This window comes from Ischnura elegans, chromosome 2 (assembly GCF_921293095.1).
Source record: "Ischnura elegans chromosome 2, ioIscEleg1.1, whole genome shotgun sequence".
In the NCBI taxonomy this organism is placed as follows: Eukaryota; Metazoa; Arthropoda; class Insecta; order Odonata; family Coenagrionidae; genus Ischnura; species Ischnura elegans.
This window is the reverse complement of record NC_060247.1, coordinates 134,284,107-134,572,464: the sequence shown is the minus strand read 5'-3', so window position 1 is coordinate 134,572,464 and position 288,358 is coordinate 134,284,107. Positions and strand designations below refer to the sequence as shown.

Sequence of the window (288,358 nt, the reverse complement as noted above, 5' to 3'; positions counted from 1 at the left end):
GTACGAAGACGTGTCGAGATTTCGGCTGCACTCAGATGTATATGGCACATTGAAGCAGTGGTACACCCAGAAGTTGTTATTAGAAATGTTTTAAATGTATTTTTTTCTTTAAATATTATGGTCTACACTAGTCTTATTACATGCATACTTCGTGCACTGTCCCACATCACATTTACAGACAAGACGCTGCAATGGCGGTTTAATAAGGTTCCGACAACGATTTTCGTAAGTTTCAAAAACATCGCTCTGATCTTTCTACTAAGTATTTCATTAATGACCAAGTTAAGCGAAATTTGGTTGGATATGATTTCTTATTCTCTTTCTTCCCCGAAACTCAGTGAAAGTCATATAATAATTTTAAATGTTAAGTCCACCATTTTCAATACCTACTCTCTCTTCGTAACATTCGTGGTCCATTCATTATTAACGAACATTTCTTAACTTTTTCCAAAGAACTAGTTTTTTTCCGACGCCTCAATTTGGAAAGTTCAGGTTTTCCCTGGGTGAGCTCGTCAACGATTTCTAAAGAGCGTCAGCTTCCATTAATGCATATAAAATACGAGTTTAAACAGCAAATATTTATAGAAGATTATTCTTAGGTCAGTAAAAGCAAATTATATCAACATTAGCTCTACATTTCAAAATCTCCAGGAATATTTGTACCAATATTAATTTTATAGAAGCACCTGTGGGATGAAAAGTTAGAATATGAACAGATAAAACATTTTAATTGTACAAGCTCATTTCGATGAATTTAACGCATGTATGTGGGAGCAAGGAAGAATAAAGATAAGCAAGAGTAAGAAAGGCCGAGGAGAGGAAATGTCTGGATGAGACACGGAGGAGACATAAAGTTTGGACGGAGGGTGTACTGAGCGGGGAGGGGATGTTAAAATCCGTGTTTGAGGGAAAAATGTTCGGGGAGTGAGGAAAATGAAGGAGAAAAATAGGATTAACAGATAGGATATGTCAAATGTAAAACTCTCATCGGCGACCCAAGAATTAAAATTGTTATGGATTAAAAGCAGACGCACTTTCAATGCCAGAATAAGAGTACTTGAGAGGCGTTCTTCTGTTAACATACAGGGTGTCCCATTTATCTTGACCATCCGAAATAATTTTTGTCCAGATGTTAATTCAAAAGTGTGTCAAGTAAATGTCCATTAGCCGTCAGGGGGCATTAATTAGCGTGATTGCCTTCCTTGTAGCTTTTTTATTTACAAAGATTTGAACAGCGGTATGACCTTTTTAAATTGCACCCTATATTTTTTATTCGGCAATTCATTTTTTCTACTAAAGACTTATTCAAAAATGTAGCACAGTGGACCATTAACATAAACACAGTGTTATGAAAAATGACTGACTCACTTGCGCTTAGTGCAGGTACGAGGGTATTGGAACTACTCCACTTGCTGACGTTAACAGTGAACAAATGAAAACATAGGAAAATGCACACCAGTCATCCATAAAAAATATAGGGTGCCATTTAGAAAAGACATGCCGCTGTTCATATCTTTGTAAATAACAAAGCTACTAGGAAGGCAGTCATGCTGATTAATGCCCCCTGACGGCTAGTGGACATTTGCTTGACACATTTTTGAATTTGCATCTGGGCAAAAAGTTATTTCGGGTGGTCAATGTAAATGGGACACCCTGTATACTACGGGAGTGTGAATATCACGCATTCAGGGTAAAAGGGCAAGTTCCATCCCTTAGGCCACCCAAGATGTCGAGGGTTGGTGTATGGGGGGGCGAAGGTTTCACCCGGGACTCGAACTGGGGACCGTTCGTACAGCAGCCAAGCACTCCACCCTCTGGGCCAACAAATTCCCCTATACTTGAAAAATACCTAATTGACTAAATCTGCTTTCATGTTTTCCGATAGAGATTATCTTCCAAAAATCTGCCCAATGAGTCGAGGGGGCGGAAGGAGGGTGGGCAATTGCGGGGCTCTCCAAAAATTCTCCGATATTTTGAACATAATAAAAAAATACAAAGGAAAGATGGGCGATTCGAATAAAACTGTTACAGGCGTATAGAAAGCGTTACACGGATATTAAACGAAATAGGCTGGGTGCCGCTATAGACTAGGAGACTGCTCGCTGGGCTTAGATTCCTCGAGAATGGATATTTTTAAGAGCGACTCGGAGATCATCACGTTAGAACTCCGATACATTTGCAGGGCCGACAGAAAGGATGAATTGAAGAGATATTTTCCGTACGGGCAGGTATGAAAATTCGTTTTTCTCTCGAACGTTAAAGGAGCTTAATAAATTCTAGGCGGAATTTTGTTAGGGTATCTTCCTTATTATTTTCTGACGGCTGATATCCTAATACATCCAGCCATACGCCCATTGATACGGCTTTCGGGATAGTATGTAGACGTAGGTACTCCCACTTTGATTCCCTGACCCTGGATGGGGTACGAAAGTACTACTCCATGAATATTCAATAATATGGACCGTGTTAAAACAATGTCACTATTTAGTCCATTCCGGAATGGTCCATCTGCCTCAAAATTGCAGTCTCCAATATTCCCGTTGAATTGATCGTGGAATAAGAACTCCAATAAATGATGAAACAAAACATTCAAACCCACTGAAATCTCATTTCGGAGATGTGAAAGACATCATGTACTCATACTGAAAGCAAACAAAACTTACTTCACGCAAGCCCACAATCACAAAGCATAATATTCCCAATTATTACTCTTCCTCATACATTGATTCCATTCAGAATATGATGTGCCACGTTTTTAATTATTTTTTTAATCCACAGCACATTAGCATTTCCTTCAAAATAACTGTCAGCAGTAATCTCTACACTCCATTTTCCCTGAAAATTTTGCTTTTTTTCTCCTATATTTATGTTACTTTATGTCATGTGAGGACCCTTGACTCCTCATCATAATAATTCAATGATTCTATGATAAGAAATTCGCAGTTCACCACTACACTCTTCAAGTTGATAGCCTTTTTATAGTGACGTTTTACTTCTCCTTCACAAACTGCCCTCTGTAACTCATTCGGGGCCCTCCTTTGTCCTTCTTTCCGTCTACCTGTCCTTCTACGACCGCTTTCATCAGACCATCATGCTTCGTGATATGGTCAACTAAGTTGTCCCGTCTTCTCCCAAAGTTTTTCAGAAGACTTCTCTTTTCTCCCACTCTTCTTGGCAATCTTTATTACTTACTCGGTCAATCCATTTCATTTTAACCATACCTTCGGTAGTCTCACATTACTAATGCTTTCAGCCTTAAGACTAATGCCGTAAAAAAAGAAAAAAAACTATTCGTCGCGGGCTTTTCAGCCATGGGAGAACCACTCCTTAAGAGCCGAATGCTATATAACCACTGCCGTACTTTGATGCGACACGCTAATGAATTCTCGGGGGTAAATAAAGAGGAAAGAGTTCAGTTATGTACCCTTTCTGCAGACACGTCGGTCGGAGGTCATTCCCTCCCCTCGCAGTTTCAAAATCCTCAGAGAGTGAAATGACCGCCCTCCTGGATCCACACACATCTCAGCGCTGGATCCGGGAATTATTACAAAGGGGGTTTTGAAAGATCGGGCCGCCAAGGGAAGTCCGTTGCCTGGGTTTAGGGAGCATTCCACCGCGCGGTTATGAGAGAAATAAAGGGGACCGATCTCTTTTCGTGAGTTGGTTTCCTCACTAGAGATCTGATTCATTCGCTCGTTGTAGATGAAAAAGCTCATTGAGGATAAGATCATGCCACACAATATATCAGACGGCAACGAACCACGTGAGGCCCATGCACAAGACAGAAGAGAGGTTACTTACAGAGCATGGCTGGTGACGTCATCAACTTATCAGGGAAAAGGTTGGAGGCGATGTTTTTCGTATTAAATAGGTGAAGTAGGCCACGGATCGCAAAACGAAAAAGTAAACGTCTCTTTGGTTTTCAAAAGTTAACTAAAATAAAATGGAGAGAAATGGTTGAATTTGGCCGCTGTCGCCTAAAAGACTGTTCTGCAAAAAAAAGTTCAAAAAATGCCCAGCTACAATTTAGGGTGATTCTGGCTAATTTTGGGTCGCTGAATCCGAAAATGACCTCCGTTTTTTCTATCACCCTCTATTTTTACGAGTAACCCCTAAATTAGGGAAAACAACCCCGTATCTAAACATATCGCTTTTCAAGGGACTTCTACTAATTATATCTGCTTCTGGTTGAAAAACCTGACGTTTTAAGGCTATTAGGGTCACGAGACATTGAAATAACCATTTTTCTTCGCTTTTTATTGCATATGATATGGTAGCTAATAGAAAAGTTTTTAAGCATCACTAGCATCACTATGCTTCACCGGGTGCATTGCTGATGGTAAATTTGGATAAATCATTTAAGGATGGTTTATTTTAACCCATAGTGTCGGTTTGGCAAAAATAGCAATCCGTTAAACGGCAAGTGGTTCAACTCAAACCATTGGCACTCCGAAATTTAGGGAACGATTTCCCCAGTTTAGCCATTCGCAAAGATTTCTATGACAACCAGTGCAACACAATTTAAGCGTCCACGATTTGTCTTGGTCACCAATTTTACACCCTGAATAAAGTTCATAAGATTTCCGCACAATTGCAGTCATCGCTTTCCTTTGGTCTTTAAACGCTTAATCTCCTCAGGTGTTACAAAATGAATTGGAATGATTTTTGCAAGATCGCGGAATGATCACCAGAAAATACTTTATCGCTCGAAAAATAACACGCTAAATCGAACACACGCCAGAAAAATAAAGTAAGAACTTGGAAGATTATAACCCGACACCCAGGAAAGAGTGTGACGTACTGAATAGACCTCTAGTTTATTACATAGATGTACATCAGCAAGTGCGACTGCCAAGACAAAGGAAGACACGTTAAAATGTGTCCAAATGTGTCAAAACATATGGTGGATAACTTTTACAGGGTATTTCCCAATTTTCCTAATGTATTTAAAACGTATTTCCCAACGTTTTCCAATGTATTTCATGGAAAGGTCTCAGCTCTTACTTTAAAAGTAAGGAGGACAACGAAGTCAAATAATGAGACCCCTGTTTTTGCAGAACAGTGAAATCTAAAAAGGACATTTAAAATTTAATAGCTTTCAATTGTTACCGATGAGGATATCAAAATTTGGTTTCTTGATGTCATCATGGAATTAATGATATCAATACTTTTTTCACAGAATATACAAAAGCTACTTGTTTAGACCTATCCAGACGCGGACAAACCTAGTCGCGCCCTAGTCACTGTGGTAACTTGGCAGGACATGCCAACAGATTGTACAGGTTGAAAAGAAGAAGTCGTTCCGGTTTCTGCATGTATCTCGATCGACACTCCATCCCATCACAGTTTGACAAACCGCGGAGTAACGTGGGGGCTTATTCTGTAAATTCCGAATTTGGGCTAAAACTCCGAGAGCGACACAGAATTAGCCAAATGCGGACATTGTTTGAATATTCAATGGCTGACCTCCACAGCAACGATTCATACCCATAGGGTCATTCCTGTCCCCACGAGGAATGAAAGAACGATTCATTTAAGGACTCAACAGCTAACCGAATGAGGTTATTTTCTTTTTCTATTTTATCTTCCCCACCAGAAACAGCGAATAGGGTGGTTTCCTATTATTTTTTTATAGCCAAAATCCAAAGATTATTACTCCCGGAGTACGCATCTCACGCTCTTAGATTTTTAAATGACGATATCTATTTTTCGCGATTAAACGAAAAGCGAAAATTTTTAAGCGCGCGAAAACGCGACGGCTAAGTAGGAATGCTGGGAAAAGTCCGTGCGACGTATTCCTGGTTCCAGCTGTCACCGCGTGAGGTGACCTTGGGGCGAGGCTTTGAGCGCTGATAAAACGCAGGCTGCTAGCAGGTAGCAGAGTACCCTGCTAGCAGGTAGCGCTTGGCTTAAATAAGGATTATTATTGCCCTATCAAACGAAGGAAACTTTCTGAACTTAGGTAATTTTATTGGATGATTATTAAGAGATGTTTCCCTGAGCTCTGTGGCTCACGCATGCATTGGTAATCTCAGATAATGTAAAACTCCTATCTACTCGTATAGAAACTAGGTCCCTGTGACGTCACGTGGAGTGGCATCGTATGGGCGCCAATCTGGCCTTTTTCAAATGAGGTTAAAATTGACCATAGTCATTCGTCTAAACTGGGATTTCTATAACAAAATAATTTTAATATTATGAATACACTATTGGTGGAAAACGAATCGCAATCAATGCATTTCGTTTTCTTTGATGAAGGAAACTACCCTATTGGTTACTTTACATCGGAGGAATTCATCGAATAACAGTAACGGATGATCTACACAAGCTGGGGACAACCTACTCAGGCGGGAATCGATCCCGCGACCGTCGGATTACCAGTTGAAGACTTTACCCCGCCGTCACCGAGGCCATCGAGGAAATACAGACGAACTCGTCTGACCGCCCATATAGATTCGCACACCGTCCCGTGCAGTACCCGTCAATTAATACGCGAAAGGTTTTTTTTAAGCCATTCGCGGCCGTCATGGGGAGTCCGCAGTCTGATAGTTGTGATCTTTCCCGCGCACTCATGGGAACAAAAGAGGAGCGCAGACCGAAGATGGACTCCTGTCGAGGCGTCTCAAAATTATCACGTCCGCGCTGACACCTTTAGGGGGGGGCGAAACCCCACCACCAGGGGCCTCGTCCCCACCCGAAAAAGGACCCTTTCCTTTTGTCCTTCCGCTCGCTTGACATGCATGTCCGTCCATCTCACTGAAACCCTTCCAACCGCCGCCGCGCGGATTTTGCATTTAAAGCGGACACCCCGTGTCCCTTTCTTCACGAACAGATACAGTAGCCGTGTCCGAATCGCGTGCTTCGCGGAGGTAGCATGGGTAGCATGTTTCCGCCTCACGCATGACACCGCTCACTTGTTTCCGAATGTCTGAATACCGAAGCCGTTGGCCCTGGCCGCCCAGGCATCCACCCTGTTTGTCACTGAACACGGAGCAACCTTCGGGGCTGTTAAAGGATGTGGAAGAGAATGAATACGTCACTACGAAAAGGCTCGCGGATTGGAGGGTGACCTGGAGAGCTGCGTCGAACCAATCGAAGGAGTGCTGAATGATATGATGACGATATTAATTGCGACATGAACTAGTTTTTTTATGAAAAACAGTTTAAAAGTTATTTCAAATAATTCGACAAAACTTTTTGCATTTTAAATTTACGTTGGCAAAAATTATAAAATAAATTATGATATTGTTGTGATATAAATTATGTAGCTTTGAAAAACTTTCTAACCTGAAGTCGTATTACTTTTGTGCCTTTTAAATATTTATCCCCGCAATCAAGCCATCGCTACCGTAACATATAAGGCATCATCACTTGTTTATTTGGTCTACAAGACTACAGCATGATTGAATATGGTATAAGTTTTTTGGGTGTGTAACTATCATTCCTACGCCACATTATGGAGCCGACTGGGACGAATGTATAAGTAAATTACGAGCGTTGGAGCGTTTTTGGGATAGAAAGTGGCTCTGTGAGTGAAAATGCTTACGCTAACTAGAAATTGAAGCTCATGAAGTGGTGCGGAAGTTTGAAATGGGAACCTATTATGGAATGGGATGGCATGGAGCATGTTATTCTTCGTCTGTACGGTCAGAATGGTCGAATTAGTGGTTGGAGTATCTAGAGGAAAATCCCTAGGTTATTCTTCTTTATGAAATTATCTTCCATGAATAAAACCTAAAGATGCAAGCGTGCTGGAGTAGAATTTTTCCATTTTGAAAAAAATACTCGCAATTTTCCATCTTTGCAAAATGTATTGCGAAGTAAGTTTCAATGTTACTCCATTTTCATCGTCATCTTGAAGATGATGTAGTAACATGGAAACCTACGTCGTAATACTCTATATGATCGCGGAACATTGCAAGTATTTATTTCAATATCCTCCAACTGTCTAGGCACAGCAAATTCGGTTCCGCTAGCGGTAGCTCACGTCGCCTTTGGACATGGCAGCATTGAGATCCTCCCATTCCATACGCAATTCCTCCCCCATCCTTACCCGAGGGGGCATCGATAGGATATCATCGCGGTGCCTTCTTGCCCTTCCTCTATCCTCCCCCACTCTAGTGATGGTATAAACGACTCTTTTTGTGAAACTGCCTCACCGCTCACAGCACACTCCAGAGAGCCGCTCGCACAGTGCGACTCAGCAAAGCGCTTCTGGGTTGAGGGGAGGGGGGAAGAGGTGAGTGGAAGAAAGGGGAAGGTGGTGAGGGGGGAATTTCAGAATGATCATTTAAAATGCAACATTTCCTAGATCACAATTTGAAAAACTGATATCAAATCAATCACGTATTGCATAGTCACAATGCTTAACAGGAGATGTAACTTAGGAACCATTTCTGCCAATACGCAATATCTTTCATGGAAGACGGAAAATGTATCCCGTCTCCTGTGCTTAGAGATGACGACAATTGAAAAAATTCTGTTGTAATAAAATATTCTCTCCGAAACTACATGATCATGTTAAAAATTCATAATTAATTTCCTCAATGAAGTTGTTTGTGTTAGAACAAATTTTCATTTTTGTCTCGTATCATTTTCATAAATTGCCATTGACGAAAACCTTTACATGAGCACTTTCAACCCTTTTTCTTTCAGGATGCATGAAAACTGCAGGAGAGGGAATTAAGATAAGGGTCATACGAGATTCTTTAGAGTAACACCCAGAAAATTAATAAGGAGAATCTTTCAGGCAAACGTGAAAAGGTGAGCTGTGGGCTACCCGCAAAAAGTGCCATGTGCTCCCTTCTTCCCGCCAAAGGTGCGATGATCCTCACACCGAAAATGTATGTGGAAGGAGTCGTGTACGCATGGAGTCCGACTCCCACCGCACACGACTCCGGCACGCACATTGTTCGCAGGGCGAGTCGTGAGCTCTGGGAGTCGCGACTCACCAAATAAGACTCTCTCGCCTCACAGCTCAATCTGCTGAGTCGCACATTTGCACTGACTCAATCGCATTCCCACTGTCTCTATCTGGGATTTTTCTTCCTCATAGGAAAATCTCCTCGGAATGGTGGTAAATTAATTGCGTATGCTTGGTTTCGCTAATTAGTGGGCCCTTTTCGCTCTGTAGCGTTGAGGTGTTTTTCCCCGTCCCCTCCCTTCCGCTCCTATCCCCTCCCAGAGGCGTCGGCGGGCTCCCATCGCGGCGGCGCCTCTATCGTTTTTCCTTCCTCTCCAGCCCCTCCCCGGGTGACCGGGCGTATAAGCCACGGGCTTGGTTCCTGGCCCCGGTGTGTTGTAACCTCTAAGGGCTCCCCTGAGCCCTCATTCATTGACTCACTCGCACAGTGCCCATCACTACGGCCCACTCGCCGTTCGTCGAAGTCTCCGACTTGGTTCACGGACCGGAGAGGTGTATCCCCGCGGGCCCGCCCTGAGTACCCTGAACCAATCGCTTATTCTGATAGACCGGGTGTCGCCAATGGAGGGTTCATTAATTTTTTCTCTATTATTTATTTAATTGTTCAAAAACAGCCGATGCGGCCTTTACATTGGATAGAAAACTTATAGTCTAAAGATTTAACGAATATAAACTATGATTTGAACACCAAAAGTGGGAGGAATGATTTTCAAATCAGTGAGATTCGCGGATGATCAGGCGTTGATTAGCCAGAAAGCGAGGGGGCTTCAGGCAAATAAATAAATTAGGATTTGGTGTGATTATGTTCAAAGTTCATTTGCCAATGGGACGAGGAGTGAGGCAAGGCTGTCCTCTTTCGCCGCTGCTCTTTAATGTGTACGCTTAAGAGATGGCAAGGGAAGCATGGGATGAGTTAGAAGCTAGAATAAAAGTGGGAGGAATGATGTTCAAATCAATGAGATTCGCGGATGATCAGGCGTTTATTAGCCAGTCAGCGAGGGCTCAGGTATTCAGGCTCTAGTGGATGCGTTATACGACCATTGCGAGGAGAATGGGATGAGGATTAATCACAAGAAAACTAAGGTTATGCGGTTGTGTAAAGCATCACGAGCGGGGAATGTGAGACTTAAGATAAAAGTGGGTGGTGAAACACCAGGTTGAGCAGTCTAACTATTTAGGCAGTACGCTAGAGGAAAACGGATACAGTAGCAAGGACATTAGGAAAAGAATTGCATTAGCAAAGGAGGCGTCCATTAACAGGAAGGAGCTTCTGAGAGGAACGTTATGTAAGAGTTTAAAGAAAAGGTTAGTGAAGAGTTTGATCTGGAGTGTAGCGCTCTACGGTGCGGAAACGTGGACATTGAGGAAAGAAGACGAGAGAAGATTGGAAGAATTCGAGATGTGGGTATGGAGAAGAATGGAGAGGGTGAAATGGACGGAGAGGAAAAGGAACAACGAAGTGCTGGACATGGTTGGCGAGGAGAGGCAGCTTTTAGATGAGATACGGAGGAGACAGAAGGCATGGATGGAGTTGGTGCTTAGCGGTGAGGGGATGTTGAAAATGGTGTTAGAGGGTAGAATGTTAGGGAAACGAGGGAGGGGAAGGAAAAGAATAGGATTTTTAGATAGATTGAAAGGAAGTAGGCCTTACAGTGAATTAAAGAAAGCAGCGCTGAAAGGAAAGGGAGGCTCCCAGATCACTTCTTTAGTACTCCATGGAAACCTATCTTAATCGGTAGAATACTGTAATAAAAAAATAAAACCATACAAAAGGATGAAACAAAGATTCAGGAGAAGATGGCTTTTCAAAGCTGCCTCTTGAATTATCCGTAGGGGATTGAGATATCCAGGGAAGGAATAGACCAAACAGTGTTGAAAAGGGTAGAGTGTGTGTAAAAAAGTGATCTCTGGTAGAGAGAAAGACGGAATTTAGGTTGGTATAGTAGGTGATTATTACGAAAGGAACGGGTGGGAATGAGGAGTGAAAATAATGGGAGTATAACTGAGGAGCGGTACTTGCCATTCAAGTCATTGTAGCTGAAAGAAAGATCATGTATATTCCTACGAGTGGATAGAGGGGCCGATGATAGGGCAGACATTATTATTTTGTGGCGCAATTGTTTGGTGCCCCATAGCAAATCGTCCGTCCTGCTTTTAATTACTTTCTTCCACTCAGAATAAGACCCATCATTTATTTTTCCCTCCACTACCTCTGCTCTCTTTCTCCCTATCCATGCTTACCCAACATCCTTCCGTCTAGCGCGGTTTCTAACATCTCCTTTCCGATTATTATTCGTTTCAAATAAACGCGCTGTCTCATTTTTATCTCCCCAATCAATTTTATCTCTTCTCACTCACGTTACTATTGAATATAATTAAAATCATGACCTAATTCCCATGATATTCCTTATATCTTCTTCAGCAATTTCTCTTTCACTTATGATGCAAAAAGAAACATCTATTGCATGATATTAATGGGACCGTATCGATTATCATAGCAAATCGCCACTTATCCGGGTTTAACCAATATACGATTAATGAACTATGATTTCGGGTCTAAAATAAATACAATTTACTTTATTTTGTGGTGAATTAGAAACCATGCAAGTATTTATGACAAGGATAGATTAAATGAGGGAGCTCCCGATCAGAAATCGCCCCAATTCCATCAGGAACTCCGCTTATCACCGCCGCTTATATTGCTCCGAGCCGTTTAAGTTCTCACGCCTCATGCGCGTAAATATCTGTGACTGATCACGCCCGTGCATATCGATACGTTCCCATACTCTTTGTCGTACTTAGTTTGCTTCGACTATCCTCCTACCGGATGCTGACTTTTCAACCGTGACGATCTGCATTTCTCACAGATTATCCATCCCTTTGTGAACGAGCTGCATGCGATATATAAGCCTTCGCAAAAGGAGTCAGTCGTCCCCATCCATTATCCTGCCATACGATAAATGAAGCCACCGCATGCATTTTTTCATTATGCATCCTGGACCTTCTGTATTGATGACTCACTCACTCACTCTCATGCTCAAAAAACCAGTAGTCCCGGCGACCAGTAGTCAGTTAATGTCTTCTCCGAGGATAAATCACTCGCCTTAATCCGGGCTCGAACCAGGACCCACCGGATTCACGCACAGTTCTTCAACTAACTGTATTGACTTATTTCTGGCAACGTGCGCTTAAAAGTGTGGTTGCTTGGTGGGTTGGTCGAACGGCATCTGAGCGAAGGGTCTCGAGTTCAAATCTCGGATGGGGCCTTCGAACGCTCCAAATCAAAACTCTGAGTGCGAGGTGGAGGAGGGAAAGACACTGCTGCCCCCTTACGCTAAACGCGTGATATTCACACGCTTTCGGGTCTTTACGTGGAGAGCTCTAGCCTCACCAATTCAAACAAACCTACGGGACTGAATCACTAACATAAGTAAAGTGAAGTGACCTTAAAAGGCTTCCTTGCGGCTTCATATGTCCTGAAGATAACTTCATGGAATATTTCGAAGTCTACCGCGAGAACGGCGGTTAAATATACATGAATTGCCGAGAGAAAAAATTCATGTACCTACCTATATAACTTAGTAGTTTTGATATTAAAACCCATATACAGCAGTAAGATAGTAGTAAGGACATTAGGGAGAGAATTGCATTAGCAAAGGAGGCGTTCATGAACAGGAAGGAGCTTCTGGGAAGAACGTTATGTAAGAGTTTAAAGAAAAGGTTAGTGAAGAGTTAGTTTGATCTGGAGTGTAGCGCTCTACGGTGCGGAAACGTGGACATTGAGGAAAGAAGACGAGAGAAGATTGGAAGAATTCGAGATGTGGGTATGGAGAAGAATGGAGAGGGTGAAATGGATGGAGAGGAAAAGGAACAACGAAGTGCTGGATATGGTTGGCGAGGAGAGGCAGCTTTTAGGTGGGGTACGGAGGAGACAGAATGTATGGATAGAGCTAATACTTAGCGGGGAGGGGATGTTCAAAATGGTGTTAGAGGGTAGAATATTAGGGAAACGAGGAAGGGGAAGGAAAATAATAGGATTTTTAGATAGGTTGAAAGGGAGTAGGCCTTACAGTGATTTGAAGAAGGCAGTGCTAGAAGGAAAGGGAGGCTCCCAGATCACTTCTTTAGTACTCCATGGAAACCTACCTTAATCGGTAGAATACTATAATAATAATTAAACCCCGAGCCAAAGCCCCGAAGTTCGATTCCTGGTCCAGGGGAATTTTTTTCGTGGCAATTCATGTGCATAACTTTATGCTTTTGGAATTCATTTTTGAGGATATATTTCATCGTTTCTGTTGGATCTAAGAATAAAGAGCTGTTCTGGGATAATGCTCTCCGCATCGCTCTAAAATATATCTATTCTTACTTGCTCTAAGCCTGGCGAGTATCCACCGTGGCTCTCTCGGGCGTCAACCAAACTTACTTGAAAGCTCAGTAACTTGTGCCCTCGAATCATTTTTTTACCAACCGCTTTTCTTTGTGCTTCATTTGATTCACGGATGAAACCTTTCTTCTCCGAACCGCGTACGCTCACCGTTTATTCAATGAGTCGCCTAACTAGAACAGAAAATATCAAAATTGCTTTCTCTGACACTATGACTTATATAACCAAGCGACAATCATAATTTTCCCATTCCATTACCAAAATCGACGTGATTGATCTAAAAAATCAAAGTTTTCGAATGGGTCTTTCACAAGTATTTAGCCACGAGAGCCAATTTGTTATATCGTCAATGATGTGCAACCAGACGAGTATATTTTGTTATTTTCGTGAAAGTTACATTTTCTAATTTTCCAAAGGAAGTGCCTTCGGAAGAAAATTAATATTTTGACAGGGAAATAGAATTTCATCAGAGGATATTGCAATAGTTAAAAAAATTATAAAAATAAATTTATTCAAACGAAAAATAAGAATATAAACCAACCTGCTTAAGCCTTTGAATCATTTTTCCTTCATTCTTCATCATATATTCGATATTTGATCCGTCATACTGCAATAAATATTCGCAGAGAAAGAATTTGATTTAAGATGCTAGCATTGATGCGCACCACTATTTTTGTTTAGATTTTGATCTGGATTAAATTTAAATTTTTCTGCAATGCTGCTACTTTTTCGTTTAAATACATGGTTCGCTGAGCTCATTCTTTAATATACCTATTGTAATGCTATTTTCACGAATTCAAATTACAAAAGCGAGGTTAATAAAACTTATACGTAAAAAGCTTTATATGTGGCCTAAAACGATAGAAGACACGCAAAGTCATTTGTATAAAACATTGAAAATAAGGCACTCAATCCGTCAGTGATTCAACCCAAACGTTGGTATGGATTTAATTAAAATACTAAGGCAACATTTAAAAGTACAAGGAATGTACCCTACCAGGATGCGAGATTGGAATTCTTTAACTCGTAATCAGAAGCGTTATACATTTTTTGGTTTTAACGTTTTCGCAGCGATTAGATATACTATTATATAAGATGTATATATCTTTATCTCGTAACGTTAGAATCAGTTGGAATACTGGTACATTGTTATCAAGGGTTTAAAAAGCAAAAAAAAATAAAATAAAAACAATTTCTTTAAAACGTCAGCTATAAAAACGGGAGGAAGTATTGGAATTAGGGATGGTCGAATCGGATACTTCGGATCCAAATATCCGCGGATATTGCCCTTAATCGGATACATCGGATCCAAAGTCGCGGAATACATCGGATCCGGATCCGAAATTTTAAATAATAGCATCAGTGAATGCAACGCCCCATAAGGGTGGAAAGAGTTCCGATTCTATCTTGGAATGCGCCGTCGCATGCGATTCTTGTCCTACTCATGAACCGTTTTGTTTGAAAGCTCTCGCAGAGGTTGCGTAGAAGAATTTCAGCCGTGGAAAATAAAAAAGGCAAAATACGACTGGCACATAGTGTGACTTTTCCCAAGAGATTGAACAATCGTTGGGGCAATCTCAGCGTTAGGAGTTTGAAAATGCATTTGGATCCGAAAACATCGGTACCGGAATATCCGGCTCCGAAAATCAAGGATCCGATCCGAATCCGGATCCGAAAAAAATCCTGGATCCGTCCATCCCTAATTGGAATATAAAATATTTGCATCTTCAGTCTCCTGACGACGTTCCCAGCAGGAAGAACGAAACTTCGAGTTTAAATATTAAGCACGCAGACGTACACCCGAAAAATGGATTGTAATAGAAGCGTTATACGTTGGGCCAAAGGGCACTTTCTAACGCGGGGAAGAATTTAATTGGTATCTAATATCTATACTTTATTTAATATCTTTGATTTGATTCAGAGCATGTAGCCTTTCTCCCATAATATTTAAACATAAGGACATTGGCCAGGGAGGTTTATTCTCTTCTTTTGAACTCGAATAATAACGCAGGTTTTTATATTTTTAAATTTATTGAAGCATATTCTTAATTTTAGTGAAAATAATAATGTGGTGATTCACATCAATGCAATCTATTGCAATATTATTTTCTCAATTTATTTTTATAAAGGGAAGCCTAAAGGGCTTCAAAAAGCTTTTAGATTAAATTAATGATAAATAGCAATTCCTAAAACGATGGTAGACGCTGTAGAACCAGCATGTAAAAAACTTTCAGAAATATAAGGAAAATGTAACGTAAGGTAAATGTAAATGTAATGTAATAAATCAGTCAATATTGGACCCTGTAGCATTTTTAGTGAGTGATTAGAGGCGTAGTCCGTTGCGTCTATGGGAAAGGGAAAACTCAAATTGCTAAAATTAATACTGCAGCTGGGCAATTAATGCGAATGTTAACTCAAGGAAACTCAAAGGCTAAACTTCAGGATAGGACAGTCTTTTAAGGGCATTCCACTTTACTTTGTAATTCAATCCCTACTTAAGGTTGGTTTGGATATGTGACGGTAGAGCTCTCTTCGTACCAACTCACAAGCGTGTGAATTGAATATTACAGCTATAAATAGCGTAAGAATGCATTGTTATCTGTAATATCACACATTCAGGAAAAAAAGGCTTAACTCCCTCTAAAGAACTGCAAATAGCGTAAGAATGCATCGTTATCTGTTTATAACCTATGGTGAAAATTTCAACTGGACTGATCGATGGGCAAAAGGGTTGAATAGTGAAGCTGCAAAGTTTTGCACGGAAGTACTGAAACAGACAAGAAAGTTCATAAAAACGAGGTTGAAACGCAAGGAATCGCTTTGTCCGCATATCCGAACTCTTTCGCCAATTGTGTGTCAGTGGCACCGTTCGCACGCGTCCGTCCCCGCGATTTGTGATTCGAGTCGAGCGCAGCTGCAGACCGACACATTTAGAACATCGTGGATTCGCAACGACCCGCAGGCAGCCACGCTCTTATCTCATCTTCGACTCTTAAAAAATACGCGCACACCCACGCCTGCGCAACTTTTGCCCCAAAAACAACATTTTGGGAGGGTACCGTTCGCTTCGTTGGGTGGTGTGGGGGGGGGGGGCAGGGGGGCATGTATACAAGGCACACGCAAGATCTCACGGAGTAGAGTTTGTATTCATAATTTAGTGACTTTCGAAGGGGACACAAATCAGCGATCTGCTGGCAATTTGAAATCGTGGCCTCCATCCTCGAAACGCCAGACATTAGGAGGTTTATTACCGCACACAGTCGCCAAACGGTTTCCCAAAATGAACACAAGCCCACATGATTCGAGGAAAAGAGATCATGGGAGCATCTGCCCATCCCCACAAGCACAACCCACGAACGAATTAGAAATGTCATATCTTCCCTAGAACCATTCTGCCATCAAAGAATTACAACGGATTTAAAATTAATTTACAATATTCTAAACTTACGCATTGATTGCCCTGATTTGATTTCCTCTATTGATTTCAGAGTGCCTAGTTGATCCAAACGCACGCATTTTTTTACCCCACATGCCCATTCCTAGACTATCCCTCGTAAAGCGCTCACTCCACCACCGCCTTTACTCCCTGCTCATTTCATTGCCGGATAATATTGATCCGTTTTTCTGCACTTAAACTCATTTGTCGATCTCGCAATGTCCCATTCCCTGACGAATAAATAAAACTCTTCCTCTACCTCCCTTTCCACGTGTGTGCTTGCATTTTTGTTCTTTATATTTTTAATCTGCATTCTTTTTTATTGTTTACGTTTATATATCATGTTTGTTATCGCTATCAATTGCCAGATTTGTTGTACGTGAGCATTACTTGAATAAATAAATAATATTTAATCAATCGATTCGGCTTTTACTTTTTGAAAATCCATGTCGAAATGAAAATACACAGCCCTGGTAACTTTTCACTGGAAAATTATTTATTGGTACTTATCAATATGTAGTACCAATAAATAATTTTCCATTGAAAAGTTACCAGGGTTCTGTATTTTCATTTCAAATAATAATTACTTAAATTTTTAGTGCTGTTCCGTTTTAAAACCTATTTATTACTTACTTCCTTTCATTCATTCCTGTGGCCATGTAAACCCAATAAGGTTTTTCGATCCGAGTGCACTCATCTTTGTCTGCCGTCTTTTCTATTTCTGCTCCAAGTCTTCTTATATCCTACAGTTCTTGGCCTCTTCAACGCACTCTTGGTCTTCCTCGAGGTCTTCCACCATTGGGTCAACCACTAAAAACAGATTTTATCAAGCTGGTGTTGTCCCTTCTCAATATGAGGACCAGCCATCTTAAACGTTTGCTCTTTATAGTTGCAGTTATACATCTGCCTCATTATAAATCTGTTTCAGTTCTCCATTTTTTCTGATTCTCCAAACTCCTGCTTCATAAATAGGTCTTAATATTTTCCTTATTACTCTAAAAAACAAAACAAGAAAAGAAACACAAATAAAATTTTACAAAGTGATGGCAGTCCCTACTGTACTCTACGGATCAGAATGTTGAGTAACAAAAAAGAATGAAATAAAGCAGATAGAATCATCGGAAATTAAATTTTTAAGATCAGTAAAAGGCCGCACAAGATTGGATAAAATAAGAAACACTCAAATAAGAGATGAACTGGGTGTCCAGGCAGTCACTGATAAACTACAAGGCTACAAACACAAATGGAAGGAACATTTACCTTGAATGCCAAATGAAAAAATTCCAGAACAAGCAATGGAATATCAACCTTTTGGCAAGAGAAGCATAGGAAGACCGAGAAAAAGGTGGTAATGTGGAGCCGGAACAGGCTTAGAAGCCTAATCCTGGAAGGAAAAAGAAGATTTTCCTTATTAATGTCTTTTCAAAGGCCTTTTTTCCTCAGACTTAGCTAGAGGCTAAACATCGAGCCGTAGAGTAGTATAGGTTGTGAAATAGTAATTTTCTGCTCGGCAGCAAGTTTAGACCCCAGTAGCATCTATCCTCTGTTTTAATTCTCTGTAGAATTTCAATTTTTTTCTAATACCACTAACTATTGTTACACCTAAATATTTAAATCCGTTAACTGATTTATAGCCATAACTTGCAACGATGGTGCTACAATGGTATTTTCGGCAGCATAGGACATGGGACGCCAAGGTTTTCCCGAAGTTAAACACTCTGATCGCATTGCTCTCCACTGCTACGTCCTATTTCTGCATGTTTCGTGTGACTCATGGTGTACATCTACATCCACCACTACATACTACCCCGCAACTCTTCTCAATAAGCAAGTGGCGGGTGGTGTTAGGACCTCAGCAGTTCTCGAAAAAAAAGGATAAAAGGTGTGAATTGGAGTGATTTTTTAACAGAGTTCCATCTAGTATTTCTTTATAAGTCTTACACCCTTTGGAGAAAAAATACCGATACCTATAGTTCTTAGTTAAGCAATAAATTACATTTATTTGCTGCCATCTATGGCAAAATTAGTGTTCGTTATGAATTTGAAATTCTAGCATCGGATTTACACATCGTTCATGCGTTGAGCCAAGAATGGGGATTTGATCCTCATCTGAGAAAATGAACGGCGGTATCTTTCTTGCAGAGGTCGTCCAGCTATCCCCATCCTAATGTTGTGGAAGGTTTCAAAATAAGGGAAAAGAAAATTACCTAGGAGTAACGATGAATAAAGAATAAAATAGAATAATGCACTGTGCAATTTTTTGGGGAGCCCTACATTAACTCGATGTATCCCTCACAAGAAGAGCAAACATGTTGAAATATGACGTATCGATGTGTAAGTTCTAACAACACGTGTCTCAAATTCGGCCTGTTTGAGACGGGTATCTTAAACAAAGTGTAATGGCATTAAAAAGATAAAATACCATCAAAAAACTCTTCGTTTGCAAATGAATGCTTTTATTTCAGTTTTATGAACTTTTGGTTTTTTATTTAGGCTGTACTAGTAAAAAAATAAATCGTTTTTTTGCTCTCCAGAAAAGTTGCTATTTTTGAGAAACGTGTTGTTATAACTTAGCCATCGATACGTCCGAAGCCTACCCACCCAGCCAATTAAATAAAACAGCATTCATTTGGCCATCCTAGCCGTAAATTAGCAGCCTTCCATCTTCTTCAGCAGAGGCTGATAAACATTCCTTTCAGCACCTTCGCATTTGACAAATAATGGCACTGTGTTAAAAATATTGCGTAACGGAATAACATCCAAACTTTACTGGTCGAAAACATTCAAAGTAAACATCAAAATCAAACGTAAATCAGCAAAAAAAACGTAAAAATGTATGAAAAATCATTTTTGGCAATTTGACCTGAACCCAATCTATAACTCCTGAAAATTTCATTTCACTGCCGTATTTTTTATTCCAAAATTTCATTTCAGTTTTTCTTCGAATTCCTTCGAAAGCGCCTACTTTATCTGATTGACGCCTCACTAAGACGCTGCATTTTCTTGAAAGTTTAAATAAAATAGAATAAAACAGGGGAAAATATATAAAAAAAGAATTTTTTATTGATGAAAACTTAATGTGGGAAAAATGAAATCTCAAGAATGATTTAAATAAAATAACATATCTTCATTGTGAGTAGGCGGAAAACAAAAAACATTAACCAAATTATTCAAATAAAAATATTTGCACTTTTCACAGTTACGTTAAAAAACAAACCTGGTTTAAATAACAAACTTGACATAAAAATGCATACACATAAGTATGTAATGTAATTAGACTCATAAGTATAAAAAATGTCAAAGCCAAGAAATGCATAAATTCGTTTCGCGTTATCAACCGGCTGAATGGCACCTTCTACAATGTTTCAGCAGCTCACGCAGCTACTTTCTTCAGGGATGAAGGGTTGAATTTGTCTTAGAAAGCTGTAGCTGAGAGAGCAGCTGAAACTTTGGAGATGGAGCCATTCACCCGGTTGAAAACCCGAGACTCTTCATCCCTGAAGGTCGTGGCAGAGTAAGTTGCCGAAACCTTGGAATGAAATCATTTAAGCAGTTTAAAGAAACGTCAATAAGATACACTTCATTTTTGCCACAAAGCGTAATACATGTATTGATATGTCCATTAGAAAAATTTTTTCATAATTTTTTAGTCATGAGCGTCAGGGGCGCAGCTAAGAATTAAGGCTAGGGGGGGTTTTAGGCGAAACTAATTCTTTTTGGTGTTAGCGGTATTGCCTTCCCGCCAGGGTAAGTGGGAGTTGCGGGGGCCGTCCTCCAGAAATTTTAAGAAAAAAATGGTTCAAAATGACTAGTTTTACCGCTTTTTGAGAGATATTTGATAAATCCTAACACTATTCTAGAAGTAATACTAATCCATTAAGTAAAATGTATTAAAATTAAAAATTTCTGTGAGCTCTGGGAGGGGTTTTATCCTCCAAACCCCCCCCCCCCCATCGCTGCGCCACTGATGAGCGTGATTATTAAAACGCACTTTCCAGGGTCAAGGAGTGTTTTGTTCACGTGGGTGGGAGGGCTGACGTCTCCATTCACCACCCTCCCTCCCCTGCACCCAACCCCCTCCCCCTCTCACTGTGGTTCCCTCCTTCCTGTAGTGGGTCTCCGGGCATAGTACTCGTATTTCTCGCCGCACACAACTCTTCGCCCGCACTGTGTTCGGGACACTTCTCTTAAAGTTCATGGCCTCCCGGCCCTGCGCATTTTAAATCCTCATCCCGTTGGCCTTCGAATGGAACCCGGCAACTGGATCTCGAGCCAGCGCCAGGCCGAGACGACCAATGAGCAGTGGCGCAGCGAGGGGGGGTTAGGGGATAAACCCCCCTCCCCAGAGCTGAGAGAAACTAGAATAAAATAAAATTACTTTGCTTTATTCCACACTTTATTTTGAATAGCACGACCCGGGTTTCAGCATCTAATGCTATCATCAGGTCCATCCTGATGATAGCAATAGATGCTGAAACCCGGGTCGTGCTATTTAAAATAACGTGTGAAATAAAATAGAGTAATTTTATTTTATTTTATTCTATGATGAAGAAATTCCACAAAGTAACGCCTGAGACCGTGTCTTATACCGAGAGAAACTTTTAAGTTTAATCCATTTTACTTAATTTGATTGATATATTTATGGAAGAGTGTAACGATTTACAAAATATCCCACAGAAAACCATAAAACTTACCATTTGTAACCATTTATCTTAATAAATTTCTGGGGGAGGGCCCCCGCACCTCCCGCTTATCCCGGCGGGTACTCCACACCCCCCAGGTCTAGTTGCGCCTAAAATCCCCCCCTAGCCTTAATTCCTAGCTGCGCCCCTGCCAATGTGAGCGAGTCAATTTATCCTTCCCTATGAGAGGAAGGAATTCAATTTTCAACGGGCATTTCATTTGCCGATTTAACATAAATAAAATGAGGCTTAGAGAAAGAACAAAATTACTTTCATGCGATCATAATTTTTGCTTTTCTGTACCTTCGCTCCAAATCTTAGGCTTAGATTGCTTGAGCAATTGATAATAGATAGCTTTCAGAGCGGGACACAGAACACCTAGCTGGGACAGAAAATACCAATTAAAAAAGATATCTTGCCGAATGGTTTGTACAGGAACTCGTTTTTTCCCGAATAATAGAGGGCGTTAATAAATACTGGGCGAAACATCGTGCACCCATTGAATGCTAGGAGGGAATCAGAAAGCATCTCATGTTTTTTGGTCCATATTATTGACGGTTGGTGCACTGACAACCCTCCCAGTACGCCAACACGCTTGCTAGGTAGTATGTAGATGTATCTCTGTGAATCTATTAAGAAGACTAGATTAACTGGTTGTACAGACTTTTCCATTGATCTTGAGTCATTTATAACCTCTATATTGAAATACTTAAAATAATGCGATTTTGATGACATTTGGCGCTCGTGACATAAAAGGCAGAAATTTTTCTTTGATGAAAACCAAATTTTATAACTTTGACCTTTTGACCTCATTATAAAGTAGGACTAATAGCTGAAATCAATAGAGAACAGTGCTGAGCGGCCAGATTCGTTGGGATAAATAGTAGTAATCATTTCCAATATTTTACGCGATTAAGGATGGGAATCTTTACAGGAGTGTAGAGACACAGTTTGGGCTCAATTTACCTAGTACATTAGTGGAAGATTTTTTCTTAGACGACGTGAAAAATATGCTTTCATTACGGTCGTACTTAAGTAGACGTAATCATGAGAAGAAAATAAAAGAAAAAGACTGCAAAACAGAGAGATTTAAAATGTCATTATTTCCTCGTACTGTTAAGGCTAGCAACAGTGACTCGATTAATAAAATAAATTCTATCATACAAAACGACGGCTCTTTGTACGTTTTTATTTTTACGTTGTTCAAATCTTGAATGGGTTCACAATAGGAATCATTAATCGTTGGCAAGTTTCGCCTTCGAATGCTTGTGCACGTATATTTCTGGTGTTAAGTGTTATATTTTTACGGCCGTGAGGTGTGCGTATGAGGATCCTTTTGCATGCTGGTGATTGATCACTCCCTGCCGAACACCCTAAAGGTGGTTCGCAGCGTATCATGTGGACGATGTGGACCCAATCGCAAAATTCGATTTTGCCGAATGGGGTTTCAATGTTAAAATTTCGAGACAGAAAAAAAGTCTGAATTACTGAGTGAAAATGTCATTTCATTGGTTTTTTTGCGCAGGGTAAAAACAGTGAAACTATTTTTATTTGCGAAAACTCCGACCGTGACACTTACTCCAAAAATGCCGACCGTAAAATAACAGGGGTGGTTACCACCAGCGATACTGCGTCTTCTCCATATTTTGACTTATTATTTGTATAACACTAACCTTATCATCTTGATACATTGCACCATTTTTAGGATAAACTGTGAAGCTCCCCATTAAGCCCCCTATATTTAAAGGTCGGATTGGGAAAATCCTAGTAATTACCGTCCGATTTCACTTATTTCCATTCATTGAAAATATTGGAGCATATTATTTTCAGTTCGATAATGGGCCATCTAGATAGCCAAAATCTGTTAGCAAAAGAACAGCACGGGTTTAGAAAAGGGAAGTCTTAAGAAACAACTTGCTCTCTTCGTCTTCTTCATCTTATCCGCGGGTGACAGGCATGTTCAAGTCGACGCCATATTTTTAGACTTCAGGAAGGCATTCGATAAGGTTCCGCTTTTAAAGCTGGTTCAAAAGTTGGAAGCATACGGCATAGATATACACGTAATTGGTTGAATCAAAGATTTCCTTAACCATCGCGAACAGAGGGTTGTTATGGATGGAGTTAGCTCGGATATAATTCAAGTTACCTCCGGTGTACCCCAAGGAAGTGTTATCGGTCCTCTTTTGTTCCTTCTTTACACTAATAATATTACCACCGCGGTCACAGTCAAAATCCGCCTCTTCGCAGATGGTGTAGCTGTATACAGAGAAGTTTACGAACATAGCGATAGGTTAGCATTAGAAAAGGACCTCGTAGCCATAACTGACTGGTGCAGTACTTGGGAGTTAGAATCAAATCTTGAAAGGTGTATGGTGATAAATTTTTGGGAAAAGGAGATATCCTCAAGAAGGAGCTACACCGCAAACGGGATTCCATTATCAAATGCCGAATTCGTAAAATACTTGGGAGTCACCATTACCCAGGATCTTTCGTGGGGAATACGTGAAGTACGCGGGAAATCGAACCGTAAACTGGGATTTGTAAAAAGAATTATCGGTAAATACCCAAAAAAGATTGAAGAAATAAGCTTCCTGACTCTAGTGAGGCCTCATTTGGAATATGCTGCTGGCATATAGGACTCTTTCGAAGTAGGACTAATAGCTGAAATAAATCGAGTACAGCGCAGGACGGCCAGATTTGTGATGGGTTGTTACGACCAAAAGTGCAGCGTTTCCAGTATGTTACACGAGTTAGGATGGGAATCTTTACAGGAGCGTAGATCGAAGTATAGGCTTAACTTATTTAGTAAATACGAAGAAGATATTTTCTCAGATGACGTGTATCAAATCCTTCGTTTACCGTCGTACTATGGTAGACGTGATCATGAGAATAAAATAAAAGAAATTGACTGCAAAACAGAGAGATTTAAAATGTCATTCTTCCCTCGTACTATTAAAGATAGCAACGTTGTCTAAATTGATAGGATTAATGGCTTCACTTGCTAGGATGACCCATTGCATGTTTTTTCCATAGTTCTAGCCTTGCATGTATTTGCTCGAGGTATTACTAACCATTAACAATTTTTTTTATGAATAAGCATGTATATTTTGCTAGTGTGCGTAATATTTCTATGACCGTGCGGTGTGCATGTCGCGGTCCTCTTGCATGCTGCATGTTGGTGATTTGTCACCCCCTGCCAAACACCCTAGAGTTGGCTCGCAGGGTATTATGTAGATGTAGATTAATGATCATCGTTATCCTGAATGTGAAGGTTTTCCCTAATTTTAAGCACTCAGGATGAAATTAAATGTTTGAAAAATCCTTGAGGCTTGACTACGCTGCAATTTATGAGACTTTCAATAAGGTACAGTTAGTTTGAAACAAGTAATTACATAAGAAAACGAAGACTATATTCAACTAGCTGAACTGAGGTATCGCCTTAATTTCTTGACAGTAACCGTAATTGTAAAAGTATTTCTAATAATATAATGCGACCATAAAATGTAATAGTTCCACTATTGCCTCTAAAAATATATATTTTATGCCAAAATATCGCTTCTACGATTACATACTTGACGCTGTTTATTCTTTGATGTTTTATGAAGGAGTCCTAATTAACTACTATTACCTTTATATTACCGAACAAAGGAGGATTATTTCGAACCTTTTAATTTAACTTGAGAGTAAGCGCCATGGTCCAGTTTATGTAATGTTTGAATTCATCTGCAATTTTAATTTAAGCATTCATTGCTCCAATTATTCCGGTAAGTGTCTGATATTTTCAACTGCAGCATGATTCTCTACTGTGGAGACCAAATAGCTGTTGAAAGCAGTGAGAACCGATCGAAGGTTTCTCCCCGAAAAAATCCAAACCAATGCACAAGAAAAATGAGACTTAAGTATCCGGTATGCGTTTAGGCTTTCGAGAAATATAACGCGGCATGCCTCACCCAAACGAGTCCCCAAGGTAATAAACTCATAGCCCTTTAGCTTTCAAAAATTCTTTGCACCACCATTTTTTTGCCGGCCCATTATAGTTTGATACTGCTACGACCACCGGCCAGCCGCTATTCAGGGTGGATGGAAACCTTTTAACTTCCCGATTTTCTCGCAGGGTATGACGGGGATGGCGGGGATAGGTTGTGTTTCGGTTATGCATGGGGGTCAGTACTCCTCTTACCCTTGCGGCGTTTCGCGTCTTCCTCCTCGTTTCCATGGGAGCATTTCGGGAGGATGCACATTTTTATGACGATCATAAAATGCTTGCTGGTTCCCAGAACCCTTAGAGATATTAATAAGGGGCGTCGCCGCTATCTTACCCTTTTCCCCTCCGCGCGCTCGTCCGTTACCATCGCGACGCGACAACCGCCTTAGTAAGTAAGAATCGCACATTCATTTTTTCTGTCCTTCCAAGCTTTAGCTGCAATGATCGCTCGAATTTTGACAGAAAAATTACACAGGCCAACAAAAAAATTTTGTTTGAAAACTTATTTATTTTAATAGCTGATCTTTATAGATTTTGACGTGCCGAATCCAAACCTGGCCTTAGTTTTTTTGTATCACTCATAGTTTCCAAGCAATATGTATTTAATATTTAGTCTAATACCTGTATACGATATACAGGGAAATCAATGAAACACTGTGTTACATCATAAAATTGTTTGTATTTACTGTTCACTACATCGTGATAAAATTGTTTGAATTTACTACAGCGTGATAATACAGGGTTCACTTGTCAACTGGAATTGGTCGACATTTTCTTTCCCTTTTTTCTTTGAAGCTTCTTGTGCAGATTTTTCTGCGATGAATCGCTTGCTGAACTTCTCTGTGAAGTACAAACAGTAATCACCATTATCTCCGTTCATTAGACCTTCTTTTTCAATTTTATTATTACTATAAAAAAGCTGTTAAATTCTAAATATAATGCTTGATTTCATAAATTGAACTGTAAAATGTGAAAAAATGGTGGGTAATACAACTTTTAAACCATCGTATTTGGATTCAGCTACTTTAAAAACAATAATAAGGTATATTTAGTAAAAAAGGTTTTTCATTGTTGGCCTGTGTTACTCTTCCACGCAATAATTTTCCACAACGGCTCCAGGTATTGAGAATCCATCCCTTTTTAGTTCATGTATGACGTAATATAAAAATAAGGAGTTTGGCCAATAGTAGTGATTGTACTTCGCTTTAGGTCAATGAAAGCAGAAACATTCCTAGCTAGGACGAAACCGCTTAATTAATATAGCCTGAATCAGACGATAATTGTTGGAAGTTCGTTAAAGTAATGTGACAAATAAAAGGTTAAATTTAAGATTATCATCATCACGATTCAACAAACCCAAGAATTGTTTTACGCAGCTCTTGACACCATCCCGCTATGAGCTAATACTTTCACACCTAAGTATTTATTCTATTTCACATCCTTCTCTACCTGTTCCATATACTTCATTCAAGGTCTTCCTTTTCCGTTCTTGTCATCTAACTGTCCCTCGACTATTGTCTTCATTAGACCATCATGTCTCAAGATATGACCGAAACAATGTGGTTCCGTCTTCCTGTCATGGTTTTCATGAGGATTCTCCTCTCACCTACTCTATATAGGATTTCCTCATTACTTACTGGGTCCATCCATTTGATTCTCATCCTTCTTCTGTAGCATCACATTTCGAAGACTTGCCGCCCTGACTTTGCCGCGGCTGTCATTGTCAAAGCCTCACTTCCGTAGGGGAGCATACTCCAAATATAAGTTCTGAAAATAAAAATACGGCGAAGAATAATATTCCTCACTTATGTGTTCCCTCATAGGTTTAGTCACTATCCCGAAAACGGCACTCTAAGGCCTTCACATCGGAGGGCTACAACAAATAGCAATGGAATAACACAGACATTCATGCTCTGGGTAGAGATAACCTGCCCAGGAGGGACTCGACCCCACGACCTTCAATTTTGCAGGCGAAGACTAAACCCAGCCACAGCCATCGGCAATAGTAATAAATAATTTAGCTGTTTAAATTGCAAAATACGAAAGTCGACGTAGTTTGAGCTAGACCCATGGGTGAGCTGGGAAGCAGTGAGCCACACGGAATAGTTCGTGACGTCGTCAACTTCATTGTAAAAGGATTGGGGCCATCGTTTGTTCGCCGAGATTCTCTAGAGAAGTAAGCGAAGGATCTAAAGGCAGCTAAAGTGTGGTAATCTTTATTTTTAAAGCTCTTTCACGATGAAGTCTTTTTTTTACTGGAGACAAAGCTCATTAATTCCGATCACGCTATTTATCCCAAATATTTTGGCAATTACTGAGACATAATTAACGATTATCTGGACAGCATATTCCTTCAGACACCTCTCAGAAGGATGTAAGGGTTATTTTTTACTCTTAAGCTGCTCTTCCGTGAGCACATTAAATCCATTTCCACCCGCGCTTTGTCTTTGGTGGGTATGATGTATCGCTACAGTGAGGTGTTGGATTTAATTGCTCTACGATCCTTCTTCCTTTCCTGTGTCTCTCCGGTCCTGGAATACTGCAGCCAAATCTGGTTTACGGCTCCACCTTCTTCATTAAAGCTCCAGAATCGCTCGTTGAATTTTTTCTTTTCCATTTTCCGCTACCGCCACTTGCCTTTTCGTAACTTCTCCCTCAATAAGATTATATATTCTCTTGGCATTTCAAAATTATCTGATCGCCGTATCCTCAATGACCGGAGACTCTTCTTAAATATCATTAATGGCAAATACAGATCATCATACCTTCTTTCTTTTTTTCCGCTTCGTGTTCCTTTGCGCACGACGAGGTCGAGTGACCGATTTCATTTTTTCACCCCCGGCCTTTCCGTCTCAAAACGTTATTTTCTGTTCAGACTACCTTCTTCCATTTACTCCTATGCCAAATTTGTTCCAAATCTTGATATCTTTTTCATCCCTCATCCATCTTGCGCCATCAATATCGTAATTTTCCCTCAACTCCTCTCACCAACCGATGAAATTTACTATTCTTTGATATTTATTTGTAAATTCTGTTGAATATTTTTTGCTCATTATTGATTAGGTTGCTTCATATTATTAAATTGTTTGTGAGTCCTCTGTAATTGACCTCGTGCTGTTTTTGCACTGCATTAAATAAATAAATAACTTAAGTTTTGATAAACATTTTTGACTGTTCGCTGCGACAGGTTTTACGCCTGCGAAAAAAATAGAAGTTAATATCTAACTCTCACTTACTGCGAGGCTATCTAGAAGAATGTTCTACCCTAGCACATCCTCATCAGCATTATAATCATTATAAGTCAACAATCCTGAGATAATTTTGACGGAGCTCTCCATTCCGCTCTCGTGTCCGCTATCAGACGTAACAATGTGTTTGTGACGCATACATTCGCTTGTACACCCTTTATAACCTGTCCTATGTAACTCATTCGGGGCCATCCATTGCCCTTCTTCCCATCCACCCATACTACCACGATTGTTTTCATCAGGTCATCATGCCTCATAATGTGGCTGCTCCCAAGTTTTCCCGTCTTCTTCTTAAGTTTTTTGGAAGACTTCTCTTTTCTCCTACTTTTATCAGCACTTACTCGGTCGATCCATTTCATCTTCATCATTCTTCGGTAGCATCACATTTCGAATGCTTCCACTCTTGACTCCTCTGCTGCTGTCAACGTCCTAGCTTTGCTACCAAGGAGTAACATTTGTAGCATCTGATGTATTCTTTCCTTACTTCCATACTTGTATTCTCAGCTGTAAGTAGATTCCTCTGCTATACAGATAGAGGAAGTTAAAATTGCATCCTGCGTACACCATATTGATTAGTGTTAGTGTATAGATGCCATTTTAGTTGAAAGCTGACATGATGCTCCTCATGCCGTGTAAATCATCATAAAAATATAAAATTCAGGTACGTTGCGATACTAGTACTTTTTGAGTTGTCTTCTAAAAATTGAATTAATTATAAAAATTATAATTTTAGTCAAATCACTATAGTTATATAAAAATTACGTTTTTTGATACAAAAATAGCTTGAAAAACTATTATAATCTAAAATATGTGATGATTGAAATTACGACATTCATTAAGCCCTAATTTAAATTTGAAATCTCGCAAGATGCCGGCAAAACATTTGAAGTTAATGACAGAAAGTATTTGTTTTGGACCGAGCAGCCGCGATTCTCTACCTATTGAACTGTGAGCATTTAATCCAACTTCACCAGAATATTATATGTGGGCATATCTCTTTGGAATTTGGGTGACTGCATTCTAATCTTAGAGTGGAGTGTTTCTTAGAGAAGAATATGTTCCTTTATGAATAAATTCTACGTAAATACCATAATTTCTTGTATTTGAAGGCTGCTCAGATTTAAGTCAACCCATTCCAAACTAAATAAATCGACGTCAGACATTGCTGTTTTGTCCACCATTTCCGGAAAACAGCTCCACTGCGCGGCAGATGACACCTCGCCACAGTAAATATGGTGTCTGTCTCTCAAATTAAATGCTAAAAAGACATATTTTCTGAAATAATATCCGTTGCTTTCCCGGTTCACACAGGGATAAATGGGAAGCGAACGACCGCTGATGTCATTTGCGTCATAATGGAAAGATAAGGAAGGAAGGGTGGAGAGAAACTCGGCGTCGGCAACAATATCATGCTCTCAACGAAAAGAGCCAAGGGGACCACGGCTTAGCGTCCCATCCGACGGACGGAGCGCTGCGCTTTAAATTCCCCCCACAAGGCACTCGAGTAGGGATCGCACAGTCTCTGAAATTTCTCTGCCAATGCCGGGATTCGAATCCGAGCGTACAATGGTTAGTACTTTGGGGTGCGGTTCGATTCCAACACCATATATACCACATCAACCCGAACCCATGAATAAAATTCTCTCAGGCTTTCCATCAGGTGATCTCTTCCATCACTGCGAACGTTTTGACGCCCGACTAGAGCATGTAAGCAGCTGAATTATACCGTCCTAGTGTACGTACATAACTTTGAAGGTCTTGTTATTTCGCCGTATCCAGCCATATTTATGTCTTCCTCCTGAGAGCATGGTTGAATTAGTTTCAAAAGCTGTTTTTTTTCCTCTCTTCTGTGCATCTATTTCCTGCGTCACGGAAACATTCTGAATGCTGTCTGGTACTTATACCATCACCCACGGTCCACACGCCATAGATGCCTCGCTGGACCGCGAGTGATGGCTTGAATATCAGGCAACCACCGTTGTAGAAAATCCGGAGGAATGAAGGTTTTATCAACCCTAGAAGATAAAATGGCAGAAAAACTTTCTTTGTTCCACAGATTTTCATTTACCGATCCACGAATCGGCAAACTAAGAAATTTTCAAGGTAGAAGTTCCCATCATGCGAATTCATTGATGATTGTAAGTGGATGGGGGAAGGGCGGGGTGCGAACCAAACATTCTAGCCACCACATAAACACAATCCCGATCAAAAGCAAATCATTTTTGTAACTTTATAATGATAAAAATGCATTTTTCTAATATTAGCCTAAAACCCTATTAATTGCACTTAGGATACTTGTTGTAGTTAGTTAGCTATAGGATAGTTGTGCGTATGATGTTCTTTTTACCAAATTAGCTCTTTATCCTACCTCTCAAGTCGACTACAATAACGCCTCAGGTGCCATTTTCATTTAATCGCACTTTCAACGTTTTAATTTCATAACTGACTTGCTCATATAGTAGTTCGATGAGGCGAGAAGATACAATATTTTTATCGCCTCGTAGCTTTAATGCACTTTTTAAAAGAATTTCATCTCTTCTAAACCGAAACCTTCCCCTGCCGTTCTATGCTTCACCTATTCTTCAACGATTTTATTCAAGACCACCAAGTGTCTCATGAAATGGCCGTTTGAGATCCGTCTCCTTACCAAGGCTTTGAAAATTCTTCTCTCCAGCTTTTCTTAAAACTTGCAAATTATTCAGAAATTGAGAAAGGACTAAGGGAAGAATTTGACAACCTTTATTGGGACATTGAGCCGATACCTTCGACTTGAAGTGGAGGAGATACCACGAGAGTCGAAGTGAGGACTGGCAATGGTTCAAAAGGTCATTTACCACATCTAAATGTTTGTTTGAAATGCCATGGTTACGCAAAATTTCGTCACCTACTCCTCAGTTAACTCAAGAGAAACAGAAGTCCCACGAGAAAAAGCAAGAAAAAGTTTCATTACAAAAATATCAGCGTTATTTGGATGGACTTTAAATTAGGGATGGTCGGATCGGATACCTCGGATCCAAATATCCGCGGATATTGCCCTTCATCGGATACATCGGATCCAAAGTCTTGGAAGACATCGGATCTGGATCCGAAATTTTAAATAATAGCTTCAGTAAATGTAACACCCCATAAGGGTGGGAAGAGTTCCGATTCCCTCTTCAAATGCGCCGTCACATGCTATTCTTGTCCTACTCATGAACCGTTTTGTTTGAAAACTCTCGCAGAGGTTACGTAGGAGAATTTCAGCCGTGGAAAATAAAAAAGGCAAAATACGACTGGCATATAGTGATAGTGTGACTCTTCCCAAGAGATTGAACAATCATTGGGGGATTCTCAGCGTCAGGAATTCGAAAATGCATTTGGATCCGAAAATATCCAATCCGAAGGATCCGGCTCCGAAAATCAAGGATCCGATCCGAATCCGGATCCGAGAAAAATCCTGGATCCGTCCATCCTTACTTTAAATTGATTGGCATCGACAGCTCTCTTTAAGGGCATTTAGTAGATATCGTTTTGATTCGAGACCTTCGGAAATGTCACTTCCTGTGTGGCCCAAAGGGGAAGGGAACAGAAGTCGGTTTGCTCAATGAGGAGTGAACGGAGGGAGAGGGAGATGTTTGGAGGAATGCGTGCGTGAGCCGCCGCGTTGGAGAGGGAACAGCTGCCGTGGAGTTGGCTTTAGTGCCCAATCCAAAGGATTCCATTCACCACGAATTTTTTGATCGACAAGAGGGAGAAGTATAAACCTCAACAGATAAGAGAAAGCATCCATGAATTCTTCTCTGGTTCTACACTGGGTCAAACTTTCATAACCGCACTGTCATTGCGACAGGTAAGAGTCAGTTGATCATAGTGAAGAGTTCTCGGGATCACCACCGGGTCAGGAAGTGCATAACTGCCGACGTTTCGATGTCCGACTCGGTCGTCGTCCTCAGAGCTGTGATGACAGAGTCCTACATCGAAACGTCGGCAGTTATGCAGTTCCTGACCCGGTGGCGATCCCGAGAACTCTTCACTAAGTCTATTCGCCGGTAAAGCACGAAATCTTTCGTCAGTAGATCATGGCTGTGAGTCATCTCCCCGGCCCCGAAGACGATGCGCAAGATGAACATCGAAACGTCGACAGTGAAAAACTTAAGACGGGAAAGCTTAACGACTTTATTCCACTCATACCCCGAAAACACAATCCCGGTTGAAACCGATATTTGTACCGTCGTAGCACTGATCATAGAAGACACCGTTTCCGGCGTTATTGGGAGGAAATATTTGATATTTAACATAAGAAAACTACTTGAAAACAATATTATGTGACGAAACCTGGGTCGGTTGAAATAAATAGGTGTGGACAAAGAAAAGTACTTTCATTATGTTAGTTAGCACTAATCCACCGTCTGACTGCGCGTTTGTTACCGGAACATCAGTAGTTCAAAACTCTTCCACTTGGCCATGGCCAGCGCTGATGGAGCGGCCGAAACCCGAAAAAGGAAATATGAAGAGAAGATCATTTCGTAACGTTGAGGGCGACAATGGATCGGTGAAGCAGCTTCAGCAAAGAGAAGGTGTTTTTCAAGAAAGATAAGTGAAGTTCATCCCAATGTGATGGAATTTTTTGCAACCAGTCATTAATATTAGGGTGAGTTTTAAAGTTTGGGCAAACAAGGGCAGTACTGGGTTACTACAGTTGTGTCTGGTCACCAAGAACGGGGCTATATGAACGGGGCATCAAGATAAAAAATATAGTCTCGATGCCAATATCAACGTCGTTTGAGTGGGCCGTCAATCGATTGGAATCAGCAGCACACTTCACATCCTGGGTGTCGTTATGATTCGACCACCTCGGAAATTAATCTTTCTCTTTCTCTCTCTTTCACTTCCTGCGTGGTCCAAAAGGGGAAGCGAGCATAAGTCAGTAAGTAAACTCTCAATGAGGAGTGAAAGGGGTGGATGGTTGTGTGGAGGAATGCGTGTATGTATGTATGAGGCACGCCGCGGTGGGCAGGGAGCAGCTGCCGTCGTTCGGATGGCTTTTGTGACGACTTCAAAGGGACCCCATTCACAATCGCACGCGTGCATTCGTGGGAAATATCGGCGTTTCTTTTTATCGCGCTGCTGCGACGCCACGAGCGTGCAAACGCGACCGTTTCGCCCGTCAATCGGAACGTCGACGAATTAAATCGAAGAGAAAGAGGAAGCGATGGCGAATAGACCCTCGTGCGTGCGGAGTGCGGACCGATGCAATCGGATACACCGGCCGTGGAGAGGGCTTGCTTGCTTGCTTGCTTGCGCGGTGGAAAATCACAGCAGAGCAGAGAAACGAAGAGGCCGAACGTTGTATAACACGTTATCGACGATTACTATTGTCACTTATTTAAGGAGCATTTCAATCTGTTTTCTCGTATTTCCGTGTCCACATTGATCCATCTCATCACAATATTTTCAAATGTAGCCCATGAACTCGCAAGGGACAGCAATCAGAAGTACAAAGTGGTTAATAGAAATAATTCTCTGCACGCAAAAAATGTAGTAAAAGAACAACATAGACTGACGTAGATGGTTTAAGCAAAATATATCAGAATCTCATTAACCGAAATTCATGCAAATATCAACAAATAACAATATATCATTGCAATACAGCGACTTACAAACAAAATAAACGATTTCATAAAAGGTATGTCACATCAAATTTCATAATTTGTTTTAAAGTTGAAATCTCTATTCGTGAAAATGCTTGATTGGATTTTTTGCGCAATAAATTAAGTTTTAATACTTGTCCACTTTTTCATTCATTGTACCTTTCTTCTTTTCATACATTAAGCCTTGAAAATGGAAAATAAATTCCCAAAACATCGTTTCAGGAGCATTCTCAGGTCATTTATAAAAAAAATATGTTTTTTATAAATGACCTGAAACTCTAAGAGTTCTTATTTGAATATAAACAGGAGGTAAAAAGCCAAATCAGTATATTTAAACGTTATACATTACATCATCACAGCTGTAAATTTCTGTTAACAGTCCTAATTTTTTAACGTATTACTGCCCTCTCTTTTAAATGTCAATCCGAAGACACTGCCATGGCACCCATGACAAATTACAGCTTCTTCATGGCTCTGGCAAATATTTTTCATGTGAGTGTTCACCACGATACGTTTGAAGTTATCGCTACTCCCAGATATTTTACTTCATCCAACGACTTCATGTTTACTCCATTCATAACATATCCGTGGAGATAGCTGGATTTGAGTTTTGTATCTATGATGATCTCATGGAAATTTACTATTTTTTTTCTAGTTGGTCCAACATGAATCATAGATTCCACACAGCTAATCCATCCATCTTTTCGTTAAATATTTCCTTTTACTCCCTCAATAACTTGCTGAAATCACTGTTTAACTTCAAGGAGGAAATAAAGCGGGTGAACAGCAATGGGTGTTCACCACGATACGTTTTACCTTCTTAGGAAATGAATCAAAATATACCACCGACAATATGACCTAAGTAGACGAACAATTAGTATTTAGACTATTTATCATAATGTGATAAAAAAGGAGCAAAAATATTGAAGTCCCTTTTAACGTCGTCCATGTAGATTAACAATAACAAGTTTACAAGTCTTCAAATCGGGAAAGGAGAAATTTTCCCGGTGATACGTGATCCAGTACCTTAGAAACGTTTACTTTCGCTCGTAGTAAGTATCATAAATTTTATCTCAACTGTATCAAAAATACGAAAGAAGCTTACCTATCGCAAGCATGAAATTTAAAAAAACAAAAAAACGTCGTACCGCCCTCCGACATACAAGAACGTACGAATTTTATCTTCTTTATTTCTTGAAAATATAATGATTAGGTCCATGGAGAACGCTACTCTTTTCATCCGTATTTCAGCAGGAATCAGTTATATGATTCGACGAACTCTCTCAACATACCTAATTCAATATTAAGGTGGTATCGACCTACATTAGGTCTTAAGAGGACGCATCACTCTCGCTCGACCAGCCCTTTTTCAGGCCGTTTTACACGGTACACGGAATTGCGCAATCTGACTGATGGCATTCAAATTCTATGAACCAATGAAATTCACCATTGATCTTCTTCTTCTTCCTTCCAGGATTAGGCTACTAGGCTAACAGCCTGTTTCGGCTCCACATTACCATCTTTTTTCTTGATCTTCCTATACTTCTCTTGCCAAATGGTTGATATTCCATTGCTTGTTTTGGAATTCTTTCATTTGGCATTCGAAGTAAATGTTCCTTCCATCTATGTTTGTAGTCTTGAAGTTTGTCAGTGACTGCCTGGACAGCCAGTTCAGTTCATTCACAATTGATATCATCACATACCACTGATTTTGATCTTTGAGTGCTCAAAGAAATTTCTATAAAATGCCTACCAAGCGATTCTTATAAATAATGCGCAATTGTTTACCTTGTGTACAACCCGTATCGAATAACTTCGATGATTTTGGAAAAAAAACTTGACACGCGCGCGTTATACTTGAGATTTCAGGGTATTTTATCATATTCGAGACAGATAAATACTGACAATTGTCTTCTTACTTTCTAATCCCTGAAGTAATCAAGATGACAGCGCCAGTTTCAAATGAACGATACCTACGCCACGAAAGAAGACAAAAATACGACCGGTTGAGCAGAGAGCCCCTTATTCGTACCTCTTGATAGCAAAGCCATCTCTTCTTGCGGAACGCATCGATCCGTGAGTGCAGAACGAAAGTATTTTGGGGGGGGGGACGTCTCCTCGAGGGGACCACAACCGAGGTCTCCCACGGGATTCCGCATCGGGCAAGAGAGAAAAACACCCGCGGTACTTACAGCAGGACAAAGGCGGATAGCAGAGCGAGTATAAGTGGGGACTCCCGCTAAGAGAGGGGAGGATATACCGGTACCACACACCCCCATCCCCCCATACCTAAAAGGGGGGGGGAGAAGGGGGGATTACCTCACCGGCTCTCCGTTCCATTGTTGGGCGTCTTGCCATAATTTTCGCGCGACCCTCGTTAAAGGGCTCAAACCTTTCCCCCCTCCCTCTGACCGTTTTTTTTTCATACTTGAGGCACACCAACAGCCAGAGAGCACCCCACCCTTGAGGCCCCCCCTCCGAATTCCCCCAGCAGCTTCCGCTATCTTTTTATTGCTCCCCTCCTGGTCGCGACCAAAAGCATGTGCCAAGATAAAGCTGCGCTTACGCGAAGAACTTGATTGCTATAAGCAGTCGACTCTAAAGGCCGTTTTACAAGGGGCACGTCATTGCGCAATCTGACGCATGTACGAAAGCGCAATCGAAATTGCGTCGTGTGAAGCGGTGAATTGTTGGAACGCATGCGAGAATGCGTGGATGCGAGATGGCAAAATGCTTGCTCTAATTCCGCGATCGCATTTTCAGTATGTTTTCAGTGCTAACCTGCGCAATGACATGCCTCGTGTAAAACGGCCTTTTAGCTAGAATTTTACGTGTGAACAGTAAATGCGAAGCAAAACGTAGAGAATATAAAATAATAATTATTATTATAATGAAATAACATGGAAACAAAACCAGATTGGAACTTTCGGTGACCCCAGGGACTTTTTTTACCTTTATCTGCTTCAGAATGCAATCGTAATATTGTGTATATTATTGAATAACAAAAATATCTTCACGGTGAAATTTTGATACATATGCAAAAAACAATTCTGATGCGATCAAGAAAAAAGTAGCTGAATATAAATTTACAAAATTAAATAAGGAATATGGTTTCAAAATGCTTCCTTGAGATATACCTACCTTATAATATTTTTTTTGGTAAATAATTCTCACGTTTCTCATACTCTAAGGCATACATGTTGTTACTCTTCTATTTTTTTATTTGTAAAGTTTTGGACCCAAGTACTTCGTTTAAACTAATAAACGTTTGTTTTGGGCAATGCACCTGAAGTATTTGTTCGTAGACGGTATGATTGGGCCTTATCCAAAATTTACGATTGAATTGAGGTCTATATTCTATATATTGGTTAAGTTGAAGCAGTTTAGAGACGGATATGACAGCTCTGGCAGTAGTGATAACTTGAATGTGGCAGAACGCTACTTTCAGAGCAATAACTGCTTTAAAGTTACTTTCGGCGTTTAGGTAAACAAATGTGTAGCGCAATGGAGGATGCTAATTGCCGTAAGTTATAATTCTGTATTTATATTTAATCATATTAGTAGTATATTCATAGTAAGGGATGGGTAGCGAAGCAAGGATGGATGGAAAGCCGGCGTCGGCATTGGCCTGCTATCAATGCAAGGCGCCAAGGGACCCCTGGATTAACGTCCCGTCCGACGGGCGGAGTGCTGTACTGGGAGTGGCCTCCACAAAGCACTACTAAAGTAGGGATCGGGAACTGTCCAAAAACCCTCTGCCACTGCCGGTATCTGATCCAGGACCCACGGAATAGGAATCCAAAACTCTGGCTACAACAAAAATGAACTAATCCCTTGGTTAACAAATTAAAGAAAATGCAAAGAGAGGAATTGGATTGGATTGGTCAAAATCTGCCGCGAGCAAACTGAGAGAGTAACGAAAGTATAACGCGAATTGGCCTGGGAGCCCTTAGTGAGGCTCGTAGGATACTCGCACTAGGCTTAGATTAGTTGAAATATTTTTTTAAAAATACAGAAAATCTTTCGGAGCTACAGGAAGAATAGAACCTCGATCCATCGTGTTCTAACAGATACAATGAAACAATGATGCATAGTTCTTCGTTAAAACTTTCGCGGGTGCTCGTCATGTTGAATAAAAACTTTTGGGCTATGCCGCCGCGTCAATTCTTGGGTGTCCCCAACGTTTCCCGATCGATGCTGGTCGTTTTTTCAAGGGATTATGAAGAGTTGGGAATTTAAAATCTTTTGTATAGGTATCTGCGTCAGGTGGCGGGGGAGGGGTGCTGGAGGTTGGAGGAGTGGGTTGTTGATTGTTATTTCTGATTACGGGTTCCCAAGTACGGCTATGCCGGTGTCCCTGTTGAGATTGTTCTTTTCTTCTTTAGATATTTCAATGGCTTCTCTGGCGAGTCTCTGTTTAAAACCTTTAACTTTGGCAAGGATTTTGGCTCCTCCCCCTCTCATCCCCCGACCACCTGACACAGATACCTATGTATAAGGTTTTAAATTCCCAACTCTTCATATTCCCTTGAAAAAGCGACCAGCATCGGTCGGGAAACGTTGGGGCCACCAAAGAATCGACGCGGCGACATAGCCCAAAAGTCTTTATACATAATGATGCATTGGTTGCGTTACTTGATGAAACTCTTTCGTGACTATCAGGTAAGAATAAAACATTGCTAGTTTCACAGCGATTTATTCACTCTCTTCAGATGACAACAACACGATAATATTTATTCACCCAGAAGATAATACAATGAATCGAAAACGGTAGTGAGTGAATGAATTATTGTGGAACCAGGAAAGTTTTATTCTTTCCTTACGGTGACAATGAAGGACTTTACGAAAGGCTTAGTGCTTCCCTGACGTATATGACGCGCGTGAAGACTTTTCGGGGATTCCACCAGTTGAGTTGATCAGGTTATGAGTTGGGGTGGTTCGGAGGGGGAATTGAAACGCCGGTAACTTACCCGATTGAATAGGATGGTTTCCCATTATTTTTTCATTGCCTAAATCGAAAGATTAATACTCCTAAAGTAAGCATTTCACGCTTTTAGATTTTTAAATCACGATATCTATTTTTCGCGATTAAATGAAAAGTGAAAATTTTTATGCGCGCGAAAACGCGACGGGTATGTATGAAAACTGGGAAAAGCCCGTGTGACGTCATTCTGGTTCCCGCTGCCGCAAGTGAGGTGACCTTGGGGCGAGACTTTGAGCGCTGATACGATGTAGGCTGCTAACTGGTAGCCGAGTGTCCTGCTAGCAGGTAGCGCTTGGCTTAAATAAGTATTATTAATACCCAAACAAACGAAGGAAACTTTCCGAACTTAGTCAATTTTAATGGGTGATTATTAAGAGATATTTCCCTGACCTCTGTGCCTCATGCATGCATTGGCAATCTCAGACGATGTAAAACTCCTATCTACTCGTATAGAAACTAGGTCCCAGTGACGTCACGTGAAGTGGCATCGCATGGGCGCCAATCTGGCCTTTTTCAAATGCGGTTAAAATTGACCATTGCCATTCGTATAAACCAAATAATTTGTATATTACGTATACACTAATGGGGGGTGACGAATCGCCTTCAATGCCTTTCATTTTCTTTGATGAAGAAAACTACCCTATTCTCGAGAAGACTCCACCCGGTAAAGGACTTCAATAAATTCAACGCAGAACTATAGAATATGAACATAAAGGCGATCGATGAAGAGAAGTAACTAGGAGTTACGATAACTTCGCGCCTATCGTGGGGAACACACATATGAAATGTTTGCAGCGGAGCCCTGAAGAAGCTCGGATTCCTCAAGTGTGTTGTGGGAAGATTTCCGGATGAAAATTTAAAATAAAGGTATTATTTCGCACTCGTCCGCCCACACCTTGAATGTGCAGCGAGCATATGGATCCCATCCAGAAAGACTTAATCCGTGAAATTAAGAAAATACAAATGAAAACTGCACGATTCGTCATAAACGGCGCACAGAAAGCGTTAAACAGATGTAAACTAGTCAGGCTGAGGATCTTCTAGAGACTCGCAGACTACGCGCTAGGGTTAGATTGCTTGAGCAATTGAGAATGGAAATCTTTAAGAGCGACACGGAGAACGTCACATTGGACCCCACTACATTTCCAGGTCTGACAGAAACGATATATAAATAGAAATATTTTACCGAACGGATAGGCATGGGAATTCGCTTCTCCGCCGCACCTTACAGGACTTAAATAAATATTAGGCGTAATATACAAGAATTTGCACGAGAAAAAATTCCCTTGGACCGGCAATCGAACCACGGACTTTGGCTTTCCGGGCCAATGCGCAGACCACTACGCTATCCAGGTTCTTTAATTCCCATGGCAATTATATCGAGGCTCATGGCAATAGGTGTTAGGCCCTCGCGGTCCATCAAGGATGGCAACGCGACTGAGCAAGGACTTCCAAGAAGCCACAACCGGTTGAGAGCCTCAAACCTGCGCTGAAGCCGCGCAAAGCGGTATGTGTAATATTTCTAACCCTGCCGCGTGAACGGCAGTGAAATATACAATAATTGCAATGAGAAAAAATTCCCCTGGACCGGGAATCGAACCACGGACCTTTGGCTTTCCGGGCCAATGCGCAGACCACTACGCTATACAGGTTCTTTAATTCCCACTCTTCCCGGAAAGCCAAAGGTCTGAGGTTCGATTCCCGGTTCAGGGGAATGTTTTCTCATGGCAATTCTTGTATATTTCACCGCCGTTCACGCGGCAGGGTTAGGAATATTACAATAGGTGTAATTTTGATGGAGCATTTCCTTTTCTATGTGTAAACGGCTGTAGTCCTAACACCCCCGCCGCACACGTATAGATGCGGTTTGCGGGGGAGTATGTAATTGTAGACTCTGTAATTAAATCACTCAACTCTACGCCTTCTTTCTTTCAGTTGGTGAAAGCTAAGGTCTTAACAACCCCCGACCCTTCACATCCGCCTATTCGGGCGGCTTGCGGGGTTAGTTTGCAGGAATAGATGTAGTATACACCCGTGAGTCACATGGAACGTGGAAAAATCAGACAGAACTGTGGACAGCTATGCGGTTGGAATGATTAACTGCGGGAAAACCTTTGTGTCACGGCCAATAAGGCCGCAAATGTTTTTCATGTCCCTTGACCTCCCTACTGCGTTCAGACGATAAAAGTTTGTCATCGCCGTTTGCGGTTTATTCAAATACATCAACTATCGGTGATGGGACTTTCGACGGAGAATGGTGTTTTTCAGCTGATATATTAACAGCGAAAAAAACGTGTGTGATTTACGATATAATCCGTGCGAGTCCTGTTGCCGTGCGCGAAAGAGCAGGCCCACCGAAATGAACGTTTTGAGTTGGTCGGTGGGTAGGTACCGGTTTTTCGCCAGCGGCCCTTCAGCCCCTAGGAATTTCTTTGGTGCGCGAGGCGCGAGTGTTTTGTTGCTGAACGCGAAGTGCGAGCGTGGCCATTGTGACGCTCGCCGCTTGGGGGAGGGGGAGACACCGAGAAAGGGTGCCCCGAAAACCGGTAATTCCCGAAAAACTGCCAAAACGGCACGAAAGAATGAGTGCCGCCCAAAATATACAAATAATAACGGTCGCGATGAGAAATAAATCGAAAATTACGTTTGCAATGCCGACCGTGAATATAGAAATGATAGCTAATGAAATGATAGCCTTATTGCACCACGCCCCTTCGATTGGGTCTTCACTGATGCACGCTTATGAATTCTTCTTAGAGTGTCAACATTGAATGCAAAACTGTCATTCTCACAGCCAAGAGGAACTGTTTAGAGGAGCCCCCAGTCTGTACCTAGGGATTTATGTGGATGTTATCTTGATTTATACTGCCGAATTATGGGAAATTATTCAATCACTTTCTCTCAATCCACTGTTCACTTAGCGACGATGAGTGGAAAGCAATCCATTTATGCACATTATTTACTATTCAATATTTACAATCGGAACATTGAAAAGGCATGGATCTCTCACCATTAAGAATATTAATTTCAGGATAAATCGTTAATTATATTTCATATTGCTGTGAAATTCGGATCGCTCTGCCTTCAGCGACGCGAGTGGAGACTTTTATAAACATATTTTAATACGCAGTCAGTGGAACTCGTCTCGAGGCCGACTGGAGAAAACTCAAACGTAATGTTCGTGCTTACATCATTGATATTTCGCTATAAATGGTCCCGTTTGGAGCAAGCTTCTTTAAGATGGTGAGGCATAGACGATGATAAAAGCAGAGAAATCAAGATGGGAAGCTTTCAAAATCGGGATGCTACCGAAGGAGTGTGCAGATAAAATGTACAGATCGTGTGAGTAATTTGAATATTCAAATGAGAGGAGTCGAGAGAGAGTCTTTTGAAAACCTTGGCTACTTGAAGGAATGATTAAATCGGCTACTTCATTAGACGCGATGGTCAAATGGAAACAACCGTTGAAGGATAAGTGGAAGAGAACATGAAGACTCAGAATGAGACACAAATCAGGTGAAATGGATGCAAAGCAGAAGAATTCTGTACGGGTTATATGACTGTCCTAGAGGAGAATAGTGTTAAGGGCTGCGTTGAAACCGATTTTAGGGTTGATGACGGATAATTACTATGATTATGATGATAATTTCATAGTTTCTAACTGCCACAAATCTATTTTTGAACATAAAGGTTTATTGTTGTTGTCTATTTAAGGACCAGATCAAGTCAACTTTATTATAATTTAAATTACCTAATATTTTTCAACCCACAAAAATTCAAGGAAGAGATTTTCTTTAGATCACTTTCCACATGAGAGTTCTACCCCATAACTTTAACCACATAACCACATTGTCAATTTGAACCATGAAAATCATATGAAGATATACCAGCGATGTACCAACTAACGATAGTGAAAACATGGCCACATACCCATAAATCGAGAATCGGAATCCTGTATAAAACCATGACAACCGTTGCGATCAACCGCAATGCCCGACCGAAAATTCGATAATATTTCGAGAATTTTATTTTAGAGAATTTTCTGAGCTAGCACTTAAATCTCATAATGATAATTTTTCTGTCTTGATGCAAGTTTTAAGCATCGATCGAGCGACGGAAACTTTTGACCTACGTTTGGGAAAGAAAATACATTGAATATCCATTCGATGATGCCACGAGAATACTGTAATATTTGCTCACTTGCACTGAAATTTAACCGGTGCTGATTTCACGTTATTTGCTTTATCGCAGGGAAGAAAGTTTTCCGCAAACATGAGCACAAAATGATCGAAGAAAACTTGATAGTATAGAGTATCTGAGTCGGCTATTCAAACAGTTCAATCTATTCTTCTTCAATGTAGCATTCGCTTAAGACTAATAAGGTTAATATTGTTTCTAAAGTTACCCTACATAACAGGAAATAAATATGACTCACGATGCAATGATGCTTTCCATACCATTTTAATCAGTTTATTTTATTTACCTTACGATTTATTTGCAGCCATATCTTCAGTTTTCCGTAAAAATAAGGTGTTTTGGCTTAATTTGCCGATTATGAAATAACTTACAAGGATGTTATTTATCATAAATTTGTAAGGACGTTATTTTTCAGCGACTTAATTTATCGTTTACCACCCTATCGAACGTGAGTACAATCACAGACAAGCGAAGGTGGCACATTTTCCGAAAAAAATCGTATTTCACGAGACTTTACAGATAAACTTAGTCTCAAACAATAATGATCGTCTTTTTTCCGACACATTTAAGGGCGGAGCACTTTCGCATCTCGCTTCCTATTACAAATCCCATCCTATTGCTCTAAATTAATGTATCCTATCCTATCTATCTTTTCTTATTGTCATTGCGTTGTGCAATCGTAAGTTGGCCGGTTTGATCGCTCTCTATGGATTCCTTTCTAAATAAATATTTCACCTCTCATAGACTTTTGTCTCTATCGTCTCCATGTCCAGCTCAGTTCTTCCTCTGCACAACCTTTTCCCCTCGATCTTCTCTCCGAAACCTTTTGATACCTAATCCCAACTCCCTTTTTCAATTCAGCTTGGTTTTCCATCCCTTCCCTATACCCTGAAATCCCTCGATGGAAGCTTTTACCCTCTCATCATGAGGGGGCTCCTCTAAGGGTTTGGATCAGGCACCAAAGATTCGGGGATGGGCAGGGTGGTGAGAAAACGACCCTTGCACAATCTGACTATCTCTAGACTTGACGCTAAAATCAAGGAAATCTACTGAACAAATGTTAATGACCCTTATCGTGTGTAGAGTGGGTTTGATACACCAGTCACATCTATCATGAGTAGCTGACAAAGCGTTCTCAAGGTTCTCACCGGTTTTTATTTATTTCCGATAGCCCCTGAAAATATGCTCATTGTGGCCTTGGTACGACGGGTTTAAAAAAAGCCATTATATACAACACACCCATACCCAGGATAGAGATGAACTACCCAGGCGGGACTCGAACCCGCAACCTTTGGTTTGACAAGCAAGGACTTCACGCTGCTGAATGTGCCTTCTCTTTGTGAGCCAAGTGAAAAACTCTAATTACGTCCCCGGTTTAACTCATAAAGTCATTAAACGATGACCTGACCCAGGTCAGATTCGGATAATGGAGTGACTCATTGAATTGACGACGCTATAAAAAGTGAAACTCCAGTCCATAATAACTTTTTTCATATTATCAATAACATACACTTTGATATTGATAATATGGAGCCTTTCCGCCACGTACAAGCTTCAAGTTTCGATTTATTTATTTTTTTCATTTTTTAATTGGCAAGTAATGTTAATTTTTTAGTAATTATGACGGTAAGTTTCCACATGGTAATGCCTAAATCTTCTAAAGGGCAAAACAGTTTCAATATCTCGCGGACTAGCAAGTTTATTGTAAAAATATCAATCAACTGACCCAATTGTATTACAGAACACCCTAGAAGCATAAATATCACTCTTGACAATGCACCAACTAGTGAACCAAGTGAAAAAATAGTAAGAAGACGATGGAGGAACATTGTGGACGAGCTACAACAAGCAAATATCCTAAAACAGAAGGATGACAAAGGAGAACTTGGTTTCTCCTCTTTCTCACATTCATTCATAATGGAATGCTCCAAGGACATACCTGTTTTTGCCTTTATAAGTACTTTTTTTAATTAAAGTTAGTAATCACTCATAACAATGACAGCGCATAACTTCGTAATGTAACACAGTTAGGAACTATGAGTAACATGTGTAGGGATCACACGACGTTTTCGGCTAATGTGCGTAAGTAATCGTTGCGTGAACGGAGTGTATGTTGGGGGAACGGTTGCCGAAAGGTAGGGATCTTTATGGAGAGGGGTAAGGGGTGGTGTCCGAAGGCGTCGCTATTTTGCCAACGCGGCGGTCCATCACCGAGGAGACTTCAACGGGAGGTTCCCCCGGAGACTTCAACGAGGGAGAAGGGAATCAGGGTCTGATAAAAGAGCGAGGGATATCCTCTGTCCATCAAGCCATACAGCCACGACAGCAGAGTCCGGTTGGGGGGAAGTTTTTTGGGGGCGAGGGTCAAGAGATGACAAGGCGACAATATACGTCACCCGTGATACGATTCGGCATCGTCACCTCCTCATAATTGAGCGAGGGCCCAGAAATGCTTAGAGCGACCCCTCCTATCCCAACCGTATCCGCAGGTCAGTCACAGGAGAAATGGGTGTGGTGTGGCTAGATTGGCGGTCGAGTCTATTAGGCGGCTAATGCTCGAGCAGCGGCCACGACAGCTACTGTGACTCACGAGACCTCCGCCGTGAGATGACGCAAATATGATTTTCGTGGGGATGTCACGGAATGATCTTCTTATTATGAACGATTGAAAGCAAAAATTAGTTGTTTCACTCGTTTTTTTTTGGGAATGAGGTCATTAACTAATATCAGAACGTACAAAAACTCAGAACAATAATTCATCAGGTAGTGGGGAAAGATAAGTTGCGACGACAACTAGGTCTTCCCAATCTCAGCCATCCACTCGTAAACTTAAAATTAGAAAACGCTAAAGTTGAACCGCATTTTTCATGGGTGGCTGACGTCATTAGATTCGGGTTCATATTCGTTCAGAGAGAGCCTTTCATTGAGGTATTCACAAGAGTATAAAACAACGGCATTTCGCACAAAGCCCATGTGCAAGGCCGAGGAGTAGCTGAGAAGCGGTTAAAGGCTTGGATTAAGTTCGTGACGTTATCAACTAATCTTCGTAAGGGCTAAGGCCAATAAGTTTTTGTTGCAAATAGCTTGATAAGTAAGCCGTTCCAGGCAAGTTAGCAGAAACTTTGGCCTACAACATGCAGACCCTAACTCGGTTGGAAACCCGAGAAGAGTTCATTCAAATAAATAAATATTTAAAATTAATTAATTAATTAATAATATATTAACATAAATTGTTAAACATGTACATTAAAACTAAATACCTATATATTACTAAAAGCGTAGAGGAAAAATGAGTAGATATTGCCAAATATTAACAGGAAAAGTGAAAACATATTGCTGAATACATAGAGGTAAAATGAATAAATGTTTAAGTATTTCACGACCTAGCATCGCGTGAGAGAACAGGGGTTGCAAGTCAGGGGGGACGGTAAGGTCAGTAGGAGGGGTAATGGATGGATATTTAAAGGGGGGGGGAGATCCCCCTAGGGACAGGGGTCCAGTCACACGCTCGCCTCCCCTGCATAAATTAGGCATGTTTCACAACACATCCCTGCAAACATTGTACCACTCTATTTGAAAAATAGTTCGTGCACTCCCGTCCCACGTGAAAAAGGGGTGGTCGTATTAGAAGCTGTTTGCGTCGACGCGGCGGAGGTAACTGGCCCTTTCAACCGGCTGAATGGCGAGCAGAGATGTAGGTACACTGGCTGACAGCCCTCTGTACGCTCGTTGCTCGCTCTTTATAAACAAGAGCGAGAGGGCGTGTCCCCAGGGTGGGGAGGAGAATACTTTTACGCCGAAAGGGCCGCTTGGTGGCCAATGCCGCGAAAGTTACAATTGAGAGGACATTCCCCAGTTGGCCACTAAATGTGTTGTCACGCAACGCATATGGTGATGGATTCACAGCGGTCGCCACTCGCGTAGCTGACTGTAGTAGAGCGATCCGGATCCCACGAGGAATTAATCTACCAGGCATCCAAAGACTCATGATGGAAACCCGAGCAATTAAAGGAATATACGCAATGGGGTGCTCTCATAAAATTAAAAAGGTAATTTTTGCATGTCTAGATAACTAAGTTAAATGTATTAACGTATGCGAAATATGACTTCATAATTCTCAATATTCTTGTTTCTAGAGAGCTTCAAAGTTCGCAAAAATTACTAAATTCTTTTGCGCTACAAGAACGCCCAGTGACGTCAGAATGCGAGTAAGCAGACTCGCTCCACGGCAATAACAAAACAGTAACGACGATAACAAACATCTACGATGATACTGATTCATATCTTGAAGGGTGTGTGAAAATAGTTGTGAATAGTTTAATAGTTTTACGATGCGAGTATTGCGCAATGGTTGACTCCGACTCCGAAAAGACGCATTCTGGGAACATTCTGAAGGTAGATTAATTTAGTGATTTTCTAATACTGTGGAAATCGCCGTAGATACGGATGATGAAAAAGTAATAAGCGCTATTTGTCAAGACTGAGCTGCATCTTCCAACATGCATACGTTCTTTAAACCTGTCAATTATTCAGGATAAATATTTCACATGACTGATGATGAAATTAACATATAAAAAAATAAATTGTACAGAGAGATACGTAGGTTTTTCTAAAACTGGGACAAATAGTCTACTCTCTACTGGCACCACGTACACGTATTGTGTACTGGACTCTGACGTCACGATCAGCCAACATGGCGATGGGTCGTTTGGAGCGCAAGGTTCAAAGACAATTTTCAAATTGGAATTTTACGAACAACACAGAGGTTAGAGAAGAACTGCTTTCACTCTAATTTTCAGCACGAAGGATATTTTTTTATCGCATAATCATCCATTTTCAGTTGAATTCTCCATTGAGTGCAAGAATAAAACAGAATAGGATTCTCCAGTCGGTCAAAAATAAAGTGCCATCAGTCATCGCGGATTTGAATGGGTTTGCAAAAGTCGCCACTTACGTCGCTGATATCAGAGCGATTCGAATCTCAGGGGGAAAATGAATCATAATTCCGGATATAATTCAAATTTATACTCCACATGTAACGTTTTTTATTTCCTCTTCAAGCTTCACAAATATGGTTGATACACTTTATAAACACTTTTTACAAGTTAGGGGTAACGTACCTCTCAGCGAAAAACTCGGGAGCAAAGACACATCCGCACGCCACAACTTTTACAACCCAACTCCGTATACTCTCCCTCCCGCGCCGTTAACAACAATTGCTCCATTCCCCTCAGCTACTCAATATTGCCCGCTTCATTTTCCTTCTCCCATCAATCGTCACAACAACATCCAACGCAAGACAACTCAAAATTAAGTGTTGCAACATACTATGACCTGCCGAATTAACAACTTTTCAATCCTATCCCTCGCGAGTACAAATGCTCCATTGCAAATATTGAGAATAAATGTACCGCTCTGCACACTTACCCGCTCTGTGGACATTTACGAAAATCGATTGGAATGCACTCTCATCGGCGGAAACATAAATAATCAAGCTCCAAAAGGACGACCTCGGGGCTCCTTCATGACCTCCCCTTTGCTAATAAATTAGAATCAAGGACTTTAGTTGGACTACAGCACGGCGTGATCACTTGCCAAACGTCTTTTATCTCCACGCAAAATGTGATGCGCATCACTTTATCAAATACTTCTATCATTGTTTCGGGTCCTATAACGTGTTCAGTTCCAAATCAAAACAAATTTGATTCTTGATATTTTTTTTAAGTCATGGCGAGCTAGGAATGCGAGTCGAAGATGGAATTTTGTCGGCCAAAAACTAGGGCACATGGATCAGTTCAACTCCTTAGGAAACAAACAGTTTGGAGGGAAAAGGACAGAGCAGTAAGGATATCAGGAAGAAAATCCGTTGGATAAGGAGGCGTTTGTGAATAGAAAAAAGCTAATGAGAGAAGATGATGTCTCCATGTTCCTGGGTTTCACCGCGTGGATTTTCTTTGTGACGACAGTTTCGCCGGTATTCCAACCGGCGTCTTCAGGTCGAAACTCTCGTCACAAAGAAAATCCACGCGGTGAAACCCAGGAACATGGAGACATCATCTAGACAACGCCGCGGAAAACTACGCATCAACTTCAATGAGAGAAGATTTATGAAAGAATTTAACCAAAAAAAAAAGGCTAGCGAAGAGTCTAATTTGGAGTGCAGCGTTTTACGGTGCAGAAACGTGGACTTATAGGAATGATGACGAGAAGAGATACGTAACGTTCAGAAGGTGAGTGTAGACGAGGATGGGGAAGGCGAAATGGACGGAGAGGAGGAAAGCTTCTAGATGAGACAGGAGGAGGTTAGGATGGAGCGGGTACTAAGCTGGGAGGGGATGTTATAACCTGAGCTACAGGGAAGAATGCAGGCTTTATAGTTGGAGTAGGAGGAGAAAGAGAATAGCATTTATGGATAAAATGAAAAGAATCAGGCCTTATAGTGAATTGAAGAGGTAAGTCCATGAAGGGAGGGGAGGCAGCCAGAATAATTTTCAAATTACTCTTGTAAACCAACGTTAACCGGTACGATAGTATAATAAACATTGATTTAACCATGCAAAACGTTTCTTTCTACGATGATTATGGGCAATTAAAAGCATTATTTTATGGCAAGCATTGAATCCATAGCCTCCACAATGTATATTTGAGTTAAGTACATGCGTATAATGTTGAATGATTAGGAATGTTTTCATAGGAATTTCTCCCTACTTTTCAAAACCCTTTACTTCCCGTTGGTTTTTCCTCCAAATATCATATATTTTAATTGGAGAAGAAGTTGAATGTCTCCACTGCGAAGAAGCTGATTACAGAAATAAAATAGTGGTGCGCATAGCAATTAGACTTGTGATGGGTGGCCACATTAAGCAAGACAGCAATTTAAAGTTGTTATTTATAAGTCGAACGTACTTGAGCGAAGTGCAAAATACCGACTGTTCTGAGAAAATTCAAATTTAGTCTTTTGATTCAGTCGTTCAGTGCGAAATCTTCTAAGCGGACTGTTTTAGTACAGTTCTAATGAACGCATGATGGACATGAATAACTTAAATCGATTCGGACGAGATTTAGTGTGAGTTCATCATATTTAAATAAAAATAACGATCGCACCTTCACATTTACCTTCAATTATTTTTAATGCGTGCCACGTGTTACTGCTCACAGACCCATCATATAGTATAAGAGATGTCCAGATGAGAATTCGTGAACCATATGATGGCTCTCAAAAAAATCGAAACGCGTCGTAAGCATTAAAATAATTGTGAAAAGGTGCATTATTATTCATGATGGATTAAGGATACACAAAGATAATAGGATTTTTTATTATGACAGGATAATTCTTGGGATAAATTAATAATAGTTTTCGTCCAATGTAAGGAGTCCAAGACAGTTCTTACAGATCTAGCGACAGCCTTAAGCCCTAAACAGTGGAGACCCAATCCCCAGGAGGTATGGTCAGATGGAGCTGCAGCTTCTCAAGTGAGTTGCATGACGGTCAGGAAACCTTTAGCCTCCGCGAGGATGACTCGGCAGACGCGGTGATGCCATGGTGACGACGAATTTAATGCGAGGGGGGGGAGCGAGATAGCGCCCCCTGTGATTTGGTGCCCCTTGCCGCTTCGACCGCTTATCCAAAATCGACGAACTCTTGTGCCGCCGAGTCACGCATAAGATTGGATGAGTCGTGAATTGAAGATATCGGTTGAAAGCGGAATCATTCCTTGAAGAACGTTTACTTAATGTCCAAAGCAAAATCGGAGATGCAGTCTGTTGCTGACGTGCGCGTAATAGTATTTTAAGACGATCTCTTTCTGTATTTTGAAATATTTTTATATCGCCCACCTGAACATCATTATAAACAATTAAAAAGGTATGGTACTTTTTCACACAATTTATTTTAAAAAAACGACCGGTTTCGTCGCAGAGGCAACGTAATAGCAACGAAATAAACGACAAAATAACAATAAAAATAACGATTTCTTTTTTGAAGATGTCGCCTCTGCGACGAAACCGGTCGTCTTAAATAAATTGTGCGAAAAAGTGCCATACCTTTTTAATTGTTTCCAATGGGTTTTCACAAAGTTAAGCCTGAATTGATCGAGTTTATCTAAACATCATTGATAATATTGGTCCCTACTGGCATCAGCTATCCAGGGTTAAAATTTAGAGAGACAATTTTTCTCCACGCTGTATAGGAAAGCGTAAAAAGACATGGATGGTGACCGGCATCGATGCTGAATGACGTGGACAATGTTCCACTGGACATGCGAAAGGTGATCGACATCACTGAAACAACCGACTTGTCTCATCACTACTTGGCACCTGTCATGTGCTAGATCCACTAGTTTGGAGCGAAGTGCTCCAGTTTTTAGAGGGACGCTGGGAAGAACGCCCCCTTCTGGGCCTTCAAATACCTCCCCCTCCTCTCTCCATACTCTCCCCTCCCCTTCATATTCTCTTTTGAATTGTCAAAGAGAGAGAAATTAGCTACTTTTCCCTCGTTAGACCCCATATAGAATACGCTGCCAGCGTTTGGGATCCTCATGAAAAAGTCTTAATAACAGAGTTAGAAGGCGTGCAAAGAAGAGCTGCCTGGTATGTGAAAGGTCGTTACGATAGTCTTGTTAGTGTAACTGACCTCTTAGATAAACTCGGATGGGAATCTCTGTCAGATCGTGGACTGAAAAATAGACCAAACCTATCAGATAAATTCAAGAGAAATGTATTTTCCGATGAAGATTTTCCATTATCTTACGAACGCCAACTTAGATCAATTGAAAAGCAGTGTCTTTTCTAACGGTGTTAGCCATATTTTTCGGACGCCAACGTACTACGGTTGATCGGATCATAAAAATAAAATAAGAGAGATATACTGTAGAACAGACAGATTCAAAATGTCTTTTTTTCCACGATTAATAAGAAACTATGGCAGCAGCGTTAGAACTCACAAATAGATTAGATAACTTGTATTTTAGCCTACTAACTTATGTATGTCTTAATGCATGTTTCTGAATTTACTTATTATTTTTAACGGCATGTTTTGTGTGCTCTAGCTTTATTGGCAGAAAATCTTAATGAGTAGTTCGCAATTTTTGCCTTTGAATGAATGTGGTGTAGTACAATTTGTTAGTATGCGTAACGTGTTTGGACCGCGTGGTATGCAAGTGGGAATCCTACTACATGCTGGTGATTGATCACCCCCTGCCAAACAACCTTGAGGTGGCTTGCAGGGTATTATGTAGATGTAGATGTCCATTGCGAATACACGGGACGAAGCCGATTCTTACTTACTTGCATATCGCTTGACCTTTCAACCCCCTCCCTTCCTCATCGGAATGGCTCTCACGTGATAGGCTGCGCAACGAGTTTATTTCATGGGACTACTCTTAGAGTGCGTGCAGTCGAGGTGTCGTGCGGAGAATATCGGGAGAAGAATTTTTTCGGTAAGAAGGAAGTCTCGGACGTCAGGGGTTGAAAGGAGTAGGATGAGACGAGTCTCAAGGAGTTTCTGAACACTCTGCGCGATCCAAAACAAACGCATGAATTGCGCAAACCTTATCTACATTATATCTATTAATTGGTATGGGCACAAGATAACCTTATTACAGAAAATGAAAGTACAAATTACTTGGGCTCCCAGTGCAAAAGAGAAATAGAGGATTTAACTCCAAGTCTTACATCGTCCAAGAGGTATAAAACATGCTACTCCGCATTTTTCGGGACACCTTCATTCCCCAATAGCAAAACCAAACGGAGAGAGTCCTACCTGTCTAAATAGTTGGGGAAATAGTTGTATAAATATCCTTTCCAACTTTCAATGCAATCTGACGGGAAAAAATGTTGCATTACATCCCAATGACTGGTAATAGTCACAATAGCTATTTATAAATGCTATATATAAGTGGTTGTCAAGAAATGACTTTTTACTCTGCTTTTGAAGCACAAATTTTTGCAGCAACTTTGGGATTGGCACAGAACATGAATAGCTTAATTAATTATTTGAGCTTCCCTTCGTAAAAAAACACTTTTTTGAGTTTTTCTCTATCCAAAAAATGTGGAACTTAATAGAGAAAAAGAAAGAGATTGGATTGGACATGTAGAACGGATGGATAACGAAATATTACTTAAATTGGCATATTATATGGTCCCGGAAGGAAGAAGAGGAGGAGCGAAGAAGAGGTGGATGGATAGAATAATAGAAGATCAGCAACAAATGGAAGGCCGGGATGATTGGAGGGGAGTGTGTGGCCAGAAGAAAATAAGAGTGGAGAGCCTTGGTTTTGACATCTCGCCGTTTACTTGGACTGATCGCGTAGGGTAAGTAAATAAATAAGCATTTGGAGTGATTAGGTTCAAATTTCATTAGTGAATGGGACGAGGAGTGAGGCAAGGCTGTCCTCTTTCGCCGCAGCTCTTTAACGTGTGTTCGATGAAGACATGGCAAGGGAAGCGAGGGATGAGTTAGAAGCTGGAGTAAAAGTGGGAGGAATGATGTTCAAATCAGTGAGATTCGCGGATGACCAGGCGTTGATTAGCCAGTCAGCGAGGGGGCTTCAGGCTTTAGTGGATGCGTTATACGAGCGGTGCGAGGAGTGTGGGATGAGGACTAATCACGAGAAGACTAAGGTAAAGCGGTTTTGTACAGCCTCACGATCTAGGAATGTTAGACTTAAGATAAAGGTGGGTGGTGAAAAACTGGAGCAGGTTGAGTAGTTCAACTATTTAGGCAGTACGTTAGAGGAAAACGGATACAGTAGTAAGGACATCAGGAAGAGAATTGCATTAGCGAAGGAGGCATTCATGAACAGGAAGGAACTTCTGAGAGGATCGTTATGTAAGAGTTTAAAGAAAAGGTTAGTGAAGAGTTTGATTTGGAGTGTAGCGCTCTACGGCGCGGAAACCTGGACACAAAGAAAAGAAGACGAGAGAAGATTGGAGGCATTCGAGATGTGGGTATGGAGAAGAATGGAGAGGGTGAAATGGATGGAGAGGAAAAGGAACGACGAAGTGCTGGATATGGTTGGCGAGGAGAGGCAGCTTCTAGATGAGATACAGAGGAGACAGAATGTATGGATGGAGCGAGTACTTAGCGGGGAGGGAATGTTGAGAATGGTGTTAAAGGGTAGAATGTTAGGGAAACGAGGGAGGGGAAGGAAAAGAATAGGATTTTTAGATACATTGAAATGGAGTAGGCCTTGCAGTGAATTGAAGAAGGCAGTGCTGGAAGGAAAGGGAGGCTCCCAGATCACTTCTTTAGTACTCCATGGAAACCTACCTTAATCGGTAGAATACTGTAAAAATAATAGTTTTGGTCCCTGGATAAGTGTAGATTTTTCATTCTATTGGTGCAGTTTTCCTTACTTTTCTTCGGTCTTGCGTAAGTAGGCACTTCATTCATTTTAATTCTCATGCTACCACCAGGCGATAGCGTACTTGTATCAATATGTATTAAATAATCAACCAACACCGACATCTTGGGATGCCTATGGACTAGGAAGGGCTCAGTCCCCATCCGTTGGAGGTGAAGAGCATTCGTCGCAATGAGGAGGAAGAGGAGTGTCGCTACGGAAGATATAGGGAACGGGTTTCGGCGTTCCCCGTGGCGAAGGACTCCCCCACCCCCTCCGCCCACCTTCGGTCCGGTTTTGATCATCTCTCGACCCAGGCCCATCCTCCCTCCCTTTCCCCTCCACCCTCTCTTTCTATCTCTCTCTTCAAAACACTTCACTACCTCACGCGATGGGTTTTAAGCGACCATAAGACTGATCGCTCATTGACTCATCATTTTCCTGAATCACCCATTGCCATTCCCGCTCTTCCTATTTTCCATCGCTTATTCCCTCGCTTTCCATATTTACAAATCTCGTTTAATTGAAATCCGAGCGTGGCGTCACAATCGGCCGCGCTTTCTGATCGGCTGAAAGACGATGCCAGCGATGGTTCCAAGGACGGAAATAGGGAAGTGACGAGAGGAAAAGTGGAGAGAGATACTAATGCCTCATTCACATTACGATTGTTCCAGTGATTTTCGGAACTATCGTGCATTCACAAAACTATGGTTAAAACCTGTGCTGCCCTCTAGTGTTGACATCTAAAGTGAACGGGAAATTGACGGTTAGTAAAGCTGTTGAGGTATGCAGGGACAAGATATTATACTGTGTTCAACGTTTATTTACCGAATATTTTTTCTTCCGCCCATATTCTTCCTTCCTAGGACAAATCCATGAAAAAATAGAGCTTCACGAGCTTTTCGTCTTTCTCTTGTCGCTTCCTCTTCCGGTCTCCCAGCGCCAATCCATCGTAAAGTGGCAACGTTTGGAACTACGTCAACTATTGTCAAGACATGCATTCACTTGGTTAGTTCGGCCAACTATCGTTAGGACGATCGCTCGGACAATCGTAATGTGAACGAGGCATAATAGTATTTCGCGCTCGTCAGGCAACGACATGAATACGCAGAGAGCATTTGGAATCTGGCGCAGAAACATTCAACTCCTGAACATGATAAAATACTAGGGAAAGCCGTGCGATTTTTTATAAAATCGATGCACACGAACAGAAAGCATTACATGCATTTAATAGTAGGTAAGCTGAGTGATATCCCTCAAAGACTCGGAGGCTACATGCTACATTGTTTGAGCCGTAAAAAATAGATATCTTTCAGATCGACACGTAGAACATCATAAAAGTACTTCACAATAATCCCGGGTCCGACACTAGCGATAAATTAAAAGATATTTATGCCGAATGGATAGGTACGGGAACAGTAGCGGATACAGAGAAACCTCAAGGGGGGGGGGCGCCAAAGATATCTTGATCTACCTTTACTTTTATCGTAATAAAAAGCAATCAAGTCACATGCAGAGCTTCAGAAATTTTTCATTAAAGTAATTATACACATGTTCAAGACAATGCCATCTTATGATACAAAAAAGTTACAACTGTAGTTCTGCTATGTTTGGCAATACGGGTGGCCCCGCAAAAGGGGGGGGGCGCCCCCCATCTGTATCCTCCACTATATGGTAATCCATTTTTTCCTCGCATAAAAAAGTGCTTTAATAATTGCTAAGTGGAACTTTGAAATCGCATTTCCTCTTTTTTTTGTTGGCGATGGTTGTTCTAACACCCCCCGTCACACGCCTATTGATGCGGTTTGCAGGGTAGTATGTAGGCGAATGGGGACTCTTGTAATTCCATGTAAATGCCCGCCAGGAGACAACACATTTTGGGCACGTCTGAAAATTCCTCTCGAGAAATATTTGCGGTTTCATGTCGCGTGACCAAAAACAACAAGTCTTGTGAACATCTCCGCGTCCGAGCGAACTCAAAATATTTTCCTGCCGAACGAATGAGAAGTAGCCGTTGGGCGTGCGAATGATTGCTCCCTTTGGCCTTGAAAATCTTGCCAAATGGAACGAAGCCAAAAATCAAGGGTGCACAATTTATGCTCTAAACCTTGTTGTCATCCCCAAGACGTGAAATCCGGTTCGCTGCGGAATTCTTTTCAACGAAAATGATCCATAGGGACAAACTTTCAAAGAATATAAACGGCCGAATTCCAAAGCACTTCGTTGATTAGAGCCACGCCACCGTTTGGACGACATTTGACTGCAGTCCGTTCCGTTGAAGCTTGATTTTTGTCTCCACTCTTGGGCGCATTTTAATCAGTTTTCAAATAAATTAATAAATACAGCATTAATTAATTAAACAAATAAAGCGGTAGGGGGCGAGAGCGATCCGCTCATTCTCAATATACAGGATGGAGAAAAATTGTCCCTAAATTTTAACCCTGAATAGGTGATGCCTCTATGAACCAAAATTTTCGACGATTTTTTAGGTCGAAAAAGAACCATTTTTAAACTACGGAAACTTTGAGTCAATCGCTGCGTTTGATCGCGAGTTTGCCATGTTGCAAGATGCTCTGAAGTAGCTAGCTAGGAATTAAGGTTGGGGGGGGGGGGGGTTAGGTGCAACTAATACCAGGGTGTGTGGGGGTATGGAATATCCACCAGGATAAGCGGTAGGTGCGAGATTTATAAATTGCGGAATTTTAAGATAAATGGTTCAAAATGGTGAGTTTTATGGCTTCCTGAGTGATATTTTATTAATCCTTACACTATTCTCTTAGTAATATCAATCTAATTAAGTTAAAAGGATTAAACCTAAAAATTTCTCTTATTTCGGGGGGGGATTTATCCCCCATAACCCCCCCTCGCTGCGCCACTGCTCTGAACAACTGATAAATTCGAATGCTTATATTTGCCTTTGTACAGAGCATCTGTCAACAAGGAAAACTCGCCGAAAATCGGAGCCCTTGGCTTAAAGTTTCAGTAGCTTAAAAATGGTGCGTTTTCGACCGAAACATCGTCGGCAATTTTTGTTACTACTGGCATCAGCTATCCACGGTAAAAATTTGGTGATGCAATTTTTCTTCACCGTATATACATGCATTCAATAATTTTTAAAGATGTGAGTGTCAGAAGGCTCCACCATGCATAATTAGGGCTGCTAGACGAAATTTACATTCGTGATGAATTGAACAGGCGATTTCAAAATCTAATTCTCGCGTGTAATGTTCGAATCTGGTATCTAATTCGAGGGTAAAACTACTACCCGCTATAAACATTAAAAATAGATAGATTAGGCACTGCCTTTATAAATCACTAGTCTATGGGTTTATCCTATGTCTAAACCTCCACCTAATATTAGGTACATGGGAATAATTTTTAATTTTGGAAACATGAGCAGGAAAAGAAAAAAAAAGAAAATATCTTGAATTCCCCATTTGCCAATTCATCTAAAAACTATTATAAATATTAAGATTCATAGAAAAAACCGATTTGGTCTTTTTTAAATTATAAAAAGATATTGAAAATAAAAAAATCAAGTAATAACAATCAAATCTGATATCGTATAAACTTATTAAACTTCAATTTATTAATGTCTATGTATAGTTGATCAAGAGTCAATTTGTTATATTTAAGTTTTCCTTCTTCACACAAAGCCCACCTAACACCGACATCGCAAACGTATGCGCAAAAAATCATTGTTAATGTATAGTAGCTGTTTGGGGTGAGCATCTGCAACTTCAAACGCCCCTTGGGCGCTGTCATGGAAACGTTGCGTTGGTGGTCGCTGAGCACCAATCGCCGCGCAGACCACACTTTTGAAAAGCATTTAAAAAAAGGAAGGAAATTAATTTGCCAGAGCTTAATCTTAAACTTCCTCCGACATCTATAGTTCTTCTGCAGTGGAAGGTTTACCGTAGCTTCCTCCGACTAAATGAGCTTCATTATTAGAATCCAATTCCTTCCGCCGCTTTTTCTGATGGGTCGCTCAATTTCATTTTCCCCCATCCAGCCTTCCCTCTAATACCACCCCCACTCACGCCGCCCCTATGAGGAACTAATTCGAGTTTTAATTAAAATTTAAACTTCTTATTAAAAATAAAAACATCGCTTTCACTCACCTCATTTAACCGCATCCGTTTAAGCGTGCGAGTGGTAAAAATACACTGTTGTAATCAAATCAAAGAACATGCTTCGGGAGATTTAGAAAAAAATATTTACGGGGAATATTAGCATATCACCTTTTCCGGTGACGTAGCAGTGACGGAGGAGGGATTTAACAAGATTATTGCTTAGAGGGGCGGATATCAGCCAGTATGAAGGAAATTCTTATAGTAGCAGGGGGTAGAATCAAAGATCTCAAGATTAGCATCAGAAAAGTGAATCAAAACTGAAAGAGGTGAAAGGATTCTATCATTTGGGGAAAAAAACATTTAGCGATGAAAGAAGTAAGAAAGACAGAAGCCGAGTAGAAGTAGAGGAGCCCAGGAAAAGAAAGGATTCCACAAAAAGAAGGAACTGCTTACAACAGGAAATTAAAGCGCAGAAATAATGAATGAATTCATTACAACATAGGGAGATAGGGCTTCCTCATGGCAGTGAGGAATGGAAAATGGCAGGAACAGAGAAAAGAAGGGTGCATTGCCGTACCCAGCGAGGAGCAGGGAGGCGGCAGCCCCCCCCCCCCCCCCCACCCTTGAAATGAAAGTACTCAACAAATATTCTTTAAACCCACGAAAAATGATATGTATTAGTATAAGACATGTGACTAAGATAAAACTATTTTTTCAAATGCCACAACTTGGCTTACTTATGATCCTGGGTACGCCCTTGCAATGGTGGAAGCACTCAAAAATGTGGTGCCACAGAAGAATGGCGAACATCAAATTGATCGACTGATTGTGCAACGAGGAAGTCCTAGAGAGAAGAGGAGCCTAATGAACGATTGCCCTGGAAGACGGGAATCCTAACCGGCTGTTTCTTGAAGCATGATGAATTAGATTGCGAGAAACGGAAAAGGAAGGCCTCGGATAAAATATAAGTTTTATTCATGCACTTTATGTTGTACAAAGCTAATAAAGTTTTTTAAACAAAAATTAAGCATGAATAGCATTAATAAGCATTTAAATCACAATTGATGTCGAAAAAAAGAGTAAACATAAAGTGGTCAGCTGCATACGGCTACAGAGATGTTGACTCCAACAGAAAGAGATGCCGGAAGGGACGGCGTTTAAAGGAACCTATAAGTGTAGGCGAGTTGCAAGAGTCGACAGCGAGCTCGTTGCATAAATAAGCCGTAGAGACTTGGAAACATTGCCGATAGGACTCAGTGCGAAACTGAGGGATGTTGAGGCGTCGCGTCGTGTAACAATTCGCTGCGGGCGCTCAGTGTGATGAGAGCTGAAGTGATTGGTAAGGTAAGTGATAAGGAATAGGTAACGAAGGATGTGAAAGAGAATAAATACTTAGATGAGAAAAAATTAACTGGTCTACATCTACATAATACCCCGCGAGCCGCCTAGAAGGCGTGTGTCAAGGGGTGTTAGGACACCAGCCGTCTACGCATAAAAGATGAAGTGCTCTACGAAGTTGGGACTAGCATTTATTAAAGCTTTTTATGGTACGGGGGAAAAACGAATTCCCATATCTATCCGTTCGGCAAAACATCTCTCCTTATTTTTCGCTTCTATCGGACCTGGAAATATAGTGTGGCTCTAATATTATGTTCTCCGCTCTCTCTTAAAGATATCCATTCTCAATTGTTCAAGCAATCTAAGCCTAGCGCGCAGCCTCCGAGTCTCCAGCGGCTCCCAGCCTAATTCGCTTAGCATGTGGGTAGCGCTGTCTGTACGCCCGTAGCAGTTTTTGACGAACCGCGCAGCCTTCCTGAGGGTATTTGGTAAAGAGCTTCGTCGAACCAATGTTTACGACGGTTGAGCAGTGATGATGGTCGACGTATCGTCCACGGATGTATTTTAAATCTGACCGTAGGCTGATTAAAATATCACAACCCGCGGATGCGGGTTCAAACCCTGGAATTGGCGGTGAAATTTCAGGGATACTCGATCCCTACTTGAGTGCTGTGTAGAGGACATTTGTAGCGCAACACTGGGTCCGTCAGATGGTCTCCTCGACTCCTTTCGTTTAGAGAACGATAATGCCGACGCCAGGTTTCCCTCCATCGTTATCCTTCCCTCATGACTCAAATGATCTCAACTGTCGGTCGCCTCCCCCAAATACCTTACCAAACCATACCATTTATCCTTATGTGTACCGGGAAAGCACCACATACGATATCAGAAAATGCGTAGCTCTTTTTACTTTTTACCTCGAGTCACCAAAATCCAGGGTTCCCACTCAACCGTGAATAAGCCGTGAATTTCGTCTACCGTGAAAAAACCTGGAAATAGTCGTGAAATTCATCATGAAACCTTAAAAAACTCTCAAACCTGACTTTAGATCTACAATTGACGGATCAAAAGAAAAATAGGTCAGTCACTCGCAGACACTGTCCTCGCATTTATTTGCGCACGTATATTCGAAGCGCAAATATTGGTCCGTGTGTCATGACGACACAGACCTCAAGGCTGTAATTGAACGACCTTTAACCAAAGAGATCATTAACCCTGGCGAGAAATCAGACACCTCTTCACTTCCCTGTCACCTTCCATTTTCTCACTCACAACCTTTAGCCGGCCCTAAATTTTGATAACGATAGGCGACGTCATAATAGCGCTTTCAATGGTGCGTTTTGCTTTCCCGGGGTTTATCGCGTTTGCTATATTTTTAATTAAAGTGCGGCCAGTGATTTTTATGAGATCAGTATTTCTTCCTAAAAATGGCTTATCAAACAGTCCGTGAATGAGACGCAATTTAGACCGTGAAAACCTGGAAAAACCGTGAATTTTATAATTTAGTAAGAGTGGGAACCCTGAAAACCAGTTATTCTTCAACGAATGCATTCATTATTGTGACGAGGTGTTGGCTTCGCACCCCGTGGGACAAGGTTCAAATCCCGACGGATAAAAGAATAAAGTGGTTTCCTATTATTTTCTTATTCCCTAAATCGAAAGATCATTACTCCTGGAGTGGTACAGGTTTACATGCCTACGTCAGATTATGAAGATGAAGAAGTAGAAGATGTCTACCGAGATATAGCGGAAGTTATCATGCAGGTAAGAGGAAAAGAAAATCTTATTATTTTAGGTGACTGGAACGCCGTCGTCGACAAAGGTCAAGACGGAATAATAACTGGGAAATATGGGTTGGGTAACCGAAATGAAAGAGGAGAAAGGCTACTTGAGTTCTGCACGGAGCACAGGCTAGTGGTTGCCAACACATTATTCAAAAATCCCCTGCGAAGATACACGTGGAAGATGCCAGGAGACCTTAGAAGATTCCAAATTGACTACATTCTAGTGAAACAAAGATTCAGGAACCAGGTGAAGGACTGCAAAAGTTATCCAGGGGCAGATATCGATAGTGACAATAATTTAGTTATGATGAAATGCCAACTTACATTTAAAAAGTTGAAGAAAGCCGTGAAAAACATATGGCAGGTTGAAAAATTGAGGGAGGTTCAGCATCAACTGGCTTTTAAAGAGGCTGTAGAAAATAAAATAGAGGAGGATACGACCAACAAACCAATGGAAGAGAGTTGGAAAACCATTAGAAGTGGTCTGCAGGCGGCAGCTGAGGAAGTTCTTGGTAAAAGAAGAGTCGTTATGAAAAAACCATGGATCACGCAGGAAGTATTAGATCTCATTGAAGAAAGAAGAAAATACAAGGCTGCGAAAACAGAGGAAGGACAGAATCGTTACAAGAGAATAAGGAACGAAATATGTCGTAAAGCGCGGAAGGCTAGAGAAATGTGGATGAAAAGTATTTGCGAAGACGTGCAAAACAATTTTAAGCATGGAAAAGTAGAGGCCGCCTATAGGATAGCGAGGAACCACTTTAAGAAAAGGGCCGTAAGATGTAATACCCTTAGGGACAAAAACGGAGAACTAATGATTGAAAACGAAGAAAAAGGGAAGAGATGGAAGGAATATCTGGAAGATTTGTACAAAGGAAGCAGCTTCAGAACGAATGCTATCGAAAACGAGAGGGAAGTGGATGCCGATGTAATGGGAGCCCCAATTTTAAGATCGGAATTTGATGCGGCTGTAAGAGACCTCAGGATAAATAAAGTGTCTGGCATTGATGACATTCCTGCAGAACTAATTAAAAATTCAGGAGAGAAGACGTTGAACCAGCTATACAAAATCATTAGTGAAATGTATACGACAGGTAAGATACCAAATGACTTCGAGAGGAACATTATAATCCCTATTCCTAAGAAGAAAAGAGCGGAGAAGTGCGAAGATTTTAGGACCATTAGCCTCACTACACATGCGTCGAAGATACTGACAAGGATCATCTATATAAGAATAGAACGAAAAGCAGAAGAGTACTTGGATGAGGAACAATTTGGATTCAGAAAAAAAACATAGGCACAAGGGAAGCAATATTGGCCCTAAGACTGCTCATAGAGAAGAGAATGGAAAAGAACAAGCCAACATTCGTTGCGTTGTGGACTTATAGAAAGCATTTGACAACGTGGATTGGAGCACAATGCTTGGAATCCTAAAGGAAATTGGGGTTCTTTATAATGACAGAAGAAACATCCACAGTTTATACAAAAACCAAGTAGCCGTGATAAAATCAGGGCCCAGCTGTGAAGAAGCAAGAATTAAGAAAGGAGTGCGACAAGGCTGTACATTGTCACCCGTAATTTTCAACGTTTACATTGAGAAAGCCATTAATGAAATCAAAGAAAAGGCATTGGGAGTGAATATCCATGGAAAAAAATTAGCATGCTAAGATTTGCCGATGACATAGCCGTTATAGCAGAAACAGAGACGGATTTGAAAAATATTCTGGTTAAAATGGGTAGGGTAATGGGTAGATATCAACTGAAAATAAGCCCGAAGAAAACCAAGATCTTAGTATGCAGCAGAAGAGAAGAAGTCAAGACTAACATTAAAATAGGGAAGCAAAAACTGATAGAGGTGGATGAATTCTCTTATTTGGGAAGCAAGATAACTAGTGACGGGAGGAGCAAGAAAGAAACTATCAACAGAATAGCCCAGGCGAAGAGAGCATTCCACCAAAAGAGAGACCTGCTTACAGCGAGAAACATAAATATGGAAGTAAAGAAACAATTTATAAGAACCTACATCTGGAGTATGCTCCTATACGGAAGTGAGGCATGGACAATGACCGCAGCGGAGAAAGCAAGGATAGAGGCCTTCGAAATGTGGTGCTACAGAAGAATGATGAAAATCAAATGGATCGACAGAGTTAGTAACGAGGAAGTCCTAAGAAGAGTGGGAGAGAAGAGAAGCCTCATGAAAACCTTAATAAGAAGACGGAACAACCTTTTAGGCCACATCTTGAGACATGATGGCCTGATGAAGACAAGTGTCGAAGGGCAAGTGGTAGGCAAGAATGGAAAAGGAAGACCTCGAACAAAATATATGGAACAAGTAAAGAGAGATGTGAAAGAGAAGAAATACGTAGGTGTGAAAAGATTAGCTGATAGGAGAATAGAGTGGAGAGCTGCGTCAAACCAATCCTAGGATTGTTGACCAATGATGATGATGATTACTCCTGGAGTACGCATTTCACGCATTTAGATTTTTTAAATGGCGATATCTATTTTTCGCGATTAAATGAAAAGTGAAAATTTTCAATCGCGTGAAAAAGCGACGGCTAAGTATGAATGCTGGGAAAAGCCCTTGTGACGTCATTCTGGTTCCCGCTGTCGCCGTGTTAGGTGACCTTGGGACGAGGATGTGCGCGTCGCAGCGATGCAGGCGGCTAGCTGGGAGCTGAGTATCCTGCTAGCAGGTAGCGCTAGGCTTAAACAAGGATTAATAATACCCTATCAAACGAAGGAAACTCTCCGACCACAGCCAGTTTTAATAGGTGATTGTTAAGAGATGTTTCCCTGAGTTCTGTGCCTCATGCATGCATTGGTAATCTCAGACGATGTAAAACTCCTATCTACTCGTATGGAAACTAGGCCTCTGTGATGTCACGTGGAGTGGCATCGCATGGGTGCCAATTTGGCCTTTTTCAAATGCGGTTAAAAATGACCATTGCCATTCGTCTAAACTGTGATTTATAAAATCAAATAAATTGTATATTATGAATACAGTAATGGTGGGTAACAATTCGCAATCAATGCCTTTCGTTTTCTTTGATGAAGGAAACTATCCTATTGGTCATTATATTTCGGTTGCTTTGAAGCCAAGGAATTTTCAGATCCCAACTTGAGTGTGGAGTGGAGGATACTTCATGTACACCACTCCGTCCGTCCGATGAGACGTTAAGCTGTGATCTCCTTGGCACATTTCAATAAGAGCGCAGGCTACTGCCGACACCGGGTTTGTCTCTACCCTTCTTGCGCTTCCAACACGGCGCGAATGGCCTAAGCAGCCACTCGCCTCCTCCACGAACCATACCTATTTTTTCGTAACGCGCAACGGTGTCGATACATCTTTGACCTTATCGATTAATCGATCTAACTCCCGCCAGCCACCTGACGCGGCGTTCATTTTAGACGATGCAGACGAGAGAAACTCATTATCACCGAGCTCCGCTTCCCTAGCAACCTCCTGGGATGTTGGACCGTGGCTCCAGAGGGTATTTCCGCACTTAGGGGAAACCTTTTAATATCAGTAGAATAGCTCTCCTGATTGGATTTCTCGTTTGTCTGCTTTTTTTCTGTCGGTCTCAGGAAACCTTCCAGCTTCCAAATGAAAGCACACGTTTTTGCCCATATTTCGATCAGATTTTCAGAGTATTCAAAAGAACGAATGGAAGTCCATGACGATGAATGGGAAGTAATGTTCCGGTCACATTTAGACCTTCGTCATAAAAATTCACGTCACTTAAAGTCTATTGCATACCCGTATGTTTCACAAAATTAAATTGGAAATGACGATTCTGACGATATGCCGTATTCCAGAACCTGACTAAATCTTGACACCCAACACAGTCTCTGTGGTTCGGGTCTCAGATTAAAGTTGTGTTTGTTCGTAAACGAACTCATTTTGAATTAGCGTGAAATTTAGCGAGTCCTCATTGTCGCAGTCATTTGTCTCGGCGCTTTTCCCCCGTGTTTTGATCACTCAAACTACTTGTCGTGAAATAAAATATCTCTGAAGATATTTCACGTAGAATTAATTGTTGCACGTCCTTTTAAAATAAGATTTACTTTGAATTACAAATTCACAGAAATTTTCTAGGTGATGAAGAATCGATTAGCTAAGTGGCTCGTTGTATTTCAACTTAAATCGCATGTGAGAAGCACTATTTCCGCACGACTCGTAGAAGCTTGATTTTTGTTACCTCTTTAATGTCATTGAAATCGCTTCTCAGAAATACCCTTAGCGTGGAAATAAGCGCGCGCAGAGCTATCTTTACAATTCATTTTTCAAATTTACAATGTAGTATTTGAACTCACGAGAAAAGCACTTAAAAGCAAGGAACTTGCTATATTCTCTATTCACATTCAAATGAGCCTGATCTAGAGTATAGCGCTATGCGGTGCGGAAACATGGACACTTAAGAAAGAGGACGGAAAAGACTGGAGAAATGGGTGTGGAGAAGACTGGAGAAGGTGAGGTGGACGGTGAGGAGGAGGGACGACGAAGTGCTGGACATGGTGGGTGATGAGAGGTAGATTCTGGATGAGATAAGGAGGAGACATAAGGTGTTGATGGATTGAGTGATGAGTGGGGAGGGGTTGTTGAAAGCAATTCTGGAGGGTAGAATGTTGGATAAACAAGGGGGAGGAAGGAAGAGAATATATTGTTAGAAGGTACTGAAGAGAGTAGGCCTCATTGTGAATTTAAGGGGGAAGTTCTTGAAGGGAGGGGAGACTCCATGGAAATCTAAATCTACTTCTTAAATTCTCCATGGAAACATAACTCAAGTGGTAGAATTCTTTTATTCATAAATATGAATTCAGGATACCAGCCATTATCGTAATAGGGTGGTTTCCTTTTATTTTTTTACTGCCTAAATCGAAAGATTATTACTCCTGGAGTACGCATTCACACTTTTATATTATTATTAAATGACGATATCTATTTTTCGCGATTAAATAAAAAGTGAAAATTTTCAAGCGCGCAAAAACGCGACGGCTAAGTATTAATGCTGGGAAAAGCCCGTGTGACGTCATTCTGGTTCCCGCTGCCGCAAAGTGAGGTGACCTTGGGGCGAGGACATGTACGCGGCTAGGCGCAGGCTGCTGATGCAGGCTGCTTGCAGGTAGCAATGTACCCTGCTAGCAGGTAGCGCTATGCTTAATTATGGATTATTAATACCTTATCAAACGAAGGAAACTTTCCGACCATGGCCAGTTTTAATGGGGGGTTATTAAGAGATGTTTCCCTGAAGTCTGTGCGTCATGCATGCATTGGTAATCTCAGACGATGTAAAACTCCTATCTACTCGTACAGAAACTAGGTCCCTGTGGCGTCACGTGGAGTTGCATCGCATGGGCGCCAATCTGGCCTTTTTCAAATGCGGTTAAAATTGACCATTACCATTCGTCTAAACTGTGATTTCTAAAACCAAATGATTTGTATATTATGAATACACTAATGGTGGGTAATGAGTCGCAAGCAATGCCTTTCGTTTTTTTTTATGAAGGAAACAACCCTATTGATCTCCCCGTGAAATTCGGACCGTGTTGCCCCTCAGCGACGCCTATGGTGGGTTTTGCAAACTCATTGAAATGCGCGTTGTGAGGCAACGCATCTTGTGTCCGTATGGGAATTCCTCTATCGCAGCATTCCCGGCCGCATGCATCGAGATTCCTCCATTTTAACATTCGTGGAGTCACTTCTTGGTCACAAGGTCACGGCCGCTGTGCCCGCCGCGCAATGCAGCCATCCCATCTGAAACCCAACCAGCAGTGTTCTGAGATCTTTCGCATTCACAAATCGATTTAGTCGAAGTTTTCATACTAGGTATCACTTCTTAATTTTTAGAAAAAAATTGTCGATTCAACGAGGAGCGAAAAAAGTTTAGTCGTTTTCTTTTCTTTGTTTTGATTAGCGTTTTTTTTACCCGAATTATATATACGGACATAAGAACGGGCCATCGGCGAAACAGGTCAAAAATCGATTTTTCACGCTCGATAACGGAATTAAATCATTCGTTCGGATGTCATTTTTACCATTTACCTTTTCATTTTTAATTAATTTATCCGTTTAAGATCATTTTTAGATACTCTACTACAAAGCGTAAGGTATATTTTCATTTTCAAATCCAGTCACTTCGCCGTAGGTGTTTACGTAAACATTCTGGTTTTAAAAAATTTTCAATTAAAAAAAATCCATCGAAAGATGAATTTTTTATTCGTCTGCTGATTCATTATTTTTTAAAGGATATTTAGAAATTTCCATGGAATGAAATTCCCCAGGAGTTCGTAAGAAAATGAGAAGTCGAGCCAGGATTTCTATTAGTTATGTACAGAAAATCTATCATGTGAGAACTGGAGGGAATGAGCAATGTTGCGTGATGTAGATTTATCACAAAATATCCCAAGCTAAAATAAATGTGATACGATGAGTTAAGGAATAGTACACTTTCACTTGCTGATGCCTGCAAGATTAGGCCGTGTATTGAATTTTCAATTAATGGTTCGTGTAACGTCGTCTTTGATACCGATCTTGCTATACATCGTCACGCCGACGTATTCAGCATTAGATTTTCAATGGGCTCCTGTAGGTACTATCCGAAGGCTACTTCCACCACATCGTATCTCAAATGATAGATTTTCCGCACATAACTAATAGAAATCCTGGCTCGACTACTCATTTTCTTACGAAATTACAATATTTGTGCCAGGGCGATCGAATGTGACTATATTCGTCATTTTTCTTCGAGTCGTGAAAACGAATCCAATTGAATCTAATCAAGAGGTCCGGATTTGCCATCAGCATTTTCGATATGAAAAGCGGCATTTTCTTCGGTTAAAAGGTCATAGCCATTAGCAATCGACTTAAGTGAAGTAACGGAGGGACCTTTCGGCCAGACGACGCAGCGAGGGACAGCCAGTGCCATCTCTTGGGCAGTAACACCAACTGGGTTGCCCCGCAGAGTTCCTCGAGACGCGGCGTTTGAATTAAAGCGGCTAGATGCCCTTTCCATCGCAAAATTTAAAAATAAAAGGAAAAGCAAGTTTAGGTGACGATTTTTCCGTTTCAACACTACGGCTTTGCAGCCCTATTAAAGTGAGCAGTAACTTTAAAGTAGTAGCGTAGATGTCAGTAGCTCTCCTCAATTTACGCCTCTCTTTAAGTGACCGAAGTCTGAATTAAAATTGAGCGTCGTCAACTGTTTTCAGTTTACGATTATTTTGCGAGAATTATTTCTCCTCCACATACATGTTATCTGAGGAAATGGAAACAAGGAAAAATAAACATTTACCCCATTGAAAATTTTATTTCCAGCGATTTTGCCTATCGTCTCTGTATTTATATCTTTGTGTATTATACGATTTCTGTTTTTCCCGGTAAATAATATTTAGGAACTCTTCTAGGGCTCTGCAACAGGTCATGGGTTTCATTGGCCGATCGTAAAAGCAAATCAAGTGCAATACAAAAAAGTGGAGTTTCCCGACGGAGGCACTTGAAAAACCACTGGCCGCACTTCAATCCCTTACGTAGAGATAAACACGAACGCGATATATGCGGGAATGCCAACCTGGAATTGTCAACTGGAATTAAAAATAATAATTATCGGTAAGTGCCATAGGAAGGTGAAAGAGATAAACTGCCTGGCTCTAGTAAGGCCTCACTTAAAATATGCTACCAGCGTGTGGGACCTTTATGAAGTAGGACTGATAGCTAAAATTTTATTTTTATTTATATTAATAAATTGTAAAATGAATAAACAAAGTAGGTCGTTATATAGTAGGTGGTAACATGGACACACGATGACAACAATTTAAAATATTGTAAGAAACCCCTGAAACCTACTTCTTTCAACGATTTCTAAATAAAAATAACTTTTTCGGCAACGGCTCAAATAGGTCGTTTAAGTCCCGTACGGTCCTGTTCAAGGAAGAGAACTGTTTTACATTTGTCCTTTGTGACCGGGTCTTTATCTCTAACTGGTGATTATTTTTTCCCACAGAGCTGAGTTTTATTATTTGCTTCCCAAATTCATCCCATGCTTTTTCCTCTCTCACTATTTCGTGCAACCCACATTGACTGTTCCTTTTCCTCCTCTCCTCTACAAACTCCCCCAACCCACTACCCTTAAACATTTCTGCAACATACTCTGTTTTTTTGCGCTTCCCGAAGAGAAACCTAGCAGCTTTTCTCCGTAACTTCTAACGTCGCGTCTCCTTTATCGTGTGGCCCCAAACAAGACGTACGCTAGGGCCTTTGCACACCAGGCCACCACAGGCGCCACCATGGAAGCGCCACCATTAAAGGCATTGAGTTAAATGTACAACAGCACACTGGGCCACTCTGGTGGCTTGGTCGCGCTCCTGGAAGCGCGGCTAAATTGCGGTGGCCAGAGCTCCCGACTTTGCTCGCCACCACGGATGCGCCACCAGCCGAAAAGGATTGAATCATATGGAGCACTGCACACTAGAGCTACTTTGTGGCGACACCAGTAGTTTTGTATGTTTTGTTTTCTCCAGTGTAAACTGTGAACATGGCGAGGCTTTACGTGGAAAGTTTTATCCTAGAAGTGCAAACCATGCCAGCGTTGTTGAACATAGTAGTGAAGTGTACTCGGGCAGAGATGAAAAGCGAAAGGGTTGGTTGGAGTTGGTAGAATTATTTATAGAGAAGGAGAATTCTACGGAGGAAGAAAAAAATGAATATGGTAAGTGCATTCTAAACATTACATGAATTAATAAAACACGTGGCACTTTCAATACAATAATAGTTTATTCAGGATTGCAAAAATGTTTAAATGCATTATATATATATATATATATATATATGTGCTCATTTGCTACAAAACTTATTGAAGGACCTGTACCCCATCCTTTCCAAACACAAGTCCACCTCTCAGATTTTCCCGTCCACTCCTCGGATAACATTTAAGAGACCACCGAATTTAAACACCATATTTAAAGCCACCCGCCCTCTCCAAAAGTCGCAGTCAGGCACTATCTCCACACCCTCACCTTGCAATCGTCCCAGGTGTAAAACCTGCAAGATATTCTCTCCACCCCCTGCCTCTTTTCTCCCCAAGCTTAAATGCCTACCGATTTTCCCCTCCACTACTTGTACTTCCACCAGCATCATCTACCTTCTTCATTGTAATTTCTGCCCTGCTTTCTATATTGGCCTATGCACTACCCCTCTCAATCTCAGAATTAACAATCATCGCGCCTCCTGTTGTCCATCTTCCCCCCACTCCTCTCTACCAGTTCCTACACATTGTCTTTCACATGATTCCATTTTCAATCATTGCTACAAAGTATCCATTATTGCCTCCCTCCCTCCCACCGACTCCGCCCTCAACCTCCACACCCTCGAATTGGCGTGCATTTGGCACTTTCAAGCCAATAGCTCTCCGGGTCTGAACGTTGCATCCTAACCCCTATTCCTAACTCCCCCTCCCCATACACCTCTCCCCTTACCCCTCTTTTCCCTTTTCCAACCCTCTCCTTTCCTCACCATTCATTCTTCAGCTGACGATTACGAAGAAGCCTGAAGTGCTTCGATAGCTTCAAGTTTATTTATTCAATGTGAGTGTTTCTTTTTTGTGTCTCTGTGTGTATCGACATTAACTGAAACTATTTATATATATATATATATATATATATATATACATATAAATTCAGAGGTAAGGAAAGAAAGGGATAGGAACATGGAACAGAAAAAGGACGAGGACAACGGTGCTGTGGTAGGTGGAAAAAAGCCAGAAATCAGAGGGTAAAAATGCGGCCTGACTGGGACTCGAACCCAGAACCTCCTGGTTGCCGGCCAGGTGCTCTACCAGTTGCGCTACTAGGACGCTTAGATTTACCATGATTTCGGCGGGGGTTTATACACAGAAAACTCCCTTTGCTGTGGCCCACGAGAGTAACCAATAGATGGCACTGGGGCAGCTCACCACTCACCAAGGGAAGGAATGGACGAGGACACAAGGATGAAAGGAAAGGTACACACTCACACGATAGTAGGAAAGAGACAGGAACATGCGTTTCGGGGCACGCAGAGCCCAAGTGAAATAAGCCAATATGGCCGATACACTACTTCATTCATTCACACGGCGCCTTAAGAAAAGTGTTGGAAAAAGGGGAAAAGGTGATGGGAAGAGGGGAGGGGTGTACACAATCTGCACTGCTTGGCTAAGAATATCAGCCAAATCAGCATCACTTCAGGAGGAACTTTTTTCAGTGTTATTTTCTCGGTGCGGGTTACCATTCGCCTTGCCTCAACCCAGGTATTATTTATTGATAATCCACCATAATTTGCAATAAACTGTTCGACCAGCTCCTCCGTTTTTAAATAAATACAAATTCTTTGATGAGCCAGTCTGGTCGCATGCGTAATGTTATGCCCCCCTCCAAGTTTTTCCCCGAGTTTTAGTACGTAAGTGTGAATGGAAGTATCAGGTATAGCAGATAAAATAATTCCTTTCTTTTTATTCGGACCGGAATCCGAGGGAACGATCTTCTTTGTCTGGAAGGCGAAGACAGTTTTCGCCGCTGTTGAGTACTGCGCGGCCGACGGAGCGCCATAGTGGTCATACGGCCTGGCGGCAGATGCGTAGCTGCGGCGTCGTTGAGTTGCGGGAGCGGTAGAGGAGGCAGGCGGGGCGGTTGGCCGTCTTGCGATGAGCTCGTCCGACGCGTCGACAAGGGAGGTGGGGGCAGTAGGCGGCAGGGGTGGGGTTGCAGTGGTTGGCGAGGCATAGCCAATGCTTCGCGAAGCCGGCTTCAAGGTCACTTGGAGTGACGTACTCCCAGCTGTGGAAAGGGGATTGACTCCCCCCACCCCTCCAACACTCGAAATTGGACTGAGCACATTTTCACTGCTAATAACTTTAGTAATATTTTCACTTTTAGCACATGTAGTTACCGTATTTAAATTTTCAGGTGATAACGGTACAGCCGTTGTAGCCACGAGCGCTCCATGCTCCCGGCGTAGGACGGTGCTTGGCGGTAATGAGTCAGAAGAATCATCAGGACAATTAAGTTGCTTAATTTTGCGTATTGGCGAACCTTTCGCTGTCTTCTTAGGTGAAGTAGGTGGAGTAGATGGCATGCTGCATGCAGAGATGATTGCAGGAGTAGTATTAGAGATTGAAATTGAAGTGCAGATAGATGTGGCTACATCAGCTGATCGTGATGTTTCGTCCCCCGCATCCGACCGGGCGAAAGCCCGGGCGGCAGGTGACGAGTCCGTCGGCGACTGCAAGTCGAGTTGACGGAAACACAAAAACACTAATATAAATTAAACTATGAGGCGTATGATAATGGTTTATGCACCAATGGAAAGATGAAAACTTTACGCTCTCGACAGTACGTAGTATGTAGGTCGGGAGGTAAAAAAACCACACAAAAACTCGCTTTTTTCGGGAGCTCGATTCGAAGCGTCCGATGCCACAGAGTATGTATATATATATATATATATATGTGCTATTTTCAATGATAATTATTGTTTCATATTACATATATATTATACATTAACTGTGCTTTGAAATATTATAAACTATTATCTGTAGACACAACCTCAAGAAGACAGTGTTTCTAGATCACTCGGTATTGCCATTCCAAACTGCCATCTGGTCTATCAAAGTATTCAGCAAATTATCTCGAATACTTAGAGCTTCTTTTGCGCTTCTACTCTCATTGTCAACATTCAGATTTTGAAAGCCAACTACATTCAAGGTTTCCTCAAACTTAAAACCATCTCTACTTTTCACGAAATTGTGAAGTATGCAGCAAGCTTTCATAATATTTTCCGCAAGCAATACATCTACATTCAGAACGCGATGAAATATTTGCTACTTATTGCTTAGCAGCCCAAAAGAACATTCTATTAGTCTACGCGCTCGTAAATGGCGGTAATTATTAACTTTTTTTCGAATTGTGAGTAATTTCTTTGGCTAAGGACGCATAACATGACTTGACAGGGGAAATGCCTCATCGGCAACAATTGGTATGGTAACAGTGAAGTAGTATCACCAATTGGTCTTGCTACAGGTAAATTTAACGTATTGCTGTTCAAAGCTGCATTCAAGGTACTATCTTTGAAAATAGTGCTGTCGCTTTATTTTCCAAAGCCCCCGACATCGATGAAAGTAAACAAATAGTTTGCCCACCTTTGTTTGTCCCAAGCAATAGTAAATATGTAGTTGAATCATTGTGATCCCACTTCCCAAGTAACTGAAAAAGAATCAAAGAATTAATATTTAAATTATTTAACGTATATCCATAATTTAACCGTCGAGTGGGCGCGCGTGATATTTTTACACGACTGGACGCGTGGCGTACTTGTCCACAATATATGCATTTATATGATAACACTCGATTTTTGTTGAAATTTATCTTTATTTGTGGAAATTAGTCCAAGCTTGCACATTTATAGACGATACAGATATAAAGGTACGCAGGTGGATCATGACCAGTCGCGCGGCGTAATTTATACGCCACGGGTTTCTGGCTCCTCTTGCCGATCTAGAAAAATTTGCTACAGTACTTTGTGCTTTTAAAAATCACGCTATAGACAGTCAAAATGATATGTAATAATACACAAGGCCATTCAAGAAAAGCAAAGCGCGAGGTACAAGGCCGATCGCACGGCGTACTTTGTACGCCACGGGTGTCGGTTGAAACGTTTGCCAGCAACAACCAACGTCCTTCAGGACTGCAGCAAACAACTTCTCAGAGGTTCTAGCCACTTCAGAACCAAATGGATCAGTAAAGAAGTGTGCTTTTACCTCAATCAGAAAGTGATTTTTCAAATGAATCAACTTATTTATTTACCACTTCGTATTAAAAATATACCACTGTTACTACCCATATTTCTGATATTGTATTAAACTATGATTATTTTGATTGTGTATTTTTGTTTTGTTTTTTACTTACCTCAACGTTACAAGCAACTTCTGTTCTGGCGGTATACAATCTCGGAATCTGGTTGTGGTTCCTGTAATCTTTTCTTTCAATCTTCTGAATAGTTCGTCATAGGTACCAACAGTTATTCTCGCATATGTGTAAAATTTATCCGGGTTGTTTCTGAGGTCCACATAATGAGTAAAAAACACTCCTCTTGAATTTCGATCGCGTAAAAACGGGTGTATCCAGTTTTTTCTCCTGTATTTTTTCCTTTTATTCCGCAAGTAAACAAACATAAAAGCGAACCCACAAGCTTCTTCCACATCCATCACGGTCAATAGAAAACCATGAACTGAGTAAGCGTGGTGGCTGATGAAGTGGCTTGCCACTCGAGGTTACCCGCCACCAAACGCTCTTCCAAAGTAGCGCTTCCAAAGTAGCGCTTCCATGGTGGCGCCACTTTGGTGGCCTAATGTGCAAAGGCCCGTCTCAGCTCTCAGACATTACCGGAAGAAGGGCGTGTCTCCAAAGTTCGCACACCTTTCTAGCTACTCAAGAGGCCTCTTCATAGACCGTAGGCTCCTTGCCTGCGTTATCAGATCTAAAAATATCGCGAATATAACAAGAATATTTCATCACTTCTCGAAAAGTTCATCTACATCTACATAATACCCTGCGAGCCACCTCTAGGGTGTTTGGCAGGGGGTGATCAGTCACCAGCATGCAGCATGCATTTGGACTCCCAAGTTGGACACGTCGATTTGTTTAACGCCGACGAGGCGCCAAAAAAGGGACATGTCGCCCCACTACACATTCTTTTTTTTTACCTTCTACCATCTGCCGATTTATATTATCAAAGATGGGCGCCGACCTAGCTGCACACGCGGGATGAATGTTGCCGAATTCGGGGTGTGGGAGGCGTGCGGGGAGGGGACGGGAGCAGCCTGCCGAACCTCTATCCGCGACGCTGCCGGAGCGTCGGAATATTTTCTTCGCAGACGCACACTCAAATTTGGCAATTTGTGGCTTAACGGTGGCAGATACGTCAAAATGCAAGAAATTTTTGCCCTAATGAACAGTAATTCATATAATAGCTTCAGTGAATACAACACTCCATGAGGGTGTTGTATTCACTGAAGCTGTTGTATTCGAATGCGCCGTCACATGCGATTCTTGTCCTACTCATGAGCCGTTTTGTTTGAAAGCTCTCGCAGAGGTACTGCTACATATGGAGCATGTTTCTTTAAGGAAGCGAGGCTTGGACGTTGATAGTAGCAGAGAAGTGGAAGGATTCGAAATGTAGAGCTACCTAATAATGATGAAGATAAAGTAGATCGACCGAGTAAGTCATGAGAAAGTGCTGGGAAGAGCAGGAGAAATAATAAATATAATAGTATTATACCGATTAAGGTAGGTTTCCATGGAGTACTAAAGAAGTGATCTGGGAGCCTCCTTTTACTTCCAGCACTGCCTTCTTTAATTCACTGTAAGGCCTACTCTCTTTCAATCTATATAAAAATCCTACTCTTTTCCTTCCCCTCCCTCGTTTCCCTAATATTCTACCCTCTAATACCATTTTCAACATGCCCTCACCGCTAAGTACTCCTCCCATCCATACCTTCTGACTCCTCTGTATCTCATCTAGAAGCTGCCTCTCCTCGCCAACCATATCCAGCACTTCGTCGTTCCTTTTCCTCTCCGTCCATTTCACCCTCTCCATTCTTCTCCATACCCACATCTCGAATGCCTCCAATCTTCTCTCGTCTTCTTTCCTCAGTGTCCACGTTTCCGCACCGTAGAGAGCTACACTCCCAATCAAACTCTTCACTAACCTTTTCCTTAAACTCTTACATTACGATCCTCTCAGAAGCTCCTTCCTGTTCATATTCCGGAGAAATAATAAGTCTTCTAAAAACCTTAAGGAGAAAACGGGACAACTTACTTGGCCACATCGTGAGGCATGAAGGGAATATGGGCAAGGATACAGCGATTAAGTTACATAGGACAGGTTGTAAAGCATGTAAAAGAGAAGAAACACGTCGCTATGAAAAGCTAGCGGATGTGAAAACGGAATGGAAAGCTGCGTCAAACCAATTTTAGGATTTTTGACGTATGATGAGGAAGGAAAGAGAAGAAACAATGCCTCCTTCAGATTACGATTGTCCGAGCGATCGTCCTAAGGATAGTTGACCGAACTAGCAGTATGAATGGATGTCCTGGCAATAGTTATCGTAGTTCCGAACGTTGCCACTTTACGATGGTTAGGCGCTGGGAGAACGGAAGAGGAAGCGACAAGAGAAAGACGAAAAGTTTGAAAAGCTTCCTTCGCTCTCCTTTTTTTCATGGATTTGTCCAAACAAGGAAGAATATGGGTGGAAGAAAAGTTTTTCGTTAAATACACTTTGAACAAAGTAATAAATTGACCCTGAATACTAGGGAAGGCCGAAAAAAAACTTTCTTCAATGTGGCGAGAGTACAAAACATTCTCATCATCTCTTTATGAGTGGGCAAATCATTAGCCCTGAACTTTTCGGGTGCAACAAATATCTCGCACTCCACTCCACACGTGGTACGCTTTTTCTCTATTTTAACCATTGCGTCAATTCTCCCGTAATCTTGGTTGGGGGACACGGGTGGAACTTGATGCCTCTTCCTCGCGGTGAGTTCTGGGTAGTTTCTTCACGAAACTAGCAGAGAGCTACTTAGTGAAATGCTTGGTGTTCAGGTTCTGTTCTTTCTCAGCCTTGGCTGAATTTGTTGTTGAAAATAGCTCCACAGGTACGTTATTCGTCATTATGACGGATGATAATTTAAAATAATTTACCTAATTATTACTTTTTGTGGGATTATTTACTACCATATGATGAATCATTTGCTAAACACTTATATGCAATCGAAATAAATATTATTTTACCTGCGATTTAGCCCCCAAAAAGGAATTTTAGAAACGTAGGCAAAAATGAGTTGTGTTGTGCGGGTGGTCTATACTCTAATTTTGTTGTTAATTCATAGACATTGTTTGAACCACAGATTTTGTGAAATAAACTTCAAATCTCATTTTTATAAACTATAAACATGTATCCACTCTTTAATATTATCCATTACCCCATATTTTCTTAAAGTTCGTCTTCATAGTCGTTTTATTCTGAAATCAGCCTGATTTTTCCCAAAATTTTAAACTTTAGAGCTCGGGCGGCAGTGGTTAATATCATCCCATTTGAAAAAAAAAATTGTGTACGAGATCCTTGTATCATTTCGTAATTTTCCCGCATAGGGAAAATTTGATCAGGAAAAAAAAAACTTTTTTCGGCCCACCCTACTGCATACCTCAACAGCTTTGCTAACCGCCAATTTCTCGTTCACCTTTGATGTCAGCACTAGAGGGCAGCACAGGTTTTCACCATCGTTGTGTGCATGAACGATAGTTCCAGCGATCGCTGAAACAATCGTAATCTGAACGAGGCATAAGCAAATATAAAATGGTTTGCCGACGGCACAGCGGAGTGGAGTGCTGCGTCCGCGAATGTTCCGAAGAGGATTGATTCTCCAGGCAACAACCTCTAAACGCGTTGCTACCCACCGCTCACAAGCATATATGTGTTTACAAAAGTAGCCACATGGGTCGCTGATCCGAGTTTCACGGATAAGTAAGCTTTAATTATCACTGTCGACAGAAATTCATATTCTTAATGGTGTTATCTATCAAATTCATTACTTTTCAATGCTATTCCTACCGTTTGTATTCATTACATGGTATATAATCAGGGGTGTCAAACTCATTCACCTTGGCGGGCACATTAGCCAACTCATACAGCTCGAGGGCCGCATATGTATTTCGGGACCAGTAACAGGAGACTTATATAAAATACTACCGCAACTAAATTATAATTTTTATTATTTAAAAAGGTAACTGAAAGAGAAGAAAGAGTGTAACTACTTTAATCCCTGGTACTAATACTCCCAGATACTTGACACCTCTCTGCCTGTACATGAAGAAATGCATGTGGGTAATATGGATGAAGTGCCAGTAAGTTTTGATCTTCCAACTGCAAGAGCTGTAAATCTTAAAGGAGCAAAGGAAGTGCCGTTTGCGATTGAAGAAGTCATGGTGCCGCGGGCCGCGTGTTTGACACCCCTGGTATATATATTCGTAATTGAAGGATGACTCATCGCCGCGCGGCGGAAATCCGTGAAAGCCGTCCAAAAAGCTACAGCACAAATGAAGCTTCCAGTACCTACGAAGTCACTCACGCGTGTACGAATGACTTCCCATCACTTACCTTTTCACGATCAATCGTGCGACTTCCATTCTTCTGAGCTTCCTATGCACCAAATTTTCTTCTCGCTTCAATCCTTACACTTAGGCACCTCGAGCACTCCAGACATTTCTCTCGCATTCCCAGTACTTGGCACCAAATTTCCAAGCTCTTCAATCCTCAGTACATCCTTAGTGCAACAATTCCAAGACAACGGAAACTTAACGGGAGAGAAGTATGTTGGTTGTGTGGCGCCGTTGTTAACGTGCAATCTGCTTCGAATGTTGACAGGTGATGAGTAAAACTCAGCTGACGATCAGAGAATGGGGAGGAGAGCAGCAGAAACGTGTTGGTATAGAAGACAAGAACAGCAGCGAGGACGCATAGGTTGAATAGGTCGTCGAAGCCGTAGGAAAAGTTGAATGCGCCCAGATGTTTAATGCTGCCAACCGGAGGCAATTCTCAGGGAGTTGAAACGTGATTGAATACCACCGCAGCTCTTCGGTACAAACAAACGGAGGCCGGGCGACGATCGGAGACGAGACATGGGAAGGGAGGCAAACGGAGGAAGCGGAGGTTGCAACCTAGGTGCAAGTTGTGCTCAGCATCAGTCAACAATCCTAGGATTGATGTAAAATTTTAGGTTTCCCCGGCGTATAGATTGATGAAAAATGTCTCGGGATTCCCACCGGGTGTGGTATTGGGTTAATTCTCCCAACGTTTCAATGGCTGAGTCTGCCATCGTCTTCAGGGGTTTACTCTTACTGGTACTTTTTTACGGTACTTATTTATTGAAAGGTATTAAAATTAAACATTAAATAAATAAATTAATTTAATTATTTTTTAATTAATGTATTACTATCAATTTGTGTTTTTATTATGTCTTTATTTATTTTATTTTACTTATTTATTGAAACGTTGGGAGAATTAACCCAATACCACACCCGGTGGGTATCCCGAGAATCAATCCTAGGATTGGTTTGACGCAGCTCTCCTATCCGTTAACCTTTTCATAGCGACGTATTTCTTCTCGTTTACATCCTTTATAACCTGTCCTATGTAACTCATTCAGGGCCTTCCATTGCCCTTCTTCCCGTCCACGACTGTTTTCATCAGGCCATCATGTCCCATAATGTGGCAAACTAAGTTGTCCTGTCTTCTGATTAAGGGTTTTTAGGAGGCTTCTCTTTTCTCCCATTCTTCTTAGCACTTCCTCATTACTTACTCGGTCGATCCGTTTCATCTCAATCATTCTTCGGTAGCATCACATTTTTAATGCTTCAAATTTGGACTTCTCTGCTACTGTCAATGTCCAAGCCTCGCTGCAATAGAGAAACATGCTTCATATGTAGCATTTGATGAAGTGTTTCCTTAAGCCTGAATCACACGATCATTTTTTTTTCGTCGCGAAAGTGATCACTATCGCGAGCACTGCGCAAAATGATCGTCGGCGGCAATTGTTTTTCGCGATGGCGATCGCGATGTGGATTCCCATCGCTATTTTTCATCACTCGTCCGGTCGCTTTTTCCGTCGCTAAAACCGTCACTAAAACCCCATATCAGCCAATCAGATAGCATGACCGTATGGTGTGATTGCAGCGCCACGTTTGACAAATGTGGGAACGGCATAAATAAACAAACACGCTATATAATTTCGTGCTGAGTGTCCTATGACAACGAGCTGTGATATTGGAAATGATGCGAAAAGCGACGGCGGGAGTGACCGTGTGATTCAGAAAAATGATCACTAGAGCGATTGCTTTTCGCGACGGGAAAAGTGATCTCGATAGTGATTACTTTCGCGACGAAAAAATATGATCGTGTGATTCAGGCTTTTCTTAAATGCTTGTACTCTCAGCTGTAAGAAGATTCTTCTATTTACCATTACCAAGGCCTCCGGCAGTAGGGGATACAGAAAAAACTCAAGGGGGGGGCGCAAAATATATTCTTAATTTCTTAATTGGCCATGATTTTCATTCTAGTGCTGTTAAATTAACATTGGAACTAAAAAAACCGTTTTAAAGGTGTCAATTCAAATGAACAAGGGAAAGTGCCGGATTAATAAATTAATTTGAAGTGTGAATTTAAATGAACAAACGATACTAAAAAGAGTCGTCATGAAGGTAAATTTTGTTCACTAAAGACTGAAAGATTCTGAATAAAATTATTTAAACAGCTAAAGTTGTTGCTGATTCATTCTACATCTCAAGTGACTTAAATAGGAGTATTGAGTTGAGTTATTAATTTTAAAAAACTCTATAAAATTTCACTCCAATTAGAGAAAACCTCGATTTGTTATTTTGTTGATCCGACTGCCATCGCTCCGAAATAATTTGTCTCAGAATACATATTAATCGCGGCAGCTCTTGTCTACGCTTTTCTGTAGGTTTCCATCAGCCTTCACTTTTCGCATTGCGCCTCTACAAAAATTGCATTCACTACACGCGAATCCAATCCCATTTCAACTAACAATAAGATAGCATTTGTCACTGATATCCAAATCGCAAGTGGGAAAGGGTGCCTTCACAGCTCTGCTGTGCGTCGACGCCACGATAGCTCCCGCCCCGCCGGCAAATTTTCACGGTTCTGCGTTGCGAAAACAAATGAAAGGCAAAAAGCGTCGGCTCCTAAAAATGGGACCGGGAGCATTTCACCCTACGATTTCAAGCCAAACGCACACTGCATATGTTGTTTTGTGTATTTTTACGCAAATTCATTTCTTAAAATATTCTTCTTAACTTTAAATAGCATTTGAAGTTAATATGACGACCATAAAGTCGTTAATCATGAATGTAGCGATGGCCTTTGCCAATGCATTATTATGACCTTTAAATTTTATTTCCTAACTCGGAATATACGAAAAATAACAAATAACATACACTCAGTGAACATGAGTAATGTGGAATGTTATCAGGAATATTTATTTATGATAACTGTTGTTCAAATAGATTGTCCCAGTCATGTTATCTAAATAGCTTCAACTGAGCAAATCATGAGGGCACAATTATTAGATATAAATTGGAATTTGAACGACCGTAGTCATCAACAAGGAGCTCTCACGCTGTATTTAGCTTTTGATACCATTGACGGGTATGTGTTGCATAGACGGATCCAGGGGGGAGGGCACGGGGACACGTGCCCCCCCCCCCCCCCCCAGACCCTTAAAAATATGCTAGATTTTTAATGTGGTCCCATTATCATTTCGTTTGTTTTGTATGACGAGGTATCCTTGTGCCCCCCCCTGAACAAAATCCAGGATACGGCCTTGCTTGTGCCCCTCCCAGAAAAAAATCCTGGATCCGCCCCTGATGTGTTATGCTAATCTATGCTCCCCAGTGATCGCAATCTAATTTAGGGTTAAAATTTGTCTTATGTTTAAGAATGATACGAAATATGTATGCTTAACACTTCAAAATTATAGAAAATAATGAAATCAATAGTATTTGTCGCTCCCATTAGCGCTAATCTTGAATATTTGTATACCTAATCTTCCTTTAACAAACACCAATTCGAAATCGTCGGCGTAATGCCGCCTGCAGAGAAACTCCGACTGGTTCAACTTTCCTACGACGACGCAGCGAGCTGGCGACGTGATGTCATCAATCCTCAGGCGAGCTCTGATTGGCTCGCGAGCCGCGGCGTCATCGTAACGCCGAACTGTAAAGGCACCCTAAGAAAAGTATGGGAATACCAAGCGGCCAAAGTTAGGAAATTTGATTTTACGCGCACCGATATGGGTGCTTTTTTTTAGAAAAAAAAGTAAAATAAATAATAACGGGCAAACGATTTCTAAAAGATTTTTCTTTTTGTATACGAGCAATGGTATGAATAATATTACCTTCCCTTACAATTTTTGCTGCATTGAAATTGGTTATTTCGTTCGGACGATAGAGATCCTCCAACTCGGTGCCTCACCTTTATTTTAGCGTTAAAGGCTAGGACTTAACACTTTTATGTCCCATATTGGATACAAAATAGGGTGGTTTCCTATTATTTGTATTGCCTAAATCGAAAGATTATTACTCCTGGAGTACGTATTTCACGCTTTTAGATTTTTAAATGACTAGATCTATTTTTCGCGATTAAATGAAAAGTGAAAATTTTCAAGCGCGCGAAAACGCGACGGGTAAGTATGAATGCCGGGAAATCTCTTCGTATGACGTATTTCTCGTTCCCCCTGCCGCCCTATGAGGTGACCTTGAGGGAGGCTTGAGCGCTGATACGACGCAGGCTGCTAGCGGGTAGCTGAGTACCGTGCTAGCTGGTAGCGCTTGGCCTTAATAAGGATTATTAATACCTTATCAAAGGAAGAAAACTTTCCGACCTTAGCCAGTTTTAATAGGTGATTATTAAGACATGTTTCCCTGAGCTCTGCGCCTCATGCGTGCATTGCTAATCTCAGACGATTTAAAACTCCTATCTACTCGTATAGAAACTAGGTCCCTATGACGTCACGTGGAGTGGCAGCGCATGGGCGCCAATCTGGCCTTTTTCAAATGAGAATAAAATTGACCATTGTCATTCGTCTAAACCGGTATTTCTAAAACCAAATAATTTGTATACATATTATGAATACACTAATGGTGGGTAACAAATTGCAATCATTGCCTTTCGTTTTCATTGACGAAGGAAACTACCCTATTAAAGTTTAGCCTTTTTCGAATCGATTTTGAATTAGCAGAACCGGGATAGTGTGGAGGTATGCGCAGTAGCCAGGAAAGCCAAAGATAAAGACCTGAGGAGAGAATTTTTAAAGGACAAAGAGAGAGAAAACTGATACATGGATCAGCCATCGCCAAAGAAGCTACTCCTACCTTTTGGCCACTTGTCCGAGGAAGCAATGAAGGCGAGGGTTTGTCAGATAGTGATGATGAGTGTATTTAGAGTTATTTCTTAACAACACCTGTGAGAGATAACTGTTGATTTATTTCTTTGGCCATTAGAACACTCAAGTGAATGGAAAACATTAAATTAGGCGTTTAACTTGAGTTCTTAGGAGTAATGAAATATTGTTTATGACGCCGTTTACGATGTACATTTCAATGCTTGTACCGATTCCTTCATTGAAAATTGTGAAAGAAAGGGCCCAGTTTAAAAGTTCTTCCAAATCCACTGTCCCGTTTCGAGGAACCATGAATTTGACTGCGTCTACTTTATTAGAATTAGTAATGATATTTTTAAACAATTAATGCAGTGCAATAATATTTTTCATAGATTTAAAATGTAAACTTCCAAATACGATTAACTTAGTCTTAAATACAATAAAACATATGAGAAAGTTGAAAATGTCCTCTTGATTCATCAATTTTAATTGTTCTAAGCATGGAAGTTCAACAGGCAAAGGGGAAATTTTTTCGCAAGCATTTGCGACATCTATTCTTGTCGTTGTTGTTAAATATAATATTTGTAGCCATAAAAATTCATAATTCAGCCATGAATTTCCAATTTACGCTATATTGCCTTTCCTTCTGATAACTAAATGTCTCTTTCTAATGATTTATATTTTCGGTCGAAGTGCTATTAGAAAAACAAATGAAGGTGACACCCTTGTCCTCTCAAGTGAACTGTGTTGTTGTTTCGGAGTTCTGTGGTGAAATCGAAGAATGTCGGCATTCGCCAGCGTGTATCGCATCGCAATAGATCTTCAAAATTTGGAGTATCGTAAGAAATACGCTACTGTTGCGCAGTTAAGGACTGCCCTTCCACGGGCTGTAAGTTTTTCTGTTTTCCTCGACAAGTAGCCAGGTAAGTCACATTCATTTTTATTGCAATTGCTGTCATGTGTTGTGAAATACTTTTCTCAAGAACGTAGTTGTTCGATGTTTAAATTTGGGTAACTTAATCCAACTCTTTAGAAGAACAGTGACATTTCAGTGTATTTCCTCTCAATTGATAAAGACATATCTTTCCCGTGGAGTATGTATAGGACTGTTAAGAATGATTAATCCAAATGTAGTTCATCTGCTTGAAGCGATTATTATTAAATTCCAAGGATCTCGAAAAAGGAATGCATAATTTTTACTATTCTTAATTTACTTCCATCCTTCGCTCGTCACATTGTTTTTAAGCTTCTATGTGCTTGCTCCAAACATCCAAACTCGGTGGTTTGAAGTTACTATGTATTAGAATTACTGTTTAAATCTATTTAATTAAGTTAAATCATTTTTAATTAATGCCCTTATTTTTCACTTATCTACACCAAATTGTGTTGTTAGTGAAGTTAACTTAATGCATTTTTGTGTTGGTGTCATGTGAATCTTTCTCTAATTTTAACCTGGTATTGAAATACTCTTTGCAACAGTCTAAGATAATTTTCTTCTAAGAAATTACTGAGCAGTATTTTTAGTTCCTTTCAAAGTTTTGAATCATCCATGCTGCCATTCAGAGAGGTAACTAGGACTATGCTTTGGGGGGAGGGGATAGCCTGGGGTGGCGATTCCCCACCTTCGTTGGGGAATTTTTTTAAAAATAGCATGCCTGGAAATACATTTCACATAATTTTCGCACTAAAAATTGACTTTAAGCAGACGCAGTTATTAAATGTCAAAACTAGACAATTGTTTTTGTTTCTCTGAGGCTTTGGGGGGGATTTATCCCCCTTTCCACCCCCATAGTTACGCGTCTGCTTCCATTTTTGTCTTACAGAACTGATTTTTGTGGATATCGTCTGAAAATTGTTTAACAGTGCAATACTCAGTTATGGCCAATTAACTCAGCTAATTTTGTTTGAAAGTCCTAGCATTTCTCATAACTTTCTTGTGTTTTTCATAGGGAGGTGTAATTTTCTTTTAATTTCTGAAACATTTCAAGTGATGTACTCTGATTATGTTTCTTTCTATTCTTTCTTTATCCAGGAGTTCATGAATCATTCTTCAGAACTTCATCATGAAAAAAATATGTAGCACAGAACTATTCGGATAAGTTTCTCATGAATAATGTACTTATTGACAATAAATATTATTGTTGTCTTTTTATATTTAATTTTAATTTATGTGCAATAACCTAAGATAAACAATAACCTACTGCCCTGAGGTCTTGATGGCTCTTTCCTCCAAATAAAAATGATATGAAACTACCCATTCGCTCCTGAGAATCAGTTATTTTGTGCGTACGAGTTTGCGGGCATTTTGAGTTGAAGCAAATTGACTTGAAATAATGGAATGGGAAGGGAGGTCGGGTTTTAGTGATTTGAATTTGGCGGCAGATGCCGATGCTGCTGCCATCTGAACTTATAGTAGTGAAACTCTTAAATGTCAAAGAAGCTTTGCGTGGAGTTGGACATCTATGCTTTTAAATATCAACCTCAGTTGTAATCACTATCGCGGTAGTAAACTTAAATTCCATTGGTTTTCTTGAATGATTAATTGTTCAAACAAAATGTGAAATAACAATAAAAGTATTGCAAATACAGAAAACATAGTTATAAATTCAGAATTAGCGGCAGACTTGGCACATTCAACTTACTACTGAATATTTAGAGTGGGGGGTAACTCAGTTTGGTGGTCAAGAAAGTCCACATCGAGAGCTTATCTCCGGGCTTACGTGGTTGGCGTGGATCATTCTATATCCATTCCTGAGTGAAATGCCTTCGTTTCTGGATATTTTTCCTTGAAAACCGTCGTGTTAAATATCCGAAAATCCGACGCAAAATGCAAAAAAGGTCTTTCCGGATACTTTGTCACAATACCGCTTTGAAACAGATTTTCGAAGGAGGGATTCATTTTTGGCGAAAAAAGTCTTAAAATTGTACGGAACAAAAGATGGAGATATGCCGTTGCCCGGGGATTGGGAAGACAATACATCGATAATGTTTTACGTATATAAATCGATACAAAATAATACTTTTCCGAAAATATTAAAGAACGAAAGCATTGAAAAATATTTTCAAAAAAAGACCGTAAAATTCAGCATTTATGTGCGAAATATACTTTAAAAGCATAGACATTGATGTTTTTACAATAATTATCTATTTGGAAATTCCAAAAGACGCCATTATTAACGACGATTACCATGAAGGTGCTATTCAATTCCTTATTTTACGCAACCAAGATTCTCGGTACGTGGTGAAGACAGTGGCGGCTTGCCCATAAGGACTCTCGGATGCCACCTCTCCCCCAAGCATTTGACTCACGAGCCGCCACTGACAAGTGAAGATAATCTTGTCTAATCTAATTGTGAGTGAAGATAATCTTGTCGCATTCCAAAACGGCCCAAAAAATACGATAAGCAACAAGGAAAATAGAATAAATTTCATTTAAACTCATTCGAGTGAACATTTTGGAGTTCCGTTTCCATTAACTGGCTAACGATTATTTCCTAAACCGTTCTGTCACATTTCGTTCATACAGTGGCACAGCGAGGGGGGGGATGAAACCCCCCCTCCAGGGCTCAGATTTTTTTAAAAGTTTAATCCATTATACTAAATTGTATTAATATTACTTATAGAATAGTGCAAGGATTCATAAAATATCCTTCAGAAAGCTGTAAAACTCAATATTTATCCTAAAATTTTTCTGTGGAGGGCCCTTTCACCTCCCGCTTACCCTGACGGGTTTGCCAAATCTCCAGACACCCCAGTATTAGTTTGCACACTAGGCCACCAAAGTGGCGCCACCATGGAAGCGCTACTTTGGAAGCGCGTTTGGTGGCGAGTAACCTCGAGTGGCGAGCCACTTCATCAGCCACCACGCTTACTCAGTTCATGGTTTTCTATTGACCGTGATGGATGTGGAAGAAGCTTGTGGGTTCGCTTTTATGTTTTGTTACTTGCGGAATAAAAGGAAAAAAATACAGGAGAAAATACTGTACACCCGTTTTTACGCGGTCGAACTTCAAGAGGAGTGTTTTTTTTACTCATTATGTGGACCTCAGAAACAACCCGGATAAATTTTACATATATGCGAGAATGACTGTTGGTACCTATGACGAACTATTCAGAAGGCTGAAAGAAAAGGTTACAGGAACCATAACTAGATTCCGAGATTTTATACCGCCAGAACAAAAGTCCGAGTTTTCAAAGCTCGAAGTATTGTAGCTAATTTATTTTTATATCGGCAATAGGAACCGACACCCGTGGCGTATAAAAGTACGCGGCGCACCGGCCGTGTACTTCGTGCTTTGCTGCTCTTGAATGGCCTTTTGTATTATTACATATCACTTTGACTGTTTATAGCGTGATTTTTTAAAGCACAAAGTATTGTAGCAAATTTTTCTAGATCGGCCAGAAACCCGTGGCGTATAAATTACGCCGTGCGACTGATCATGATCCACCTGTGTACCTTTATATCTGTATCGCCTATAAATGTACAAGCTTGGACTAATTTCCACAAATAAAGATCAATTTCAACAAAAATCGAGTGTTATCATATAAATGCATATATTATGGACAAAGTACGCCACGTTCCCGATCGTGTAAAAATATCACGCGCGCCCACTCGACGGTTAAATTATGTATATATGTTAAATAATTTAAATTTTAATTCTTTGATTCTTTTTCAAATACTTGGGAAGTGGGATCACAATGACTCAACTACATATTTACTATCGCTTGGGACAAACAACGGAAGAGAAGTGACAACAGAAATATGGGCAACAATGAAGAACCTGATATAAGTATCGAAAAGTGGAAGTGTAATGCAGAAGACTTTCACTCAATTACAAATTTTCCAAACTGTGTAGATGCACTTGACGGAAAACATATACGACTTGCAAAACCGTGGAATAGCGGTTCAATGTACTATAACTATAAACATTATTGTTCAATTATGCTGCTTGCATTGTGCGATGCAAACTACTTGTTTACTTTCATCGATGTCGGGGGCTTTGGAAAAGAAAGCGACAGCACTATTTTCAAAAAAAAAGTACCTTGAACGCAGCTTTGAACAGGAATACGTTAAATTTACCTGTAGTAAGACCAATTTGTGATACTATTTCAACGTTACAATAAGTGATTGTTGCCGATGAGGCATTTGCCCTCTCAAGTCATGTAATGCGTCCTTACCCAAAGAAATCACTCACAATTCGAAAAAAAGTTTATAATTACCGCCATTCACGAGCGCGTAGAATCATAGAATGTTCTTTTGGGCTGCTAAGCAATAAGTGGCAAATATTTCATCGCGCACTGAATGTAGATGTATTGCTTGCGGAAAATATTGCGAAAGCTTACTGCATATCTTGACCACCCGAAATAACTTTTTGTCCAGATGTCCAAATTCAAAAATGTGTCAAGCAAATGCTCATAAGCTGTCAGGGGGACATTAATCAGCATGATTGCCTTCCTTGTAGCTTTGTTATTTACAAAGATATGAACAGCGGTACCTATGTCTTTTTTAAATGGCACCCTATTATTTTTATTCATTTCCTCTCCTAAAGACTTATTCAAAAATGTAGCAAAGTGGACCATTAACATAAACGCAACGTTAGGAAAACATAAGAAACTCGTCCACTTACTGGAGTTAGCTGTAAACAAATGACAACCAAGTCAAAACATAACACAAAAGTCACTTTGAGCCCGGGACCACAACCGCGTCCACTTACTGGAGTTAGCAGTGAACAAATTACAACCAAGTCAAAACATAACACAAAAGTCACGTGGACTCTCTTGTACTACAGTACTGTACAGTAGAGTAGATGACACATTTTTGAATTTGCATCTGGAAAAAAGTTATTTCGGGTGGTCAAGATAAATGGGACAAAATAGCACATATATACAATGCATTTTTTTTTATTTTTGCAGTCCTGAATAAACTATTATTGTATTGAAAGTGCCACGTGTTTTATTAATTCATGTAATGTTTAGAATGCACTTACCATATTCATTTTTTTCTTCCTCCGTAGAATTCTCCTTCTCTATAAATAATTCTACGAACTCCAACCAACCCTTTCGCTTTTCATCTCCGTCCGAGTACACTTCCCTACTCATGTCCCACAACGCTGGCCTGGTTTGCACTTCTAGGATAAAACGTTCCACGTCAAGCCTCGCCATGATCACAAGTTACACTGGAGAAAACAAAACATACAAAACTACTGGTGTCGCCACAAAGTAGCTCTAGTGTGCAGTGCTCCATATGATTCAATGCTTTTCGGCTGGTGGCGAGCAAAGTCGGGGGCTCTGGCCACCACAATTTTGGCCGCGCTTCCAGGAGCGCGACCAAGCCACCAGAGTGGCCCAGTGTGCTGTTGTACATATAACTTAATGACTTTCGTGGTGGCGCTTCCATGGTGGCGCCACTTTGGTGGCCTAGTGTGCAAAGGGCCTAAAACCCCTCCCAGCCTTAATTCCTAGCTGTGCCCCTGCGTTCATATATGCATTTCTATTGCGTATATTAGAGAGTTTTCTCGAGGTAACGAATCAGGCTGTACTTGGCCATGGTATGCCGCCGCATAGAAGACAGTTCCAAAACAAATGATGACGTCAATAAATCGCATGGAGTCGTTCAACTGGAATTGCAAACGTATGGAAAGCAGTTACATATGAATATTCTCAGTAACAGCAATTACACATGAATCTTCTCAGTACACAGCAGTTACACATGAATCTTCTCAGTACACAGCAGTTACAATACGAACGATGGACGTCTGTGAATCCTGTCGAATTGTTCAAAAGTAGTTCCAAATGTGTAGAAAGCAGTTCCACACGAACACACACTGTACAAAGGAGTTCGAAGGGAGATTACAAATGAGCTACACATTTCTTCACGCTTCCAATTTTTGGTACAAATGAGTGGAAATCAGTTCCACAGCATTTCCATAACAGATTTTGGTCACTCACAAGCTGTCTCTCTCCGTGAAGGGTAATAGATATTTCTCGGAGAGTAGTACCACTTCTGTTGGTGTACCTCAAGGGTCCATATTGGGCCCAGTTCTTTTTCTAATCTACATAAAGGATTTGCCAGCATACTTTTCCAATATTCCTAATGTTGAAGTCATAATATACACTGATGACACAAACATCTTACTTTCTGCTCCATCAAAAAATGACCTTATCATGAGTTCTAAATCTGCAAATGAAATCATTCATCACTGGTGCGTTGATAATGAACTGAAATTAAACACTGAAAAGTCACATATTGTTCAACTTGGTTGTAAAAGTCATCTGGAAAGTATTTTAATTAAAATTGATAAAAAGTCCATTTAGAATGTTACCTACTTCAAATTTATTTCTAGGTTCATATATAAGTGGTAATATGTCCTGGGATAAGAATATTTAATCTTTAGCCAATAAACTTAGCTCTATTTACAACCTTTTACACCACCTCCGAAACTCTGTTAATTTGAATATATTACTTAATGTATACCATGGTGCTTTTTATTCCCTGCTGTGGTATAACATAATTTTTTGGGGCTCATCACCTCATGCATCCAAAATATTTACAATACAAAAAAGGGCAATTAGAATTATATTAAAAAACCTTATGATGCTCCCTCTAGCCCCACCTTTAAAACTTTGAAGATCCTCCCATTACCATGAGTCTATTTATTATCTCTGCTAATATTTACGCGTAAAAATCTGGACATGTTTGAAATTAACTTCAGTTTTCGTAATTATGAAACCAAAAATAGGCATAGCCTTCACTATAATACAGTGAGGACAAATAGAACTAAATTAGGTCCAAGAGAAATGAGACTCAGAACATACAATTAACTCCCGCACCATTTTAAAAAATCAATGTGAGTCATTGGTATCGTTTAGAAGGTAGTTGAAGGCATTCCTGCTTGATAAGAATTATTGTTCTGTTACGGAATACCTGACAGACTCCACAATAGAGTGCTCCAATTTCATTTTATAATATATTATACGTGAAAATACATACTTGTACATTAGGCCGGCCCTTATTTTTCAGAATTGCGAAAAGTTATGTTTTCCTGGTCTCAAAATGATCCAAATGGTGTTTATATTCACGTGTTAAAATTTGGTTACTTTAAAATAACGGCAACCCGTGCCCCAAGGGCCCTAAGTACTAAGGACCCTGAATTGAGTTTTCTTTATTCCAATGTAAAACGTAAAAGTAAAGCCCTTTAGGCCCGATTTTCTGTTTGTTTTAACCTATCTCTAAGCGTTTAGGAGATATCGTCCGTCGTAATGCAATCCCCCCCTAGGGCGCCACCCCGCACCGCGGCACCGCTGAGGTAGGTCCCGCACCACTTACTAGAGACTTCCCCTCAACCCCCTCCCCTCCCTCGGCAAAGACTTTGCTCCTGATGTCAAGATCTAGCCTCTGAAGAAATGTGCTTACCTTAGAAAGAATTTAATTGCCATAACAATACTTCCAATCCAAGAGATCAATTTATTTTCACTCTGTCCATGAATTTCGGTACATTAACCAAAATAAAATAGATTTTCACTGTAATTCTAATTTTTCACTGACATCCCATATTTGGCAATTACAGTGCCTTTCCGCACGTAAGGGTTGTATTGCAATGAAAAGTCACACTTTTTGAAAGCTCTCTTCCTTCAATTTGACTGCCTAAAAATCTTGAATTAGTTTCACTCCTCTCGCTGCACAATCATTTCCCACTTGATGACCCCGAATAATTTGCAAATCGTTCTTGTATGTTCATCCCATTCTCGCATGTTCACATCAAAGAATGCAATGCATATTTACAATGCACGAAATAGCTTTCTCGAATTAGTGGTGACAAAAGTTGGTATAGATACTTTAGTCATGTCTTTACGTTCATAGAATGCCTTATTCGGTGGATCATGTTTTCCTACACAAGACCACATACGGCGTATCACGTTTTTTTCACACCTAGAAATGGATCCGTCAAAGAAGGACAGGGCTACCAACTCCTCACTCATGTACCACAAGTGGTTTGAAAACCTCGTTTGTGCTGCTTTCGCTATGTCCAGGTTAACACTTTCGTAATTAACAAGTCTTTGTAGGAACTGCGTGTCACTGATGGGAGCTAATGCAACAGAAGGAGCGGAGAACCACATCTTTTCATTTCTTCTTGAATACATTGAAATCTATTCAACCAAATACCAATAACCGCATTTTGTTCTTCTCTTTATTTGCGTAAGAACTTTATTTCTTCAGCCAAAGCACATTTATCCGAGAGATTAACTGCACTTTCCTCCTCGCGCGTCAAAAATTCAATGGTACCACACCTTGCAATGTCAAGCAAATCATCAAGTTTTGTTACGAAAGATTTTCTTCTCTTCATATCCACTGTAATTCGCGCTCTCTTTATGCCGTTGCACGTTCATTCATTCTTTGCGTCATTTTTTTAACTTTTCAATCGTCTTAATTTCCGTAACAACAGGAATTCTGGTTTTATACTATGGATGAGACGCATTTCTCACGGTTTTTCTCGCACTAAGTCTTACAAATTTCGAACCCATTAGGTATTAGAGAAAACACGCAGTACTTCTCTCACTGTCGGTAAATTTGAGCCGAGTATTTCTTCACTTTCTTTTCCAACCAGTTCGATGCCTGGATTTAGTCTTGATTACATGCCTTTCCTTGTTGGTCTATTCTTAAATACATTTGGATCAGTCCACCATAAATTATTGACGGTGACACGAATGTGGGAGTGAAGGTCTAAGGCCAAATATCGGTAATACATAATTATTGAAGTTTCTTGTGTAGTCAGAAGTAATCTTACAACAAATTAATGGATATTACCAAAATCAAGTAAATCAAAATATAGAGATGGGTCGAAAAGCAGATTTCTCAAACTCGAATATCGAATTCGAATATTAAATCATAGGTCGAATACCTCGGATTTCGAATATCTCGAATACTAAACGAAGAATGCGAGAATTTTTTACTCAGTTGCCTATGCAGCAGGAAACCCTAGATTTTGGGGAGTAATTTTAATTTCCTTTAAAGGATTCAAACAGGAATTAAGCTGATTAATAGAATATTTAAATTTTATGTAAACAATTGGGCATACAGTTCATTCAACTAACATCTCTTTCAAATATTCTAAGGGGACACACCACCTCGCGAAAAAAGATTTCATGCCGTCTAGGCATTTACACTGCAACGATGGATTTCTGTCGGATGTATACATTCTTATCTACCAAACGCCATTTCAGCGGTACGCCCATTTGATACTCGGCTTCATCCAACTCCTTATTTTCAACAGGTAGGTTGCTATACTCCCTCTCCAGCTGCCAAGTGCTAGCGGACAATCTGAGGCGTTTTGCAAAATACACGCGTTTTTCCACCGGATTTTCTTAAATTATTTTCAGTCCATCTTTGGAAGTGCTAAGGAGATAAAAAGATGAATTCGAATTGCAATCAGGGAGAAACCAAATATCCTGAGAAAATATCCCTTTGTATGTGACTGTAACAATAGAATTTATAGCACAACTCATAAATTTTAACTTGAAATATGTTTTCGGAATAAAATACCGCATCAACTTCCGAGAAGCTCTGCTGCTCATATCGTGTCTCGCCAGAATGCTAAGTCTCCATAGTATTTTGACATTTATTTCCTCGCGTAAAATGCTTAACCCCTCAACGCCGCCATGAGTACCCAGTATGCGCCCTTTAAATTTCATATGCCGCCGTCATAGGACCCAGTACGCTTCCTGACCTATTGTATATAATATTTATTCTCCGCCAGATATTTTATTTTTAATTAAAACTAATTACTCTATCTTTTGAAGAAATGTTTTTCCTCTTCAATAATATATACATAGCGACTTTATGCCTTCAGGATTTTTTAAAATGTTTGGATGACATTTCGTTTTAAACTAGCGCGTTTACGAATTCGATCCAAAAACTCAACGACTTCCTTCAACTATCTTGAAAACTACCGTCTAATCTGCTTGCGAGGCGTCAAGAAGGGTCAGCTACTTTAGATTGAGATACGGTATCTTCTAAGCTCACTGCCTTCTCTCCGTCTTCTCCTTGTGTGTCGTCTCCTCGAGCCCCAAGTGTGTTTGGTCCGCATCGTTAGTGCTAAACGTCCTAAGCGAAGGGGTCATGTTCTTCGTTGTGAATTTATTTATTTTTTCTGGACAGTAATCAACAAAGATAAGATTCCTTCTAAACAGTCAGCATATTCCAGGACCCCTTCGAGATATTTTCTCGTCTCTTGATGGAGATTCGAAACCACACGTGCTTCAGTCCACTAGAGTCATTCATACTGTGTGGTTTTCTTTCAGGCAGTGTGTTGAAATTCTCATCGGGTGTACTTCCTGTGGGTGGTATTGTTATTTATAATTGGGGATCCTTCGAAATGGGAATAGTATTGAAAGGCAAAAAAGAGACTCGGAAGTCTGTCTGTGCGTTACCTTAAAATAAATTCATTGGTGGGCTGAATTTCAAGGACCTGTTATTGCATTCGTACCTAATGGAAAGAAAGGGCCATTAAAAGTGGTGTACGAAGTTATTTAGGAAACTATTGAATTCCGCAGTCCTAAATTCATACGTTGTTCACAGGAAAAACACGTATAAAAAATTGGCACTTATCATTTTGCGTGCAATTGGTCAAGGTAATATTTTTGAAATATCCAACTTCATAAGGACTGTTTGGATAGGGCCGTCATTCTTACACAATTTAGTACCAAGACTCACAGAAATGCATTTCTTAAGGAAAATTCCTGCAGCTGGGAAGAAATCAAAGTCCCAAAGGAGGTGTGCAGTTTGTGCCTAATATGGGAAATGAAGAGACAGCGTGTACTGGTGTAAAAAAATGCAGTGGGCTTATGTTTGGATTGCTTCAAATCATGTCGCAGAAAGCAGATTTCCTAAAATGATATCATTTGAATATTCACATATTGACGTTTGAAACATTAGCACGTGATTACCTATATGGAATGATACGGTAATAAGAGAATAAAGTCAGATAAATGGGCGAAGTGATAAATTTTCATGTAGGTGAAATGGGTAAACCTATCACAAGTATCCAAACTGTTATGAAATTTTCAACCCCAAATAACTAAAATAAATCATGTAATTGGGTTTTGAAAATGAATGGAATGTTAGAAGTCCCACGGCTTATTCGAAACCAAATTTAAATCTTTCAAAACTGAAAATTTATTCAATAGTTCAAAGAAGGAGATACATAGAATATTAAATATTTATTCAAATCGCTCGAAAAATTGATATATAGTAGCGCATTATACGGCGCAAGTTCACAAACATTTTCAACGATACTGGTCGTATATCATAAAAGATATAAATTATTGAATGATAATATGCGAAAAAGGCGGTCATTTAAATATCATCCGGCGGCTGGAATGGGATTTAATTAAATTTCTAGTATTTGAGATATTCGAGTATTCGCGGATACTATTCGCACATCTCTATCAAAATATCTTATTTGACTCACCAACTTGGCTGCGGCGGCACGTCCGCACTTCAGCCTTCGACGCTCGGCGTGGACTATTCACAATGGAGGACTGTTCGTGGCAGTGGTCGGAGTAGTACTGGTCCTCTGTCGCCCGGGAGGCCGAGCTAGGGTGTTGACTATTTTTTTATTTTTTTCTCCGATTTTTTATTTCTACCTCTTAAAATATGCTCTGGGGTGCAGAATGGATATCCTAAAAATTTCAGCTCAATAGTTTAACATTCAGAGGTCGCTCAAAGAGCATAAATGCAATAACATTAAATTTTCCCGATTTTTTGAAGTAACATCATTTTCAGGGGTAACGCACGATTTTGCAGATCTTTAGAAACAAAATTCACTCCATTTTAACGTCCGCTCAACAGTTTTCCAGGAATGCAATACTTTTTCGCGAGCTACAGCAGCGCGTCACACCCCTGACGGCGAGCTGGTCGCTCGCAGGCCGCATCACGGTCAACTGATAAGTCCTCACTGCCTTACTCCCCCGTCGCGCCTTCCCTAACGAGAGTCGGTGGAAGAAGGGAGGAGTTGCCTGTATTGTTTTACATTGTAATAAATTCATAAGACTTTCGTTGAGATTAGGCAGAATAGATGGAACCATGGAGATTGATGTTTAGAGACAACTATGTGTATGTTTTCTTACCCGAGTTTGCGTGTTTCACGCCCCCTTTAGCCTAATCGCACTTGGATTTTTAATGGCGTAGAGTTAATTTTCGGAGTCGAGACACTGTTGATAAAAACAGTGTCGTTTATCGCGCGCAAATATATTGAAATGTTCGTAATCGGTGTCCAAGCAGCTAAGGCCGCTTGTTTCGCGAAAAATAAGCTGCCTTTGATTCGCGAAGTGCTGCAGGTGTTCTATCACCACCACTTAACCCTGAAACAGGGGGTGTGTGCAAAATACGAGACTAACGATGAGGTTCGTGGTTCCATTCAGGAGTATTATGTCGAGAATTCAAATTATTCAAGAAATACGTGGAATATGTAAAATAGAGGCACTGTGCAGTGAGCTGTAATAATTCAATAATTATTTTTGGCGGCGACCTATGCAACAGCTAACGAATGACATGGAATTGAATGAAAAATTGGATCGGTTGTTTGATATTGCCGCGGTAAGTGCTCTGGAATTTATTCAAAATGATGTGGATAAAGTGCTCTTGAAAATAAAGAGGCGACCAGGATATCCGCTTCAAAAGATACTAAGTTAGCACTAAGAGTGTTTTCAAAATATTTTTCTTTCAGAAAAACTTCCTTATAATTATTAGTTTCCAGTTTCTGATAGCACAAAAAAACTAATCTCCCACGACATAGACAAATGCACATTATGAAATGCATGGTAAACTGGCTGATTGGGGTGGACTTGGTTTACCAGGACAGCTATAACGCACCTTGGCTTGCTAAATAATGAGATGCTTATCTAGCAATTAAAGAGAGTGAGGAGTCAGAGAAGTCGGCGCGTCGAGTGGAGGGGAAGAGAAGATATGACGAGTAGATAGAAGAGAAGATAGATGGGTAGGAAAATCCTAATTACGCCCCGAATTGCACTGATCTTTGAAGCCTTGGGCATTGGCACGAGAGGAGCGACAACGGTTCTTGTTGTTGCTATGTTGTGGTAACAGGGGTTACTGTCTACTAAAGAAAATATTTACTCATTCGTTGAATAAAGTAAGTAAATATTATTTTGCATATTACGACATTAAATGGTTCTATTAATCTCATGGCCGATTGATGAAATAAAAACAACATTAAAGATTCCATAACTCACCGGAACTGCCAGTGGGTGGCCGGGCCACTACAGAGATTGTTCACGCCTGCGTTGAAGAGTGGAGATTAGCGAATATATTAAAGCACTTTCAATTGATTTGATAAGCGTAAATAGAGCAAATTAACTACTTTCATATCTTAGGTTCTCAGTCTATCATATTTTTTGGATTCTTAACATGAAAATTTCTTTTTTTATCATTAATTAGGCTCGAAGAACAGTGATGTAGTTATTTTAAAGGGTAAACTACAGCATACACTCGGTATGAACAACACCAACATAGTATTCGACTCCTACATTCTTAATCCGACTTTCGCTCGTAAAGGCGGAAGGGGTGTGAGGCAGTGAGGGGCGCAGGACTTATCAGTTTTATCAGTTGACCGTGATGCGGCCTGCGAGCGACCAGCTCGCCGTCAGGGGTGTGACGCGCTGCTGTAGCTCGCGGAAAAGTACCTATTGTATTCCTGGAAAACTGTTGAGCGGACGTTAAAATGGAATGAATTTTGTTTCTAAAGATCTGCAAAATCGTGCGTTACCCCTGAAAATGATGTTACTTTAAAAAATCGGGAAAATATAAAGTTATTGCATTTATGCTCTTTGAGCGACCTCTAAATGTTATACAATTGAGCTGAAATTTTTAGAATATCCATTCTGCACCCCAGAGCATATTTTAAGAGGTAGAAATTAAAAATCAGAGAAAATATAGAAAAATTGGCAACACCCTTCCGAGCAATCCCTAATAGCCGCTGGAAAAACTCGAAGAACAATCGCCTCTCGTTTGGCGCCATGTCGTCTGCATCATAGGTCTGCAATCAGCGCCGCCACAGCTGCCAACGTTGTCTCGTAACGCGCAAACCTTAGCAATGGCGCAGCGTGTCATTGCAATCATAGCATGTCGCTGTCGTCTTAGTTACTGTATTATCAGTATAAGTTGTTTTTGTATACAAGTTTTGGGTTTTTAATTAACTGGAGCACCTTTTAGAAAAAACGTACTTGCGCCTTGCGTGCGCGGGAACGCATTTTTCTGAGGGTGCACCCTTAGACCACGTTGGTCTAAGGGCGCACCGGCCCACGGGCCGATGGGCCGGCGGGCCAGTCCGGGCCTGCCTCCTTCGCTTTCTTTGACTGAGTGACTGTATGTTCAAATGATAGCAGTCGTTTTGCGGGTCCCCTTTCTTTGGCACGTATATGTGTATCGCTACTGATACCCTTTAACAAAGTGTCAAATCTTTCAAATTCATATCTTTTATCGTAAACTTTGCACAGTAATACTCTGTCTTTCACATAAAATCCTTCTGAGCTGAATTCACTTGCCCTGGTATGAACAGTATCACTAGCTTTTGGCATTTTAAAATTCCTATCCTTCGTTCGATATTTAAAGCTGGGACTACGATAAAAACAACAGTGCACCGCAAAACACAACCTATCATGATGGTGTTTTCAAACTGAGTGCTGGGTAGCTACGGTATAACCATAGCACTGTATAACTTACAAGTTGGCCGAAATGTTTCATGTCATGGGTTACCTTTCGATACCCCTCACCCAGGTGTTGAGGGAAGGTAGGCCAGCAGCCAGATACAACAAAATCGCTTAGTTTTGATTACAGCTGTTGCCAATCGGTCAGGAAAGGCAGTGAAAGAAGCACACATAACAAAAATAATCGGATTCAAAGAAACTTGAAAAATTATTTCCCATTAATCGATCCTGCAACATCTAGAATGAGATGCTTTCTCACCTGAAGAATTATATATTAGATTTGGCCAATGTCGAAATGATTTTTTTTTTTTGCATTCTAGCTCAGTGGAGAGTCGAATATTCGACGATCCGTCTGCTAATAAGGAGAACCCCATCTCCTCCTATCCTTTCTGTTCCTTCCTTCCCTTCCCCCAACTGCTAGCGCTTCATGCTTTCAAATAACCATACGTGTCTATAGATGTCTTTAAACGAATCGAATCGCGCAGTTGACGGCACGGCGCCGTTGACGGCACGGCGCCGTTGACGGCCGCCGTGGTCACCATGGCGCCCATTTCAATCCGGCCCAGCGGTGCGCCGTCTAAGGCGTGAAATATAGTCAGTGCTACATTGCGGCCGCTTTCTGACGAAACGACTTTTCGCCGCCCGCCGTTCACGTCACGACGCCGTGAAATTCAGGCCGCTTTCAGACGAGACGACTCTGCCTCGCTGTGGGCCGTGCCGTGAACGGCGGCCCGGTCACGACCACCGAGAGATAGCGTGTTTGTCTCTCGGTGGTCGTGGCCCGGTCCCAGCCAGCGGCCGTGTTTAAGTCAACGAAATTGTTACATTAGACCCATACTCAAGGTTTTCCTGATAGAAGTTATCCAATAAGTTATTATTAGCAATAACGCTGTCTAATGCGTCGCGGTGAGTCACCGGAAATTCTGCTCGGCATTGACGCGTACCGGGCGCGTGAGCTTGTATTTCCGCTCTTCCGCGGCCGCGTTAAATTTCTTTCCGCACATTTTTAATTCATAATATCTAATTCTTCAGGTGACAAAACGCTAAATATTTCAGGATTGATACATGGGAATCAAAGAGAGAGGCTGTGATAAATTTAACGGAAAATTCTGGCGGAGAAATCACTACAGTGCGCGATATTACTCGGATGCGTTATGCGCGAGACTAAACGAGCCAATTGACCTTGGAATCGTAATGAGATGGAGCAAATGAACGTCGGCAGCGTTAAACAATGGATTATGACTCATAAGATGCGATTTTTATCACTAATCCACCTAAAATCGCAAATAACGCGAAATTTCGTTTTTATTTACCGATTTCGCGTTATTTCGCGATATCGCGTCTCGCGAAATTTACGGACCTCTACCAATAGGGAGGTTTCGTATTATTTTTTAATTGCCTAAATCGGAAGATTAGTACTCCTGGAGTACATATTTCACGCTTTTAGACTTTTAAATGACGATATCTAATTTTTGCAATTAAATGAAGTGAAAATTTTCAAGCGCGCGAAAACGCGACGGCTAAGTATGAATGCTGGGAAAACGCCGTGTGACGTCCTTCTGGTTCCCGCTGCCGCAAGTGAGGTGACCTTGGGGCGAGGCTTAGAGCGCTGATACGACGGAGGATGCTAGCAGGTAGCAGAGTACCCTCCTATCAGGAAGCACTTGGCTTAAATAAGGATTATTAATACCTTATCAAACGAAGGAAACTTTCCGACTATAGGCAGTTTTGATAGGTGAATATTAAGAGACGTTTCCCTGAGCTCTGTGCCTCATGCATGCATTGGTAATCTCAGACGATGTAAAACTCCTATCTACTCGTACAGAAACTAGGTCCCTGTGACGTCACGTGGAGTGGCATCGCATGGGTGCCAATCTGTCCTTTTTCAAATGCGGTTAAAATTGACCATTGGCATTCGCCTAAACTATGATTTCTAAAACCAAATAATTTTTATATTATGAATGCACTAATGGTGGGTAACGAATCGCAATCACTGCCTTTCGTTTTCTTTGATGAAGGAAACTACCCTATTGGTCACCATATTTCGGTTGCTTCAAGGAAAGCAAGGAAAGGGAGGAAGGAAGGGTCACTCTTCAAAAGTAAGCAAAATGATAACACTTCATTGTGTGTGGCATTGTCAACCTGCATTCATAGGCGGATCTAGGGGGGGGGCACGGGGGCACGTGCCCCCCCCCAGACCCTTAAAAATATGCTAGATTTTTAATACGGTCCCATTGTCATTTCGTTCGTTTTGTATAACAAGGTATCCTTGTGCCCCCCCCTGAACAAAATCCTGGATACGGCCTTGCTTGTGCCCCTCCCAGAAAGAAATCCTGGATCCGCCCCTGCCTGCATTTTAACCCATATGCAGCAGGAGTTCTCAATTTTAGCTGCCAGCCAGTGCAGAAGAGACCCCCTGTGCAGGATGCACCCCCTGCCACGAGAGCTGGTCTCGTTAAGTCCCTTCCCAATTCCTATGGCAAGGAGAATGCCCAATACAAGATATCCTGGTAGTAATACACATTTTGGGTAAATGCCGCAGTCAGAGTGCAAAACGTATAAAAATGTTCTGCACTCTAAGGGTTAAGAGCTTTAAGTGTTTAGATTATAATATGTTGTTGAAATCACTTGTTCCTTTTTAATGTCAATAACTGTATCCAAATGTTTATATGCAATCCTAATTTTTTCACGAGATATTCATATATGCATATTTTTTCTACATTCCCTTTCAGTCAATTTCACTTGTTGGGCTTGCATTTATTTACCATTAGAGGATAAGTGCATTAATCCATAGTAGTATAGAGCTTAGATGTGGTTGAGATTTTTCGGTCATTGGGCATTAATTCAACCAGAGAGATACAATCGTTATCGCCAACAAACAACGATAAAAATAATAAAAATCTAAATTTCAATTTTGCCCAGAACCACAATTCAGCAGCAAACATGTTAAAAATAAAATGGGGTCTAAAAAACAACACTCCTGTAAGAAAATTCTTTTATTTTTGTACACAAATTTCCCAAAGAAAAAAGAGCAGCCACATTTTAGTAAAAATTACCCTCTGCAATTCCATAGAAAAATGTTTAAAATAACTCCTAAACATGCTTCAAAAACATAGACCACAAGTACATTCAGAGCAGTGGCCTTTTGAATACTGGGTAGCTCTCGTTCATTGATCCAGCATGCTTAACGCGAATTTTGGGCCCAATGATGACTGTAAACCCACATTTCTTAGAAGCCACTACCACCCAGTCAACATCTGCTCTAACCATCTGCATTTCAACATCACCAACCCTTCCCAACAACTTTTTAGCCAGTTTATACAAATCTTCAACAGTTATTTCATTAAAATTCCCCTCACGTGGCCTGACGAGAATGCTCCCCTCAGGAGGAACACTACAAGTATAGCTAAGGTTCTCTAAATTGACAGCATTCATCCAATGTACAACTGTTGGAGAAACTTGCAAAGATGGATGTGGCAGGCATTGCTTCATTATTTTTTTATGCCAAAACTTCTTGAAGCTGCTGATGTCATCACCTTTGCCCTCACCAAGATACTCCACTATGCAAGAGAGGAGTTCTGGTTTATCCTCACCGCAGTGCTCTTTGAAAAAGTTCAAAAAAATTTCCCCTGAACCCCGAAATAAGTATTTACCGTCTATCTGAACATCTTCTGGTGTGCGCGCATTGAAACACTTGCACATTTCTTCAATATTTTCAAAAGCCTTTGAACCCACGCATGCTTTATAAATCCTGAAATTAAGTTGTCTCAAAGTGGTATTTCCATCGACCCAACTTTTCAATGCCACCATCATGTTATCTACAACTTCAGTCCAGCCACAGCTAATGTGAAATAAATCACTGTGAAGCAGTTTTGGAATTCGTTTTGAAAATGCTACGTCATTGGCCACAGTTGCAATCGCATTCCCATCAACCTCAACCATTCTCCTGAATTTTTCACTAGAAAAATTATCCTTCAGAACGAACTGCATTGAAAGACGTATTAATTGATCTGCATTCACATTAACTGAACGGATTATGTTTTTATCAATAAATTCACAGGCTCCATCATATAAATAACAGCAATTTTTATCCATGATTATGCATTGCATCTTTTCCAAACTTGAAGCACAACCTTTAACAACACATTCATCAGTAAATATTTTGCACATGTTCATTAGATTTTGAATGCAAGCCTGATCAGACTGTGGGGTTCCACATTGAATTTGACCCAGAGTGACGAAAAAGAAAGCAGTATTTCGACCCATCGAGTTCCAGTGGCGTTTTGCCTCTGGATCAGAATAACTAATTGACTGGCCATGCTTGGCACGGTCATAGAGATGAAGTCCGTGATCACCTACAATGTACCCATTCGCAATACCTGAAACAACTGCAATGGCTTGATTATAAGGTTCCAATGACTTGAAATCTGCAGCAACTGAAGTTACGATTGCAATAAATTTAGCAGCTAAGTAAGCCCCTTCCCTTATACCATTCCATACACCACAGGCAGGTGATTCCTTCTCCTCCAGCTCCAACCAATTGTTTCTCTTCTTATACACCCCATCCCTGGGATATCTCATCAGGCATTTAGGGAGCCGATTGTTTGTCAAGAAATCATTCCAATCCTCATACCGGCGACACTCCATGTCATAAAATACAATGTGTCCGTCACTTTCACGGACAGATATAACAGGATAAGAAAAGTACTTCCCATCTTCGGAACAATTTACCAACACAATGCGGTACCAAAAACATCTTTCATCCGGCAAAATTGTTTTAGCTAATTTGTTGACATCATTATTTGACTGGAAATAGTTGCTAAGAATCTTTTTAAAATGTTTAAATTGCTCATGGGACAAAACATCAAATTCTTTTTTTTCTATCCATTCAAAATACATATCTTGAATTTTTCTAGAATATTCCTTCAGGCCTTCATGCCCCATTTTTCTTGCATCAACCGATGTACCACTGTAAAAAAAGACATGCCGTAATAATTTTCTGGAATATTCCATAGCTAAGCAAAGAATGAAAACTTAGAAGGATTAATATCCATAAATGACTGCATCGCATTTATTAATGAACCAACTCCAAAAAATAAATAAAATTAAATTTGATCACCAGCCTTGAGAATAAGGTAAGAAAACTCACAAAAAAGACAACCCAAATCGCAAAAGTTGGATGAAATACTCTCAGGGTTCCAAACAGGTTGCACTTGGCTCCATAAAAATGTTACAACAGCAGAGAGAGCTGCTGAATCCCTGAGAACGATAGCAGAGTCAGAAGTGGAAAAATTGGCAAGGAGCCACATCTAACCCGGCCGGAGAGCCGAGGGTGTTTCATCCAACTTATTCACCAGAAGGAAAAGAAGTCTCATGTCATGCAACAAAACATTGAAGTTTGCCACTTAGAAGTAATGAACACTCACTCAAAGTATGGCCAGGTCCACAATGAGACATAAACCTCAATATGGATGCAGTGAGTCATAGGAAATTCTCATTTCTCCAATGGGAGACATAAGAAAAAAATCAAGGCACAGATGGAATTAGTTGAAGTATATATTTATGGTTGATACGCAGTATGCATGTGTTCTTTGTCAAACAGTGTGGTGCTCGAATACAGTTTTGCGAAGGTGTGTCGAGACATTTAAAGAGTACTTTCTGGAAAACTGTTAGCTTCTGCAACGTTCAATGACTGGTGGGTGATTCATAGTTCACAGACAGTATTGTTGGGAAAGATGTATTGTACTCGAATACAGTAATTGGGAGAGGCAGTATCGGGACATGAAGTGTACTTTTCTGCATAGGAACTTACGTGTGTACATGAAAGGAGGCTCCAAGCAAATGGGGCCCACATTACCCAAGATACCTATGATTTTGAGCAGAGACTTCAACATTAATTTTCCTTCACCAAATGAATCTGTAGCATTTGCTGATTTCCTAAAGGTATTGTATTATTATATATTGTCTTCTACCTCTCCATAATCTGCCGATTTCCAGCAGTTTTTAATAGCTTCCTTTGAAAGATTGTTCTATGTTAGAGGTATGCTTCTGACAGCATGCAGTAGAGTTCTAGGAGCCACCTATATTTACAAGGAAAAAAATTTCCATTGTATTTTATGCCTTCCTTTGGGCTACAACCTTGTCATGGTGGAAAGGCTTGCGCGTTCCTGTGACCCCTAGAGCTGCACTGGCGGGATTAATTCTAAATTACTCTTGGTAGGGCTGCCCATCCCAGATAGGTCAAAGAGTAACAGCCAGACAAAAGGTAGTCCACGTGATTATGTCACATAGAAAACAATGTTAGAATGGAAGTGATAAACATTGCCAACTATCTTTTCCCTGAAAACATGGAGTTCAATCAAATGAGCCTTGGATACTCATTGAATGGGAACCGGGAAAAGCATTGACAATATGATGACTTCATAAGTGATTGCTTGAAAAGTAGGCTATTGCCATGAGATCCATTGGAGTCAAAGGCTTTCAAGAGCATGTATACAGTAGACTCTCATTATTACGAAGTTCACGGGACCGAAAAACTGGAGGTTCGTAATAACGAAGTTTGTATGAAAGTTTCTTTTAGGAATCGTTGAGAAAAAAACAGTACATAATAAACGCGTTTAAATTACACAAAAATGTATATAATCAGGAAAATATGTTTCAGTTTCTCAACAGAAGAATGCGGCATGATGCAAAAGAGGGTTGATATCTTCCCGAATACATTACGTCCGATATACGAACTAGATGCGTCCCACTGCACTGCATCACAACTATGTGCTAACTCATGATTGTGACGAACTGATCTAGCTGGGTGTGCAACGCATCCAGAGCCGAAAAAATAGCTTCCCGTAACAAGGAAGAACGGGCGAAGCACTGAACAGTTCCTAAACTCACACCGGATTCAAAGATACTCTGTTCAGATATTGCCCACAGTGAGAGTTTTTCTAAGCCACACCACATAGCATCGGCCAAATCAAAAGATGCCAAATTTGAAATTTGACAATTATGAATGCTCGTACCTCTGAAAATTTGTAAATCTAATGTGGGTAGAAAGAGGACTAACTGTAAGTCCAATTTACGAGCGGCTACTAGTGGTTCACTATGACTCCACAGGAATGAAGCTACATAATTATATGACGTTGCGCGTAAACTGAATAAAGAACCATAATTGACGCTCTTGGGCACAGTACACAAAAAGAACTGAAACGTGGCGCAATTATTAAAACTTATCGTTGTGAATATCCACCTTAATGCCATTGCTTATGCGTGGAACTTCGTAATAAAGTTCATTTTGTAACCGCCGGGACAGAGGTTCGTAATTTCGTAAAAACGAAAATTTCGTAATAATGTTTCTTTTACTATAGATTGGATTGGCCTTTTCGTCGGGACCAACGATTTGCTTCGTAATAACGAGAACTTCATAATAACGTTGTTCGTATTAACGAGCGTCTACTCCAGTCCTTTGTCACACGAGCTTTCGTGGCCATAGCAGGTCGCATCATGAGGCGATGAATGAGAAATTGGAAAAAGATTGTCAACTAATATACTCATCAACCCTCCTCACTCCACCAGAGTAGTGGAGGAGGTTGAAGGGTGACACTGATGTCAGAAGAACTCCCAGCTTGCGATGAGCTGGGTCTCGGGGGCCGACCACGTACTTGGGCGTATTGTTGCCACTGCGGTCACTTTCCTCCACCCCGTACCAAACATACATGGCTTTCATTTGTTTGCATCGGAAAATTGATGCTGCACCAGCGGATCTTTTATTCATTCGCAAAGAAAATCCTCAGCGCAAATAAGAGGCTTTTGGTACAGAAGACTGCAACATAAAATTCAAAAGACTAATGAAATTTGGAAGGGCAAGGATATTGAGCATAAAAGCAATGAAGGGAACTACAAGGAGAGAATAGAGTGGAAAATAGTATCCAGGAGATTGAAAATACTCAGACCATAGAGGATGGGTGGGTTAGTATTAAAATGGGAATAGTCAAAGTGGCTGAGAAGTAAATTGGCTACATTGACAGTAGATGGATAAAGAAGCCAATGACAACGAGGGAAATGATACAAGAAATGGAAGAGAGAAGAAAGTGGAAGAACGTGGACAGAGAGCAGGACAAACGGATATACAAGCAAATAAATTATCTTTTACGGCATGAAACTAAGAGGGCAAGGGAAGCTTGGTGGAAAAGATAGTGTAAGGACAGGGATAAGTTTCAGAAGGAAGGAGAGATAGGCCTGTTGTATGCCAAGGTGAAGTCGGTATTGGGCAGCAAAAGAGGGCAAGCCATGCCTAAAATCAAGGCTAAAGAAGGAAGGATGCTAACAGAGTGAGAAGAGATTTAGAGTACATGGAAGGAATACGTGGGGGATCTGTATGACGGAAGAAACAGGCCGGATAGATTGACTTTAGAGGAGGAAAGTGCAGTGGAGGAGGATAATCTTGGGCAGGGGATCTTGGATGCGGAAATTGAGAGAGGTCTTCATAATATGAAGGCAAGGAAAGCAGTGGGTGTGGACAATATCCCATGTGAGCTTCTGAGGAATCTAGGGAGAGATGGTAAGAGGTTTTTCAAATTAGTACATACAGTGGAACCTCGTTAAAGCGAGTACGGGCTATAGCGACACCCCCGCTATAACGAGAGATAGCCGATGCACCGTCAATTGACCCTATAATAAGAGTGTTAACAAATTCGTTTTTACGAGACCCTTTCGGCGTTGGCTCTCGCCATAGCGAGGGTTCCACCGCAGGAAAACTTTCATCAAGACTCCTTAACCTCTGTAACTGCTAGCGATCTGTTAAAAATGAAGTTAATGGAGTGCTCAGTCTCAAATTTATGTGGTAAACTGTCGTTCGATAAATATAATGATTGACAAAACAATGCTTTGCATGATTTTTATTCAGTGCGGCGCTTATAAATTGTTTGAATAGTTAGTCGTTATTTGAGTAAGGAAATTTAGTGATGCAAAAAAATATCGCCTTTCATCTGGATTTATGCTTACGTTTATCGGATAGATGTTTATCTGTCGCCGCACCACTCCTGTTCCTGTATATCTGTTCGCAACAGGTATATTGGCTATTATTTGCTCCACATCCAGTAAAGCGACAATTCGCTATAGCGAGTGTTTATTAGTGCACCGTGGGGTGTCGTTATATCGAGGTTGCACTGTACATAGGATCTATGAGGAGGGATGTTGGCCTGTGAATTTCTTGAAAACCATTCTGACTCTGCCACCAAAAAAGAAGAAAGCTGTAGAATGCAGAGATTATAGGAATATTAGCTAAATAATGAACGCTGCGAAAGTGATAATGAGGATATTAAACAGACAAATGAAGGCCAGGGCAAATGAGTATTTGAGCAAAGTTTGGTTTTAGAAAAGGAGAGTCAACTCATGATACATTCAAATTTAAGCCAACTCGTGATAATGAGGTCCCTGGTGGAGAGGAACTTAGAATATGAGCAGGACATGTATGCCTCGTTGATTTTGAAAAAGTAGTTGATGGAGTGGACAGGGTAAAGTAACTGGATATTCTCAAGAAAATAGGAGTAGACTGGACATATAGGTGACTCAATTGTAATCTGTATATGGCCCACACTGAGCAAGTGAGGGTAGCAGACAGACAATCTGGGTGGGCAAGCATTGGCCGAGGAGTGAGGCAAGGCTGTCCTCAATCGCAGCTGCTTTTATATGTGAACTAACTCTCTCGTCTCAGGCTCAACTTTGTGGAAGTTCATTTTAATGTTAATGAAATGAAAAACTTTGTTGTATTCCACCAATTTATTTTAATACAAACACCAGATCATCAGGGGGGAGACATGCACTTTAGGCAGCAGAACGGATAAAGATAAAGAAGGTACTCCAAGGATGGCACGCAAAGAGGAGCAGAATTGAAGAATACGGATTCCTGCTGACAAGAGAACTGTGGGACAACCTTCCTTGGGCAGAATGCTGAATGGAAATTAGTGGACCACTATGAGTCAGAGAGAAGCAGGGAATTAGCACGTAAAAAGACGTTAGTCCGCAAACTGAGCTGTCTCCGAGAGAGAAAACTGGGTTCCCTTAACCCTTTTGCACCGGACGTCAGGTGGAGCCGACGGGCATTTTATACGTAGAACACCTGACGTCGGGTATAGCTGTCGCAAACTTTTCTACACAGACGACCTGATGTCGGGTATAGCTGTCGCGGGGGATGGGAACCGACCGCAGCGGTAGCTATGGTTGGTGGTATTCAGGCCCAGCCCGAGACCCAGCTTAGGGAGACCCTTGTGCCACCCCTTCGGCAATTAAGCCCGACCCTCCCACTCATTTATGATCCTTCCCACAGCAAGAACTTGAAGTGAAGTGGTTGAAACGGCAATGGTTTTTGCAAAGAATAATTTGTTGCAAACTCAAATTTTTTATTTATTGTAATGAAGTCTTTGTTTTGTTCTGTGCGTAGGCAAATTTTAAATGAAATTTTAGTGTTATTTTTAACGAACTTTTCATGTGAATGCTTTAAGTAATACCTTGTTCTTTCATCTTACGGGATGAAAATATGTAATGGGGAGATGCTGTTGTTTTACTGTTTTATCGCTCATGAATGTTACAATCCAAATAACTTCCTACATTACATACCCTTTATTTTCTGATCCATTCATTTTCCCCCGAGTAATTACTAATGCGCCGCTATTCCAAAGTAATGTAACTTGTACATCCAACTTCGTACCAGCATTGTATGCCCTATTGTTAGCTACTCATTTTGGGTGGAATATGTGCTCAGCTGCCTGACGATGTCTCGGGTAAACTACGCGGAAAAACCAAGCCTTCCACTCTCACAATGATATCGCACGTGCATTCATACAGTCCAGGTGTTGAGCGCTAATGACATTTTCGCCGAATTTTTCGATGGCCCTCTCCGATTCTAAGAAAAGCGATCCTCAATATGCTATTGTGCTAGTTCTTTCATGGGTTTTCAGGCTTGCATTCCTTTTTCCCTACCCTTTTTCCTTTATTGCTGAATGCATCCTCAACTTCTATGAAAACGTTATCACTAAAACCCATTTCTTAGTACTTATGCCTGCCCATACAAGAATGCATTCCCTCTCTAATTTCTCACCTTACCTTCTAAAAAACTTCAAAAATCTAACCTTTTGAAAAATGAAAAGGTCCTAACTAGGTTATTATCAACGCTAGAAACCCGTTTAAAATTTCACAATGCTTAAAAATATGTCAGTTATTATTATGTAAGTGTAATTTCTCAGAAATCGTAATCAATAAATATTTATAAAAAACACCGGTAAAATAAAAAGTTGACCACGGACTTCCGCTAAGAAAGGGTCCGAGGGTCGGGTGAGAGGCAGGGATAATGGCCGGGCGCCCCATTGAGTTGGGTCCCAAATCCGAGGGAAGAGTGTACCCGGACAACTCATCCCCAAAAAAGAGCTCCGTACGGAGAGTTTTAAAATGTTCTTATGCTACTCGTAGAGTGGTAAAGTTTTGCTTTCGTAGTCTCCGGCAGGAAAGGGTTAAGGAACCTCAAAAGCAAAACTCACGCCTGATCTTCCACAACAGGGTGATTAAATCTTTCAGATACAGTGTTTGAACCTCATGAAAAGGTCTCGAGTATGTACCTCATGCTCCAGAGAGAACTAAGGACATTGAAAATTTAGTTGTGGACTGCGAGGTGGCCTTGGAAAAGCATAGCATTGGTTTGAAAACTGTAATGGCACAAAAACTACAAGGTTTAATCAAATCACAAGCTAGTAACAAGCAAATCAAGTCTGGGGAGCTAAAGTCAATAAAATTATCCAAAGGCGACAGAGTGAGAACAATTTAATCACTGAAAAGGCAGCCAAATGAAACACGGAGAGATGAACATGGAAGACTACATACAGAAATTCTATGGCTTCATTACAAGTTACCAAATCAGTAAAACTTTCAGTGTCTCAAGCCAAAAAAATTCACAAAATTGTGAACAAATCCCATAATGCCACCCCTAGCATTCTCAAGTCAAGCACAACTCACACCAATGAGTCCAAGAGCACCCAGTTTTTTTGACCTCCCTAAAATTTATTAAGTGAATATTCCAATATGACCAGTTATATCCAGTGTCAAAGCTCCTTCCACAAAACTCGCAGACTCGTTAAATTCTCGACTTAGGGAGTTGACTAATTTTCAGTTGAAGTTTGGTGTGAAGCACGATAGACTTTAGTGACTGGCTCTCCACTTAGGAAATTCCTCTTCCCCAAATATATATATATATATACACTTCGAAAGGTTCCTCGGCGAGGTAAATATCATAAAAAACCCTAGGGTGGGCAGTATCAGAACACACAATAAAGAATAGAAACTCACACTCACAAAATAACTAAATTTTCGGTGGCATTACCACCTTCCTCGGAGTTATATATATATATATATATTTATATATATATATATATATATATATATATATATATATATATATATATATATAAATATATATAAATATCATAAAAAACCCTAGGGTGGGCAGTATCAGAACACACAATAAAGAATAGAAACTCACACTCACAAAATAACTAAATTTTCGGTGGCATTACCACCTTCCTCGGAGTTAGGTAAAAGACTCATGTCTTTGGTGTCATGTCTCATTGAAAGGTGTCTTTTACCTAACTCCGAGGAAGGTGGTAATGCCACCGAAAATTTAGTTATTTTGTGAGTGTGAGTTTCTATTCTTTATTGTGTGTTCTGATACTGCCCACCCTAGGGTTTTTTATGATATTTACCTCGCCGAGGAACCTTTCGAAGTGTGAATATATATAAATATATATATATATATATATATGTCGCCACTGGCAAATATGCAATCATAATAACATGTAATAGAAATTGAAAGAAAGAGATAGAAACATAAATACAGGACGATGACACACTGTGGCGTGGAGATGGAATGAAGGCCGAAAACACATGGAAAAAAGTTCACCTGAACCGGGAATCGAACCACGGACCTTCTGCTTTCCGGGCAGATGCTCAGACCACCGAGCTATCCAGGCTAATCTAATCTCCAGTGTTTTCGGCGGGGGTTTATACACCAAATCCCCCGAGGTCTAGCCCTATGATTTGGCCAAGAGATGGCTCTGGGCGTAGGTCCCGCCACGAACGAAGAATTCAACGCGGACAGAAGAAGAAATGGAATTAAAGATCGTCACAATCACACACACAGTAGGATAGATATAGCACATGCGTTTCGGGGAACGCTGATCCCAAGAAGAGGAAACGAACCATATAGGTCATATTCATTTCAAATTCACATTCACACAGGTCGCCACTGGCGAATATGCAATCATAATAACATGTAATAGAAATTGAAAGAAAGAGATAGAAACATAAATGCAGGACGATGACACACTGTGGCGTGGAGATGGAATGAAGGCCGAAAACACATGGAAAAAAGTTCACCCGAACCGGGAATCGAACCACGGACCTTCTGCTTTCCGCCACAGTGTGTCATCGTCCTGCATTTATGTTTCTATCTCTTTCTTTCAATTTCTATTACATGTTATTATGATTGCATATTCGCCAGTGGCGACCTGTGTGAATGTGAATTTGAAATGAATATGACCTATATGGTTCGTTTCCTCTTCTTGGGATCAGCGTTCCCCGAAACGCATGTGCTATATCTATCCTACTGTGTGTGTGATTGTGACGATCTTTAATTCCATTTCTTCTTCTGTCCGCGTTGAATTCTTCGTTCGTGGCGGGACCTACGCCCAGAGCCATCTCTTGGCCAAATCATAGGGCTAGACCTCGGGGGATTTGGTGTATAAACCCCCGCCGAAAACACTGGAGATTAGATTAGCCTGGATAGCTCGGTGGTCTGAGCATCTGCCCGGAAAGCAGAAGGTCCGTGGTTCGATTCCCGGTTCAAGTGAACTTTTTTCCATGTGTTTTCGACCTTCATTCCATCTCCACGCCACAGTGTGTCATCGTCCTGCATTTATGTTTCTATCTCTTTCTTTCAATTTCTATTACATGTTATTATGATTGCATATTCGCCAGTGGCGACCTGTGTGAATGTGAATTTGAAATGAATATGACCTATATGGTTCGTTTCCTCTTCTTGGGATCAGCGTTCCCTGAAACGCATGTGCTATATCTATCCTACTGTGTGTGTGATTGTGACGATCTTTAATTCCATTTCTTCTTCTGTCCGCGTTGAATTCTTCGTTCGTGGCGGGACCTACGCCCAGAGCCATCTCTTGGCCAAATCATAGGGCTAGACCTCGGGGGATTTGGTGTATAAACCCCCGCCGAAAACACTGGAGATTAGATTAGCCTGGATAGCTCGGTGGTCTGAGCATCTGCCCGGAAAGCAGAAGGTCCGTGGTTCGATTCCCGGTTCAGGTGAACTTTTTTCCATGTGTTTTCGGCCTTCATTCCATCTCCACGCCACAGTGTGTCATCGTCCTGCATTTATGTTTCTATCTCTTTCTTTCAATTTCTATTACATGTTATTATGATTGCATATTCGCCAGTGGCGACCTGTGTGAATGTGAATTTGAAATGAATATGACCTATATGGTTCGTTTCCTCTTCTTGGGATCAGCGTTCCCTGAAACGCATGTGCTATATCTATCCTACTGTGTGTGTGATTGTGACGATCTTTAATTCCATTTCTTCTTCTGTCCGCGTTGAATTCTTCGTTCGTGGCGGGACCTACGCCCAGAGCCATCTCTTGGCCAAATCATAGGGCTAGACCTCGGGGGATTTGGTGTATAAACCCCCGCCGAAAACACTGGAGATTAGATTAGCCTGGATAGCTCGGTGGTCTGAGCATCTGCCCGGAAAGCAGAAGGTCCGTGGTTCGATTCCCGGTTCAGGTGAACTTTTTTCCATGTGTTTTCGGCCTTCATTCCATCTCCACGCCACAGTGTGTCATCGTCCTGCATTTATGTTTCTATCTCTTTCTTTCAATTTCTATTACATGTTATTATGATTATATATATATATATATCTATTGGTTACTCTTGTGGGCCAAAGCAAAGGGAGTTTACTGTATATAAACCCCCGCCGAAATCATGGTAAATCTAAGCGTCCTGGTAGCGCAACTGGTAGAGCACCTGGCCGGCAACCAGGAGGTTCTGGGTTCGTGTCCCAGTCAGGCCGCATTTTTACCCTCTGATTTCTGGCTTTTTTCCATCTACCACAGCACCGTTGTCCTCGTCCTTTTTCTATTCCATGTTCCTATCCCTTTCTTTCCTTACCTGTGAATTTATATGCATATTTGCGCTTAAGGCGTCGTGTGAATGAATGAAGTAGTATATATATAATATATATATTAGTACCATTAGATTTTTATAAACCTTTTCACCAATATTCCATCTTTGGGAGCAGTCAAAGTGGCAAAAAAAGTGTTATCAAGTATGAGGACAGAAACAGCCGTCATCAGTGATCTTGTGGCTCTATTAAAAGTGTGTCTGGAACAAAATACTTTAAAGTCAACGCATAATACTACGTATGACCTCAAGGGAGGAGTCAAATACCGTAACCACCAGGCTACCGCTCCTAGTTGATAACAGCATATTTGTAAGGGAATATAATAAACCTATAAATGTTTAACTGCATTTTTGTTTAAACTATTGGTTATATAACTGCATATGGGGGATGATTCGATTATTCGTGCACAGATCCCGATGGACTACAGCACTACAAAGTTTGATTGACATCTGAGACCCACTTTTGTGACTCTCCCCTTGTAAGTGCTTTGAGGAGGGCAATATAAGTACACCCATGTCTCGTATAGCGCAAGGGATGCGTTCCTCGGGGTCTTTGCGCTATACGAATTTGCGTTATACGAGAGCGTTTTATCATTGGGAAGATAGGGATGCGTTCCTGGTAGGATAGGTCTTGGGTATTGAATTTCTTCTAAAACATCTATATTCCCATAAAAAGCCTTAGAAAACATTATTTATATACATTTTTATAGTTTAAAACATCTTTAAAGATAGTATGCACGCATTCAAAGACTTTTATTCACGTTAAAAAAAATTCTTACGTGCTTTTGAAATTCCCTCCTGTCGTGCGGGTGGGCTAACATCTGCTATCTCAGGGGATCGTAATGCGTTGCCGGCAGTTGACGATTTTTCAAACTAGTCTAAAAACAACTATTGTGTCACCCAAGCCCTTTTGTCGCTCATCGAAATGACAGGATAATGCTACTTCGAATGCCATTTCATAGCTAGCGGAGTTTATGAATGATAAATCATTTTAATTTGAAGTCCTCCAAGTCATTAGCAGCTACGTGAAACAGTCTTTAAATGCCTTGAAACCTGACCCAGGTTATCCTTCCCTGAAAATGAATGAACGAGATTGCATTCTTTTCCAAAGCAATATCGTCTCGTCAACACTAAAAACTGGTTGAGGGGGAAAGGAGCCACTTTCAATCACAGCTTGGAGTTCGTCAGAAAATGTTGCGGTGACTGCGCTATCAACACTTGCATATTCACCTGATATCGCCGCACTGAAAATACCTGCTTGCCGTTTAAATGCTGGAACCAACCGGAGCTTTCACTAAATGTCTCGGAGCGATTACCACTCTCGTCTTTTTGTACTGATTCTCTATGAACTTTCCGTATGTGTAGACCGCTTGGTTGAAGTTGGTGCGGCTGAGGTCACTGATGTTTTAACTTCGTCTTTATTCAGAATAAGGCATCGTACGTTTAAACTTCCGCGCAATATCGCTTTGACGCTCTGCATTTTCAAAGCAATTGACCTCTTTCAATTCCTCTTCTAGGTTTATAGTTTTTTTGATAAATTCTTGATTTTTCTACACGCATTCCTATTTTTTGCCATATTCTCTTGGTTTTTACTCTGTATGGCTCTATCTAAATCACCTTCCACTGCTGAACTGAATTCCTGAGACGCAGAAGGCCTAAGACTGCGGGGAGGGAACGAAGCCATTGTGTTTGAGACTCTATAGCGGACCCTTTTATGTGTTGATGCTATTCATGCGCAACTCGGCCACCACTCCATTTCTCCCCCGTGAATACCGATGACCTTGAAGGCTTTAGCGTAGACGCTCTACCTGGAATTCAATCGCCCGATAACCTATGACGGCAAAAATACGTCTCAAACCGTATTGCTGAAAAAAAAATCATTTCCACTATCCCCACGCTTAATTAACGATCTAAATTATTTATTATCATTCTGTTAAGGAGACGAGATAAATTACTTCGGTAAGCCGGCTATCTGGACCCAATGACGAGTAATACTTTTGGCCATTGCACAGCAATAGATTTCGATTAAGCTTTGAGGCAAGCAATAACATTAATATGCGTAAAATGATAGAAATTTCGTTTGTACTTCGCGCAAGTTCACGTTTTATCACGAGAGCGTTTAAGAGTTTTGATTAGGCTACACTGCGTTGCAATGTTTCCCCGAGGAACGTATTTGCGCTATATCGAAATTGCGCTATACGAGACATGGGTGTACAGCACACTGTCCATCAGATGGGACGTTAAGCCAAGGTCCCCAAGACACCTTTAACTAAAACCATGCTACTGCCAATGTCAATGGACATCTCTCCAGCCTTCTTTCCCCACCCTCCCCAAATGGAGCAAATGACCTTGGCTGTCGATTGCCTCCTTCAAATACCATGCCATCTTAGAGCGTGTGTCTCATTGCAGACCAGGCAGAAAACCTTTGACGGGAGCAAGATAATGAGTTCCTTGTCTTACCCCGTCACCAGCCCCAGGCGACAGTATCACTAGTCTTAGAATTTTATAACAGGATAAACAACAATAAAATACAGATAGATGGTGGTGGTGAACAGCCTAAAGTAAGCCATAATCTTTCTTATGGCTTACGTCTTGTGGAAAATGTCCAACCGTGTACCAGGCATGTGGCTTAGAACTGAGGGACACTTTTGCCTTGCCCCCTAACAACCTCCCCTGCACTCTCATCCTTTACCTCCCAGCTGTTCTGTGCATTTGAGCGGCACGAAATTTTAACAGAGCTATAACAGGAATCCTTTATTTGCGAGGAACCTTGAATTCAGGCAAAATGAAGGATCAAGGCATAAGGATGCGCATTTTTAAGTAGAAAACAACCATCATACCTATGCAAGAAAAATCCCCAACTGGTCTTCTAAGGCTTCAGCCTAATTTCGGAGGACTGAAGAATATGTGCATCCAAAGGAACAGGGTAGGGCAGGCTGCGGCATCAGGCGGTAAATTTAGTCAGACCATGGATCCAGTAGCTGTAGCAGTTCCAAGAATTTTAATAGCACCTATGATGAGAAAAAATGGAATGGAGTGCATACATATTACAAAGGATCAGAGTTGGGCATAAAAGTAATCTATCCGCAAAATTTTATATCTTGAGAGAGTCTGCTCAGTATCAAACATTTTTATTTAACATGTTGTAAATAAATAAATCATTGAAGTTCCAATATTTTCCTATCTCTTTGAATGAACAATATCATGCCCTGTTTGTATGGTAGGATCATGAAATGTTTAAAGTATTTGGTTATTTTAGGTGTTTTTACACTGAGGAATGGAGATGATTTTTTTCCTCCAAGCCCTTCTTCAATACATTTGATATTGCAGGTTGTCAGGACTTTTCATAATGTATACAAGAACAAGACAGCAAAACTTAGTTTACTGCTCAAGGCTAATACATAACTAGCTCATACAAAAAGTAAATGCAAACAAAGCTTGTAGTAGCGGAGCCGGCAGAAATACCTATTGATGCAGAGTTCTTATGTCTAAAATAAATTTTTTTCCCAATGTTTACAAAAGTAGTGCAAATACTATGCTGGCAATCTTTTCATTGGTGTGAGTACATAAAAAATGCATGCTGTCTCTCTGTTTTGCCAAAACTGTTATTGATTACTCCCTTCATTGATGGAAGTGAACAAATTTTAAATTCAAGCATTTTCCCCACACAAACTCTCATAAAACACAACCAAAGTCTCTTTCTAATTATTTATGAATTTGGACAAGTCTTACCAGAAAACAAGTGAAGGCGTCATCCGTGTCTTCATCTTTGAACTACCCAGGCGTTAGCAAATGGGGTCATTCCATGTCAGTTCATCCAGGCATGACACCCACTGACTCGTATTTTGATGAAACTTGCCAATTTTCATCCTTCCATGCAGGAATGAAACAGTGTAAAATATTTCTTGGCTATCTCTAATAGTTTTTTTTTCACGACCTTTTGAAGTTTGGGTGAAACTGCAGTTTTTCAATGAATGCGGTCTCCTGAGGCACTTGTACCTCCAGAGGGAAATAATTTGTGTCAGCCATAGTTTTCATCCGATTCTTATGAAAATTTGCAGGTTTACTATAGAAGTCATGAGGATTCCAAAAACTAATTGAAAAATATCTAAGGAATATTGGAAATTCTCTAAATTCGTATGTTACATAAGATTTTAGAAAATTTTGCGTCAAAAACATGGTTCTATAAAACATCAAATGTTGACCTGCGGCAATATCTGAATCAAGCTAAATTATTTTTTCTAATATTCCTTAAGGTATGACCCACCACCTGTAAAAAATTCATGGCTTTTTGCTTGCTTTGTTGTTAAAAAAAAAAATTTATGCAAAAAAAATCCCCTTTCACGACTCTGGTCGTCAGTGTTGGGTCCTCCTTCAAGTGTGATGAAATGCTTGTGTTAACTGTTTTCTATATCTAAGAAAATATTTACAACAAGTATCTAGTGCATAATACATTCAAAAATTAAAACATTTTTTTATGTGCAGGTTGTTTTTCTTCCGATACGAAAATATATTTTTGATAAAGAATTTCACTTTTATATCACATGGATCAACATCCTTTGACATAAGTAGCCCAAAAAACCAGTGATTGTCATACAAGCAGGCCACAAAAGAAAATATTTACAACATGTATCTAGTGCATAATACATTCAAAAATTAAAACATGCTGGCCAAAAGAGAAAGAAGATATTTACAATGTTCCTGTAAATAATGTCATTTGTTATGTGGAAACTCCTACCACAAGAGGCTCAGGACGAATGTATTACTTCTCGGAGAAAGACATTGAACGTGTGAACCGACGGCTGTTGGATTTAAAAGGAAAACTTGGAATTACCACTACTGGGAAAAAAATGTAACTCTAGTGTAACTGAAATAATAGCTTTCTCAGAGATAGGACTCAGTGAAGACCTTGGATACTATCCTATTTAACTACAAACTGATGCACAGGCAAAAGTGACTATATATTGTGATTGTTCATTTATAAGTTGTGCAACATTAATGACGTAAAAAACATTCATGAAGTTTTTTGTCAATACAAAATGGAGAAAGTTAACTTGTATTGACATGCATCCTGTATTTTGATGTGTTCTATAAGGCAACAATGAAGTTTTCCCCAGCAATGATGGGTAAGTGCTATGAATTCCTTAAAATATTCTATTTCAAAAATATATTTTCTTATCGGAAGAAAAACAACCTGCACATAAAAAAATGTTTTAATTTTTTAATGTATTATGCACTAGATACATGTTGTAAATATTTTCTTAGATATAGAAAACAGTTAACACAAGCATTTCATCACACTTGAAGGAGGACCCAACACTGACGACCAGAGCCGTGAAAGGGGATTTTTTTTGCATAAAATTTTTTTTTAACAACAAAGCAAGCAAAAAGCCATGAATTTTTTACAGGTGGTGGGTCATACCTTAAGGAATATTAGAAAAAATAATTTAGCTTGATTCAGATATTGCCTCAGGTCAAAATTTGATGTTTTATAGAACCATGTTTTTGACGCAAAATTTTCTAAAATCTTATGAAACATACGAGTTTAGAGAATTTCCAATATTCCTTAGATATTTTTCAATTAGTTTTTGGAATCCTCATGACTTCTATAGTAAACCTGCAAATTTTCATAAGAATCGGATGAAAACTATGGCTGACACAAATTATTTCCCTCTGGAGGTACAAGTGCCTCAGGAGACCGCATTCATTGAAAAACTGCAGTTTCACCCAAACTTCAAAAGGTCGTGAAAAAAAAAACTGTTAGAGATAGCCAAGAAATATTTTACACTGTTTCATTCCTGCATGGAAGGATGAAAATTGGCAAGTTTCATCAAAATACGAGTCGGTGGGTGTCATCATGCCTGGATGAACTGACATGGAATGACCCAATGGTCAAGTTTAATTCATTATTAAATACATCAACTATAAACTCTCAAGTAACTGGAATAAGTGAAGTAAGTATAAAGTCTCACTATAGACAACAAGAAAGACAGCTTTGTATGGTGTATATTTTTATGAAGGAATCACATTTTCCCTGATTGAAAAACATCTTAGGAATCTTGCATTTAAGGAAAACATACCACGAATCACTTGTTTACGGATAAATGAGCACTGTAAATATTGTGACAGTAAGAGAAATCATAAAATATGATACTCTTGTAAAATTTGCAACTCATTTCTCTGCCTTGAACATGAAACCTTGCTAAGCGAAAAGTGTTACAAGACAAAAATGCAGAAGCCTTTTTTTGACATCGATATTTCTGAAAAATTCCTGATTATTAATGATTGAATTTTTTTTATTTCTGGCATGTAATGTAAATCAAACTTATTCTTAATTATCAATACCTTGTATCACATTTTTTGGTGTACTAATGAAAAAATGCTAATGTATAAAAATCTTCCAGTTAACATTCAAATGAATAAAAGTTGAAAAACATTGTGTTTGTAGTGAAAATGTGAAATAAATATTTTTAATTAGCAATACAATTTTATTATTTTAAGCTAAGTCAAGGAAATAATCAATTGATCTTCTATACAGCATTAAAGAACACAACGGTCCAGGGGACCAACATCACCACTCATGAACCAAAAATTCACATCACCACTCTAGGATTAAATTTGGCAGGTTATTTGTGATCAGCAACAAAACTTAGCGACCATTTAAGCATACATCCATCAATCCCACGTAGCTCAACCTTGTGCAGTAATGTGCATGGTTTACCTGATCAAAATCTTTTGCAAAATCAATGCAAATTGCATATACAGTAAAACTTCGATTTTACGCACTTCGATTTTACATCAAGTCTCGTTTTTACGCAGCGGCACTCAAGTCCGGCCGGAAAGCATAGGGAATTGCAATGGTGAAACTTCGATTTTACATCTTTTCTTGATTTTACGCAGTTTTTCGATTTTGCGCAGCATAACCCCAGCCCCTAAGAGGTCGCTAATCTTGATTTTACGCAGTTGTCTTTCGGCTTGTTTTGAAAATCCGACTAGAGCAATATGCAGTTAGGTTATTATTTCGTCTCAATGAGTTGCAGAAATGATTACAGGAACGGTTGAAATGACATCGCGCTGTTGAGCGTGAAACTAAATACATCGCGAATCTAATTATTGCTTCCCCGTGAGCCCTCTCAGTAATATTTCAGGCTCCATTACGAACGCGAATGTCGCTCTTAGTTCAAATTCGCCGTAGAAGGATATCGAAACCTAAAACACACGGCAATCGCCATGTATGCGTAACTACTTTTGATTAAGACATGATCGCTGGAGATATTAACATTATCACCTTTCGTTTATTATTCCACTTATTGATCGATGCTGTTTATATCCAGAATTATGAGCTACGGAATATCTATCCCCAACGCAAGGCTTTCTAGAATTTTGCCAACGCTATGTTTTCCGTCGCCCCAGCGAAATATAACGGCGAAATGAGTCGTTGAAAATACTCCCGTGCCAAAATTTTGGCTTCCAAGGTGATCCAAAAAAGATGTACTTCTTCTCAGTGCTTCTAGTATGGACGTAAGTCGATGGTGATTCAACACGATGGTAAAAGCAGCATGCATTGTCTCATTCCCAGGCTAACCCCACATCTGCGGGACAAATGGAGGCGAGGAAAAATTGCTTGCGCTGCGCGCTTATCAGAACCGACTCAACTTGTATCTCATTGTCAGACGGTTTAAGTTAAACATGGTTGGAACTTGAATAGCTATTAGCTTAACTCCGCTAGGTGGAAAGCGTTTTAACGGAACGGGAGTTAATGCCCTCGGAGAATAACTCGCGTCGTCAATCGTCATGTAATCGTTGAAGTCAAATTCAAGACGTGAGTGATAAGGCAGTCCCTTTAAACTCAGGAATGGCTTAGCACCATTAAATCGAAATACAAAAAGTGTCCGGTGTTGTTATCAGATAAGGGGAAGCAAAATATTACGTGAAGCTGAGTCACACGGCTTGAGAGTCGAAGGTACCGGCGCTGAATTCGCGGAAGAATGCCGACAGAGAAGCTATTCCCGGAAGAGTCAATCTACTAATGCTAAAATTTCATGGGGAAATGCTTTTTTAATGCGTATAAATTATAAAGAAGGAAAATTTTTCAGGACTATTAGTCATTTTTTATTCATCACGGGCGGCATGACGGCAGTTGCGCGGTCATTTTAATAGCTCACTTAAAAAAAGTGATCTAAGCACCGCAAAAATCTGAATTTCCGAATATCCCGGGTCCTGTGTGCTCCGTATTATCTATGGTATGCTATTTGGAGGTAACCAACAACTGGGGTCATTAGCGCCATGAAGTAAGGGCTGGGGGGATAGGAACCCTATGTTGGCATTAGCCAGGTTGTAATGATAAGCTCAAAAGGGACCAGGACTTAACTTCCCATCTGATGGACAGAGTGGTGCCCTCCATATTAGACTCAAGTAGGGATAGGGCCATCTCTGATAAGTCTCTGCTACTGCCAGGACTTGAACCCAGGCCCACAGGGTGTAAAGCCTTTGTGATGTATTAGCAAAATTTTGCTCCCTGTTAATGGGGTTAATTTGGATGACTATCCTCAGGTATCTCATTTCTTCAATCTCCAATCTTTTTTTGTCTGCTGGTGGTTACACGGATATCCTGAAAACTGCTTTTAATGAGAATATTTTCGAAAATTAGCTTCTCTGCGACCATTTAGTATCACCATTCCGAAATTTCTCCTAGGTAACAGAAGTAATCTTAGTGCCAGAAATGCTGGCATTTCAACCATTTTGTTCAACCATGGGAAACACTGTTCAGGAATGCAAAGTTGTTTCTCTTAAGGTAACACGTCATCTTTGGTGTTGCTTTTGAGTAAATAAGATTATTAGGCTTCATTTTCCGAGCAATAATGAGCTAGTGTTATCCTGAAAACTATACTCCTCCTCAATACCAACTCTTGATTTTACACACTTTGATTTTACACAGTGCCCATATTTCGGTCCCTCCAACTGCGTAAAATCAAAGTTTTACTGTATTTGGAAGTACCTCTCTAGACAATTACAATGTCTTAAGTATATAGTATCTTCGGAGTATACAGGCTATCCTGTAGCTGATGCTGGATATATACAGGAGAATGGCTCTGGCTATTGGTTTTTCATCTATTTCATCACTATTCGAAATGGTCCTTTTTAGTGCCTCTTGGATGCCATGTTGACTATATTAATTTTTTCTTGAGGTGGACATAAGGAAAGAAGAAATTCACATGCCTTCCACCAAGATCAAAGCCTGTATCGGCACGCCAAAAGATGACTTGGACCTCAAAACCTTAGGAGTATACAGCATCCCATGTGGATGTGGTGATATCGAAATTGGGGAAACTGGCCGCACAATTGAAAAACGGCTGACAGAATATGAGAGGTGAATACGCTTGTTTTATCATCTGAAATCAGCAGTAGCAGAGCATTGCTTGGAACTTGGTCAAAGAATAAATTTAAAAAATACAAAGGTTCTGTGAGGCACAAATAATTATCGGGATCGCATTGCAAAAGGGGCGATTGAAATCAAGATAGAACAGAAGAAATTAAATAGAGACAAAGGCTTCCAACAAAGCACTGCGTGGAATAGCATAATCAATCACTATAAACAAAAACAGCAATCGAGAAAGAATCCATCAGAGAACTCAAGGATCAAATTTTTAAAAAAATGAAAAGAATTTGGCTCCATATTCCATCCTATAAGACAATGGCAGACTTCGGCTTTGAAACATTGCGACCAATTACCCAAAACCACACCCAGGAGAAAAAACGAGAATTATTCCTTCAAACAATATGCCGGGAAAAACTAAAATTCTACATACCATTACTAAGTTTACCACACATTGTATTACTATTAGACAATAATTGGAGATAACACATTAGTCTTTGGATACGTTAATTGGAACCACATAACTCATTTTTGGGGACATCAAGGAAACAGCCACTACGTAAGGATAAGTTAAAGTGGATTAATAGAAGATGGCAGAAGCATTTCAAAATGACAGGAGGAATATTTTTAGGACCACATCCTATGCTGATCTCAAGGGATTTTAGATGATTATCTATATCCTCTACAGCTCCCTTTAGGTTGCTGAATGTAACCTCGAAGGGGAACGTACTGCAAGGAATCACCGTAAGGTGATATTCTGTGAGTATTTGTATATACCCCGATATCATGTAAAATTTCGACAAACTTATCATAGGGCATTCATTGGCTTGTCACAACAAAGCTTTTCGTGGCAAGTTTGCTGCAAACACATGAACACATACTAGCTGTACACTTGTACATCACACCTGCAGAAGACATGCCATATCGCACCTATAGCAGATTTGTCATATCAAACCTCCTGCAAACCCACCCTAAAAATATTTTTTTTATTGAGACATCCTCATTAACAGTTTTATAGAACAATAATCCACTCCAATAAATAGTTTCCAAGTACTCAAACAAAGCAGAATAGGATCGCTTTGAGGAATCAAAATGAGAGATATAATTTACATTTGAATATAAAATAGTGCTCACCATTATAAGACTCATTCATTCCTTCCATAAAAAAAACCGTTTTAAGAATGATTAGAGCATCCTTTTGGCTTTAAATTGAAGCCAACCATTCCCATTGCCTATTTCTATTCTACAACTACATCAAGTAACAGTAGATTCGGGGGTCCCAGGGCGGGCCCCGCAAAGGATACGCTCTCGAGGGCCGGGAACCAAGTTCCGAGACTTATACGCTCGTGCCACTTCGAGAGGGGGAGGACAAAGGAAGGATAAGGATGGGAGGCATCGCCGCGATGAGAGCCCGACGACACCTCCAGGGGAAGGATAGGAAAGGAAGGGAAGGGACGAGGAATCCTGCACCGTCACAGAGGCGGGCGGGTCCTACTACTAACGAAACCAAGCTTACGCAATTAATGTTCTAACAATCTTGGAGGACCATTCTATGAGGAAGAATGATCTAACGATCAAATCGTTAGATAGACATCAAGCAACAGTGAAATAATTACTGATTTGTTACCCAATTAATCTATCGCAAACCATTGATTACACTGTTCTGCAAAAAAAATGTTCAAAAAAATGCCCGGATACCATTTCGGGTGTTTCCGGCTATTTTGGTTCGCTGAATCTGAAAATGACCTCCATTTTTTTCTATCACCCTCCATTTTTACGAGCAACCCCTAAATTAGGGAAAACAACCCCTTACCTAAACTTATCGCTTTACAAGGGACTTTCACTAATGTTATCTGCTTCTGATTGAAAAAAAACTGACGTTTTAATGTTATCAGAGTCACGAGAGAGACAAACTTTACTGGGGTTGAAAAGATTTAGGGGGTGAAAACTGAAAAAAAAACATTAAAAAACATTAAAATAACCATTTTTCTTCGCTTTTTATTGCATTTGATATGGCAGCTATTAGAATAGTTTTTAAGGGATGAATACACTGTCCACCCCCCCATTTTGTAAAGGATTAATAAAACATAAAATATAAGGGGGAAAGGGGGTATATGGGTGGGTATAGGAGGTGGTATAAAGAGCTGCCACAAAATCTGGAATATAGGTTTCCTTTAAAACAGTGGAATATCCAACAGGAACCGATCCTTAAACTTGTCTTCAACGAGTCGATGAATAGCCTCCATTGATCTGGATCAAGCATTATCCCTAATTCCCGCATCAGTCCTTCAATATCAGGGCAAAAAATCAGATCATCATTTTCATCATCCTTTGAAAAATATTGAGTGAGGGTTGACTGTCCGCCTCTGTAATTAGAAGCATTCACACTATCGGACAAAAGATTCCACTGTTGCAAATGCGAGCCAAGAAGTTGTGATTTACACTTAGGTAAGTCTAAATCTTGTATTAGATTACTTAGGTCCTTTTGTGCAATGGGATGAGGTGCCCTTTTTGACAAGTCCGGGGTTCTTCCACATCAGGGCTGTAATCTTCATCTTGGCGGCTAGGACCAGCTTCCACTTCCGGTGTGGCTTCGTTCACCAAGACATCAGAATCATCGAGGGTGCCAGTAGCTTGAGCTTTAGGGATAGGAATAGCGTCACTATGCTTCACCGGGCGAATTGCTGATGGCAAATTTGGATAAATCATTTGAGGATTGTTTTTCTTCTTTAACCCATCGTGTCAGCTTGGCAAAAATAGCAATCTGTTAAACGGCAAGTGGGTTCAACTCAAACCATTGGCACTCCAAAATTTAGGGAACGATTTCCCCAGTTTAGCCATTCACAAAGACTTCCATGACAACCACTGCAACTGAATTTAGGGGCCCACGATTTGTCTAGGACACCAATTTTTCACCTGAAATAAAGTTCATAAGATTTCCGCACAGTAGCAGTCATCGCTTTCCTTTGGTCTTTAAACACTAAATCTTCACAGGTGTTACAAAATTAATAGGGATGATTTTTGCAAGATCTCGGAATGATTGCGAGAAAACACTTTATCGCTCGCAAAATAACATGCTAAATCAAACACACGCCAGAAAAATAAGAAATAATTTGGAAGATTATACCTTTACACGCAGGAAAGAGTGTGGCGTACTGAATGGAACTCTGGTTCATTTCATAGATGAACATCAGCAAGTGCGACTGTCAAGACAGATGAAGACATGTTAAAACGTGTCCAAGCGTGTCAAAACATGGTAACTTTTACAGTGTATTTCCAAATTTTCCCAATGTATTTCCCAACATTTTCCAATGTACTTAATGGAAAGGACTCAGCTCTTACTTTAAAAGTAAGGACAACAAAGTCAAATCATGAGCCCCCAAACGCTGTTACAAAAATATTTTGACAAATCTGATTTGTGTCCAGATTTATTGGCAGCTCTTTATACCACCTCCTATACCCACTCGTATACCCCCTTCCCCTCTTTATAATATTTTATGTTATATTAATCCTTTACAAAATGGGGGTGAACAGTGTATTCATCCCTTAAAACCTTTTATATTAGCTACCATATCATATACAATAAAACGCGAAGAAAAATGGTTATTTAAATGTTTTTTAAAGTTTTTTTTTCAATATTCACCCCCTAAATCTTTTCAACCCCAGTCAAGTTTGTCTCTCTCGTGACCCCGATAGCCTTAAAACGTCAGTTTTTTCTTCAATCAGAAGCAGATAACATTAGTAAAAGTCCCTTGAAAAGCGATAAGTTTAGATACCGGGTAGTTTTCCCTAATTTAGGGGTTGCTCGTAAAAATGGAGGGTGATGGATAAAAACGGAGGTCATTTTCAGATTCAGCGAACCAAAATTAGCCGGAAACACCCGAAATTGTATCCGGGCATTTTTTGAACCTTTTTTTGCAGAACAGTGTTACAAATAAACTTTTTTGTTTTCCGTGTATTTCAGTATCATTTCCACTGACGTTTCTCGCTGCGTACTGAAGGCTTCCTCATTCCTTGGAGTGTAAAGGTTATATGTTGCAAGGAGAAATAGTGGAAATGATACAAAAATATGCAAACGACACCGAAAATAGACTTCTATTTGGAATAAATTACAGTCTCGAAGTACTTTCCGTTATTATTTGATCAATTGCTTACTCTTCGGTGGCGTTAATCTATCACGGATTCGATATGAATACAAATGAAACGACCTAATCTTCAATGTATGGTACCAGAACATTCCCTGATATTACAAAATGATAAAAATATAACTTACCCCTAATATTCTGAGACAGATTAGAAAATTTGGATGGTAAAAATATTAACTAGCTTTCCCGTATAGTCCAAGTTCTTCTCCCATTGCTTCCAAGATCTGTCATTTCACGTCCAGCTGTCAATCCGTCGAATTCTCGTATTAAATAATTCTTCAGTACTTCTTATCCTATCAGCTATTCATATCGATTGGCATATCACATTAAAAGAGATAACCAAGGTTGGCGACGACAACACTTCCAAATTTGTATTTTCTTTCGAGCTTCCAGAAGTTTCCGAGAAGTTCTCAAGAATTAATTCAGTCCCAGGTTGATAACAAAATATTACATCGTGAACTGCACGTTGCCTTCTTTTTCAAAATAAGGGGTTTCAGACGTAATACCAACCCAAGGTGATAGAAAGTACCACCTTGATACCAACCCACCAATGTTTACTTTTGTCTCGATACTGTACTGGTTTACATGTTCCTGGTGACTGGGTTTTCGTGTCGTATTTTGCAAAGATTTTATTAAGCTGCATTTTATCGTTCTCTCATTTTGTGTGCAAATGTAAATGAATACTGCGTTATTGAAAGCTTTTCCCCACTAACTTTTTTGCACGTGTATGACCTAGTTGGCTGAATAAAAGCTCTTTTAATTAGCTTCGTGCATTGGTAATGCCCTTCGAAGTTTCCAGCGAAGTAAATATTCAAATGCTGATATTTTCACGTCATTTTATGATCATCTTGTGTGATTAACTGCATACGGTTGTTAGTACTACACATAGAGCATGCTCTATGGTACTACATGTCTGCTACATGTCAGTCGAAGTTTGATGGTAAATGTTCCTTGAAGGCGGGTGAAATTCTCTCGCGTTAACTTGAAACTACCAATTAATTTGAGGATTTACCAATCAGTGGTTGTCTCTGGTGGATGCATATTTTGGAGGAGGTATATTGAATTCTTTCATGCTTACCAATATTTTAATAATTGGAATGTTGACCTTGGGGGTTATATAAACTAGAGGAATGGGCAGTCAAGAATACCTATATCATCTAAACCAATGAATGGGCCACGCAATGAAACATTTTGAATGTGAGAATAGATTTATATCAATAACTATCTCTTTTGTCTACTTCAAGTGATGCCTCGACGTATTCGAATACCTAACCCGAGTATCCATTCACGAATTTTGTAGTTAAAATCTCAGTGAAGTCGGTGATGCTGTGTAAATAAAATTTCTTAGCAATCCTATATCCTCAAGTAAATATTGCTTTGTTGCAGATAATATGACAACGAAGAAAAGTATGTTTTACTTTTTAATGCTGCCTTTCATGACGAGATCCTAAATCATCATCATTGTTAACATTCAAATGCATAGTCGAAAAACGAAATAGAAACTCTCTAGTTTCAAAATCACAGAAACATATTATTCTGATTACTCATAAAATTTTATCCACTTGCTATCCCCTTCACCTCTCTGCTAGATTTACCTGGAAAAAAGATCTACATACTGTACTCACTAGGAATCATTCCGAAGACCTTCACATCCCTCAACAAAGCACTTTACACATCACTAAAGCCTTCACCTAATTGGTTCTTGTGTATGGAACTCCAAAGTTAGAAATATGTACTAAATCCATCCATGCTTTCAAAACCAAGGTGTATGATATCATAATAAATAAAAAATGCTGTTTAAAATTGAAACTAAACAGATGTTAAATTGAATGCCTTAATCTAATGTACATGAATGTATTAAACAACATAAAAAGCCCCAGGTTGGGCCTACTTCCTAACTCTGAGGTTGGTGGTAATACCATATATAGGTGACTATGGTAATACGCCACCGAAAATTTAGTACTTAACTGTGTTTTTTATCTTTTGTGTACTGAGATTCTGCCGAACCTGGGGTTTTCTTATGGTATTTACCTCGTCGAGGAACATTTTGAAGAGTGTATTAAACAATATACTTGTATTAATATTACTGTTGTCATTAACTATGTACCTTCTCCCTCAGGGTTCACATGCTCAAATATTTAAATGTCATCCTAGTAGTGCTCTCTGCAATGATATGATACGTATACGTTTATAAGCAATTACATATGACGAAACGTTGAGCAGATAATGTTATCTATGCAGCATTTTCCGAAAGCAACCACTAACATTGATAAAAGAAGCTGTGAAAAATCTTCATACAAAAATTATACATTATCGTTATATAATATTGCTATAATTAAATCAACATAAGGCCCAAAATATTTGGGTCTCAGAATTTACAATAAATTTCCAAGCCATTAGAAAGAAAGATAAAAATTCTCTCAGAATGGGAATTATGTACTATTCTGTGAATGAAAGTAAAAAAAGGAAAATTATTATAAAATAATAATAACATTTAGCCACAATCGTGTAACTGTGAAGGCTGGCAACGGTAACTATTTGAGTAAAAATGATTGAACTATCCTCAGACAAATGAAGCACTAATTCACGATAAGTTTTAGTGAAGGTAAAAATTGTACTTCCACACTTTCTGCACACCTATAAAAGAGGGCTCTTTAATTAATAAGTAAACTTTTCTCGGGTTCCCACACGGGTAAGAAATTCTAAGAATGCCGAAGATTTCTTACACGTGCTGAAACCCAAGAAAAGTTCACTTATTCTGTTCACCGGGAAAGTGTAAAATTTTTCATTAATGTTCTGTTACTGTCCATTGTAGTAATGTTTAAAGAGTAAAGAAAAATGTATTTTTCCATCAGTAGTCTACTTCTTCAGCTATATGCAGAAAAATGTTGATATCATTAACTATTTCGCTGATAAGTTGATGTCAAAACTCACTCATGCCAACTATGCCACCATTTCTCACCCTATGCCTCTGCTTGACCTTGTGTTTGGGCTGTTGTTGTTCACACTATAATGAATGACTACCTCTCAATGATATGTTTGAACAAATAAATGAACCGGAACTCAGGGTGATGTCATCAACTCATGAAAAATGGGCCGTGTCTGCCTCTGCACTTCCTTATTTCAAACTTACCAAAGCACATGTCCACCAAGGATGATATTTTAAGTAAAAAAATCATTTGGCTTAGCCAGGTTTCAAATCCAGATCTACCCCTTGCCAGTCCGATAGGTTACCAGTTACACCACCAATCCACCTTCCAAGGCAAATCTTAAGACAGGTTTTTACTGAACGTGATGTTGATATCTCAAGTCCACACTGAGAAACAGGAGATGGGGATCATGATTACTAAACCACTGACTACGTGATACTGACTGCCACTGCCTGTGATAACCAAGGTTACTTGTTTCACACAGTGCTTTACAAGAGAATGACTGAGTGGGAAATTTTTTTTTCATTGTAACCTACGGCTCTCTTCCATCCACCAAATTCTTTAAATAAATTGTGATTCATGGTCTCAGTGACCTACCCTATTGCTATCAAAGGCACAAGCAAAAAATAATCAATCATGTACGACTCAGGTCAGAGCAATAACTACAGCCTTTACAAGAACTTAATAGTTGAGGCTAAATTGCAAAACTGAAACTGGTAAGAAACAAGATGATTCAGAAAAATGAAAATAGGACAAAGTAACACACTTATCCAGTCAAGTCAACCACCATCCTTTCTCTTATTAAGTCATTATACTTTCCTGATATTCTAGTGCTTCCTCATTAAAATTATGAAGGGCCTTCACTTCTAATGACAACTAAAATTTGAACTTTACTAAAAGAGCAAAGAGAAGGAAATTAATCAACAACAATTAGCTACTTTCAATAAGTTTGTTATAAAGTCACCATTTTCACATAATGTTATCACAATATTTTCTTTATATTACTTTTTCATACGTAAACATCCAATTGCTCCAAATTAATTGCAAAAACACACTTCACGACTTAAATGACAAACACTTTGTCCTCACCAGTGTAGAACACATACTACAATAATTAATGTAAAAATATATACGTAAATTTGAATCTATGAATTACAACTTCATATTACCTTTACACACCTGTAATATGTACAAAAAGGTCTTGTATGTACAATGAAATATTTGAACAAGCAATTGATTCCTCATTCCAACGAGAGCAGAGAAGATCATGGCAATGTAAAATCATATGTAATTGTTTGTTCTTTGGAAAATTCAAACCCAGTAAAAATAAAATACAGTAAAACCTCCTTTAAATTGACAACCACAAGTTAAAAATCTTCTTGACCTGAAATGGCTGCAGGCTCCTATATGTTATAAAATCAGATGTCAAATTCCAAACATATTTCTATTCATACTTAATTAAGGATGAATCTCTTCCGACTACAATACCAAAGAAAACGTCAATCAACCAGCACAAAGATAACACAGCTAGCACAATCGAAAATATACTCAAATTCCATGGATACACTCCCTCTTAAAGATACGATATCTCATTCAAAGGAGGATTTTTGGCACTGGATAGCATATCTCTCCAGCAGGAGCATACGAACAGAACCCCAACATATTTCACGGACATTTATCACTCGTGCCAGCTGGAAAGTTGTGGTCAACAATATTTTTCAAGTTCATTTCATTTAAAGCATGAGCTTAAGCACATCAATTAGAATCATGGTTCCCACCCAAACTGAAATATAAAATTCACGGTTTTTTCCAGGTTTTCACGGTCTACGTGTCTTCAAATTCACGGTTTTTAGATAAACTATTTTAGGCAGATATATTGATCCCGTAACAATCGTCGGCCGTAGGTTGACTAAAACTTTAACAAACGGGACGGACGCCGTGAATGCAAACGCAGCAATGAAAGTGCTCTCTCTCTCTCCTGACGTCGCTAGCAAAATTCAGCTCCGGTTTAAGTTTGTGAGCGGGAAAATAGAGGGACGAGGGTGCCAGGGAAATTAAGAAGTGTCTGAATTTTCGCCAGGGTTTTTGGTTACCAGTCTTCCAGCTTAGGTACAGGCTTAAGGTCATTGTGTCATCACGGCACACGGACCAACAACTGCGCTTCGAATATATATTTGCAGATAAATGCACGGACAGTGTCTGTGCATGGCTGACCTTGAAACATGATCGACATTTTCAATTTTTCTTTGGCTCTTTCAATCGTAATTCTAAAATGAAGTTTGAGAGATTTTTAAGGTTATATGATGAAATTCACGGCTTTTTCCAGGTTTTTTTCACGGTAAAAGAAATTCACAGCTTTAAGGTTTTCACAGTTAAGTGGGAACCCTGTAGAATTGATTGAGGCCCTTGAATAGATTCACCAAGAAGTAACACAAAATCAAAATTTAGGTAAACTGGAGAGTTAAACACTTTTCATATTGATGTATGTATGTAGTTATGAGAGGAAATTCCAGACAACTGCAGCAGAAGACAAACTTTACAGCTCTGCACCAATAAATGAGGACCCCTGAAAAAAACTTAACAGAGGTTCTCTCGATTCACCCTTCAGAGGCTTCACTGTACACATACATACTTGCGTAAATTGTGAGCATAATGTGCAAAAGAAAATGGCCAAGTGACATACTTAGGTATCCCTTTTATGTAAAAAAATGCAAGTTGAACATGTCAGGAAACTATCAATTTTCAAGCAAAAGAGAAAGGTTATTTTAGAGATATTTACACAATGTTATAACATAGGTCAATCATTCACTTGCACCTAGAGGATTCAGGTACTTAGTACAATTATCATGGATTTCCCCCACAATTGTGCTGATTTTTCACCCTGAAACTATTCACTCATCACACAAGTTATAATTCCAGGTTTCAGATCTCCTGATTGACCACAATCAACCCCAGCTGAGCTCACAGGAATCACCTTCATTAATTCTCTTACTTTTTTTGCAGATGTTATTTAGAAAAATTAAAGTGAATGGCTTCCTAACTTAAGTTAGCCAAAGCATTCCCATTCAAGGTGATCAATGTCCAAAAAGCTTAGCAGAGAGCAATGCACTCATCAATTTTATTCATTTTCTCCCTCCACTTACCCACCACTCAAACATTGAATGTGAAAGGCCAAGTGTCAAAGCACCAATAGGTCTAAGTGCAAAAACTTATCCGTCACTTTTTCCAAACTGTGATTTCACGTCATAATCAAAAGGGAAGGGCTCTCAAGTTGATGGCATCTGAAACACACCCTGACAATACAGAATTTCATACAGAAACAGCCAAATAATGAGCATACAATTTTTAAAATGATTGAATTTGAGGATTAGCAACTGGGGTTGAACCGAAGGCGTAAAAATAAATGTACGACATCATGAGCACTGATTGTATGAGAAATTATTAGACACACTTCTCAGGAGCATTAAGACCACTCTCTTCTCACAAACAGGAAGCACTAACATCAGAATTCTGGATCAAGAGTGAGGCTGATTGCTCCGTGATTTTCAGAAACCTAGGGCTTAGGTATTTACTTATCATCAAGAAATTAAAAAAAACATTCATAATTCACATACCTTTTGCGCGAGGTACTTTGCAAAATTAAAGTGAGTAGCTTACTTACGAAAATAAACCAAAGCATTCCCATTCGAGGTGATAAATGTCCAAAAAGCCAGGCAGAGAGCAAAGAATTAATTTTTTTCCCTCCACTTCCCACCACTCAAACGTTGAATGTGAAAGCTCACCTGTAGACCAATTACCAATTGGACTTGTGCAAAAACTTGTCCTTCATTTTTTTCCACACAATTATTTCACATCATAACCCAAATGGCGGGGCTCCGAAGTTGATTGCGTCAGCAAAACACTTCCCAACAATAAGGACTAAACCACCAAATCATGAGCATACCCTAAGTAAATTAATGAACTTGACAATCAGGCAACTGGGGTCGAACTGAGAATACAAAATCAATCAACAACACCATGAGCACTGGCTGTGCGGGAAATTATTACACACACTTCTCTGTAGCATTAAGATGACTCTCTTCTCACAGACAGGAAGCACTAACAACAGAATCCTGGATCAAGAGGGGGGCTGATCGCTCGGTGAATTTCAGGAACCTAGGACACACTCAACAATTCCCCCTAGACCAGCCTTGAGGAGAAACAAAGAGCGTTCATTCGTAAACAAGAGTGCTTTCAACATTTAAGTATTTAAGCTGCTGCCAGCAGCAGGCCCTCCCATCAAACACCAAGCACATTCCAGAGAAAAAAAGATAGGGCCCTCTTGAGAAGACAACTTTGTCGACACCACGAGACGGCAGTCAGTGCTGCATGCTCCTCGAGAGTGAGCCACTCATTGTTGAAATTGTTGAACTTCCCAAAGTTGAGCTGCTTAGGTCTTGAAAGGAAAACTGTTGGAAGTAAGGCTGCTGTTCCAGTTCTTCTGATATGCTGTTCAACGGGCCGTGCTCTGGGGGAGTCAGCTCCACGGATTCACCAGTAAATTCAGAGTCAAAGTAGCACGTATCAGTGTCTGAAGTCACTTGTGGTTTGAAAGGAGGGGGTATCTGAAAAATAAAAGTAACAGCTGCCATGAAAAGCTTGGCTCCACAAGAAATACAGAAGAGGATTGATAATTTGGAATACTTGGGTCCAGCTGGATTCCGGATTAATAATAATAAATCTTTATTTGCCCGGAGATCTGATACATTCGTAAGCATAGATATGAGGCATGTCACAATCATCTACAAATTCACACATTACCTATATGCAATTGAATATCCTAACATTAAGGGTCAATTGTCATTGATTCATTCATCGATTGAATAAAACAGCTTCCTTTTTAAGTACCGTTTTAGATTGGATTTAAAAGCATTGATGCTTTTTATTTCTTAAAACCATAATGGAAAATTATTATACAGCTTAATTCTCATTTCTTTGGACCCCATTTTGGCAGCTCTTGTTCGTAAATACCGTATAAGCGTGTGTAAGAAGCACACCCCTATTTTGATCATCGAAGCTATAAAGAAAAATAATTTTGCGGCATTTTTTTATCCTATCGTGTGGTGTTGCAGACGTATGCCTGGAATTTTGATAACCGCGACGGTAATAGCGGCATGAGAGGGAGTAGAAAGAGTTCCAATCCTCTCTTCGCACACGCCCTTGCTCTACGATGCTAGTCCTACTCACAAACAATTTTGCTTAACAGCTCTCGTAGGAGTATTGCAATAGAATTGCAGCCGTGGAAAATTTTAAGGCAAAACACGACAGGCACATAGCATGAACCTTCCCAAGAGATGGGACCACCATCCAGGCAATTTCAGCGCCGTAGGATAATAACCACGTCATAGATTTAACGGAACTACACTCGGCCCTCCATTAGCCAATGCCTCTGCCGTTTTTTTTTCCTCTCCGAGACCCCACAGGAAAATATCAAGTTACAGGGGAACAATGGAAACGTGTTTCATCCCTACCCCATCTCACCAACTGACCTTTTTCGGACTACCAGGTTCTATTCTCCCCGTTTCTGGAGGCCAAATGCTAGGTGAGTCACCCACTGAGCTCGAAGATATCTCAATATCTTTCAGCAATTGTATGACACGAACGAGATTCTAAAAGGAATGAGGCCTAACACGACGTATATCTGACAGAATTTAAGTTTTTTAGCTCTAATTGATTGACACAAAGATTTATCGTTAAAACAAGGCTACTAATATTAAACATAGTCCAAACAGCAAAATTTCGAAAGAAACAAGCGTAGCATAAGCGCGTTTAAAAACAAGACGAGACGGACTGGAAACTTCAGGCAACGCAAACTGCATGTATCACATTGCTGCGCCTTCGCCCCTTTACTTTGAAGGCAACGACGTCACATGCAAGATCGGACGTGTTCTTCCCTTGCTCCTTCGCTCATTGCCTCGTAGCTTGAAATACGGAGGGGAGGGAGCGCGCTCTTTGCCCTCGACCACAGCGTTCAGCGTCTGAAGATGATTTTTGAAAAATCAGGTCCTCAGCGTAATGGAAATTGCTCGGCAAGACATATGTTGACCATTAACCAGGTATGTCCTTCAAAACTGCGCGTTTCTCTACGTTTGATAAGCGATTACTATCATCATCACTGGTCAACAATCCTAGGATTGGTTTGACGCAGCTCTCCACTAAGTTCTCCTATCAGCTAATCTTTTCACTCCTACGTATTTCTTCTCTTTCACATCTCTCTTTACTTGTTCCATAAATTTTGTTCGAGGTCTTCCTTTTCCATTCTTGCCTTCCACCTGTCCTTCGACGATTGCCTTCATCAGGCCATCATGTCTCAAGATGTGGCCTATAAGGTTGTTCCGTATTCTTATTAAGGTTTTCATGAGGCTTCTCTTCTCTCCTACCCTTCTTAGGACTTCCTCGTTACTTACTCAGTCGATCCATTTGATTTTCATCATTCTTCTGTAGCACCACATTTCGAAGGCCTCTATCCTTGCTTTCTCCGCTGCGGTCATTGTCCATGCCTCACTTCCGTATAGGAGCATACTCCAGATGTAGGTTCTTATAAATTGTTTCTTTACTTCCATATTTAAGTTTCCCACTGTTAGCAGGTCTCTCTTTTGGTGGAATGCTCTCTTCGCCTGGGCTATTCTGCTGATAATTTCTTTCTTGCTTCTCCCGTCACTAGTTATCTTGCTTCCCAAATAACAGAATTCATCCACCTCTATCAGTTTTTGCCTCCCTATTTTAATGTTGGTCTTGACTTCTTCTCTTCTGCTGCATACTAAGATCTTGGTTTTCTTCGTGCTTATTTTCAGTTGATATCTACTCATTACCCTACCCATATTAACCAGAATATTTTTCAAATCCTTCTCTGTTTCTGCTATAATGGCTATATCATCGGCAAATCTTAGCATGCTAATTTTTTCTCCATGGATATTCACTCCCAATTCCTTTTCTTTGATTTCATTAATGGCTTTTTCAATGTAAACGTTGAAAATTACGGGTGACAATGTACAGCCTTGTCGCACTCCTTTCTTAATTCTTGCTTCTTCACAGCTGGGCCCTGATTTTATCACGGCTACTTGGTTTTTGTATAAACTGTGGATGATTCTTCTGTCATTATAAAGAACCCCAATTTCCTTTAGGATTCCAAGCATTGTGCTCCAATCCACGTTGTCAAATGCTTTCTCTAAGTCCACAAACGCAACGAATGTTGGCTTGTTCTTTTCCATTCTCTTTTCTATGAGCAGTCTTAGGGCCAATATTGATTCCCTTGTCCCTTTGTTTTTTCTGAATCCAAATTGGTCCTCATCCAAGTACTCTTCTGCTTTTCGTTCTATTCTTCTATAGATGATCCTTGTCAGTATCTTTGATGCATGTGTAGTAAGGCTTATGGTCCTAAAATCTTCGCACTTCTCCGCTCTTTTCTTCTTAGGAATAGGGATTATAATGTTCCTCTCGAAATCCTTTGGTATCTCACCTGTCGTATACATTTCACTAATGATTTTGTATAGCTGGTTCAACGTCTTCTCTCCTGAATTTTTGATTAGTTCTGCAGGAATGTCATCAATGCCAGACGCTTTATTTATCCTGAGGTCTCTTACAGCCGCATCAAATTCCGATCTTAAAATTGGGGCTCCCATGTCATTGGCATCCACTTCCCTCTCGTTTTCGATAGCATTCGTTCTGAGGCGACTTCCTTTGTACAAATCTTCCAGATATTCCTTCCATCTCTTCCCTTTTTCTTCCTTTTCAATCAATAGTTCTCCGTTTTTGTCCCTAAGGGTATTACATCTTACGCCCCTTTCCTTAAAGTGGTTCCTCACTACCCTATAAGCGGCCTCTACTTTTCCATGTTTAAGATTGTTTTGCACGTCTTCGCAAATGCTTTTCATCCACGTTTCTCTAGCCTTCCGCGCTTTACGACATATTTCGTTCCTTATCCTCTTGTAACGATTCTGTCCTTCCTCTGTGTTCGCAGCCTTGTATTTTCTTCTTTCTTCAATGAGATCTAATACTTCCTGCGTGATCCATGGTTTTTTCATAACGACTCTTCTTTTACCAAGAACTTCCTCAGCTGCCGCCTGCAGACCACTTCTAATGGTTTTCCAACTCTCTTCCATTGGTTTGTTGGTCGTATCCTCCCCTATTTTATTTTCTACAGCCTCTTTAAAAGCCATTTGATGCTGAACCTCCCTCAATTTTTCAACCTGCCATATGTTTTTCACGGCTTTCTTCAACTTTTTAAATTTAAGGTGGCATTTCATCATAACTAGGTTATGGTCACTATCGATATCTGCCCCTGGATAGCTTTTGCAGTCCTTCACCTGGTTCATGAATCTTTGTTTCACTAGAATGTAGTCGATTTGGAATCTTCTACGGTCTCCTGTCATCTTCCACGTGTATCTTCTTCGCAGGGGATTTTTGAATAAAGTGTTGGCAACCACTAGCCTGTGCTCCGTGCAGAATTCAAGTAGCCTTTCTCCTCTTTCATTTCGGTTACCCAACCCATATTTCCCAGTTATTATTCCGTCTTGACCTTCGCCAACGACAGCGTTCCAGTCACCTAAAATAATAAGATTTTCTTCCCCTCTTACCTGCTTGATAACTTCTGCTATATCTTGGTAGACATCTTCTACTTCTTCGTCTTCATAATCTGACGTAGGCATGTAAACCTGTACCACTACAGTAGCTACGGGTTTAGTATCTATCTTCACCATTACTATCCTTTCATTAAACTGCAAGTAGCTTTTAACACGCATCCCAGCGCTCTTTCTAAGCATTATGCCTACTCCAGCATTACCATTTAGCGATCCCGTGTGTATCATTCTGTAGCTTCTACTCCAAAAGTCTCCTTCCTGGGGCCACTTCATTTCGCTGATGCCTAATACATCGAGGTTCATTCTTCGCATCTCCACCTTCAAGTTCTCTAGCTTACCGCAGGTACGAAGTGATCTGACGTTCCATGTTCCTATCCGTAACATTCTATCTCGTTTGACCGATGTACCCTCTCGAGTAGTCCCCGCCCGCAGATCCGAATGGGGGACTAGTTTACCTCCGGAATATTTTACCCAAGAGAATTCCATCATGTCATTATATAAATTGAGTGGAGTAGCTGTGACTCCTCGGGATGATAATGTGGTGGTTTCCCCTTGCCTTCCACATCGCAGTACTACAGCCGTTGAAGTAAATGTTACCACGCCCGTAGTGGAATGTATGCCGCTGTACCGACCAGTATGGTCTCCACCTTCGCACATGTGAAGAAGAGCTGCTGCCCTCCCCCCCAGGTGATGAGAGGCATAATTATTGGCGGCCCCCAGTCGCCAAGTCACAGTATCTTCACAGGTTTTGGTATCTTTTAAAAGGTCTACCTTACCCAAGGGTAGCCCAATACCCCCTCAGAATACCGCCGCTTTTTGTCCACGACTGCTTATTCGACGAGAGAACTCGCTTATCTCGCAGCTAACCTCTATATCTAAAGGTCGACCCACCATCCGCAACCCGGTGGACGCACTCGGTGGCTTTAAGCTCAGCCGCGAGGCGAGCGAGGCGATTACTATATGCAGTATAAATGCCGCGGGATGCCCACTCGTGGCAGTAAATTTAGCGCGCCCTCCGGAGCAAAAAACCCCACGCGATCTTTTCCATGTTCACCTTTGGGGTACCGACGTGACGGCGCGATGCTTACAAGAAAAGCAAACAGGAGCATTTTAAAAATACGTCACTAAGGGAGAAACTCCCCTGCCTGCCGCTTGTTTTTGACCCAGGGTTTCAGACGACTGATTCATTCTGAAAACCAAGGCCACTCAGTACCCCTTGGACTTGCGACCGGTGAAGGGGAGGGGGGGAAGATAAAAAGTTTGTGTAAGAGGCGCACCCCCATTTTCAGCTGCAATTTCTGGGAAAAAAGGTGCGCCTCTTACACGCGCTTATACGGTAATTCTGACGAATATCATTTTTTGTTCCAGTTTGATGATGGTGTAATGCACCATTCACTTCATATTTGTCAATATTGCTCTTTACATATATTATGGTTAAAAATAGATATATGCATGGAATCGGAAGGAGATTCAGGTCCTTGAAGATTGGCTTACTATGGGATCTATGTATTAGGCTTTTGAGCAATAATTCTTACAGCTTTTTCTGAATTCTGAATATTTTTAAAGATAAGTGGTTAGATCCTCAAAAGATGATACTGTATGAAACATGTGAGTAAAAATCACCAAAAATAATAATATTTCCGGTGAATAGATCAGTTACCTGCATGCAGGCAACACTGTGACATGGGAAATATTTTTTTTCTTTGGAAAGTGTGCTGGGGTCAATGAAATAATACATTGTTGTGTAAAGAGTCAAATAATGAGAAAAACCCAATAACATTTGTAAAATTTATGAAAAGAGATGTGATTTAAAAAAAATTCAAAACATCTGTAAAAGTTCTTCGTGTGTAAATCACGAAGGTAGATGAGTCAGGAATGTAATTTTGATGAGAAAACCTGTAAATGGAAGGAAAACGGCACAGCATTATTACAATCTGACTAGAACATCAATGTTTTGCCACTCAATAATTTTCATCGTGCACCTGTTGCTAATTCCGTGTCAATTCCACTTTGAACACTTTGAATATGCTATAGTGAATTCCTAATAGCTGATTGTGTATGTTAACTCTTAAATTTAAAATTCGTAATTGCAGCTAATCTAATTAGTGTGGAGAAAGTGAGTGATTTGGAAAAACTATTACGTACACATTAACTTATTACAAACAATTTTCAACTAATCCGCATGACTCGTACAGAGAGAAGACCATGCCGCAGCCGGGGTTGCCTGCCTAACAACCAACTCGAGAATGTGCGGGGTGGTCTTCCACTCCCCGCATGGAATTTCTAGTCTCAATCCCAAATTTAAAACACCACTAGGAAGGCTTAAATTTTTTTTAAGAACGTCTACTTGTGAAAAGGGGTTGGAACATATCCGGTAAAAAAAACTACTGCAAGGTTCCCGCGCTTGAAGAAACTGCAGTAGACTCTCGTTTATACGAACAGCCTTATTACGAAGTAAATCATTGTTCCCGACGAAAAGGCTAATCCGATCTATAGTGAAAGAAATGTTATTACAAAATTTTCATTATTACTAAATTACAAACTACCTCAATCCCAGTCCCAGCGGTTATGAAATGAACTTAATTACAAATTTAAACGGGTAAGCAACGGCATTTAGGTGGATATACACAACAGTACGTCATCAGCGTTGCGCTACGTTCAAGTTCTCCTCGTGCACTGCACCCAAGACCAGCAATTATGGCTCTTTCTTCAGAAGGATATACTTTAGTATCCGCACAGCGTCATATAATAAGCTTCAAGAGTCCTTTTCTTGAGAAAATTTGATTTACAAACTTTTAGAGGGACGAATTTTCGAAAAATTAAGGGGTGCCCAAAATTTCAAATTTGGCACCTTTGGAGCTGGCTCATGCGACGTGGTGTGGCGTGAAGGAACTTGCTGTTTGAGTACAGTCTGAACAAAGCATCAATTAATCCTTTGTGAAATCAGGAACTGTTGAGTGTTTCACCCATTCTCTCTTCCCGCCCATAGTGAATTTATTTCGGCTCCATTTGTGTCGTCTGCACAATGCGTCAAAATCATGAGTTCATTCATTGTATCGCAGTGTTGGATGTGTGTAATCGATCAGAAAGTCTGAGAATGCACCTACATTATCGGAGAGCCTTCTTCCAAAACATTTTCAGGCTAAACTAGTGTGATTTAAGCACTATTTGATTTTAGTAGCAGTCATTCTTGTAACTTAAAGTTGTCGCAAAAATGTTTTCTGCATGAAAATGCAGTCATCCATCATTTACTACAAGTAAGCCTAGACATTTGTACCATAAAACCTTTTACCCTAAGCTATAACCCTAAAATCATAGAGTTAATAATGCCTACAATGATGAACTTTAAAGAAATTTTTAAAAATTGCACTTCATCTGTTAAATGTGCATATCTGCAATCATTTGTTCTGATTTCCCTCATTTAGTTACTAGTGGAAATGCATGGGAAGTGTGAGCCAGTTTGTTCAATGGGATGTAGCAAGATTTCCAATCAAGAGAGTCCATTGGTTATTATTTTTATCAAAGAAATGGAAAAAAGGGAGACGCAAAGTATTTTCAGTTAAAGATAAAATGAAGATTTTGGCTGAAGTAGATGCTCATATCGGAACACTGACTGAACTAGCCTCATGATTGGGACTTTCCCAGTCAATATTGAACACTGGAGATGGGTCAGTATCGAGGATTTGAATTTGGCACCAAAATGGTTTGCAGCGTATTCAAGGTCAAAAAGTGAAAAAAAAAGATCAAAAAATGCATTACCGATTGCATGGCGTCCACGTTTTTTTCATTTGAGTTTCTCGCACTAAGGTTGCTCGCTAACACGCACATTTAAGGGTTCGTCAGTTTTTTGCTATCGCCAACACTGTAACATTTCCGTAGCTGCGTCCACTTTCAAACGAGCTGACTTTTCGCCTGCCACCTTCTACGTCCCGGTGCCGTTCTTTCAACTTACCATAGGCCACCAATAGTGATGGGCACTGTGCGAGTGAGTCATTCCAAATGTGCGACTCAGCAGATAGAGTCATGAGGCGAGAGAGTCTTATTTGGTGAGTAGCGACTACATCTGCACACCACTCGCTCTGCTCACACTGTGCGCTGGAGTTGTGCAAGGAGATTTCAAACAACTGGCGCTCACAACTCTCTCAGCGCACAATGTGAGTGTTGGAGTCGTGTGTGTTGGGAGTCGGACTCCATGCACACATGACTCCTTCCACATACACTTTCCGTGTTGGTGAGTCAAAGGGAGCACATGGCACTTTTCACGTATAGCCCACTGCTCACCTTTTCACGTTGCTTGAAAGATTCTCCCGATTCATTTTCTGGGTATTACTAAAGAATTTCATACGACCCTTATCGCAATTCTCTCTCCAGAATTTTCCATGCATCGTGAAAGAAAAAGGATTGATGCTACTCATGTAAAAGTTTTCATGAACAGCAAATTTATGACAATAATACGAGACAAAAATGAACATTTGTTCTAAAACAAGCAAATAACTAGCAAGGGGAGACCACGTACCTTGTGCCGCCGTTTTCAATGACGTATTTTTTAATGGCATTCGGAATGGCGAACACATCTCTGAACTGTTAGTGGTTTCATTGCATGGGCCTTAGTTTGGCTGTAATTAATTAATTTTCGAGCTGTATTTTAACAAGCGTTATATCTTCCCAAAATAACGCAGTACCATACAGTTGGGTTGGTTGGTCTAGAGGTGAGCGTCTCCAGCTGTCACCCAGGGGGCCAGGGTTCGAGGCTTCGTGCGCCAATATATTTTGTAGTCTTCATTTTGATCATAAGGCGACAAGTATTTCACTAATTTTAACTGCAGCAAACATAGGCGTGAGGAAATTTTTTTATTTTCTTTTTTTTTTTGAGGGGCTGTTGGAATTTTTGGTCACCCACGACACGCAAAATTTCAGCTCTAGCTCTTCCGAAAGTGGTTTGGAAATTGTATCAATCCATTGTAGGCTTCATGCATTTCACTCTCAACGCTACTTCTGTCAGTTTTTCTCCACTCTTCAAAGAAATGTCCAAATGTCTAGGGCAGCTGCTCCATTGATGTCACGCATCTTCATTCAACATGAACTACTTACTCGTCTTTCTACAACGCAACTCAAAAAGCACACCCATCTATCGAGCCCCCTGTCTTTGAAATCACCATATTATCCAATCCTACCCAAATTTGATACAACTACGTTTGCAGAAAATTATTTAGTATCTTTGACAAGCATCCACCCAGTGTGAAAAATGACTGTTTATCAGCAAACAAGGGCAAAGGATCACCAAGATTTTTATGTGCCAGGAATCACATTGAAAAATAGGCAGAGTTAATTTTAAATATTAAAATAAGTTAGTTGATTGCTTTCATGAATTTTGAATGTAGCTTTTGCATAACTATACATACATCTGCCCATGATGACTTGGTACGATGGCTTACAGGGAAGAGGAGATAAAACTGATGAGGATAACAGAATTTAATGCAAACAATTAATCAACATTTATTCTTAAACACTTCTTTGACTACACTGGTAAACACGATTTTTGGCGCAAAAGGTTCATTAACCGATACTAATAGGGTTTTTCGCGCTGATTTCAAATATGTAAATAGTTTTTCTCCATCACCCTCAGTTTTCGTGTGATTCACCGAAACGTCCCGAAAATCCCGAAAAATTTGGTTTTATGCACCAATATACACTTAAAAGGACATAACTTCCACCCTAGTTATCGTAGAGCAATGAAACAAAGACCAGTGCACTTGTCATACTATACGCGTGAATTGAGACTGCATTTCGTTCCATTATACATCGTCAGGGTTGGTACCCGGGGACCACAACGTCAAAAAATGCAATTTTATTCCTGAAAAAGCGAACTTTCTGGACGCCCAGTGATATATATATTTATTTTTTTAGTATTGTCAATTTTATCGCTCATATATTATTAATCAGGGTTGTGTCGTGAGTAGTGGATCGGAGCGCGTGCTTTATAATCGCACACATTCCTACTGTAGTAGCGTTGTCAGTCATTGTTGACCACACTCGCTCGTCAGAATCACCGACATTTCAGTAGCAAGCGTAAGGTGACAGAGGACTTGAATAACCGGTACGAAGTGAAGTTGTTTTCTCCTTCTTCAGTGTGCGGTGCTGTGCCTGTGTTTTACGTGTGAGACAAGATGCCCAGGAAGTGCGTTAACCACCCCAACAACTTCTGTTAAATTTGTGGGGAGCTGACATTCAAGTCGCAACGTCGTTCTTTGACCCCTTTGGTGAAACATTGCTATGAATTATACTTCGGTTGTAAAGTGGGGGAGCAAGACAAGGACTAGGCACCACATATATGTTGTTCGACATGCGCGAAGCGTCTCGCAGAGTGGGAAAAGGGATCGCAGCGTCACATGAACTTTGCTGTACCCATGGTTCCGCGTGAACCACGAAACCACTCATCAGACTGTTACTTCTGTGTAACAAAGATAAGTGGAATTACTGCAAAATCCAAGCATACAGTGAAGTACCCAGATTTGCCGTCTGCAATGAGGCCAGTTGCTCACAGCGAGGACTTACCCGTGCCAGCTCATCCACCACAACCACAAGTGCACTTTGAACACGAGGAAGACACCCATGTTGAAGAGGTACATCTGTATGATCCTATGTTTACGGCAAGTTTATCTTCCAGTGAACCTCATCTCCTAACTCAGGGTGATTTAAACGATGTTATTCGTGATTTTTCCTTGTCGAAACAACAGTCCGAACTGTTAGGTTCAAGACTAAGTGGCTGGAACTTATTGCATCATGACACAAAGGTGTGTTTCTATCGCAATCGTCAAAGAGAGTTCCAAAATTTCTATTCTGAATCAAATGGTCTGGTTTACTGCAACAACATTGAGTGTGTAATGGTTGAACTTGGCCATGAACATAAAACGAGTGAATGGAGACTATTCATCGACTCGTCAAAAACGAGTTTGAAGGCTGAGTGCTGTTGCACAACGGGAACAAATTTCCCTCTGTGCCTGTAGCTTATGCTACTCACGTGAAAGAAACTTATGAAAACATGAAATTTCTTTTGGACACAATTCAATATGATATATACAAATGGATGGTGTGTTGCGAGTCAAAGGTTGTTGCCTTGTTAACTGGTCTCCAGGGAGGCTACACCAAATTTTGCTGCTTCCTATGTGAATGGTATAGCAGAGAAAAGACACAACATTACCTCAGAAAGGAATGGCCACAGCGGCAATCACCAATTCCTGGACAGAAAAATATTGCGCATCCTCCATTAGTCTCCTCAGATGCAATTATTCTTCCTCCTCTGCACATAAAGTTAGGGCTGGTGAAGAACTTTGTGAGGGCTATGGACAGAAATTCAGATGCAGTTCGCCATTTGAAGGCACTATTTCCTCGGGTAAGTGACGCCAAAATCAAAGAGGGAATTTTCGTGGGACTCCAGATGAGAATTTTGATGGGTGACAAAATGTTCGAGGATGGGTTACACCCAGTGGAAATAACAGCTTGGGGGGCACTGAAAAGTGTGATACGGAATTTTCTGGGGAATAATAAAGCAGAGAACTTCCGATACATTGTGGAAGAAATGTTGCAATCGTACAAAGACATGGGGTGCAACATGTCGCTGAAAATTCATTTTTTGGACTCGCATCTGGACTTATTTCCTGACAACCTTGGTGCCGCCCGTGACGAGCGTGGTGAGCGGTTCCACCAAGATATAAGTGTTGTGGAGAAGAGGTATCAGGGACAGTAGAATGCAAGAATGGTTTCTGATTACTGTTGGACACTGAAGAGAGATGTGAAAGATGCGAAATAAAGAAGGAAATCCATCTCCACAACATTTTAAGGTAAGATGATACTTTCTTACATGCTTGCATATTTCAATAAATATGCAAGCTTTTCTAAAACTGAGGGTGATGGAGAAAAACTAATTACATATTTGAAATCAGCGCGGAGAACCCTATTAGGATCAGCAAATGAACCTCTTGTTCCAAAAATCGTATTTACCAAAATTGCATTTTTTGACATCGTGGTCCCCGGGTACCAACCCTGACGATGTATAATGGAACGAAATGCAGTCTCAATTCACGCGTATAGTATGACAAGTCCACTAGTTTTTGTTTCATTGCTCTACGATAACTAGGGTGGAAGTTATGTCCTTTTAAGTGTATATTGGTGCATGAAACCAAATTTTTCGGGATTTTCGGGACGTTTCGGTGAATCACACGAAAACTGAGGGTGATGGAGAAAAACTATTTACATATTTGAAATCAGCGTGAAAAACCCTATAAAGATTGGTTAATAAACCTCTTGCGCCAGAAAATTTTTGTTTTTTTGTAAACCAGTGCTATTGTAAGGCCTATTTAATCTAGCGATTTGATCGATGGATTTTTCTTCCTCATAGGAAAATCCTCTAGAATTGCTGGCACATTAATGGCTTTGCCTGGTTTCGCCATTTAATTTAGTTGGGTCCTCTTCGCTTCTATAGCATTGAGGTGTTTTTCCCCGTCCCATCCCTTCCGAACCTATCCCACCCCAGAGGCGTTGACGGGCTCCTATCGCGGCGGCGCCTCCTTTCTCCTTCCTCTCCTCCCCCTCCCCGGGTGATAGGGCGCATAAGTCCCTGACTTGGTTCCCAGCCTTGGTGTGTTGTATCCCTGAAGGGCTCCCCTTGAGCCCTTAATCCGTTTTATTGTAAGGCCCTAAGGGAGCAGGGTGCGTCGAGGGGTCATCAGGCAACCAATTACATAATGTGCCAACAGAAGTTTGAGCTACTCATGGTTTTTTCGACCCTTCAGCAGCCAGGAGGGGTAAAAATGGGGATTGAGGGGCTTCATCCATCATCACCTTTGGATATGACGAGCACTTGACATAGAAAACACTTCCTGGAATTGATGCCACTCATTCAACCAAGCTTACACTGTATGTACTTACCAAATAGATTACATAACTATTATTGAGATGAAAATATTACAAAATCATAGCAAGAACAATAACTTTCACACCTTTTTCTGCAATAAATCTTTCCAATTGATGCTGTTGAAGAATGGGTGCCGCATAATCTCCTTTGCGTCCTCAATGCCTCCCCCGAGTCTTTCTTTAGGATCCTTGACCAAGAGACCACTAAGCATGTCCTTTGCCTCAGCCGAAATAGTCTTTGGGAACTTCACCTAAAAGAGAAAATTTGCCATTAAATGAACTAAGAAAATATGACCAAAAATAAATGAAATATTTCCCTGAGAGCAATAATATTCTTTTCTATACATAATTACATATCAAGCAAATCGTGTGGGAAGAAATTTTTCAAGAATCATTCATTTGGATTTGATTGCATGGTTAATTTGATGGCAAATATGCTCCGTTTGGTTAAAAAAATTAGCACAAAGCAGATGGATTATTTTCAACCCATTATTCATTGAAAAATACCCATAATTTCTGGGAATTTTCCTTAAAATTTTACAAAATAGCATGCAGCATTGCTTAATCCAAAGGCGCTATTTGATTTTCGGTGGTTGTGATGTCCCAGGGATTGTGTAAAATGTTACAGTTGACTCTCATTAATACGAAGGCCACAGGACCAAAAAACAGTAGGTTCATAATAACAAAGCTCAATGAACGTTACTTTAGGAATCATTACAAAAAAACATATTTTGGCTAATTTCCTTGTCTCTTCAATCTCTTATCATTATACTCGCACAGCGGAATAGCTTCAGATTCATCTATAACATATACAACTTGATGCGTGACTCACTGACTGATTCACTGATTCATTGATTCACTGATTCACGCATACAAATTTCCGACCACTTCCAGACGTGCTGGGGTGACGAAATTTTTACCGAAGGTGGGGGAAGGAAATTCATTGGGGAGAAAATACCGAAATACCGACTTTCTTCCCGGAATCCTCCAAAAAAATTCAAAATGACCGAAAATTGCACTTTTTGGTACCTTCCAACACGTAAACACCTGCTGATACCTTACGGTTCCACATATACGAATACTTTATTTGGTTTTTGAAACAAGAAGGATGAGGCTTTCTATTGATGTTGGCTTTATCTCCATGCACCAAACACAACCTCCGCAACGACTCGTCAAAGTTGGAGAAATATTGAACTTTTAGTTGATTTTTTGGGTACTTCAGACATGCGATCGGCTAGTGCTCATGAACCATGCCATTCACGGAAATTCTGTTAAATATTTATGAAAGAATAAAGATGAGGCTTTCCAACCCAGTTAATTTTTATCCGCTACTGCAATTGACGTATCAGCCAACAAGCGTCAAAGTTAGCATTTTGATTTTTTCATCAACAGTAGAAGTAAAAGGGCATGTTCAGCGGAGAAAAAGGCGGATACCACGTGTGGTTTGGTAACGAGCATAACACCAATTTTCAGAATTTTTTTCAGCTTTTCCTGACACAGAATTTTCAACCTAAATGGGTATAACTATCGAAAAGCCATGCTTACACCACAGTTAGAGAGTCAGATTTTTTATTGAGTGCAGGCCACTAGACACCATACAAGAAAAACACATTAAAATTCCCGTAAACCCCCTGGAATCCCAGAAAAAAAATAAAAATTTGCTGATACGTCACCTTTTTGGGTACCCCCATCACAATTCCCCCGCTTTACCCGAGCCCTACAACTAATCGCAACGGAATTGATGTGGTCGACAGGTGACCTCTTGCAGTACAAACCTATAAACCCCCGGTATCCCCCTGAAGCCCCCCCAAAAATTAAAATCTGCCATTAAGTCTCCTTTTTGGGTACTTCTCCCCACCATTATGCCGCATTGCCCTACCCCTTAGAGCTATAGATCTGGAATGTTTAGTGAGGGTGGACCCCAGGATACCATATAGGAAAAAAACCTGAAAACCCCCGATAACCCCCTGGAACCTCCCAGGAAAAAAAATTTAAAAAATTTTAAGTCGCCTTACCGGGTATTTTTCAACACAATTCCACCTCTGTTCCCTACTCCTACGATTTGAGAAAACCCCCGATAACCCCTTGGAGCCCCCGAAAAAAGAATTTGCTGATAAGTCGCCTCTTCGGGTACATATCATCAGAGTTCCGCTGCTGTTCTGGACCCCTACGACTTATTTGCACAGAATTCATGAGGTTTGGTGACCACCAGCAGAACACACGTATAAAACCCACGGTGTTCCGCTGAAACCCCCCAAAAATTCAAATTTGCCATCAAGTCTTCTGTTACAGGTACTTGTCGCCTCCATTACGCAGCATTGCCCTACCCCTTCCAATTAACGCTACAGATTCAACGTGGACGATAGGTGACCGCAAGCAGTACACACATGAAAAGCCTCCGCATCCCCCAGAGCACCCCTTGGCGGAGTAGACCCATCCCGAGCGGAATAGACACGGGGGGCCCAACTCATCCACTGGGCGGCAAAGCCCCTGACGAGAGAGACGAAAGGTGAGCATGTGTTATATATGCGATTAAATTACATGCAACAATATAAAAACAAGCATATTCGTTTGATTGTATCAATAGAAGAATGCGGCATAATGCAATCGAGGGTTGATATCTACCAGAATACAGTAAATCCTCGATATAAAAACAAGATGCATTCCAATACCTTGTTCGTAAGTTGATAAATCTATACAAGGCATCAAAAAGTGCGGTAACCCTGCAGAATGCAACACTGCATTACAATGCTATAACTACGATTGTGACGAACCATGGCCTCCTTTAATACAGGCTAGAACATGGAAATTTGGCAACACTGAGTGGGGGTCTTATCATTTCGGTTTGAAAGCATTGCGTCTTGTGCATGAAGCATATCCGTGTGACCAAAGAAGCTTTAAACCTCTTGTTAAAAAGGCAGAACTGGACTTATTTAGTGGATTTCATATTGGCCAAAGGTACGTAGAATTGTTTTATGATAATTTTTGGTAGCTGAAGGAGGAAAATCACCATTATTTCTTCAAAAGTGTTGCAATGACATGCTGGCCGACCATTAATGGAGGGGAATTGAGAATGCAAGACAGCTGGTTTCAAAGGTAGAGCAGGAATTTTTTTCTGTATATTGTTTTGCCTTACGGTAAGTAAATAGTTTTAAGATAATCCCAGTGAATTAAGATTGGTAATTCATGAGTGTTTCATCCAAAGCAATGCGTTTTGCCGGCCAGCCATGAAGGAACATTGAGAGTACACAAATGAAACAAAGAGTATTTGCCGGGCATTTAAATGCTATTCTGTTTTTAATCATATATTAGACTATGTATAAAAAGAACCATTATTACGAAATTATGAACCCCAGTCCCGGTCCTGGCGGTTACAAAATGAACTTTATTATGAAGTTCCACGAATAAGCAATGGCATTTAGTTGAATACTATAACCTATGCTAAGGTTAAATAATTGTGCCAGTTTTAAGCTCTCCTTGTGTACTGTGCCAGAGAGCGTCAATTATGGTTCTTTCTTCAGTATACACGCAACATCATATAATAAGCTTCATTCCTGTGGAATCACGGCTACTCACTCATAACCACTCGTAAATTGGACTTGTGTAGCTGTTTTCTGAATTTACTAGCCTCGACACCTCTGTGACTGAGACTACCCGGCTCGACATTCGTAATGCCACTCGAAACACTCAAGGGGAGTACCAACCACACGACTCAAATTTTCGAGCAATAACTACTTTGGGTTTGAGCAATTTTGTGCCTTAAGTCAAAGGCTGTCACTGTATTTTACAAGCTCAAAGACTTCAATTATCAAAGGCACACCTAGATATAAAAAAAACACAAGTCATCAAAACGTAACACACAGGGCCATTTGCACCTGATCACCTCTCATCCAATGATGCTGCTGCCATCATTGGATACAAGAATTTTACAAAAAGGACACAATCTTGTTGATAATACCTGAAGACCCATGCATAAATTAGAGGGAGCATAAAATGAATGAACTTACTTCCTCCATTAAAATCAAAGTAAAAAGTCTTTCGTGGTCCCTGTTGTAGAAAGGCAGGCGGCCACACATCATTTCGTACATCACAACGCCAACTCCCCACCAATCCACAGCCATACCATAGTCATTATCCTCGAGAACCTATGAGATAAAATAGAGAATAGCATGAAGAATAAAATTATTATTACAATAATAATTAAATTTTAGAACGGAGATTGTAGGTCACAATAGGACCATAATCAGGGTGTCCAAAAGCTAGGCATTTAAAAAATTTTAGCCAAGTATTCTGGACATTCAAGGGTTAATTTGCTCACATCATAGGGGCGATAGTAGAGACAGAGAGACACCTGAAGAAAACTCAATAAACTATGGAAAATAAGATGACAAAATATAAGCTGAAAATCAATGCAAAAGACAACAGAAGTCTACAGCAGATGAGGAGATGCGAAGGCCAACCTGAAATTAGGAAACCATACTCTTGAGGAGGTGAATGAGGGGTTCTGTTACTTGGGAATCCCAGTGAACAATGATGGACAAAGCAAAGAGGGCATTACTAATAAAAGGAGTCTCCTTTCTGCAGAAAATGTAAGCGCTGAAGTTAGGAGGCAATTTATTAGGACTTACATTGGATACAGCATGCTTCTTAATGGTGGTGAGGAATGGACAATGACAACAGTGAAGAGATCAGGGTTGGAAGCTTTCAAAATGGGGGGTTATAGAAGAATGAAGGTCACGTGGATCGATTGAGTGGATAGTGTGCAAGTACTAAGAAGAGCAGGAGAGAAAAGTCTTCCGTAACTTTGGGAATAAGACGGGACAATTTAATTGGCTAAATCAGGAGGCATGATGGAATAAAGAATACATAATGAGCCAACTACTAAGTGCTGAAGATAGGAGCCAACTAGGTTCCCAAAACAACTGCAATGTCAACAATTACCCACTGGGAAACCCATGAAGAATTCCAAGAGTGTTCCACATATTTTTAGATGGGTTTATTTATTCACTAGCAACTTGGGAGGGTGATAAACAAGCAACAGCAAAATATTTAATTCAAAAATAATTACAGTAAAGATCAAAACCCCTCAAACCAAATTCTTGGATTTACATAATACCAAACTGGCACTCAGGAGAAAGGCTGTATAGCAACCAGACTTTGCTACAAATTAGCATCTACACGAAAGAATCAACAACCTTAACACTAGGAGGATGGGAGTTTCGCGCTACCTAGAAGGACGGCTAGGGGTCATTTGACCCCTAATATGTATTTTGGAATAATACGCCTATTTTCAACCAATATTCAGTTTAATCGTATTAAATGTTGAATCAATTCATTAAAAACACTATTTAACATTATTAAATATTAATTCCATCGTCAAAAGTTAATAAAAATTATTTTAAAGAATCATGAATTAAACCGTATGTAGTAGTCGATTGCAAATCAAATAATGAAAATACATACACTCAATACAAAAGTTGTGTTACATGTTTAAACAATAGGGGTACTGGGTTTAAAAAATTTGCATTAAAGTTTTTAAAACTCATTACTTTGTTGTAAATCTCAGACAGACAGTATTTTTTCAGCGCTGTTTCCACAAAATATTTTTTTGTGCTGAATGCGTTCATTGTACGATTTATTCGTCTACATCTAAATCTACACACTAACCCGCAAGCCGCTTAAAAGCGTGTGGCAGGGGGTGTTAGGACACGAGCCATTTGCACATGAAAAGGAATTTGGAAAATGGAAAGGAAATTGGTGCAATGATTCAATTTGATGGTATGTATTTGGCACCTTTTCCTTTTTTGTGCCCGTGGAGATATGGCTGTTGGATTTGGAGACGTGTAAATAAATTGATCCATCATACCTTCTCCCGCTTTGTTTTTTTATTATGAAATAGGATGGTCTCTGGTATTCTTTTATTCGTTTCGGAAATAGTGTCGTCTGAGATCATGCTGTTGAGTGAAAGTACATTATTGTTGTAGTTTGCCTGATTCTACGAAAGAGTATGGCCTAAGGTATTTTTGAACACTCGCGTTTAATGGATTACATGGCTATTTTAGGGGTCATGGATATTTGTGCGTCACGCCTGTTTTTTTTCAGATCGTCCATGCAAGAGAAGTTTTCCATTTTTTTATGACTTCCTGCCAGCAGGATGGATGGAAAATAATTGTTACAAGTTACATTTATTCCTGAACTCTTGTATGTTATGGTCGCTTTAGTAACTATTTATTTCCCCAACGCTTGATTTGATGGCCAATCATCATCTTTGCCACAATATGGAAATTCATTTAGGCTGTATTTTCATTTCACATCTGTCAAAACCCAGTACTCGATTCCAAATTTGTCTGGTTTATTTGGAATTTACCTCATAAAAGGACAGTTGCATTTTGTTGGATAGAGCTGTGCATTTGCTATCACGCCAAAGTCGCCATCGGATTCACTATCTTGGACTTTGTCGCTTCCATCACACGCAGATGTTGATGGATTGGTAAGAATGTCCTTGAACTGATATTTACGATTCACTTCCAGACTGATCTTCTATATTCCCAACAGCTATTTGAATCACGATTCTCTTGATATATTTTTCGACTTCTTACTTTCTTCCTTAACTCGCTACTAATATGCATGCGAAAACACCTACAAAAGAAAGCGCATTGTGGTAGAATCTTCTCTAGTTGCATTGGAGGTATAGAGAGCTGGAGAGCATTAGAAATTCATACAAAAGGGCAAAATTTACAGAAGTAACGCTAATTGCTGTTCGAAAGGCAGGGACTCAACCGCCAACCGTATCCTGATTCGTATCTTCCAGGAACTTGCAGTAATGCTTCTTCTTCGACCTATGTGCAGATTCCAAGGGTAGGATTTACAGTAGAATTTTACAGTCCACCCAATTCCTCCGCTCTCTCAAAAAGAGACAGGATTTTTCCCCAGGACGCAGCGTGCAGGTAACCCAGCCCAAACCCCAACGGGGTCAGGCGGCACTAATGCTGGACACACGGCAAAGGGGCTAGGTCAAGTGACAGTGCGGTCAGGCCAGAAAAATGAAAGTTACTCGTAAACCTGATGAGTTGATATTGAAAATAATGTCTTTAAGAGCTCTGAATCTTGGACGACGGAAAACAATTCTTGGGATACGTGACGATTTTCCGGGGTGGGTAATACAATAATCATTGAACACTAAATAAAACAAAATTAAAATATCATAATTACATGAATTTACGCAAATCAAGGATTGAAAGGTTTTATTTCCCTTTGCTGCCCAAAAATTATCGAAAGATTGTGCACAACAAGTCGCTATGCCTAGGTTTTCGAATACAGATAGGAGCCCTTGGGACGAAACTGGCATTGAACCGGGTACTTCCAGATTCAAAATGAAGCAAATCATCTACCACACTAGCCTCTTGCTGATTATATGATATACATGGCACTAAAGTGCCCACGGGCAAGAAAATAGCGCGAAAACCAGTTGTGGGTCAAGTGACCCCTAGCCGTCCTTCTAGGTATAACACGTCATAAAAATTTAAAACAAAACATTATTGTTGAATTTTCACTAATTTATCAAAATATAGACCAAAATGAACAAAGTCAAAAAGTTTCAAAATTAAAAAAAATATTTTAATGAGAGAAAAATAAATTTGAATTCTGAAAATGGGTCAAATGACCCCTGCCGTCCTTCTAGTGTTAAAAACTGAAGGAATAGACCCTTTTCCAGGTTAATGGGGAACTTACATGGGTCGTTGATTGCTATAAAAACTATTTTGAACGGGTAAAACGGATATATTAGCTCGCAAAAATACCTAAAGTTTCTCCAATCAAAATCTAAAGACATAAAAAATTGACTTTAAAATCAAGAAAAATTTCTCTCACAACTCCTCACCCTTTCTGTCAGCGGACCACTGCACGAAGACACCCGAGCTTTGCCGAGGCTAAGCGTGACGTCATATGTGCCTAAAATGCCATCGGGAAATACACTGAGCACAAGCTGTAAACATTGTTATGAGGGAGGATTTAGCCGCTCATCGTCACTTGTGTATGAGCTGTTATTCTTGGGTAAGTTTTCCTATTGCTATTGTGCCACGATTATTACTTGGGATATTAAAAATGCGACATAGCGATGATGAAGTACCAATGATTTACCTCGTATAATTCAGTCATCAGAAAAATGGATGATAACGTAGCCGCTCGTTCGAATTATACACCTGAAATTGATGCCACGACCCTCATGGAATTGGTTATGACAAATTACTGCTACACACATCGGGAAAAAATCGAGACGTAAAAGAAACTTGTAATATTATAGGATAACAATCGTAAGCTTACGAGCCACGCCGTTGAGTTTGGCAATGCCACATTAGTGGAGAAGGTCTTTCTGTCCTACGGTGGTCTGATCGTCTTCCTGCTGAAGACGCTGAAGATCCATCACAAATACTTAGCTGGAGAGTCTTGATCACATTTAAAAACACTTAACTCCTGTGAAAAACAAATAATCTGTTGCTCTGCGTTCTTTTCAAGTAAGTAGCGGGATTTGAAAAGCTAATGTCAATTGAAAGAGCACAAGAAAAACACTTTCTATAATAATGAAAAATAACTTTTAGTAATAAAGTGAAACAATAATAACTCCTATAACGATGTTATTTAGGTATTATAAAATTTTTGGTTTAGCTGCTCCAGTTTTATATTTTATGCCCTTACTCAGATATTAATATTATAATAATGCAAAATATGAGGGCTTCCGAGCCTGTACCCTCGGATATTTTGCTTCAACCTTTTCCCTGCGCAGGGCGTGCTTCCGCCGCTTGAATTTTACGACGCTAAAACAACCAAAACCACATTTATAACACTTGATTATTCATATTTTTCCATTTGCTGGGCCTTGCCTTACATCCATTCGCACAGAGTGAGCAAGAGTTGACTGCAAATGAGAAAATTTTCACAGTATTTATATTTATTGGGCCGAAGTTGATTCAACAGCGATGAATGGTTACTATACCTCAGGAGCGAGATATTCAGGAGTTCCACAGAATGTTTTTGTAGTCCTTCCATAGGTAATGTCCTCCTTACAAAGGCCGAAGTCTGCAATCTTGATATGGCCATCCTTATCTAGGAGAAGGTTTTCCAGCTGTATTTGACAGAAGAGACAACAATTATTAATAACTTTTCTTTTTTCATATTCCTAGTTGCATACACCTTTGAGGAATTTCATCATGATGATGGGAAGTATGTAATACTCCACAAAATGTTTATTCACCCGACCAAATGTTTGAACTTGGCATACAATATCTATTCTTCTTCCTCTGCACCTTCCCACGTCAAATCACCTCACCTCCACATCACTCCTGACCACTCACTTGCAATCCCTCTACCTCTTTCATTTCGCCCCCACACGAACTTGCACATATTTGACACCCACATCTATAAGTTTAGAGACGTACCCTTTTTTAAGATTGCAATTGGGTAGTTTCCTTCATCAAAGAAAACGAAATGCACTGATTGCTATTCCTTACCCACCATTAGGGTTTTCATAATACATATAGAAATTATTTGGTTTTAGAAATCCCAGTTTAAACGAATGGCAATGGTCAATTTTAACCTCATTTGAAAAAGGCCAGATTGGCACCCATGCAATACCACTCCACGTGACGTCACAGGGACATAGTTTCTACACGAGAGGATAGGAGTTTTACATCGTCTGAGATTACCAATGCATGCATGAGTCACAGAGCTCAGGGAAACATCTCTTAATAATCACTTATTAAAATTGTCTAAGGTCGGAAAGTTTCCTTCGTTTGATAAGGTAGTAATAATCCATATTTAAGCCAATCGCTATCTGCTAGCAGGTTACTCTGCTACCTGCTAGCAGCCTGCGTCGTATCAGCGGTCAAGCCTCGCCTCAAGGTCACCTCACAGGGCAGCAGCGGGAACCAGAATGACGTCACACGGGGTTTTCCCATCATTCCTACTTAGCCGTCACGTTTTCGGGCGCTTGAAAATTTTCACTTTTCATTTAATCGCGAAAAATAGATATCGTCATTGAAAAATCTAAAAGCGTGAAATACGTACTCCAGGAGTAATAATCTTTTGATTTAGGCAATAAAAAATACCGTATTTGCACGAATCTAAGACGAGGTTTTTTTTCCCTCCTACCTCATGCAGAAAAGAGGGTTCGTCTTACAATCGGAAGCAAAATTCTCGATGTCAATCGGGTTGCATAATTTACGTCGGAAAAATCATGGTCACCTGAGTTTGACACCTGCTAGCTATACAATGAAAAATCAACGTCAAAATAGCTGAACAGTAATTTAGCATAATTAATTTTGCGTTCAAGTAAAAAAAAAAACATTTTTCATTTTTGGGCAGCAGTCAAAGATTCGGTGTGTGCTCATCAGTCGCCGCGGCGCGCCGGGTTCACTTATGCCTTATTCGCGAGATTGCCTGCTTTACCTTTGGTTCGGCTCCATTCAAGTTATAGCTCGATCAACTCACAAAATGATTGCGTGATTGGTTACAATTTACCTAAATTGTAACGTAAAAGCCTCAATGTTGCGGAATAAACTGCTACAAAGTCGTTGCATCTTTCTCAGAGCAATGGTAAGATAAGGCAACATGATTTGCCTCTGATTAGAGAGATCGATTCAGTTGTGATTAACCGTGCCTTTCAGAGTATTACAATGGCAGAGAATATTCATTGCAATGCCGCTTTCAAAAGAAAAGTTATACCTCGGAATCCCGATCCATCGTTCCCGCATTGATCATTTCCCGTCGCGTACGCCGAACGCGATAGCATCAGTTCCGAACTTCACCTCGTACGAGTGGTTCCCTACTTTCCAGGGTGGCTTGACTTCAAACTACGGAGTGTTTTCCATGTGGGTTTAATAAAGTGAGGTTTCATTTTCACCAGTTTAATTTTATTCGTCTTCGGACCATGGCCCCTGCGAAGAAATATTCCTGTAAAAAATATTACGCGCTAAAATCTATTCATAATTACGCGCCAAGAAGCCTGCGTTTCCTGTGACATAGGCAACCTAGCCAAACATTCCCGCATTCATCGCTTATTCGTATCGTTATTAGGAAAAATTGTTTTCCCAAGCGTAGTTCCAAAAAAGGGGGGGTCGTCTTAGAATCGTGTTCGTCTTAGATTCGTGCAAATACGGTAATAGGAAACCACCCTATAGTAGAGTTCTACTTGGGATGGTCCAACTAAAGTCTTATAAGTTTTAATTAGCAAGGAAAGTCCTTCTCGCCAGAAATTGGCATAAAGAAACATAGATAGCAGAATGCATCTGAAAAATTTTCAACCATAAATCAACCCAGTAAATATTTGAAAGAATGCTCAACTAAGAAGCATGATTTTCCATGTCGTCAATGGACCCAAATCTGAGGGTAAAAGGTAAAACAATAAACTTCAAAGGGAAATCTAATGCCAACCCAAATGAATGCCTTTAAGGAAAATTCATGTTACCACCTTTAGGACAGAAAAAACAATTGTCTCACTGTGAGCAATAATATCTAAACTTGATTCAATGAAACAGTGGAGCAATTTAAAATTATAGTTGTCTCTTTTTACATCACGTATAATAGCATGCATAATTCTATCTCTAATATCAGGAAAAATAACATACACTTAGAGTAACAATCACAGAAAATCAGACTTACCTTAAGATCCCTATATATGATTCCTTTGCCATGAAGGTAACCCAATGCAGAAATTATTTCAGCACCATAAAAGCGTGTCCTTTCTTCAGTAAATACACGCTCGCGGGATAAATGGAAAAATAATTCTCCACCATTTACATATTCCATTACAAAACACAATCTATCAGCTGTCTGAAATGAATACTTCAGGGACTGAAAAAAGATGGAAAAAATATACATTGGATCAATGAAGGAGCCAGGAACACTGATAACTAACCTCAAGATAATGTGCATAATATGCATCAATACCTCCAAAAGAATACAATTAGCAATGCATGAATCATTCAGAGCAAATTAAATTGGGAAAAATGCCTGGAGAACAAATTTAAAACTTGCATTGCACAATTTACTTATTTTTACCTGACATTATAACATTATTTTATCATAATGTAATGATTATTATTAATAATGGTAATATTACATAATCACCTGACAATTTTTATTATTTTCTATTCTCCATGATAGAAAAATTTGGCATTTTTAACACCAAGACAGTTCCCCATTATGAAACCATAAAATTATCAAAATCCACTGACTCATTATTATCTTTGTGGTATTCCATTATATGTTTTCTTGGATACTTAACTATTACTTATAAATACACCAACAGATGAAGTTTGCCATGAAAAAATATTTGACTGAGCCGGGAATACTTATAAAATTACTAAAAAAAATTCTTGCTCCTGAGGTATAGTAATCATTCATTACTGTTGAATCAACTTCGGCCTTATAAATATAAGTGCTGTGAAAAATTTCTCATTTGCATTCAACCCTCGATTATCTGTGCCAATGGATGTAAGGCAAGGCCCAGCAAATAGAAAACTATGAATTATCGGGAATATTATAAATGCGGTTGTCTGTAAAGACTTAACCAAAATATACTAATAAGAAGTGGCATAAGTAATACAGTGTGTCCTCGTTTAACGTCGTCCCGTTTAACGTTGTTTCACGATAAGGTTGTCCAAAAATTGAAACCCTTGATCATTTAACGTCGTAATTGCTTCGCGATAACGTTGTTCAAATTATGCGCGGCGAAAAAAAAATGAATGGCGAATAGAACGCAAGCGCATCTGACCTATAGTAAATATTACCATATTAATGCGATTGGTAATTTTCGTTCGACAGAAAAGGTTGGCGTGGGTAGCGTATGTTAACTATGCATCTGAGCGAATAATTATCGCCTCATTTACCCATTATCCGTATATTTTTCTGATGCCAACCGAAAAAAATGTCCACGAAGAAGAGTGGCTATCCTGGTGGTTCTTCAGACGTGAAGAAAAAACGGCGATATTAGAATAAAAACTTGGTATTATTAAAAGAATTGAAGAAGGTGCAACTGCTGGAGAGATCGGTCGAGTTTTAGGTTTGCAGGTCGAGTTTTTACAGTTAAAATTTCTTCTGTTTCTGAAAATATCGATGTTTCGCCATTAAAAATACTTTCTTTTTAGTTTTTATATTTCATTTAATAATGCCTTCTTCCTAACCTTTTCGTTATGAAAATTCGTTTCGTTTCGAATGAATCGTTATCATGCTGAAGTGAATAATCGGTAATGAATGTTTCTCGTGATTTCCGCCGGGTTAAAGAATTCATATCATCACGAAAATTGACTCGCCCTTCGTCCTCGTGCTTCCGAGTGTCAGATTCAGATTTTTTCATTTTGGCCTGATTCAGGTGTCTCCCGATTGGTCAAGAAGTCTGCTTAAAGTTACGGCTCCGATAATTGGCCTCCTTGGATTCTCGCCCGGGAAATTCTGGATTCTTCACGAAGAAATGGATTGTTAGGAACATGGCTAGGAACCAATTAAAATTTTTTACATTGTTTCTTATGGGAAATACTGCATCGTTTAACGTTGTTTCGCTTAACGTCGACTTTTTCAGGAACGAATCAACAACGTTAAACGAGGACTCACTGTAGTGTAATTTCCAAGAAAACTCATAAAATTATCGATTTTTTAGGACACGGCGATCATAATTTTAGGTTGAGTTGTATCACTGAAGATAAGAATAGATCAAAGAAGATAGAATACTGGCATTAAAACCATTATTTGTTGGTAGGATTAACTGATTTTCCAGCATATAATCATAAGAACTTCTCTTGTGTTTCAAGCCAGGTCAAAGGACCCATTGTTTGGGCCACAACAGGGCAAAGAGCGTTTCTTGAAAGCTCAGAGGAGCCCTGGGGAGCCAGTCTAGTTCTCTGACCAGGACGGAACAGAAAACGCGAATCAAATAGGAAGAAATTGATCCTAATCTTTGCAATTTTAGCGGAAGGAAGTGCTCAGTATGGGGCCTGCTATGCATGCATAGACATAGTTCATTTTGTTTAAAAATTCCATGATATTTCCAGGTTTTCCAGGGAATGGTGGTGATGGTGAAACACAGTGTTTACTGTGTTCCATCACCACCATTTTTCTGCTATCCTAAAACCTGGCGATTGTAAGTACCTGTGTCAGCGTTTATGCCTCGTCACCTCCCCCCTTTCTGCCCCATCCACCTTTTTCCTCACCTCGCACTGGAGGAATGTGCAACACAAAGGCCGATTGCCGAGTTGCAGCAACGGCTCCCCTCCCTCGCAGAGACGCCTCCTCCCCACCCTTTGTGCCATCCACCTTTCCCGGAGGAATGTGAATGCAACGCCCGTTTGCCCGAATTACGACAACGGCTGACTGGGGATAAAAGCAAGGTGAAGGAGGAGCAGAGAGGGGACTAGGGTGGGTGGTCACTATGCAAAGTGAGATGTAATAAGTAATGAAGAATGAATAAACATTACTTTTCCAACATCTCTGGACTTTCTTTCCTTGAATGAATAAACATCCTTTCCTAAATCCCTGCCAAATTTGTCCGATCGAATCCGAGAGGAACACTTCAACTTTTTTGTCAAGTATGAAGACGTATTTACTGGATGGAAGGTGACATGGTGTGGATTCAAATATTACCTGGCATACTTGAGGATATTACTGCATTTTGGCATAGAAGAACAGGTGTGCCAACAGAATACTGATCGTGTTCAGCTTGTATGAAGGCATTACCATCTGCGATTGTCATTTTGACCTCAGTGCAATGCCAACTGCCACATTATTACTTGTGTAACTAACTCGCCCCACCTAACTTCCATTGTTATTTATCGGTACCTAGTATGTCTCACTCAGTCACAAAAATGGATATTTACCAGTATTTCAACATGATTCCAAAAAAGCATTTTATTTCCTAAGTCCAACAGGCAGTTTGTGTATAATGAAGAAGCAGGAGCAATTTCCACAATTTTAAATTTATTGGTATTATCGGTTTCACTTTCAGCATCATCATCAGGTGTTGACCTGATGATGCTTTAAGCGAAACCGGTAGTACCAATAAATTTCAAATTGTGGAAATTGCTCCTGCTTCTTCATTATGTTCCGTTTCCACTCCATCTCGCCTGAAACCTCAGATTATATGGGCAGTTTGTGATTTTTCAAGTATAATTGCAGGGTAAGATTCCAATTGATATCAACTAAAATTGTTACGCTCCAAGGATAATACTGACTTGATAATCAGAAAAATTACAGAGCATTTTAAATGTGTGTGATTCTCTGGCATTAATTTTGGCGTTCCTTTAATTTCAGACCATAACTTAAGTATGAATTAAGGCAAAGCATGGAATGGATGAGAGAAACAATAATTTCAATTAGAAATGCTCAGATTGAAAATCACACGGTGGAAGCGACAGAATTTGATTACATACAGTAAACATTATTTATCATCAATCCAGGAACACAAGCAAAAAATTATGTGAATAAAGCAATATTGAGAAATCTACCTGAATGGCATCGTAAGGCATATGGAACAATAGGATGCCCCTGTGAAGACGCAGCCCGCACATCACAACCATACAAAGAAATCCAATTCACCAAAGTCATGGTCTTTCGGTCATGACAAATTTGTTGCATGGAGTTACTGAACATGACATAATAAATACTAAAATACGGGACATGGTTTTATGTACATAAACTTGGTCAAAATGAATATTTATAATTATGCACTTTCATTGCTGCTTTAACATAGCAGCAATGAAAGTGCTATCTCTCATGACGTCACCTATCATTAGCCAAATTCAGGTCCGGCTGAAGGTTATGAGAGGAAAAATGGAGGGAGGAAGTGAAGAGGTGTCTGATTTTTCGCCAGGGTTTCTCTCCAGATTTTCAGTGATGAACAGGTATACAAGCCAGCGAGTGGTTGTCTGTTGCCACCTACTCTGAGAGAATCACTTAACTAAAATTAAATTATTCCTACCCTCGACCTGCCACCCCCGCCCCCTTCCGAGAGTGGGCGGAGGTTATCCACACTGGCGACCAGCATATCACCGACAACTACTGAGCACTCCTGGGTAAGACATCACAGTGCGTGAAAAATGACCGAGGAATTCAGGCTTAACCTCTGGCACATTCAGTGAAATGGATATTCCTTGGCCTTCCAGAGTGCTGCATATCCTGACTATGGCCGTTTTCCACTTCACAATTACTCACCCATCGTGCACTTTTCGATCGTCAACTTACGGATGTGACGACAGCAAGGATGGATCCAATAGGCGAGTGCGCAAGGGAACGAAGGGTAAGTGAACAAGGGAACGCGGATGCTCCCTCGTTAACGTGCCCTCGTAGGAAGTGGACGTGAAAATGGCGGCAATGGAAAACTCAGAAATCTTGAACTGGAATTGTGAGTAATTTTGTGTTTATTATGTGAGCTCTTTTACGTAATATTCTATCGGCATTGTGAATCCTTGCTCTTCACATGCAATAATATAAGTATGAAGGTGAAATCGATTCTTAAATCAACCACCAGATGTCCTTAAACTACCCCGCGCGTCACATTTCGTTGCTGTTAACAGTTCCCATTATTTCCGTTCACACTTTATGGCGCTAGTAGAGCATTAGTAAGGGAGCAGGGTGCAAGGGAGAAAGGGAACAATGGAATGAGTGCATACTACGTGCATTGGAAAACGGCCTATGAAGACTTCATATGGCACAACCAGAGAAAAATTAGACATTGAGCCATCCCTCACTCAGAGGGATTCCGTAGAGCAGTCAGGTGGGTGGTGCAATCCTCAGCCACTGTAGCAGGCATGACACCGGTCAACATGGGCCTATGATATCTGGTGGGAAATGGGCCCAAGATAGATATAAAGTAGTGCTGTCCCACAAGTCACGAGCACTTTCTGGTGAGGGAAGAATGCAAGGGGTCGAAGTATCAGCCCAGTGCTTAAAAATTAATATAAAAATTGAATAACTTGCAAAATGTACATAGGAGCAATTTGGTTGATTTTCAGGAAGTCAAGCACCCTCCATCCTTCCCCCTAAAAAACTTGGGCCTGCCTCTTAGTCGCAAAGATATTTGAAGTGAACTCCAAAGCATAAAAAATTTAAATGTTGTTTCCATTGTTTCTGAAGAGAAGCATTCATACTCAGTTCATAATTACAAACCGCTGAGTACTATACTATAATACATAAACTTCATTACAATGACAGGGCACAATGCCAGGTAAAAAATGACCAGAACTAAAATGGTTAAAAATGATGTACATGCAACACCAACTCACTATAAGAAAAGGGTGATTGGTATTCTGTAGAACTCTCTTCTCCGTCAGTGTGTGTGCTACCTCGTCCTTCTGAATGATGACCTCCTTCTTCAAAATTTTGATGGCGTACAGACGCTCAGTCGCTTTCTCACGACACAGGACAACTTTGCCAAAAGTTCCCGTCCCCAAAACTTTGAGAAACTCAAAGTTTTCCAAGGTCTTGAAAATAAAGAGAAAACAACATGAATGGCAATGACAAAAAAAAGACAATGCTTCGACTGAGACCAAAATAAATAAATTGAGCACATGCAATATGTCTGATGAGCCATGTCCATTGAGGAAAGCCAACACACCAACCCAAAATTTAAGCCATACATGAAGTCAATTCACCAATCACCATACCACATCCAAGCCTCCAACATCAGCCTAAGGGTGGGTTTGGATGGTTGTGGGTATGGCTCACCTTGGACTAACTCACAGGCTAGACCATTGCTTATTAGTAGAGATGTGTGAAAATCGCAAATGCGATAAATGCGATATAGATGCGATGTGTGCAAATAAATGCGACATAGATGCGATGACTGGACTTCTATGATATTTTTATGCAAACTTGCCTTTTCGACGGCAAAATCCGTACATTTTGTGCCAAGTGAAGTTTAAATGCTCCGCCGGCACTCACCGCTAAAAGCATGTGAGCGACTGGCCAGCTGCTAGTTGGCTGGGACTCTATGAGGCCGTGAACTGCAAGTTGGCGCGGGCAAGCTACACCATCGCCACTGTATGTATTATTCCTTCATTTATTATTGTTCTACAACATAATTATTTAAAATATACTGTATCTTCATATAACTGTGTTTCACTACATTTTATCGTCATCTACCTCATTATGAAAATAAAAAAATAGACTACAAAATGCGATAAACTGTTATTGAAAGTGCAATAGAATAAAAATGAAAGTGCAATTTTCACGTATCTCTACTTTGTAACACTACCATATTACGTAACACTACTCACCTACTATTTATTTGGTTTCGTGTTATCTTAGGGTATAGAAACACACTTAATTATAAAATAATATGCACAAAATATCACTTTTACACTTTTATATTCAGAATATCAAGAAATAAGGCTAATTGGGCCCAATTTACAATCGATCATTAGAACAAACAGATTGCATAACTTCCAATTATATTCCAATGGGCTTTTAACTCTTCCCCTTGTGTATTGGTTATAATCATTCAAGTCTACTTATCGGGTTCACTGCTCGCATCTCCACTCAAACACTGCCGGATAGTACAGTACTCCACAACTCCACTCTCTGCCTGATATCCTCCTCTGCGATCCCTGTCTCTCGATCACGCGTCCTTCCTTGTATCGGTTCTCTCTCTCTTTTGGGCGCCTCCTTTTTCTTTGCATCCTCTCTCTTTCTTTTATTCTGCCGATCTTCTTAAAACACGTTTTATACGTAGCTCTCCCAATACAATGACTCCCGCTTGTGTATTTCCTCTCCGCGTCCCTAACTACCCATTCTTGCCTCATCACTACCGTTGTTAATTTCAAATTATCTCAAAAAACAATATGGTGGCTTGTTTACATTATGTTACAACTTATTAGTCATTTTTATGTAACCAAAGGCTGTGGAAAATGCTCATTGGCACCTGTAGAAATTGAGATATTTTTCCTTTGTTCGTGATTAAAGCTTTACAGTAGCTTTAGGGGTCATAAATGCTTGAGTTTCAAGAAATATTTTCTGCATAACAATAGCATGCTTAAGTAGAGATGATTTTTGAGGTCCAAAGGCCAATAATTTTGGGCTTTTCAATGCATTCTGCCATGCTTGGCCACTGCAAAACCTACACCACCTAAGTTGTGGCTCTTGTGTGACCACTGCTCATACTCTGCCAGTGAGTATACCTTGCACTTCATTGAGAATACCTACAGCACAATAACCAGAGATGTCATCTCCGCAAAGGTCATGGACGCATCAGTTATTGAGAGAAAGGAGCAAAGAAACTCTGACAAGATACGCCAGTGACCTTAACAGAGGTCACATTTGGTCATTTTGCTGAAGGTACTAAAAAATTTTTTGTAAGCATGTACGTACTCAAGTGGTTTAAGAAATTAGGAAAATTCCTTCAACCACAACACCCCTCAACCTCCCCTTTCTTCCCGAAGGGGTTTTTCATGGCAGGAAGCCAATCGCAAGGCTTGGAAGGTAGAGGGCCACAATCCATTGCTTCCTTGATTCCAAAGAGTACAAACATGAACTCAAATATCCACTGGGACTAAACAGGGAAAGTTTGGGTTTTTCGTTTGCGTGCAGGTCTTTAGCACCTACCCTGCTGCACCTAAACACAACAAGATGCATAAAAACAAACAAAATTTTCAAAACGTAAACCACAAATTGATGTAATTACCATTAGTACGCAATTTTTTTTTTCAAGATTTGTTTTTGATATTTTAACATCAAGGACCCCTAGGGCATCTGTTAAACCTCAATAGGAGAGAAAAGCAAGCAAATAGTAAGGAAAGAAAAATAGGTACCTTTACACATGTAAATGAACACTTTCCAAAATTGGAGACCTTCAATTTATACAAAAAAAAGCAAAATAAGTGATGTCTTAAAATAAGTCACACATTTAGGGTAGGAGGGCCCAGTTCCTTTCCCTGGCCCATCTGTTACTTGGATTACAAGTGCCCAAAGACTTCAGCCAGGGTTTGAAGCCAGGACCCTTTGGCCAGAAGCCAAGCACTCTGCCCTTTAAGGCTACCATGCTTCCTCCTTGAGCATGCCCCACACAATCTGACAAAATCTGACACAGGCAAAAGATCATGCATCTGTATAAAGAGAATTATTCACCAAGACCCAGAATAAAGAGTGGAAGTGATGCTTACAACTTTCCTCTTGCCGGAGGATTTACTTGACGAGGTGCCCTGCACTGAGAACTTGGCGCTCAGCTCTTCAATGTTGGCAACATCGCCTTCGCCCTGTCCCTCGCCCCCACTCATCTCCATGTCCTCTTCGCTGACTCCACTCTCACTCGACTCGACCGCCAGACGGTTGGCCACAACGCGAATTGCGTGCACCCACTCCTCCCTGGAAAAAAAACCATTCTCAATGAACTACTCACCGCCACAATCAGCATTGAAAAACTATCCGATAACGTGGCACCACCAAAACTATTTGGAATTCTGGAAAATGTTGCTCTAACGAAAAACAACACATCGATGCCCACAAAATTAAAACATTCCATTTATTACATCATTTGATCAAATCAATCTCATTAATATTTTTCACTTGCAATCAAATTTCAGGCCCATGCACAGACGCTAGGTTTAGGGGCTACGGAGTGCATAGTGAGGATGGACCATTATAAGGTTTTGTATGGGAATTGCTGCCATTCCTGAGGCCACACATACTGCTGTAAGGTGTAGATTCTGAATGCATATCCTCACAGGAAAGAATGGGTATTAAGTAGGGATGGACGGATCCAGGATTTTTTTTCGGATCCTTGATTTTCGGAGCCAGATCTTTTGGATCACATATTTTCGGACCCAAATACATTTTCCTACAACTCCTACTATTAAATGAAGTAATTATTCAAGTTTATTCTGGGTACGTACAATCGAAGGAATGCTTTTTAGGTTTTCATACACATTTTAATATTTTTATAAATTAAAAATCATTTTTATAGGCTTTCAAGTTGTTTTTTTTAAACATCTTTACATGCTCAGGACCTAAACTGTTACGCTTGGGTTTGGAAATGAAAATGGGAAAAATCTTCGGATAAACCACTGACTGGTGGTGTAGGACAAGAATCGCATGCGACGGCGCATTCGAAGAGAGAATCGGAACTCTATCCACCCTTATTTGCATTCACTGAAGCTATTATTTAAAATTTCGGATCCAGATCTGATGTCTTCCGCGACTTTGGATCCGATGTATCCGATAAAGGGCAATATCAGTAGATATTTGGATCCAAGGTATCCGATCCGACCATCCCTAGTATTAAGTTAAAATGTCCCATCCTAAGGTTGGTAAGTTCACTTTCCTCCATCCAAAAAACTTTGCCCTCCATTTAAATATTTTCTATTTGTACAAAAAAATCAAATATATTACACTATTTTTGAAGGGTTTCTCTGGCAATGTAACATAGTTACTATAAAAAACATAATATCACATTACTACAGAATGATTGACTAATAAAATACTTGAACAACCCAAAAAGAATACCAGTGACCCCAAATTTACCAGCTAAGAAAATCAATTTTAACTAATTGCTCAGCACAAAAAATTAATCAGTACATGTATACAAAGACATATAAAAATAAAACCTAGGGTCTAGCCTAAAAATAAAATAAAATTTGGCTTAAAATTAGAGATCCAAACCTCTCTTTTTCAGATTCAACGTGAAACGTCCTCTCAATGACCGTTGTCCACTGCAGGCCACGTATGATGAAAGTATACGGCTTTGGTTTATCTACACTCATGATTTGACACCCTTTGACAGTAAAATTATTTAAAGGGGCGGTCAATGAATGCTCTGGTTTATTTTTGAAGCCCATTAGAGCTCCATTGTCCATGAGAACAAAATACCGAGATCTCCAGTTTTTTATGTGTTCACCTGCAATAAAAGAAGTCCACATTACTCATTGCACCATAAAAGAATTTACAATTCAACATACCTCTTCACATACACTATTTAGAAGACTAAAACAAATATTTTTTTACAAAATGACCGGTAACACCTTCAAATGTTAAGATTTCAATTTCATCACCTAGGCATGAAAGAGAAACAACATTGAATTCTTGATAACTGGAACCCACAAGAGGCTTATACTTGAAATTATTTAATTATATTTGTATAAGTTTGCATAGTTTTCTGTAATGAAAAAAAAATGGAATTGGCCGTACAGATATTGTTTCAAATTTTGCCATGATAAGATAAAAGAGGTGTGTTTTGGTAACTTGGATATGTACCCCAAGCTAACATTGCCAACCACTGCTTTCAAGTAATAATGAGAAGAAGACAGATTGGACAAGGATTTAACTATTTGAGTGGTATAGAATACAAATTAAATAACATAGATGAGATTGTAGATTTTCATGAACTATTTACCCCATTATAGACTCAAGATAGCTGAAGATGAGAAAATGATAAAATAACCACACACAAAAAGCTTGGTTGAAGAGAAGATTACAGTAGTTAAAGAGAGAAATGAGGGGGAGATATTTTAAGCATCATTTCTATGCCAAGTGAAGAAACTAATTAAGCTACTGAAATGGATAATTATAGATAACATAAACGTAGGTACTGCTGAGAAAAAAAGAACACTTATGCCGCAGGTAGAATGAATATAACAAAAATAGAGTAGTGCAGGCAGAGGACTGGTAATGCCAACTTCAGCAGCTGGATATGCTTGAATCGTTCGAGATTCACCATAGCTATTCGTAACGTTCGTTATATTTGTACCGAAATATTTCTTTCATTTACAAGAAAAATCAATTGGCTTTAAATAACCACCTGCCACGTTAAAAAATATTCATTCTTGTGATAACTGACAAGTGTAACGCCCAATTAAATGGGAACACAGTTTTATTGTAAATTTCCAACACGAACTAAAACCGTAAACATTATTAATAAGTAAAAAATCAAATGGGAACTTTTGATGACCGAGATGCAAAATTCTATTAATAACACCTCAATTATTCCAGTAGCAATTATTAGCATGCGTGTCAATGTGAGCAATTGTAGCATATTTAAGTCTACATTTGTGTTTATATTTTGACGAGACATTCTTATCTCATCCATTACTGCTGCAGTACATAGTTGAGTAAATAAACATTTTCACAACATGCTTTCTCCCTTTCACTGTCTCCGTTTCCGTAGCGGCCAACGGGATAGACTGTTGCGGATCATACCGTCGCGTGGCGTGCCCTGGTGGAGCACTGCTGAACTACGTGCACGTGGCCGCCTGCCGTGGGACATGAATGAAGAGAGCGTCGGTCGATGGGAGGGGTGGACGACAGACGTAAAAAGGGCCGTCCCAGAACGCAAAAGCGAGGCAGCTCGCTCGCCCACCCACCGACTTCCGTGGGCGCAGCCGGCCTCCCTGCCTGGCCACCGCGGCGCTAACACCTCGACCACGCGGTCCGAGGAGGCAACGTTGGATCAAGGGAGCGAGAGAAGTGTAGTTGGCGGCGCGGCGCCGACTCGGGTTCCCTGCCCACTCATCAAGGCCGCCATCCTCCCGATGCAGAGTGAGGCGGCTGTATTCACGGCTCAAATCGCCAGTGATGGCAGCGGCGGCGCACAGTGGTCCCAAATCGAAAAAAAGCTGGCCAGAAATCAATTTTTCAAATTTTTTAATGTTATATTGGACTTCTACAGGATATGGACTTCTACTTCTACTTATTTGAAGATTTTGTTGATCAAAGCGGCTACAGGGACCTGTCAAACATCGAGCATTCAGCGTAAAAATGACAGATGCGTGAAACCGGACGATTTCGAAGATGTTCAGCTTCATGGAGGACAAACTTAACACAATATATTTAGCCGAAAAAAAAATATTTTTAGATATAAATATAAAAACGTTAACGTATAGTGGAAAATATATTTCATTCTAGTTTTACAGTGTTTTCTATTTTATATTTATTTTTAAACTTTCGTCGTTTTTTTACCCGAATTTTCAAATAATATGCACAATATCGCTCAGAGCGTCACTTTCCGTCGCGGTGTCTTTTGCATGAATACAAAGGGGATAGTTTATGCAACGTAGCAGTGAGGCCTTCAAAAAATTTTTGCTACTATATTCGCTACCCTGACCTGAGCATTGATTTAACTACAATGCGCTGACTCAATGCTCATAAATAACACCTCTTCTCATAAGTAGCACATTTTTGCGTCCATAAATAGTTTCCAGTTGACGTTACTTATCATTTACGTTTGCCGATGCTCTCCTAAAAGAAGTCTCCTAAGAACTCCAGCGTAAGGTAATAATTGCGGAACGAAGGTACGCAGTCGAGCATAAAGAAATCTAAGAAAATTGAATGCGTTCAAAACAAAAAAAATTCTTGAAAGTGGAAAAGGAATTATATCTTTTAAGAAACAATACGTACTGGACTAGCAACAAGTTGAAGTTAGATGTTGACGTTAATGCAACAATTATCTTAAAAAGCTTTTAAAGCGTTTAAATGTCATCCCAGTACATGCGGTGAATATATGATGCCGGATTTGTGATGATGAGTTTAGAGCTATATCCATATTCCTTACTTCAATATGTAAATAAAAACGCTACCTTTTAAGGTTAAAGAGAGTTAGCTGAAATTGGTGGATTAAAAAATCTATTTGAGGAATTCATTGAAAGGACAAAGTGAAGGAAAACTGATACATGGATCGTCTAGGTATCGCCTAAGAAGCTGCCCTTCCTATTGGCCACTTGTCCGCGGTGGCAATGAAGGCGAGGGTTTTTCAGATAAGATTATGTGTGTATTAGAATTATGTCTTAGCAATTACTGTGAAAGATAAGGAAAAGTGTTGGCTTATTTCTTTGACTGTTATATAAACCCAGGCGAATGGAAAATCTCATTAAAATTATCGTAGCAAATGATGCACCCGATAATTTGATGCCCCGCCGCGAAAAGATCTTATTGCAATCGGAACATTAGATTTGGCGTTAAACAAGAATTATGGTATATTGTTTACGACAATTCAATGCTTGTAATAATGCCTTCATTGAAAATTGTTAAAAAAAAGGACCCAGTTAAATAAAGCTTCCCAATCCATTGGCCCCTTTCAAGGAACTATAAAATTGACTGCGTGCACGTTATTATATTTTTTAAATGATTAATGCAGAACAATAACAATTATCATAGGTATATAATACTAACTCCAAAATACCATTAACATAGTATTATATACTATCAAACATAAGAGAAACTTGATAATGTTCACTTGGTTCATTCGTAATAAATTGTTCAAAATTGTCCAAAAATAAACACTAAAATTCATCAAATTTATGCTTTTAAAAATCAAATTCAGTTTTATAAGATGCATAACTTGTATTTACTATCGCGGACATAATCTCAAAATTACATCGTCTATCTTGAATTATTAATTTTTAAACAATATGTGAAGTAACAATAAAAGTATTTCAAGTTCGTAGAAAATAGATGAATATTCAGAATAAGAGGATCAAAAACTGTGAGAACAACTCTTTACATGAAATTTATACGCAAAAATAACAGCGTTATCGATTTTGGCCAGCTTTTTTCGATTGGGGACCACTTAGTGCGGCTGCAAGCACGTGGGCCGAATTCCAATCCAAGTCCGAAAACACCACCCACGTTTTCGGGAAGTACCAAAGATTCGATACATATGGCACCGACGGAAAGGGTTTCGGAAGTACAACTGAAAGAAAGGAGCTATTTCTAACTCGCCAGGCCACACCTTGAATTCGCCAAAAAGTTCTGCGAGCGGAAAAGAAAGCGTTTCACAGCTTCTACACGAATTAGATTGGAAGCCGCTTATAACTTGGGAGGCTACATGTAAGGCTTAGATTGATTGAGTAATTGAGAAAAGGTATCTTTCAGGGCGACACGAAGAACATCATATTGGAACCCCACTGTATATCTTGGTCCGACAGAAACGATAAATTAAGAGAGATATTTTGCGGTACAGATTGGTACAGAAATTCGTTTTTCCCCCGAACAATATGGAACTTTAATAAATGCTTGGAGGGACTCAGTACGCTCACCTTCTTATCTTGAATTTTTTATTTCTTCTTTTTTTAAAAGGCTAATATCGTCACGCAACAAGCGTACTGAGGAGCCTTGCGGGGAAGTATGCAGATGGTAAGCACGACCCATTGACCTCGTACTGCCGTCTACCGATTATAAACAAACACATATCACTTAGCGCTGCGTTACTCTCAAGAATATGCATAAAATTTATGGATAATTATTGTCAAATAAGTGAAGGTCTAATTATGTAGCTTTAAGCGAAGCTTAAGAGTATAAATGCGTCTCCAGGAGGAATTAATTTGTTAGCGGGATGGAGGATGAAATGTATCGACGATAATCTATCATTTTGATGTAGAACGTAAAATAAAATACATTTAAAAAATACATTTAAAAATACTTAAAGAAGCCATTCCCACTTTAATTTTGGACACTATTTTCAATAATCATTGGGCCCTTAAAAATAAACAAATGTATGAAACTTCACTTAAACATCGTATCTTTCTGTTCAAATATTTCGAAGCTCATGCAGTCACCAAGTAAGTCATAAATAAGTTGATAGGTTTTCTATTTGAGGCTTTCAAAGATAAGTTTATCATATTAAAAAAACACATTTTTACCTTAAAAGTGTAGCGTTAGTAGAAAAAATAACTTTTTAAGAAAAAATGAAAATGATCACACCTTCAAACCTTTAGATGTACTAGCCGTACTACTCTCGCATTCGGAAACTATGGAAATGTCAGTACGCCAAGAATATCCCAAATTGGATTGGGATTTGGCCTAGGAATTTCTACAAGTATTTGTATTCACAACAAAGAAATCTCTACCCACTCATATGCTTTCTCAGATTCGCGTACCAAGGAGATTTAGGGCAGAGCTGCAAACTTGAGGCAGTTCTTCGGTGATCGATTCTTTGAATCAGAGCTCTCTAGATTGCCATATAATTAATTAAGAAGTAGAAACGTCGCAGCCTTTCACAGTTAAGTTACGTCCACACAGCGCTATAATCGCTGGAAATCACTCGGCCCGTGCAGCAGTGAGGGAATTCTGCCGGGAAATCCTCATAGAAGTTTAACCTAAAGGCCGTTTTACATGGGGCACGGAATTGCGCAGTTTAGAGCTGCATTAATTTCTAAAATGGCGCGGAATTGCGCGAATGCACGAACGAAATTAGAACAGGGGCTGTTTTGCCGTCTCGAATCCACGCATTCTCGCATATGTTCTGGAAATTCACCGCTTTACACAACAAAATTCTGATTGCGCCTTCACACGTACGTCAGATTGCGCAATTCCGTGTACCGTGTAAAACGGCCTTAACACCCCCCAGGCACACGTCTATTGAGGCGACTTGCGGGGGTGGTACGGAGATCTTTCTGCAAGTCGCAGAGTAGAATATATCTTCCAGAGCGACAAGGAGAACATCGTCTTAGAGCCTCACTGTTTCTGGGTCCGAAAGAAACGATGAAATAAGAGATACGTTTTGCCTAGCTGATAGGAGTAATATCTTTTCCCTAGCAGTAAATAACCGTTATAAGGTCATTTCCATGAAAATGACAACTTTTTCTCACAAATTAAAATTTAGGCTGGAAACATTTTATCTTGATAAATCAACAGCTAAATTATTGAATTTCACGAAATCAGTATTTGAAACATTACTAAGAGCCTTATTATAAGTTTTCAAACTATACTTCGATTCACAGAGTTTTGAAGACGTTTGAAATCATTACATAGAAAGTTGACCTAGCAGTAATTCCGTCACGTGTTAATTTTGGGCATATTTAGTTGGTATTTCGACAGTTAATTTTGTTTCTGTCCATGAAAATCACCTTCATAAATGTTTTTTGATCATGCACTGTTAGAAGTTTTACAATTTTTCATTATTTTACAATTTTATCGAAACATCCTATTGCACAGTTTTCCCTAAAGGTATTTCCGCGACAAATGGCCCATAAATATTGGCTGACATAAGTCAGCAGACGCCAAGCTTTTCTTTTTGTAAACGGCTGGTTTCCTGACAGCCCCCACCAAACGTCTAATAGGGCAATTCGCTAGTTAGGCTTTTAATACAGATAAGAAAGGCAGATTTTAAGCTTGTGGCTGGATTGGAAAACACCATAATCACGTGACTACCCACCCGCTGATGAGTGAAGATTTTGTTTCCTTATTGTTTCCGGAGTTAATTCCGAATTAAAATTTCATTTCCGACAAACTTAGTTGTCACGGTAAAGAGAAAAAAATATCGGGATTTACATGTATTCTGAGGCCTTTAAATCAATGAAATTCTCCACTTTCCATGATAATATCGGGATTATACTGAAGTCTCCTGACTTAAATTTTGGCTTCAGCTTTCAGATATTGTTCAGCCGTTTTAAGGTAATTTTGTATGTTCTCCGAGGTTTCCTGTACCTTAATGCCTGTACATAGAAAACGATAACGAAAAATTAAACTAACCACTAAACGAAAAATAGACTTCATCACTTTGGGAAGTTAACATAAAAAATGATTAATTCGAACCGGACGCCGTCTATAATTGTTATGAATAATTAAACGTCGGCCAATTAACATCGGCATAATATCTCTCATATTTATTAATCGTTCTTGTATGACCTGGATACAGTGGTGGATATATGGTGGAGGCTAAGGGAGCTATAGCCTCCCTCCTTGGGTATCCAATTTACACTAGATAGAATAGGGTGGTTTCCTATTATTTTTTATTGCCTAAATTGAAAGATTATTACTCCTGGAGTACGCATTTCACGCTCTTAGATTTTTAAATAACGATACCTATTTTTCGCGATTAAATGGAAACTGAAAATTTTCAAGGGCGCAAAAACGCGACAGCTAAGTATGAATGGTGGGAAAACCCCGTGTGACTTCATTATGGTTCCAGCTGCCGCCGTGTGAGTCCACCTAGGTGCGAGGCTATGAGCGCCGATACGATGCCAATGCCGATGATGTAAAAGTGAAAAATTTCAAGCGCGCGAAAACGCGACGGCTAAGTATGAGTGCTGGGAAAACCCCGTGTGACGTCGTTCTGGTTCCCGCTGTCGCTGTGTGAGGTGATCTTGGGGCGAAGGTATGTGCTTCGCTGCGATGCAGGCTGCTAACAGGTAGCAGAGTACCCAGCTAGTAGGTAGCGCTTGGCTTAAATAAGGATTATTAATACCTTATCAATCGAAGGAAACTTGCCGACCATAGGCAATTTTAATAGATGATTATTAAGACGTTTCCCTGAGCTCTGTGCTTCATGCATGCATTGGTAATCTCAGACGATGTAAATCTCCTATCTAATAGTCCCTGTGACGTCACGTGGAGTGGCATCGCATGGGCGCCAATCTGTCCTTTTTCAAATGCGGTTAAAATTGACCATATTCATTCGTCGAAACTGGGATTTCTAAAACAAAATGTGTATACTATGAAGACGCTAATGGTGGGTAACGAATCGCAATCAATGCCTTTCGTTTTCTTTGACGAAGGAAACTATCCTATTAAAATGAGTCCAACAGGAGGCAACAGAAATCAAGCACTTCCACGGGAGGGTCTGGGGCCTCCTTTATATCTGGGACTGTGGTCTCCAAAGTCATATATTCTAAATCCCTGCTAATGGAAAAGCAAATAAATAAGAACATTTAAAGTAAATATAAAAAAATAGTGCCTCAGTTCCCCATACCGTAAGTATAGGGAAAATGAATTCCTTCTTTGTTACTCTGATACCCTGCGTACGTGAACACTAGGGTGGTCCTTATTTTTCAAGTTTTCGAATTTCTTTTGTGACACCCCCCAGTTTTGTTCCATTTGGTGAGAAAATAAATCGCGTAAATTACTTTTTCAATCGGACCAAATAATAAAACCAAATAATTTGTATATTATGAATACATTATAGTTTTTTTTTGGCGAATCGCGCAGCTTCCCTTTGCAATTTAGTTACTTTACGGAGATCTACATCCACATATTACCCCGCAAGCCGCCTAAAAGGCGTGTGGCAGGGGGTGTTAGGACACCAGCCGCCTACGGCTCTTACTTAGTTAAGGGCTCTAACGAAGTTGGGACTAGCATTTATGAAAGTCCTTTATGGTTCGGGGGAAAAACGAATTCCCATATCTATCCGTTCGGCAAAACATCCCTCTTAATTTATCGCTTCTATCGGACCTGAAAATATAGTGTGGCTCTAATATAATGTTCTCCGAGTCGCTCCTAAAGATATCCATTCTCAATTGTTCAAGCGTCTAGCGCGTAGCCTCGGAGTCTCCAGCGGCTCGCAGCCTGATTCGCTTAACATCTGAGTAACGCTGTCTGGACGCCAGTAGCAGGTTTTGACGAAACGCGCAGTCTTCCTTTGTATTTAATTCAGTTCGCGGATTAAGTCTTTCTGCACCGGATCCCATACGCTTGGATCTCAAATGGATCTTGGATCTTAGACCTTAAAATGATGGGGGAAAATAACCGCATTGGCTGCAGAGCCGCGAATTCCTACCTTTCATTGGGTGAACTTAACTCCCGCCCGCCGCGATGATACATAATACTCGTTCGTATCGGCGTCCCACCCCCCTTCCACCCGTAATTATAGCCTCCCCCGCCCCCACCCCCGGCTACACACCCTCCACCCACCCTCGGCCATTTTATTTTTACGAGTCGTCGCGGCTCGGGGCCACCCACGCTCCTCACTCGTTTCCCGCGATCCTGTCGCCGCGGCAACGCACCATTTCGGTCCAGTCATTGAAGATTTTCACCTCCGAATTTGGAGGGTCTATTCTAAGCACTAAAAAAAAATATGTCCTGATCATTAAACCCGTTGTTATTATTATTATTCCAATCGTTATTCGACATCGAATACATCCACTACATACATTTTACACTAAATTTTTTGGTTAAAATTTAGTCCTCAATCGATTTGTGGGGTTAGTTTGAGTAAAAATAATTTCCACCCCCGACAAGGGGTGAAAACCACCCCTCGGTGACACCTTCAATCAGCGCTATGTCGCTAATGTTTCTTGACACATTCAGGAACTATGCACCACATTTAAAATGAATTGGTTTAGCTCCAAAAAATTCGGATTTTTCAGTTGATTTTCAGTTTCAATGACGGGACTTATTGGTATTCCATCGCGAGGGAACAAACCAAGAACATCCCATTCGCACCCCACCACAAATATTACATGATCTGGTAGATAAAGGATTTTTCACACTACTGGAGATGTCATGAATGAGGAACGAGTCGTAGAGTGCTAAAACGTGATTCAAGATCATTCGGGACGGTCTTTCAAGACATATTGTTCAACTTGAATCGAGTTGGACGGCCCGTTAGCGCTACCGTCACACGGCATGTGCAAGTCGAGACATCTACAACGAAACCTCAGCTGTACGAAGCTATAAATCCAAAGAAAAAACGCCGTACAAGTGATAAGTCTTGATTCAGGAAGCCCATTTAAGTATCATAATTGCTAAATAAACTCACGGGTTAAAAAAAATCCATTTAAAGATGGCTGGTGTTTAGAAAAAGTCTACTCCACGAAAACATGTGTTTTGCAGTCTGAAACAATAATAAAAATTTTCTTTGAAAAAAAGTAGTTTGCGTGCTTCTCCGGCATAAATCCACGGCAGTAAATTTTATGCGTATGTCGTTCAACTATCCACACGTATAAAAACACCAACGGATGAAGTTCGCCATGAAAAAATATTTGACTTAGTCGGGATTCCCGATGGGTGCCCGAAGTTCGATCTTAGAAAATGGCTTGGTGGTGTAACTGGCTAACACACCTGACCAGCAGTCGGGAGATCCGGGTTCGAATCCCGGCTAAGTCAAATATTTTTTCATGGCGAGTTTCATCCGTTGGTGTATTTAACCTTGCACCCGTGCGCGTGCCTGCGTACAAGGTCACTGGTCCCTGCAGTGCTTTGAAATCCACACGTATATTTTGCGGATGGTGTCAACTTAACCCTTAACCAGGGAGGTGCAATTCTTGTTCCACTACCAGTGACGTGCGGTCTGCGAGACGGCAATAAAACAAAAATTCATAAAACGTTGCGAAGTCATTTTTATTGCTTAGTTTAATGTTTCTTTGACTTCTCATCTATTATAAAACTTATATTTAATATTATGTATTCCCAATACGAACCAACTTTTTCAATAAAAAATTGTTATTTGAAACAGGATTTAAAAAAACTGATATCAAAAACACTTGATTTTTTATTATTATCGTACTTTTTTTAATTAAGAACTTAATTATCCACGTTATGCAACTACAATGCTTCCTTACAAATTATTAATTATTATTATTCTTGAAAAATCACTAGGAATTGTTTTTAACAACTTTTTGAAACATTTCCACCAGCACTACGTACTGTATTGGTTTTTCCAATTTAGTGACGTGAGGTCTCACAGACCGCTACCAAAATTCAGTTGCAAATTATCAGAAATAAATAATAGGAACGTTAAATAGTAAGAGTGCTATGTCCTTATCATACAAAATTATGACACTCACGAGGATTATAGATATATTGAAATAGCAATTTTTTAAATATTCATAATTTTATAAGCGTAGCGGTCTGTCAGACCGCACGTCACCGGTTAAGGGCGACAGATGAAGAGAAGTATCTTGGATAACTTCAAACCTTTCGTGGGTAACGTTTACGAGAAATATATGTGGTAGAGCCCCGAAGAAGCTCGGATTCGTCAAGAACGTTCAGGTAGGATTTTCGGACGAAAACGTGAAAGAGAAGTGCTATTCTGCACTCATCCGGCGACACTTTGAGCAGAGAGCACATGGGATCCGGCGCACAAAGACTATATCCGTGAACTTTATGAAATAGAAAGGAAAGCAGCGCGATTCTGAAAAAACTGTATCGGGCGCACAGAAAGCGTTAGAGCGACGTGAAACGAATGACTGTCTACCGTAGAGAGTCATTTAGACTTTGCAAATTTATATGTGGACATCAGTGCATGTCATAATTATGAATAATACGTCAATTTAAAGGAAATTTTATTCTCGATTCTGATTTATATTTTTTCTTATGAAAAATTCAAAAACGTAGACACGCGAGTGCAATAAATGACTCCACGCACCATAAAATTAGCCGTTTTGTCAAGTTCATGAACTTTCTAATCAACCTAGGGAAAACTTCCACGTCTACAACATTCATTTTCCACAATAAGTTGCAAAAATTAATGCAGATTAATAAAATGGCTTTTGCGTATTTTTAGAACGCATATTTTGTTGTAAAATAACGAAAATGTTTAAATACTATTTGGTCATACAGTGTACCCCGAGAGAAAAAAATAAAATTGATAGAAACCCTTCTTTATTTATTCGCAATTTTTCTATGGGTCCGAGATAAACGATAGAGGGATATTTTGCCCAAAGGATGGGTATGCGAAATGGTTTTTCCCCCGAACAGGAAATTACTATAATAAATTCTAAGCGGAACTTGGTTAGATATTCCCTTTGTATTTTTTAACGGCTGGTGTGCTAACAGCCCCCGCAACACGCCTATTGAATCGACTTACGGGGGAGTGCGCAGATGATGATAGACACGCGCACGCCTCGCAACTCTGCCAAAGGATTTTCAAATTTCCACGTAGGTCTCAGTCATGCGCGCACTCAAGTTTCTCTCACGCAAGTGACCACACACACACATGCAATTAAAAATACAAAAACAGAAAATTCACCCACGCACGATCAGACACACACACACACTTCGCGGATTCGCTCTAAAGAGCTAGTTTAAGCGGAGATCTCAAGCGCATACCTTGAGGGAGAATTCTTTCATTCGACTGCTACACGACCGCAGAGACGCTAATTATTCGATATTATGCGCCCATTAATAAAAACTTAAATAAGCTACCGACGGCCACCGAAAACTAATCGAAACGTGAGAAATTTTAAATTCTATCGAATCATACAGTTTTGGTACCTAATGAATCTTTTCTATTATTGAACACTAATCGTATTTTGCATTGGTTAAGAAGGTTGTAACCAAGTTGTGTTGCTAAGGTTCACGTAACCGTAACTTTTTTCACAATATATGCGGACACATTTTAGATGAGTCATACCAGTAATTTAGTAATTTTAACTTAAGTAATTTTAATTTAGCTTAACGGTAATGTCATAAAAAAGCAATGACCCAAAAAATTGAATGGCAATACTTAAAAACGCTGATTTCTTCTGGTGTGCTAATGTTTCTGTTTTCAAGCGTATTTAATTGCATATATTTTTGAACTGAAATAAATATCTTCAATATTATAACTATTGTTGTTGAAGACCAGAAAACCGAGGCTTTTGAAAGTCGAATTTCAAAGCAAAATTTCACGACGATTGGCTTAAGTTTAAAGGAGTGGAGGGGTGGGGGCACTTCGCTGGGGGCCTGCCCCCTCCCCCATTCCGAGCGTCTGGCCAACCGTCTGGGCAGCACAACCCCCCCTCCTCCCCCGTCGTCTTAAAATGACTCGGCAGAGCGCTAGGAATAGGCGACTTCCCTCCCTCCCCCATCCAACGGCTGGACCACTCGATAAAATGACTCCGATACACGTCAACGCCTTCATCCCCTGCACTCCTTAGGCTCGTTTCACACACACACAGACATGCAGTTCCATTCGCCGCGGCGGCAGTTCGACACATTCGATTTGTTTTCGGTGGCGTCTGACACACGCGAAACGGAGAGCACGGCACATATAGCACTGGCGTGGCCAGGATTTTTTAAATGGGGGAGGGGGGGTTTGCTGAGGATTACGGTACCCTTCCCGTGTGAATGAAAAATACCCCAGGGCAAAGGGAGGTTCTCCCCCGGAAAATTTTGGAATTTTTGATGCTGAAAACGCGATTTTTAGGATTAAAAAACAGTAATTTTGTAGGAATATCAATTTAAATTTATTTGTTTAGGCTATCTTACTCGTTTTTGGCGCCTCTTTTAAAGGCTCAAGGGGGGGGGGGTTTAACCCGAAAACCCCACCCCCTTGGCCATTACCAGAGAGACACATTTGAATTATACAGTCTTTAGGAAGCAATTGCAGTCTGTCAAGCTTATCTCGTCTCTCTCCTCCCCAACCACTCCATTCTCCCACCGCCCAAGGATTCGTTTGTAAAAAAAACATATTTCGCCCGGTAGCACTGCACACATGCGAAATTTACGCCAGCCAACTGAACAAAACGCAAAAAAACTAGAATCATTCCATTCGTTCCGTCCATACGCATAAATACATTAATGAACTTATAAGGTGTCAGAAAAGCCAACAAATTCCCATCCAAAAACGATTTCATTAGCCACCTGGTAAATAATTTCAAAACCAGGTCGTGGGGCACTAACAACTCACTTCTTGCCGACATTTGAGACGACCACACAAATATCAAAGCTAAATAATGCACACTGCCCCAACATATCACTATTCTGTGAGTCAATTCTAAGTCTAAACCTCCTTCTTATCTTAAATACGTGAATAATATTTATTCTCGGAAAACAATAGGAAAACGACAAAAAATACATTCGAAAATATCTTAAACTATGCATTTATGAAATCCAATAAAAAAATAAAGGAAAAAAAAAGTTTGGTGCTTTGAAAAATTATAAAAAGGCATCGAAAAGAAAAAAAATCAAATAATAACCAAATGTCATTTCGTGAAAAATAATTACATTGCAAATTAATAAAGTCTCAGAATTTTATGCAGATTTATTATTATTCGATTTTCAAGTTGTCACATTTAAGTTTTTATTTTATCACACCAACCACATTAACAAGCAAATGCGCAAAAAATCATTGTCTATGAAAACTGACTGGTAAGGGTAACTCACGGGACGCAACGGAACGGGACTTTCATCCGCGCTTTCGGCACATGGAATTCGGTCATGGAATCGTGAATAATATCACACTAAAACGAAAAAAATCAAAATATGCGTGAACGCCACGCTCATGATACGTCTCCTGGACACGCATTCGTGCCTATAAGGAATCGTATTAAACTCATTCGAGTGGTGGGGGTGTCCAATAATTAAAGCTGATCATCGCACACCCTCGAATAGGTTTAATACGATTTCTAATAGGCATGAATGCGTGTCCAGGAGACACATTATGAGCGTGGCGTTCACGCACACAATGTTCAGCTTAGTTTGTTGACTAGGGTAACACCATTTCTGCCCAAAGGTTGAGAAATAATTCTGTTAGATTCATCACAAAAAATTTCCATAGATGCCTAAATGAGCTACATAAGAGTCATTGAAAAAATATCCTGGGATATGATGCGCGTCACAAGGTAACATCTCCAAATAAATATTACATAAATTAAAATTCCTAAGAGTAATATCCAATTATAACACAATTAATGTAGCGTCTTAGATTGCAAAATAACGATAAACACGCGGACAACATGGCAAAATAAGCAATTAACTCGAAAAACAAAACAAACAAACGTGACATGAACCGCGTGTGTGTGATAGGGTTAATCCGTTTGCGACGAGTGCCGACACGTTAGGGCCTTACTACGGTTGAACAGGACTCAAATACCTCCATGAAATTCCCCCGAATCTTCCAAGAATATTAAGTAAATCGCAACAATGAGGTGTTTCACTTATTCACCTGGTATCGTACGCGATTCGTTAAAAATAATTCAGCCATTCTCGTAAATTTAAGAAAATAAAATGCGAAGGTTGCCACCCAACTTTCAAGAGTCGGTGACGTCATTGAAAGACTAATAGAACGCAGCAAATGATACGAAAAAGAGGACGCGGCAGCTCACTTTTTTATGATTCGGTGACGTCCATTCAAGTTCTGGTTCTTTCTTCCGTCCATGATGAACCTTTCATTTGAAATCGCTCCATGGAGTGTAAACAACACCAACCCTCGTGAGAGCGAGTCCGAGGAGTAGCTGAGACGCGGTGACCGGCTCGGCAAGAGTACAATCAATTAATCATCATCAAATTAATTGCGAAAGGTTTCAGTCCGGTTAAAAAAATAGCAATAAGTATTTATGAAGATTAAAGATAAAATTAAGCTTCACAGCTATGAAAGGGCTTTCATAGAAAACATTGGCGTGGAATGGACGCCATTTATCATTCATATACAGAATTTAAACAGCAAACTGCCGCCATTAAAATTTAGCCACTTCCACTAAACACGGTTAGAACTAACACGCTTGCTAAAAGCACGTAAAAATTGAATTCGATACTGCGCGCTCCTAAGTTTCACGATAATTTTCCCGTCAATTCGAAATCGACTTAGGCCCACGCTAAATTCACCAGTTAATATTCGCGGTATTTTTTTCTATTTTAACGCCACTGACGTAAGTGTAGGTACTGGAATATCACGCTGAGTGCTCCGTAAGGATAATTCGTTGCTAATTTGTTATAGAAACCTGCTCACAAAGCCGAGATTTCTCCCGGCGAACAACAAGAGAAGTAAGCGGCGAATCGATAAACGCAAAACTACTTACCTATTTTTTTTAAAGATCTTTTTCAATCCACTGTGAATGAAAATTGTGAAAGAGCCCATTGATGAGATAAATTCTCTTCCGGGGTGGTGACAAAAAGAGGGAATTGTAAAATTGATCAATTCTTATCGGATTCTGCACCAGGCTATTGGCTTCGATTCCGCCGACGTTTCGGATAACGACCCGTTTACCATTTTCAAGCCCTGTTTATCTCACCATGTCGCATTGCACTCTGAATTGAACTGACCTTTGGTCATCATAAAAGTCAAGAATCTTAAAATTGTTTTCACGCAGCTCTCCATTCCGTTCTCACATCCGCTAGCCTTTTCATAGTGACGCATGTCTTCTATTTCACATCCTTTACAACCTCACGTACGTAACTCACTCGGGACCATCCCTTACCCTTCTTCCCTTCCACCTGTCCTTCTACTATTGTTTTCATAAGGCCATCATGTCTCATATTGAGGCCAACTAAGTTGCTACGCATTTTCCTTCGCCTTTTTAGAAGAATTCACTTATCTCCCGTTAACCAAAGAAAAGACAAGACCGTTGGTAAGCTCAAAAATTTAATTTAGGTATCCACTGAGTGGATGACGTTTCGTAATTTTCCTTTGAATTATTTTCTGTTCTTTCCTTACGCTTTTTTATACAATTTAGGCACTATAAGTGTCCAAGTATGCTCAAATGAGAGCCAGTATCACGTTTGATTTTTTTTATTAAGGCGAATTTCAATGCCTTGTGTTAAGCCGGTAAAATAAAATTTATTTATGTATTGCCGTCGACGTTTCCGAGAGTCTAAATGGAGAAAATAGTCGAGTTGGCCGAATTGGGTCACCTCATGCACCCTCGGTGTAAAATCAATACGGTTGGCAAGTGTGATAATAGAGGGGTGCAGCGGTGCTTTTGTCCATTCACGCGACGAGGACTACATACAGGCCGCCGCGCCTCCTGCGAGGACGCTCAGAAAGGCCGATACGTTAAGCGAACCGAATGATTCCGACGACCTCCGCGAAAAAAAGAGGAGGGATATGCAACTACATCTGGCCCCTCGATCGTGTAAACAGTGGTTGCTAGGGAAAAACATAGGCCGAAACACCCAAACTTCCTCATGAGGAAACATGAGGAGCTTTGCTCGGCACATCTACCGCCACAGGCCTGCACTGACTGCGATGTGTATCAACTTCAAACGGTCCAATTTCGATGGTATTTCCTTTAAGCCTTCATATGAAAAAACCTTTACGCCCCCACAATATTTATTTGTCAACCTTAGCGGTTTCGAACATTTGAAAAAAAATCTGAAAAATTTACTTTTCTCGCCAATTTCATCTATTAATAACATTTCCATGGTCCTCCACAACATTTTACGGCGCAATGAAGTTGCTATGTATATACCACAACACAAAAAAGTATAAATAAAGGGCACCACAATTTCTATCGCAGAAAATTCAGCCTCTTTTTCTCGTGGAGCATTATTCCTTGTTCCCATCGCGACAACTTAAAAAACGCGCAATAAATAATGTTAACGGTAGGATTATTAAATGTACTTCATCGACTTACAAAAGATTGCTTTGCTTGCCAATGAAATACTCTCTCACTTATGACAGCAACACGACGGCTTTTCAGAGTGTGTTCACTAGGGTGGTACTTACTTAAAAAAAATTAAAGCCAGAAACAATTTTTGCTGAACGTTGTTACTGAGTACAGGCAAAAGTTTCCAGACAGCCACAGAGCAACTTTATTAAAAGAATTTTGAGGACCTTTGTGTGCACGAGGAACTGACACTGCATCAAGTTTTAATGGTCACCTGTAAGCGAGAATAATCTCTCCGTGAGTGTGATAGGAGATATGTTAACCTAATATTGTAATTGTGGGAATTGGTGTGTTTAACATGTTTTACATGTACTTTAATAGTTGTTAAAAATAAAAATAAACAATATCTGCTAATATCACAAAATGAATTATGCATACTTTCTTTCATCCTTTATATTTCACCAACTACGGAAGCTAAATACTACCGCCTCACTAAAAATTCTTGTTTTCAAGGTTTTACAAAACATCAACAGATATCCCGGGAACGAAAGGGGAGAAATGAAAGATATCAAATATGCCCTTTGCGGGATGGTTGCCAACATACATCAGGGGATCAGATCTCACATTTCTCAAATATATATTATTAATTACCGCCACCCGAGCCCCTAAGTCAAATATTTTGCGAACATTCAGGCTGAATTTAGGTAGAAGCACTTAGATATTAGCTTTAGATATGGGGAATAAATCAATGCTACTAAGCCCCTTTTTAACAATAAAGAGTGATTAATATAGTATTCAAGGTTATATTGACGAAGTTTAAAGTTTATCTAAAGAATGTTTTACGATGGGTGAGAACGATCAACACATTTGGAGAGTATGCAACCCGCGTGGCACCCAAAGTATTGGCTGGGGTGGCGCGCGCTCACTCTCGGTGCGATATCCCGAATACCAATGGGCAGAAATGAAAGATATTTGAGGTGATACAATATAAATGTCTAACGAGTCGTTGTAAAAAAACAGAAAAGTGATAGAATAATCCGAGTGTGACATTATCTTAAGTTATGTCCGAAAAACACCCTAAAAACACAAAATTTCTAAACTTTAAGTGCGATGCGGCACGTTTTCCCGGCATCCGATTGCAAAAGTAATTTACGCGATTTATTTTCTCACCAAATGGAACAAAACTGGGGGGTGTTACAAAAGAAATTCGAAAACTTGAAAAATAAGGACCACCCTAGTGTTCACGTACGCAGGGTATCAGAGTAACAAAGAAGGAATTCATTTTCCCTATACTTACGGTATGGGGAACTGAGGCACTATTTTTTTATATTTACTTTAAATGTTCTTATTTATTTGCTTTTCCATTAGCAGGGATTTAGAATATATGACTTTGGAGACCACAGTCCCAGATATAAAGGAGGCCCCAGACCCTCCCGTGGAAGTGCTTGATTTCTGTTGCCTCCTGTTGGACTCATTTTAATAGGATAGTTTCCTTCGTCAAAGAAAACGAAAGGCATTGATTGCGATTCGTTACCCACCATTAGCGTCTTCATAGTATACACATTATTTGGTTTTAGAAATCACAGTTTAGACGAATGGCAATGGTCAATTTTAACCTCATTTGAAAAAGGACAGATTGGCGCCCATGCGATGCCACTCCACGTGACGTCACAGGGACCTAGTTTATATACGAGTAGATAGGAGTTTTACATCGTCTGAGATTACCAATGCATGCATGAGGCACAGAGCTCAGGGAAACATGTCTTGATAATCACCTATTAAAACTGGCTACGGTCGGAAAGTTTCCTTCGTTTGATAAGGTATTAATAATCTTTATTCAAGCCGAGCGCTACCAGCTAGCAGGGTACTCTGCTACCTGCTAGCGGACTGCATCGCAGTGAGTGGCGCACATATTCTCGCCCCAAGGTCATCTCACTCGGCGGCAGCGGGAACCAGAACGACGTCACACGGGCTTTTCCCACTATTCATACTTAGCCGTCGCGTTTTCTCGCGCTTGAAAATGTTCACTTTTCATTTAATCGCGAAAAATAGATATCGTCATTTAAAATCTAAAAGCGTGAAATACGTACTCCAGGAGTATTAATCTTTCGATTTAGGCAATAAAAAAAGAATAGGAAATAACCGTATTCGTTTTCAGAGACCACTAAGATCGAGGAGAAGCAGGCCGCAATGAATGCAGTGTATTGGAATGTGAGGACAATGATGAGGGCGGGGAAGCTAGAAAATATCAAAAGAAAAATGGAGAAAGGGAGGGTAGATATCTTAGGATTATACTAATTGTAAGTGAAGTGGACGGATTGCGGGGACTACTATAGTAATGGGTATAGGGTTTGTGGCTCAAGTCCACATGCTCATTAGCAATCATTGGAAGGAAGAAGTAGATGAGGCTTGTAAATTGCTTGGGGAGATAATTATGGAAATCCCGGGTAAGAAAAATCTAGTATTGTTGAGGGACTGGAACGCCTGGATTTGGAATTAGGAATACGGAACTACAGAGGAAAGAAAGCAGCAGAATATTGCATGAGAAGAAAGTTATTCATCACAAACACATGGATCGTTTATTATAAAGGGCAGAGGTACACAGGGAAGAGTCCAGAGGATACGGAGAGAGATCAGTTAGACAACATCATCACTTAAGACAGAGGTTTAGGAATAGTTTGAAAAACTCACGCAGCGTCCCTGCGGTGGACGCGGATTCAGATCACAACCTAGCGGTTACGAAATGCAACGTAAGATTCAAAAGACTTATGAAAGTCAGGAAGGCGAGGAAATGGAATGTAGTAGATCTAAAGCGGGCTATGAGGACAGAGTGGGTGAGGAGAGGGAGCTTCTAGACGAGGTACGGAGGAGACAGAAGGCTTGGATGGAGCGAGAACTGATCGGGGAGGGGATGTTGAAAGCAGTGTTAGACGGTAGAATGTTGGGTAAACGAGGGAGAGGAAGGAAGAGAATAGGATTTTTAGTTAGAACGTAAGGGAGCAGGCTTTATTGTGAATTTAAGAGGGAGGTCCATGAAGAGATGGGAAACTGCCACGGTAGTTACTTACTAAATACTCCATGGTAAACTACCTAAATCGGTAGAATAATGACAATAGTTCGTAGGTAGCGTTCACTATAAATGAAAACAAAAAAAGCAGGATTGGTTGTGACTGGGTGCTCACCCCTCTTGAACAGCCACCCCTCCTTGACGATCTTCTTGGGCTCAGCGGTGGGCATGAGGGAGCGGGTGGAGGAGGCCGCAGAGGTCACGGAGAAGGAGGAGGAGGACGAGGAGGAGGCAGGGTGGCCGGGGAGACCCGCCCCCGCCACCCCTGCCTCCCCCACCGCTCCCGGAAGGGCCGCCGCCGCAGCCGCCGACACCCCCGCCTCCGTCATCGCGGCCTAAGCAGTACTCGAGGGGGCTCCGTGATAAACGCCCTCCACCACCTCCACAACAAAACACTGCCGCCGCGAACACCTGGATCGAACGAGAGAAAAGAGGCCCAATTATACACACAAATAAATAAACGGTGATTCGCTAAGTCAAACATTGATACAAAAGATATTTCCCTGGTTAATACAGTAAAACCTCCCCAACTGGACACCTCCAAAGAGCAAACACCTCCCATTAACGAAGTTTTTTCGGTCCCGGAAGCAGAAAGTTGAAACATTGATTTATAAGATATTTCTTTGGTAGACACAGTCAAACCTTCCTTAATGGACAACTCCGAAGAGCAAGCACATCAAAATAGCAAACACCTCCCATTAACGAAGTTTTTTCGGTCCCGGAAGCAGAAAACTGAAACATTGATTTATAAGATATTTCTTTGGTAGACACAGTCAAACCTCCCTTAAGGGACAACTCCTATTAGCAAGCACATCAAAATAGCAAACACCTCGAAATAACAAGCAACTCCCATTAATGTTGTTTTGTATTCGGTTCCGGAAGCATAACTTGGTAACTTAAGGAACTAACACCTTCTAATTGCGGACACTCATAATAACGTACGCGGACAGAAGTAAATTTATATTTTCGCCTCAATAACCTCCAATAACGGACATATTACGAGGGATCCTTTGAAAGGCTTCCTAACTCCCAAAGAAAAACAGCATCTTTTAATACCTCGTTGATAATTTTAACCTTATTTTAACATTTTTAAAGACATTTTTCTTATCTAGGAGAAAAAAGTCAATCAAATAAGGGAGAAGCACCTCGTGGGCCAACTGGTTTCTGAACCTTCCTTTTTTTATAGCCACACATTCCTCACCTTGGGTGTTGTGAAATTGAGTTCTGCAGTGAAACAGATTTTTTGGAAATATTTGGTTATCAAAATAAAGATGACAATGATCCCTACAATTACAACCATAGGGAGCATGCATTAAATTTGCAAATCATGCTACTAAGTCTTATTGAATAGACAACTTTCTCACGAGTCCAAATACATAAGCAAAAACTCTCATCGTATTCCATAAACGTCATTAAATGCTAAGTAAAAGTTCTGGAATATTCATTCAAGTCACGTTACCTGAAACGCCATTTGACGTCATCGCACGGTACAACATTCAATTCGCTAAGGGATTGGAGTCGGCATTAAAAAAAGAGATCTACGTAAATAATCATCGTCGAGCTTTGCAGTCGTTCTTCTTGGTACAAACTGACTTAAGACGGATTTTAGAAGACACAATACGACTAAATTTGGTCGACTCCCTTATGGCCGATTATATTAATAAACTGTCATGGCTGAAACTCGACTCTCGACGCCGGCTGCATACTCTCTCACCTATATCAAATTCTAAACATAAAAACAACCCCTTACCTATCATGCGAATTCAGGAGTCTTGACACTGTCCATATGACAAACACAAGAAGGAATCACAATCTTGTTATACCTCATCACTGTCTGTCATTTACAATAAATCATTTACCGTTAATGCTTGTAGGGAATGGAATAATGTTAACCTTTCAACTAGGAACTCGTCATCATTGACACCTTTTAAGAGGAGGCTACACAAACCACTTTTCACTTCACAACTAGCTGGTAAATATGACACTGAGCAGCACCTACAGGTACCTACAGCAGCAGAGAAATATGACACTGATATGAGACACTGGGCAGCGCCTACGACAAAGTGATATGTATCATTGAATGCTTGTATATATATGTTATATTTTATATCTTAATTTCATGTGTAATATTTGTGTATACTTTGTACCTCATTGACTATGTTGTATTTTACAAATAACACGACTTTAGCTTCCACTCATTGTCAGTAGGTTTTCGCAGGTTTTTCACACCCCCCCCCCTTTCTTGTGTGGGCGTTTTCCTGCAGTGGGATTTTTCGCTGAAGGATACTACACCCTTATCCTCATGTTTTTTCCCACAAACAGAAATCTTTTTTTACACAAAACTTTCACATATACTTGTTTATATTTTTGACATTTCACAAAGATCAACTTAAGGCTGGAAGGCGATACTTTGTAGCACTTGGTGACAGGAAACATAATGAAGATACACTTTTGTATGTTCCACAGGAGTTTTAATTACCGACACAGGTTTCGACAGTACTCTATGTCATCTTGATAATGACATAGTGTACTGTCGAAACCTGGGTCGGCAATTAAAACTCCTGTGGAACATACCAAAGTGTATCTTCATTATGTTTCATTTCACAAAGTGTATATTGTATATATTTTGTATTGTAAACGTATATCTACCATTTTTAATATGTTTGTATTGACGCTATCGTGGGGTTAGGCGGAAGAGGGGACTTTTTAGTCTCAACCTCGCCCGAAAAAAGGCATTTTATTATTATTATTATGGCGGCTGATTTCCTGAAAAACAGCGATTGCTTCGTCACCACCGCAATGCGTGGAGTAGAAGCAAGCAGGTAAATAATTATGCAATTAATAAAAATTATATTACGAACGTATTTAGATATTTATTTATTCCCCAGTATGATTTAATAGATCCATTGCTAGCTGAAAATCTATCTGATGTACTTACACTGTAACCCACCATGCGGAACTTCGATAGTTTTCTCCAATCGCCCGGAGCTTAGAGCCAATTGATCGTTAAAAGGTAATAAAAAAGCAGTTTATAGATACAGAAATAAGTTTCAAGTACCATTTAAGCTATATTTACTCAAGGCATTTTTTTAACCAATACCCACGGCAAAAAGGAGCCTACATTTTAGGTTATGGGTTGACATGCAGCGAACATTATGGGCATCACAATAACAATATCTACATCGATATTTGTGTTTACCTTGCCAAAAAGCCTCATATTCCTCGTATATTCCTAAATTTTCCCCCGTGGTTTAATCGTAATCATAATTTAATCTCGTGAATAGCCACCTACAGGCAAATTCCTTTCTTTTTAATACTACAATGGGTACACAAACAGATACATTACTTGGGTGGTTTACAAAGTGACATAGGTGATACATCCTAAATTTGGTGACCATCCGAGAAAAATTGGCGATTCGACAAAACCCTACAGTAACCCTGATGCAAGAGTGTGCTTACGTTGACAATGTAGATGAAGTATTTAATTCCATTCTGTGGGTCATCAACCACACTCTTCTCTTATTTTTGTCCTATGAGGCACAAGCATAAACCTAACCCGGCGAGGAGATAGAGGTACTTGAGCGACGGGGAAATATACACGATTTATATGGTTTTCACGCGTTTTTCTCTTCAAGATCCATGCTTCTTATATGAATATCAATACACTTATTGCGTTAAAAAATTATATACATGTGCAACGTAGCTCATAATCTGCACTCAACTTATTTTCATTTAATTGTTCCATATCTCCCCAAACAATCCCCTTTATTTGTTTCAACAACGCCGTATACTCACAACGCAACATACTCACAATCGACAGTTTGACGTTAAAACATTTATATTGCAACATACGCAAGCAAACTCTTGCATCAGGGTTACTGTAGGGTTTTATCGAATCGCCAATTTTTCTCGGATTGCCACCAAATTTAGGATGTATCACCTATTTCACTTTGTAAACCACCCAAGTGATGTATCTGTTTGTGTACCCATTGTAGTATTAAAAAGAAAGGAATTTTCCAGTAGGTGGCTATTCACGAGACGTTAAAACGTTATTATTTTCGCCAAATTTGAGTTTGAACTCCTACGTGGACCAATTTTCGATCAATTTCCTCGCTTTGTCATCAGTGGATGCCGTGCTGTGACGTCACGCACGGGGGGCTCCCATTACGTCGCGTTTTCCAGCGGCCGACGAAAAGTAATTTTTAAAGACTCATATCTCAGCTAAAAAAACATTATCCATCCGCGAAATGTTGTGCGAGTAGGCACATTTGAGGTAGAGATCTTATTTTTCTAGTCCAATAAAAAAATGTGTACGTTTCCTATTACCGATATTTACATACGGAAAATTTAAGCTACAAGAGTATTGCTTCATTATTTAGCATATATAAAAATGTAGAAAGGTATTAAAAACAATATGCTTTTATTAAATGACGCAGTTACAGCGCAAACTAGGTCGGAATTGTCTGGACAGCAGGTCCTTCTGAATTGTGGAAAATTTTTCCGGTTCAATACACGTCCGCTATACGGAGGGTTAATTTATTTCTCTTGAGTTGTAGGTCTGCAAATTCTAAATACCGAACATAATTATACTAAAAGGCTATTTAAGGCAATGATCTATACTTAAGAAAGCACACATTTCCTTAATTAGTAGAATGGCGGATACTATGACTTTAAGTACAATTTTAGTATAATTTGATGCACCAAAATTAATTTGTCTCAACATATCATAGTAAAAAAAAAAAGAAATAGCCAAAGGATATTTAAATTAAGTAATGAGGATGTAAACATTACTAAAATGTTAAATAAATAATAATTATCATACTTACATACATTCTAATTTTGTAAATCACTCACATTGACTGATTATTAATTTTAATAAGTCATCTTCCATATTATAAGCCCTGAGTAAGAACACAATATTATCGAAGCTTTGGCGTACGGAAATGTTAGGTGGAAGGCCTACACCGCAACAGAAATATCAAGTAATATTAACGAAAAGAAGAGTCAATCCACGAAGTCTATTGGCCGAAACCAAGATTTCTTCCATCGATCGTCCCAGTTAAATAATATAACCGTGTGTTTGCATCAGCGGTGGACTTCTCAGGGGGTTCTCATGTATTTCCGAATAAAAATAACCAAAGTCTCCACTACTTCCCCACAGTACCGCCAAATGACCAAATTCCGCATGAAAAGCTCCCATCTCACCATATTTTAAACGTTGTTCACATTTCCGTCGCTCACCAGATTTCAAACGTTTCAAGGCAATTGACCGAAGTATTGACACAAAGTTCACTATTACTTGTCAGAGATTGGTCGTTCAAAACTGGAGAGGGTAAGTTTTTTCTCGCTTACGCAAAAGAAGAGATGCCACCAACATACAGAGAGTGACGCAGAGATAATATAAAGTACTGTTCCTTTTCTCGCTCTGGGTGCAATTTCTACGTCACCCTATTATATGTTCGTACCGCACGAGTTTATTTTGTATATTTTATACTTTTATTCTAGCAGTTAAGGGAAAAAAATGAAGGCAGCACATGCGACTTTAAAATTAACAAGCAAATAAGTGATTCTGCAACACGAAAGCGAGGCAAAAGTATCAAAGGGTATTCCTAATTCCTAATTTTTGCGGACGTATACTTCAAATATTAATTGTATTATGGCTGATAAAATTGCTATTACTTTTACGTTTATCTCAGAATAAAATTATTACGGCATAATCCAACATGACGGGTAGGAGCCAAGTCATATTCGATTTTGTTACTGCGGCGAACTAAGGAATTTTCTGACAATATTGCATGCTTAGAATATACATATTTTGTTTTTGGAGTTATTGGATGGATTTTTATACCTAGGCGAAGATGGATAACATTATCCTTGAAACTGCGTTGTGTGATACCAGTAACCGATATTATAAAAGGTATTACTTCTGTATACATGGTTTTGTTTACGAATTCTTTCCATCTCTCTAACAAGATGTAAATATTTTTCTATTTTTTAATGGCGCTTGTGACGGATATTTTGATCGAAGGGAACTGATATATGTTAATAAGGTAGGTAACTTTCTATTTTCCGTTCTGAATGATTAAATCTGATCAAATAATTCCAACTGATTCATCTACTTAAATTTTCTGGATCCAATATAGCATATATTCCCCGTTTTCTAATAATTCCTGAGGGGGTGTATTCGTAACGTGGTTTGGTACCCACTATTAGGTGTACCTTTAGGCTATTGCTTCTCGCATTATTTTAGCCGAGTCATTGTGGTGTTTGGTGTAATCTTTTCGTGTGAGTAATGTATTACATTCTCCAGTTATATGATCAATCGTTTCTTTTTGGGATTTACAATTTCTGCATTTCTCATTTTCTATGATATTGCTGAGTATTAATATCTGGCCATTCCTTTAGTTAACACCTGATTCTCCATGGCGATGAAAATGCCTTTGAGTAAAGTAATGGGAGTTGTCCTCTTTAAAACATGATTTATTATTATTATTATTATTAATGAAGCAACACACCACATATATTTCTTGAAGGGCAGAGCAGCATGGAACTGCTGACATAGAGACTACTAAACTGAGAACTTGCGATTCAAAGACGGACTCCTCAGAACTGAAAAGCCGCTTAGATGCGAGCCATTTCTCACGGAGGGGCCTGTCTTGAGGGTCTTCGCGTGAACTTCCCATAGCGAAAGGACGACTCGCGATAAAAAAAGACGAGCGCATGGCTACATCTGCAGAACCAGGGTTGATGGATTTAAATCACTTTGATTTAAATCACGATTTAAATCACTTGATTTTTATTTTAAAAAATCACTTTGATTTAAATCACGATTTAAATCACTTGATTTTTATTTAAAAAAATCAGGTGATTTAAATCATAACGTGATCTATATGTTTGATTTTTAAAGTCAAGAAAAGGAAGCTGTAAGTGTATAATTTTGATTTTTATTTCTTAATTAATACAATGAATCGACAGTTATCAGCACAATGGTGGCTCTTAAATAGAAATGATACTGTAGGAATGCATGTAACATGAAAATTTAAAAAAATTGCTTTGGTTAGAATACTAGTGTATCCGTAGAAAAAAAATTGTTTTCTGATTTAACTTCTAAGCGTAGGCACCATACAAAGTTGCAATTACAGAATTTTTCTAAACTTCATATGCTTTAGAACCGCATAATATTGCACATTTGATACTTCCAATGGCAATTTTATATTATGCTGGTGTAATTTTTAATTTGATACCATTGGCATTTCCATAGTTCTCTCCCCTGATTGACTAAATGTTGCATTAAGTTTAGAGTATGTTACCTCTTATTGTTTCTGCAAACGATCATTCTCCAATATGCTGCCCAAATAGTTAGTATTGCAAATAACTGAATTTTAGATGTATGGAGAATCATAAAAATCTCATTTAAATCATTAAAATCTGATTTAAATAAAAAAATCAACAAAAATGATTTTTTTGAAAAAAAAAATCGTGATTTTTATCAACCCTGTGCAGAACATAGCTGAATTGGAATCCATTCCACGAGAAGGACAGGAAACTATACAGAAAAAACAAAATACTTGTCTTACGTTCAGCTCAATGGGTTTTGTGCGAATTATCATAGATAGTTGTAGATTGCGTCTCATTTAACACAAATTTTATACATTTTTTCCGTGCGAAACTAAGAAAATATTTCGGTTTCAATTCCTCGAGAAATACGCTTTCTTGTATTGGTCAATAAAATGGACAATATTTGAACAGACAGAAAAAGCCAAAAGTTTTGGAGAATAAAATGTTAACCCGGCAACGCCTGAATTAAAAAGTTTCTGAGATTTTTGTGGTAATCATGCATCTAAATGTCTACTAAATTCTGAGTCATTTGGTGAAAAATTTATAAAGGCATAATTACATAATAAAACCTTTGTATTAACAGTACCTAAGGCGTAAGTAAAGAAAATCGAAATGTTTATTCTAAAAATTCCGTTTTTTGGGGCTACTTGATAATTCTCAAATTTCTAACGGCTGTAAATGCCTTAATTACAGCTTTAAAATAGCAAACTTTTCGGAAAATGTCACTAAAAATATTCTTATCAATTCAAATTTCTCAAAAATCCTAATAAATTACGGTAAATGACAAAAAAGTTACGTTTAGCACTGCACTACCAGCTGGTACCATTTCGTACCGCTAGGCGTTAACGGGTTAAGATGCATCTAAGGTCCTGTAAACGAAGACGGAAAAAGGAGAATCCGTATCAAGAACAAGCTAGGTGAGCTCTTTATGTAAGGAACCACATGTGTCTGCACAAGCCAAAATCAGAAGACGAAGGTGGGCAGATTAAGAATGAAGAAGAGAAGATACATGGGGAAAGTCAGAAGGCGAACCAAGAGACCTTTTTCGACGACCAAGACTGGGATGCAAAGACCAAATCAGTAAGGAGCTGAGAATAACGGGAGCAGATGATGACTCGACGGGAGATCGAAAGAGAAGGCCACGGATAACGAAAGAGAGGATTCTTCAGTCGGCCCCTTGATGCGTAGTGAACCACCCGTTTACAGAAGACGCCACTCGCGCCGCTAAAGGGTTGAGCGATCCGAATTTCACAGAAAACAGAGCGATAATTAGGGGGTTATTAACAAAAAATTTACATTTCCGATTAACTAATCAATAAAAATCATAACTTTACAGTGTTTTTCCTCACGATTGGAATAATTGCATTGAAAGCATTGATAATAAATGGTTCGCTCTACACACAACGCCACGCTGCAAACATTTTTTTTAGAATGTTATAAATGCGCCTGAAAAGGCAACGTGAATTAAGGTTTTAAGGTACAGACTGGAGCCTCCAGCTTATTCACTCCCACTGGAGATGGCGAGGAGTTGTCGGTGAGGCCATGGGCGTACCCAGCGAGGGGCAGAGGGGGCAGCTGCCCCTCTAGAAGCAAAAATGCCAAAGTCTTTAAGCAAATTCAACACTGAATTGAAACGAAAGTATTCAACAAATTTTCTTAAAACCCACAAAAATGATGTATATTAGTATAAGATATGTAACTAAAATAAAACTATTTTTTCAAAGAAATAATTCCACAATCTAATAAAGCGCTGTTATAATTTTCTTATAATGTTGGTTTCATTCACCTTGTCCATGCTAAAATGTGAAAACTTGGCTTGCCCCCCTTGACCATGGCATGCCCTTCCCCCCCGAGACCATGGCTTGCCCTCTCCCCCAGTTATGATCCTGGGTACGCCCTTGGGTGAGGCCAAAACACATCTGAGGTTTGAGCGGCCTAATACTTAGGTGAGGTAAGGTACGTCGTCGTAGCAACGGAACGCGTCATTTCCCAACAACGTACGCCGCCCTCCGGTCACGACTATTTCCATAATTTCACGGCCAGGAAACCAAAAGTCGCCACGACTCTTAATGAGATAAGAGGAGAGCTTCCGCGAACGGCTCCCGCCATATTCGCTTGAGTTGTCACGCCAGTTTAATCCAGTCCATCGAATTAAGTGGCTACGAGTGCGTCGCAAACTCGACAAACAAAAGCAAACCTAATCGCCGAAGAACGCCCTCTTTCACGCCTGAATCGACTTTGAAACGACCCATTTGTCCACTGCGCCGAGCCGCCCAACATTCACCGACAGCCGTGCAAATTCCCCTGGACCGGGAATCGAGCCAATGGCACTGGCATAACATTAAGTATGGTCCATCCGATCTCTAGATCCGTTTTCGCCCACCGCACATTCAAACGGGTTTACTATAGTAGCCACTCGCTTCGCTGGGGCAGGGCGATCCGAATTTCTGCAGTAATACGCTATAATAGGGTGGTAACCTATTATTTTTTATTGCCCAAATCGAAGACTCCTGGAGTACGCATTTCAAGATTTTAGTTTTTAATTACGATATCTATTTTTCGCGATTAAATTAAAAGTGAAGAATTTCAAGCGCGCGAAAACGAGACGGCTAAGTATGAATGCTGGGAAAAGACCGTGTGACGTCATTCTGGTTCCCGCTGTCGCCGTGTGAAGTGTCCTTGGGGCGAGGACATGTGCGCCGCTGCGATGCAAGCTGCTAGCAGGTAGCGCTTGGTTTAAATAACTTATCAAACGAAGGAAACTTTCCAACCATAGGCAGTTTTAAATTAAAACTTTTAATAGGTAATGGTGGGTAACGATCGCAATCAATGCCTTTCGTTTTCTTTGATGAGGGAAACTACCCTATAAGGGTCGTTGACCAAACTGGATGTTCGCCATGATATACTCCACCGAATTCATAAATTTTCAATCCTATTACACGGCGAATGATAATACTCTTACTTTACTCACTAAGAAGAAATGAATACCTCTGAATTGGTCGCCTGGCTGGGGGTTTTTAAGAAACCCAATTGGAGTGCCCCCTAAGTTGACATATAAAACAAAGAATCCACGACACATACTGGGGAATTCTCTACCCAGTCCTCTTCGTCCCTGTTTTGAATAACACACCAGTACCGTATTTCTCAGATCAATCACTCCAGCTTTCATCACCGATCGCGAGATAGATTCCAATTTAGGACATCAGGTCACACTGAATCATATCTCATTATCGCAACAAAAAAAACAATTTTTACGGATATAACGAATAACGAGTTGATTCATGGTTGAATCTGGCGGAATTCCAACATATTGTAAATTAAAACTTACTAGCAGTTTTATGCCATTAGATCGACGTTTGATCATTATTCCCTGACGATAACACGGTATGCATTGAAAACGGTCGTAAGAATCAAATTGTTTGCGGAAAAATTCCATTTACAATTCATTAAGGGAGATATACTTTTTCAGGAGTAGAGGTTGCAGAAAATTTATAAATGCAGGTCACAAAAATCGTTTTACTAAAGGAAAAAAAAACGGACTCATATCTGAAATCAATAGAGTACAGCGTAGGGCGGCCAGATTCGTGATTAGTAGTTACGATAAACAGTGCAGCGTTTCAAATATGATAGACGAGTTGGAATGGGAATCTTCACCACAGAGTAGAGCAAAGTGTAGGCTAAATTATTTAGAAAATTGGGAGAATTTTTTTTTCAGACGACGTGAAAAAAAATCCTTCGTTTAACGTCGCACTATGGTAGACGTGATCACGACAAGGAAATAAAAGAAAAAAATAATGCATAACAGAGGTGTTTAAAATTTCATTCTTCCCTCGAACAGTTAAGGATAGAAACGGTGTCTCGATTTATAAAATTAGTGGAGTCACTGGCTAAGACGACTAATCGATTGTTTTTATTTTTCCATTTTTCTAACCTTGCATGGATTAGCTATCGGAATTACAAACCGTTGCGTTAGCAGGTTTTGCCTTTGCATGAATGTATTCTTTGTAACAACATACATTTTGCACGACAGCGTGATTAGTATGTAGAAATCATGCTGCATGCTGGTGATTGGTCAATCCCTGCCAAACACCATATACGTGGCTCGCAAGGTATTATGTCGATACCCAAGTCTAAATTCCGTCCTTTCTAGAATGGGAGAGAACCAATTGCTAGTTTTTTAAATTGTATATATCGGAGTTAATGCATGCATAATTCTGCTCTTTTAACTTTTCAATTGCGTATTTAATGTGAGCATTTTCCTAAATTTAAATAAAGGTGCACGACAGTTTTTTTTAGGAACAAAGGTAATATGGTACCAGTTGCTCTCTACAAATGGCAAGAAGCATAGATGCTGGTACTTACAGAAGTCTGGATTTGCCATTGTTTCTGTTTCAATATCAATTTTTGCATGAAATTAGAAATGAACTGGATCTTACCAGTGAGACTTTTGAGGCTAAGAAATTGAAAAATTCCCTTTAATGGGGAGATCACTCACTGAAATGCAATTCAATATTCAAGTTCCGCCTTTCGTCAGCATTTTAAGCATTTGATATATTTGATTTGTGCATTATTGGCAATTTTGATCCAATAATTGGATCATTGTTTTTCATTAAGTTGTGCAGGGAGAAAGACCTGCCTGATATCCTTTGCTGTTTTTTCTTTATCACTCAATAGCATTTTTTTTACAGACTTCCTGCTTCTTTCAACACGATTTCGTCTACTTACCCTTAATCTTCTACTCCAGTCTAAATATTAAAGGGCCAACTTCGACAGCCCTCCCAATCCTGCTTCACAAATTTCTTACTCGAGTTGAGGCTGTTGATAGATCTATGTTCATATTTAATTTTGTTTTGATTTATTTTTAAACCAATTTTATTTTATTTTTGATAACGCTGCAAACATTCAGTTTAAATTATTCAATGCTTAAGATGGCGCCGTTTGGGCGCCACCCTCGTGTCGCTCAGCCAGTATAGCAAGAAAACGACATTTCACCTCGACGCATCAACGCTCTTCAAAGTGTCCACTTTCTCTCTCTTTCTCTTCCACCACGGTTTTCATATTTTTGATGCGCCTATGCAGCTTTTCCTTAACCGATAGCTAACCACCACCCTAATTTTTCCATGACTTCCAGTCCCGATTCAACTTCCCTCCCTGAAACCTACTTATACTCTCAATGCTGTAAAACGCCTCTCTAGCCCATTCATAATAATTCTTAGACCGTTTTCCAATCCACGTAGTATACTCTCATTCCCTTGTTCCCTTTCTCACTTGCACCATGCTCCCTTACTAATGCTCTACTGGCGCCATAAAGTGTGAAGGGAAATAATGCGAACTATTGACAGTAACGAAATGTGAAGCGCAAGGTAGTGTTGGGACATCTGGTAGTTGATTTAAGAATCAATTTCACCCTGCTTCTTGGTTTATTTACGTTTGTAATTTAGACTGCTTAGTACTTTTCAGGCACCGATTGGACGCTCTCTCTGCACATAATAAACACAAAATTACTTACAACTCCAGTTCAAGATTTCTGAGTTTTCCATTGCCGCCATTTTCACGTCCACTTCCTACGAGGGCACGTTAACGAGGGTGCATCCGCGTTCCCTTGTTCGCTTGCCCTTCGTTCCCTTGCGCCCTCGCCGATTGGATCCACCCTTGCTGTCGTCACATCCGTAAGTTGACGAATGAAAAGTGCACGAAGGGTGAATAAGTGCGAATTAGAAAACGGCCTTCTTTTTTTGTACCCCCTGCTTACCTCCCCCTTCCATCCCCTAAACATAAGGCCCCGCACGATGGTTACTTGGAGCCAAATCAACAAACATACCCAAGGAATACACGTGCCAAGTGGCTCGCTTGTATGAAAAAGAGCAACCCTTTTCCTCGTCCAACCTGTACGACATATGAAACTGCTACTCATTTAACGACAACTACAACCGCAACAAAGGATACTTTATTATTGCTATTATCAATTATATAAACACTGATCGAAGTGAGTGTTGTAGAGAAAGATCCTCCTTGGATAGTGGGAAATATTGCTCGCAGCATTCTCACCTTTAATTTCCGCCACGACCCTGTTACTAAGTGTGACCGTGGAGAGGGCAACCACCCTGTGAAACGTAATGCAACCCCGAGGAACGAGGATCGGCGAGGAGAATCATCATTTTTGCTATTTTTCTGTACTTGAGAACGAATGTACTGTGTAACTGTGTTCCCTTAGTATGTAAGAAATTTAAGAACAAAGTAAATAAAATTTCCGTCACAGTACTTATTAGTCCATGCAAATGATATGGCGTTCTTTATATGTTCATCTAGAGAGAACTGATGAATGAATTTTAATTTAAATATGACACTGTGCATAGAAATCTCGATTCGTCACATTAGATCCAATTATTTTACCTAATCCTGATTAGATTGTCTTGATTTAATGTCCAATCATATTAGCTACTTGTTTCTTTAAAGCAATGTTCCACTGTCATACAATGATAACGTTCGGTGTTTACTTAGAACAAAAAAAGGTTTGGATTCTGATATGTTAAGCGGAAAGTCACGATTTTTTTCAGGCGAAAAGAAAGCCTGACCAAAAGGGAAAAAAAGTCCAACAGAAAAAACTACTTCTGTCATTCTAAACACGTGACGCATCCGAAACCTCATGCCTGGAGGAGGGTGGTGTGAGGGGTGGAGGCGTTCCCTACCGCCCCAGGGGGCGAATTCCGCCCCCTGGCCACGGATTGGACGCAACCCGAGGTGGGAGGGGGGGTGGGTTTGCGCCCCGGAGATGGCCAAGACGCCGTATATATACGAAGCCGAGCGAGAGCAAGGCGACACATTCGAGTCGAGAGTCTCGCGACGAAACAGCCGTTGAAAAATCCTCCGACCACGCCCACCCACGACTACAGAGAAGCCTTGCGAAGCGCCGCTTTCGCAGCTTTCAAAGCGGGAGACAATATTGGCTCTCTTATTTTCTCCTCGCTCGCCGCGTCTTGCCCTCCTCAAAGAGCTCAACCCCAAGCAGCGAGGGACCGTACGAGCTTTTTGGTTCGCGAGCGCACCGCCAGGAGGGGAAGGAGAGAAGCATTGGCTCGACGCAGAACCACGCTGGAGACACCATGATCGAGTCTCCGCCGTACCCGCCGGAGAAACTGCAGCTGCGCCGGAATTCCTCGACGCGCTCCAAGCTGCAGGTGATCTTTCCGTCGCTGGGAGCGAAGGGCGGGGGAGAGGGGGGCCGCGAGGGCGGCGCCCCCGGGGGGGACGCCGACCAGAAGTGCCTGATGAAGATGGTGCAGAGCGCATATCGCTACATCAAGCAGCACTCGGTGGAGTCGCACGACTGACCACCGGGGAGGGGACACAGAGGGGCCTTCGGCCACCAAGCGCCAGCACCCCCACTGAATCGTGTTATGAACTGTACAAACTGCTTCAACATTGCTAGATGTATATTTTATGTACTGAGAAATAAAAGCCACGCCCATAAAGAAAATATGGTCAAATGCAATAATAAAATATTTCGAAAAAAACTGTGGGACACCCAAAAACAATCTGTCACCCTTCATTGCATTGAATGATAATAAAATATTAAAGGGGCGAATGACCTAAAATAAAACCCAGCATAAAAAAATGAATATTAAATAAAAAAAAATGAAAAACCATCATCGAATTACACCAGATTACCTCCACGTTAGAATATTGACAGAGGTATATAAAAAATCTGCATACGGATTGGTCGTCCAGCCATTGTCTTATCACCACGCTTCTCCTAATCACCTTCACAATATCACAGCGACAAAAGCGCTGAGCGTTCAATACTTGAATTTTGCTCACGACGTATGTCATAAAGGCAGAGCATTTATTGGATAATATTATTATTCGGACGTGTAAACAGGGCGTTTATCCTTTATCAACGAAACCCCGCTTGTTTTCCTGCAGTTACCCTTCCCATTCGGTTAACATACAGATGTTCTTTTCCTTAATTTCTGGCAGCCCACTTTCCGCTCGTGAGGACCTAGTCACCTTGTCGTGCGGCACACCAACCGCTCCCTTCTCATGCGAGTCTTCCATTTCGCCACACTGCCTCCTCCTCAACCTCGATTCTCTAGCCATTCCCTGATATTTCTTAAGGCCGCTATACTCGGCGAATAATTTCACTCGCATAAACATTCAGCATGATCATTCGCCGTGTATAACGGAACAATTCGTGAATGAACCTTCATGCGCAAGATCATTCAGTGAAACGTAAGACCGTTTTACACGGGGCATGAACTAGCTCAATCTGAAGTGTGTAAGAGGGCGCAGTCAAAATTGCGTCGTGTAAAGCGGTGAATTGCTAGAACACATGCGGGAATGCGTGGACGTGAGATGGCAAAATAGCCCCTGTTCTAATTTCGTTCATGCATTCGCGCAGTTCCACGCCATTTTAGAAATTAATGAAGTCCTAACCTGCACAATTCCGTGCCCCGGGTAAAGCAGTCTTTAGAACATGTTTTTTTTGCTCGCATGATCCTGTGAATGATCACGTGATCATTCAGCATGCTCATTCGCATGATCATTCACCGTGTATAGAGGCCTTTAGGCCTGCAACTTCCTCCTCCAGTTCTTAAGCTCTTCCACTTCCTTCCATACTCCGAAAAACCATTCCTTCTTCACATACGGTTTCCCTTTTATTCTGCTACCTACGTATCAAACCACCTTCCCAAACCTTTACCTTTCCTGCGTACCATACATTCCTTACTATAAAGGAAGCTTATATTTAACAACCTTCGGGTGTTATTCGCATTCAAGTATACTGTGTAAGTACACATAACACGTGCACGACACCCGCACAACCTTGATTAATAACATTCACATTCTCGGAAGCAATGTATTTCGCAAGCAATATCATATTTTCAACGAATCAACATTTGAATGCTCAAAGATACTTTTCATCAAAAATCTACCAAGTAATTCTTAGGCACAGCGTGGACTCTTTAACCATAATTACTGATAACACGCATCAAGTAACAACGAAAATTTAAAAAGAAAAACATCTAAAGTTAAATCCCTCTGGACGACCACTCCTCTTTAGTACCAGAATTTCGCGGAACCGACTGTAGTTCCCATAGGTTCATTGTATTTAACATACCCCTTTTTAAAGTCCACCCCCAACTCCGACCAATGACCACCACTTCGAAGGATTTCCCCTACTCAGCGAATGAAATTAATGCATATTACTTACATTGAAGACAATAATACGGCATTTATACACGCATCTGTACCTTTTGTATTGTATTTTTACAAATAAGTCTTCGGTGCTTGCCTATATATGAATTAGCCTTGGCAATTCCTTTCCAGAGCGATTTATGCAATTACATGCATTGGAGTGTAAAATATCGAATAACTCTATAGTTAATTAGACATTTTCGGGAAATGAGTACAAAATTCCACCTTAATCTTTGTTATAACTACTTTTAACAATTCGCGAGATCTGTAGCTTTCCCTGTTTTTTGTCTTGCCACCTAGTCTTCGGGAATAACATCTTTACGAAGAACCAACCTATCAGCATCACCCTGTCCAACTACCACCCCTCATTACAGCCGTATTTCTCTGGACCCGGCGGTGGTCGCTTAATAAAGGCTTAGCTGCACCTTTAAAAACCACGTAGTTTAGTGGAAATCCTCCCACAACCTTCTCCGTCAGCCATTACACCCATTCTCTCTATCTCTCTCCCTCTCGTGCGCAAGCCTCTGATTTTTCCTACACTTACAAGGATCGTTACTTCTTCACACGTAGAGCTTCTAAAACTTACACTTTATTTTATTAGTATGACGTTATGGTCTGAATCCGTATTGACCTCAAACAGCGTGCTCTTTTCACATTCCTGTCTTAATTAAATGCTATCACCATGATATAATCTATCTGGATAAATACACGAGTCAAGGCCGTTTTACACGGGGCACGAAATTGCGCAGGTTAGAGCTGCATTAATTTCTAAAATGGCGTGGAATTGCGCGAATGCATGAACGAAATTAGAACACGGGCTATTTTGCTCATCTCGCATCCACGCATTCTCGCATGTGTTCTAGCATTTCACCGCTTTACACGACGCAATTTTGATTGCGCCTTCGCACGTAAGTCAGATTGCGCAATCCCGTGTACCGTGTAAAACGGCCTTTAGAATTTTCAAGATGCACCTTCAGCCGCAATTTTGAGCGCACCAATCAAAAGTCGGTGATAATTAAGACCAATCCTCCAGCACAAAGTCCACTGGGCCAATCACTTTCAGTTCAACGAGTTCATTCTCAATTCTAGTAGACCTTAATTGTCTCAGATTTTGATGAAAATTTCTATTGGGTTCACATTCACCTCAAAATAAACACATTAAGTCCTTTTTGCGAAAAACACTATAGCTAAAAGTGATATTACAAATATCTGGAAAAAATAGCCCATCAATAGAATTCAAGCATGAGCCTACAGTGGGTATCCGATGGGTGACCGACCGGAATGCCGCACGGGAGGAAACATTAATATTTTGATGATAAGCAGGTAAATTTTATTTTTTTTATATTAAGGCAGATACGTCTAGATAAAAAAATGGGCCATTCTGAAAATGGATATTTGAGAAGAGTTAATTAACAGTTTTTAAGAAGAAATTGTACGACTCAAATCACGTTTCTTTGGGAAAAAAATCAAAGGAGAATTTACGTCTCGGACTCCATGTCTTTGCTTCATTAATCAAAGGGGCCTCCTGTCTTCATCGATCGATGACAACAAGGCGATATATCCTTAAACAAGGTCGAAAGTACTTACTGACGTAGGCACAGATAATCTTGAGTTGTCAAAGAATTCTTACAACTTGAGAATCAAATAAGATAAAGACGTGAGGAGAATTGGCTCTCCTGTGAAGGACGAAAACAACTAAATACCTTGTACGCTCTTGTGACAGCCAAGAAAGGATTACCAAGACGCTAATGGCAAAGAAAATATCGAAAGGTAAAGAAAGACGTACAGATCATTCTCAAATTCCCGATCAAAATTCATGACATTCACGAAGAAGCAGAATGTGAAAAAGATTCAAACGTAATTTTCTGAGATTAAGTTAAAACGTCAATGCTACGAGTGTCATCGAAATAAGAAGAAATTGAAAACTTTATCGCAAATTAGCGAAAAACGACTCGCTGAATCCGACGGTCACTATTGCTGGCGCTAACATAACGAATATGTTGAATGAATAAAAATGACAGCTTTTAGAACATGAGATCGATTACGCAAATTTTATTTTCTTCTTTCATTTCTGTTTTATTCGTGATGGCCCGTGAGGAGAGACATTTTTTTCGACCAGACCAAGTTCATTTTCGCGATCGGCTTCCCCTGAGAATTTCGTTTCGTATTCTGTAACTCCAAACCGATCGGTGCGGCACCGATTCGTCGGGTGCGACGTCACACCGACTCCCGGTAAGAAGTCGTGCGATTCTGTACGACCCCGATAGGTGCGGCACCGACGAGAGGACGGGAGATCGTCGGTAGCCGTACCGACAGCAAAAAGGTGTCGATACGGCCACCGACTAGTGGGTTTCATGAACTCCCCGGTGCGCATTGTACGTTTTATTTTGTTTTTACCTCATCACCGAGTAAATAATGAGGTTTTCTGCAATGTTACCTTTTTCTGCCCCTTCGAATACGCCTCTGTAATTCACTGTGTCATCAACTATATTAAATACCTTGACAGAAATATAAAATAATTGTTTAAAAAAATGAGGTTTGCTAACATATAATGACTTTCTCTCATTTATGTTACCACTTTCACTCGCTTGTAATAGGCTTTATTTCTCTCTATCATCATTTATTTGCTCCTTTGACATAAAAAAGATATTTTTGATTAAATATGAGTTTTGCCGCAATGTTATCACTTTATATCACTCTGAATAGGCGACTGTTATTTCACTCAATCATCAATTTGGCGTTTCTCTCGGCATAGAAATAAGATATTTTTATTTAAGCATGAAGTTTGCCACAACGGTATCAGTTTCTTTCATTTGTAACAGGCAACTATATTTCATTTCATCGTCAGCCATTGATTCCCTTGACGATAAAAGAAGATATTTGTTAATAAGTATGAGGTTTGCCGCAATATTATCATTTTCTCTCACTTGGAATGCGCAACTTATACATATGTATTTCACCAAATCACGATTTCTTTACTTCCTCGTCATTACACTTCTTTTAATTAGACCCAGCTCCATATTTTTATAACAATTTCCTAACTTGTTCCTCTAATATGACATTTACATTTGCATTTGAATCCTACGTTCACGTTCCATGGTATGCTATTTTCGTCTGCTACGGTGCCAATGGCATAACCTTCCGTTGATAACATTTACACGGAACTTACTTAATGACAACTATATTACCAAATCATGAATAAATAGCATTATACGGAACCAATATTTAAAAAAAGAAACTACCATCTCAAGGATAGTTTCAATAATTCATTCCAGCAACAACAATCTCTATCACATACAAACTTTATTGTGATGTTGTAATATTGTTTTCTTCGATTCTGTAGGTACAGCATTACTACCACACAATATATAAGCATTGTTAACAACTTATCCAATATGTTAATCTTAATCTAGCAATAAGTCGTAATTTCCGCAAAGAAAAAGATTGAGAATGACGACAACAAACTGTGCCAATGAGTCTTCACTTGTTTTTACCCTTCTTTCATTGGTGGATACACGTGAAACTTCGGATATATTCGGATTTTCCCAGTTTGGGAAGGAGAGGGAACCGTATCGACTGGTTTGAAACCGACGACCTTACAGAATCGCTTAAAGTGTCGTAGTCGGTGCGGAATCCGTTGTCGGTACGGTTTGATGCCCAGTCGGTGTGCTTGAAAGGGAAACCGACCGGTGCGGCACCGACGAAATACAGAATACGGCCCCAGGTCTCCTTGTCTCCCTCTCCATGTTCCAACGCGGTCACGCACAGTTCGCTGCCAACCTCACCGCTCTTATTGTCTCCAGTTTTAGGTGAATGGCAGGTCCTCACAAAATTCCGTGATTCATCCTATGGTAGCCGTCTTTTCCCAATGGTGTTGGCCTCCCAGCCTACCTCCCAATGTAGACCACGCGCCTTTTTCATGGAACCGATCGTAGAGAGAAGGTTGCTTTCCTTACCCAGTTTCCTCCCCCTATTGTACCCGACCCGACTTCGTCTTCTGTTCTACGTCTACATAATCCCCGCAAGCCGCCTAAAAGGCTTGTGGCAGGGGGTGTTAGGACACCAGCCGTTTACACATAAAAATGAAGTGCTCTAACGAGGTTGGGACTAGCGTTTATTAAAGTCCTTTACGGTTCGGGGGAAAACGAATTCCCATATCCATCCCTTCGGCAAAAAATCTCTCTTAATTTATCGCTTCTATCGGACCTGGAAATATAGTGTGGCTCTAATATTATGTTCTCCGTGTCGCTCTTAAAGATATCAATTCTCAACTGTTCAAGCAATCTAAGCCTAGCGCGCAGCCTTCGAGTCTCCAGCGGCTCCCAGCCTAATTCGCTTAACATCTGGCTGTTCATGACCCATAGGAGGTTGAAAAAAACGGCCCTCGAATCACCAATAGAAGTAGGAGGGATGTCCATTACTAGTCCAATCGTTCAAAAAAAAGATTCATTAAAGGCCCCTCTTCCCTCAAAGCAGTGGCTCTCATACACGAATTAAATCATTAACGACATCACACCGCACAGAGCACTTATTTCAAACAAATTAATAATTGAAAAAAATGCGTTATTTAAATAAGCTTTCAAAGATTTTGCTCTCAAATTCGTTACTTTTAGGGCTGAGAAACATAAAAATACCATATATAATGACAAGTTTGCTGTGTTTGCTGTAAAGTTTAAAAGTTACAACAACGGGGACGAGAGCAAATTCTTGACCTAAATTCAGTATTGTGAACAAGAACTTTAGTAAAAAAACTCATACACAGAGATTAGAATTTTATTATATTTTAAGGATACTAAGATATGAAAAATGTATTAAGTATTTGTAGAAATATGCCAGTAATTTTCAATAAATTGAAAGTTAGATCTCTTGATAAGAGATGATGATGATGATCCAAAAATAAGCCATTTTTGAACTCTGTCCAGACTTTTCCATTTCAGCCCAACGAGCTACGTCATGTCTTCGGTTGAGAGGGCGGAAACAGGAGCGAAACGGATGCAAAACGATTTCGTGGCCGTGAATGAGAAGGGAAAGGAGGGTGAGTAGAGAGGAGGGGAAGGCCTTGGCATTATTGTAAATAGCAACCCGGACGCCGCGGCGCGCCGCACAGAGGTCCCGAGACAGAAAATACTTGAGGCTAGGACCAAAAAAATGAGCTTTTTTCCGATCGATTTGACGGGTATAGGATATTAGCAACATTCCTGCTCCTCCTATTTTGATAGATAGAAACAGTTGTCTGGAGAATCACTTTACACCAGTCTGTAAGCGAGCGCACTCGAGATGCTGCCGACGAATTCACAGTGCGCATCTGAATAAGCCACCACTTCAGGGGGCTATACGATCACTGCCATTGCTCCCTTTTAAGTTATGTGAACTGGAAACAAGAAATATGTAAGCATTTTCTAAAATTTAATGTCAAAAACGCTTCTTCGATAGCCAAGTAACTTTATACGATCAAATGAGAACGTATGACAGAGAAACTGAAGTGTGATCAGTTGGGGACAAGTGGCTTGCGGTTTAACATTCATCTTCCTTTACAAAACCTTCAGATTTTCCTCCAAAGTTTTCCGACCGCATACAGAAACCTACGGATGCGAACGACGGCATATGAGAGGTTGAGGAGTTTTTCTAGCCTCAGTTAATGCTCATTTACACAGCAATGCACACGACATAACTGGGAATGAAATAGAGAGCGTTCGGTGCACAATCAAGCAACTAAACAAGAAGAGCATACATATTACCTCCTTCAATAGAACTCAAAACTCCAAAGTAGATATTATTTACCGATGAGAAAATCAAATATCCGCATCTATTTCCAGGGATAGCCAAAGTGTAATAATTGGGAGAGATTGTAACCTCCAATTTATGAATTGAGACTTCTGCGATTATAAATTTAAAATAATACAGGGAATAATATTTTTATGACCGTGTGGTGTGCATGTGGGGATCTTCTCGAATGATGCATGCACCTTGCACGTTCGGAGCACAAGTAAGGACCTTGTGGCTTAATTTACCTCGGATTAAATGAAACACTGCAATATAACACTAAGTACAGTGACTTAAGCAAAGGGGGTAGCAACCGCCTGCCTGTATTGCTTTCTTATCGTACATGACTTCTTTACCCTCCGGACGAGAAACGGAGCGGCACCTCCAGGCGTTGGTTAGCTCACTCGTTTACCATAGCCAGAGAACAATTCAGCATCATCTCCTGCGGTCCCAAACCCATCAACGTCACTTGTTAAAACCGTTTGATTTCACCCCTTCGCTTTGGAAGCGTGAAGACTTCAGGGTTGCCGACTCACCTGAAAGAAAAAAAGATAAAAATTACTCAATGTATAAATTATTAAACGAATGTAATAAATATTAAATTTACCGCTAAAATCTACATACTATCCCGCGAGGCGACTCAATATGCGCGTGACGGGGGGTGCTAGGACAACAGTCGTTCGCAAATAAAAAAGGAAATGCTGTAACACCATAGGAAGGTTCGCCTTGCATTTGTAAAAGTCCTTTATTGTTCGGGGGGAAAAACAATTTCTCATATTATCCCTTCGGCAAAATATTTCTCATAATTCATCGTCTCCGTCGGACCAAGAGATATCGAGGGGTTCTAATGTGATAATCTCGGTGCCGCTCTGAAAGATATCTATTCTCAATAGGGTAGTTTCCTATTATTTTTTATTGCCTAAATCAAAAGATTATTACTCCTGGAGTACGCATTTCACGCACTCAGATTTTTAATTGACGATATCTATTTTTCTCGATTAAATGAAAAGTGAAAATTTTCAAGCGCGCGGGAAACGCTACGGCTAAGTATGGATACTGGGAAAAGCCCGTGTGACGTCATTCTGGTTCCCGCTGCCGCTCTGTGAGGTGACCTTGGTGCGAGGCTACGAGCGCGCCGCTACGATGCAGGCTGTTAGCAGGTAGCAGAGTACCCTGCTGGCAGGTAGCGCTTGGCTTAAATAAGGATTAGTAATACGTTATCAAACGAAGGAAACTTTCCGACCATAGACAGTTGAAATAGGTGATTATTAAGTAATGTTTCCCTGAGTTCTGTGGCCCCATGTATGCATTGGTAATCTCAGACGATGTATAACCCATTAAAATTACCTACTAGTAAGTTCGGAAAGTTTCCTTCGTTTGATAGGGTAATAATAATCCTTATTTAAGCCAAGTGATGCCTGCTAGCTGGGTACTCTGCTACCTGCTAGCAGCCTGCATCGTATCGGCGCTTAATCCTCGCCCCAAGGTCACCTCACTGGGCGACAGCTGGAACCAGAATGACGTCACACGGACTTTTCCCAGTATTCCTACTAAGCCGTCGCGTTTTCGCGCGCTTGAAAATGTTCACTTCTCGTTTAATCGCGAAAAATAGATATCGCCATTCAAAAATCTAAAAGCGTGCATCTAAAAGCGTACTCCAGGAGTAATTATATTTCGATTTAGGCAATAACAAAATAATAGGAAACCAGCCTATTGATTCGAAGCTGGCGCCACAGTGTAAGTGACGAAAGCTCCAGGTACTTCCGTCCGTGACTGCATTCAGCCGTACGGCCGTGGAGTCGAACGGACGAGGCGGACCTGGTGATGGTGCGTGGTGACCTTAATCGGAGGGAAGGCCACCAGAGGTCGAACCCGGGACTCCCTCTCGCGCGTTCAGTGACAATCAAACGTTAACCTGTTGCGTGGGCGACGCCGCCCACCTCCTCCCCTCACCGTCACACATTAAGGCATTCCGCGCTCACCATATATACAGGCAAATCCTCTGTGACTGAAATTTTGGCAAAAATTTAATATTTTAAAAATTTTACTTTAAGAAAGCCATCTCCATAGATTTAATGCTGGGACCATGTTTTCGTTCTTCTTTTCAATAATCTCTATAAATAAATAATGATATAAATAAATAATTCAATAATCTCTTTAAATAATTTCCACAAATTTATAAATTATATTGAATTAAGTATTCCAGGTAAATTGGTGATATTTTCCCGCATTACACGTATTTATTTTCGCTCTTCATCAGTATTTTGAAGATACCCAATCAAACCTAGTGATTTTGAGAAAAAATTGTAAGCAACGTCATGATACATTCAAAGTTAATCTGTTAGCCTGAAAATGATAATAATTTATACCATTTCATAAGTTTTATTACACTAAAGTAAATATTGCGCGCGTTACCGATATTTTTTACGACGGTGTTCATCTTAATTTTGAAAAATACGCTTACATCCTCAGTCACTCACACAGACCTTGAATATAGCTGAACACCATGCTTGAGATCAGAGACGAAATTCGGTGAGGGGGGGTCACAGGGGTCATGATCCCCTTTCAAACTTTAACAAAAAAGTTTTATTTTCATAAATTTAATAGTTATTGCATTAGGGTTGTCCTTATTTTTAAAGTTTTCGAATTCCTTTTGGGACGCCCCCCAGTTTTGTTCCATTTGGCGAGAGAATAAATCGTGAACATTATTTTTGCAATCGGATAACGGGAAAACGTGCCGCATCGCACTTAAAGTTTAGAAACTTTGGAATTTTTGGGTGTTTTTTGGACATAAGTGAAGATAATGATACTCACCTATTATTCTATCACTTGTTTGTCTTCTACAACGACTCGTTATTCATTTTCAGAGCATCATTTCAAATTTCTTTCATTTCTGCCCTTTGATTCCCGAGATATCAGACCGAAATTGAGCGCGCGCAACCCCAGTCAGACACTGAAGGTGGCACGCGGGTTGCATACTATCAATTTTTGTTGATCACTCTCACTCGTCGTAAAAGCATAAAATTATTTAGATAAGCTTTAAACTCCGTCAATATAACCTTGAATGTTATATTTATCACTGTTTACTACCAAAGCGGGCATAGTAGCAGTGGTTTATTCTCCATATCTAAATCTTATATCTAAGTGCTTCTGTCTAAATTCAGAGTATCATTTCTGAGAGATAACCCCCAGAATGGTTTGTGAAGGTGCTTCTTCTTGCATGTATTTATTTGTCATTGCACAAGCTCTGGGTTTCAACTTATGAGATTTTATTTCTTTGCACCAGGAAAAGGTGGAATTAGTTGAGAGTTAATAAATAGGTGGGGGAGGAGCGATGCGGCACGTTTCCCGGTATCCGATTGCAAAAATAATTTTCACGGTTTATTTTCTCACCGAATGGAACAAAACTGGGGGGCGTCCCAAAAGGAATTCGAAAACTTTAAAAATAATGACCACCCTATTACTGTATCTTTGTAAAGGATTATAGGGAGTGTACCTGCAAACGAATAGTTACAAGTCGCAAACGTCTCCATTGTTAAAATGTCAAAGATTGTTCAATTTCATCTGTTGTTGATAATGAAAATGTTTTAAGCTTCTAAACGCGTAAAAATGTGCATTTGAAATATTTACAGCCCCCTCCCTCCGAGGGGGGTGTGGGCATGGGGCCAGGGAGTACACTATACTCCCTGGACCCAGATAATGACTCCCCCAAATATGCTGCTTGAATCCGCCCCTGCTTAAGATGATGGTAAGCATGTAAGTGGCAGAATGAGAACACCGCTAATGTATAGAAGGAAGATTTTTTTTCTTCCCTGAGATCGGAAAGTCAATGTGGGAAGGGGAGACACTGGTAGATTCATAAAACGTATGGTGAGAAAACGTACTTTGACCGTTAAAATAGTCACACGACCAGTATACTTCATCAAGTTTCCGGTAATAAACTGATCACATTATTACAACATACTAGTATACTATTTCGACCGATCACTCTTCAATTATTAACTTTAATTTCATAACGTCGTCGTTCGAATACTCCTTCCTCTGCGTCGGAGCGTGGGTTTTTGATTGGCTGATGGAGCGAAGCATGTCACTCATTTGTCTTTGCGTCTCGGACGCTAGGATCGACAATGGTGGCGCCATCTGTGGCTACGCCTCCTGCACGCATCACGGTGAGCGCCTTGCTGACGACTGAGGAGTAAACAAAAGAATTAGGGAGATAACTTGTACAAAGCCAAGGCCGCCCGCGGAAGATAATTGGTGGCATTCCATGATTCCAGGCCCGTCCACCCTGTAGCTACAAGTCAGACGTCGTCGTTCCCCTGTTCTACAAAGTGGTTGTCTATAGTATCTTAATTATTTTTCTTAAGGGAAATAAACAGAATTTTGGAAAAATAATTTTCAGAAGAAGGATCTGGTAATTTCTCGGCGAATGGACTGAACGAGGTTTTCACGGGTTTCCAGCCAGGTGAGTATGTCCATTTTCTTCAAAGTTTCGAAGAACGACACGTTCTTCTTCACGAGAGAATGATGCTTGAGCCATGAAAGACGCCTGTATGCATTCGTTCCCGTTTACGCGTCGTTCGCGTACAAGAATAAATACATGCCACGTGTGGTTCGTAATTGTTTACACTATACAATGTTTTCCTTCCATCAACATATGGTCTCCCTGAACGACAAAATGAATCGCAGCACTAATGACGTCAGCGACTCGTGAAAAGTGGGCGGTAACTTCGAATTTTGTTTTTCTTTTAATATTTTTTGTCGTATCTAATATTTCCCTCCCATCTATCGTTATCTCCTGGTCGATATCGATGGGGAGTGCCATATGCGACGTGTGTTCAGAAAATAACGGGGATTTTATATCATTCATTCGTCTACATTAATGTTGTTGCCTTCAAACCAGTCCCGATTAGAAATTATGCACTCGTGAAAGAGCTTCTACCAATCCTCGAAAGACTTCTCAAACTCGATCTGTAAGATAGTCTTTACCTCTGTCAGTGATTTATTTTAATGCCATATATACTGTCTTTTAATATAATGTAAGTTTTTTAATTTCTATAAGTAAGAAATTTATTTATTTATTTCTAGAAGTAGGAAAAAAGTCACACGGAGTCATTTTTGGCGAATATGAAGGCTGGGGCATCGTTACAGTATTTTTTGGCCAAAAACTCACGAGCAAGTAATCAAGCTTGAGCCGAATATCGCCGAGCTCATAAAAACACGTACAACCTTATCGGCTGCCACTGACAAAGTAAACAATGATACTGCTGATAATTTTCTCAGACTTCAAGGACATGTATTTTTACGAAATTGATATTTTTTTGACAGCTAGACTCTCCAAACTCGCGAGAAATTTAAATACATTTATTTCGTTTTTTTCCTAAACACACCTTGCATATAAGGACCATGTATCAACAATGATCCCAAAACCTCTCAAACCGCCGATAAAAACTCCATCCTATAGGCCAATTAGCCTCCTGAACACCACGAGCAAATTGATGCAGTCATCCGTTTCCATTTGAAGAAATAGGGCAGTTTCCTTCATCAAAGAAAACGAAAGGCATTGATTGCAATTCGTTACCCACCATTAGTGTATTCATAATATACAAATTATTTGGTTTTAGAAATCACAGTTTAGACGAATGGCATTGGTCAATTTTATCCTCATTTGAAAAGGCCAGACTGGCGCCCATGCGATGCCACTCCACGTGACGTCACAGGGACCTAGTTTCTATACGAGTAGATAGGAGTTTTACATCGTCTGATGTTACCAATGCATGCATGAGGCACATACTTCAGGGAAACATGTCATAATAATCACCTACTAAAACTGCCTATGGTCAGAAAGTTTTCTTCGTTTGATAGGGCATTAATAATTCTTATTTAAGCCAAGCACTACCTGCTAGCGGGGTACTCTGCTACCTGCTAGCATCCTGCGTCGTATCAGCGCTCAAAGCCTCGCCCCAAGGTTACCTCACTTGGCCGAAGCGGGAAGCAGAACGTTTAGAGATTCTCCCAGCATTCATACTTAGCCGTCACGTTTTCGCACGCTTGAAAATTTACACTTATCATTTTATCGCGAAAAATAGATATCGTCATTTAAAAATCTAAAAGCGTGAAACACGAACTCCAGGATAAATAATCTTTCGATTTAGGCAATAAAAAATAATAGGAAACCACCCTATTGATGACGAGAATGACCACGAGAATGACGTCACCTGCCCAGTACAAGCTGGTTTCCGACCCAAGACGGCAACCACACATCAGATCCTGCGTCTGACAGAAGCCATCACTTCTGGCTTCAACAAGAAACTAATTTCGCATGCAGTTTTTCTGGATTTGGAAGCCGATTTCGACCGGGTTTGGACTCTGGGCTTGATTCATAAAATCCAATGCCTTAATATTCCTATCTATCCCCTTAAAATCCTGCAATCCTTAGTCACCGAAAGAACCTTCTACGTCCAAATTAATTCCTCCTTATCCTTTCACCGTCCAATTTCCTCCGGCGCGGCGTGCATCAAGGCGCCATCCCTCCACCAACCCAGTTCAATCTCTTCCAAAATGAAACCCCAACCACACCTTCCACTCATTTGTATTTATATGCGGATGATATCACTAGCATGTTCTAGCAATTCACCGCTTTGCAAGACGCAATTCGGATATCGCCTTCTTACGAACGTCAGATTGTGAAAGTTCGTGCCCAGTGTAACATCTCTCTCTCTCTCTCGTCCCAGAACATCTCTCTCTCTCTCTCTCTTGGCGGGTAAGGGGGTTGTCAAGTGACAAATCGACGGTCGTGTGCGCTTGTTTGTGAAAAGTTTTCCCGTCGCTTCAGGAAGCTAGAGAATCTCCTCGTAGCAGGGAGAGAGAAGAAAATAAATGAAAGAGTCCTCTCCATCTCTCGCGATTCCGAGAACAAAGGACAGTCGGTGGAGCGAAAGGATGAGAGAGTAAAAAAAAAAAAAACACGTGACACGCCTTCGACGTGCGCTCGATTGATCGGCGATTGTTTTCCCGGTAGTACGCGGAAGTAAGCGCGGCGAAGGGAGGAACAAGCGAGCGTCCGCGGATCCATTTCTTTGGTTTAGCGTGTCGCGGGCGGGATACGGACATGCTTAGTGGACGTTGAAAAACGATAGTCGAATGATCCACACTAAGAGAAAATAGATGACTACTTCACGTTAAAACGGTGTCCTTCCGTAATTAAAAAAAAAATTCTTCTGCCTTATATATTCTTGGCCTGTTAGCACAGTAATGACATACGTTACTACGTTAAATTAACTAAAATACAAGCATGTTTTAAAATAAGGGTGTTTCAAGATGAAAGCGGGGAATTAACCCTTTCTAATATTTATTACACTAAACTCAAAGAGTTATAAATCATACATAAAATGGAAGATCGACTCAAACCGTTTTACAAAAACGCGTACAAGTGTTCCATGTGAGCAGAATTCGTCACACGACACGTCAAAACAATATGCGAGTCCTCCCCAAATGTTGATCGCTTTCTTTCGAGTAATTGTTTAAACAGTTGCTTAAATCCTGTTTCTTAATTTGGAAAGGGCGGGGTGTAATGGAAGAAAGGATGTTATTATCATCATCTGGGGGATCACAACCGAGCTTAATACGGAACGCACGTTGCACAGTCATTACATTCCATCTTTGCAAACTGTAAAACACAAAAAGGTCTCTCTTCACCTGTGCCTACCTTTGCTACCACCGCTCTATTGCGTATGGCAGCGGACACGTTGGGTTCACATGGGCATTGTTGCTAACAGACAAAACTGTTTGAGTCAACCAATTCAAACAACAATATAACAAATATTAGATGCTCCCTGGTTCATTAGCGAAATTAGGTTATTAGGGAAATATCCGCATTGTTAGTGGTTGTCATTGGCCGGAGTGATCTTTGAATAGAGGTATTCAAGAGAATAAATCTACTGGCACCACAATTGTTTCCGTCCAAGCCAAGCGGAATTTTCTTATACACACTTCTTCCAAGCTCCCAGCCAATCAGCTGTCTTCTTGGTGTTGCTGGAACGGGGTCGATTCATATACTATACTTGGAGTTTTGGATTGAAAATTTCAGTCAGAGCATTGCGGGGTTAGGAAGGGAAAGGAATATGGGAAGGGATTAGGGATGATTTAGGGTGTCTGTGCTTAGTTTAGGAGGTAATGCATAGTCCCAAAGATTCTCAATTAATCTATTTTTGGTTCTTTCAAAAGAATCTTGAAATTGCGTCACAGCAGATTTTAATGAAACTAGAATCGGAAAATTTTTGAGATCATTGCGAATTTGTCGATTGCTAATGAACCAAAGAGCACCTATGATTTTGAAATACTGCTCTCAGAGGAAGGTGTGATCATGTTGCAGAAGCAGTGGTTACGAGAGGTTTCGCCGTACCATGATAATACCGACCACGGTTTTGACATTCTATGAAATTTTCGAGACAAATTGACAATTTCCTTGAAAATTACATGGGATGTCGAAGCCATAGTCGATGGTGGAGTTTTACATTAAAGTGTGGAGACTACCATTTGTAGATTTTTTATCATGGATGTCTCGTATTTCCACCAAGTGAAGCCTGAAAAGATTTTATATACTTTCACCGTTCAATATCAGAATAACAACATGGAAAAGGCACCCCTTACTTCATGCCATCCTCCACCTCTTCAATGAATACGCAGCAGTGGAGAGTTTTTTTCACGTACGCAGGAAAGTAATCAAAAACCATATTCGCAGTCGACCTGGGACCGCAGAGAACGAAACCGGAAGAGGCGGTCGCCGAATCTGATAACCAGAGCGCGCGCCTCCTGCGTTCGTATGGCCTTGGGAGTCAGAGCCTTATACACGACAATGAGGGGCGCGCAAAGGCTCACGGGAGGGCATTCGCAAGCTGAGACGCAAAAGAAATGGGAAGTGCGCCGTGCGCACGCCAAATATAAAGCGCAGCACCTCCTCAAACCTCAATTACAGACGTATGGGACTACGACCCAAGTGTCCCAACTACATACACACTGCCTCATCAAATCACTCTATTTCTATGTCTTTCCTTCTTCAATCATAGGTTCAATTATTGTATTGTAATTTCGATTTTTCATTTCCTTGTCACATTTGGAAATACTCTTAAAATATATATATATAAATCCATTGAAAAGATAAAAAAAATATATTAAAAAAGATAATCAATTGTTATCCAATAACCAAATTCCAAATTGACCAAAAAATTATTCTCCAAAAAAAATAATAAGATAAAATCAAAAATATATATAAAAAATAATAATATAAACAATTAAAAATAATTTCAATTTACTGTATAGTATTACATCTGTTGTCAATGTTCCAATTAGTTTTTAAGTTTCCTCTTCACACAAACAACACTTCATACAACAACAGTACATATGCGCACGACACCATTTTTTTATCTGTCTGACTGGTTGTGGTGAGGTTGGCTCACCGGTACAGTTTTTACTGACGCGCCTTCGGCGCGACCAATTCATGTGGACGTTATACCTCTCTCGACTTACTAAAATCCAGGACATCCTTTCTGCACATTAGCTCCCTACCGTCAAACAGTTCATCTCTCAGCTAGCGAATAATTTTAAGTCCATGTACGGCGCAACTAATAAATGCACTATTAACAGACATTTGGAATTATGACCCAAAAATGCGAACTACATACATAGTGCCGCATCAAGTCACTCCTCTAGGAGTCTTTCCTACGCACTCTCTTCTTCTGGTCTAAATATATTTCAATTGTTTTATTCATTCTGTTGAAAATTTTCTAAAAAAATACAAATATTAAAAAATGAGAAAATAAAACAGAAAAAATTACAAAGTGATACTAAGAAAACTGATAATTTCAATAGAAAATGAAATAAAAATTACTTGTAATGCAGTAAAATGGACAGATAAGGGCAGAGCTACGTGGGACTGGGCAAGCGATCTATCTCCCAAAGCCTAAAAGAGCACGAAAGAGCGATGCAACTTCATGAATAGCACGCATCAGCGGTCGCTGAACGTTAAGGCCGTTTTACACGGTACACGGAATTGCGCAATCTGACGTAAGTGCGAAGGCGCAATCAAAATTGCGTCGTGTAAAGCGGTGAATTGCTAGAACACATGCGAGAATGCGTGGACGCGAGACGGCAAAATAGGCCATGTTCTAATTTCGTTCATGCATTAGCGCAATTCCACGCCATTTTAGAAATTAATGCAGCTCTAACCTGCGCAATTCCGTGTACCGTGTAAAACGGCCTTTACGCCTCTAGCCCTGCGCATAAAATGATGTTTAACCATACACGGGTATGTATAGGCGAAGACGGAAGATTACCATCCACGCCTTATACGTGAAGCCGTCCAAGTAGCAAAAAGGCCAAATAATTTCAATAGGGAAGATGGATATAACCTCAGCCGCATGTGGAAAGGGTTCCTGGCCCAATCTAATGCCCAAACGCTATCGCTGTCCGTGGGAAATTCAAATTGGGTCAACAATGGGATAACGAATCGTATATAAAGCCAGAATCACAACTCGTCTGGTCGCTTTTTCGCTGCGTCGGTCGCTGAGACCGTCACTGTAACACCATATCAGCCAATCGGAACGCATTCCCGTACGAAGGGATTTGCAGCGCAACGTTTGGCAATCGTGGGAACGACATAGGTAAACATAAACACGCTAAATATTTTGGTGTTGCGGCTCCTATGACAACGAACTGTGATGCTTAAGTACCGATCACAAAAGTCAAATGCGAAGCAGTTCTCCTTCTTGAATAGGACCATAAGGGGTTGGAACGACCTACCAGCAAAACTATTTGAGCCCTTCCCGAAAAATTTACATAGTTTTCAAAAGCGGTGGAAGAAGTAGGGACCAAGGGCTTTTTATAATGTTTTCTATTGTTTTTTCATCAAATGTACATGTTACCAACAGGCCAATGGTCTACTTGTAACAATTTAATAATAATAATAATATCGGAAGTGATGCGAAAAGCGACGGCGGGAGTAACCGTGTGATTCAGAAAAATGATCACTCGAGAGATCACTTTTCCGGTCGCGAAAAGCGATCGCTCTAGTGATCGAACACTTGAGAGGGACGAAACAAATGATCGTGTGATTGGGGCTTAAGATCGGCTCGAGAACGTCTCCCTCTCAGTCTCTTGAAAAGGTTCCCAGCGGGAGGAGTGAAACGTCGATTGCAAAATGTTAACAACGCAGCAATTCTCGAAAGGAACTCGCCACACAGATAAAAGAAACTGCGAAAATCTTCACACAAAAATTAATACTCGCATCTTCCATCAATAACTTTCCGAACACGCCCAACACTAAAATTTTCAGCTAAATTACCACCATGCTTCAATAATATCTCCCTTCATTCGCTTGTTTCCCGAATGCTTATCACGGCGAAAGCCGCTTATCGTTTACGAATTTTAAGCTGACAATTCCAAGGCTTCCAAGAGAGCGTATCTGTGACGCGAATCAATGTTGGCTAACATTTCACGCTCCTTGGCAGCCAGCGCACTGTGTTCTATCAACGAATTTTGTATGAAAATTTCAAAATTGAATGACATGTATTGGAACCGTTGCAAGAATAATTGTAAACATACCTTCAGATGTAACAGAGTGCAGCAATAGGGTACAGCGCTCGGCAACTAGATATGTGGGTAGCTACGATAAACAGAGCAGAGTTAGCGCATTGCTAGATGAGCTAGGCTGCGATTCGTTACTTGAACGAAGAACAGCTATACATGGTGTTTCAGGAGGAATTTGTAATATGTACTTGAGGAGGTAGGAGGGGAGACAATTTTAGGCATTTTTTGCCCTATAAACGTGTGGTCGCAACTCCTTAGCTACTCCCTATGGCAACGCAAACATTTTTTGGATGCACTTTGCAGTTACCAAGAGAGCCTCGATAAGAACACAATGCATTCCACTTTAAGTGCGCAAAAGAAGGAAAAACAGACAAAAATGACGGATAATATGGCCATTTTATAAATCGCTTTTTATGTTAATTACTTCAAATAAACAAGTTTAACCACAATGCGATGCTGTTCTCTTATCATTTCTCAATAATTTAGTCTTGTAGAATTACAGTATAACCAACCTTTTAGGAGACGCATGTAATAGACGTGATATGACTTTCATGGTCTATTCTGAATTGTCTCTTTAGGTACTTGTACTTCTAACAGCTTGTTTAGAAGGTTCTAGCTTCATTGGCATATTTTACTCATAAGGAGTTGGCCAGTTTTTGCATTTGCATGAACGTGGAAGCATCATTTGTCAGTATGCGTAGGTTTTTTTTTATTACCGAGTGGTAAGCATGTGGAAATGCTATTGCGTGCGGCATGCTGGTGTTTGATCCCCCGGTCAAACACCCACAGGTGGCCTGCAGGGTATTACGTAGATGAAGATGCACATTCTAAACCCCCGATCCTCATCAAAAGGCGTGTGGCGGGGGATGTCAGGACACCAGCCTTAAAAAAAATGCGTGTAAGCAGTTCCGCCGAGCAATTATAAAAGTCCATTAATTCTCGGGGAAAAAACGAGTTCTCAAAGCTATCCGTTCCGCCAAATATCTCTCTTAATTTATCGTTTCTGAAGGACCCGGATATATAGAGAGGTTCTAATATGATGCCCTCCAAGTCGCTCTGAAAGATCATCATCATCTTGTGGTGTTCTGCCCGTCGGCAGGTCCCCCGCGCCAATGCTGTTTCCATTCCCTCCTGTCCCCTTGAAGTCTCCATATCTTCCAATTTTTATGTTGTCGATAAACTTCAGCCTTCTCCTTACCCTTCTTCCGTTCCCTTCCACCGTTCCCTCCAAAGCTACTTTCAAAATTCCATTCCCTCTCATCAAATGTCCCAGCCAGTTACGCCTTCCTTTGATTTATTTTGTCCATCAATGTTCTTTTCTCTTCTATCCTATTTAACACTTGCTCATTCAAAACTCGATCCGTCCATCTTATTCCCTCCGTCTTCCTCCAAACCCACATCTCAAACGCCCCAATCCTGTCCCTGTTTCTCTTCCCCATCGTCCAAGTCTCACATCCATACATAAACACACTCCACATTTAGCATTCCACCAATCTCTTCCTCAATTTTAATTCCAGTGTCTTCTTTCACAAGGCCCTTTTTTCTTCTTGAAATCTTCTTTCGCCATTCCTACCCTTCTTTTTATTTTTCCTATACTTTTCCAGTCTGCAGTTATCAAAGTTCCCAAGTAGCTGTAGGTTCTCACATTCTCTCTGAAAGATATCTATTCTTAATTTCTCAAGCTATCTAATTGTAAGCCCAGCGCGCAACCTCCAAATCTCTAGGGGCTCACAGCCAATTATCAGCTATACCCAATTTTGCTTGGGAGAACAAGAGTTGAAATTGTAATGGGAACACACTTGCTTCGTTCCTAAACAGAGTTCTTCTTTAAAAATGAAGCGAAAGGAAACATCCACCTTGCGACAGACATTAGCGCGCTCATAAAACTTCCAGCGACTCTCTCTCCCACTCACGTGAGATGGCAGAATTAAGGAAACCCTTTCTCGGTCCGTGAAACCCTTGAAATGCCGCAGTAATGCTCTTTCTTTTGCCTTCAATCCGAACGAAAAAGAAACCGAAAAAAAAACAAAAGCAGGTGCGCTCGCACTTATTTTATTTCGGAGGAGGAGGAGCAGAAGAGTCATTGACGTCACGCGTTCAAGATCTGACGACGCAATAACAGGAAGGTTGAGTGGGGGGGGGGGGGGGGTTAGCCAGGGTGTGTGACGTCACAGGAGGAGAGCCTTGTGGTGATTGATTCGCTCCACCCACCCCCACCCCCATCCCAACCCCCTCTCCTCCATACAATGCACACCAGCCGCCCTACTGACCTCAATATTCCAGCCCGTTCGGCACACACGGTCGGCTGCGACCCACAACAAAGACAAAAGAGGAGCACCACTCGTTCCAGCGAAGTGCAGCGTCCCCCAGATTGCCTTGCAATAACTACGGAGGGAGTTGAAAGTGCGATCTAGATGACTATGCAGCGAAGCAGACAACAGCGACAGCAGCAACGGATGAATGACTGAGCCACACACACTTTCGGATGACCTCACAGATTTAGCTAAACGTGGGCACTGTTTGGAACTTCAATAAGTGACCGCATACGGCGCGCGAGTTAACGGGCTCACTAAAAGCGACTCGCTTTCCTCGGGGAACGGTTCATTTCCACCGAGTCATCGTTCTAACCTCCCATCTCTTTGAACGATTCATTTGAAGATCCAATATGGTAATTGTCATTCGGAAGTACAGAATAACCCCAAATAACTCAAAATGATGTGAATAAGATATTTTAAAAAATGCAAAGTTCATCATTCCATGAAAATATCCTTGCAATTCCCCACTTTACTACAATATTCTTAATACATGCGACCCGTTTTTCGATCCGTCGCAGTGTGAACGCAACCTGTGTGATTGGTCACTGAGTGTCGCATGTATCTTGATATGATACCGGAATCGCTTGTATCGAGATCTTGGACCACATTCGATATTTCGTCGGTAAGCACCGATCGGTAAGGGGTTTTCCATCAACCGGTCGGTTGCCGTGCCGTACCCGAAAGCCCTCTGGGACTGACAAACCCAACGATATTACCATATACAGGATGTCCGATTTATCTTGACCACCCGAAATAACTTTTTGTCCAGATGTAAATTCAAAAATGTGTCAAGCACATGTTCATAAGCCGTCAGGGGGACATTAATCAGCATGATTGCCTTCCTTGTAGCTTTCTTATTTAGAAATATATGAACAGCGGTATGTCTTTTTTAAATGGCACCCTCTATTTTTTATTCGGAAATTCATTTCCTCTCCTAAAGACTTATTCAAAAATGTAGCACAGTGGACCAATTACATAAACACAACATTATGAAAACATAAGAAACTCGTCTACTTCCTGGAGTTAGCAGTAAACAACTGACAAGCAAGTCAAAACATAACACAAAAGTCACTTTGAGCCCGGGACCACAACCGCGTCCACGTCTAGGGTGCCATTTAAAAAAGACATACCGCTGTTCATATCTTTGTAAATAACAAAGCTACATCATGCTGATTAATGTCCCCCTGACGGCTAATGAACATTTGCTCCTGACACATTTTTGAATTTGCATCTGGACAAAAAGTTATTACGGGTGGTCAAGATAAATGGGACACCCTGTATACCACACAAGAAGTGTTGCTCATTTGTGGGGAGTAGGTTGTGGTGGCCAGCCAAATGGCGATCTCTTCTGCCCTGGCGAACAAACAGGATCACGTCGGGATAATGGCCGTGCCCGCCAACACTTGCACTGATTCCTCCTCGTGATGCTCCTTCCCCCCACCCACCCATACAATGGCGCCACCCTCTAGCGTGTGACCGGACAGGAGACCGCGAAACGGAGTTAGCGGTCCTGCGCGTGTTCTTTCGTGTGCGATGCTCGATGTCCGAATTAGAGGAGGGGTTGGGGTTCAAAATCTCTGATGCTCACAGAAAATCCTTGGTCCAACCTGATTGTTGTAGAGGACAAATTCGAGGTTTATTCGTTAGCTTAAATGAGGACCTCAGATCCCGAAGGGGATAATCCAAAAAGGGTGGTTTCCTATTATTTTTTTATTGCCTAAATCGAAAGATTATTACCCCTGGAGTGCGCATTTCACGCTTTCATATTTTAAAATGACGATATCTATTTTTCAGATTAAACGAAAAGCGAAAATTTTCAAGCCGCGAAAACGCGACGGCTAAGTAGGAATGATGGGAAAATTCCGTGTGACGTATTTCTGGTTCCAGCTGTCGGCGTGTGAGGCGACCTTGTGGCGAGGCTTGAGCGCTGATATGACGCAGGCTGCTAGCAGGTAGCTGAGTACCCCGCAAGCAAGTAGCGGTTGGCTTAAATAAGGATTATTACTCCCCTATCAAACGAAGGAAACTTTCCGAACTTAGGTATTTTTAATGTGTGATTATTAAGAGATGTTTCCCTGAGCTCTGTGTCTCATGCATGCATTAGTAATCTCAGACAATGTAAAACTCCTATCTACTCGTATAGAAACTTGGTCCTTGTGACGTCACGCGGAGTGGAATCGCATGGGCGCCAATCTGGCCTTTTTCAAATGAGGTTAAATTGACCGTTGCCATTCATCTAAACTGGGATTTCTAAAACCAAATAATTTTTATATTATGAATACACTAATGGTGGGTAACGAATCGCAGTCAACGCATTTCGTTTTCATTGATGAAGGAAACTACCCTATTAACGCCATTTTTAGTATTTAGCGAACACAGTGCATGATGGGCGACATTTTACAGATATGCAAAGTTTCATATTTTATATTGCTGATATTAGAGCTCACAAGAAGGAAATAATTTCCGACTGGCGTGATCAATGAATAAGATATTAGTAAATCTAGTATTCCGAGGTAAGAAAACAAATAATATATTTCAAATAGGTATCTAAACTACCATTTGTAGCACCATCTCCAATAATATCTAATAAAACTTGAATTTGATTGAAAAAAATATGTCTTACGAAAGGTTCGTCAAAGTCACCCAAAAATGCAATTAAAATTGCTCCTTCACATAATATTCAAAATATTTTAATTATTGATAACAAAACAAATCATAGACTCTTAGTAAGCCACAGAGTATCAAAGTTAACAGACTATCAACGCTTTCTTTGAGAGATACTTCCACGTGATGCAATAGAAATTCTTGTAGGCGATATAAAACTCACAACAGCTTAATCAGCAAAAAAAATGTTATAAAACTCAATTATGTCTCAAACTCAATTTAACAACCCACTGTTGAAGTATTTGCAATGGGGAACATGCATGAAATTTTTTCGTCATGCTAGTAAGTCTCATTGAATAGACAATTTTCTCACGAGTCCAAATATGTAAGTCAAAACTCTCCTAGCCCTCCACAAACGTCAATAAATGCTAATTAAAAATGCTCGAATATCGCTTGAAGTCACGTGACCTGAAACGCCTTCTGACGTCATCGCACGGTACACCATTTAATTCGCTTAGAGAGTAAAAGGGCAGAGTCTTGATTTGCAAGATATCGCACTAAAAATCATCAACGAGCTTTGTAGAAGTTCCTCAAAGGACAAATTGACTTAATAGGGATATAAGAAAGCACAATACGACAGTTTACTTTCGGTCGACTCCCTTATGGCGGCTGATTTTCTGAAAAATAGTGATTGCTTCCAAATCTCATCAATCAATCCCCTTATAATTTGTTTCAATATCACCTTGGCAACAATCTGATATTTGACGTTGAAACAGCAATTATTTTCGCCAAATTTGCGTTTGAGCACCTGCATCGACCTATTTTCTATCCACTTCCTCAATCTGTCATCAGTGGATACCGTGCCGTGACGTCACGCTCCGATGACGTCGTGTTTTCAAGCAGCCGATGAAGATTAATTTTCAAAGACTCATAACTCAGCTAAAATACATTATTCATCTGCGAAAATTTCGGCGAGTTTATTTGAGGTATGGACCTTCTTATTCCAGCACTTTGAAAAAATTGTGCATGTTCCCCATTGTTATCGGAATATATGAGAATTAACTCAACTAGTATCCTCATCGTAGAGACGGGGAAACCCTTTGATCTAATTCCGACCGGTGAGACACAGTCACCCCAGTTGTCGGCTCGTGACTCCCCAGGGATTCTTCATCACCGCACCCCTCTCGCGCACCACCTGAACTGCTCCTTCCGGCCGGTCGGTCTGGTGCCGCGGGCGCGGCGTCCGCGTCACTGGTGCGGCACGAGGCGGCGACCGTGCACGTAAAGTGATGTGGGTCAAACGATGTGCCACGCCGTCGCGTGGATAGCGTGAAGTGTTAAGGGCACAGCATTACGCACAGAATCCAGTTTGGAAAGACTATTACTCCTGGAGTACGCATTTCACGCTTTTAGATTTTTAAATAACGAGATCTATTTTTCGCGATTAAATGAAGAGTGAAAATTTTCAAGCGCGCGAAAACGCGACGGCTAAGTATGAATGCTGGGAAAAACCCGTGTGACGTCGTTCTGGATCCCGCTGCCGCAAGTGAGGTGACCTTGGGGCGAGGCCGATATCCTAATAATTTAATGCACAGTTATGAATAAGAGCCGAGTACTTTGAGGCAATGTGGGTCAAAATAGGTGGTTTCTTCCATAAAAATAATTAATATTGATAATCAAGGACCATAATCTCATGGTAATAGGCTAAATGTCCATTTGATTATAGGAGAGTAAGGTGTTAACTATTAACTTTACACTTGGAAAAGCATTTATTTTGACGCAAACTGAAGAAAATAATATAGATTATTGTTATTCGTCCTTGTCGACATGAAATTCTCGTCATGGTTTCCCTCATTTTGGAAAAACTCAAATATAGCACAAAAACGTCCAGTTTTCGATATTATTGCTGAAAACTTTTAATTTCAAATTATGGGAAATTGGCCTGATGTGTGGAAAAACTTGAAAAAAAGCCAATTTTAAATACGAGGGATTATTCAAAAAGAAAAGATAGGTCTTAATCTGGGAAAACTGGTGACCAACCTTAGAAGCGGAGAAGCTATGTCGATTGGCCATTGTGATAGGGTTATACTCCTAACGATGGCATTCGAAAATAGATTCTAGATTCAAAGATTTCTATTCAGAGTCAGAACAATGCTATCTATCGTTCGCGGCCACAAAATGGCTCAGCTAAATAAGACGTTCTTAAGAATGGAATACTTCCACATCAAGATAATACTGTTAACGCCACATGTATGTCCTAAGTTTAAGAATATTTTTTTCGTTATGTCACTTCTGCGGAAGTTTCAGTTTTGCTCCAAGGCGGGTAATATTTACCCAGTGGAAAAGGGCGCACACTGAGTAAATGTGATATAATGATATTTTACCTTTTCCGAGAAATTGAGAAAAATGGATTCTCTTGCAACTATAAAAATAAAAATGGAAAATTATGTGATGGAGCGATGTGTCCAACACCGCACTCTCTAGTAGTAGTAATTTGGCATTTTGATTCACACCTCGAGATTTGAATCCGTACCCCAAAGGCATCGATCGGCTTGATTAATAAATGAGTGAGCAAATGCGACCCGCAACCACGATCAACAACAGGTAACCACGGATGCAGAGCAGGTCCTTTGTTTACGATCTGCGACCAGCGAGTGACGGAGGGGGGTGGGGTATGGCCGCGGTCGCTCTTTGCGTCACGATGCACGTCAATGTCGCCCGCCAAGCATGCACGGCGCCACGTGCCGCCACAAACGTCGCGCCCCCTCCTCGCAACCGAGCGCGCCGCCCCAGGCTGGAAGGCGAACTACACGTGACAAGTGCCGGTAACTGGAGCGCACTACTCATTTCGCACCTCAGAGTAAATATGAAGGGAAGTACACACTTGGAGGTAGTCGATCGGAAGGGAAGAATGGACAAGCTCGAAATCTGCCGACCACAACGCCGCATAGTATCAAAAATATGGATTACTAACAGACATGGACAACTTCAAGGGCTACCATGGCTACATTTTCTAGGAAATCTCAACCATGATAGTGTTGAACGCTGCTCAAAATATAAATATAAATCAGCAATAGTAAAAATAATTGAAATGCAGAAAAAATGCACGTCAAAATTCATTAAGCCCGACCACACACAGGCAGTAAAATTATACTACCTTGTCTCGTTCGCTAAAACTTCATAAGTACAACAAATAGTCACGGGATTTTAAGTTATCCTATAACGTGGAAAGAACTTTTACTTCCCAAAGTCAAAACAAAAAAATAGTAAAAGGAGTTCTTTAAGAATGAAATTGAAGTTACGTACAGTAATTATTTGTTTTTTTAGAGCGAAATTTTAACGCATAATTCAGTTCTTATAGCATAAGAACGATAAAAGGTGGCTTTTAGGGTTAACCATTCCTCAAATCTGTGAATTCCACAAGGAGGCGAGAGAGGAATTTTTTTTCGAACTGTAAGAACTGATTACAAACTAATTGGGGAAGAGGTCCAAGACAGATTTTCGGCTTTCACACGTGAGACCGAAACTGGATAGGCAACATCACGTGATCACGTGACAGGTCTGTTGTGGTTGCCAGTGACGTCAGAATTCGTTTTCGTGTTGTTTAATCAGCTGGGGATTATGTTTTACATCCATTACGAAGGAGAAGCAAGGGACACCATGATCAAAGATCATATGACAGTTTTGTTTGGCTGTCACTGACGTCAGCGTTTGCTTTCGTATTGTTTGTTTCAATTGGAGTTTTCTTCAGCAACGTTTCTACGGACGACTCGACCACCGCTATCAGGGTATAGAAACAGTTTCAGTAAAAAAAAACAGTTGAGATGTAACTATAAACAGACACAAAATTTAACTACTGAATACCCAGAAAGATCTTGCGAAATCGGATAAAAAGGAGCTCTTCAAATTTTCATTCTCTTTAAATGGATTCCACGCATAAGTTTAGAACACACGCAGTAAAATAATTTTTATCGAGAGCAGGTTAATATTATTAACAGTGCGTGAAAGCCCATTATAATTGCTAGCACACGCAGGAAAAAACCTCTTATTCACAAGACGCTATAACGCACACTTACGCCAAGTACAAAAAAAGTTGCATCAATATTTAACGCAACCTTGGCAACGCCTTTCCGAACTCCACCCAGGCGCTGCAACCACATTATGCATATAAAAAAAGAACTTATTTTGTTAATAACGCATACTCCAACAATAATGAGAATAAATAAAAATAGAACTCCTATACATCCTAATTCTCAAAAATTTTCCGGAAAATCAAAGAGTAACATGTCCGCCACATGAAGATGTGGGGCCTGGAAGGCGGACATTTTGAGTCGAAATCCTAGATGATCAGGTTGGATTAATTGATTTTGAGAAGCAAAAGATTTAAGGCGAGAAAGAACATTTGGTTTCAAAGATTTCAGATGGCTTTGAAAGAAGAGAAATCGAATGGGAATTGCCAGGAATTTTGGGATCTTTTCCGGGTTTCGGGATTAAAATTACTTTCGCGTATTACCACGAAGTCGAAAAATAAGGAAGATAATAAGCATCATTTAAAATTACAAGAATGGGGGCAAATAATTACATTCAGAGGAGCGGCTGGAAAAATTTCAACTGGAGGTTAGTAATTTTGTCCGGACCGGGAGACTTTTTAGCGGGAAACGCGACAAGAACGGTAAAGAGATAAAAGGAGTTGATAGTTGAATTAATAAAGGTGTTCGATCGAAACGAGCAAACGCTCTCATCGCAATCAGACACATGAGGGATCACTTGAACTGGGATTTTTCCAATTCAATCGGCGCAGAAAAGCGCGTCAGTAAAAACTGTACCGGTGAGCCAACCTCACCACAACCAGTCAGACAGATAAAAATGGTGTCGTGCGCATATGTACTGTTGTTGTATGAAGTGTTGTTTGTGAGAAGAGGAAACTTAAAAACTAATTGGAACGTCGACAACAGATGTAATACTATACAGTTGAAATTATTTTTATTATTTTTTATTTGATTATATTATTATTTTATATATATATTTTTTTAATTGTAGGTACCTTATTATTTTTTTAAGAATAATTTTTGGACAATTGTATTGGAGACAATTGATAATCCTTTTTGATATTTTTTTAAATTTATATTTTTCAATGAATTATAATATGTATTTTTTAATCACCAAAATCGCTCGTATTTTATAAGGTACGCTAGAGGAATCCTCACGAACGAGCGCGCCGCCCCAGTCGTCGGCGGGAAGTCGAACTATGTCAGACAAGTGGCGGCACAGAGAGCGCCCTTCGCATAAATCAGGGAGATGGAGTGCTCCCAATCTCCATGATATAGAGGGAGCGATTGGGGGTCAGAAGAGCATGCGATGCAGTAGGTACTCACCTCACAGCTTTCTATTTTGGCTACAGTCGATATCGAGCTACAAGCGAGCACACTTTTGACTCGGAATGAGACTTTGGGCCTGCTGACCATGCATACTGGTTAAAGTAAAAATTTGTGTATGTTTTAATCGACCATGCTCTCTTTTTAGGAATTTCATCTAAATCTACATACTACCCCGTAAGTCACATCAATAGGCGAGTGGCTGGTGATATTAGGACAACAGCTGTTCACAAATAAAAGGAAATGCCCAAACTAAATTCCACCAAGCATTCATTTAAGTGTTTATTGTTCGGCGGGAAAACGAATTCACGCACATATCCGTTCGGCAAAATATCTCTCGTAATTTATCCATTGGACCCTGCTGCTTGTGTTTGAGTGACTGTTTTGATTGTTTGCGAGTATGATTGTGGTGCCTATTAGCCCGGTATCCTTAGTCGTGTCGCATCAGCTCGGCAAAGGATCCGAGGTGTCTTCGGAGAGGTCCAATTAGCCAAGCAAAACGCTCTATTCAGGGTGTGTGAATGTGTCTGTAGTGTGATTCTGGGCTGGGAAGCAAATTTCCGGCGAACCAGGACAGGAGGGTACTCCGGTGGAGAGGCTGGGATTTGGTCCCTGTCGTGGAATCCCCATTCCTGCAAACCAACTGTGTTGTTGTCCCTTGTACCCACGAGTAGTGCCAAATTTGTACGCCCATAGCAAACACTTTTAACTGTCCAGGGTTCCCACTGCAACTAAATTATTAAATTCACGGTTTTTCCAGGTTTTCACGGTCTAAATTTCGTCAAATTCACGGTCTGTTGATAAACCATTTTAGGAAGAAATATTGATCACAAAACAATTACTGGCCGCACTTGAATAAAAAATATAGCAAACGCGATAAACGCCGGGAATGCAAACGCAGCAATGAGAGTGCTCTTGTGACGTCGCCTATCGTTAGCAAAATTCAGGTCCGGCTAAAGGTTGTGAGTGGGAAAATGGATGCTGACGGGGAAGTGAAGAGGTGTCTGATTTCTCGCCAGGGTTAATGATCACTTTGGCTAACGGTCTTCCAATCACAGCCTTAAGGTCTGTGTGTCGTCATGACACACGGACCAATATTTGCGCTTCGAATATACGTGTGCAGATGAATGCGTGAACAGTGTTTACGAGTGACTGACCTTGAAATATGATCGATAAATCGATTTTTCTTTTGATCCGTCAATCGTAGATCTATAATCAAGTTTGAGAGATTTTTTTAGGTTTTACGACAGAATTCACGACTTTTTCCAGGTTTTTTCACGGTAGACGGAATTCACGGCTTATTCACGGTTTTCACGGTTGAGTGGGAACCCTGCTGTCGATCTATCAGAGGCCCTGGATCTCAATTACCTTTGATTAATGAAACATAAATATAGCATAGAAAAACCCAGCTAACAAGAAATGAAGTCTTTCACACAAGATTTCTTGAGGTACGGTATTTGGAGGAGGCGACCGACAGCTGAGGTTATTTGCGCCATGAGGGAAGGGTATGGAAGGAAGGGTGGAGAGAAACCCGGCGTCTGCATTTGCCTGCTCTTATCGAAAGGCGCCAAGGGAACCACGGCTTAACGTCCCATCCGACGGACGGAGTGTTGCGCTCTAAATGTCCTCCACACAACACTCAAGAAGGGATCGGGCAGTCTCTGAAAATTCTCTGCCGCCGCCGGGATTTGAACCTCAACCCAAGACGTGGGAAGCCAACATTCTATCCACAATACCAACGCGATCCCCATGAGATCTTTAGAAAAGGTATCATGCCATGTGTGTCCCAACGCCATTCTGACGTTTCTGTTAGCATGTTAAATATCATACACTGAAAATTCATCTGAAGCTTTAGTGCCAATGTTTAAGTCGTCCACACATTCACATACATTTTTATTTGTTCACATTGTTGTATACATTGTCAATGAATTGCACTACGGTGACGTCATGTGCAGATATGGCATCGTTTTGGTCACGGGAACGACCTATTAGTAATACAATGGTATCCACAGTTGACCTTTTGTCGAGATTTACCTATTTTGTAAGCGTTAGAAAATTGAATGCAAGAAAAAATTGAGGGAAAATTTTAAAATTTGATTCACAGGCAAATGTTGACCAGGTCCATATTGTACAACTCAAAAATTTCAAGACAATAGTGTTAGTATTAAGAGAGTAATCGGTGATCAATAAAGATCAGCCTACCGAGAAGCACGCTTCCTTTTAATGACAATCACAAACAGAGCCAGCGAGTTGGTTGCGCAGGAGTCGGAATCCGAGGTTTGCTATGCAATTACGTGATTCGATGTTATCACGCAAAACTGAAGAAGTGAGAGAATTAAAGGACCTAAAATACATTCTACGGCACTCTTAATAGGTACTACATTAATTCTTCTTTGGTGAGTGCTATTTTAAATGGAAAAAAAGTACGTTCGAAATAATTTCTAGGAGAACAAATGTAAAGAAACTCATCGCCACAAGTCAAAAACGTCTGATGCAGTACCAATGGTGGTGGAAAGGCGAAACAGTTCCCCAATCACGAGACTAAGTTCTTCCTCCGGACTTCGGAAACTGGTGAAAAACTTACATTCCATTTTAATTTTCGAAGATGTTGAGAAAAATCTCATGAGTCAAACACCATCACTGCTAGAGTTCATCAGCAATAAAAATAAACTGGACTGGGATTCGAACATCGGACCTTTGGGTTTCCACAAGGGAGTGTATTATCCTCTCATCCAACGCAAAAATAAACAATGAAAACGTCAACAGTGTGAGGTATTGTCACATATAAAGCCTGTCTTATTTACGTCCCGTGTATTACGGGCGTATTTGTGCTTGTTACGGTGTTTCAACACACACAATAATTTAATAAACAGAGCTATTAAGAGACCCCATGGCATTATTGCGTTGCCTCTGAGCTTTTTATAACCGCCGTTAGAGCGCACTTTTCTGGGAAACGCGTGAGAATAGAAACCCTTCATGATGTGCAATCCAATGATAATATGAAATGAAAAGATTTTGAAAAACCGTGGGATCAGCGCGGCATGAACAGATAAAGAGCATGTTGTGCAACGGGCACAGGAACAGGAAGTCAACACTAAAACCTAGGATTGACCTTAAAATTTCTCCACACGAATGCGCACAATTTCTGGTATTACTTGGTGGAACTCTATATTTAAATATAAATACATCAATCTCTTAATTAATCAGAAACTTGATCCGAAAGTGATACTGCTATCCTTCCAAATGAATATATTTTTTACCCCCCCAACTCTCCCTTTCTGTCCCTACCGTCTTCTTCAAGATGACTCACACAATAGGGTGGTTTCCTATTATTTTTTTATTGCCCAAATCGAAAGATTATTGCTCCTGCACCTCAATTATGTAAATGTGACAGCGACGACGGCGATAGATCACCATCACGTTCTCCTATCACGTTCCGCTGTATCGCGCGATCATGTAAGCCACCGTCATCGCGCGTATCATATAGGTACGAGCGCGTGAGGTTGGTATCATTGAGAAATCTGAAGAGCCAATGAAATCCTTCGACACATCTTTGTCCGAGAATGCGTCGTCTGCTGAGTCTTTGAAATAACAATAACAAACAACGAAAACATAAAATGGATGCAATTCAAAGCTAAGTACTTCGCTTCGCCAAAAGATAATAGTATGATAAAGTACTCGTATAATGGTAAAGTTATTGGAAAAGTGTAGTATTACTTTTCGATGTGTGATAACGTAATCCATTATGCTAATGCTCGCCGGGAGATGCTGCAGTCATTATATTTACTATATCGTAGAGAATGGCCGAAAATGACCTTGGATTGAAACTAATTAATGTTGAAATGATAATGGAAGTGTAATCGCGCTAGCGATTTGAATGTAAGTAGTTAATAGTTGATTTATGATGATTAAAAAATCGAAAAGGAGTTGAACGATGTTCATGGTGAAACAAAACTCAGTACTATTCCACAAACTTTTATTTTAACAGTCTACTACTTTCGACGTTTATACCGTCATTATCAAGACTAACCTGACTGTTAAAATAAAAGTTTGTGGAATAGTTCTGAGTTTTGTTTCACCATGAACATTTCAACGTTCCAAGAAGTAACGCCCAAATCAGTTGAGTTTAACGATGTTGACATGTTGGAGAACGTACTTGGCAAATGTTGATAATTAAACTTCGATATAAAGTAATTGACGTTTGAATCACGGATGTACTTCAATTAGCAGTACTTTCCAAGTTGTTGTGTGGAAATAAAGCAGCTCAATAGAATTCACTACCGTGCGCATATAACAATTGAACAACGTGGACAACTAATAATGTCAAGAGAGCACTCCAGTAGAAATAATTAAGGATTTCATTGGTTTTTAATCGATTATGGGGCATTTTTAAATTAAATAAACAATAATTTTTTCCTCATATATGCATTTAGTGCTCGTTTTTATGTCAGCATATGCTTATCACCATCGGTTTCGAACGTGATAGGCCGATGACGCTGGCAGCGTGATAAAGAGAGCGATCACGGTTTCATAATCGCTGCTATCACCTTTCGTCGTGGGAATAGCGTTGCCCCTGGCAACGACATCGCTCTCACCCTTCTCACAGTTACATAATTAGGGTGCTGGAGTACGTATTTCACGCTTTTAGATTTTTTAATGACGATATCTATTTTTCGCGATTAAATGAAAAGTGAAAATTTTCAAGCGCGCGAAAGCGCGACGGCTAAGTATGAATGGTGGGAAAACCCCGTGTGACGTCATTCTGGTTCCCGCTGTCGCCGTGAAAGGTGACCTTGGGGCGAGAATATGTGCGCCACTCACTGCGATGCAGTCCGCTAGCAGGTAGCAGATTACCCTGCTAGCAGGTAGCGCTTGGCTTAAACAAGGATTATTTATACCTTACTTTGAGAAGTAATAAAAATTTATTATAAAAGTTATGGGCCTGAGTTGGCGATCCAAGTGCAGCTCACGACGTCCTTCTGGCTTACTTTACAAGGTTAAAGTTTCCTCCCGAAATGGCGAGACAAAATCAGAATGCTCCCGTTCGCGTCCATAATTACGTCACCAACTCCTGAAACGAGGTTGGCAATTTGCGCGTTTACGTTAGACTGTGAAATAATGGATGAATGGGGAGTATTTTTTTCGATGTCCTTCATTTGCTTTTAACCCACGCACGGTATTATCATTTTGATGAATTGATATTTAGGATCCAACCGATACCACGAAGTTCCCTGAGTCTCCAGGTTTTCCGGAATATTAGTCATCCTGAAGTTATTCAGTCGATCTTCCAGGAGCGTAAGAGAACAATCCACGTAATAGCGCTTTTCCGAACATCCACATACCTTGTCAAATCATGAAATAGCACCATGCACTCATCGGGAACGTGGGGCCCTTTGCTCACCTGTAAGAAAGAGGGTTGTGATTACTCAATATCCTCACGACTGTATTCATATACACATGTAATCATTCATCTATTAAAAAAATTTCATTATGCGAGTATTGCACCGACTAAGGTAGGTTTACGAGGAGTATCTGTGAATTATTCTGGCCGTCCCCTCACTCATTATGTACTTCCACCTTCAATTCACTGAAAGTCAGTCCTAGAAATTCCATCTATAAAACTTATTTCTTACATCTCCCTGCTCGGCCTTCCTAGCATTATTCCCTCTGGCATGATTCTTATAAACATCCCCTCCCCGCTCAGTACTCCAAACCTTCTGTCTCCTCCGCATCTCATCTAGAATCTTCCTTTCCTCACCCACCATGTCCTCCTCACCGAACTGTCATTTACAACAAATCATTACCGTTACTGCATGTAGGGAATGGAATAATCTTAGCCATTCAACTAGGAACTCATCATCATTGGCATCTTTTAAGAGGAGGCTACACAAAACACTTTTCACTTCACAACTAGCTGGTAAATATAGATAACACTGAGCAGCGCCAACGATAAAGTGATATGTATCACTGAATGCTTGTATATATATGTTATATTTTATATCTTAATTGCATGTGTAATATTTGTGTATACTTTGTACCTCATTGACTATGCTGTATTTTACAAATAACACGACTTTATCTTTCACTCAGAGGGTTTTCGCAGGTTTTTCACGCCCCCCTTCTTGAGTGGGCGTTTTCCTGCAGTGGGTTTTTTTCGCTGAAGTTTACTACACCCTTATCCTCATGTTTTTTCCCACAAAATGAAATATTTTTTTAAACAAAATTTTCACGAATACTTGTTTATATTTTTGACATTTCACAAAGTGTATTTTGTATATATTTTGTATTGTAAACGTTTATCTACCATTTTTAATATGTTTGCATTGACGCTATGGAGGGGTTAGGTGGAAGAGGGGACTTCTTAGTCTCAACCTCCCCCGAATAAAGGCATTATTATTATTATGTCCAGCTCTTGGCCGTTCCTCCTCTCCGTCCACTTCACCTTCTACCATTCTTCTCCACACCCACATCTCAAACCAGTGGCGTGGCTATGGGGGGATAAAGGGATATAACCCATCCCCCAAAGTCTCAGAGAAATAAAAAAAATATTTAAAGACATTGTTTAGTTTTGACGGGTAATAACTGCTCTGCCTAAAGTTAACCCTTAGTACCAAAATGATGTAAAATGCACTTCCAGGCATGTCATTTTTCAAAAATTTACCTCTGACCCCCACTCCTATCGCCACCCCAGGCCATCCCGTCCCCCCCCCCCCCACACCCCCCCCACCCCAAAGCACATTCCTAGTTACGTCACTGTCTCAAAAGCCTTCAGTTTCTCTCGTCCTCCTTCCTAAGTCTCCACGTTTCCACACCGTCAAGCGCTACACTCCAGATCAGACTCTTCGCTAATCTTTTCTTAAAAATTCTAACTTAGCTCATCAGTTATTTCCTGTTCATGAATGCCTCAACTGTCAAAGAAATCACATTAGGTAATTATGAGTACAAAATACGTAATTTAACACTAGCATCCCCGTCCAATGTTTACACCCTATTATGCCCGAGTGGGTCAATTTGACCCAATATGACCATGCTTGCGTATTTTCCTCAAAATACTTAATTCCTTCCCAGTTTATTTATTAATACCGTTTATAAAGCATTTGGGAGAGTAGTAGAAAATTTAATTAGACAAAAAATATGAAAATTGTGGTTGTTCAACAATTTCTATGGTGCTATGGGAAACGAGCTTCCACAAATTTGTGAATACGTATCACTTTCCCTCTGATGGGTTTTGGGAGGTACAATGAATTTCAATGGTATCGGGTTAAATAAAAAGTTACACTAACATTTTGACAAAAAAATCAGTATAAAACACACCGTTATATCGAATACAAAGGAAAAGTAGGACGGCTCCAAATGGATTTGATAGTCAATAGTCATCGGGGCATGGCAGGTGTAAGCGATGAGAAAAAATAATAATATCAGGACTAACTTTTGCACTGTGGTAAACCAAACTAAATAATTGAAAGTCATGAAATATGAGTCTAAAAATGTTTCTTCCTTTCCAAAGTAATCAACATAAATATTCTCTTTTGGGTCAAATTGACCCAGCCGGGAATTCTAATAGGGTGGTTTCCTACTGTTCTTTTATTGCCTAAATCGAAAGATTATTACTCCTGGAGTACATATTTCACGCTTTTAGATTTTTAAATGACGATACCTATTTTTCGCGATTAAATGAAAAGTGAATATTTTCAAGCGCGCGAAAACGAGACGCGTAAGTATGAATGCCGGGAAATCGCTCCGTGTGGCGTATTTCTGGTTCCCGCTGCCGCCCTGTGAGGTGACCTTGAGGCGAGTTGAGCGCTGACACGACGCAGGCTGCTAGCGGGTAGCTGAGTACCCTGCTGGCTGGTAGCGCTTGGCTTAAATAAGGATTATTAATACCTTATCAAACGAAGAAAACTTTCCGACCTTAGCCAGTTTTAATAAGTGATTATTAAGATATGTTTCCCTGAGCTCTGCGCCTCATGCATGCATTGGTAACCTCAGACGATGTATAACTCCTATCTTCTCGTATAGAAACTAAGGTCCCTGTGACGTCACGTGGAGTGGCATCGCATGGGCGCCAATCTGGCCCTTTTCAAATGAGGATAAAAATGGACCATTGCCATTCGTCTAAACCGGTACTTCTAAAACGAAAAAAATTGTATATTATGAATACAGTAATGGTGGGTAACGAATCGCAATCGATGCCTTTCGTTTTATTTGACGAAGGAAACTACCCTATTGTTAATCATTGTCTCACGAAATACAACCATTTCGCGATGAATTTTGTTATGGCCTTTTTTGGTTCCCGGGAAACGATCAAAATGTTTTTACTTCAGGATTCACCAATGCCGATGATCAATTGAGGCCTATTTGAGTTCTCACGAAAAACTCGTTTCCAGACACAATGCCCGCAAGGGGGTGCACAGCGCTGGCGTAGGAATGCGAAGAATATAGAGAGGAATGGGGACAGCATAGGGTCGAGGACAACTTGGACGCGGCAAGATCGCCAATTACTCATCCGTCACGAGTAGGCTCACTTCAACACCTCAAGCATTCATTTATTTAACACAATTTCAAGGCGTTGTTTCAGACTTAAATTTTGCGACGTAAAAAAAGAGACATTAAAATCGGCACTTTATACATACCTGGGCCATTCCACCGTTACGTTCGGGACATTTGCACTAATTTTTACAACTTTAAAACATTATTTCTGCCCCTATTATTTTTTGTATTTCATTGAAACAGCTATAAATTGTTAGGTGTAGACCTAAACTATTTTTCAAGCTATTGTTTTGGCTTTAGCACTTTGTTATAACTGTCGCAAGAAAAAATAAGTGCCTGTTGCGTACGGGACAAGCTGGGCCAACCACTTTTTTGGCTCATGTTATGAAAAATGATAATTTAGAATAATAATGCTCAATTAGAATTTTCATAATGCTGTGCTATTTTTTTAATATACATTAAAAAAGATGCTTCAAGTACACATGATTTACATTATCAACAAAATTTTTTAAACTAAGTTACATTTTTTTTACCTTTTGTTACGTACGGGACAAGGGTGTTACGTGCGGGACATCGTACACTTCAGGTTAAAAGTTATTGAAAACAGGCAGAGTTAACATGGTCAAAAACACATTTATCAGAAAAGGTTGTTAGGCCAAGTACAATAGAAGAATATAATATATTTATTAGCATTATTTTCTTGATCAATTAACTTGTCTTTGCTTAGCTTAATTCCCGTAGGTAAAGTTACGTACGGGACAAAAAGAAATTGAACATTAGGGTATGTTAAAACGTAATTATTTTTTACAACATTATAATCATTTAGTTTGACACAAAACCTGTTTAGAAAATTGTACTTTGAGTAGCTGCCTGTCAAGAAACTTGGTGAAAAAAGAAATTTATCTATTTTATGTTACGTACGGGACAAAGAAACAATGTATTTTTAAACACTGTATTTTACAATTATATTATTGCAAAATTAATATAATTTTGTGAAAGAAACTCTTACATTGTACTATATTTTGATATTATAATTACCAAGACAAATAAAAGTAGCATTTACTCAAGCATTGATGTGGCAACACAACCTATGAAAATGGTAATTTATGAACAGCTGATGAAGAGACGACTTTGAAACTAGGTTACCTACATATTTAAACATATTTGACTAAAATGTTTAGTAAATACTCTTAATATAGCCTTATAAGAAGATAATCATGACATAAAAAGTTAAATATAAAAACAATATTTTCATTTCTAAAAGTTACCTATCTTCATGGAACCTGCTCCATAAAATTTTTTAAATGTAGTTCTAAAATTATTGATGCTGATGATGATGTTTCAGCCAATTATCTTGTCTTTGTACTCATACGAGTTTTGCCCCTTAGGATCATAATCGCTTTGATTTTGTTATCCAGTTGCTATTTTTATTTTTGCACTAACATCAAGATATTCAATATTTTCGTTTATATTTTTCTGATAGTTGTATTTGTGGTAGTTAAAATGATTTGTAGATTATTTTGATCATAGGGGTTTTACCCAGAGAAAATAAATATCATATAACATTACATGGATGTAAATCTTACATATTAATAAATAAAATTTTCCACAAAACCAGTATTTGAGGAAAATTCCCAGTAGCTTTTAATTTATTAAATATTTACACGACTTATTCCAGGTATCTCATGATATTGAATGGTCATTTAAGAAATTTCATTTGCGGTTTCCCAAGAATCATGAACCCTAAGCCTACGCGCTAATTAATAGTTTATTATTAAGCATTAAAGACCGGTAGCAAGGAGGATACTAGGATTGTAGCAATGATGGGGACAAGCATACCAGTTAGGAGGCTAGCGATTAAGCAGGATTTCCGACCCCACAAGTAACTCGACGTTCCGTTATACGACCCAAAAAATCGTTATCCAGTACTTGATACTGAAAATATACCACGATCAGTTGTATTAAAAAACGGAAAGTAATCGCCTCTCATAAACGGAATCACATCAAATATCGCGCACAAGGCGCGTAAACGCCGTACCCATAAACCATGTTTACCACAACCAGCCAATTTTCATTACAATTTATTTTGCGCAGTTGTTTGTGTTGTTTGGGGTAGAGTGGTGTTTGTGTTACCAGAAACTTACACACTAAAACAGTTGTTGATTAACAAAATGTCCACAGAATGTAAAATATTTTTTTCCAATGCATATCATTTCTTTTTACTTGTACATTTTTTATTTTGTTATTATTTATTATTATATTTTTTTGTTATAATTTTTTTGTTTCATTATTTTTTTCCATTGATTTATTTTCTTTTTTTTATTATTCTTACGATATCTTTCTCCTTGTAAACAATATTGGTGGACACAATTATATTTGTATAAAAATTACAAAGTCTAGAAGAACGAAATATCTTATTCCACCTTTATAACCCTTGGGGAAGCTTAGGCTTTCGTGAAGCCTACTCTTTGGCGCGGATGCGTTGCCCCACCGCGAGATGGCGCCAAGGGCGAGTGAGGCGACGATCGTGGCGGCGATAACAAGAGCTGACCTTCCGACGGCGACCGAAATGTTGACGCAACATCACGCGGTCGAAAAGGACGGCGACACGCGTGAATCAGGGTGAAATTAGCACGCGCCGAGGGAAAAATACATCGGTCCGCACCGCCGGAAAAACGACCCATAGCTCAATGATTCGATTCGATTTAACACGGTAGCTCTAAAAGGCTACACTAAATGCAAGGCAGCATCTCGGGCGACAACTGCAGCGTCCAAATATAACACGTCGCAAAGACGATGATGCGCTTCAGACGACACTTCACTGCCGCTTGACCGACCGTGAGCTACGATGACATTTCCAACATTTAAGAGTAATACTGCCACTGCACAAAGGTGGTATGTATGTAGTATGCTATTTGACGGTCAATAAAAATTCAGTGACAAGCAGGACCAGAGGAGGTTACGGAAGCTGCGTTGTAACACGCCCAACAACAATTCTCAGCAGGTGGACCAAACTGGACGTGCTACTAAAATAACGGTGGTAGAGAATAAGATGTTTAAGGTTAAGGGACTTCCATCACTTACGTGAGGCGTGTAGGGGGGGTGGGGGGGAGAGAAGGGGGTCAAGCCAATTCTCGCCGACCCGGGGGAAGGGGATGAGTCCTGGCAAGTACTACGTAATTTTATTTGCAGTAAGAAACACAGTTATGTTGCAAGAAAACTGGTTTGGATTGAGCGAAGCGTGTTTCTCTGCTAAAAAATAATTGAACGAATGAATTTTTTTAATAAATCCAACGCAATGAAGCGTAGATTACCGTATTTAAACTGAGAATTCCTCCTCCTTTTTGAAAATTCACTCCTCCATTTCGAATAATCCCACGTGAGATTTGAGGATGGGCGGGGTGGGGGGGGGGGGGGGGGGTCGAGCCAAATCTCACGATATCTCACTGAGGGGTGAAGAGGGGGTCCATAAAATGCGAAAATCACATCACGTGATTAAAGGGCGCCCCTAAGAGGTGATCCTACCTCAAACTTTGGAACACTAAAAACAAATTTGTGCTTTTGATGTCAAGGCTATACCACAAACTATGCGAAGGGAAACAGATAGAAATTTTGGAGGAGTGAGAAATTTCTATGGCATGTCAAAACAAAATCGTTTGAGCGGTAAATGACCTTTTGTATCCTTCATCTACATCTACATAATACCCTGCAAGCTTCATAAAAGGCGTGTGGCAGGGGGTGTTAGGACACCAGCCGTTTACAGCTAAAAAAAATGAAGTGCTCCAACGAAGTCGGGACTAGCGTTTATTGAAGTCCTTTATGGTTCAGGGGAAAAACGAATTCCCACATCTATCCGTTCGGCAAAACATCTCTCTTAATTTATCGCTTCTATCGGACCTGGAAATATAGTGTGGCTCTAATATTATGTTCCCTGCGTCGCTCTTAAAGATATCCATTCTCAATTGTTCAAACAATCTAAGCCTAGCGCGCAGCCTCCGAGTCTCCAATGGCTCCCAGCCTAATTCGCTTAACATCTGGGTAACGTTGTCTGTACGCCCGTAGCAGTTTTTGACGGAACGCGCAGCCTTCCTTTGTATTTTATTCAGTTCGCGGATTAAGTCTTTCTGCACCGTATCCATACTCACGCTGCATATTCAAGGGGCGGTCGGACGAGTGCGAAATAGCTCCTTTCTTTTACTTTCTCATCCGAAAATCTTCCCACAATACGATTGACGAATCCTAATTTCTTCTGGGCTATGCCGCAAATATTCTTTATTTGTGTTCTCCACGTGAGGTTCGAGGTTATCGTATCTCCCAGGTACTTCACTTTGTCTGTTGCCTTTATGTTAATACCATCTACTGCATAGACATGGTTAGAGTTGGACGAATTCCGCAAGAAATGTACCGCCATGCATTTGCTCAGATTAAGTTCGAGTCCCCACTCTTGGCTCCACAAATAAACGTTGTTTATATCCGATAATAGAATTTCATTGTCAGAGTGATAACTAATTTTGCGAGATATGACGCCGTCGTCAGCAAATAAACGTATTTTACTGTTAATGCGGGAGCAGAGATCATTAATGTATATAATGAACAACAGGGGGCAGGGACCCTTACCACCCTTCACCTCGACTCTCGTGGTGACTCCTCAGCTTCAAGCCGAACACGTCAGCTCATCGTTCCAGAGAAAGTTGTCCAACATCCCTGTCACCCTCTTCTACCCTAATTTCAAACCACTTCCTTCCACATCCAAACAATGGGCTCGTCCAATAGTTCATTTATTTGTAGACTGCTATACATTTTGAAAAATAAAGAGACCCGTGTTTTTTACGGTTTTCAATCCGTCGCCTACTTTTCTTAGCGTCGAAATATCAACGGTATTACTCCTTCCCCTTAAAAGGAGATGACGTCACTGACTCTTACCAAACAGCTCCCCGCTTCTCCTCAACTTATCGGCTCCGCGCAGGCGTCGTACGTGGTTTGTTGTCATATATACACTAACTTTCCTTTAAATATTGAGACTCTTTGAACGACTAAATGAACTGGAGCTTTAGTGATGTCACAAACTCATGGAATGGGGACGGCAAATTTTGCATTTTCACGTTATGAGAAAAGGGCTGAACTGGGAAGACTTTTTTTTCGCCGTAACTTACCTTTCCGATTCGTATGCCGAATTATCTTATTGGATTGCGTTTATTCTAGCGTTGAGTGAACGACCGAATTGGCTATGGAATCATGGAGTCACGCCGAGTAAGATATCACTCTGACATAGTAAGATAAACACGTCTTAAAAATGGAAAGCAAGTCGTTCCCCGAAACGTCGGAGAAAATGAAGCCAATATCATTCAAAAGAAAAAAACTTGAATCGCAAACAATCATTCCTCGATTGTTTCGGACCCTCAAACTTGGAAGGTTCATTCATTCGGCTTGCACACCTTGCGAAGCACATCTAACAATGAAAGGATGACCTTCCATGGTTCCCACTCAAGCTAAAGCAGAAAATTCACGGTTATTTCCAGGTTTTCAAGGTCTAGATGTCGTCAATACACGGTTTTTAGATAAACCATTTTAGGCAGAAATATTGATCGCATAACGACCATCGTCCACAGGTCAATTAAAAATTTAACAAACGCGACAGACGCCGTGAACGCAAAAGCAGCAATGAACGTGCTATAATCTCTCCTGACGTCACATATCGTTTGCAAAATTCAGCTTCCGCTAAAGGTTGTGAGCGGGAAAATGGAGGGACCAGGGTGCCAGGAAAATTAAGAAGTGTCTGAATTTTCGCCAGGGTTAATGGATACTTTGGTTACCAGTCTTCCGGCTTTGGTACAGGCTAAAGGCCAATGTGTCATCATGGCACACGAACCAATAAATGCGCTTCGAACATGCCTGTGCAGATAAATTCGTGGACAGTGTCTGCGCCTGACTGACGTTCAAATATGATGGACATTTTCTTTTGGTCTGTCGATCGTAGTTCTAAAACCAAGTCTGAGAGATTTTTTAAAGGTTTAATGACGAAATTCACGGCTTTTTCCAGTTTTTCCACGGTACACGAAATTCACGGCTCATTCACGGTTTTAAGGTTTTCGAAGGTTGAGTGGGAGCCGTGTCTTCTCTCGGCGAATGAGAGAGTCTGACCCACACCATACCTCCTGCTGCATCTCTGCGGTCACGATAAAGAAGTGCCTTTGAACTTTCGGCCCTCGACCTCCTCGCCTTGTTTGTCTCCGCGAGGAAGGACAAAGTCCAGTGCAAGGGACGAGGAATCTTGATATAGTATATGCATATCGAATGGCAAAGGGCGGCGAGACGCTAAAACGACGGGACGCGGTAAAGAATATATATTCAGAAGGAGAGACTGCCTCTTCAATAAAATCTTCTACGAGTCTTTCCTACGTCTTTCCTTCTTCCTAGTTTTGACGTTTTCAAGAGTTATATGGCTTAAAAGTTTGTTGCAAAAAGTCACACAGAAAATATACATGTATATAAATTAGAAAAAGAATCAAAAGAAAAGTATTTTTTTAATGATAAAAATTGATACTTGCGATTAAACAAGTAATAATTTTTTTAGAAAATAAAAAAGAACAAAAGGAAAATTTTATAAAATATGCAAAAAAATTAATGTTTCTATTAACAAAGTGAAATCACTAATGTTCTCAATTTGATACATAGGTTTCTGCTATCGCAAACAATGCACTACACACAGAACATAAACAGATGTGCACAAAAATTATTTCAATGCAAACTGGCTGGTTATGTGGAACTTGGGTTCACCGGTACGGTTGAAACGCGACTGCGGCGCGCTAGAGCGCTTTTTCAAACAACGAATACCAAAAGACCATCCTCTTGTAAAGTTATCGGCGTCTGTTTATACAGAGAGTAGACATGGCACAATCGTTTGTAACAGCGATGGGTCGTTCGGAGTGATTGAACCACCGAGTAAATCAACTGACTCATGAGTCATTGAGCGGAACTACCGGTTAAACTCTGATAGTAAACTCCTGGGTCAGCTGGTTAATTAAATTTTACCCGCAAAGATAAAGTTCAATTTTTTTATAAAAAGAAATAAGAGTGATTTGCCATAATGAAACATAAAAGTTGCTAAATTATGCATTTGTTTATGATTCTTTAACCAATTCAATTTGTTTCCGAATTGGTTCCGTTCTTACAAGGTACACGGAAAAATGTTTAGTTAGAACTATCGAATTCTGATGAAATTTATCAAACTTTTCGGTTCATATGGAACATTGAAAAATTCAGTAACCAAACCAGTCTGATAAATTCTATCAAACTGGTTTGGTAAATGTTACCGAACTGGTCACAGCAGTTCGATAAAAACTACCAAAATCAAAAGGATAATAAAAACCGACGTAGCGTGCACATATGAAAGATTTTTCACCCAGAAAAACATCGTTCTGATTAAAAATCATAAAATTAAGAGTATGACGCAAGTTTCTGCAAAAGAAATACAAAAAAGTGGATAAAAAATACGCCCGCACGAAGCAATGAACGAGGGCCCTCCGCGTTGTAGACACGGACTCATAACTAGGCTAAATCAGTTGACATAAAAAAAGCTTACACAAATGTCGTAATATACTATTATTGTAAATAATCAACCTTTGTTTTGGAATGTGAATAAGGTGTGACTACAGTATCCCTTTGTAAGCTTAAGAGGAGTACTTGATGCAAACAATTGCATTACGTAGGTACTCCTTATCAATATCTAGTGCAGAGGCGCAAGAACATTTATTTGCAGGCTTTTTACATCGATACAGAGATGACTTTACGTGCTGGGTGATATACTTAGCATGGGTTGGGTCTAATATGACGACTTTTATCACATGTTATTAAACAATGTTATTAAACATGATAGCGAATGATTATACCTCAAGAATACCTCCAATTAAAGTTTTAATGTGTCGAAATACACGAACATCTCCTTACAGATTTAATATCACTGATAATACGCTATTCAATCATTGTCTCTGATGCACCAGCTTACGGATAAAGTTGCAATTTAAAGCAGAAATAAACTGAAAAATGAACGTAAATAAAATTAAAATCGCCATCACAAATAATGAAAACAAAATCATTTCTACCAGTCCATCTTTTATGTAAGTTCAACTGCACATGTGTATTGGTATAAATAATAGAGGAACGACAGACCGTTCGATATATTACGAAACACTTGAACCAAATTTGAACAACAATGCTGAGTTTGATAATTTTTACAAAAAAAGCACGCACCTTGGTAAAATTAATCATTATTATTACAGTATTCTACCGATTAAGGTAGGTTTCCATGGAGTACTAAAGAAGTAATCTGGGAGCCTCCCTGTCCTTCCAGCGCTGCCTTCTTCAATTCGTTGTAAGGCCTACTCTCTTTCAATCTATCTAAAAATCCTATTCTTTTCCTTCCCCTCCCTCTTTTACCTATCATTCTACCCTCTAACACCATTTTCAACATCCCCTCCCCGCCAATAACTGCCTCCATCCATACATTCTGTCTCCTCCGCACCACGAAACTTTTACAGTTCTACGTAATGATATTTGCCTTTCGTGGGGCCGTAAGAAAAGACTCGAAAAGACGAAGAAAGAAAAGACGTTGGTTTCCAGTTGTATGCAATAAAGAATTGACAATAAATTATAAATACAATACCGGCAACTAAACCCGAATTTCAAATTTCGTGGTAAAAATATAAAATTTTATGAATGATGTTCGAAGGTTGCCTCGTCAATGAACAACAATATTTTTACTTCGGATGAATATTCGTTTCACGAATGGTTTAATTGTCTCCATTCATATTAACAGCGAAGCCGAAGGAATCTTTGAGGGGTATTCTAGCCCATCGGCTGTGAACAATATAAATATATGTATATGTATTATGAAATAATTATCGTATAATTACGTGCGATATTTACTTAGGGCATAGCCAATGTTTATGTTTTCCTTGAACCAGAAAAGCAGAATTTTACACACACCAATGTCCAGGGTGGTGAAAAGCCCGCTTAAGCGGGAATCGAACCCTTGACCCGCGCATTAGCAGGGGTGGACTACCTTCTACTCATGACGACAATAAATCGTGTTGTTTTCGGGTAGCTATAATTTTTCGCTATCTTTTAAATATTTTCGTCAGCAGAATCCTAATGAGTGTAAGTAATGAGAAAGTGCTAAGAAGAGCGGGAGAAAAGAGAAGTCTCCGTAAAACCTTAAAGAGAAGATGGGAAAGCTTAGTTAGCCACAGTTTAAGGCATGATGGCCTGATGAAGACAATCGTCGTAGGACAGGTGGAAGGGAAGAAGGGCAAGGGACGGCCCCGAATGAGTTACATAGGACATGTTATAAAGGATGTAAAAGAGAAGAAATAAGACTATGAAAAGGCTAACACTAGGAAAGAGGAATGGAGAGCTGCGTCAATAGGGTAGTTTCCTTCATCAAAGGAAACGAAAAGCATTGATTGCGATTCGTTACCCACCATTAGTGTATTCATAATATACAAATTATTTGGTTTTAGAAATCACAGTTTAGACGAATTGCAATGGTCAATTTTATCCTCATTTGAAAAAGGCCAGATTGGCGCCCAAGCGATGCCACTCCACGTGACGTCACAGGGACCTAGTTTCTACACGAGTAGATTGGAGTTTAACATCGTCTGAGATTACCAATGCATGCATGAGGCACAGACTTCAGGGAAAAATCTCTAAATTTACACCTATTAAAACTACCTATGGTCGGAAAGTTTCCTTCGTTTGATAAGGTATAATTAATCATTATTTTTAAATATCCTTATAATTAAGCCAAGCGCTACCTGCTAGCAGCCTGCATCGTATCAGCGCTCAAACCCTCGCCCCAAGGTCACCTCACAATGCGGCAGCGGGAACCATGATGACGTCACACGGGCTTTTCCCATAATTCATACTTAGCCGTCGCGTTTTCGCGCGCCTGAAAATTTTCACTTTTCATTTCATCGCGAAAAATAGATATCGTCATTTAAAAAGTATGAGACCGTGATATGCGTACTCCAGGAGGAATAATCTTTCGATTTAGGCAATAAAAAATAAAAGGAAACCACCCTATTAAGATTGTTGACTAACGATGATGATGATGATGAATCCTAATCTGAGACTTGCTAGCGAAGTAGACTGCTACAGTCTCAAATCGCCCACGGCGCAACGCCATAAGCTTCCGCGGGGACTCAACTCCTTCATCTTCAATCCAGCCTCTCCCACGCACGGGGGGGAGCGTGTATGCATGCCGGGGTGAAAGGGGTGTGGCCAGTGCGTGCGGCGGATCGAAGAGCAGCGAGAGCAGACCGCGCGGCTACGCGTCACATGCGTCTGGGGATGCTGCGGCGGCGGCGAGGGAGGATAACGAAGGGATTGGGCAACCCCCACGACCCACGCCAAAGGAATCCCATATCGCCCAAAACCAATGGTGCCCTCATATTTACGTGCGAATAATAGGGTAGTTTCCATCATCAAAGAAAACGAAAGGTTTTTATGTATTGCGATTTCTTACCCACCATTAGTGTATTCATAATATACAAATTATTTGGTTTCAGAAATCCCAGTTCAGACGAATGTTAATGGTCAATTTTATCCTCATTTGAAAAAGGCCATATTGGCGCCCATGCAATGCCACTCCACGTAACGTCACAGGAACGTAGTTTCTATACGTGTAGATAGGAGTTATACATCGTCTGAGATTACCAATGCATGCATGAGGCACAGAGCTCAGGGAAACATCTCTTGATAATCACCTATTAAAATTGCCTATTGTCGGAAAGTTTCCTTCGTTTGATAGGGTAATAATAATCCTTAATTAATGCAAGCGCTACGTGCTAGAATAGTACTCTGCTACCTGCTAGCATCCTGCATCGCAGTGGCGCTCAAGCCTCGCCCCAAGGTCACCTCACACGCTGACAGCTGGAACCAGAAATACGTCACACGGACTTTTCCCTGCATTTCCACTTAACCATCGCGTTTTCGTGCGCTTGAGAATTTTCACTTTTCGTTTAACCGCGAAAAATAGATATCGTCATTCGAAAATTTAAGAGCGTGAAATGCGTACTCCAGGAGTAATAATATTTCGATTTAGGCAATAAAAAAATAGGAAACCACCCTATTCCACGAACACACTTATTTCTCGAAATATCTTTCCACGATTACAAAACTTATTACGACACAAGATTCAATGTTACTACACCATCTTCAAGGTGATGTGGTAACATTGAAATCTAGGACGTAATAAATTTTATCATCGTGGAACACTGCAAGTATTTACGTCAAAATGGCTCTAAGTTTAGTGAAATTTTTTGAAGCGTGTATTATTAAAATTTTACATCTCTTAGGGAAGAATGTTTAAAAATATTTTCTGAGGTATTAAGTGCTCATCAACAAATGTCGCGTTTTAATATAATTTAAGTAAGTGTGTAATAGCTACCGGATAATTTAGTGACAAGGTTTGTTCCAGCATTAAAGTGAACAAATAACAGCAATCGCTAAAGAATTGATATTTTCATTTACTCCAAAAGAATTTCAGATCAGAAAATGGAAATTTATGGCTTCAGCGTAAGCTAGTAGTTACTTCATGGCTTCACTTTGCAATGGGTGTAATAATTGGCATAGCAGCATTTACAGTTCAGTGAGTGTACCTGTAGTAACCATGGAAACGAAATTTGAGATCACCCGAAAAAAAAACATCACAGGATACATGTTCTCCTCAACTATATGCTACTGCGTAGCCAGCAAGCGAACTCTCCAGAATAAAGATATCTCCTCTGAACGCCCACAGTCACTCACCTAAAACGATATATTATCTTCAAGGTGACTACATTGAAGAGACATCAGTCAGAACGGTTGAAGTTCGACTCGAAGTCGCCACTTTGGGTGCATTATAATCGATTTTCAAAAATGTACGCAAACGCGACGAAGGAGTGAGACCGATTCAACTATCGTCGATATTCAATACATTATATTTAAAATCGCTGGGCATAGAAATGGAAGGATATGAATGCGGAGGGAGACACCATTTCAATAGACCGACTGGGGAGTTCTCTAGGTAAAATTCTTAATTGTATTCTCGGGAATTCGGCAGAATAAAATATGAGGGAAATAAGCAGGGGGAATCGAAGCTTTCGAATAAATAAATGCCATAAAACGACAACATTTCTATTGACAGACTGGAGAGTACTCTAGGTAAAACTCTTTAATTATAATCTTGGGAACTGGGTAGAATAAAATATGAGGTACATAAGAAGGGGGATTCGAAGCTTATGAATAAATAAATGCTATAAAAACGACAACATTTCTATTGACAGACTGGAGAGTACTCTACGTAAAACTGTTTAATTATAATCTTGGAAATTTGGCAGAATAAAATATGAGGGACATAAGAAGGGGGAACCGGAGCTTATGAATAAATAAATGCTATAAAAACGCAACACTGTGTGCATCACGTGAGGGATTTCATCGCGGCGCCACCTCTATTGATTCCGAGGATACGTATTACGTAAGTTCGCTACGGCGTAGTCACACTTTCGGTCTCAACGAGAGGAAAACACGCCAGTGACACCAATAGGCGTACAAGTTGAGCGCGTGCAGAAGATATCGGGCGAACAGACCTAGAAAATAAAGGCCAAACGGACTTGTGAAACAGCTACCGTCTCTCACAAAAAAACAACACACCAGAGTTCGAGAAGCCACACCGGCCAAACGAAGCAACCAATTTTAACACAGAAAGAAATGTGATTGAGAGTGATTGTTTATTTCTGCGCAAAGTGATCTATGTTCATGCCTAAAAAGAAATTGGTCCCTTACAATTTCTAGCATTTAATTTCAACTCAATTAAGTACTCGTTCTTTATTTTCATTTTATCTTCACCACCCCGAAAACAGCGCCATAGCAACTAACAACTAGACTCAAAAGCTACATAAAATATAAGTCACAACAATGTTTTTATTTTTTTATTTAAAACCAATTTGTGACTATGTTTTTAGGATACTTCTGCACAGTAAAATTAATTTTTAATAGCTGGCCACTGCTTTTATTTTACCCCTCATCTTTTTTAATAATAAGCCTTGAAAATGTAAAATAAATATCCGATACTTGGGCAAATATATTTTTTTATTGATCTAAACCTAAAGAGTTCGTAGGAAAGATGCTATTCCGAACGGATAGGTATGGGAAGCTTTACACAGATGTTAAACCATTTAGGGTGGGAGCCGCTAGATACTCTACACTATTCTACACTGCTTGAGCCTAAGAATATCTTTCTTTGGGGCACGGGGAATATCATTTTAGAGCCCCACAATACTTCCAGGTGAGACAGATATATTAAGAGAGATATATTGCCGAACGGATAGGCATGGGAACACGATTTTCCCCCTAAGCAATAAAGGACATTCATAAATGCTCGACGGAAATAAAACATTTGTATAGTTATTATAATAAATGAGGTTAATTACTGTCATGCGGAACTTAGAGCATTTCTTTATTTGGTGACTTCAAGTGTTCTAAAACCCACCGCCACTCTAATGTTGAGGCGGCTTGAGGGGTAGCAGGTAGATGAAGATATTCCGCACTAATTACCTGCGCTGTTACTTCACGCCATCACCATTATTTTATTTAGTAAACTCTTACAGACCATAACGTTATTGCTCTTAACGTGAAGTGCCCGTCAATAACCCTGGCCTGTTACGTGAACCCCTCTTTGGCTATCACGATTTCCTCGCCAATCCGCAGGTGAAGCGATAACACGGCACAAATATTACTTGGAACTGGTAACCGACCGGCTGCACCTGAACCCCCATTGGGACCAGGCCGAGAAAGAGGGGGGGAGGGGGGGAAATGAAGTTAACGGGTGGGGGGAGGGGTAAATCAGCAGAATCCGCTGCAATGCAGCAGCGTCTGGGGGAGGGGGTATCTTACGGTCTCAACCAGTAGTGATAGCTCGACATGCGCGCGATTAAGATACGTATGATCGATTCATGAACGGGATCACTGCGCCGAACGATACAACGTATGTAAGAGTATCCGGAGAAACTAAGTGGAAATGGCTAATATCCATGAGATGAAAATGGACGACAATAACAAATTCTCACACATCTCGTGAATAGTGTTGATGAAATCTTCTCGGGTTCTACACCGGGTGAGTAGCTTGTAAGCCGACGTTTCGATGGCTGCTTCTGCCATTCCCTCAGGGAACAATCAACTAATGAAAAAATGCCCTGAGTGCGATGGAGTGCCAGCCATCGAAACGTCGGCCTATGAGTAACTAACCCGGTGGAAAATCCGAGAAGATTTCACCAGTATTATACGCCAGGAAGGAACAAAATCATATATTCACACAACTTTATTGTTGACCGACCCGGTTTCGATACTTTGTGACATTTAAGAGGTACAAGCCATCCCTTTTAAACCTGTATTTATACCGTTTAAGGAGAAGGGCAGGCCGGGGGGTGGGGGGAGAGGTTGAACCCTCCGCCTTTGCAAAAAATTACAATAGAGGTTTAAACGATAACACTCGTACCTTGAATGACACGAGGTTCGGAAACCGGGTAGGTCAACATTAAAATTGTGTGAAATTTCACTACTGCACTTCATTCTCATCACATGAACCATACAATTCTTTTCGCGGCTCGCGACCGAAGGCGGCCGAGGATAGAATAGAATAGAATATTTTTATTATGCTCTAGGTAGAACCTATGATAGCAAAAAATAGAAAATACAGGAAATGTTCTACTCTTAATAAAAGGCATTTCGACAAAAATAAGGCATTATGGAGATTATTGCTAGGCTAACAAGTAGTAGATATTTATACAAAAAATGTAAAATATTCAATACTAATAACACAAAAATATAAGTTTTAATTTAGACAGTAATGGACACACACATACATATACACATTTATGCAGAGAGTCATGATAACATCACAACTTAAAGATGATATCTCTAATGAGTTGAGGAGACTGAATTAAGCCCCAGACTTCCAATAGGAGTACAGCCTTCTTTTAAGCGACTGGAGTGATTGTGACGTGTTTATATTTGGCGGATGAGAGTTCCAAAATCTAGACGCAGTTGGATGAAAAGATTTGAAATATATATTGGTGCGGGCTTGAGGAATTTTAAGGTCAGAAACACGGCGGGTGGAAATTCCAGTAACTTTTTGCGGGGGATGAATAATTCGTACAGGTATGCAGGAGTCTGTCTTTGGAATAAGGAGAACAGAAAAGATCCCAGGATATAATCCCTTCGGCTGTGAAGAGGTAACCAATTCAGATCAGCTTAGAGGATCATCCCGATTGAGGTATGTGGTCCAGCAATCGCCAACGAAGGCAGTGTCACTCGTTCGTGAGCGAGAAAACCAAGCCAATAATTCAAAACTGAAATCGGTTAATCATGAATGACATTCTCAATATAATGCGACGCCTAGGACAATCGTTCCTTATGAAATTACATCCACCACTATTTTTTCAGCGAAAATATTGTATCCGAAGTTACATCCATCAGCGTTTCATCCGTGACAAACACGGAAAACCAAATAAAAATGCCAATTATTTGATAAAACGCTGCGCTGGTAAATAAATATTCACAAAACGCATCGTTCAAAATGAAATAATAGCGTCATTGAATTTGTTAAATAAAATAATAAAAAAGAAATGCATAAGTGTCCAAAGGCATTACTTGCGACAGTGGAATGATAGCGCACGCACATTGAACAGTTTTCAAGAGTGCTAACTAAACTATTTAAGTCTTCTTTACAACAAAAATGGAATAACACATGCCATCCATAACCATATTGATAATTTTTTAATCGGATAATAGGTCAGGAGGTCAAGGGTTAGTAGAGGAGGGACTGTAACTGATTCGAAGCTTTAAATAGATGAGTTTGCTTGAAAGCAGGAAAATACGAGAATGGGACTTATGTGGGCTTTACGCTCGAGATAAGGGAAGAGAAGATATAGTTTCGCGTGACGACGAAAAAAAAAAGAAGGTGAGATACGTTGAAATAAAGAAAAATTTACTTCAGCTTGCACGGTGTAGGCTGAGGGTGTATGAATTACGCTATTCATTAAGTAATCGTAGAGTTGAATTAATTCGGTGCTAGGACTTTTTTCTTCGTGCATTGAAGCAATGATTTAGGTGATATTGGTAATTTTTTCCAGAGTAGACATGAACATTATGAATTATTTTTGATTTAGCAACCTTTCTTCACTTTTATCAGGTGATTGTATCCACTGTGAAATAAAAATTTATACACTTTATTTATCGGCTGCGAAAAACAAAGGCGAAAGTGAACAAGATGCTTCAAATGCTTCATGCCATGTCCTGGCAGTTTCTTTCGTCAAATAACGTTATTTCTAAATTTTTAAGGAAAAATAAGTTTTCGTTCGTTCGCTAAAGAGGTTCATATACGAAATCTTCCCATTGATCGAGTTAAATATCTACACTAGGTCAGTAGGGGGGAAGGATCGTGAAAACTATCATTTAAGAACAAGTATATTAAGACTTAATATCTCCTACATCTTCACAAGATGATGTCACGCCGCACAGTGGTCCCAAATCGAAAAAAGCTGGCCAAAAGTAAGTTTTTCGAATTTTTACGAGGAAGTTTTGAATGATGTATTCGGATTCTACAACGTTTCGTACTATGGCCTACAATATTTCGTACCTGATAAGTATGTGTGATTATTATGTTGACCTGAGTAACCAGTCAAATATGGGCATTTTCAGCCTAAAACGCCCGATGCGTAGAAATAGTAGATTTTAGGGAAATTCAACTTAAAATATGATTATTTTGATTTCATTGGATTCATTTGTCAATTTTGATACGGTAAGTTTGCATATTTTTGCACAATATTACGGTACGTTTTCTTTGTTTCAGAATTTCTAATGACAATATTTAATTATTTATAATGTTAGCTATTTTTGGGCCTATTTTTAGTAAAATGTGTCGATATAGTTTTGTGCTACTCCGTGCTCCTCGAAGATTCCTATGCAGAATGCTTGGGATGAGTATATACAACAAGATGGAAAAAAATCTTGCCTATATTTGCCTATCCGACATCTAGAGGGTTTTAAGTTTAGCGGTGCACCGCACCGCTGAGGACGGCTGGCCGGCTAGTAAGTGAAAATGATTACCGTGCATGCACAGTCGGCGAATATATGCAGTGTGTAAAAATAATCATTCATTTATCTCAATCATCATATTTTTAAAAGTAGAGCTTTTTAAAATTAGGATTTCATTTCAGACAAGATGACATTACGTGTAAATATAAAATTATAATCAATAAGTAAGAAATATTGAACCCGTTTCCATAATTTTGACAAATCTACGAACAGATGCTTTATATGCATTAAATGTAATTATTAATGTGAGTTGCAATTTTCATGACAGGTATCGATGAAAGACTTATCCATCGACTTTCAGTGATACTAAAATCCTTATCCTGTGGCTATGAGATAAATAATGAAGCCTTCAGCCAATTTTGCATGGAAATAGCTGAGCTGTACATCGAGCTTTATGGTTGGTATTACATGCTGTTCATGGTATATAAAGTGCTGATACATGGAACAGCAATAGCTAAAGAATCCTTTCTTACAATTGAATATTTAACGGAGGAAGCATTGGAGGCTAGGAACATAGACATGAGGATATTCAGAGAGCAGCGTAAAAGAAAATCCTCAAGAATGTTAAATTATGGAGACATCTTTCGAAGACTCCTTTTAATACCTTTATAATATATTTTAATTACATCTGGAGTTCCAAAAAAACCAGGTCAGCCTATCAGGTGAGGTGAAAAGTGATTCGTAGAGCAACAATGAGTCTGATGGGGTGACATCGGACGACGAGTCTTTTAAAATTCGCTTTTTCTGATACATGAAAGCGATTTTATTGAAATTCAAACATTATTCTCCTCAATGTTCTTAATATCAGTCATTTTATTTCATCTAATGTGACCTATCAAATACACGGAGGCCAAAAATAAATAAGTGTATTTTTTTCCGATTTTGGTATCTCACCGACTATGCTGATGGTCGCGGGTTCGAATCTCGTCAATTTCATGTCGTAATTTCTATCATGGCTTTTAATTACAATTAATATATCTTTTACCTTAAAATTAAACTGATTTAAGCTCTCCGTGAACACAAAGTTATCGCCAATCGCAATGACATCTATATCGAAATTTTCTAAATATTGTTTAAATAATAACAGCTCAGAAAATGCTAAAATGAAGAGATATCGTAAAAATAATGCCAAAATCAGATTCAGACGATCAAAATCAGTAAGGGACATCAGCTTCTGTTGCTAATTTAGGTAAAATTACGACGTTATTAATTTTGGCCAGCTTTTTTCGATTGGGGACCACTGTGCGACTAAACTAGTCGTCCAATTTTAACTGTACCCATGAGAAATTTGAATTTCTAGAATTTAAAATGCAGCAAATTCACTAAGTGACGCCTTAAACTATTATTTACACTGGCATTTCAGCTTATCTCCTTGAAAAGGAAAAAAAATTCTCTGAGGTTACGGATCTCTCAAGAGAGGGTCAACAACAAGGAACTTCCCCTGGGTCCACGCAAAATATTCAGGAGTACACGCTTGAGATAATTACACGACGTCATCAACTCATTTGCGAAAGGTTATGTACGCCGATTATTAGCAGAAAACAGCACGTGAAAAAAGCAGGCGGCTTATCGAAAATTTTACAATTTCATTCGCCTAGAAAATCTACGTTCTTTTCACAACAGCAACAACGATGAAATGAACTTACGCGTTAAAAAAATGTCGGCTTAGTCCCTGAAGACGGCTGCGAACTTAACCTCATAAACGTAGGCATTCAAAAATCCACCCACCTGATGTGAAGCCAGAGGAAACTTCATTCGAATAAGCATTAGTCGCCAAACGTTTAGATATGTGATTTCATTTTATTTCAGGGAGACGTCATAGAAGTCAACAGGCCACTGATGTTTTTTCTCCCGCCAAAAATAAACCCAGGGCCAGACAAAACAAAATCACGTTTCACGTCAGCCAATAGATGGAGCTCCGAGCGGTGTTTACCTCCCTCGACTGTACATTCCCAAGCGGACTCATTTACGGGGGAAGCCTCATTTCTCCGCATAGAAGGTTGACGTCTATAGACTCCTCTGTAGCATTTTAATCTGTTTCCAAAAATATCCGCAGCGCAGACGGCGATGAGTGCAGACAGATATAATTTTTCTCAAATTTTGCGGTAAATTATTATTATTAAATTGTTACAAGTAGGCCATTGGCCTGGTGGTAACATGTACATATTATGCAAAAACAATAGAAAATATCATAAAAAGTCCTTGGTCCCTACTTCTTCAACAGCTTTTTAAAACTATGTAAATTTTTCGGGAAGGGCTCAAATAGTTTTGCTGGTAGGTCGTTCCAGTCCCTTGTGGTCCTATTCAAGAAGGAGAACTACTTCGCATTTGTCCTTCGTGATCGGCACTTTTATCTTGAACTGGTGACCATTTTTTCCAACAAAGCTGGGTTTTGAAATGTCCTTCCCAAATTCTTCCCATGCTTTTTCCCCCATTCATTATTCTAAACATGCCCTTTTGCAATTTCGAGGAACGGCACTAAAAAGTTATGAAATTGATTCATTACATGGGCAGAAATAGTATGGCTTTTGGTCATAATATGACTAATAGCCATAGCTTTTGGTTATCAGCCTAAAAAAATTGCTTATTTCTCTGTGAAATTCTGATCGCTCCCTCCATCAGCAACGCGAGTCGTGACTTAGTTAATCCATTAAAATGAGTGATGGGTTATAACACATCAGGAGAATCCTCTATCGTAATATTCGTGATTACGGCTCAACACTCTAGACTAAAGACAGTGCGATTCAAAACAAGTTATATGGCACAGCAAAAAAAAATGTTCTTCTATCTCAGATTACAGCAGATGAGATTAAGACTAACACTACGATGGGAAATCATAAACTGGAAGACGTGAACGAGTTATGTTATTTGGGAAGCAGAATAATTAGCGATGGAAGAAACGAAAGAAATAAACAGTAGAATAGCGCATCGATCGTGTGAGAAATGAGGGCAGTGTATTGGCCGTTTTACACGGGGCACGGAATTGCGCAGGTTAGAACTGCATTAATTTCTAAAATGGCGTGAAATTTCGCGAATGCACGAACGAAATTAGAACAGGGGCTACTATTTTGCCATCTCACGTCCATGCATTCTCGCATGTGTTTTAGCAATTCACGTCCCTTTACACGACGCAATTTTGACTGCGCCTTCGTACACACGAAGGATTGTGCAAGTACGTGCCCCATGTAAAAAACGGCCTTAAGGAGAGTGGGAAAGAAGGGGGAAGTGGAGCCATACGAAAACCTTAGGACGAAGACAGAACAACATAGACGACCACATCTTGAGGTATGAGGACTTGATGAAGACAATCGTCGAGGGACAAGTGGATGCCAAGAACGGAAATGGAATACCACGGATTGAATATATGGAAGAGGTAAAGAAGGATGTGAAAGAGGAGAAATAAGACCTTGGGAAAAGGATCGTTGGATTGATTGATTGGAGGGTTGAGTGGACAGCTGCGTCAAACTGATATTTTGATTGTTACACCGTCATGACGTCTTTAGCGGTTCTCTATGGAAAAACGAAATTCTCCCTCTTTTCCGTTTTTATATTCCTCCTCGCCCCTTACGAAATAACTCTCTGCTTTACATTCCGCGATTCCGTCTCTCCATCTCTCAACGTTTCTGTTCTACCGAATCCCCTCCTTGTTTAACTCCATAGCTTCAAAAATACCTTCCCTGGACCTATTTTCCTCTGCCCCTAGTTACAAAGCCACCTTAAAATGCCATCTCAATAATTCACCATTGTCTAATCAATAGTGCCCCTTCTTATGTTTAATAATTTTGTTTTCTGTTAGTTTTTATTTATTGTGCTATTGCTTGTTATCTTTTAGGTATTATTTATTTAAGGAACAGCCAATGTAAAAGCCTTTGTGCCGTTTTTGGCGATAAAATAAATAAATAAAAATAAATGACGATGATGACTTTAGTTCCAGCATGGAACTAATACCACCGCCGTAGGTACAGAGTGGACAGAGGTACTTGAAGGTTCAGAAGAATACCTCTGAAAATGAGAAAAGAATAGAGGCCATCAAGACCTGATGCCGGAAGATTCCAAAGATAAAATTTTACGAATAGGGTGCGAAATGTTGATGAACATAGAAGAATGAAGGACATAATGTATCAAATATACGTGGATATATACGCCAAAGAAAAACTCGTAACTCTAACGTAATGAGACATAGTAGTGACAATATTACTGAACTTGCACGTGGAAAATAATCGTGTGATCGTGTGATTCAGGCTATAGACAGCAAAGGGAGTGAGTGAATGGATACGTGCTTAGGATAGATGATGCCTGACTGGCATGGATAAATGAAGTAATCCGTAGCAATGGAGACGGACGTGGAATAGTCTGAGAGCTCTCCATTTGTTCAATTTCAACACTAGGTGCTAAAATGTTAGGTACACGCACCACACGATTTATAAAGATGAATTATTTGGTTATGGAATGGGTGAGTGGGTCAATAACACACGTGCCCAGGCTAGATGTTGGCTGGCTGGGATGATTAAATGAAGTTAGCCGTGGCAATGGAGACAGACGTGGCTAGGTCAGAGAGCTCAGAAATAGTTTCCAAGTTGGGCATTAGGCGCCAAAATGTTTGGAACATGAAGCGAAAGACTTTTAAAGATGAATAATTTAGGGCATTATCTGGTGGCGTAGCACGGTGACCTCTAGCCGGCCCTCCTGCGCCGAATTTGGCGATTGCCGGCCCACGTGAGGGGCGGGGAGACACGAGGGATCCCCAGCCGGGGGCCGCGCGCGTCTGGCCGGGGGCAGCCCCCTCTCATTCCCCCGCCTCAACACAGCTCCCAGACGGCATCGATCCCCCAACACACACCCCTCTCCGCCCCCGCGCCCCACGGAGGCGGAGACCTAGACCCTGTCTGTCGGCTATGGGTCCTGGCCCTAAACTCAGCCAGGCCATGCACACCACTCATCTTGTATCATTTACGTATCTAATGTCAGGAGCTTTCCAGGCAAACAGTGTGGGTGAATGAAATAGGCCCGTAGATTTTCCAGAGAAATAGTTGCAGGATTTTTATTCGGGGTCTTCACCGGTTCAGACTATACGGCGATCAAAAAAAAAACCTATCTTAGTCGGTTTGGGATCCTCATTTGAAAGGGGAGATGATCCTTTGAGAGAGCTGAAAAAAATTCAGCGCTTGGCTGTAAGCTGGGAAATTTTAAAAGAAAGGCAAACGTTACAGAGATGCTAAAAATTTTGGGCTTGAGATTATTAGAGTTAAGGAGAAGAGAAACGCGAATTAAGGGTATCTATTAAAGACACATTGGTGATCTTTGCGTGGATGGACCTATCTCATAGGTTAGAAGGACCTTATTACCTGGCGAAAAAAATCATAATTTTCAGATAAATCCTCCGAGACGGCTCCCAAATTCGCAAAAATTTTCCTTCCTACAACAGGGGAGAGAACACTGGAATGATTTACCCAATGACCTGATGAAAAAAATCAATGTGGGACAGGTGAAAGGGAAGAAGGGCAAGGGACGGCCCCGAATGCAGGCAGAATAGGGCAGGTTAATAAAGGATAAAAAGGAGAATAAATACGTCACTATGAAAAGGCTAGCGGATAGGAGAGAGAGAGCTGCGTCTAACCAATCATAGCAATGTTGACTTATGATGATGGAGAAATATATGTATGAATTGATTCATCAAAAATTTTACGTCTAAGCTTCAATTGCTACAACGAAAAAAATGAAAGGAGGTTGCGATCAAAAATTCCAAAATTGAATTCGTATAAGTGACACCTTAAAGCATGGCGAACAGGACATTGCTCCTCATAAAACAAAAACGAATCGATGTGGGTGGGAGGAGTGACGCAGTGGCGCGGCACTCGCTTCGGACACGAACATGTATCCATTCACGTTCATTCATTCATTCAAGTGGTAGCCCGTGGTGCGAGGGAGAAAAATGAACGGTTCAATGATCGCAATTCGGAGGAAACTTCATTATAAAAAACAATGATAAAAAAACAAAGTATAATAGGAGAGTAAACATGAGCAAGTTACATACCAACTTGCCTTTATCAATTTCCGCAAATATTTCCCTCGTTTCCAAGCCATTATTTCAATTCCCCTGACTTTCATATCAATAGAACAGTAGCGATGAGGAATTAAGGAAAAACGCAGTAAGGTAAAATGAATATGCTGCACTGCAGGTTTACATCTACATACTACCCTACAACCCGCCTCGATAGGAGTAAGGCGGTGGGTGAACGGACACTAGATTTTAATAAAGAAATAGAAGAAAATAAAACACGCGATGTTTGACTTACATTGCGCATTTATTAAAGCCCTTAATTGTTTGGGGGAGAAATGAATCCCTACAACAATCCGTTGGGCAAAATATCTCTCCTTTTTATTCTCTGCGTCGGAATTAAGGATATTCTGAGAGATTTTCTCCGGGTAGCTCTGCATGATATCTGTTCCTCACAGCTCTAGCAATCCAAGCCTAACGTGTAGAGTCCTCAGCGTCTCTCAGACTTATCTCCCGGTGGTTTTCCTTTCGTACTATATTAAGTCATCCAATAAGTCTTTTGCTACCTGCCGCCCCATTGCGGGGTTAGTGAAAAAAAGGTCACGCAATTCTCAAGAGAAAAAATAATTTCCGCAAGACCGGAATCTGACCGCGGATCTTTGACACTCGGAGGCAGGTTTGTGCGGTTCAGAAAATCAAGAACCGGCTCCTGTTTCTGAAAAAAACGTTTAAGACTTCGGTGTACTGGTTCAGTACATTGAACAGTTTTTTTCTACTGAACCGCTACTTTCCACTGAATCTATCTTAATTTGGACCTTTCAATCAGTTACAGAATCCAACAACATGCGTCAAAATATTTCCATTGATCGGGAAAGAGCAAACTACTGACGACACAGAAGGATTTCGATAATTAGTCCCATTGTGAATTTTCAGAACATTTTTGAAAAAAAAAACAGGTACGTCTGCTAATGACCTTATGGGGTGGGAAAACCGATTCGAGCCGGTGCACCGATCCTCTTCCCAACCGTTCCTCCGGTTCTGAAGAAAACCAATTCGCTGAACCGCCATTCCCTACCCTTAGGCATTAGGATTACCGCAAGGCGATAATTATTTAAATTTGAACTCTTGAGACGTAGGCCAAGCATAAAAAAAACATATCTGCCAACGTTTCGGAAATTTATTTTCCATATTCAAGGCTTATTATAAGAAAAAAAATGAGAGAATGTACAATGTGGTACAAAAGATTGGACGTAAAATAAATAAAAACTGGTCAAGCACTAAAAATAAATAGTGTTCATATGTAATACAAACAAAGGAGAAAAAATAAAATATAATAATAAATATTGGCAATAGAGTGGTTACCTATTATTTTTTATTGCCTAAAACGAAAGACTATTACTCCTTGAGTTCGTATTTCACGCTTTTAGATTTTTAAATGACGATATCTATTTTTCGCGATAAAATGATAAGTGTAAATTTTCAAGCGTGCGAAAACGTGACGGCTAAGTATGAATGCTGGGAGAATCTCTAAACGTTCTGCTTCCCGCTTCGGCCAAGTGAGGTAACCTTGGGGCGAGGCTTTGAGCGCTGATACGACGCAGGCTGCTAGCAGGTAGCTGAGTATCCTGCTAGTAGGTAGCGTCTGGCTTAAATAAGGATAATTATTACCCTATCAAACGAGGGAAACTTTCCGACAATAGGCAATTTTAATAGGCGATTATGAAGAGATGTTTCCCTGAGCTCTGTGCCTCATGCATGCATTGGAAATCTCAGACGATGTATAACTCCTATCTACTCATATAGAAACTACGTTCCTGTGACGTTACGTGGAGTGGCATTGCATGGGCGCCAATCTGGCCTTTTTCAAATGAGGATAAAATTGACCATTGCCATTCGTCTAAACTGTGATTTCTAAAACCAAATAATTTGTATATTATGAATACACTAATGGTGGGTAACGAATCGCAATCAATGCCTTTCGTTTTCCTTGATGAAGGACACTACCCTATTACATATTATGATTTTCCAATGCACAAGTAGACGTAGATGATATTTCCGTGATGCGCAACTGCCGAATAGGACTGTGGGTCCACATTGGGGGGGTGGGGGGGAAGGTGGCGTGACGTCCGACAAACGCACGTAGGCCGATCGATATAGACTCTGTATCCTAGGGATTTCCCTGCTGCCTCCGCTGCGGATGAGGAGAGAGGCGAATAAACGCAATTGGGGCTCACTTTCACCCGGCGGCCGACGCGAACGCAAGGCGACCGATGTGACGACCGTCAGCCACTCTAGTACCCATTACACAGGCCAACTAAAAAACTTTGTTAAAATTTTTTTTATTTTAATGGCTGATCTTTATAGATTTTGATGTGCCGAATCCAAACCTGGCCTTAATTTTTTCGTATCACCCATAGTTTCCAAGCAATATGTATTTAATATTTAGTCTAATTTACCCTATACGGCATACAGGGAAATCAATGAAACACTGTGTAGCATCACAAAATTGTTTGTTTTTACTGTTCACAACATCGTGATAAAATTGTTTGTATTTACTACAGCGTGATAATACAGGGTTCACTTGTCAACTGGAATTGGTCTACATTTTCTTTCTCTTTTTTTCTTGAAGCTTCTTGTGTAGCTTTTTCTGCGATGAATCGCTTTCTAAACTTCTCGGTAAAGTACCAACAGTAATCCCCCATTATCTTCGTTCATTAGACCTACCTTTTCAATTTTATTAAACTATAAAAAAGCTGTTAAATTCTAAAAATATTGCTTGATTTAATAAATTTAACTATAAAATGTGAATAAATGGTGGGTGATACAACTTTAAAACCATCATATTTGGATTCAGCAACTTTAAAAACAAGAATAAGGTATTTTCAGTAAAAAAGTTTTTTCATTGTTGGCCTGTGTTATTAAAGTATTCCACCAATTGAGGTATGTTTCCAGTGAGTACTTAATGAGTATTCTGCCCTCCCTCCATGGACTTCGCTTTTAAATTCGCAACATGGCCTAAGTACTCCCTTTCATTCTACCTAAAAAAATCCCATTTTTTTCCTTCCTCTTCTTTGTTAACCAAACATTCTACCCTCCAACATTGTTTTCAACATCACCTCCCCACCAAGCACTCACTCCATCAAAACCTTCAGTCTACTACATATCTCATCTAGAAGCTGCCTTTCCTGACCCAACACCCACAATTACCAGACCACGGCGACATATTATTTACTTCACTCAGCTATAGAGGTAATACGATGTTAATACATAGATTTGTTTACATTCAGAATCCCCACGCAAGAACATTCGTACGTATTCGTGCACAATTGCGAATAGCGGGTAAACTGTGAATGTAAACAGGTAAATAAGTCTCGGCGACCCCGTAAACGGATGGCAGTCACGTGATCCTATGATGGCTAACTGCGCACCGATCAAAAAGCACTCAATCAGCCTATCTCTATCTATCATAATACTGAACTTGCTCTTTGGCCTCCGTTTACTTGCATATGTTGAGTGAATACTAGCGACCATCGATTCTATTTGGAATTCTCAAAGAAATGATAACATGTATATTCGACTAATAATGTCTTCCTGGAGTAAACGAATGGTAAGTTCGAAAAAATCTTATGATACAGGAAATAATAATAGAATATCATACAACGCATGACTTTATTTCATGCATTCACATTTTTCAAGGCATTGGAGTAAGCATAAACTATAATAACAGAATGATACATGGCACCTAAGACAAACAAAAATATCTAAGCATCAAGGCAAGTTTAAGCACGAAAAAGTGTACATTAATTAAAGAATAACAAAATCAGTGCACAATAACAAAAAATATAAATCACAAGAACGAAAAAATGATGGATACTTGAATAATAGCTTATCATAAGAATTCCTAGCAAAGAGTTTTAAAAACACTTTCAATATTCATTAATATCATAAGTAGTTCATCAAAGGAAATACCATTCAAGAAGACATGAAGGTAGTGCTAACTTATTCCGCAGTGTTCAAGGGGCAAGTCTTTATTTCTATGCAGGGAAAGATAATAAAGAGGATGGTTGCCACTCGAAGGCATCTGAAGACGATGCCACCTCATCACGGCATTTTCAGACCATTTCAACGTATGTAAAAGCAGTATATTACTTGAAAATTTGAGCGGCGAGCAAGTGACGTAATTATGCGTAGAACCAATGGGTGGCTGTTACATTAAATTAGCAATAACTATCCAACTATGTGCGGCAAACTTTATGCGTGGTTAACAAGTAAGCGCACAGTGGTCCCAATCGCTAATCTAGCGGGACAAAAGTCAGTTTTACAACTTTTAAAAATAAAGTCACCGTAGGTGTAGCGATATCCGCAATTAAATGCTTCATCATGATTGGTAACTTTTACAACGTTTATATAAGTTATAACAATGTTATGCAGCTGCAAAGTCACGCGTTGAGATTGCCTACCCTCCGCCTACACCCAGACGGTGGCTGACTCGCTAGCATTAACACGTACCTGCTAAATAGCAATAACGCAAGGAACGACAATTTCTAACGGGATCTTATAGCCATCGGTATATAGCATTATTCAGGGTGATTTTTCTTCAAATATAATTGCTTTCAAATACTAGATTTCAAATGGCAATCTCTCAGTCTTTAAAACCTCGTTTTTTTATCGACTTCAATTGTTTAAATTGACTTATAAAGTATATATGTCGAGGTAGGATTACGAAACCTTCGAAGACATGTAGCGTAGCGAAATAGACGACCTTCTTTTTTTTAGTAAGCGCAGCCTCAACCCACGTTGCACGTAGTATAGGATAAGCGCTCCTCCGAATTTTCCGCGGCGTTTAAACGTGGCGTGTCCCGTGATTTAGCTGTGTCGGGCTCGTAGCGTGTCGCACGCGATCAAATTGACGAGTCCACTGGCGTGATTGGACCATCCTGAGAACATGCACACTACGAGGGTTATTACTCTTAACAACTCTGATTACACTTCTCAGAAATGTAAGAATGGAGGAAGCGAGATGGACGACGAATAACAAGATTCGGATAGCTGCTACATCTTCAAATGAATCGTTCAATGAGTTTGACTCATTGAACGATTCGTTTGAATGTTCAATTCATTGATCGACGAAACCAAGACGACACGATGGAAATCAACACTTCCCGCTGAAAAGAGCCATTCAAAGTGAGCCGCTATTAGCGCGCCGTGAGGCGGACACACATTGAAATTACAAAAAAATTATTGAATTAGGACAAATCTGTGAAGTCATCCAAATTTGAGACCAAATTCGGAAATTGGGAATAAACGGAGAATAAAGGTGAGTGAGGTAAGGAAAATGTTTCTGGGAGTAAAGAGCCGTCAGAAAAGCGAAACCTGCCCACAGAGACCGTCTAACTGTACGCTGAAAGTGGTGATCACTGATCTGAAGTGAACATTTTAAGGTTTTCAGGAATGAGTAATGATAAAATAACCCATTATATGTCCATGTACAACATATATGGCAAAGGCGTTAAAAGTTCAAATTCAAGTATAAATGTCATTACCATTCATAACGAAAGAAAGCCGGTAGCAGGACACGGTAGGGCAGATGTGATGATGCAAAGCTGAGCTCGCGAATCATAGCGAAATGTCGGACACCTCCCTTTGGAAAGGCGATCGCTTGGATGAAGCTATTAGAGCGCGTTAGTTTTCCGTGATTTTTAACGGTGTCCCTCCGGACATTTTGATTGGCTGAAAGACGGTAACAGCGACAGTAATCCGCTCCGAGAGAAGGAAAGAGGAGGAGATTTCCATCGCTGTAGCTAAAGCTCGGAAGAGCCGGAAAACATGACAGAATATTTGCGTGGTCGTCGCTTTTCGAAAAAAAAAAGGCTCCGTGATGCCGAAACCCGAGTCAATTCACTCTTCGGTGACTATGGGCGCCTACACACTTTTGACAACACTTCAAAAGCGTCGATTAGACCAAAACAAACTCATACCTACCGATGAATGGCTTTGAGCGGTAGCGTAGAGTTTAAGGGCTGCGAACGTAAACAACCGTTGCGAGGAAAGGTTCCCGTGCACTCCACCACGCCAAACAAAAACAGCGCACACGGACTGGTTCCGTAAAGCTCGAGCGATCATGGCAGTGCCACGCGGCCCGCAGCGACAGTTGCGCATCGCGAAACGCAGGCGCTCGTGGGCGACTGTTTACAGAAACGAAACTCGACCCAAGGTCGCTCGGGTGGGGATGCTACGGGCAGCAGCGCTTATACGAAACGACGCTCCTCCGAGATTTCCACAGTCGAAATCAGCACCTCCATCCGCTTTATTTTTCGATTCATTTTTTTAAAGCTGGACGTCAGATTACAATAGGGTGCCATTCGAGGCTACCGTGAGTGTTGTATTGCATGGCGAATATTAGTAATCGGGAGAGGGGTTTCGTAATACTTGTGTGAAAATGTAGAAAACGTCTTTTACTTTCCCAGATTGCTCCAGGAGCAGTGGAGCTGCAAAGAAAAGGGACAAACTTTCCGGGGTGACCACCAAAAGTTCGTCAAATGCCTAAGTAAATACCTCTTGGTATTTGACTATTACCGCGCGGTAAGTCACTATCTTCGTTGGTGATATTTTAAAGTATGTATTGTCTTAATTTTATTAATTGAGACAATAATTTTACTGTTTTATCAATCTGGCGTGAATGTAATTGATTGAACCAGTTTTTGGAAGTTAAAATATTACGAAACTCCGTTCACATAGAAAGCGTTGCTAGTAGCGTCACCAGGACAGGTGGCACCGCTTCCGGTAACAGCCAGGGTATCATGGCGAAGTGCGGAGTCTGCCATACTTTAATTTTTAATATCCATAGCCGAAGTAGACGACATAGATTCGCTTTCAAGTACCTATAATCCCTGCAAAGAAATTGGTACTTGCCTTTCAAAGTGCACGTAGACTCCTCAGAGTGGAGGTAACGAGTAGGAAGTAGGTACTGGCGAACATTGCCAGTATTCTGCCTGTAAGTGGGTACAAGTAGGAAGGGCGTGGCAGTGGATACATTTGACAATATTGAGTGCAAAGAGCCGTCTGCGTCCCAATAGGGTAGTTTCCTTCATCAAAGAAACCGAAAGGCATTGATTGCGATTTGTTACCCACAATTACTGTATTCATAATATACAAATTATTTCGTTTTAGAAATACCGGTTTAGACGAATGGCAATGGTCCATTTTTATCCTCATTTGAAAAGGGCCAGATTGGCGCCCATGCGATGCCACTCCACGTGACGTCACAGGGACCTAGTTTCTATAGGAGAAGATAGGAGTTATACATCGTCTGAGATTACCAATGCATGCATGAGGCGCAGAGCTCAGGGAAACATGTCTTAATAATCACCTATAAAAACTGGCTAAGGTCGGAAAGTTTCCTTCGTTTGATAAGGTATTAATAAACCTTTTTTAAGCCAAGCGCTACCAGACAGCAAGGTACTCAGCTACCCTCTAGCATCCTGCGTCCTATCAGCGCTCAGAGCCTCGATCAAGGTCACCTCACAAGGCGGGAGGGGGAACCAGAAATACGTCACACGGAGAGATTTCCTTACCCGTCGCGTTTTCGCGCGCTTGAAATTTTTCAATTTTCATTTAATCGCGAAAAATAGATATCGTCATTTAAAAATCTAAAAGCGTGAAATACGTACTCCAGGAGTAATAATCTTCCGATATAGGCAATAAAAAAATAATAGGAAACCACCCAATTAAACTAATATTAATAACTTCCACCACATCGAGCCACATTTTGTAAAAGATATCCGTATAGAATATAGTTAATTAAAAGGTTCATCACAGTAATAGTACAGTGAAAGTTCAACTTAATGCCGCCTGGAGGCGGTGTTTACGAAGCCTTTTTTTGGTTACCTCTCCCTGCATTTGGAAATACTCAACTTCAAAAGAGTCTTTCATTTGGGGAATGAATCGCTCACACGAGTGGAAAGCAGCCACTCGAGGGGTCTAGCAGAAAAGTTGTGAACAGCAGAGCAAGAGTGGATGACGCCATCCGTTTATCCACGGAAGGGCTGCGAACCTTATAGTCTGGCTGCGAACGTCAATTATTTTTGGAAGGGAATTACAAGATAATAAGGCAAAGCGTAACATAAAGACAAATATGAAGTCTTAGTGAATTATTCTCTCGGGTTTTCCCGACGTACAGCGTCTTGGGGGGTTACTCGGGTGTCTCCCCGGGTGATTGTTGACTTCGTTGCCTATGTTTCGGGATACGAGTCGGTGCCCATAAACGGCTCTAAATATAGGAGCCAACTCGGTTCCCGAAACATAGGCAACGGAGTAAACAACCACCCGGAGGGAAACCAGAGACGCCTTCCCAAATGACGACTTGGTGACTGTCAGAGTTTTTTTAATGGAATACCTGATTTTACGTTTTTAATCTGAACCTATTCCTCTTTAATGATTTCATGTATCATTTGAGATTGAATCTTAATTTATGTTTCTACAGGTCGGATTTTTGCTGGCCTCGATGCGATGGCCGCCATCTGGCTGTTTTCGGTAATGTGGCAATAAATAAATATACAGATAATGATACAAGGAGGTAAAAATGGAATACTACAAAAAAGATTAGGCGTGACGGAATTTGCCGTTTGCCTCTCAAAAACTCCGTGATGGCGAAATTGGTCTAATTAGCACCATCTGCTGCGACCTAGGACATTAAAAAATGGTGTACTGTATATTTCGTAAGGGGCCTAAGTATAAACAACACGATTTATCTTGAGTTTTTAGATGTGAATCAGGAATCTTTCTAGGAAATGCGCAAAAAACAGCATTTAGCATGATTTTCCATTGATTCGGCACAATATCATATTTCATCGCTTTAGTATCTTTTTATAACTACTTCTACGTAATTCCCAGCGGGATACCTGTAGGGTGTCAGTGCTCTTTTGTAGGGTAGCAGTGTCAGGTTCACCAGCATGCAAGAGGACCCCCACATACACACGACACGGACACAAAAATATGATGACATAATATCTAAAAATAAGAGCCAATTAATGCGAAGATAAAACTTGCCAACGGTTAGTAACGCCTATAGTAAATGCTTGCTACGCTAAAACATTGGAAAAACATGAACATGCAATGAGCCGTCCTGATGCTATTAATTTTACTAGATAATCGAGACACCGTTGCTATTCCAAGGAAAAAATGACATTGTACATTCATTTGTTCAGCCTGTTTCTTTAATTTCTTCTCTTGATCACGTCTACCATGGTACGACAGTTATCGAAAGATATTTTTAATGTAGTGTAAGAAAAAATGTTCCAATATTCTAGGTGATTTAGCCTATACTTTGCTCTACGCTCCAGTAAAGATTCCCATTCAAACTCGTCCAACACATTGGAAACGCTTCACCTTTTATCGTAACAACTCAACACGAACCTGGACGCCCGGCGCTGTACTCTATTGATTTTAAATATCAGTCCGACTTCATAAGGGTCCCACACGCTAGTAGAACTCCAAGTGAGGCCTTACTACTAGTAGTGTTTTCACTTTTCTATGACATTATCTTAGAATTATTTTTACAAACCCTTGTAACGGTTGGCTTTCCTGAATACTGCGAGAGTTTACCACGCGAGAGATCCCGAGTATTGGTGACTTCAAAGTGTTTTACGAACTCGGAATTGAATCGTTCGATCCCGTTAGCGATGTAACTTCTTCTTGAAGAGATATCCTTTTCCATAAAAATTCATCACCATAAACTTTTGAAGTTTCAATTCTAACTCTCAAGTACTGCAGTATAGCTCCATAGCAACTAGGCCCTTTTTAATATTAATCTATCGTAATGGCCATAAATTTCTCAGTACACAACTTAATTATCAGAGAAGAGGGGCATTTTAATCGTGACCGTGGTGGTAATATCATTCATGTTAAAACGGAACAAAACAGGACCTATAGCACTTCCCTGCGGCACACCAGACGGAACTTGTGTAGTATACGAACCAACTCCATCCAAAACAACCCTCTGCTCGCGATCGCTCAAGAAATCATTGATCCAAACCACATGGACGATTACTTAATTTGATTGAAACATAAAAATTTTATGAATTGATTTAATCTGTAGTCATCAATCGCAAACGTTAGCAAGTCGCGGGTATCTAAAGACCGTCGCGCGTAGCCGAGCTCCGGACAAGACGTAGTAAAGAAACCTTCGGCATTGCGAACAGATTTTTAATTTTTCATCAGATGCGTCTAAATAACACTTCATTAAATCCCTACAATGAAGTTTTTCAAGTACACTTTTTTTAAACGCTAGTACTCTCCCATTTTATTTACACATCGCGTAGCATAATCGTCCGCCATATTGTGACTTCAAGGGCACACTCAGTCGAGTTTTTATCTCATCGAAATATTCCAACATCGTAAATAGGTGCTAAATATGCATAATTTTCCAAGAAAACGGAAAAATCACCTTTCCATACGAAGTTTTTTCATATTTTGCATTCCTCGGCGTAGACGTTGGCGAATCAACATCTCGTTCTTTAATTTCAAACGATATTTTTATATATCGTCGCAAACTTTTTGGAACCTACCTCGAAAAAAGGCATTTCATTATTTCATTCACTTTATTTCGATTTCAGCGAACTGCACAACGGATCGAAAAATGGGAAGAATATTTAATTATTTGTTGTAAATGCTCTCTTTATAATTAAAACTCTATCGTATCGACGAAAAAAAAAAACAAAAATAGGCGAAGGAGCCCATTGCCGCGCATGTATTACACCGATAAGGCATAAACATACACCAACAAAAGGCAGATCCGTGGGAATTGACGCTTTCTAACGAAGAGGAACCGATGATTAAGACGCAGCTGAAAAGTGATAACATTCCCCACCCTGTGCGGTCTTATCATGGAAACCTATCGAGCAAGAGCAAACCTCTAATAGCCATCAAGCGTAACACCTATACGTATCGATCCGGTCAGCAAGTATAGGCCCTTCACATACACGTAGGGGAGGTTGTTTATGAATGTCGTCGTTCCCCTGCATTCACCATCCGTTTCTCTGTCATTACACTCCTCACATTCCGCTTGATTCGACTGCTATCTGTATTTCATGTCGCCAATAGGGTAGTTTCCTTCATCAAAGATAACGAAAGGCATTTATGCATTGCGATTCGTTACCCACAATTAGTGTATTCATAATACTCAAATTATTTGGTTTTAGAAATCCCAGTTTACACGAATGACAATGGTCAATTTTTACCTCATTTGAAAAAGGTCAGATTGTCGCCCATGCGATGCCACTCCATGTGACGGCACAAGGACCTATTTTCTATACGAGTAGATAGGAGTTTTACATCGTCTGAGATTAACAATGCATGCATGAGGCACAGAGCTCAGGGAAACATCTCTTAATAATCACCTATTAAATTGCCCATGGACGGAAAGTTTCCGTCCTTTGATAAGGTATTAATAATCCTTATTTAAGCCAAGCGCTACCTGTTAGTAGCCTGCATCGCAGGGGCGCACATATCCTCGCCCTAAGGTCACCTCAGACGGCGGAAGCGGGAACCAGAATGACGTCAGACGGGCTATTCCCAGCATTCATACTTAGCCGCCGCGTTTTCGCGCGCTAGAAATTTTTCAATTTTCAGTAAACCGCGAAAAATAGATATCATCACTTAAAAATCTAAATGCGTGAAATGCGTACTTCATGAGTAATAATCTTTCGAAATAAAAAATAATAGGAAACCACCCTATTCACTCTTCGTCTTCCTCTTTACAGTAATTTTTTGAGTTCCCCCTCAATCCTGTATTTTTCTTGTGCCATATGGAGTCACCCATTCTAATGACAAGGCCAAAACAGAGTAGTTGCTTCCTTTCTACCTCGTCCACAACATCTTTTTTTTCATGTACCAGCATGTAAAGTCATAAATGTCATATTTAATCGTTACTTAAGATCTACATTCATTGTGATTAACTGTAAATATCGATGTTTCGTTTTTCTACAAACAGTGGAATGTCGTCATTAAAACGGTCTCGTATCCACAGATGCATGATCTCGCACACAGATGTATCTTTCACTAGATTTAACTGAAAACAAAACACTGCGAGAAAACATAACAATGCGAGAGATCCCGAGTAATGGTGACCCCAAAGCAGAGGCGGAAGCAGGATAGGGACAAGTGGGGGTAAAGTGGGGTTAAAAATGCCAGCCAGGGAGTGGGGGTCAACCTACCAGCAGTAGTGGGGGTCCGAACAAAATTTCCATTCTATCTAGTGTAAATTGGATATCCAAGAGGGCGTAAACCCTTTAGTCGAAACCCGGCGGATCAACAGTTGGATCCCGTTAGCGGTGTAACTTCTTCTTGAAGAGATATCCTTTTCCAGATAGAAATGTTTATTGATAGAAAAAGCATTTTTTGCAAACCACAAGACATAAATGTACCTAGGAAAAAAAGCTATTTTAGCATAAAGTCGTTAATACCATATCCATGCTTCTGTAAGTGCAGTATTCGACCATCGTGACTATCGTTTAATTTTAAGCTTCCTACTCACGCAAAAAAACACAACACCGACAACGAGAACAATTGCGCTAAGAAGAGAAAATTTCAACAGTCATTTGGCTGGTTGTGGAAACCAGACTCCCACCGGAACATCTAAAGAATGCGATCGCATTGAATGTGCTTAATATTGCACCCTACAGCGGTTAAGAGGAATGGCGTATCTTACATTCACGGAGGTTCCGCCAATAGATTAGACCTCCATGTCAAAATACAGAGCGCGTTCCGAAAAGTAATTCAATCGAATTTCCCGCGCTGGTCCTAATGTTTGGAGTGGGATCAAACCACTAGGAGAAGGTGACGCTAAGCTTTTCCTTAAGTCTCAGCGCTCTTTCCCAATCAGCTATTGTAAACCTCTGCGCGCCGACCGTGCCACGAAAAATAGGGAATCACCGATCGAGCAAAGCTTAAGTTTTGTACTAAATTGAAAAAAATCTCTTGAGGAGACATACAAAATGATTCGTGAAGCTGGCAAGAATGAGCCAATCTGGGCTCATTTCTTTTTCCGACAGCAACCCCCCTTATAGTCTTTACGTCAACCAAGCAGACTTCTTTATAATGCATAAAAGCGAACAATGTATAAATCCACCAATTTATTTATGTGGTACTACTAGTTTCGACGCCGCTGCGTCGAAACTAGTAGTACCACATATATAAATTGGTGGATTTATACATAGTTTGTTCGCTTTTATTTATTAGAATGAACCTCCACAAATTTGAGCCTGTTACGATAGAGATTAGACTTGTTTAGGTTGAATAAAGTACTTTTTAAAAATAATTGCATTCCTTTCGAAACGCACCCTGTGCGACTTTCTCATTTTGTTTAAATGGCAGTCGCTCAATTTAAAATAAGATCTTCGACAAGATATTGTCTGGAAAACGCATTTCAAAAACGGAAAATTTCGATAGTATGTCAAGGTAAGGCTTTCCAGAGCATGAAAGTACATATTGCAACTAGAATATAAATTTCGTGTGGATAGAAACTTAATGTGATCTGTCACATCCTAGGTCGGAGCCAGGATTTTTTCTAGGGGGCACAAAGGTCTGAAAGACAAAGGATTTTCTCATACTTGAGATTAAAAGCAACATACAACACTTGCTGTACGAAATATTTTCTTTACTTTAACATGAAATTTATTTATATGAAATTAAATGATTGAGACTCCGTAATACACAAAGCAATAAGAACGCATTAAAAAGAGCATAAAAATTGTCCAGTTTTTTAAGCGTTTAAGGGGCACATTGCCCCTTAAATCCACCTATGGTGAGCTGCATCGTAATGTTGAAAATTTAATTGATAGGAAAATTAAGCACTCCTCACTGTGTAAAAATTGGTCTTTATGACATTTTAATTTTATTATGATATTAAACAAAAATCATCTATGCGCGTGTTAGTAATATTCAAAGTGAGTTTAATTTATCATAATTCTTAACGTTTTTTTTGCTTACCATGAAAAATTCGCATATAACAAAAGCATAACTAGGCTTGAAGGTTAGGGCACAGTAACGTACTCGTACAAAGCTTATGTTCTGTTTTGCTTGTAATGATTGAAGCGTCATTTAAAAAAATGACTCTAGAAATACCGTTCATAACGATGGCTGATACCGATTGACACAGACAAATAATAAATGATGTAATCTAAGTGTAATCCGATCGTGTACAATCATTCGACCGTTCCTAGCCGCAAAGTAGCATCACAAAAAATCATTTCACTCATGCCTATCTTAAATTTTTGGTCCAGAAAATTGTGTGCGTAAAATTTGAGCCATAAAATCATATACTTGCAATTTCGTCCATAAAATCATTTTCGAAAACCATCTGCAGTAAACTGTTAAAATTTTGTGATAAAGTACGATTTTTTCATATAGTGTGTACAATTATAAATAATAATCGAGTTCACAAAACGAAAGTTGAATTATTTGCCGAGATGTGGCTTTGTGGACTGGTATTCTGACTAAGGTTTACTGCGCCAACTTTAATAAAATGACACACAATGAATGGGACAATCTACGCAAGTTATATCAAAAGAAGGAATCTCAATTTGACCACTGTCTCATAGGTTTAAAATAATAAAAGACACAATTTGCCGCCCAATTCACATTATTTGGTGACGTCATTTTAAGTTCTGGTTCTTTAACTCATTCAGGGTGAACCTTTTTCGCTAAGGGGAGTCCCAAACAACAATAAGACAAGCGGTGAGATACATGCACAAGGCTGGAGGGCTGCTGAGAAGCGGTGACACGATCAGAACGATGTCGTGACGCCATCAACTTATCAGCCAAAGGGTTATGGCCGTAAATGTTTCGTAGCTCGAAAGATGGGCGATGGATCGAAAATTGTAAGAATACATGCGTAGTCTCCCAGGTGTACAAGCCCAACCACCCGAATATCGATTGTCATCCGATTGCCAAATTAGTAGGCCTGTTTTTTTGCACTTCCCTATGGTGATACTAGGAAAATTTTCTTATTTATCGTTATTTACGCTGCTAATATTTGGTAAGTACCATACAATTCTATTTAAAAATGATCAATCAATCGCTACTGATAATCTATGAAGTGTTTTACACCATTTTATCCAATATATTAGTATGTCGTCCAAACAAACACGTCATTCGGAATTATTTTACTTAACATTTGACTGGTAATGTTTGGGGTAGCCTAAGTTTCAAAACGTTATTATTTCTTGATTGTAATTCTATTTGAAAGAAGCAATAAATATATATATTCATATGCACATCACACATGCAAAATCATTTTCCCGGCATTACGCTAAGTAATGCCATGTTCACATACATACACACATGTGGTGCTATTATTACGGTGCATGCGGGGGTCCCGGCTGATTTTGAACCTACCTCAACCGGCATGGTAGCCATTGCAAACATAAGGGTTTACGAAAATACGGATAAAACGCTACAACGACATGGACACACGAGCACATTGAGGACACGAATTTGGCGAACTGATCGCGACACAATGACCTCGAATGAGCACCTATTGTACGTCGGGGTAGTGAGTGTAAACACGATGCTATGATCAGTTCGGGCACAATAGGGTAGACACGCAGACGAGGGGGGAATATGGAGGTAGGGCTGGAAAGGGTGCAACTTCAGCCAGGTGAGTCAGTGGAACAGATACGTCGGAATTAAAGCTTTCAGAGGTGGTCTTGGTGTGTTAAGTGTATACCTACGGCGTTCAATCTATCGGTAAACGCTACGCCACTATTCGGCTAACTTCCACTTTATCGGGTATTGAAAACAATGGATAATACCTAACAAGACAATGGCTACAATCCGATAACCACCTGAAAGCACGATAAAAAATAAACGCTGCATCTGACCGATGACCTATTCAAGGCGATCAGTCAGCATCGCCCACACCGCGACCTGAAGAAGCAAGCTGAAACTCTGGCGAAACGGTCGTCGGCCAACCGACTGAACGCGGACGATATGCCGTCGAGCATTCAGCACATATGCACACCGATCGAAATACATGGAGATGCCGTGTCACTAGCCTACGACCCCGAAAGAATATCGCGAAGTTGCAAACGGCCGGGCAGCTTTAAATCATGGGAACCGGTTGCGACCCCCACTCCAAAGAAAGATTCCGACCACCTCAGCACAGACGGCGGGCCTCCCCTCGGCGAATGCCGAGGCATGGAAAGAACGATACGGCGGGAGAGCTCTCCGCTCACCGGGGGAAGCGGAGCGAAGCGACCAGTCGGCGAAAAAGACAGTCCTGTGGAAGCCACTCCGATGGAAGCTTACGCAGAGCCCAGACACCTGGCCTCGGCGCTCAGGAAGCGAGAGCTATAGCGAGCAAGATCTACTACCAGCTCACTCGTCCCTATGCTATGCTGTCGGCTCGGAAGCGGGCGAAACCCCAGACCGGCGAGGGGAGGGGGGAAAGAGGGGAAGGAGAGGTCTGCGAACCGATTGCGGGTGCCGCGTCTCGTCTGGCAGCCACCCCACTACTTCCCTCCCTGAAAACCCCCTCTACCACTCCGTCGCCGTAAAACGACCACACTACGCTATGAGCCCCTCCCCTGAAATCGAAAAAAGTATCACGATCACTTTCCGAGTATCGACGAAACCGTGAGATACAGAGAAAAAACAACCAAAGAAGACGACAATGCCTTTCAAGAAACACGATTCAACGTAGAACTTGAGTCAGTCGCTTCCAAACATTCAATAACTAAGGATACCATATTTAGGCAAGTACATAAAATTCGACGAATATAACACCAATACGCAAGTTCAAAACAATATATTAATAGGTCTACATTCCTCCTTTAAGATTATTGGAGATATTTCTCGCCATGACATACCTGGTCGAGGTATTGTTTAGGTTTGTTGATCTTGTAACATTTAGAACATAATATAGCATTTCAAAACAGTATCATAAGCCTTGGAGTGAGAATTCGATGTCTCTCCCGCATTAACTTCTGCCTATCAGCGAAAACGACCGTCAAATTTCAGGATATAACAGTAAACTTGTAACTCTTACGAAAAACCAGGCAGCATGTTTTCACAACACTTACCTCACAGTTGTCAATTGTGTATTGGGTACCGAATGAGTATCAGAGGAAGACAGGAACTGAAGCACACGTCAAAAAGACTTCTTAGATGATATGAATTACAGATGCACAACACTTAACAAACAATAATGCACGAAACAGTCTCACAGACGACACAACGCACAACGACTAGGGCAATATCACCAAGAGCCCTCTACTCCCTTACTCGCAGACTCCCATGACGTCATCGACTGTCGCAGACTGCCGGATACTCGAAAGCTCGTAGGCTCGAAGGAGAATTAAAATTTGTGGAATGTGCTACCATCTACAAGTAACGATCGAAACACCAAGCTTAAGAAAGGAAAGCGCATATGGCGATTGACGGAATTTCCGTCGCAACTATCACCGCTGAATTCAGCCATCGGTCTGGGCTCAAGCGTTTCCGTAGATTCATTAAATTCAAGTTATCAAATTTATAATAATATTCAAGGTAATTTTATATTTCTTGAACAAAGGCTACCCGAAAAAAGAGTTGAGTTCGGTACGCAGCGCCAACTACCCATAATAAAACGAACTTGAATGTATGACAAGTGGTAATTGAAAATATTAATCAAAAACAATAGTGGGGGTGCGAATACGGAGTGCATATCAGTGCATATGCAATTTATGGAGAATTCTTATACTAATTACTGATTCTGTCATGTACCTCTACCCTTCATTAGATCAACTTATATCAAGGAATATATTACGATAGATCGAATGTGTAAGTTGGGAGTTAGCTTCTTGAAATATATCGTGTTAATTTTCATTTCTTGGTATTGGGTGAAGTCTTTATTAATTGTCTTTTGTATCTAAGTTGTGGAGTTGTGATCGAGGTCAATTGGAATGTTTCCAATTTGCATTCAAACCGATCACGTTTGGATTTGCATGGAACCATTTCCGTTTTCAAGGGCCGTAATTATTCTCGTCAAACATATACTTCTTTGTATTTGCTATTTATATGGGTTTTAACTGTGTAAAAACTTAAGTAAAATTGGACGTTGCACTAAGGCATTTTACTAATATTAAGAATTTCCATCACATCGTGCCTCACGTTATACATGAGATGTGTAAAAACTGCTGATATTTATTCTTATCAACGAAATCGTGGAAGTGCTATGTCAGTTATTGAACTGATATCATTGATGTTTTTGAGGATGAAGAGCTATTGCATCATTACGCCTTGGATAAATAAACCAACTAGATATCACTTGAGTTTTTTATCCTGGAATAATTTGTGCTCCTCCACCATTTCTGTCGTTTCCCTTTGGAGACACGTGCGGATATGTAACAGGGTAATTGTCTAGGGTGGAAGAAAGGAAAGGGAATAAAATTTGTGAGAAGCATACACATTGTACTCCCGTTATTAGAGTGCACGCAATCCGAAAAAAATCAACAGCACAAGGGAATTTTGAGATTAGGGCAGACTCGTGTAGCCCATCCATGGAATTCGAAAACATTCCATTTTAAAATGTTTGTAATAGAGATGGGTAGAGCGCCAAAAAAAGTAACTGGGCTTAGTTACTGTTAGAAATTTGTAATCATTCTCAGGAACATATTTTCAAAGGGAAACTAGTTACTGTTTCTCAAGGGAAAACTTCTTGAAAACTAACTATGTGATCCATACAGGGGTTAGGTGGAAGAGGGGACTTCTTAGTCTCAACCTCGCCCCAATAAGGACATCTTATTATTATTGTTATGCAGGACGATCCATTGAATCTCTCCTTAAAATATAAGTTTAACTCATTGATTTTGGCTGGTACTTCAGTTACAGGCATTGGGAAATGTCAGTTCACTCAAAGTTTTTGGCATATATGCCAGTCGGTACAGATATATGCCTACGTATGGAGCATGTTTCTCTATGGAAGTGAGGCTTGGACGTTGACAGCTGCAGAAGAGTGGAAGCATTCGAAATGTGGTGCTACCAAAGAATGATGAAGATGAAATGGATTGACCGTTTAAGTAACGAGGAAGTGCTATGAAGAGTGGGAGAAAAGAGAAGCCTCCTAAAAACCTTAATCAGGAGACAGGACAACTTAGTTTGCCACATTCTGAGGCATGACAGCCTTATGAAAACAATCATTGAAGGACATGTGGAAGGGAGGTTGAGCAAGTGATGGCCTCAAATGAGTTACATAGACAGGTCATAAAGGATGTAGAAGAGAAGAAATATGGATGTTGCTGTGGAAAGGCTAGTGCATAGAAGAGAGGAATGGAGAGCTGCATCAAACAGATCAAAGCGATTGTTGACTAACGGTGATAGAGTTACAACCATCGGAATAGTAAGCGAATTAAGGACTAAGGAATTTGACTCATCATTATTATAGATCCTGCTCTATATAATAATCGCTTTTGGCTGAAAGGAGTCAGGAAAGTTACCTTGCTAATCTGCCCATCAAGAAGTTGAAAGAACCTTGAACATATCTGTTTGGAAGGAAAATGGAAAAAGTTAGAAAACTACTCTTTCGGGTCGACAAATTTGAATTCCCAATCCAGGAAACACCAACTTTTGTTATTGGCATAGCCTTGATGTTTCGGGATATTCAAAGATAGCTCACTCCCACCTTGATAAGGAAGGATTAAAGGTCACCTGGATCTCTTAAGCAGTGTGCCTCCCGGGCAAGTGGCCTCTTATTTAAACCGAGTGGCATTTTGCTCCCCACCTCCCTCCTCGTCAATCCTCACCCCTTACAGAAAATATGATTCCCCTGTACCTGGAATCTCTCAATTGCAACGATACCCTAAAAGCAAACCCAATACTCATGATATTATGGCACTTTCTAAAGCAGCATTCCTAGCGGTGCAACCTAGCATTCTGTTTATGTGATCTTTTCCCATTATCCTTGATCTTCTCCCTTTATTATTATCTAACGATAGCATCTCCCTGATTTCTAACATTGATGAGCTGACATTGGGCAAAAAATATTTGGAGAGCATAAAATTTATATAATTAATTAATGATTAATTGAAATAATGATTATATAATATTTTATAAAGTCCACTTCATGTTCTAAATTTGGATTGTTTTGCAGTGCAGCCAACAAGAGATCTGAAAAATGTTTTGTGCTAATGTTTGAATTGAGTTACCAAGAAGATATAATGTTTCTGCTGGGTTGTGTGAAAATTCGAAGGGAAAAACTGGTACCCTTTGCTATTTAAATCTATTTTTAATGGTACACTAATATTTTCGCTGCATGCCATCATGGTCAGCCAAGATACGTCGACAGTCTTAGCCCCACCCAGCCACTCCTGGCTAAGCCAAGGTGATAACACAACGGTCGAGGGTGCCCGTCTTGAGCGGAAGTCTCGATGGGTGTTGAGATATCTGGAAGAAGTGAAACTTCTGCAGTACCATCAAGACTCCTGAACGTGGCGAGACTGTTGCCGTGCCGAGAGTCCCATCCTGACTATTCCGAGAAATAAAAGACTTGCACGGCCCTAGTTGTCACCCTGTACACCTTTAAATGGCAAAATTCAATTATCCCAACAATGAACCAATCTCAGTTTCACAAGGAAATAAGCCATAGCTGTGGATATTAACCAAAATTTATGTTTGTGATTATACAGTCAATCAGATTCCTAAATTTTCAATGCTACCCGTAGCCATTGGATGGAGGCCCAGGGTGGGACGCTAGATGTTACAACCACTAGGTACAGGAACCAAGAGCTGCAGACCTATTCCCCTAGTCACTTTGGGAGGGGGTGGAGAGGAAGGGAAAAGAGGCGCCACTGCAAAGTGAGTCCGACGATACCTTTAGGGTTGGGGTAGGAAAGGAAGAGTTGGGATGGAAGGATCTCACGCTGTCATCAAGGCGGCGTGGTCTACCAGTAGGGAAACTAAGCTTTGCTGTGCCTACAGAAATAAAAGAATATTCTATAACTAAGAATATTCCACAGATTTTTCCGTAGATTCTACTCCTTACCAGTGCAGCTGCTCTCTTGCAAATATAAATGCACTCATCCCCATGCTTTGGACATTTGTGAAAACCGGTGAATATGTGCCATATTATGTGAATACATAAATAAATTCAAGCTGATACAGAATGGGAAGTGGCCTCCTATATGTAGTCCTTTAAGAAGCACACTAAACTGCTGCAGTGGCAACAATGGTCAGAAAGGGGTAATCATCCTTTTGAATGGGGAACTAGGAGAATGGATATTCCCTTAAATTGGTAATTTAATCTAGCAATGATTTATCATTGTTATTATATATTTTCTTTATTTCTTTTCTTATGCTGAATTTTAATATGGAACTGTGTTACTTTATTTTACTACCAAAGTGAAATTGACTTTTTGCCCACGATTGGTGAACTGAAGGCATGGTTGGCTCATTATAGGGCTACCCGATTCAGGTGTTGGCCCAATGGAAACTTCCTTCATCAGCCTAACGAAAAGGTTAATACTATTGGCGCAGTGAAAATTCCTCACAATGGGCCTATGCAAGGGATTTCCATTGGCCCAACCACAGTCAAGCAGTCATACGATTACTTCAGCTATGGCGACTGCCACCATCCGAGTCCAAGCCTTGCTCCCACAAAGAAGCATGTTC

The 288,358-nt window shown here is 40.2% G+C and overlaps 2 protein-coding genes across 8 annotated transcripts; both read right to left on the bottom strand.

Annotated features, from left to right (window-relative positions):
• Window positions 1-102,691: 102,691 nt before the first annotated feature.
• LOC124154663 lies at window positions 102,692-128,953 on the bottom strand. The gene is made up of 3 exons (XM_046528524.1): window positions 128,593-128,953; window positions 117,784-117,954; window positions 102,692-104,679 (listed from the first exon to the last, which is right to left on the bottom strand). Exon 3 carries the CDS (start codon window positions 104,652-104,654, stop codon window positions 102,840-102,842), a length of 1,815 nt encoding a protein of 604 aa, XP_046384480.1. The 5' UTR covers window positions 104,655-104,679; window positions 117,784-117,954; window positions 128,593-128,953; the 3' UTR covers window positions 102,692-102,839.
• Window positions 128,954-134,069: 5,116 nt separating this feature from the next.
• LOC124154662 (RAC serine/threonine-protein kinase) lies at window positions 134,070-284,103 on the bottom strand. Of its 7 annotated transcripts, none has more exons than XM_046528517.1 (12): window positions 283,795-284,103; window positions 240,438-240,496; window positions 213,559-213,751; window positions 191,038-191,333; window positions 170,562-170,796; window positions 169,067-169,268; window positions 166,193-166,390; window positions 160,581-160,772; window positions 157,918-158,046; window positions 152,933-153,070; window positions 149,012-149,176; window positions 134,070-135,998 (listed from the first exon to the last, which is right to left on the bottom strand). In XM_046528517.1, exons 4-12 carry the CDS (start codon window positions 191,249-191,251, stop codon window positions 135,753-135,755), a joined length of 1,719 nt encoding a protein of 572 aa, XP_046384473.1. In that variant the 5' UTR covers window positions 191,252-191,333; window positions 213,559-213,751; window positions 240,438-240,496; window positions 283,795-284,103; the 3' UTR covers window positions 134,070-135,752. The 7 variants fall into 7 exon arrangements, with proteins under 7 accessions (XP_046384473.1, XP_046384475.1, XP_046384478.1 ...); XM_046528519.1 differs by having other exon boundaries at window positions 213,572-213,751; XM_046528522.1 differs by lacking the exon at window positions 283,795-284,103 and adding an exon at window positions 272,699-272,773.
• Window positions 284,104-288,358: the final 4,255 nt, after the last annotated feature.

Bases quoted from the DNA above. Each gene is read 5' to 3' on its own strand.
- LOC124154663 (XM_046528524.1), bottom strand. From the start codon at position 104,654: ATGGGGCATGAAGGCCTGAAGGAATATTCTAGAAAAATTCAAGATATG.
- LOC124154662 (XM_046528517.1), bottom strand. From the start codon at position 191,251: ATGACGGAGGCGGGGGTGTCGGCGGCTGCGGCGGCGGCCCTTCCGGGA. The intron at 170,797-191,037 runs GTGAGCACCCAG...CTTTTATTGCAG, and splicing joins GGGGTGGCTGTTCAAGAGGG to GTGAACACATAAAAAACTGG. The intron at 169,269-170,561 runs GTTTGGATCTCT...TTTTTTTTCCAG, and splicing joins GTTGAATCTGAAAAAGAGAG to GGAGGAGTGGGTGCACGCAA.